Source organism: Pristiophorus japonicus, chromosome 12 (genome assembly GCF_044704955.1).
Source record: "Pristiophorus japonicus isolate sPriJap1 chromosome 12, sPriJap1.hap1, whole genome shotgun sequence".
NCBI lineage: Eukaryota > Metazoa > Chordata > Chondrichthyes > Pristiophoridae > Pristiophorus > Pristiophorus japonicus.
The window spans coordinates 129,188,004-129,476,361 of NC_091988.1; the positions used below are offsets into that span (position 1 = coordinate 129,188,004).

The 288,358-nt window shown below is 46.2% G+C and overlaps 1 protein-coding gene across 1 annotated transcript; it reads left to right on the plus strand.

Moving 5' to 3' along the window:
- The first annotated feature begins 7,401 nt into the window (after window positions 1-7,401).
- Window positions 7,402-228,565, plus strand: apcdd1l (adenomatosis polyposis coli down-regulated 1-like). The gene is made up of 4 exons (XM_070894862.1): window positions 7,402-7,423; window positions 9,087-9,234; window positions 217,954-218,479; window positions 227,798-228,565. Exons 1-4 carry the CDS (start codon window positions 7,402-7,404, stop codon window positions 228,563-228,565), a joined length of 1,464 nt encoding a protein of 487 aa, XP_070750963.1.
- Window positions 228,566-288,358: the final 59,793 nt, after the last annotated feature.

Consider the following 288,358-nt stretch of genomic DNA (forward strand, 5'->3'; position numbering starts at 1 on the left):
CCCATCTCCAAACTCCCTTTCCAACATCAGAACATAAGAAATAGGAGCAGGAGTCGGCCATTTGGCCCCTCGAGCCTGCTCCGCCATTCAATAAGATCATGGCTGATCTGATCATAGACTCAGCTCCACTTCCCTGCCCGCTCCCAATAACCCTTTTCTCCCTTATTGTTCAGAAATCTGTCTATCTCCATCTCCATCAATGACTCAGCCTCCACAGCTCTCTGGGGTAAAGAATTCCAAAGATTCACGACCCTCTGAGAGAAGAAATTCCTCCTCATTTCTGTTTTAAATGGGCGACCTCTTATTCTGAAACTATGCCCCCTAGTTCTACATTCCCCCATTAGGGGAAACATTCTCTCTGCATCTACCCTGTCAAGCCACCTCAGAATCTTATACGCTTCAATAAGATCACCTCTCATTCTTCTAAACTCCAATGAGTACAGGCGCTAACTGCTCATACGACAACCCATTCATCTCAGGAATCAACCTCGTGAACCTTCTCTGAACTCCAATGCAAGTATATCCCTCCTTTAATACGGAGACCAAAACTACGCACTACCCCAGGTGTGGCCTCACCAATATCCTGCACAGTTGTAGCAGGACTTCTCTGCTTTTATACTCCATCTCCCTTGCAATAAAAGCCAATATTCCATTTGCATTCCTGATTACTTGCTGTACCTGCATGACAACTTCTTGTATTTTATGCACAAGGACCCCCAGATCTCTCTGTACCGCAGCATTTTGTAATCTCTCCCCATTTAAATAATAATTTACTTTTTTATTTTTCCTACCAAAGTGGATAATCTCACATTTCCCCACATTATAGTCCATCTGCCAAATTTTTGCCCACTCACTTAGCCTGTCTATATCCCTTTGCAGATGCTTTGCGTCCTCCTCACAACTTACTTTCCCACCTATCTTTGTATCATCTTCAAATTTACACTCGGTCCCTTCATCCAAGTCATTAATATAGATTGTAAATAGTTGAGGCCCCAGTACTGATCCCTGTGGCACCCCACTAGGTACTGTTTGCCAACCTGAAAATGACCCATTTATCCCGACTCTCTGTTTTCTGTTAGTTAGCAATCCTCTATCCATGCTAATATATTATCCCCAGCCCCGTGACTTCCGTTGCCAAGATCCCAAGCTCTATAATTCCATCCCTAAACCTCTCTGCCTCTCTTTCCTCCTTTAAGACGCTTCTTAAAACCTACCTCTTTGACCAAGCTCTGCCCTAATATCTCCTTATGTGTCAAATTTTGTTTGATAATGCTCCTGTGAAACGCCTTGGGACGTTTTACTACATTAAAGACGCGATATACATACAAGTTGTTGCTGTTCTTCACCCACTACTGAACTCCGAACAATTCACCTGGCGGGGAAGAAGTTAAAGCATTTAAGTTGCTGTTGCTATGGGCACAGGTATGTTATTTAGTTGTGTTTGTGTGAGATTTTGTCTCTGCACATGAAAGAAAAGTACTTCAGAAAAGCAGAAACCAAAATAAAACTGTAATGTGAAGCTTGAAAGATAAAGGAGAATGTTGTCCCAAGATCAGAGATTGCATTACAGACGAACAAAGTTGAAAAAGTGTGAGCCTGTAGAGGTAATGCCTCTCACTGCCTTTAGGGCTGACAATCCTCCAGGTTAGTTCTGGGGTCTCCAGAATTAATTTCCTCGACACTCCCAGGAGGAAAATCAGAGCGGCATTAAAAATAAGTGTTTTAATTCAAATGTTCTTTCAACACTTTAATTCAGTAGTTATAAAAGATAAATAATAAAGACTTGCATTTCTAAGAACATAAGAAATAGGAGCAGGAGTAGGCCAATACGGCCCCTCGAGCCTGCTCTGTCATTTAATACAATCATGGCTGATCTGATCATGGACTCGGCTCCACTTCCCTGTCCGTTCCCCATAACCCCTTATCCCCTTTTCGTTTAAGAAACTGTCTATTTCTGTCTTAAATTTATTCAATGTCCTGGCTTCCACAGCTCTCTGAGGCAGTGAATTCCACAGATTTACAACCCTCTGAGAGAAGAAATTTCTCCTCATCTCAGTTTTAAATGGGCGGCTCCTTATTCTAAGATAATGCCCTCTAGTTCTAGTCTTCCCCCATCAGTGGAAACATCCTCTCTGCATCCACCCTGTCAAGCCCCCTCATAATCTTATACATTTCGATAAGATCACCTCTCATTCTTCTGAATTCCAATGAGTAGAGGCCCAACCTACTCAACCTTTCCTCATAAGTCAACTCCCTCATCCCCGGAATTAACCTAGTGAACCTTTAATTAAGCCAGACTGAAGGCGTTGAAGGGTGGGGGGGTCACACACCGACCACGATTACTGCGGCCCTGCTACAGGCCCAGAGATTGGAAAGCCTCGTTCATTTCTTCCCCACCCCAAGGCTGCTCGGTGTGTCGCGCTCTCTCCATTGACAGTACCCCTTAATTTCAATTGCCAACTTAACGTCCTCCGCCCTGGCACAGGCTGTATACGAACAGGAGGAGGCCATTCAGCCTGTTCCCATTCAGTAAGATCATGGCTGATCAGCATATACCTACCTTGGGGATTCGTAACCCTGAATACCCCACTGTCCAGGGTCCACTGAATCTTCTTTAACCGCAACGTGGAAAACCAGCTGGGGACAGTGCACTAGAATTAAATCTTGACCACTCACCTCAAGAAAAGTATCCGTGTTCATTTCATTGAAGGGTGTGTCCACGATTCGAGCTGCCAATCGGATTCCATCTGCAGCGCTCGCTAGACACTGTGAGCAAGAGAGAACATGCATAAAGCAGCAACCGAGACATAAGAACATAAGAAATAGCAGGAGTAGGCCATACGGCCCCTCGAGCCTGCTCCGCCATTCAATACGATCATGATCATGGACACAACTCCACTTCCCCGCCCGCTCCCCATAAACCCTTATTGTTTAAGAAGCTGTCTATCTCTGTCTTAAATTTATTCAATGTCCTGGCTTCCACAGCTGTCTGAGGCAGTGAATTCCACAGATTTACAACCCTCTGAGAGAAGAAATTTCTCCTCATCTCAGTTTTAAATGGGCGGCCCCTTATTCTAAGATTATGTCCCCTAGTTCTAGTCTTCCCCCGTCAGTGGAAACATCCTCTCTGCATCCACCTTGTCAAGCCCCCTCATAATCTTATACGTTTCGATAAGATCACCTCTCATTTCTATAGCGCCCTTTATGATCTCAGGTTGTCCCAAGGCACTTTACAGCCAATGAAGTACTTTTGCGATGTAGTCAGTGTTGTAATGTGGGAAACGTGGCAGCCGATTTGTGCACAGCAAGCTCCCACAAACAGCAATGAAAGAAATGAGCAAATCATTTGTTGTGGTTGTTGGTTAAGGGATAAGTATTGATCGGGGAGAACGCCCCTGCTTCTCATTGAATAGTGCCACGGGATCTTTTTCATCCACCTGAGAGAGCAAACGGGCCCTAGGTTTAATGTCTCATCTGAAAAACGGCACCTCGGACAGTGCAGCACTCCCTCTGCCTGTTAGTGGGAATGACAGGTGTATATGCTCTACTGTGACTGTTAGTGGGTGTGGGAGTGAGCGGGAGGGATACCGGCCCTCCTCTATGCTTCACAGTCATGGACTATGTACAGTAGGCACCTCAAAGCACTGGAAAAGTACCACCAATGCTGCCTCCTGAAAATCCTGTAAATTCATTGGCAGGATAGACACACCAACATCAGTGTTCTCTCTCAGGCCAAAATCCCCAGCATCGAGGCATTGATCATGTCTGATGAGCTCCGATGGACGGGCCACATCGTCCACATGCCCGACGCTAGACTCCCGAACAAGCACTCTACTCCGAACTACGTCACGGCAGGCGAGCCCCAGGAGGGCAGAGAAAATGCTTCAAGGACAACCTCAATCCTCCTTAAAAAAATGTAACATCCCCACCGACTCTTGGGAATCCCTGGCTCATGACTGCTCAAAGTGGAGGAGAAGCATTCGGGAAGGCGCCGAACACTTCGAGTCTCTTCGCCAGGAGTATGGGGAAGCCAAGTGCAAACAGTAGAAGGAACGTACAACAAATCAAGCACCCCACCCACCCGTCCCTCCAACCACCATCTGCCCCACCTGTGACAGAGACTGTGGGTCCCGCATTGGGCTCATCAGTCACCTCATTGTAGTGTGGAAGCAAGTCCTTCTCGACTCCGAGGGACTGGCGAAGAAGAAGCGAAGAATTGGAGTACCAGGGGTGTATGGTCTACAGTCTGACTGTCAGACATTGACGACAAGATCCAACACTGCCTCCAGTGCACTAATGCAGCCTTCGGCCGCCTGCGGAAAAGAGTGTTTAAAGATCAGGCCCTCAAATCTGCCACCAAGGTCATGGTCTACAAGGCTGTAGTAATACCCGCCCTCCTGTATGGCTCAGAAACATGGACCATGTACAGCAGATACCTCAAGTCGCTGGAGAAATACCACCAACGATGTCTCCGCAAGATCCTACAAATTCCCTGGGAGGACAGACGCACCAACGTTAGCGTCCCCATCCAGGCCAACATCCCCAGCATTGACGCGCTGACCACACTCGATCAGCTCCGCTGGGCAGGCCACATTGTCCGCATGCTCAATTCAAGACTCCCAAAGCAAGCGCTCGACTCGGAACTCCTTCACGGCAAACGAGCCAAAGGTGGGCAGAGGAAACGTTACAAGGACACCCTCAAAGCCTCCCTGATAAGGTGCAACATCCCCACTGACACCTGGGAGTCCCTGGCCAAAGACCGCCCTAAGTGGAGGAAGTGCATCCGAGAGAGCGCTGAGCACCTCTAGTCTCATCGCCAAGAGCATGCAGAAACCAAGCGCAGGCAGCGGAAGGAGTGTGCGGCAAACCAGTCCCACCCACCTTTCCCTCAATGACTATCTGTCCCACCTGTGACAGAGACTGTGGCTCTCGTATTGGACTGTTCAGCCACCTAAGGACTCATTTTTAGAGTGGAAGCAAGTCTTCCTCGATTCCGAGGGACTGCCTATGATGATGATGTCAGTGGGCGAGTCAGGTGCTGACAAGTAGCAGGTGGCTCCGCCCCCCCCAGCGTTGGACAATGTGACTGCTCTCAGGTACGCTACAGGGCTGCACTTTAGTGTCTACACGCCCGCCACAGACTCTCCGTGGGCTGCCTGCTGTTTGATGTGAATCCTGCAACCTCACTGTGCTGGGGATTTAACAGAGAGCTGGAAGATTATCCCCAGTCTCATCCTCTGCATACTGTGCACTGAGACATGAACCTGATTCAGTTCCGTCGCTGAGAGTTTTGACTTGAGACCTGTTTGACTTGAAGAATTAGACATGTTTCTGGTGAGGTATTTGAAGCCGACACTGAGTGTGTGGATCATAGCGACATTTCCTGGTAAGTCACTGACTGCTGTAACATTTGGATATAATATACAGAGGTATTGAGAGAGAGAGGCAGACAGAGAGTGACAAAACGAGAAAGAGAGGGTGAGGGAGAGGCAGAGGGAGTCTGAGAGACAGAGAAAGAGACAGAGCGTGCAAAACAGAAAAAGAAAGAGACTGAAGGAGAAAAAGACAGAGAAAGAGACAGAGAGAGAAGCAGACATTGAGAGACACAGTGAGAGGGAGGTGAGGCAGTGAGAAACAGAAAGAGTGGGAGGGACAGAGAGAGAGAGAGAGAGAGACAGTGAGATACAGAGAGAGAGATAGAGAGCGAGATATAGAGAGAGAGGGGGAGATACAGAGAGAGGGAGAGAGACACAGAGGGAGAGAGAGACAGTGAGATACAGAGAGAGAGAGACAGACAGTGAGATTTAGAGAGAGAGAGCGAGAGGGAGAGACAGAGACAGAAAGAGTGAGAGGGACAGAGGGCGAGAGAGATAGACAATTTGCTACAGAGAGAGAGAGAGCGAGGGAGAGACAGACAGAGATACAGGAGAGAGAGAGGGAGAGATGAGAGAGAGAGACAGAAAGAGTGGGAGGGACAGAGAGAGAGACAGACAGTGAGATTCAGAGAGAAAGAGAGAGAGAGGGAGAGACAGAGAGAGACAGAAAGCTGAAGGTATCTGTAGATAATTGGCCCATTACAACAGCGACTACACTCCAAAAGTACATCATTGGCTGTAAAGCGCTTTGAGATGTCCGGTGGCCATGAAAGGTGCTATACAAATGCAAGTCTTTCTTTCTTTTCATTGCCATTTCGCCTCGCTCCTGTTTGTGGGATCTTGCTGGCCAAGCTTTCTGTCTGTGAGGACAGTGAGCCGGGGCCGAGACCAACTAACTGAGCACAGAGCGGCAACAAAGCCGGGCATCTTCTGCTCGTGCTGTCTGCCATTGTCGGTGCGATTGGAGCATTGAGTAGCTGTGGGAGGCAGCACACGGCGTCTAACTGAGCACAGTGTACCCTGAAGCTGAGGGATGGTCAGAGGGCAAGGACAGAGCAGTGACTAACACCTCCCACATCAGCTCTTCAGTCCCACATGTGAACCCAGGCAATGGGGTATGGGGGGGGCTGGAAGCTATTCGACTACATATGGCATCACACCTGACTCTGCCCTCACATAAATAATGGAGTCACTGGGTAATGTTCAGGAGAGGGAGCCCTGGGGGAATTTTTCCTTCCCCTAGTCTGGGCACTGAGGCCAACCTCTGGCCAGACTTATAACAGCGAAACTAACCGGGTCTGCGATCGATCCTGGGTTTCCCAGCTCTGTATTTGTTTTGCATTTAATCGTCTTTCTCACTTTCTCTCTCTGCCCCTCCCTCTCTCTCTCTCTCTCTGTCCCTGCTCCCACTCTTCCTGTCTTGCTGGTGAGGTGAAGGTGTTCCCACAGTGCTGACTCTGTTGTAGCAGTTTGTTATAACTGGGCCATTTCAGAGGGCAGTTAGGAGTCAGATACATGGCTGTGGGTCTGGAGTCACCGGGTGAAGATGGCAGATTACCCATTAGTGAATCAGTTGGGTTTTTCCAACAATCCAGTTTCATGGTCACCATTACTGATACTAGCTTTTTAATTCCAGATTTATTGAATTAACTGAATTTAAGTTCCCCAGCTGCCGAGGTGGGATTTGACTTCGCGTCTCCGGATTATCAGTCCAGCAACACGACCACCATGCTACAGCATTGCTGGGGAGCCTTACTGGGAAGGAGGCTGTGGGGGGAGAATCCTGCTTTACTCCTCAAACTCACAATGCCCAGAGGAGTGGCCTTTTTCTGGCTCGTTGACAAGTGGGACATTGGCCCAGAAATCCCGTCGGCTGTTTCCTGCGGGCGATCGAGGGAACAAGTTAAAAGAAATGCACACTTACCTTATCCTGCTGCGCCCCCGCATGTTCCCGGTCCTGAGACCACTGACTGCGCGTCGCAGCGCATGCACGTCGGGACATGCGCAGGGCTGGAGCTGCAATCACATGGCTCTGGGCAGCCAATCAGGTAAAGTATGTTCTCATTCATAATAATGGGAACTCCGCAAATTGGAGAACCCATTATTATGATTGAGAAACCCCCCGAAACACACAAAACACTAATAAAAAATAGAAAAAATACAACACATGTTTTTATTAATTTAAATTAAAGTTATTTATGTATTATAAAAAATATATATTTTTCCGATTTTTAAAAAAAGTTTTAAAATTATGGCTAAAAATAAACTTACCGTCGTGGGGAGGTTTTTAACAAAACAATATGTTCTTTTAATTTATTTTATATGATTTTGTGTGTTTTAAAACTCTTACGCCTGTAAAAGTGGACTATGCGCCTGATGAAAGCAGGCGCAAGAGTTTTGAGGAATTTGAGAATTTTCTGGCAATATATGGGTAAATCCCTCACACTTGCCCTTGCAAATGTCCTCGCTCCCGAGATATGGAGGATCTGTCAGCTGGAGCTTGACGGATCAGAAAAGCTCGTTTTCAGCGCATGTGCATTGTACGCTGAAAACCGGCTTTCGCGATGCCTTCCCGGGTCCGTACACACCCCATACACACTCCGTACACACCCTGTACACACTCCATACACTCTGCGTACACACTGCATACACACTCCGTACGCACTCCATACACACTCCGTACGCATTCTGTACGCACCCTGCTGCACATCCCGCGCACACCGCGTACACACTCCGTACACATTCCGTACACACCGCGTACACACTCCGTACACACTCCGTACACACTCCGTACACACCGTGTACACACTCCGTACATTCTGCGTACACACTGCATACACACTCCGTACACACTCCGTACACAATCCGTACATACTTCGTACACACTCCGTACACACTCCGTACACACTCCGTACACACTCTGTACACACCCTGTACACAATCCGTACACACTGCGTACACACTCCGCACACACCCCGTACACACTCCGTACACACCCAGTACACACTCCGTACACACTCCGTACACACTGCGTACACACTCCGTACACACTCCGTACACACTGCGTACACACTCCGTACACACTCGGTACACACTCCGTACACACTCGGTACACACCCCGTACACACTCCATACTGACCCAGGGAGGCCGGGATTTCTGGGCCATTAAAAACCCTGGGCCACACACAGGATTATAGTAAAGATTTGTATTTATATAGCGTTTTTCACAATCCCAATCATGTCCCAAAGCACTTTAAACCCAATGAAGTACTTATTGAAGCGTAGTCACTGCTGTAATGTAGGAAACGTGGCAATCAATTCACGCACAGCAAGCTCCCACAAACAGCAAAGAGATAATGACAAGATAATCTGTTTTTGCTGTTGGTTGAGGGATAACTATTGTCCACAACATCGGGGAGAACTCCCCTCTCTTCTTCAAAATAGTTCCGGATTATTTCCATCCACCTGAGTGGGCGGACGGAGCCTCGGTTTAACGACAGATCCAAAAGACAGCACCTCCGACAGTGCAGCAGGCACTCCCTCATCACTGCACTGGAGTGTCAGCCTAGATTAGGTGCTCAAGTTCCTGGAGTGGGACTTGAACCCACAGCCTTCTGACACAGAGGTAAGAGAGTGCTACCCACTGAGCCACGGCTGACATCTTATTGCAAAGCTGAAAGCTCTCAGCAGGTGACTTTCCTGTATTTGCAGGGCTGGTGCGTAGTGAATGGACGGGGCTCCACCCAGACAGGCTGTACTGGGAGCCGCCATGCCAGCAGCAACTGCGCCACCCACAGGACGGAGCCAGGATTACAGCTGTCATTCCACCCAGGCTGCACGGGCAATGGGTCTCCAGCGGGTAAGGTAGCAGCACCTGGGAGCAGGGGCGGGCGAGGGGGAACAGGGCGCCCTTCATGGGTACCGGCGGATATAATTGCATCTGTCGTATTGCTAGCTTCACACTGCATTTGGTAAACTCTGGCATATTCCTTTAATCTCCAATATAGCTGGTGTGCTGTGACATTATCTAAGCAAGCTGATCCCAAATGTATTTGTAGATCACACAAGGAACCATATTTCTGTGCTGATAATGTACAGGCAGCAGGGCACCCATCTGTATTTTTAAAGTAAATGTATCCCATCTTCAGTGTGATGTGTGTCTATCATAGTAAAATGTGTGTCTGTCACAGTGTGATGTGTGTGTGTCTGTCACAATGATGTGCGTCTGTCACAGTGTGATGTGTGTGTGTCTGTCACAGTGTGATGTGTGTTTGTCACAGTGTGATGTGTGTGTCTGTCACAATGATGTGTGTCTGTCACAGTGTGATGTGTGTGTGTCTGTCACAGTGTGATGTGTGTCTGTCACAGTGTGATGTGTGTGTCTGTCACAATGATGTGTGTCTGTCACAGTGTGATGTGTCTGTCTGTCACAGTGATGTGTGTCTGTCACAGTGTGATGTGTGTGTGTCTATCACAGTGTGATGTGTGTCTGTCACAGTGTGATGTGTGTGTGTCTGTCACAGTGATGTGTGGGTCTGTCACAGTGATGTGTGTCAGTCACAGTGATGTGTGCCTGTCACCGTGATGTGTGTGTCTGTCACAGTGTGATGTTTGTGTCTGTCACAGTGATGTGTGTCTGTCACAGTGTGATGTGTGTATCTGTCACAGTGATGTGTGTCTGTCACAGTGTGGTGTGTGTCTGTCACAGTGTGATGTGTGCATGTCTGTCACAGTGATATGTGGGTCTGTCACAGTGATGTGTATCTGTCACAGGGTGATGTGTGTCTGTCACAGTGATGTGTGTGTCTGTCACAGTGATGTGTGTGTCTGTCACAGTGTGATGTGTGGGTCTGTCACAGTGACGTGTGGGTCTATCACAGTGACGTGTGGGTCTGTCACAGTGCCGTGTGGGTCTGTCACAGTGATGTGTGGGTCTGTCACAATGATGTGTGGGTCTGTCACAGTGATGTGTCTCTGTCACAGTGATGTGTGTGTCTGTCACAGTGTGATGTGTGTCTGTCACAGAGTGATGTGTGTGTCTGTCACAGTGATGTGTGTCTGTCACAGTGTGATGTGTGTCTGTCACAGTAATGTGTGTGTCTGACACAGTAATGTGTGTGTCTGACACAGTGATGTGTGTCTATCACAGTATGATGTGTCTGTGTCTTTCACTGTGTGATGTGTGTCTGTCATAATGATGTGTATCTGTCACAGTTTGATGTGTGTCTGTCACAGTGTGATGTGTGTGTGTCTGTCACAGTGTGATGTGTGTCTGTCACAGTGTGATGTGTGTGTCTCTGTCACAGTGATGTGTGTGTCTGTCACAGAGTGATGTGTGTGTCTGTCACAGAGTGATGTGTGTGTCTGTCACAGTGTGATGTGTGTCTGTCATAATGATGTGTATCTGTCACAGTTTGATGTGTGTATGCCACAGTGTGATGTGTTTGTGTATGTCACAGTGTGATGTGTGTCTGTCACAGTGTGATGTGTGTGTCTCTGTCACACTGATGTGTGTGTCTGTCACAGTTTGATGTGTGTCTGTCACAGAGTGATGTGTGTGTCTGTCACAGTGTGATATGTGTCTGTCAAAGTGATGTGTGTCTGTCACAGTGTGATGTGGCTGTGTCTGTCACAGTGATGTATGTCTGTCAAAGTGATGTGTGTCTGACACAGTGTGATGTGTGTCTGTCATAATGATGTGTATCTGTCACAGTTTGATGTGTGTCTGTCAAAGTGTGATGTGTGTGTGTCTGTCACAGTGATGTGTGTCTGTCACAGTGTGATGTGTGTGTGTCTGCCACAGTGATGTGTGGCTGTCACAGTGTGATGTGTGTCTGTCACAGTGTGATGTGTGTGTCTGTCACAGTGATGTGTGTCTGTCACAGTGATGTGTGTCTGTCACAGTTTGATGTGTGTCTGTCACAGTGTGATGTGTGTCTGACACAGTGTGATGTGTGTCTGTCATAATGATGTGTATCTGTCACAGTTTGATGTGTGTCTGTCAAAGTGTGATGTGTGTGTGTCTGTCATAGTGATGTGTGTCTGTCACAGTGTGATGTGTGTGTGTCTGCCACAGTGATGTGTGGCTGTCACAGTGATGTGTGTCTGTCACAGTTTGATGTGTGTCTGTCACAGTGTGATGTGTGTGTGTCTGTCACAGTGTGATGTGTGTCTGTCAAAGTGTGATGTGTGTGTGTCTGTCACAGTGTGATGTGTGTGTCTGTCACAGTGTGATGTGTGTGTCTGTCACAGTGATGTGTGCCTGTCACAGTGACATGTGTCTCTGTCACTGTGATGTGTGGCTCTGTCACAGTGATGTGTGTCTGTCACAGTGTGATGTGTGTCTGTCACAGTGATGTGTGTCTCTCACAGTGTGATGTGCGTCTGTCAGAGTGATGTGTATCTGTCACAGTTTGATGTGTGTCTGTCACAGTGTGATGTGTAAGTGTCTGTCACAGTGCGATGTGTGTATGTCTGTCACAGTGATGCGTGTCTGTCACAGTGTGATGTGTGTGTTTGTCACAGTGATGTGTGTGTTGGTCACAGTGTGATGTTTGTGTCTGTCACAGTGATGTGTGTCTGTCACAGTGTGATGTGTGTGTCTGTCACAATGAAGTGTGTCTGTTACAGTGATGTGTGTCTGTCACAGTGTGGTGTGTGTCTGTCACAGTGTGATGTGTCTGTGTCTGTCACAGTGATGTATGTCTGTCAAAGTGTGATGTGTGTGTGTCTGTCACAGTGATGTGTGTCTGTCACAGTGTGATGTGTGTGTCTGTCACAGTGATGTGTGCCTGTCACAGTGACATGTGTCTCTGTCACTGTGATGTGTGGCTCTGTCACAGTGATGTGTGTCTGTCACAGTGTGATGTATGGGTCTGTCACAGTGTGATGTGTGTCTGTCACAGTGATGTGTGTCTCTCACAGTGTGATGTGCGTCTGTCAGAGTGATGTGTATCTGTCACAGTTTGATGTGTGTCTGTCACAGTGTGATGTGTAAGTGTCTGTCACAGTGCGATGTGTGTGTGTCTGTCACAGTGATGCGTGTCTGTCACAGTGTGATGTGTGTGTTTGTCACAGTGATGTGTGTGTTGGTCACAGTGTGATGTTTGTGTCTGTCACAGTGATGTGTGTCTGTCACAGTGTGATGTGTGTGTCTGTCACAATGAAGTGTGTCTGTTACAGTGATGTGTGTCTGTCACAGTGTGGTGTGTGTCTGTCACAGTGTGATGTGTCTGTGTCTGTCACAGTGATGTATATCTGTCAAAGTGATGTATGTCTGACACAGTGTGATGTGTGTCTGTCATAATGATGTGTATCTGTCACAGTTTGATGTGTGTCTGTCACAGTGGGATGTGTGTGTGTCTGTCACAGTGCGATGTGTGTCTGTCACAGTGTGATGTGTGTGTGTCTGTCACAGTGATGTGTGTCTGTCACAGTGACGTGTGTCTGTCACAGTGTGATGAGCATCTGTCACAGTATAATGTGTGTCTGTCACAGTAATGTGTTTGTCTGACACAGTGATGTGTGTCTGACACAGTGATGTGTGTCTGTCACAATATGATGTGTCTGTGTCTGTCACTGTGTGATGTGTGTCTGTCATAATGATGTGTATCTGTCACAGTTTGATGTGTGTCTGTCACAGTGTGATGTGTGTGTGTCTGTCACAGTGTGATGTGTGTCTGTCACAGTGTGATGTGTGTGTCTCTGTCACAGTGATGTGTGTGTCTGTCACAGTTTGATGTGTGTCTGTCACAGAGTGATGTGTGTGTCTGTCACAGTGTGATGTGTGTCTGTCATAATGATGTGTATCTGTCACAGTTTGATGTGTGTATGTCACAGTGTGATGTGTGTGTGTCTGTCACAGTGTGATGTGTGTCTGTCACAGTGTGATGTGTGTGTCTCTGTCACAGTGATGGGTGTGTCTGTCACAGTTTGATGTGTGTCTGTCACAGAGTGATGTGTGTGTCTGTCACAGTGTGATGTGTGTCTGTCATAATGATGTGTATCTGTCACAGTTTGATGTGTGTATGTCACAGTGTGATGTGTGTGTGTCTGTCACAGTGTCTTGTGTGTCTTTCATAATGATGTGTATCTGTCACAGTTTCATGTGTGTATGTCACAGTGTGATGTGTGTGTCTGTCACAGTGTGATGTGTGTCTGTCACAGTGTGATGTGTGTGTCTCTGTCACAGTGATGTGTGTGTCTGTCACAGTTTGATGCTTGTCTGTCACATTAATGTGTGTGTCTGACAGAGTGATGTGTGTCTGTCACAGTGTGATGTGTGTGTGTCTGTCACAGTGTGATGTGTGTCTGTCATAGTGTGATGTGTGTGTCTCTGTCACAGTGATGTGTGTGTCTGTCACAGTTTGATGTGTGTCTGTCACAGAGTGATGTGTGTGTCTGTCACAGTGTGATGTGTGTCTGTCATAATGATGTGTATCTGTCACAGTTTGATGTGTGTATGTCACAGTGTGATGTGTGTGTGTCTGTCACAGTGTGATGTGTGTCTGTCACAGTGTGATGTGTGTGTCTGCCACAGTGATGTGTGTCTGTCACAGTGACGTATGTCTCTGTCACAGTGACGTGTGGGTCTATCACAGTGACGAGTGTCTGTCACAGTGTGAGGAGCGTCTGTCACAGTGTGATGTGTGTCTGTCACAGTACGATGTGTCTGTGTCTGGCACTGTGTGATGTGTGTCTGTCATAATGATGTGTATCTGTCACAGTTTGATGTGCGTCTGTCACAGTGTGATGTTTGCGTCTCTGTCACAGTGATATGTGTCTGTCACAGTGTGATGTGTGTCTGTCACAGTGATGTGTATGTCTGTCACAGTGTGATATGTGTCTGTCACAGTGATGTGTGTCTGTCACAGTGTGATGTGTGTCTGTCACAGTGTGATGAGCGTCTGTCACAGTGTGATGTGTGTCTGTCACAGTAATGTGTGTGCCTGACACAGTGATGTGTGTCTGGCACAGTATGATGTGTCTGTCACAGTGTGATGTGTGTCTGTCATAATGATGTGTATCTGTCACAGTTTGATGTGTGTCTGTCACAGTATGATGTGTGTGTGTCTGTCACAGTGTGATGCGTGTCTGTCACAGACAAATGTGTGTGTGTCTGTCACAGTGATGTGTATCTCTCATAGTGTGATGTGTGTGTCTGTCACAGTGATGTGTGTCTGTCACAGTGACGTGTGTCTCTTCACAGTGACATGTGGGTCTGTCACAGTGTGATGTGTGTCTGTCTCAGTGTGATGTGTGGGTCTGTCACAGTGTGATGTGTGTCTGTCACAGTGTGATGTGTGGGTCTGTCACAGTGTGATGTGTGTCTGTCACAGTGTGATGTGTGTGTCTGTCAAAGTGTGATGTGTGTCTGTCACAGTGATGTGTGTCTGTCACAGTGATGTGTGTCTGTCACAGTGTGATGTGTGTCTGTCACAGTAATGTGTGTCTGTCACAGTAATGTGTGTCTGTCACAGTGTGATGTGTGTCTGACACAGTGTGATGTGTGTGTGTCTGTCACAGTGTGATGTGTGTGTGTCTGTCACAGTGTGATGTGTGTCTGTCACAGTGTGATGTGTGTGTCTCTGTCACAGTGATGTGTGTGTCTGTCACAGTTTGATGTGTGTCTGTCACAGAGTGATGTGTGTGTCTGTCACAGTGTGATGTGTGTCTGTCATAATGATGTGTATCTGTCACAGTTTGATGTGTGTATGTCACAGTGTGATGTGTGTGTGTCTGTCACAGAGTGATGTGTGTGTCTGTCACAGTGTGATGTGTGTCTGTCATAATGATGTGTATCTGTCACAGTTTGATGTGTGTATGTCACAGTGTGATGTGTGTGTGTCTGTCACAGTGTGATGTGTGTCTGTCACAGTGTGATGTGTGTGTCTCTGTCACAGTGATGGGTGTGTCTGTCACAGTTTGATGTGTGTCTGTCACAGAGTGATGTGTGTGTCTGTCACAGTGTGATGTGTGTCTGTCATAATGATGTGTATCTGTCACAGTTTGATGTGTGTATGTCACAGTGTGATGTGTGTGTGTCTGTCACAGTGTCTTGTGTGTCTTTCATAATGATGTGTATCTGTCACAGTTTCATGTGTGTATGTCACAGTGTGATGTGTGTGTCTGTCACAGTGTGATGTGTGTCTGTCACAGTGTGATGTGTGTGTCTCTGTCACAGTGATGTGTGTGTCTGTCACAGTTTGATGCTTGTCTGTCACATTAATGTGTGTGTCTGACAGAGTGATGTGTGTCTGTCACAGTGTGATGTGTGTGTGTCTGTCACAGTGTGATGTGTGTCTGTCATAGTGTGATGTGTGTGTCTCTGTCACAGTGATGTGTGTGTCTGTCACAGTTTGATGTGTGTCTGTCACAGAGTGATGTGTGTGTCTGTCACAGTGTGATGTGTGTCTGTCATAATGATGTGTATCTGTCACAGTTTGATGTGTGTATGTCACAGTGTGATGTGTGTGTGTCTGTCACAGTGTGATGTGTGTCTGTCAAGTGTGATGTGTGTGTCTGCCACAGTGATGTGTGTCTGTCACAGTGACGTATGTCTCTGTCACAGTGACGTGTGGGTCTATCACAGTGACGAGTGTCTGTCACAGTGTGAGGAGCGTCTGTCACAGTGTGATGTGTGTCTGTCACAGTATGATGTGTCTGTGTCTGGCACTGTGTGATGTGTGTCTGTCATAATGATGTGTATCTGTCACAGTTTGATGTGTGTCTGTCACAGTGTGATGTTTGCGTCTCTGTCACAGTGATATGTGTCTGTCACAGTGTGATGTGTGTCTGTCACAGTAATGTGTATGTCTGTCACAGTGTGATATGTGTCTGTCACAGTGATGTGTGTCTGTCACAGTGTGATGTGTGTCTGTCACAGTGTGATGAGCGTCTGTCACAGTGTGATGTGTGTCTGTCACAGTAATGTGTGTGCCTGACACAGTGATGTGTGTCTGTCACAGTATGATGTGTCTGTCACAGTGTGATGTGCGTCTGTCATAATGATGTGTATCTGTCACAGTTTGATGTGTGTCTGTCACAGTATGATGTGTGTGTGTCTGTCACAGTGTGATGCGTGTCTGTCACAGACAAATGTGTGTGTGTCTGTCACAGTGATGTGTATCTCTCATAGTGTGATGTGTGTGTCTGTCACAGTGATGTGTGTCTGTCACAGTGACGTGTGTCTCTTCACAGTGACATGTGGGTCTGTCACAGTGTGATGTGTGTCTGTCTCAGTGTGATGTGTGGGTCTGTCACAGTGTGATGTGTGTCTTTCACAGTGTGATGTGTGGGTCTGTCACAGTGTGATGTGTGTCTGTCACAGTGTGATGTGTGTGTCTGTCAAAGTGTGATGTGTGTCTGTCACAGTGATGTGTGTCTGTCACAGTGATGTGTGTCTGTCACTGTGATGTGTGTCTGTCACAGTAATGTGTGTCTGTCACAGTGTGATGTGTGTCTGACACAGTGTGATGTGTGTGTGTCTGTCACAGTGTGATGTGTGTCTGTCACAGTGTGATGTGTGTGTGACTGCCACAATGATGAGTGTCTGTCACAGTGAAGTGTGGGTCTGTCACAGTGATGTGTGTCTGACACAGTGTAATGTGTGTCTGTCACAGTGATGTGTGTCTGTCACAGTGTGATGTGTGGGTCTGTCACAGTGTGATGTGTGGGTCTGTCACAGTGTGATGTGTGTCTGTCACAGTGTGATGTATGGGTCTGTCACAGTGATGTGTGTCTGTCACAGTGGGATGTGTGTCTGTCACAGTGATGTGTATCTGTCACAGTTTGATGTGTGTCTGTCACAGTGTGATGCGTGTGTGGCTGTCACATTGTGATGTGTGTCTGTCACAGTGTGATGTGTGTGTGTCTGTCACAGTGATATGTGTCTGTCACAGTGCGATGTGTGTGTGTCTGTCACAGTGATGTGTGTGTCTATCACAGTGTGATGTGTGTCCGTCACAGAGTGATGTGTGTGTCTGTCACAGTGATATGTGTCTGTCACAGTGTGATATGTGTCTGTCACAGTGATGTGTATGTCTGTCACAGTGTGATATGTGTCTGTCACAGTGATGTGTGTCTGTCACAGTGTGATGTGTGTCTGTCACAGTAATGTGTGTGTCTGACACAGTGATGTGTGTCTGTCACAGTGTGATGTGTGTGTGTCATAATGATGTGTATCTGTCACAGTTTGATGTCTGTCTGTCACAGTGTGATGTGTGTGTGTCTATCACAGTTTGATGTGTGTCTGTCATAATGATGTGTATCTGTCACAGTTTGATGTGTGTATGTCACAGTGTGATGTGTGTCTGTCACAGTGTGATGTGTGTGTCTCTGTCACAGTGATGGGTGTGTCTGTCACAGTTTGATGTGTGTCTGTCACAGAGTGATGTGTGTGTCTGTCACAGTGTGATGTGTGTCTGTCATAATGATGTGTATCTGTCACAGTTTGATGTGTGTATGTCACAGTGTGATGTGTGTGTGTCTGTCACAGTGTCTTGTGTGTCTTTCATAATGATGTGTATCTGTCACAGTTTCATGTGTGTATGTCACAGTGTGATGTGTGTGTCTGTCACAGTGTGATGTGTGTCTGTCACAGTGTGATGTGTGTGTCTCTGTCACAGTGATGTGTGTGTCTGTCACAGTTTGATGCTTGTCTGTCACATTAATGTGTGTGTCTGACAGAGTGATGTGTGTCTGTCACAGTGTGATGTGTGTATGTCTGTCACAGTGTGATGTGTGTCTGTCATAGTGTGATGTGTGTGTCTCTGTCACAGTGATGTGTGTGTCTGTCACAGTTTGATGTGTGTCTGTCACAGAGTGATGTGTGTGTCTGTCACAGTGTGATGTGTGTCTGTCATAATGATGTGTATCTGTCACAGTTTGATGTGTGTATGTCACAGTGTGATGTGTGTGTGTCTGTCACAGTGTGATGTGTGTCTGTCACAGTGTGATGTGTGTGTCTGCCACAGTGATGTGTGTCTGTCACAGTGACGTATGTCTCTGTCACAGTGACGTGTGGGTCTATCACAGTGACGAGTGTCTGTCACAGTGTGAGGAGCGTCTGTCACAGTGTGATGTGTGTCTGTCACAGTATGATGTGTCTGTGTCTGGCACTGTGTGATGTGTGTCTGTCATAATGATGTGTATCTGTCACAGTTTGATGTGTGTCTGTCACAGTGTGATGTTTGCGTCTCTGTCACAGTGATATGGGTCTGTCACAGTGTGATGTGTGTCTGTCACAGTGATGTGTATGTCTGTCACAGTGTGATATGTGTCTGTCACAGTGATGTGTGTCTGTCACAGTGTGATGTGTGTCTGTCACAGTGTGATGAGCGTCTGTCACAGTGTGATGTGTGTCTGTCACAGTAATGTGTGTGTCTGACACAGTGATGTGTGTCTGTCACAGTATGATGTGTCTGTCACAGTGTGATGTGTGTCTGTCATAATGATGTGTATCTGTCACAGTTTGATGTGTGTCTGTCACAGTATGATGTGTGTGTGTCTGTCACAGTGTGATGCGTGTCTGTCACAGACAAATGTGTGTGTGTCTGTCACAGTGATGTGTATCTCTCATAGTGTGATGTGTGTGTCTGTCACAGTGATGTGTGTCTGTCACAGTGACGTGTGTCTCTTCACAGTGACATGTGGGTCTGTCACAGTGTGATGTGTGTCTGTCTCAGTGTGATGTGTGGGTCTGTCACAGTGTGATGTGTGTCTGTCACAGTGTGATGTGTGGGTCTGTCACAGTGTGATGTGTGTCTGTCACAGTGTGATGTGTGTGTCTGTCAAAGTGTGATGTGTGTCTGTCACAGTGATGTGTGTCTGTCACAGTGATGTGTGTCTGTCACAGTGTGATGTGTGTCTGTCACAGTAATGTGTGTCTGTCACAGTAATGTGTGTCTGTCACAGTGTGATGTGTGTCTGACACAGTGTGATGTGTGTGTGTCTGTCACAGTGTGATGTGTGTCTGTCACAGTGTGATGTGTGTGTGACTGCCACAATGATGAGTGTCTGTCACAGTGAAGTGTGGGTCTGTCACAGTGATGTGTGTCCGACACAGTGTAATGTGTGTCTGTCACAGTGATGTGTGTCTGTCACAGTGTGATGTGTGGGTCTGTCACAGTGTGATGTGTGGGTCTGTCACAGTGTGATGTGTGTCTGTCACAGTGTGATGTATGGGTCTGTCACAGTGATGTGTGTCTGTCACAGTGGGATGTGTGTCTGTCACAGTGATGTGTATCTGTCACAGTTTGATGTGTGTCTGTCACAGTGTGATGCGTGTGTGGCTGTCACAGTGTGATGTGTGTCTGTCACAGTGTGATGTGTGTGTGTCTGTCACAGTGATGTGTGTCTGTCACAGTGCGATGTGTGTGTGTCTGTCACAGTGATGTGTGTGTCTATCACAGTGTGATGTGTGTCCGTCACAGAGTGATGTGTGTGTCTGTCACAGTGATATGTGTCTGTCACAGTGTGATATGTGTCTGTCACAGTGATGTGTATGTCTGTCACAGTGTGATATGTGTCTGTCACAGTGATGTGTGTCTGTCACAGTGTGATGTGTGTCTGTCACAGTAATGTGTGTGTCTGACACAGTGATGTGTGTCTGTCACAGTGTGATGTGTGTGTGTCATAATGATGTGTATCTGTCACAGTTTGATGTCTGTCTGTCACAGTGTGATGTGTGTGTGTCTATCACAGTTTGATGTGTGCATGTCACAGTGTGATGTGTGTGTGTCTGTCACAGTGTGATGTGTGTCTGTCACAGTGTGATGTTTGCGTCTCTGTCACAGTGATGTGTGTGTCTGTCACAGTTTGATGTGTGTCTGTCACAGAGTGATGTGTGTGTCTGTCACAGTGTCTTGTGTGTCTGTCATAATGATGTGTATCTGTCACAGTTTGATATGTGTATGTCACAGTGTGATGTGTGTGTGTCTGTCACAGTGTGATGTGTGTCTGTCACAGTGTGATGTGTGTGTCTCTGTCACAGTGATGTGTGTGTCTGTCACAGTTTGATGTGTGTCTGTCACAGAGTGATGTGTGTGTCTGTCACAGTGTGATGCGTATCTGTCACAGTGATGTGTGTGTCTGTCACAGTGTGATATGTGTCTGTCACAGTGATGTGTGTCTGTCACAGTGATGTATGTCTGTCACAGTGATATGTGTCTGTCACAGTGTGATGTGTGTCTGTCATAATGATGTGTATCTGTCACAGTTTGATGTCTGTCTGTCACAGTGTGATGTGTGTGTGTCTGTCACAGTGTGATGTGTGTGTCTCTGTCACAGTGATGTGTGGGTCTGTCACAATGATGTGTGGGTCTGTCACAGTGATGTGTGTCTGTCACAGTGTGATGTGTGTGTCTCTGTCACAGTGATGTGTGTGTCTATCACAGTGTGATGTGTGTCTGTCACAGAATGATGTGTGTGTCTGTCACAGTGATGTGTGTCTGTCACAGTGATATGTGTCTGTCACAGTGTGATGAGCGTCTGTCACTGTGTGATGTGTGCCTGTCACAGTAATGTGTGTGTCTGTCACAGTGATGTGTGTCTGTCACAGTGTGATGTGTCTGTGTGTGTCACAATGATGTATGTCTGTCAAAGTGATGTGTGTCTAACACAGTGTGATGTGTGTCTGTCATAATGATGTGTGTCTGTCACAGTTTGATGTGTGTCTGTCACAGTGTGATGTGTGTCTGTCATAATGATGTGTGTCTGTCACAGTGTGATGTGTGTCTGTCATAATGATGTGTATCTGTCACAGTTTGATGTGTGTATGTAACAGTGTGATGTGTGTGTGTCGGTCACAGTGTGATGTGTGTCTGTCACAGTGTGATGTGTGAGTCTCTGTCACAATGATGTGTGTCTGTCACAGTGTGATGTGTGTGTCTGCCACAGTGATGTGTGTCTGTCACAGTGACTTTTGTCTCTGTCACAGTGACGTGTGGGTCTGTCACAGTGACGTGTGTCTGTCACAGTGTGATGAGCGTCTGTCACAGTGTGATGTGTGTCTGTCACAGTAATGTGTGTGTCTGACACAGTGACGTGTGTCTGTCACAGTATGACGTGTCTGTGTCTGTCACTGTGTGATGTGTGTCTGTCATAATGATGTGTATCTGTCACAGTTTGATGTGTGTCTGTCACACTGTGATGTGTGTGTGTCTGTCACAGTGTGATGTGTGTCTGCCACAGTGTGATGTGTGTGTCACTGTCACAGTGATGTGTGTGCCTGTCACAGTTTGATGTGTGTCTGTCACAGAGTGATGTGTGTGTCTGTCACAGTGTGATGTGTGTCTGTCATAATGATGTGTATCTGTCACAGTTTGATGTGTGTATGTCACAGAGTGATGTGTGTGTTTGTCACAGTGTGATGTGTGTCTGCCACAGTGATGTGTGTGTCTGTCACAGTGTGATATGTGTCTGTCACAGTGATGTGTGTCTGTCACAGTGTGATGTGTGTCTGTCACAGTAATGTGTGTGTCTGACACAGTGATATGTGTCTGTCACAGTGTGATGTGTCTGTGTCTGTCACAGTGATGTATGTCTGTCACAGTGATATGTGTTTGTCACGGTGTGATGTGTGTGTGTCATAATGATGTGTATCTGTCACAGTTTGATGTCTGTCTGTCACAGTGTGATGTGCGTGTGTCTATCACAGTGTGATGTGTGTCTGTCACAGAGTGATGTGTGTGTCTGTCACAGTGATGTGTGTCTGTCACAGTGATATGTGTCTGTCACAGTATGATGTGTGTGTGTCATAATGATGTGTATCTGTCACAGTTTGATGTCTGTCTGTCACAGTGTGATGTGTGTGTGTCTATCACAGTGTGATGTGTGTCTGTCACAGAGTGATGTGTGTGTCTGTCACAGTGATGTGTGTCTGTCACAGTGATATGTGTCTGTCACAGTGTGATGTGTGTCTGTCACAGTGATGTGTGTGTCTGTCACAGTGATGTGTGTGTCTGTCACAGTGATATGTGTCTGTCACAGTGTGATGTGTGTCTGTCATAATGATGTGTATCTGTCACAGTTTGATGTGTGTCTGTCACAGTATGATGTGTGTGTGTGTCTGTCACAGTGTGATGCGTGTCTGTCACAGTCAAATGTGTGTGTGTCTGTCACAGTGATGTGTATCTCTCATAGTGTGATGTGTGTGTCTGTCACAGTGATGTGTGTCTGTCACAGTGTGATGTGTGTCTGTCACAGTGTGATGTGTGGGTCTGTCAAAGTGTGATGTGTGTCTGTCACAGTGATGTGTGTCTGTCACAGTGATGTGTATCTGTCACAGTTTGATGTGTGTCTGTCACAGTGTGATGTGTGTCTGTCACAGTAATGTGTGTCTGTCACAGTGATGTGTGTCTGTCACAGTGTGATGTGTGTCTGACACAGTGTGATGTGTGTGTGTCTGTCACAGTGTGATGTGTGTCTGTCACAGTGTGATGTGTGTGTGACTGCCACAGTGATAAGTGTCTGTCACAGTGACGTGTGGCTCTGTCACAGTGATGTGTGTCTGTCACAGTGTGATGTGCGTCTGTCACAGTGTGATGTGTGGGTCTGTCACAGTGTGATGTGTGTCTGTCACAGTGTGATGTGTGGGTCTGTCACAGTGATGTGTGTCTGTCACAGTGATGTGTATCTCTCACAGTTTGATGTGTTTCTGTCACAGTGTGATGTGTGTGTGTCTGTCACAGTGTGATGTGTGTCTGTCACAGTGTGATGTGTGTGTCTCTGTCACAGTGATGTGTGTCTGTCACAGTGTGATGTGTGTGTCTGCCACAGTGATGTGTGTCTGTCACAGTGACGTATGTCTCTGTCACAGTGACGTGTGGGTCTGTCACAGTGACGTGTGTCTGTCACAGTGTGATGAGCGTCTGTCACAGTGTGATGTGTGTCTGTCACAGTAATGTGTGTGTCTGACACAGTGACGTGTGTCTGTCACAGTATGATGTGTCTGTGTCTGTCACTGTGTGATGTGTGTCTGTCATAATGATGTGTATCTGTCACAGTTTGATGTGTGTCTGTCACAGTGTGATGTGTGTGTGTCTGTCACAGTGTGATGTGTGTCTGTCACAGTGTGATGTGTGTGTCTCTGTCACAGTGATGTGTGTGTCTGTCACAGTGATGTATGTCTGTCACAGTGATATGTGTCTGTGTCTGTCACAGTGATGTATGTCTGTCACAGTGATATGTGTCTGTCACAGTGTGATGTGTGTCTGTCACAGTGTGATGTGTGTCTGTCACAGTAATGTGTGTGTCTGACACAGTGATATGTGTCTGTCACAGTGTGATGTGTCTGTGTCTGTCACAGTGATGTATGTCTGTCACAGTGATATGTGTCTGTCACAGTGTGATGTGTGTGTGTCATAATGATGTGTATCTGTCACAGTTTGATGTCTGTCTGTCACAGTGTGATGTGTGTGTGTCTATCACAGTGTGATGTGTGTCTGTCACAGTGATGTGTGTGTCTGTCACAGTGATGTATGTCTGTCACAGTGATATGTGTCTGTGTCTGTCACAGTGATGTATGTCTGTCACAGTGATATGTGTCTGTCACAGTGATGTGTGTCTGTCACAGTGTGATGTGTGTCTGTCACAGTAATGTGTGTGTCTGACACAGTGATATGTGTCTGTCACAGTGTGATGTGTCTGTGTCTGTCACAGTGATGTATGTCTGTCACAGTGATATGTGTCTGTCACAGTGTGATATGTGTGTGTCATAATGATGTGTATCTGTCACAGTTTGATGTCTGTCTGTCACAGTGTGATGTGTGTGTGTCTATCACAGTGTGATGTGTGTCTGTCACAGAGTGATGTGTGTGTCTGTCACAGTGATGTGTGTCTGTCACAGTGTGGTGTGTGTCTGTCACAGTGTGATGTGTGTGTGTCATAATGATGTGTATCTGTCACAGTTTGATGTCTGTCTGTCACAGTGTGATGTGTGTGTGTGTCTATCACAGTGTGATGTGTGTCTGTCACAGAGTGATGTGTGTGTCTGTCACAGTGATGTGTGTCTGTCACAGTGATATGTGTCTGTCACAGTGTGATGTGTGTCTGTCACAGTGATGTGTGTGTCTGTCACAGTGATATGTGTCTGTCACAATGTGATGTGTGTCAGTCACAGTGATGTGTATGTCTGTCACAGTGTGATATGTGTCTGTCACAGTGATGTGTGTCTGTCACAGTGTGATGCGTGTCTGTCACAGTAATGTGTGTGTCTGACACAGTGATGTGTGTCTGTCACAATGTGATGTGTGTCTGTCATAATGATGTGTATCTGTCACAGTTTGATGTGTGTCTGTCACAGTATGATGTGTGTGCGTCTGTCACAGTGTGATGCATGTCTGTCACAGTCAAATGTGTGTGTGTCTGTCACAGTGATGTGTATCTCTCATAGTGTGATGTGTGTGTCTGTCACAGTGATGTGTGTCTGTCACAGTGACGTGTGTCTCTTCACAGTGACATGTGGGTCTGTCACAGTGTGATGTGTGTGTCTGTCACAGTGTGATGTGTGGGTCTGTCACACTGTGATGTGTGTCTGTCACAGTGTGATGTGTGGGTCTGTCAAAGTGTGATGTGTGTCTGTCACAGTGACGTATGTCTCTGTCACAGTGATGTGTATCTGTCACAGTTTGATGTGTGTCTGTCACAGTGTGATGTGTGTCTGTCACAGTAATGTGTGTCTGTCACAGTGATGTGTGTCTGTCACAGTGTGATGTGTGTGTCTGTCACAGTGTGATGTGTGTCTGTCACAGTGTGATGTGTGTGTGACTGCCACAGTGATTAGTGTCTGTCACAGTGACTTGTGGCTCTGTCACAGTGATGTGTGTCTGTCACAGTGTGATGTGCGTCTGTCATAGTGTGATGTGTGTCTGACACAGTGTGATGTGTGTCTGTCACAGTGATGTGTGTCTGTCACAGTGATGTGTGTCTGTCACAGTGTGATGTGTGGGTCTGTCACAGTGTGATGTGTGTCTGTCACAGTGTGATGTGTGGGTCTGTCACAGTGATGTGTGTCTGTCACAGTGATGTGTATCTCTCACAGTTTGATGTGTGTCTGTCACAGTGTGATGCGTGTGTGGCTGTCACAGTGTGATGTGTGTCTGTCACAGTGTGATGTGTGTGTTTCTGTCACAGTGATGTGTGTGTCTATCACAGTGTGATGTGTGTCCGTCACAGAGTGATGTGTGTGTCTGTCACAGTGATATATGTCTGTCACAGTGTGATGTGTGTGTCTCTGTCACAGTGATGTGTGTCTGTCACAGTGTGATGTGTGTGTCTGCCACAGTGATGTGTGTCTGTCACAGTGACGTATGTCTCTGTCACAGTGACGTATCGGTCTGTCACAGTGACGTGTGTCTGTCACAGTGTGATGAGCGTCTGTCACAGTGTGATGTGTGTCTGTCACAGTAATGTGTGTGTCTGACACAGTGACGTGTGTCTGTCACAGTATGATGTGTCTGTGTCCGTCACTGTGTGATGTGTGTCTGTCATAATGATGTGTATCTGTCACAGTTTGATGTATGTCTGTCACACTGTGATGTGTGTGTGTCTGTCACAGTGTGATGTGTGTCTGCCACAGTGTGATGTGTGTGTCTCTGTCACAGTGATGTGTGTGTCTGTCACAGTTTGATGTGTGTCTGTCACAGAGTGATGTGTGTGTCTGTCACAGTGTGATGTGTGTCTGTCATAATGATGTGTATCTGTCACAGTTTGATGTGTGTATGTCACAGTGTGATGTGTGTGTGTCTGTCACAGTGTGATGTGTGTCTGTCACAGTGTGATGTGTGTGTCTCTGTCACAGTGATGTGTGTGTCTGTCACAGTTTGATGTGTGTCTGTCACAGAGTGATGTGTGTGTTTGTCACAGTGTGATGTGTGTCTATCACAGTGTGATATGTGTCTGTCACAGTGATGTGTGTCTGTCACAGTGTGATGTGTGTCTGTCACAGTAATGTGTGTGTCTGACACAGTGATATGTGTCTGTCACAGTGTGATGTGTCTGTGTCTGTCACAGTGATGTATGTCTGTCACAGTGATATGTGTCTGTCACAGTGTGATGTGTGTGTGTCATAAAGATGTGTATCTGTCACAGTTTGATGTCTGTCTGTCACAGTGTGATGTGTGTGTATCTATCACAGTGTGATGTGTGTCTGTCACAGAGTGATGTGTGTGTCTGTCACAGTGATGTGTGTCTGTCACGGTGTGATGTGTGTCTGTCACAGTGTGATGTGTGTCTGTCACAGTGATGTGTATGTCTGTCACAGTGATATGTGTCTGTCACAGTGTGATGTGTGTCAGTCACAGTGATGTGTATGTCTGTCACAGTGTGATATGTGTCTGTCACAGTGATGTGTGTCTGTCACAGTGTGATGTGTGTCTGTCACAGTAATGTGTGTGTCTGACACAGTGATATGTGTCTGTCACAGTGTGATGTGTTTGTGTCTGTCACAGTGATGTATGTCTGTCACAGTGATATGTGTCTGTCACAGTGTGATGTGTGTGTGTGTCATAAAGATGTGTATCTGTCACAGTTTGATGTCTGTCTGTCACAGTGTGATGTGTGTGTATCTATCACAGTGTGATGTGTGTCTGTCACAGAGTGATGTGTGTGTCTGTCACAGTGATGTGTGTCTGTCACGGTGTGATGTGTGTCTGTCACAGTGTGATGTGTGTCTGTCACAGTGATGTGTATGTCTGTCACAGTGATATGTGTCTGTCACAGTGTGATGTGTGTCAGTCACGGTGATGTGTATGTCTGTCACAGTGTGATATGTGTCTGTCACAGTGATGTGTGTCTGTCACAGTGTGATATGTGTCTGTCACAGTAATGTGTGTGTCTGACACAGTGATATGTGTCTGTCACAGTGTGATGTGTCTGTGTCTGTCACAGTGATGTATGTCTGTCACAGTGATATGTGTCTGTCACAGTGTGATGTGTATGTGTCATAAAGATGTATATCTGTCACAGTTTGATGTCTGTCTGTCACAGTGTGATGTGTGTGTGTCTATCACAGTGTGATGTGTGTCTGTCACAGAGTGATGTGTGTCTGTCACAGTGATGTGATTCTGTCACAGTGTGATGTGTGTCTGTCATAATGATGTGTATCTGTCACAGTTTGATGTGTGTCTGTCACAGTATGATGTGTGTGTGTCTGTGACAGTGTGATGCGTGTCTGTCACGGTCAAATGTGTGTGTGTCTGTCACAGTGATGTGTATCTCTCATAGTGTGATGTGTGTGTCTGTCACAGTGATGTGTGTCTGTCACAGTGACGTGTGTCTCTTCACAGTGACATGTGGGTCTGTCACAGTGTGATGTGTGTGTCTGTCACAGTGTGATGTGTGGGTCTGTCACAGTGTGATGTGTGTCTGTCACAGTGTGATGTGTGGGTCTGTCAAAGTGTGATGTGTGTCTGTCACAGTGATGTGTGTCTGTCACAGTGATGTGTATCTGTCACAGTTTGATGTGTGTCTGTCACAGTATGATGTGTGTGTGTCTGTGACAGTGTGATGCGTGTCTGTCACGGTCAAATGTGTGTGTGTCTGTCACAGTGATGTGTATCTCTCATAGTGTGATGTGTGTGTCTGTCACAGTGATGTGTGTCTGTCACAGTGACGTGTGTCTCTTCACAGTGACATGTGGGTCTGTCACAGTGTGATGTGTGTGTCTGTCACAGTGTGATGTGTGGGTCTGTCACAGTGTGATGTGTGTCTGTCACAGTGTGATGTGTGGGTCTGTCAAAGTGTGATGTGTGTCTGTCACAGTGATGTGTGTCTGTCACAGTGATGTGTATCTGTCACAGTTTGATGTGTGTCTGTCACAGTTTGATGTGTGTCTGTCACAGTGTGATGTGTGTCTGTCACAGTAATGTGTGTCTGTCACAGTGATGTGTGTCTGTCACAGTGTGATGTGTGTCTGACACAGTGTGATGTGTGTGTGTCTGTCACAGTGTGATGTGTGTCTGTCACAGTGTGATGTGTGTGTGACGGCCACAGTGATAAGTGTCTGTCACAGTGACTTGTGGCTCTGTCACAGTGATGTGTGTCTGTCACAGTGTGATGTGCGTCTGTCACAGTGTGATGTGTGTCTGACACAGTGTGATGTGTGTCTGTCACAGTGATGTGTGTCTGTCACAGTGTGATGTGTGGGTCTGTCACAGTGTGATGTGTGTCTGTCACAGTGTGATGTTTGGGTCTGTCACAGTGTGATGTGTGTCTGTCACAGTGTGATGTATGTGTCTGTCACAGTGATGTGTGTCTGTCACAGTGATGTGTATCTTTCACAGTTTGATGTGTGTCTGTCACAGTGTGATGCGTGTGTGGCTGTCACAATGTGATGTGTGTCTGTCACAGTGTGATGTGTGTGTGTCTGTCACAGTGATGTGTGTCTGTCACAGTGTGATGTGTGTGTTTCTGTCACAGTGATGTGTGTGTCTATCACAGTGTGATGTGTCTCCGTCACAGAGTGATGTGTGTGTCTGTCACAGTGATATGTGTCTGTCACAGTGTGATGTGTGTCTGTCACAGTGATGTGTATGTCTGTCACAGTGTGATATGTGTCTGTCACAGTGTGATGTGTGTAGTCACAGTAATGTGTGTGTCTGACACAGTGATGTGTGTCTGTCACAGTGTGATGTGTCTGTGTCTGTCACAGTGATGTATGTCTGTCACAGTGTGATTTGTGTCTGTCACAGTGTGATTTGTGTCTGTCACAGTGTGATGTGTGTGTGTCTGCCAAAGTGATGAGTGTCTGTCACAGTGACGCGTGGGTCTGTCACAGTGATGTGTGTCTGTCAGTGATGTCTGTCTGTCACAGTGTGATGTGTGTGTCTCTCTCACAGTGATGTGTGTGTCTATCACAGTGTGATGTGTGTCTGTCACAGTGATGTGTGTCTGTCACAGTGTGATGTGTATCTGTCACAGTAATGTGTGTGTCTGTCACAGTTTGATGTGTGTCTGTCACAGAGTGATGTGTTTGTCTGTCACAGTGTGATGTGTGTCTGTCATAATGATGTATATCTGTCACAGTGTGATGAGCGTCTGTCACAGTGTGATGTGTCTGTGTCTGTCGCTGTGTGATGTGTGTCTGTCATAATGATGTGTATCTGTCACAGTTTGATGTGTGTATGTCACAGTGTGATGTGTGTGTGTCTGTCAGTGTGATCTGTGTCTGTCACAGTGTGATGTGTGTGTCTCTGTCACAGTAATGTGTGTCTGTCACAGTCTGATGTGTGTGTCTGCCACAGTGATGTGTGTCTGTCACAGTGACATATGTCTCTGTCACAGTGACGTGTGGGTCTGTCACAGTGACGTGTGTCTGTCACAGTGTGGTGAGCGTCTGTCACAGTGTGATGTGTGTCTGTCACAGTAATGTGTGTGTCTGACACAGTGATATGTGTCTGTCACAGTGTGATGTGTCTGAGTCTGTCACAGTGATGTATGTCTGTCACAGTGATATGTGTCTGTCACAGTGTGATGTGTGTGTGTCATAATGATGTGTATCTGTCACAGTTTGATGTCTGTCTGTCACAGTGTGATGTGTGTGTGTCTATCACAGTGTGATGTGTGTCTGTCACAGAGTGATGTGTGTGTCTGTCACAGTGATGTGTGTCTGTCACAGTGTGATGTGTGTCTGTCACAGTGTGATGTGTGTGTGTCATAATGATGTGTATCTGTCACAGTTTGATGTCTGTCTGTCACAGTGTGATGTGTGTGTGTGTCTATCACAGTGTGATGTGTGTCTGTCACAGAGTGATGTGTGTGTCTGTCACAGTGATGTGTGTCTGTCACAGTGATATGTGTCTGTCACAGTGTGATGTGTGTCTGTCACAGTGATGTGTGTGTCTGTCACAGTGATATGTGTCTGTCACAATGTGATGTGTGTCAGTCACAGTGATGTGTATGTCTGTCACAGTGTGATATGTGTCTGTCACAGTGATGTGTGTCTGTCACAGTGTGATGCGTGTCTGTCACAGTAATGTGTGTGTCTGACACAGTGATGTGTGTCTGTCACAATGTGATGTGTGTCTGTCATAATGATGTGTATCTGTCACAGTTTGATGTGTGTCTGTCACAGTATGATGTGTGTGCGTCTGTCACAGTGTGATGCATGTCTGTCACAGTCAAATGTGTGTGTGTCTGTCACAGTGATGTGTATCTCTCATAGTGTGATGTGTGTGTCTGTCACAGTGATGTGTGTCTGTCACAGTGACGTGTGTCTCTTCACAGTGACATGTGGGTCTGTCACAGTGTGATGTGTGTGTCTGTCACAGTGTGATGTGTGGGTCTGTCAAAGTGTGATGTGTGTCTGTCACAGTGATGTGTGTCTGTCACAGTGATGTGTATCTGTCACAGTTTGATGTGTGTCTGTCACAGTGTGATGTGTGTCTGTCACAGTAATGTGTGTCTGTCACAGTGATGTGTGTCTGTCACATTGTGATGTGTGTGTCTGTCACAGTGTGATGTGTGTCTGTCACAGTGTGATGTGTGTGTGACTGCCACAGTGATAAGTGTCTGTCACAGTGACTTGTGGCTCTGTCACAGTGATGTGTGTCTGTCACAGTGTGATGTGCGTCTGTCATAGTGTGATGTGTGTCTGACACAGTGTGATGTGTGTCTGTCACAGTGATGTGTGTCTGTCACAGTGATGTGTGTCTGTCACAGTGTGATGTGTGGGTCTGTCACAGTGTGATGTGTGTCTGTCACAGTGTGATGTGTGGGTCTGTCACAGTGATGTGTGTCTGTCACAGTGATGTGTATCTCTCACAGTTTGATGTGTGTCTGTCACAGTGTGATGCGTGTGTGGCTGTCACAGTGTGATGTGTGTCTGTCACAGTGTGATGTGTGTGTCTGTCACAGTGATGTGTGTCTGTCACAGTGTGATGTGTGTGTTTCTGTCACAGTGATGTGTGTGTCTATCACAGTGTGATGTGTGTCCATCACAGAGTGATGTGTGTGTCTGTCACAGTGATATATGTCTGTCACAGTGAGATGTGTGTGTCTCTGTCACAGTGATGTGTGTCTGTCACAGTGTGATGTGTGTGTCTGCCACAGTGATGTGTGTCTGTCACAGTGACGTATGTCTCTGTCACAGTGACGTATCGGTCTGTCACAGTGACGTGTGTCTGTCACAGTGTGATGAGCGTCTGTCACAGTGTGATGTGTGTCTGTCACAGTAATGTGTGTGTCTGACACAGTGACGTGTGTCTGTCACAGTATGATGTGTCTGTGTCCGTCACTGTGTGATGTGTGTCTGTCATAATGATGTGTATCTGTCACAGTTTGATGTATGTCTGTCACACTGTGATGTGTGTGTGTCTGTCACAGTGTGATGTGTGTCTGCCACAGTGTGATGTGTGTGTCTCTGTCACAGTGATGTGTGTGTCTGTCACAGTTTGATGTGTGTCTGTCACAGAGTGATGTGTGTGTCTGTCACAGTGTGATGTGTGTCTGTCATAATGATGTGTATCTGTCACAGTTTGATGTGTGTATGTCACAGTGTGATGTGTGTGTGTCTGTCACAGTGTGATGTGTGTCTGTCACAGTGTGATGTGTGTGTCTCTGTCACAGTGATGTGTGTGTCTGTCACAGTTTGATGTGTGTCTGTCACAGAGTGATGTGTGTGTTTGTCACAGTGTGATGTGTGTCTATCACAGTGTGAAATGTGTCTGTCACAGTGATGTGTGTCTGTCACAGTGTGATGTGTGTCTGTCACAGTAATGTGTGTGTCTGACACAGTGATATGTGTCTGTCACAGTGTGATGTGTCTGTGTCTGTCACAGTGATGTATGTCTGTCACAGTGATATGTGTCTGTCACAGTGTGATGTGTGTGTGTCATAAAGATGTGTATCTGTCACAGTTTGATGTCTGTCTGTCACAGTGTGATGTGTGTGTATCTATCACAGTGTGATGTGTGTCTGTCACAGAGTGATGTGTGTGTCTGTCACAGTGATGTGTGTCTGTCACGGTGTGATGTGTGTCTGTCACAGTGTGATGTGTGTCTGTCACAGTGATGTGTATGTCTGTCACAGTGATATGTGTCTGTCACAGTGTGATGTGTGTCAGTCACAGTGATGTGTATGTCTGTCACAGTGTGATATGTGTCTGTCACAGTGATGTGTGTCTGTCACAGTGTGATGTGTGTCTGTCACAGTAATGTGTGTGTCTGACACAGTGATATGTGTCTGTCACAGTGTGATGTGTCTGTGTCTGTCACAGTGATGTATGTCTGTCACAGTGATATGTGTCTGTCACAGTGTGATGTGTGTGTGTCATAAAGATGTGTATCTGTCACAGTTTGATGTCTGTCTGTCACAGTGTGATGTGTGTGTATCTATCACAGTGTGATGTGTGTCTGTCACAGAGTGATGTGTGTGTCTGTCACAGTGATGTGTGTCTGTCACGGTGTGATGTGTGTCTGTCACAGTGTGATGTGTGTGTCTGTCACAGTGATGTGTGTCTGTCACGGTGTGATGTGTGTCTGTCACAGTGTGATGTGTGTCTGTCACAGTGATGTGTATGTCTGTCACAGTGATATGTGTCTGTCACAGTGTGATGTGTGTGTCTGTCACAGTGATGTGTGTCTGTCACGGTGTGATGTGTGTCTGTCACAGTGTGATGTGTGTCTGTCACAGTGATGTGTATGTCTGTCACAGTGATATGTGTCTGTCACAGTGATGTGTGTCTGTCACAGTGATGTGTATCTGTCACAGTTTGATGTGTGTCTGTCACAGTGTGATGTGTGTCTGTCACAGTAATGTGTGTCTGTCACAGTGATGTGTGTCTGTCACAGTGTGATGTGTGTCTGTCACAGTGTGATGTGTCTGTGTCTGTCACAGTGATGTATGTCTGTCACAGTGATATGTGTCTGTCACAGTGTGATGTGTATGTGTCATAAAGATGTGTATCTGTCACAGTTTGATGTCTGTCTGTCACAGTGTGATGTGTGTGTGTCTATCACAGTGTGATGTGTGTCTGTCACAGAGTGATGTGTGTCTGTCACAGTGATGTGTGTCTGTCACAGTGTGATGTGTGTCTGTCATAATGATGTGTATCTGTCACAGTTTGATGTGTGTCTGTCACAGTATGATGTGTGTGTGTCTGTGACAGTGTGATGCGTGTCTGTCACAGTCAAATGTGTGTGTGTCTGTCACAGTGATGTGTATCTCTCATAGTGTGATGTGTGTGTCTGTCACAGTGATGTGTGTCTGTCACAGTGACGTGTGTCTCTTCACAGTGACATGTGGGTCTGTCACAGTGTGATGTGTGTGTCTGTCACAGTGTGATGTGTGGGTCTGTCACAGTGTGATGTGTGTCTGTCACAGTGTGATGTGTGGGTCTGTCAAAGTGTGATGTGTGTCTGTCACAGTGATGTGTGTCTGTCACAGTGATGTGTATCTGTCACAGTTTGATGTGTGTCTGTCACAGTTTGATGTGTGTCTGTCACAGTGTGATGTGTGTCTGTCACAGTAATGTGTGTCTGTCACAGTGATGTGTGTCTGTCACAGTGTGATGTGTGTCTGACACAGTGTGATGTGTGTGTGTCTGTCACAGTGTGATGTGTGTCTGTCACAGTGTGATGTGTGTGTGACGGCCACAGTGATAAGTGTCTGTCACAGTGACTTGTGGCTCTGTCACAGTGATGTGTGTCTGTCACAGTGTGATGTGCGTCTGTCACAGTGTGATGTGTGTCTGACACAGTGTGATGTGTGTCTGTCACAGTGATGTGTGTCTGTCACAGTGTGATGTGTGGGTCTGTCACAGTGTGATGTGTGTCTGTCACAGTGTGATGTTTGGGTCTGTCACAGTGTGATGTGTGTCTGTCACAGTGTGATGTATGTGTCTGTCACAGTGATGTGTGTCTGTCACAGTGATGTGTATCTTTCACAGTTTGATGTGTGTCTGTCACAGTGTGATGCGTGTGTGGCTGTCACAATGTGATGTGTGTCTGTCACAGTGTGATGTGTGTGTGTCTGTCACAGTGATGTGTGTCTGTCACAGTGTGATGTGTGTGTTTCTGTCACAGTGATGTGTGTGTCTATCACAGTGTGATGTGTGTCCGTCACAGAGTGATGTGTGTGTCTGTCACAGTGATATGTGTCTGTCACAGTGTGATGTGTGTCTGTCACAGTGATGTGTATGTCTGTCACAGTGTGATATGTGTCTGTCACAGTGTGATGTGTGTAGTCACAGTAATGTGTGTGTCTGACACAGTGATGTGTGTCTGTCACAGTGTGATGTGTCTGTGTCTGTCACAGTGATGTATGTCTGTCACAGTGTGATTTGTGTCTGTCACAGTGTGATTTGTGTCTGTCACAGTGTGATGTGTGTGTGTCTGCCAAAGTGATGAGTGTCTGTCACAGTGACGCGTGGGTCTGTCACAGTGATGTGTGTCTGTCAGTGATGTCTGTCTGTCACAGTGTGATGTGTGTGTCTCTGTCACAGTGATGTGTGTGTCTATCACAGTGTGATGTGTGTCTGTCACAGTGATGTGTGTCTGTCACAGTGTGATGTGTATCTGTCACAGTAATGTGTGTGTCTGTCACAGTTTGATGTGTGTCTGTCACAGAGTGATGTGTTTGTCTGTCACAGTGTGATGTGTGTCTGTCATAATGATGTATATCTGTCACAGTGTGATGAGCGTCTGTCACAGTGTGATGTGTCTGTGTCTGTCACTGTGTGATGTGTGTCTGTCATAATGATGTGTATCTGTCACAGTTTGATGTGTGTATGTCACAGTGTGATGTGTGTGTGTCTGTCAGTGTGATCTGTGTCTGTCACAGTGTGATGTGTGTGTCTCTGTCACAGTAATGTGTGTCTGTCACAGTCTGATGTGTGTGTCTGCCACAGTGATGTGTGTCTGTCACAGTGACATATGTCTCTGTCACAGTGACGTGTGGGTCTGTCACAGTGACGTGTGTCTGTCACAGTGTGGTGAGCGTCTGTCACAGTGTGATGTGTGTCTGTCACAGTAATGTGTGTGTCTGACACAGTGATATGTGTCTGTCACAGTGTGATGTGTCTGTGTCTGTCACAGTGATGTATGTCTGTCACAGTGATATGTGTCTGTCACAGTGTGATGTGTGTGTGTCATAATGATGTGTATCTGTCACAGTTTGATGTCTGTCTGTCACAGTATGATGTGTGTGTGTCTATCACAGTGTGATGTGTGTCTGTCACAGAGTGATGTGTGTGTCTGTCACAGTGATGTGTGTCTGTCACAGTGATATGTGTATGTCACAGTGTGATGTGTGTCTGTCACAGTGATGTGTGTGTCTGTCACAGTGATATGTGTCTGTCACAGTGATGTGTATGTCTGTCACAGTGTGATATGTGTCTGTCACAGTGATGTGTGTCTATCACAGTGTGATGTGTGTCTGTCACAGTAATGTGTGTGTCTGACACAGTGATGTGTGTCTGTCACAGTGTGATGTGTCTGTGTCTGTCACAGTGATGTATGTCTGTCACAGTGATGTGTGTCTGTCACAGTGTGATGTGTCTGTGTCTGTCACAGTGATGTATGTCTGTCACAGTGATGTGTGTCTGTCACAGTGTGATGTGTGTCTGTCATAATGATGTGTATCTGTCACAATTTGATGTGTGTCTGTCACAGTATGATGTGTGTGTGTCTGTCACAGTGTGATGCGTGTCTGTCACAGTCAAATGTGTGTGTGTCTGTCACAGTGATGTGTATCTCTCATAGTGTGATGTGTGTATCTCTCATAGTGTGATGTGTGTGTCTCTCACAGTGATGTGTGTCTGTCACAGTGATGTGTGTCTGTCACAGTGACGTGTGTCTCTTCACAGTGACATGTGGGTCTGTCACAGTGTGATGTGTGTGTCTGTCACAGTGTGATGTGTGGGTCTTTCACAGTGTGATGTGTGTCTGTCACAGTGTGATGTGTGGGTCTGTCAAAGTGTGATGTGTGTCTGTCACAGTGATGTGTGTCTGTCACAGTGATGTGTATCTGTCACAGTTTGATGTGTGTCTGTCACAGTGATGTGTGTCTGTCACAGTGATGTGTGTCTGTCACAGTGTGATGTGTGGGTCTGTCAAAGTGTGATGTGTGTCTGTCACAATGATGTGTGTCTGTCACAGTGTGATGTGTGTGTGACTGCCACAGTGATGTGTGTCTGTCACAGTGTGATGTGTGGGTCTGTCACAGTGTGATGTGTGTCTGTCACAGTGTGATGTGTGGGTCTGTCACAGTGATGTGTGTCTGTCACAGTGGGATGTGTGTCTGTCACAGTGATGTGTATCTGTCACAGATTTAAGTGCGTCTGTCACAGTGTGATGTATGTGTGGCTGTCACAGTGTGATGTGTGTCTGTCACAGTGTGATGTGTGTGTGTCTGTCACAGTGTGATGTATGTGTCTGTCACAGTGATATGTGTCTGTCACAGTGTGATGTGTGTCTGTCACAGTGATGTGTATGTCTGTCACAGTGTGATATGTGTCTGTCACAGTGTGATGTGTGTCTGTCACAGTGTGATGTGTGTGTGTCTGTGACAGTGTGATGCGTGTCTGTCACAGTCAAATGTGTGTGTGTCTGTCACAGTGATGTGTATCTCTCATAGTGTGATGTGTGTGTCTGTCACAGTGATGTGTGTCTGTCACAGTGACGTGTGTCTCTTCACAGTGACATGTGGGTCTGTCACAGTGTGATGTGTGTGTCTGTCACAGTGTGATGTGTGGGTCTGTCACAGTGTGATGTGTGTCTGTCACAGTGTGATGTGTGGGTCTGTCAAAGTGTGATGTGTGTCTGTCACAGTGATGTGTGTCTGTCACAGTGATGTGTGTCTGTCACAGTTTGATGTGTGTCTGTCACAGTGTGATGTGTATCTGTCACAGTAATGTGTGTCTGTCACAGTGATGTGTGTCTGTCACAGTGTGATGTGTGTCTGTCACAGTGTGATGTGTGTCTGACACAGTGTGATGTGTGTCTGTCACAGTGTGATGTGTGTGTGACGGCCACAGTGATAAGTGTCTGTCACAGTGACTTGTGGCTCTGTCACAGTGATGTGTGTCTGTCACAGTGTGATGTGCGTCTGTCACAGTGTGATGTGTGTCTGACACAGTGTGATGTGTGTCTGTCACAGTGATGTGTGGGTCTGTCACAGTGTGATGTGTGTCTGTCACAGTGTGATGTTTGGGTCTGTCACAGTGTGATGTGTGTCTGTCACAGTGTGATGTATGTGTCTGTCACAGTGATGTGTGTCTGTCACAGTGATGTGTATCTTTCACAGTTTGATGTGTGTCTGTCACAGTGTGATGCGTGTGTGGCTGTCACAATGTGATGTGTGTCTGTCACAGTGTGATGTGTGTGTGTCTGTCACAGTGATGTGTGTCTGTCACAGTGTGATGTGTGTGTTTCTGTCACAGTGATGTGTGTGTCTATCACAGTGTGATGTGTGTCCGTCACAGAGTGATGTGTGTGTCTGTCACAGTGATATGTGTCTGTCACAGTGTGATGTGTGTCTGTCACAGTGATGTGTATGTCTGTCACAGTGTGATATGTGTCTGTCACAGTGTGATGTGTGTAGTCACAGTAATGTGTGTGTCTGACACAGTGATGTGTGTCTGTCACAGTGTGATGTGTCTGTGTCTGTCACAGTGATGTATGTCTGTCACAGTGTGATTTGTGTCTGTCACAGTGTGATTTGTGTCTGTCACAGTGTGATGTGTGTGTGTCTGCCAAAGTGATGAGTGTCTGTCACAGTGACGCGTGGGTCTGTCACAGTGATGTGTGTCTGTCAGTGATGTCTGTCTGTCACAGTGTGATGTGTGTGTCTCTGTCACAGTGATGTGTGTGTCTATCACAGTGTGATGTGTGTCTGTCACAGTGATGTGTGTCTGTCACAGTGTGATGTGTATCTGTCACAGTAATGTGTGTGTCTGTCACAGTTTGATGTGTGTCTGTCACAGAGTGATGTGTTTGTCTGTCACAGTGTGATGTGTGTCTGTCATAATGATGTATATCTGTCACAGTGTGATGAGCGTCTGTCACAGTGTGATGTGTCTGTGTCTGTCACTGTGTGATGTGTGTCTGTCATAATGATGTGTATCTGTCACAGTTTGATGTGTGTATGTCACAGTGTGATGTGTGTGTGTCTGTCAGTGTGATCTGTGTCTGTCACAGTGTGATGTGTGTGTCTCTGTCACAGTAATGTGTGTCTGTCACAGTCTGATGTGTGTGTCTGCCACAGTGATGTGTGTCTGTCACAGTGACATATGTCTCTGTCACAGTGACGTGTGGGTCTGTCACAGTGACGTGTGTCTGTCACAGTGTGGTGAGCGTCTGTCACAGTGTGATGTGTGTCTGTCACAGTAATGTGTGTGTCTGACACAGTGATATGTGTCTGTCACAGTGTGATGTGTCTGTGTCTGTCACAGTGATGTATGTCTGTCACAGTGATATGTGTCTGTCACAGTGTGATGTGTGTGTGTCATAATGATGTGTATCTGTCACAGTTTGATGTCTGTCTGTCACAGTATGATGTGTGTGTGTCTATCACAGTGTGATGTGTGTCTGTCACAGAGTGATGTGTGTGTCTGTCACAGTGATGTGTGTCTGTCACAGTGATATGTGTATGTCACAGTGTGATGTGTGTCTGTCACAGTGATGTGTGTGTCTGTCACAGTGATATGTGTCTGTCACAGTGATGTGTATGTCTGTCACAGTGTGATATGTGTCTGTCACAGTGATGTGTGTCTATCACAGTGTGATGTGTGTCTGTCACAGTAATGTGTGTGTCTGACACAGTGATGTGTGTCTGTCACAGTGTGATGTGTCTGTGTCTGTCACAGTGATGTATGTCTGTCACAGTGATGTGTGTCTGTCACAGTGTGATGTGTCTGTGTCTGTCACAGTGATGTATGTCTGTCACAGTGATGTGTGTCTGTCACAGTGTGATGTGTGTCTGTCATAATGATGTGTATCTGTCACAATTTGATGTGTGTCTGTCACAGTATGATGTGTGTGTGTCTGTCACAGTGTGATGCGTGTCTGTCACAGTCAAATGTGTGTGTGTCTGTCACAGTGATGTGTATCTCTCATAGTGTGATGTGTGTATCTCTCATAGTGTGATGTGTGTGTCTCTCACAGTGATGTGTGTCTGTCACAGTGATGTGTGTCTGTCACAGTGACGTGTGTCTCTTCACAGTGACATGTGGGTCTGTCACAGTGTGATGTGTGTGTCTGTCACAGTGTGATGTGTGGGTCTTTCACAGTGTGATGTGTGTCTGTCACAGTGTGATGTGTGGGTCTGTCAAAGTGTGATGTGTGTCTGTCACAGTGATGTGTGTCTGTCACAGTGATGTGTATCTGTCACAGTTTGATGTGTGTCTGTCACAGTGATGTGTGTCTGTCACAGTGATGTGTGTCTGTCACAGTGTGATGTGTGGGTCTGTCAAAGTGTGATGTGTGTCTGTCACAATGATGTGTGTCTGTCACAGTGTGATGTGTGTGTGACTGCCACAGTGATGTGTGTCTGTCACAGTGTGATGTGTGGGTCTGTCACAGTGTGATGTGTGTCTGTCACAGTGTGATGTGTGGGTCTGTCACAGTGATGTGTGTCTGTCACAGTGGGATGTGTGTCTGTCACAGTGATGTGTATCTGTCACAGATTTAAGTGCGTCTGTCACAGTGTGATGCATGTGTGGCTGTCACAGTGTGATGTGTGTCTGTCACAGTGTGATGTGTGTGTGTCTGTCACAGTGTGATGTATGTGTCTGTCACAGTGATATGTGTCTGTCACAGTGTGATGTGTGTCTGTCACAGTGATGTGTATGTCTGTCACAGTGTGATATGCGTCTGTCACAGTGTGATGTGTGTCTGTCACAGTGTGATGTGTGTCTGTCACAGTAATGTGTGTGTCTGACACAGTGATGTGTGTATGTCACAGTGTGATGTGTCTGTGTCTGTCACAGTGATGTATGTCTGTCACAGTGATGTGTGTCTGTCACAGTGTGATGTGTTTCTGTCACAGTGATGTGTGTGTCTGTCACAGTGATATGTGTCTGTCACAGTGTGATGTGTGTCTGGCACAGTAATGTGTGTGTCTGAAACAGTGATGTGTGTCTGTCACAGTATGATGTGTCTGTGTCTGTCACAGTGATGTATGTCTGTCACAGTGATGTGTGTCTGTCACAGTGTGATGTGTGTCTGTCATAATGATGTGTATCTGTCACAGTTTGATGTGTGTCTGTCACAGTATGATGTGTGTGTGTCTGTCACAGTGTGATGCGTGTCTGACACAGTCAAATGTGTGTGGGTCTGCCACAGTGATATGTGTCTGTCACAGATTTAAGTGCGTCTGTCACAGTGTGATGCATGTGTGGCTGTCACAGTGTGATATTTGTCTGTCACAGTGATGTGTGTCTGTCACAGTGTGATGTGTGTCCGTCACAGAGTGATGTGTGTGTCTGTCACAGTGATATGTGTCTGTCACAGTGTGATGTGTGTCTGTCACAGTGATGTGTATGTCTGTCACAGTGTGATATTTGTCTGTCACAGTGATGTGTGTCTGTCACAGTGTGATGTTTGTCTGTCACAGTAATGTGTGTGTCTGACACAGTGATGTGTGTCTGTCACAGTGTGATGTGTGTGTCTGTCACAGTGTGATGTGTGTCTGTCATAATGATGTGTATCTGTCACAGTTTGATGTGTGTATGTCACAGTGTGATGTTTGTGTGTCTGTCACAGTGTGATGTGTGTCTGTCACAGTGTGATGTGTGTGTCTGCCACAGTGATGTGTATCTGTCACAGTGACGTATGTCTCTGTCACAGTGACGTGTGGGCCTGTCACAGTGACGAGTGTCTGTCACAGTGTGATGAGCGTCTGTCACAGTGTGATGTGTGTCTGTCACAGTAATGTGTGTGTCTGACACAGTGATGTGTGTCACAGTATGATGTGTCTGTGTCTGTCACTGTGTGATGTGTGTCTGTCATAATGATGTGTATCTGTCACAGTTTGATGTGTGTATGTCACAGTGTGATGTGTGTGTGTCTGTCACAGTGTGATGTGTATCTGTCACAGTGTGATGTGTGTGTCTGTCACAGTGATGTGTGTCTGTCACAGTGTGATGTATGTGTCTGCCACAGTGATGTGTGTCTGTCACAGTGACGTATGTCTCTGTCACAGTGACGTGTGGGTCTGTCACAGTGACGTGTGTCTGTCACAGTGTGATGAGCGTCTGTCACAGAGTGATGTGTGTCTGTCACAGTAATGTGTGTGTCTGACACAGTGATATGTGTCTGTCACAGTGTGATGTGTCTGAGTCTGTCACAGTGATGTATGTCTGTCACAGTGATATGTGTCTGTCACAGTGTGATGTGTGTGTGTCATAATGATGTGTATCTGTCACAGTTTGATGTCTGTCTGTCACAGTGTGATGTGTGTGTGTCTATCACAGTGTGATGTGTGTCTGTCACAGAGTGATGTGTGTGTCTGTCACAGTGATATGTGTCTGTCACAGTGATATGTGTCTGTCACAGTGTGATGTGTGTCTGTCACAGTGATGTGTGTGTCTGTCACAGTGATATGTGTCTGTCACAGTTTGATGTGTGTGTGTCACAGTGATGTGTATGTCTGTCACAGTGTGATATGTGTCTGTCACAGTGATGTGTGTCTGTCACAGTGTGATGTGTGTCTGTCACATTAATGTGTGTGTCTGACACAGTGATATGTGTCTGTCACAGTGTGATGTGTCTGTGTCTGTCACAGTGATGTATGTCTGTCACAGTGATATGTGTCTGTCACAGTGTGATGTGTGTGTGTCATAATGATGTGTATCTGTCACAGTTTGATGTCTGTCTGTCACAGTGTGATGTGTGTGTGTCTATCACAGTGTGATGTGTGTCTGTCACAGAGTGATGTGTGTGTCTGTCACAGTGATGTGTGTCTGTCACAGTGATGTGTGTCTGTCACAGTGATATGTGTATGTCACAGTGTGATGTGTGTCTGTCACAGTGATGTGTGTGTCTGTCACAGTGATATGTGTCTGTCACAGTGATGTGTATGTCTGTCACAGTGTGATATGTGTCTGTCACAGTGATGTGTGTCTATCACCGTGTGATGTGTGTCTGTCACAGTAATGTGTGTGTCTGACACAGTGATGTGTGTCTGTCACAGTGTGATGTGTCTGTGTCTGTCACAGTGATGTATGTCTGTCACAGTGATGTGTGTCTGTCACAGTGTGATGTGTCTGTGTCTGTCACAGTGATGTATGTCTGTCACAGTGATGTGTGTCTGTCACAGTGTGATGTGTGTCTGTCATAATGATGTGTATCTGTCACAATTTGATGTGTGTCTGTCACAGTATGATGTGTGTGTGTCTGTCACAGTGTGATGCGTGTCTGTCACAGTCAAATGTGTGTGTGTCTGTCACAGTGATGTGTATCTCTCATAGTGTGATGTGTGTATCTCTCATAGTGTGATGTGTGTGTCTGTCACAGTGATGTGTGTCTGTCACAGTGATGTGTGTCTGTCACAGTGACGTGTGTCTCTTCACAGTGACATGTGGGTCTGTCACAGTGTGATGTGTGTGTCTGTCACAGTGTGATGTGTGGGTCTTTCACAGTGTGATGTGTGTCTGTCACAGTGTGATGTGTGGGTCTGTCAAAGTGTGATGTGTGTATGTCACAGTGATGTGTGTCTGTCACAGTGATGTGTATCTGTCACAGTTTGATGTGTGTCTGTCACAGTGATGTGTGTCTGTCACAGTGTGATGTGTGGGTCTGTCAAAGTGTGATGTGTGTCTGTCACAGTGATGTGTGTCTGTCACAGTGTGATGTGTGTGTGACTGCCACAGTGATGTGTGTCTGTCACAGTGTGATGTGTGGGTCTGTCACAGTGTGATGTGTGTCTGTCACAGTGTGATGTGTGGGTCTGTCACAGTGATGTGTGGCTGTCACAGTGTGATGTGTGTCTGTCACAGTGTGATGTGTGTGTGTCTGTCACAGTGTGATGTATGTGTCTGTCACAGTGATATGTGTCTGTCACAGTGTGATGTGTGTCTGTCACAGTGATGTGTATGTCTGTCACAGTGTGATATGTGTCTGTCACAGTGTGATGTGTGTCTGTCACAGTGTGATGTGTGTCTGTCACAGTAATGTGTGTGTCTGACACAGTGATGTGTGTCAGTCACAGTGTGATGTGTCTGTGTCTGTCACAGTGATGTATGTCTGTCACAGTGATGTGTGTCTGTCACAGTGTGATGTGTGTCTGTCACAGTGTGATGTGTATCTGTCACAATGATATGTGTCTGTCACAGTGTGATGTGTGTCTGTCACAGTAATGTGTGTGTCTGTCACAGTGATATGTGTCTGTCACAGTGTGATGTGTGTCTGGCACAGTAATGTGTGTGTCTGAAACAGTGATGTGTGTCTGTCACAGTGTGATGTGTCTGTGTCTGTCACAGTGATGTATGTCTGTCACAGTGATGTGTGTCTGTCACAGTGTGATGTGTGTCTGTCATAATGATGTGTATCTGTCACAGTTTGATGTGTGTCTGTCACAGTATGATGTGTGTGTGTCTGTCACAGTGTGATGCGTGTCTGTCACAGTCAAATGTGTGTGGGTCTGCCACAGTGATGTGTGTCTGTCACAGTGTGATGTGTGTCCGTCACAGAGTGATGTGTGTGTCTGTCACAGTGATATGTGTCTGTCACAGTGTGATGTGTGTCTGTCACAGTGATGTGTATGTCTGTCACAGTGTGATATTTGTCTGTCACAGTGATGTGTGTCTGTCACAGTGTGATGTGTGTCTGTCACAGTGATGTGTGTCTGTCACAGAGTGATGTGTGTGTCTGTCACAGTGTGATGTGTGTGTCTCAGTCACAGTGATGTGTGTGTCTGTCACAGTTTGATGTGTGTCTGTCACAGAGTGATGTGTGTGTCTGTCACAGTGTGATGTGTGTCTGTCATAATGATGTGTATCTGTCACAGTTTGATGTGTGTATGTCACAGTGTGATGTGTGTCTGTCACAGTGTGATGTGTGTGTCTGCCACAGTGATGTGTGTCTGTCACAGTGACATATGTCTCTGTCACAGTGACGTGTGGGCCTGTCACAGTGACGAGTGTCTGTCACAGTGTGATGAGCGTCTGTGACAGTGTGATGTGTGTCTGTCACAGTAATGTGTGTGTCTGACACAGTGATGTGTGTGTCACAGTATGATGTGTCTGTGTCTGTCACTGTGTGATGTGTGTCTGTCATAATGATGTGTATCTGTCACAGATTGATGTGTGTATGTCACAGTGTGATGTGTGTGTGTCTGTCACAGTGTGATGTGTGTCTGTCACAGTGTGATGTGTGTGTCTCTGTCACAGTGATGTGTGTCTGTCACAGTGTGATGTATGTGTCTGCCACAGTGATGTGTGTCTGTCACAGTGACGTATGTCTCTGTCACAGTGACGTGTGGGTCTGTCACAGTGATGTGTGTCTGTCACAGTGTGATGTATGTGTCTGCCACAGTGATGTGTGTCTGTCACAGTGATGTATGTCTCTGTCACAGTGACATGTGGGTCTGTCACAGTGACGTGTGTCTGTCACAGTGTGATGAGCGTCTGTCACAGAGTGATGTGTGTCTGTCACAGTAATGTGTGTGTCTGACACAGTGATATGTGTCTGTCACAGTGTGATGTGTGTGTGTCATAATGATGTGTATCTGTCACAGTTTGATGTCTGTCTGTCACAGTGTGATGTGTGTGTGTCTATCACAGTGTGATGTGTGTCTGTCACAGAGTGATGTGTGTGTCTGTCACAGTGATGTGTGTCTGTCACAGTGATGTGTGTCTGTCACAGTGATATGTGTATGTCACAGTGTGATGTGTGTCTGTCACAGTGATGTGTGTGTCTGTCACAGTGATATGTGTCTGTCACAGTGATGTGTATGTCTGTCACAGTGTGATATGTGTCTGTCACAGTGATGTGTGTCTATCACAGTGTGATGTGTGTCTGTCACAGTGATGTGTGTCTGTCACAGTGTGATGTGTGTCCGTCACAGAGTGATGTGTGTGTCTGTCACAGTGATATGTGTCTGTCACAGTGTGATGTGTGTCTGTCACAGTGATGTGTATGTCTGTCACAGTGTGATATTTGTCTGTCACAGTGATGTGTGTCTGTCACAGTGTGATGTGTGTCTGTCACAGTAATGTGTGTGTCTGACACAGTGATGTGTGTCTGTCACAGTGTGATGTGTCTGTGACTGTCACAGTGATGTATGTCTGTCACAGTGATGTGTGTCTGTCACAGTGTGATGTGTCTGTGTCTGTCACAGTGATGTATGTCTGTCACAGTGATGTGTGTCTGTCACAGTGTGATGTGTGTATGTCATAATGATGTGTATCTGTCACAGTTTGATGTGTGTCTGTCACAGTGTGATGTGTGTGTCTCAGTCACAGTGATGTGTGTGTCTGTCACAGTTTGATGTGTGTCTGTCACAGAGTGATGTGTGTGTCTGTCACAGTGTGATTTGTGTCTGTCATAATGATGTGTATCTGTCACAGTTTGATGTGTGTATGTCACAGTGTGATGTGTGTGTGTCTGTCACAGTGTGATGTGTGTCTGTCACAGTGTGATGTGTGTGTCTGCCACAGTGATGTGTGTCTGTCACAGTGACGTATGTCTCTGTCACAGTGACGTGTGGGCCTGTCACAGTGACGAGTGTCTGTCACAGTGTGATGAGCGTCTGTCACAGTGTGATGTGTGTCTGTCACAGTAATGTATGTCTGTCACAGTGATGTGTGTCTGTCACAGTGTGATGTGTGTCTGACACAGTGTGATGTGTGTGTGTCTGTCACAGTGTGATGTGTGTCTGTCACAGTGTGATGTGTGTGGGTCTGTCACAGTGATGTGTGTCTGTCACAGTGTGATGTGTGTCTGTCACAGTGATGTGTGTCTGTCACAGTGTGATGTGTGGGTCTGTCACAGTGTGATGTGTGTCTGTCACAGTGTGATGTGTGGGTCTGTCACAGTGTGATGCGTGTCTGTCACAGTGTGATGGGTGGGTCTGTCACAGTGATGTGTGTCTGTCACAGTGGGGTGTGTCTGTCACAGTGATGTGTATCTGTCACAGTTTGATGTGTGTCTGACACAGTGTGATGTGTGTGTGTCTGTCACAGTGTGATGTGTGTCTGTCACAGTGTGATGTGTGTGTGACTGCCACAGTGATGATTGTCTGTCACAGTGACGTGTGGGTCTGTCACAGTGATGTGCGTCTGTCACAGTGTGATGTGTGTCTGACACAGTGTGATGTGTGTGTCTGTCACAGTGATGTGTATCTGTCACAGTGATGTGTGTCTGTCAGTGTGATATGTGTGCCTGTCACAGTGAGATGTGTGTGTCTGTTCCAGTGATGTGTGTCTGTCACAGTGATGTGTGTCTGTCACAGAGTTGTGTGTCTGACACAGTGTGATTTGTGTGCCTGTCACAGTGATGTGTGGGTCTGTCACAGTTTGATGTGTGTCTGTCAGAGTGATGTGTATGTCTGTCACACTGATGTGTGTCTGTCACAATGTGATGTGTGTCTGTCACAGTGATGTGTGTGTCGGTCACATTGATGTGTGTCGGTCACAGTGTGATGAGTGTGCCTGTCACAGTGATGTGTGTCTATTACTGTGATGAGTGTTTCTGTCACAGTGTGATGCGTGTCTGTCACAGTGATGTGTGTCTGACAGTGATGTGTGTCTGTCACAGTGTGAGGTGTGTCTGTCACAGTGTGATGTGTGTGTATGTCACAGTGTGTTGTGTGTGTCTGTCACAGTGATGTGTTTGTCTGTCACAGTGATGTGTGTCTGTCACAGTGATGGGTGTCTGTCACAGTGTGATGTGTGTCTGTCACAGTGATGTGTGTGTCTGTCACAGTGATGTTTGGATCTGTCACAGTGTGAAATGTGGGTCTGTCACAGTGTGATGTGTGTCTGTCACAGTGTGAGGTGTGTCTGTCACAGTGAAGTGTGTATGTCACAGTGTGATCTGTCTGTGTCTGTCACAGCATGATGTGTGTTCCTGTCGCTGTGATGTGTGGGTCTGTCACAGTGTGATATATGTGTGTCACAGTGTGATGTGTCTGTTTCTGTCACAGTGTGATGTGTGTGCCTATCACAGTGATGTGTGTCTGTCACAGTGATGTGTGTGTCTGTCACAGTGTGATGTGTGTCTGTCACAGTGATGTGCGTCTGTCACAGTGATGTGTATGTCTGTCACAATGTGATGTGTGTGTCTGTCACAGTGTGATGTGTGTCTGTCACAGTTTGATGTGTATGTCTGTCACAGTGTGATGTGTGTGTCTGTCACAGTGATGTGCATGCCTGTCACAGTGATGTGCGTGTCTGTCACAGTGATGTGTGTCTGTCACAGTGTGATGTGTGTCTGTCACAGTGTGAGGTGTGTATGTCGCAGTGTGTTGTGTGTGTCTGTCACAGTGATGTGTTTGTCTGTCACAGTGATGTGTGTCTGTCACAGTGTGATGTGTGTCTGTCACATTGTGATGTGTGTGTCTGTCACAGTGATGTGTGTGTCTGTCACAGTGATGTGTGTGTCTGTCACAGTGATGTTTGGATCTGTCACAGTGTGAAATGTGGGTCTGTCACAGTGTGATGTGTGTCTGTCACAGTGTGAGGTGTGTCTGTCACAGTGAAGTATGTATGTCACAGTGTGATGTGTGGGTCTGTCACAGTGTGATGTGTGTCTGTCACAGTGTGATGTGTGGGTCTGTCACAGTGTGATGTGTGTCTGTCACAGTGTGATGGGTGGGTCTGTCACAGTGATGTGTGTCTGTCACAGTGGGGTGTGTCTGTCACAGTGATGTGTATCTGTCACAGTTTGATGTGTGTCTGACACAGTGTGATGTGTGTGTGTCACAGTGTGAGGTGTGTCTGTCACAGTGAAGTGTGTATGTCACAGTGTGATCTGTCTGTGTCTTTCACAGCATGATTTGTGTTCCTGTCGCTGTGATGTGTGGGTCTGTCACAGTGTGATATGTGTGTGTCACAGTGTGATGTGTCTGTTTCTGTCACAGTGTGATGTGTGTGCCTATCACAGTGATGTGTGTCTGTCACAGTGATGTGTGTGTCTGTCACAGTGTGATGTGTGTCTGTCACAGTGATGTGCGTCTGTCACAGTGATGTGTATGCCTGTCACAATGTGATGTGTGTGTCTGTCACAGTGTGATCTGTGTGTCTGTCACAGTGTGATGTGTGTCTGTCACAGTTTGATGTGTATGTCTGTCACAGTGTGATGTGTGTGTCTGTCACAGTGATGTGCATGCCTGTCACAGTGATGTGTGTGTCTGTCACAGTGATATGTGTCTGTCACAGTGTGATGTGTGTCTGGCACAGTAATGTGTGTGTCTGAAACAGTGATGTGTGTCTGTCACAGTGTGATGTGTCTGTGTCTGTCACAGTGATGTATGTCTGTCACAGTGATGTGTGTCTGTCACAGTGTGATGTGTGTCTGTCATAATGATGTGTATCTGTCACAGTTTGATGTGTGTCTGTCACAGTATGATGTGTCTGTGTCTGTCACAGTGTGATGCGTGTCTGTCACAGTCAAATGTGTGTGGGTCTGCCACAGTGATGTGTGTCTGTCACAGTGTGATGTGTGTCCGTCACAGGGTGATGTGTGTGTCTGTCACAGTGATATGTGTCTGTCACAGTGTGATGTGTGTCTGTCACAGTGATGTGTATGTCTGTCACAGTGTGATATTTTCTGTCACAGTGATGTGTGTCTGTCACAGTGTGATGTGTGTCTGTCACAGTAATGTGTGTGTCTGACACAGTGATGTGTGTCTGTCACAGTGTGATGTGTGTGTCTCAGTCACAGTGATGTGTGTGTCTGTCACAGTTTGATGTGTGTCTGTCACAGAGTGATGTGTGTGTCTGTCACAGTGTGATGTGTGTCTGTCATAATGATGTGTATCTGTCACAGTTTGATGTGTGTATGTCACAGTGTGATGTGTGTGTGTCTGTCACAGTGTGATGTGTGTCTGTCACAGTGTGATGTGTGTGTCTGCCACAGTGATGTGTGTCTGTCACAGTGACGTATGTCTCTGTCACAGTGACGTGTGGGCCTGTCACAGTGACGAGTGTCTGTCACAGTGTGATGAGCGTCTGTCACAGTGTGATGTGTGTCTGTCACAGTAATGTGTGTGTCTGACACAGTGATGTGTGTGTCACATGATGATGTGTTTGTGTCTGTCACCGTGTGATGTGTGTCTGTCATAATGATGTGTATCTGTCACAGTTTGATGTGTGTATGTCACAGTGTGATGTGTGTGTGTCTGTCACAGTGTGATGTGTGTCTGTCACAGTGTGATGTGTGTGTCTCTGTCACAGTGATGTGTGTCTGTCACAGTGTGATGTATGTGTCTGCCACAGTGATGTGTGTCTGTCACAGTGACGTATGTCTCTGTCACAGTGACGTGTGGGTCTGTCACAGTGACGTGTGTCTGTCACAGTGTGATGAGCGTCTGTCACAGAGTGATGTGTGTCTGTCACAGTAATGTGTGTGTCTGACACAGTGATATGTGTCTGTCACAGTGTGATGTGTCTGAGTCTGTCACAGTGATGTATGTCTGTCACAGTGATATGTGTCTGTCACAGTGTGATGTGTGTGTGTCATAATGATGTGTATCTGTCACAGTTTGATGTCTGTCTGTCACAGTGTGATGTGTGTGTGTCTATCACAGTGTGATGTGTGTCTGTCACAGAGTGATGTGTGTGTCTGTCACAGTGATGTGTGTCTGTCACAGTGATATGTGTCTGTAACAGTGTGATGTGTGTCTGTCACAGTGATGTGTGTGTCTGTCACAGTAATGTGTGTGTCTGACACAGTGATGTGTGTCTGTCACAGTGATGTGTATGTCTGTCACAGTGTGATATGTGTCTGTCACAGTGATGTGTGTCTGTCACAGTGTGATGTGTCTGTGACTGTCACAGTGATGTATGTCTGTCACAGTGATGTGTGTCTGTCACAGTGTGATGTGTGTCTGTCATAATGATGTGTATCTGTCACAGTTTGATGTGTGTCTGTCACAGTATGATGTGTCTGTGTCTGTCACAGTGTGATGCGTGTCTGTCACTGTCAAATGTGTGTGGGTCTGCCACAGTGATGTGTGTCTGTCACAGTGTGATGTGTGTCCGTCACAGAGTGATGTGTGTGTCTGTCACAGTGATATGTGTCTGTCACAGTGTGATGTGTGTCTGTCACAGTGATGTGTATGTCTGTCACAGTGTGATGTGTGGGTCTGTCACAGTGTGATGTGTGGGTCTGTCACAGTGTGATGTGTGTCTGTCACAGTGTGATGTGTGGGTCTGTCAAAGTGTGATGTGTGTCTGTCACAGTGATGTGTATCTGTCACAGTTTGATGTGTGTCTGTCACAGTGTGATGTGTGTCTGTCACAGTAATGTATGTCTGTCACAGTGATGTGTGTTTGTCACAGTGTGATGTGTGTCTGACACAGTGTGATGTGTGTGTGTCTGTCACAGTGTGATGTGTGTCTGTCACAGTGTGATGTGTGTGGGTCTGTCACAGTGATGTGTGTCTGTCACAGTGTGATGTGTGTCTGTCACAGTGATGTGTGTCTGTCACAGTGTGATGTGTGGGTTTGTCACAGTGTGATGTGTGTCTGTCACAGTGTGATGTGTGGGTCTGTCACAGTGTGATGTGTGTCTGTCACAGTGTGATGGGTGGGTCTGTCACAGTGATGTGTGTCTGTCACAGTGGGGTGTGTCTGTCACAGTGATGTGTATCTGTCACAGTTTGATGTGTGTCTGACACAGTGTGATGTGTGTGTGTCTGTCACAGTGTGATGTGTGTCTGTCACAGTGTGATGTGTGTGTGACTGCCACAGTGATGAGTGTCTGTCACAGTGACGTGTCGGTCTGTCACAGTGATGTGCGTCTGTCACAGTGTGATGTGTGTCTGACACAGTGTGATGTGTGTGTCTGTCACAGTGATGTGTATCTGTCACAGTGATGTGTGTCTGTCACAGTGACGTATGTCTCTGTCACAGTGACGTGTTGGCCTGTCACAGTGACGAGTGTCTGTCACAGTGTGATGAGCGTCTGTCACAGTGTGATGTGTGTCTGTCACAGTAATGTGTGTGTCTGACACAGTGATGTGTGTGTCACAGTATGATGTGTCTGTGTCTGTCACCGTGTGATGTGTGTCTGTCATAATGATGTGTATCTGTCACAGTTTGATGTGTGTATGTCACAGTGTGATGTGTGTGTGTCTGTCACAGTGTGATGTGTGTCTGTCACAGTGTGATGTGTGTGTCTGTCACAGTGATGTGTATCTGTCACAGTGATGTGTGTCTGTCACAGTGACGTATGTCTCTGTCACAGTGACGTGTGGGCCTGTCACAGTGACGAGTGTCTGTCACAGTGTGATGAGCGTCTGTCACAGTGTGATGTGTGTCTGTCACAGTAATGTGTGTGTCTGACACAGTGATGTGTGTGTCACAGTATGATGTGTCTGTGTCTGTCACCGTGTGATGTGTGTCTGTCATAATGATGTGTATCTGTCACAGTTTGATGTGTGTATGTCACAGTGTGATGTGTGTGTGTCTGTCACAGTGTGATGTGTGTCTGTCACATGGTGATGTGTGTGTCTCTGCCACAGTGATGTGTGTCTGTCACAGTGACGTATGTCTCTGTCACAGTGACGTGTGGGTCTGTCACAGTGACGTGTGTCTGTCACAGTGTGATGATCGTCTGTCACAGAGTGATGTGTGTCTGTCACAGTAATGTGTGTGTCTGAGTCTGTCACAGTGATGTATGTCTGTCACAGTGATATGTGTCTGTCACAGTGTGATGTGTGTGTGTCATAATGATGTGTATCTGTCACAGTTTGATGTCTGTCTGTCACAGTGTGATGTGTGTGTGTCTATCACAGTGTGATGTGTGTCTGTCACAGAGTGATGTGTGTGTCTGTCACAGTGATGTGTGTCTGTCACAGTGATATGTGTCTGTCACAGTGTGATGTGTGTCTGTCACAGTGATGTGTGTGTCTGTCACAGTGATATGTGTCTGTCACAGTTTGATGTGTGTCTGTCACAGTGATGTGTGTCTGTCACAGTGTGATGTGTCTGTGACTGTCACAGTGATGTATGTCTGTCACAGTGATGTGTGTCTGTCACAGTGTGATGTGTGTCTGTCATAATGATGTGTATCTGTCACAGTTTGATGTGTGTCTGTCACAGTATGATGTGTGTGTGTCTGTCACAGTGTGATGCGTGTCTGTCACAGTCAAATGTGTGTGTGTCTGTCACAGTGATGTGTATCTCTCATAGTGTGATGTGTGTGTCTGTCACAGTGATGTGTGTCTGTCACAGTGATGTGTGTCGCTTCACAGTGACATGTGGGTCTGTCACAGTGTGATGTGTGTGTCTGTCACAGTGTGATGTGTGGGTCTGTCACAGTGTGATGTGCGTGTCTGTCACAGTGTGATGTGTGTCTGTCACAGTGTGATGTGTGGGTCTGTCAAAGTGTGATGTGTGTCTGTCACAGTGATGTGTATCTGTCACAGTTTGATGTGTGTCTGTCACAGTGTGATGTGTGTCTGTCACAGTAATGTATGTCTGTCACAGTGATGTGTGTTTGTCACAGTGTGATGTGTGTCTGACACAGTGTGATGTGTGTGTGTCTGTCACAGTGTGATGTGTGTCTGTCACAGTGTGATGTGTGTGGGTCTATCACAGTGATGTGTGTCTGTCACAGTGTGATGTGTGTCTGTCACAGTGATGTGTGTCTGTCACAGTGTGATGTGTGGGTCTGTCACAGTGTGATGTGTGTCTGTCACAGTGTGATGTGTGGGTCTGTCACAGTGTGATGTGTGTCTGTCACAGTGTGATGGGTGGGTCTGTCACAGTGATGTGTGTCTGACACAGTTTGATGTGTGTCTGACACAGTGTGATGTGTGTCTGTCACAGTGACGTATGTCTCTGTCACAGTGACGTGTGGGTCTGTCACAGTGACGTGTGTCTGTCACAGTGTGATGAGCGTCTGTCACAGAGTGATGTGTGTCTGTCACAGTAATGTGTGTGTCTGACACAGTGATATGTGTCTGTCACAGTGTGATGTGTCTGAGTCTGTCACAGTAATGTATGTCTGTCACAGTGATATGTGTCTGTCACAGTGTGATGTGTGTGTGTCATAATGATGTGTATCTGTCACAGTTTGATGTCTGTCTGTCACAGTGTGATGTGTGTGTGTCTATCACAGTGTGATGTGTGTCTGTCACAGAGTGATGTGTGTGTCTGTCACAGTGATGTGTGTCTGTCACAGTGATATGTGTCTGTAACAGTGTGATGTGTGTCTGTCACAGTGATGTGTGTGTCTGTCACAGTAATGTGTGTGTCTGACACAGTGATGTGTGTCTGTCACAGTGATGTGTATGTCTGTCACAGTGTGATATGTGTCTGTCACAGTGATGTGTGTCTGTCACAGTGTGATGTGTCTGTGACTGTCACAGTGATGTATGTCTGTCACAGTGATGTGTGTCTGTCACAGTGTGATGTGTGTCTGTCATAATGATGTGTATCTGTCACAGTTTGATGTGTGTCTGTCACAGTATGATGTGTGTGCGTCTGTCACAGTGTGATGCGTGTCTGTCACTGTCAAATGTGTGTGGGTCTGCCACAGTGATGTGTGTCTGTCACAGTGTGATGTGTGTCCGTCACAGAGTGATGTGTGTGTCTGTCACAGTGATATGTGTCTGTCACAGTGTGATGTGTGTCTGTCACAGTGATGTGTATGTCTGTCACAGTGTGATGTGTGGGTCTGTCACAGTGTGATGTGTGGGTCTGTCACAGTGTGATGTGTGTCTGTCACAGTGTGATGTGTGGGTCTGTCACAGTTTGATGTGTGTCTGTCACAGTGTGATGTGTGTCTGTCACAGTAATGTATGTCTGTCACAGTGATGTGTGTTTGTCACAGTGTGATGTGTGTCTGACACAGTGTGATGTGTGTGTGTCTGTCACAGTGTGATGTGTGTCTGTCACAGTGTGATGTGTGTGGGTCTGTCACAGTGATGTGTGTCTGTCACAGTGTGATGTGTGTCTGTCACAGTGATGTGTGTCTGTCACAGTGTGATGTGTGGGTTTGTCACAGTGTGATGTGTGTCTGTCACAGTGTGATGTGTGGGTCTGTCACAGTGTGATGTGTGTCTGTCACAGTGTGATGGGTGGGTCTGTCACAGTGATGTGTGTCTGTCACAGTGGGGTGTGTCTGTCACAGTGATGTGTATCTGTCACAGTTTGATGTGTGTCTGACACAGTGTGATGTGTGTGTGTCTGTCACAGTGTGATGTGTGTCTGTCACAGTGTGATGTGTGTGTGACTGCCACAGTGATGAGTGTCTGTCACAGTGACGTGTGGGTCTGTCACAGTGATGTGCGTCTGTCACAGTGTGATGTGTGTCTGACACAGTGTGATGTGTGTGTCTGTCACAGTGATGTGTATCTGTCACAGTGATGTGTGTCTGTCACAGTGACGTATGTCTCTGTCACAGTGACGTGTTGGCCTGTCACAGTGACGAGTGTCTGTCACAGTGTGATGAGCGTCTGTCACAGTGTGATGTGTGTCTGTCACAGTAATGTGTGTGTCTGACACAGTGATGTGTGTGTCACAGTATGATGTGTCTGTGTCTGTCACCGTGTGATGTGTGTCTGTCATAATGATGTGTATCTGTCACAGTTTGATGTGTGTATGTCACAGTGTGATGTGTGTGTGTCTGTCACAGTGTGATGTGTGTCTGTCACAGTGTGATGTGTGTGTCTGTCACAGTGATGTGTATCTGTCACAGTGATGTGTGTCTGTCACAGTGACGTATGTCTCTGTCACAGTGACGTGTGGGCCTGTCACAGTGACGAGTGTCTGTCACAGTGTGATGAGCGTCTGTCACAGTGTGATGTGTGTCTGTCACAGTAATGTGTGTGTCTGACACAGTGATGTGTGTGTCACAGTATGATGTGTCTGTGTCTGTCACCGTGTGATGTGTGTCTGTCATAATGATGTGTATCTGTCACAGTTTGATGTGTGTATGTCACAGTGTGATGTGTGTGTGTCTGTCACAGTGTGATGTGTGTCTGTCACATGGTGATGTGTGTGTCTCTGTCACAGTGATGTGTGTCTGTCACAGTGTGATGTATGTGTCTGCCACAGTGATGTGTGTCTGTCACAGTGACGTATATCTCTGTCACAGTGACGTGTGGGTCTGTCACAGTGACGTGTGTCTGTCACAGTGTGATGATCGTCTGTCACAGAGTGATGTGTGTCTGTCACAGTAATGTGTGTGTCTGAGTCTGTCACAGTGATGTATGTCTGTCACAGTGATATGTGTCTGTCACAGTGTGATGTGTGTGTGTCATAATGATGTGTATCTGTCACAGTTTGATGTCTGTCTGTCACAGTGTGATGTGTGTGTGTCTATCACAGTGTGATGTGTGTCTGTCACAGAGTGATGTGTGTGTCTGTCACAGTGATGTGTGTCTGTCACAGTGATATGTGTCTGTCACAGTGTGATGTGTGTCTGTCACAGTGATGTGTGTGTCTGTCACAGTGATATGTGTCTGTCACAGTTTGATGTGTGTCTGTCACAGTGATGTGTGTCTGTCACAGTGTGATGTGTCTGTGACTGTCACAGTGATGTATGTCTGTCACAGTGATGTGTGTCTGTCACAGTGTGATGTGTGTCTGTCATAATGATGTGTATCTGTCACAGTTTGATGTGTGTCTGTCACAGTATGATGTGTGTGTGTCTGTCACAGTGTGATGCGTGTCTGTCACAGTCAAATGTGTGTGTGTCTGTCACAGTGATGTGTATCTCTCATAGTGTGATGTGTGTGTCTGTCACAGTGATGTGTGTCTGTCACAGTGATGTGTGTCTCTTCACAGTGACATGTGGGTCTGTCACAGTGTGATGTGTGTGTCTGTCACAGTGTGATGTGTGGATCTGTCACAGTGTGATGTGCGTGTCTGTCACAGTGTGATGTGTGTCTGTCACAGTGTGATGTGTGGGTCTGTCAAAGTGTGATGTGTGTCTGTCACAGTGATGTGTATCTGTCACAGTTTGATGTGTGTCTGTCACAGTGTGATGTGTGTCTGTCACAGTAATGTATGTCTGTCACAGTGATGTGTGTTTGTCACAGTGTGATGTGTGTCTGACACAGTGTGATGTGTGTGTGTCTGTCACAGTGTGGTGTGTGTCTGTCACAGTGTGATGTGTGTGGGTCTATCACAGTGATGTGTGTCTGTCACAGTGTGATGTGTGTCTGTCACAGTGATGTGTGTCTGTCACAGTGTGATGTGTGGGTCTGTCACAGTGTGATGTGTGTCTGTCACAGTGTGATGTGTGGGTCTGTCACAGTGTGATGTGTGTCTGTCACAGTGTGATGGGTGGGTCTGTCACAGTGATGTGTGTCTGTCACAGTGGGGTGTGTCTGTCACAGTGATGTGTATCTGTCACAGTTTGATGTGTGTCTGACACAGTGTGATGTGTGTGTGTCTGTCACAGTGTGATGTGTGTCTGTCACAGTGTGATGTGTGTGTGACTGCCACAGTGATGAGTGTCTGTCACAGTGACGTGTGGGTCTGTCACAGTGATGTGCGTCTGTCACAGTGTGATGTGTGTCTGACACAGTGTGATGTGTGTGTCTGTCACAGTGATGTGTATCTGTCACAGTGATGTGTGTCTGTCAGTGTGATATGTGTGCCTGTCACAGTGAGATGTGTGTGTGTGTTACAGTGATGTGTGTCTGTTACAGTGATGTGTGTCTGTCACAGTGATGTGTGTCTGTCACAGAGTTGTGTGTCTGACACAGTGTGATGTGTGTGCCTGTCATAGTGATGTGTGGGTCTGTCACAGTTTGATGTGTGTCTGTCAGAGTGATGTGTATGTCTGTCACAGTGTTGTGTGTCTGTCACAATGTGATGTGTGTCTGTCACAGTGATGTGTGTGTCGGTCACATTGATGTGTGTCGGTCACAGTGTGATGTGTGTGCCTGTCACAGTGATGTGTGTCTATTACTGTGATGAGTGTTTCTGCCACAGTGTGATGCGTGTCTGACCGTGATGTGTGCCTGTCACAGTGATGTGTGTCTATCACAGTGTGATGGGTGTGTCTGTCACAGTGATGTGTGTCTGACAGTGATGTGTGTCTGTCACATTGATGTGTGTGTGTCACAGTGTGATGTGTGTCTGTCACAGTGTGATGTGTGTCTGTCACAGTGATGTGTGTCTGTCACAGTGTTATGTGTTTGTGTGCCTGTCACAGTGTGTTGTGTGTGTCTGTCACAGTGTGATGGGAGTGTCTGTCACAGTGATGTGTGTCTGGCAGAGTGTGAAATGTGTGTGTCTGTCACAGTGATGTGTGTCTTTCAGAGTGATGTGTGTCTGTCACAGTGATGTGTGTCTGTTACATTGATGTGTGTGTGTCACAGTGTAATGTGTGTCTGTCACAGTGTAATGTGTGTCTGTCACAGTGTGATATGTGTCTGTCACAGTGATGTGTGTCTGTCGCAGTGTTATGTGTGTGTGTGCCTGTCACAGTGTGTTGTGTGTGTCTGTCACAGTGATGTTTGGGATTGTTACAGTGTGATATCTGTGTCTGTCACAGTGTTGTGTGTCTGTTGCAGTGATGTGTGTGTGTGTCTGTCACAGTGTGATGTGTGTGTCTGTCACAGTGATGTTTGAGTCTGTCACAGTGTGATGTGTGGGTCTGTCACAGTGTGATGTGTGTCTGTCACAGTGATGTGTGAGTCTGTCACAGTGATGTTTGGGTCAGTCATAGTGATGTGTGTGTCTGTCACGGTGTGATGTGTGTCTGTCACAATCTGATGTGTATCTGTCACAGTGTGATGTGTCTGTGTCTGTCACAGTGATGTGTGTGTCTGTCACAGTGATGTGTGAGTCTGTCACAGTGATGTTTGGGTCTGTCACAGTGTGATGTGTGTCTGTCACAGTGTGAGGTGTGTATGTCACAGTGTGATGTGTGTGTATGTCACAGTGTGTTGTGTGTGTCTGTCACAGTGATGTGTTTGTCTGTCACAGTGATGTGTGTCTGTCACAGTGATGTGTGTCTGTCACAGTGTGATGTGTGTCTGTCACAGTGATGTGTGTGTCTGTCACAGTGATGTTTGGATCTGTCACAGTGTGAAATGTGGGTCTGTCACAGTGTGATGTGTGTCTGTCACAGTGTGAGGTGTGTCTGTCACAGTGAAGTGTGTATGTCACAGTGTGATCTGTCTGTGTCTGTCACAGCATGATGTGTGTTCCTGTCGCTGTGATGTGTGTCTGTCACAGTGTGATGTGTCTGTGACTGTCACAGTGATGTATGTCTGTCACAGTGATGTGTGTCTGTCACAGTGTGATGTGTGTCTGTCATAATGATGTGTATCTGTCACAGTTTGATGTGTGTCTGTCACAGTATGATGTGTCTGTGTCTGTCACAGTGTGATGCGTGTCTGTCACAGTCAAATGTGTGTGGGTCTGCCACAGTGATGTGTGTCTGTCACAGTGTGATGTGGGTCCGTCACAGAGTGATGTGTGTGTCTGTCACAGTGATATGTGTCTGTCACAGTGTGATGTGTGTCTGTCACAGTGATGTGTATGTCTGTCACAGTGTGATATTTGTCTGTCACAGTGATGTGTGTCTGTCACAGTGTGATGTGTGTCTGTCACAGTAATGTGTGTGTCTGACACAGTGATGTGTGTCTGTCACAGTGTGATGTGTGTGTCTCAGTCACAGTGATGTGTGTGTCTGTCACAGTTTGATGTGTGTCTGTCACAGAGTGATGTGTGTGTCTGTCACAGTTTGATGTGTGTCTGTCATAATGATGTATATCTGTCACAGTTTGATGTGTGTATGTCACAGTGTGATGTGTGTGTGTCTGTCACAGTGTGATGTGTGTCTGTCACAGTGTGATGTGTGTGTCTGCCACAGTGATGTGTGTCTGTCACAGTGACGTATGTCTCTGTCACAGTGACGTGTGGGCCTGTCACAGTGACGAGTGTCTGTCACAGTGTGATGAGCGTCTGTCACAGTGTGATGTGGGTCTGTCACAGTAATGTGTGTGTCTGACACAGTGATGTGTGTGTCACAGTATGATGTGTCTGTGTCTGTCACCGTGTGATGTGTGTCTGTCATAATGATGTGTATCTGTCACAGTTTGATGTGTGTATGTCACAGTGTGATGTGTGTGTGTCTGTCACAGTGTGATGTGTGTCTGTCACAGTGTGATGTGTGTGTCTCTGTCACAGTGATGTGTGTCTGTCACAGTGTGATGTATGTGTCTGCCACAGTGATGTGTGTCTGTCACAGTGACGTATGTCTCTGTCACAGTGACGTGTGGGTCTGTCACAGTGACGTGTGTCTGTCACAGTGTGATGAGCGTCTGTCACAGAGTGATGTGTGTCTGTCACAGTAATGTGTGTGTCTGACACAGTGATATGTGTCTGTCACAGTGTGATGTGTCTGAGTCTGTCACAGTAATGTATGTCTGTCACAGTGATATGTGTCTGTCACAGTGTGATGTGTGTGTGTCATAATGATGTGTATCTGTCACAGTTTGATGTCTGTCTGTCACAGTGTGATGTGTGTGTGTCTATCACAGTGTGATGTGTGTCTGTCACAGAGTGATGTGTGTGTCTGTCACAGTGATGTGTGTCTGTCACAGTGATATGTGTCTGTAACAGTGTGATGTGTGTCTGTCACAGTGATGTGTGTGTCTGTCACAGTAATGTGTGTGTCTGACACAGTGATGTGTGTCTGTCACAGTGATGTGTATGTCTGTCACAGTGTGATATGTGTCTGTCACAGTGATGTGTGTCTGTCACAGTGTGATGTGTCTGTGACTGTCACAGTGATGTATGTCTGTCACAGTGATGTGTGTCTGTCACAGTGTGATGTGTGTCTGTCATAATGATGTGTATCTGTCACAGTTTGATGTGTGTCTGTCACACTATGATGTGTGTGTGTCTGTCACAGTGTGATGCGTGTCTGTCACTGTCAAATGTGTGTGGGTCTGCCACAGTGATGTGTGTCTGTCACAGTGTGATGTGTGTCCGTCACAGAGTGATGTGTGTGTCTGTCACAGTGATATGTGTCTGTCACAGTGTGATGTGTGTCTGTCACAGTGATGTGTATGTCTGTCACAGTGTGATATTTGTCTGTCACAGTGATGTGTGTCTGTCACAGTGTGATGTGTGTCTGTCACAGTAATGTGTGTGTCTGACACAGTGATGTGTGTCTGTCACAGTGTGATGTGTGTGTCTCAGTCACAGTGATGTGTGTGTCTGTCACAGTTTGATGTGTGTCTGTCACAGAGTGATGTGTGTGTCTGTCACAGTGTGATGTGTGTCTGTCATAATGATGTGTATCTGTCACAGTTTGATGTGTGTATGTCACAGTGTGATGTGTGTGTGTCTGTCACAGTGTGATGTGTGTCTGTCACAGTGTGATGTGTGTGTCTGCCACAGTGATGTGTGTCTGTCACAGTGATGTATGTCTCTGTCACAGTGACGTGTGGGCCTGTCACAGTGACGAGTGTCTGTCACAGTGTGATGAGCGTCTGTCACAGTGTGATGTGTGTCTGTCACAGTAATGTGTGTGTCTGACACAGTGATGTGTGTGTCACAGTATGATGTGTCTGTGTCTGTCACCGTGTGATGTGTGTCTGTCATAATGATGTGTATCTGTCACAGTTTGATGTGTGTATGTCACAGTGTGATGTGTGTGTGTCTGTCACAGTGTGATGTGTGTCTGTCACAGTGTGATGTGTGTGTCTCTGTCACAGTGATGTGTGTCTGTCACAGTGTGATGTATGTGTCTGCCACAGTGATGTGTGTCTGTCACAGTGACGTATGTCTCTGTCACAGTGACGTGTGGGTCTGTCACAGTGACGTGTGTCTGTCACAGTGTGATGAGCGTCTGTCACAGAGTGATGTGTGTCTGTCACAGTAATGTGTGTGTCTGACACAGTGATATGTGTCTGTCACAGTGTGATGTGTCTGAGTCTGTCACAGTGATGTATGTCTGTCACAGTGATATGTGTCTGTCACAGTGTGATGTGTGTGTGTCATAATGATGTGTATCTGTCACAGTTTGATGTCTGTCTGTCACAGTGTGATGTGTGTGTGTCTATCACAGTGTGATGTGTGTCTGTCACAGAGTGATGTGTGTGTCTGTCACAGTGATGTGTGTCTGTCACAGTGATATGTGTCTGTAACAGTGTGATGTGTGTCTGTCACAGTGATGTGTGTGTCTGTCACAGTAATGTGTGTGTCTGACACAGTGATGTGTGTCTGTCACAGTGATGTGTATGTCTGTCACAGTGTGATATGTGTCTGTCACAGTGATGTGTGTCTGTCACAGTGTGATGTGTCTGTGACTGTCACAGTGATGTATGTCTGTCACAGTGATGTGTGTCTGTCACAGTGTGATGTGTGTCTGTCATAATGATGTGTATCTGTCACAGTTTGATGTGTGTCTGTCACAGTATGATGTGTGTGTGTCTGTCACAGTGTGATGCGTGTCTGTCACAGTCAAATGTGTGTGTGTCTGTCACAGTGATGTGTATCTCTCATAGTCTGATGTGTGTGTCTGTCACAGTGATGTGTGTCTGTCACAGTGATGTGTGTCTCTTCACAGTGACATGTGGGTCTGTCACAGTGTGATGTGTGTGTCTGTCACAGTGTGATGTGTGGGTCTGTCACAGTGTGATGTGTGGGTCTGTCACAGTGTGATGTGTGTCTGTCACAGTGTGATGTGTGGGTCTGTCAAAGTGTGATGTGTGTCTGTCACAGTGATGTGTATCTGTCACAGTTTGATGTGTGTCTGTCACAGTGTGATGTGTGTCTGTCACAGTAATGTATGTCTGTCACAGTGATGTGTGTTTGTCACAGTGTGATGTGTGTCTGACACAGTGTGATGTGTGTGTGTCTGTCACAGTGTGATGTGTGTCTGTCACAGTGTGATGTGTGTGGGTCTGTCACAGTGATGTGTGTCTGTCACAGTGTGATGTGTGTCTGTCACAGTGATGTGTGTCTGTCACAGTGTGATGTGTGGGTTTGTCACAGTGTGATGTGTGTCTGTCACAGTGTGATGTGTGGGTCTGTCACAGTGTGATGTGTGTCTGTCACAGTGTGATGGGTGGGTCTGTCACAGTGATGTGTGTCTGTCACAGTGGGGTGTGTCTGTCACAGTGATGTGTATCTGTCACAGTTTGATGTGTGTCTGACACAGTGTGATGTGTGTGTGACTGCCACAGTGATGAGTGTCTGTCACAGTGATGTGTGGGTCTGTCACAGTGATGTGCGTCTGTCACAGTGTGATGTGTGTCTGACACAGTGTGATGTGTGTGTCTGTCACAGTGATGTGTATCTGTCACAGTGATGTGTGTCTGTCACAGTGACGTATGTCTCTGTCACAGTGACGTGTGGGCCTGTCACAGTGACGAGTGTCTGTCACAGTGTGATGAGCGTCTGTCACAGTGTGATGTGTGTCTGTCACAGTAATGTGTGTGTCTGACACAGTGATGTGTGTGTCACAGTATGATGTGTCTTTGTCTGTCACCGTGTGATGTGTGTCTGTCATAATGATGTGTATCTGTCACAGTTTGATGTGTGTATGTCACAGTGTGATGTGTGTGTGTCTGTCACAGTGTGATGTGTGTCTGTCACAGTGTGATGTGTGTGTCTCTGTCACAGTGATGTGTGTCTGTCACAGTGTGATGTGTGTGTCTGCCACAGTGATGTGTGTCTGTCACAGTGACGTATGTCTCTGTCACAGTGACGTGTGGGCCTGTCACAGTGACGAGTGTCTGTCACAGTGTGATGAGCGTCTGTCACAGTGTGATGTGTGTCTGTCACAGAAATGTGTGTGTCTGACACAGTGATGTGTGTGTCACAGTATGATGTGTCTGTGTCTGTCACCGTGTGATGTGTGTCTGTCATAATGATGTGTATCTGTCACAGTTTGATGTGTGTATGTCACAGTGTGATGTGTGTGTGTCTGTCACAGTGTGATGTGTGTCTGTCACAGTGTGATGTGTGTGTCTCTGTCACAGTGATGTGTGTCTGCCACAGTGTGATGTATGTGTCTGCCACAGTGATGTGTGTCTGTCACAGTGACGTATGTCTCTGTCACAGTGACGTGTGGGTCTGTCACAGTGACGTGTGTCTGTCACAGTGTGATGAGCGTCTGTCACAGAGTGATGTGTGTCTGTCACAGTAATGTGTGTGTCTGACACAGTGATATGTGTCTGTCACAGTGTGATGTGTCTGAGTCTGTCACAGTGATGTATGTCTGTCACAGTGATATGTGTCTGTCACAGTGTGATGTGTGTGTGTCATAATGATGTGTATCTGTCACAGTTTGATGTCTGTCTGTCACAGTGTGATGTGTGTGTGTCTATCACAGTGTGATGTGTGTCTGTCACAGAGTGATGTGTGTGTCTGTCACAGTGATGTGTGTCTGTCACAGTGATATGTGTCTGTCACAGTGTGATGTGTGTCTGTCACAGTGATGTGTGTGTCTGTCACAGTGATATGTGTCTGTCACAGTTTGATGTGTGTCTGTCACAGTGATGTGTGTCTGTCACAGTGTGATGTGTCTGTGACTGTCACAGTGATGTATGTCTGTCACAGTGATGTGTGTCTGTCACAGTGTGATGTGTGTCTGTCATAATGATGTGTATCTGTCACAGTTTGATGTGTGTCTGTCACAGTATGATGTGTGTGTGTCTGTCACAGTGTGATGCGTGTCTGTCACAGTCAAATGTGTGTGTGTCTGTCACAGTGATGTGTATCTCTCATAGTGTGATGTGTGTGTCTGTCACAGTGATGTGTGTCTGTCACAGTGATGTGTGTCTCTTCACAGTGACATGTGGGTCTGTCACAGTGTGATGTGTGTGTCTGTCACAGTGTGATGTGTGGGTCTGTCACAGTGTGATGTGCGTGTCTGTCACAGTGTGATGTGTGTCTGTCACAGTGTGATGTGTGGGTCTGTCAAAGTGTGATGTGTGTCTGTCACAGTGATGTGTATCTGTCACAGTTTGATGTGTGTCTGTCACAGTGTGATGTGTGTCTGTCACAGTAATGTATGTCTGTCACAGTGATGTGTGTTTGTCAGTGTGATGTGTGTCTGACACAGTGTGATGTGTGTGTGTCTGTCACAGTGTGATGTGTGTCTGTCACAGTGTGATGTGTGTGGGTCTGTCACAGTGATGTGTGTCTGTCACAGTGTGATGTGTGTCTGTCACAGTGATGTGTGTCTGTCACAGTGTGATGTGTGGGTTTGTCACAGTGTGATGTGTGTCTGTCACAGTGATGTGTGTCTGTCACAGTGACGTATGTCTCTGTCACAGTGACGTGTGGGCCTGTCACAGTGACGAGTGTCTGTCACAGTGTGATGAGCGTCTGTCACAGTGTGATGTGTGTCTGTCACAGCAATGTGTGTGTCTGACACAGTGATGTGTGTGTCACAGTATGATGTGTCTTTGTCTGTCACCGTGTGATGTGTGTCTGTCATAATGATGTGTATCTGTCACAGTTTGATGTGTGTATGTCACAGTGTGATGTGTGTGTGTCTGTCACAGTGTGATGTGTGTCTGTCACAGTGTGATGTGTGTGTCTCTGTCACAGTGATGTGTGTCTGTCACAGTGTGATGTGTGTGTCTGCCACAGTGATGTGTGTCTGTCACAGTGACGTATGTCTCTGTCACAGTGACGTGTGGGCCTGTCACAGTGACGAGTGTCTGTCACAGTGTGATGAGCGTCTGTCACAGTGTGATGTGTGTCTGTCACAGAAATGTGTGTGTCTGACACAGTGATGTGTGTGTCACAGTATGATGTGTCTGTGTCTGTCACCGTGTGATGTGTGTCTGTCATAATGATGTGTATCTGTCACAGTTTGATGTGTGTATGTCACAGTGTGATGTGTGTGTGTCTGTCACAGTGTGATGTGTGTCTGTCACAGTGTGATGTGTGTGTCTCTGTCACAGTGATGTGTGTCTGTCACAGTGTGATGTATGTGTCTGCCACAGTGATGTGTGTCTGTCACAGTGACGTATGTCTCTGTCACAGTGACGTGTGGGTCTGTCACAGTGACGTGTGTCTGTCACAGTGTGATGAGCGTCTGTCACAGAGTGATGTGTGTCTGTCACAGTAATGTGTGTGTCTGACACAGTGATATGTGTCTGTCACAGTGTGATGTGTCTGAGTCTGTCACAGTGATGTATGTCTGTCACAGTGATATGTGTCTGTCACAGTGTGATGTGTGTGTGTCATAATGATGTGTATCTGTCACAGTTTGATGTCTGTCTGTCACAGTGTGATGTGTGTGTGTCTATCACAGTGTGATGTGTGTCTGTCACAGAGTGATGTGTGTGTCTGTCACAGTGATGTGTGTCTGTCACAGTGATATGTGTCTGTCACAGTGTGATGTGTGTCTGTCACAGTGATGTGTGTGTCTGTCACAGTGATATGTGTCTGTCACAGTTTGATGTGTGTCTGTCACAGTGATGTGTGTCTGTCACAGTGTGATGTGTCTGTGACTGTCACAGTGATGTATGTCTGTCACAGTGATGTGTGTCTGTCACAGTGTGATGTGTGTCTGTCATAATGATGTGTATCTGTCACAGTTTGATGTGTGTCTGTCACAGTATGATGTGTGTGTGTCTGTCACAGTGTGATGCGTGTCTGTCACAGTCAAATGAGTGTGTGTCTGTCACAGTGATGTGTATCTCTCATAGTGTGATGTGTGTGTCTGTCACAGTGATGTGTGTCTGTCACAGTGATGTGTGTCTCTTCACAGTGACATGTGGGTCTGTCACAGTGTGATGTGTGTGTCTGTCACAGTGTGATGTGTGGGTCTGTCACAGTGTGATGTGCGTGTCTGTCACAGTGTGATGTGTGTCTGTCACAGTGTGATGTGTGGGTCTGTCAAAGTGTGATGTGTGTCTGTCACAGTGATGTGTATCTGTCACAGTTTGATGTGTGTCTGTCACAGTGTGATGTGTGTCTGTCACAGTAATGTATGTCTGTCACAGTGATGTGTGTTTGTCACAGTGTGATGTGTGTCTGACACAGTGTGATGTGTGTGGGTCTGTCACAGTGATGTGTGTCTGTCACAGTGTGATGTGTGTCTGTCACAGTGATGTGTGTCTGTCACAGTGTGATGTGTGGGTCTGTCACAGTGTAATGTGTGTCTGTCACAGTGTGATGTGTGGGTCTGTCACAGTGTGATGTGTGTCTGTCACAGTGTGATGGGTGGGTCTGTCACAGTGATGTGTGTCTGTCACAGTGTGATGTGTGTCTGTCACAGTGATGTGTGTCTGTCACAGTGTGATGTGTGGGTCTGTCACAGTGTAATGTGTGTCTGTCACAGTGTGATGTGTGGGTCTGTCACAGTGTGATGTGTGTCTGTCACAGTGTGATGGGTGGGTCTGTCACAGTGATGTGTGTCTGTCACAGTGGGGTGTGTCTGTCACAGTGATGTGTATCTGTCACAGTTTGATGTGTGTCTGACACAGTGTGATGTGTGTGTGTCTGTCACAGTGTGATGTGTGTCTGTCACAGTGTGATGTGTGTGTGACTGCCACAGTGATGAGTGTCTGTCACAGTGACGTGTGGGTCTGTCACAGTGATGTGCGTCTGTCACAGTGTGATGTGTGTCTGACACAGTGTGATGTGTGTGTCTGTCACAGTGATGTGTATCTGTCACAGTGATGTGTGTCTGTCAGTGTGATATGTGTGCCTGTCACAGTGAGATGTGTGTGTATGTTACAGTAATGTGTGTCTGTTACAGTGATGTGTGTCTGTCACAGTGATGTGTGTCTGTCACAGAGTTGTGTGTCTGACACAGTGTGATGTGTGTGCCTGTCACAGTGATGTGTGGGTCTGTCACAGTTTGATGTGTGTCTGTCAGAGTGATGTGTATGTCTGTCACAGTGTTGTGTGTCTGTCACAATGTGATGTGTGTCTGTCACAGTGATGTGTGTGTCGGTCACATTGATGTGTGTCGGTCACAGTGTGATGTGTGTGCCTGTCACAGTGATGTGTGTCTATTACTGTGATGAGTGTTTCTGTCACAGTGTGATGCGTGTCTGACCGTGATGTGTGCCTGTCACAGTGATGTGTGTCTATCACAGTGTGATGGGTGTGTCTGTCACAGTGATGTGTGTCTGTCACAGTGTGATGTGTGTCTGTCACAGTGATGTGTGTCTGACAGTGATGTGTGTCTGTCACATTGATGTGTGTGTGTCACAGTGTGATGTGTGTCTGTCACAGTGTGATGTGTGTCTGTCACAGTGATGTGTGTCTGTCACAGTGTTATGTGTTTGTGTGCCTGTCACAGTGTGTTGTGTGTGTCTGTCACAGTGTGATGGGAGTGTCTGTCACAGTGATGTGTGTCCGGCAGAGTGTGAAATGTGTGTGTCTGTCACAGTGATGTGTGTCTTTCAGAGTGATGTGTGTCTGTCACAGTGATGTGTGTCTGTTACATTGATGTGTGTGTGTCACAGTGTAATGTGTGTCTGTCACAGTGTAATGTGTGTCTGTCACAGTGTGATATGTGTCTGTCACAGTGATGTGTGTCTGTCGCAGTGTTATGTGTGTGTGTGCCTGTCACAGTGTGTTGTGTGTGTCTGTCACAGTGATGTTTGGGTTTGTTACAGTGTGATATCTGTGTCTGTCACAGTGTTGTGTGTCTGTTGCAGTGATGTGTGTGTGTGTCTGTCACAGTGTGATGTGTGTGTCTGTCACAGTGATGTTTGAGTCTGTCACAGTGTGATGTGTGGGTCTGTCACAGTGTGATGTGTGTCTGTCACAGTGATGTGTGAGTCTGTCACAGTGATGTTTGGGTCAGTCATAGTGATGTGTGTGTCTGTCACGGTGTGATGTGTGTCTGTCACAATCTGATGTGTATCTGTCACAGTGTGATGTGTCTGTGTCTGTCACAGTGATGTGTGTGTCTGTCACAGTGATGTGTGAGTCTGCCACAGTGATGTTTGGGTCTGTCACAGTGTGATGTGTGTCTGTCACAGTGTGAGGTGTGTATGTCACAGTGTGATGTGTGTGTATGTCACAGTGTGTTGTGTGTGTCTGTCACAGTGATGTGTTTGTCTGTCACAGTGATGTGTGTCTGTCACAGTGATGTGTGTCTGTCACAGTGTGATGTGTGTCTGTCACAGTGATGTGTGTGTCTGTCACAGTGATGTTTGGATCTGTCACAGTGTGAAATGTGGGTCTGTCACAGTGTGATGTGTGTCTGTCACAGTGTGAGGTGTGTCTGTCACAGTGAAGTGTGTATGTCACAGTGTGATCTGTCTGTGTCTGTCACAGCATGATGTGTGTTCCTGTCGCTGTGATGTGTGGGTCTGTCACAGTGTGATATATGTGTGTCACAGTGTGATGTGTCTGTTTCTGTCACAGTGTGATGTGTGTGCCTATCACAGTGATGTGTGTCTGTCACAGTGATGTGTGTGTCTGTCACAGTGTGATATGTGTCTGTCACAGTGATGTGCGTCTGTCACAGTGATGTGTATGTCTGTCACAATGTGATGTGTGTGTCTGTCACAGTGATGTGCATGCCTGTCACAGTGATGTGCGTGTCTGTCACAGTGATGTGTGTCTGTCACAGTGTGATGTGTGTCTGTCACAGTGTGAGGTGTGTCTGTCACAGTGTGATGTGTGTGTATGTCGCAGTGTGTTGTGTGTGTCTGTCACAGTGATGTGTTTATCTGTCACAGTGATGTGTGTCTGTCACAGTGTGATGTGTGTCTGTCACATTGTGATGTGTGTGTCTGTCACAGTGATGTGTGTGTCTGTCACAGTGATGTGTGTGTCTGTCACAGTGATGTTTGGATCTGTCACAGTGTGAAATGTGGGTCTGTCACAGTGTGATGTGTGTCTGTCACAGTGTGAGGTGTGTCTGTCACAGTGAAGTATGTATGTCACAGTGTGATGTGTGGGTCTGTCACAGTGTGATGTGTGTCTGTCACAGTGTGATGTGTGGGTCTGTCACAGTGTGATGTGTGTCTGTCACAGTGTGATGGGTGGGTCTGTCACAGTGATGTGTGTCTGTCACAGTGGGGTGTGTCTGTCACAGTGATGTGTATCTGTCACAGTTTGATGTGTGTCTGACACAGTGTGATGTGTGTGTGTCACAGTGTGAGGTGTGTCTGTCACAGTGAAGTGTGTATGTCACAGTGTGATCTGTCTGTGTCTGTCACAGCATGATGTGTGTTCCTGTCGCTGTGATGTGTGGGTCTGTCACAGTGTGATATGTGTGTGTCACAGTGTGATGTGTCTGTTTCTGTCACAGTGTGATGTGTGTGCCTATCACAGTGATGTGTGTCTGTCACAGTGATGTGTGTGTCTGTCACAGTGTGATGTGTGTCTGTCACAGTGATGTGCGTCTGTCACAGTGATGTGTATGTCTGTCACAATGTGATGTGTGTGTCTGTCACAGTGTGATCTGTGTGTCTGTCACAGTGTGATGTGTGTCTGTCACAGTTTGATGTGTATGTCTGTCACAGTGTGATGTGTGTGTCTGTCACAGTGATGTGCATGCCTGTCACAGTGATGTGTGTGTCTGTCACAGTGATATGTGTCTGTCACAGTGTGATGTGTGTCTGGCACAGTAATGTGTGTGTCTGAAACAGTGATGTGTGTCTGTCACAGTGTGATGTGTCTGTGTCTGTCACAGTGATGTATGTCTGTCACAGTGATGTGTGTCTGTCACAGTGTGATGTGTGTCTGTCATAATGATGTGTATCTGTCACAGTTTGATGTGTGTCTGTCACAGTATGATGTGTCTGTGTCTGTCACAGTGTGATGCGTGTCTGTCACAGTCAAATGTGTGTGGGTCTGCCACAGTGATGTGTGTCTGTCACAGTGTGATGTGTGTCCGTCACAGAGTGATGTGTGTGTCTGTCACAGTGATATGTGTCTGTCACAGTGTGATGTGTGTCTGTCACAGTGATGTGTATGTCTGTCACAGTGTGATATTTGTCTGTCACAGTGATGTGTGTCTGTCACAGTGTGATGTGTGTCTGTCACAGTAATATGTGTGTCTGACACAGTGATGTGTGTCTGTCACAGTGTGATGTGTGTGTCTCAGTCACAGTGATGTGTGTGTCTGTCACAGTTTGATGTGTGTCTGTCACAGAGTGATGTGTGTGTCTGTCACAGTGTGATGTGTGTCTGTCATAATGATGTGTATCTGTCACAGTTTGATGTGTGTATGTCACAGTGTGATGTGTGTGTGTCTGTCACAGTGTGATGTGTGTCTGTCACAGTGTGATGTGTGTGTCTGCCACAGTGATGTGTGTCTGTCACAGTGACGTATGTCTCTGTCACAGTGACGTGTGGGCCTGTCACAGTGACGAGTGTCTGTCACAGTGTGATGAGCGTCTGTCACAGTGTGATGTGTGTCTGTCACAGTAATGTGTGTGTCTGACACAGTGATGTGTGTGTCACAGTATGATGTGTCTGTGTCTGTCACTGTGTGATGTGTGTCTGTCATAATGATGTGTATCTGTCACAGTTTGATGTGTGTATGTCACAGTGTGATGTGTGTGTGTCTGTCACAGTGTGATGTGTGTCTGTCACAGTGTGATGTGTGTGTCTCTGTCACAGTGATGTGTGTCTGTCACAGTGTGATGTATGTGTCTGCCACAGTGATGTGTGTCTGTCACAGTGACGTATGTCTCTGTCACAGTGACGTGTGGGTCTGTCACAGTGACGTGTGTCTGTCACAGTGTGATGAGCGTCTGTCACAGAGTGATGTGTGTCTGTCACAGTAATGTGTGTGTCTGACACAGTGATATGTGTCTGTCACAGTGTGATGTGTCTGAGTCTGTCACAGTGATGTATGTCTGTCACAGTGATATGTGTCTGTCACAGTGTGATGTGTGTGTGTCATAATGATGTGTATCTGTCACAGTTTGATGTCTGTCTGTCACAGTGTGATGTGTGTGTGTCTATCACAGTGTGATGTGTGTCTGTCACAGAGTGATGTGTGTGTCTGTCACAGTGATGTGTGTCTGTCACAGTGATATGTGTCTGTAACAGTGTGATGTGTGTCTGTCACAGTGATGTGTGTGTCTGTCACAGTAATGTGTGTGTCTGACACAGTGATGTGTGTCTGTCACAGTGATGTGTATGTCTGTCACAGTGTGATATGTGTCTGTCACAGTGATGTGTGTCTGTCACAGTGTGATGTGTCTGTGACTGTCACAGTGATGTATGTCTGTCACAGTGATGTGTGTCTGTCACAGTGTGATGTGTGTCTGTCATAATGATGTGTATCTGTCACAGTTTGATGTGTGTCTGTCACAGTATGATGTGTCTGTGTCTGTCACAGTGTGATGCGTGTCTGTCACAGTCAAATGTGTATGGGTCTGCCACAGTGATGTGTGTCTGTCACAGTGTGATGTGGGTCCGTCACAGAGTGATGTGTGTGTCTGTCACAGTGATATGTGTCTGTCACAGTGTGATGTGTGTCTGTCACAGTAATGTGTGTGTCTGACACAGTGATGTGTGTGTCACAGTATGATGTGTCTGTGTCTGTCACTGTATGATGTGTGTCTGTCATAATGATGTGTATCTGTCACAGTTTGATGTGTGTATGTCACAGTGTGATGTGTGTGTGTCTGTCACAGTGTGATGTGTGTCTGTCACAGTGTGATGTGTGTGTCTCTGTCACAGTGATGTGTGTCTGTCACAGTGTGATGTATGTGTCTGCCACAGTGATGTGTGTCTGTCACAGTGATGTGTGTCTGTCACAGTGTGATGTGTGTCTGTCATAATGATGTGTATCTGTCACAGTTTGATGTGTGTCTGTCACAGTATGATGTGTGTGTGTCTGTCACAGTGTGATGCGTGTCTGTCACAGTCAAATGTGTGTGTGTCTGTCACAGTGATGTGTATCTCTCATAGTGTGATGTGTGTGTCTGTCACAGTGATGTGTGTCTGTCACAGTGATGTGTGTCTCTTCACAGTGACATGTGGGTCTGTCACAGTGTGATGTGTGTGTCTGTCACAGTGTGATGTGTGGGTCTGTCACAGTGTGATGTGTGCGTCTGTCACAGTGTGATGTGTGTCTGTCACAGTGTGATGTGTGGGTCTGTCACAGTGTGATGTGTGGGTCTGTCACAGTGTGATGTGTGTCTGTCACAGTGATGTGTATCTGTCACAGTTTGATGTGTGTCTGTCACAGTGTGATGTGTGTCTGTCACAGTAATGTATGTCTGTCACAGTGATGTGTGTTTGTCACAGTGTGATGTGTGTCTGACACAGTGTGATGTGTGTGTGTCTGTCACAGTGTGATGTGTGTCTGTCACAGTGTGATGTATGTGTCTGCCACAGTGATGTGTGTCTGTCACAGTGACGTATGTCTCTGTCACAGTGACGTGTGGGTCTGTCACAGTGACGTGTGTCTGTCACAGTGTGATGAGCGTCTGTCACAGAGTGATGTGTGTCTGTCACAGTAATGTGTGTGTCTGACACAGTGATATGTGTCTGTCACAGTGTGATGTGTCTGAGTCTGTCACAGTGATGTATGTCTGTCACAGTGATATGTGTCTGTCACAGTGTGATGTGTGTGTGTCATAATGATGTGTATCTGTCACAGTTTGATGTCTGTCTGTCACAGTGTGATGTGTGTGTGTCTATCACAGTGTGATGTGTGTCTGTCACAGAGTGATGTGTGTGTCTGTCACAGTGATGTGTGTCTGTCACAGTGATATGTGTCTGTAACAGTGTGATGTGTGTCTGTCACAGTGATGTGTGTGTCTGTCACAGTAATGTGTGTGTCTGACACAGTGATGTGTGTCTGTCACAGTGATGTGTGTCTGTCACAGTGTGATGTATGTGTCTGCCACAGTGATGTGTGTCTGTCACAGTGACGTATGTCTCTGTCACAGTGACGTGTGGGTCTGTCACAGTGACGAGTGTCTGTCACAGTGTGATGAGCGTCTGTCACAGTGTGATGTGTGTCTGTTACAGTAATGTGTGTGTCTGACACAGTGATGTGTGTGTCACAGTATGATGTGTCTGTGTCTGTCACTGTGTGATGTGTGTCTGTCATAATGATGTGTATCTGTCACAGTTTGATGTGTGTATGTCACAGTGTGATGTGTGTGTGTCTGTCACAGTGTGATGTGTGTCTGTCACAGTGTGATGTGTGTGTCTCTGTCACAGTGATGTGTGTCTGTCACAGTGTGATGTATGTGTCTGCCACAGTGATGTGTGTCTGTCACAGTGACGTATGTCTCTGTCACAGTGACGTGTGGGTCTGTCACAGTGACGTGTGTCTGTCACAGTGTGATGAGCGTCTGTCACAGAGTGATGTGTGTCTGTCACAGTAATGTGTGTATCTGACACAGTGATATGTGTCTGTCACAGTGTGATGTGTCTGAGTCTGTCACAGTGATGTATGTCTGTCACAGTGATATGTGTCTGTCACAGTGTGATGTGTGTGTGTCATAATGATGTGTATCTGTCACAGTTTGATGTCTGTCTGTCACAGTGTGATGTGTGTGTGTCTATCACAGTGTGATATGTGTCTGTCACAGAGTGATGTGTGTGTCTGTCACAGTGATGTGTGTCTGTCACAGTGATATGTGTCTGTAACAGTGTGATGTGTGTCTGTCACAGTGATGTGTGTGTCTGTCACAGTAATGTGTGTGTCTGACACAGTGATGTGTGTCTGTCACAGTGATGTGTATGTCTGTCACAGTGTGATATGTGTCTGTCACAGTGATGTGTGTCTGTCACAGTGTGATGTGTCTGTGACTGTCACAGTGATGTATGTCTGTCACAGTGATGTGTGTCTGTCACAGTGTGATGTGTGTCTGTCATAATGATGTGTATCTGTCACAGTTTGATGTGTGTCTGTCACAGTATGATGTGTGTGTGTCTGTCACAGTGTGATGCGTGTCTGTCACAGTCAAATGTGTGTGTGTCTGTCACAGTGATGTGTATCTCTCATAGTGTGATGTGTGTGTCTGTCACAGTGATGTGTGTCTGTCACAGTGATGTGTGTCTCTTCACAGTGACATGTGGGTCTGTCACAGTGTGATGTGTGTGTCTGTCACAGTGTGATGTGTGGGTCTGTCACAGTGTGATGTGTGCGTCTGTCACAGTGTGATGTGGGTCCGTCACAGAGTGATGTGTGTGTCTGTCACAGTGATATGTGTCTGTCACAGTGTGATGTGTGTCTGTCACAGTGATGTGTATGTCTGTCACAGTGTGATGTGTGTCTGTCATAATGATGTGTATCTGTCACAGTTTGATGTGTGTCTGTCACAGTATGATGTGTGTGTGTCTGTCACAGTGTGATGCGTGTCTGTCACAGTCAAATGTGTGTGTGTCTGTCACAGTGATGTGTATCTCTCATAGTGTGATGTGTGTGTCTGTCACAGTGATGTGTGTCTGTCACAGTGATGTGTGTCTCTTCACAGTGACATGTGGGTCTGTCACAGTGTGATGTGTGTGTCTGTCACAGTGTGATGTGTGGGTCTGTCACAGTGTGATGTGTGCGTCTGTCACAGTGTGATGTGTGTCTGTCACAGTGTGATGTGTGGGTCTGTCACAGTGTGATGTGTGGGTCTGTCACAGTGTGATGTGTGTCTGTCACAGTGATGTGTATCTGTCACAGTTTGATGTGTGTCTGTCACAGTGTGATGTGTGTCTGTCACAGTAATGTATGTCTGTCACAGTGATGTGTGTTTGTCACAGTGTGATGTGTGTCTGACACAGTGTGATGTGTGTGTGTCTGTCACAGTGTGATGTGTGTCTGTCACAGTGTGATGTATGTGTCTGCCACAGTGATGTGTGTCTGTCACAGTGACGTATGTCTCTGTCACAGTGACGTGTGGGTCTGTCACAGTGACGTGTGTCTGTCACAGTGTGATGAGCGTCTGTCACAGAGTGATGTGTGTCTGTCACAGTAATGTGTGTGTCTGACACAGTGATATGTGTCTGTCACAGTGTGATGTGTCTGAGTCTGTCACAGTGATGTATGTCTGTCACAGTGATATGTGTCTGTCACAGTGTGATGTGTGTGTGTCATAATGATGTGTATCTGTCACAGTTTGATGTCTGTCTGTCACAGTGTGATGTGTGTGTGTCTATCACAGTGTGATGTGTGTCTGTCACAGAGTGATGTGTGTGTCTGTCACAGTGATGTGTGTCTGTCACAGTGATATGTGTCTGTAACAGTGTGATGTGTGTCTGTCACAGTGATGTGTGTGTCTGTCACAGTAATGTGTGTGTCTGACACAGTGATGTGTGTCTGTCACAGTGATGTGTGTCTGTCACAGTGTGATGTATGTGTCTGCCACAGTGATGTGTGTCTGTCACAGTGACGTATGTCTCTGTCACAGTGACGTGTGGGTCTGTCACAGTGACGAGTGTCTGTCACAGTGTGATGAGCGTCTGTCACAGTGTGATGTGTGTCTGTTACAGTAATGTGTGTGTCTGACACAGTGATGTGTGTGTCACAGTATGATGTGTCTGTGTCTGTCACTGTGTGATGTGTGTCTGTCATAATGATGTGTATCTGTCACAGTTTGATGTGTGTATGTCACAGTGTGATGTGTGTGTGTCTGTCACAGTGTGATGTGTGTCTGTCACAGTGTGATGTGTGTGTCTCTGTCACAGTGATGTGTGTCTGTCACAGTGTGATGTATGTGTCTGCCACAGTGATGTGTGTCTGTCACAGTGACGTATGTCTCTGTCACAGTGACGTGTGGGTCTGTCACAGTGACGTGTGTCTGTCACAGTGTGATGAGCGTCTGTCACAGAGTGATGTGTGTCTGTCACAGTAATGTGTGTATCTGACACAGTGATATGTGTCTGTCACAGTGTGATGTGTCTGAGTCTGTCACAGTGATGTATGTCTGTCACAGTGATATGTGTCTGTCACAGTGTGATGTGTGTGTGTCATAATGATGTGTATCTGTCACAGTTTGATGTCTGTCTGTCACAGTGTGATGTGTGTGTGTCTATCACAGTGTGATATGTGTCTGTCACAGAGTGATGTGTGTGTCTGTCACAGTGATGTGTGTCTGTCACAGTGATATGTGTCTGTAACAGTGTGATGTGTGTCTGTCACAGTGATGTGTGTGTCTGTCACAGTAATGTGTGTGTCTGACACAGTGATGTGTGTCTGTCACAGTGATGTGTATGTCTGTCACAGTGTGATATGTGTCTGTCACAGTGATGTGTGTCTGTCACAGTGTGATGTGTCTGTGACTGTCACAGTGATGTATGTCTGTCACAGTGATGTGTGTCTGTCACAGTGTGATGTGTGTCTGTCATAATGATGTGTATCTGTCACAGTTTGATGTGTGTCTGTCACAGTATGATGTGTCTGTGTCTGTCACAGTGTGATGCGTGTCTGTCACAGTCAAATGTGTATGGGTCTGCCACAGTGATGTGTGTCTGTCACAGTGTGATGTGGGTCCGTCACAGAGTGATGTGTGTGTCTGTCACAGTGATATGTGTCTGTCACAGTGTGATGTGTGTCTGTCACAGTGATGTGTATGTCTGTCACAGTGTGATATTTGTCTGTCACAGTGATGTGTGTCTGTCACAGTGTGATGTGTGTCTGTCACAGTAATGTGTGTGTCTGACACAGTGATGTGTGTCTGTCACAGTGTGATGTGTGTGTCTCAGTCACAGTGATGTGTGTGTCTGTCACAGTTTGATGTGTGTCTGTCACAGAGTGATGTGTGTGTCTGTCACAGTTTGATGTGTGTCTGTCATAATGATGTGTATCTGTCACAGTTTGATGTGTGTATGTCACAGTGTGATGTGTGTGTGTCTGTCACAGTGTGATGTGTGTCTGTCACAGTGTGATGTGTGTGTCTGCCACAGTGATGTGTGTCTGTCACAGTGACGTATGTCTCTGTCACAGTGACGTGTGGGCCTGTCACAGTGACGAGTGTCTGTCACAGTGTGATGAGCGTCTGTCACAGTGTGATGTGTGTCTGTCACAGTAATGTGTGTGTCTGACACAGTGATGTGTGTGTCACAGTATGATGTGTCTGTGTCTGTCACCGTGTGATGTGTGTCTGTCATAATGATGTGTATCTGTCACAGTTTGATGTGTGTATGTCACAGTGTGATGTGTGTGTGTCTGTCACAGTGTGATGTGTGTCTGTCACAGTGTGATGTGTGTGTCTCTGTCACAGTGATGTGTGTCTGTCACAGTGTGATGTATGTGTCTGCCACAGTGATGTGTGTCTGTCACAGTGATGTGTGTCTGTCACAGTGTGATGTGTGTCTGTCATAATGATGTGTATCTGTCACAGTTTTATGTGTGTCTGTCACAGTATGATGTGTGTGTGTCTGTCACAGTGTGATGCGTGTCTGTCACAGTCAAATGTGTGTGTGTCTGTCACAGTGATGTGTATCTCTCATAGTGTGATGTGTGTGTCTGTCACAGTGATGTGTGTCTGTCACAGTGATGTGTGTCTCTTCACAGTGACATGTGGGTCTGTCACAGTGTGATGTGTGTGTCTGTCACAGTGTGATGTGTGGGTCTGTCACAGTGTGATGTGTGGGTCTGTCACAGTGTGATGTGTGTCTGTCACAGTGATGTGTATCTGTCACAGTTTGATGTGTGTCTGTCACAGTGTGATGTGTGTCTGTCACAGTAATGTATGTCTGTCACAGTGATGTGTGTTTGTCACAGTGTGATGTGTGTCTGACACAGTGTGATATGTGTGTGTCTGTCACAGTGTGATGTGTGTCTGTCACAGTGTGATGTATGTGTCTGCCACAGTGATGTGTGTCTGTCACAGTGACGTATGTCTCTGTCACAGTGACGTGTGGGTCTGTCACAGTGACGTGTGTCTGTCACAGTGTGATGAGCGTCTGTCACAGAGTGATGTGTGTCTGTCACAGTAATGTGTGTGTCTGACACAGTGATATGTGTCTGTCACAGTGTGATGTGTCTGAGTCTGTCACAGTGATGTATGTCTGTCACAGTGATATGTGTCTGTCACAGTGTGATGTGTGTGTGTCATAATGATGTGTATCTGTCACAGTTTGATGTCTGTCTGTCACAGTGTGATGTGTGTGTGTCTATCACAGTGTGATGTGTGTCTGTCACAGAGTGATGTGTGTGTCTGTCACAGTGATGTGTGTCTGTCACAGTGATATGTGTCTGTAACAGTGTGATGTGTGTCTGTCACAGTGATGTGTGTGTCTGTCACAGTAATGTGTGTGTCTGACACAGTGATGTGTGTCTGTCACAGTGATGTGTGTCTGTCACAGTGTGATGTATGTGTCTGCCACAGTGATGTGTGTCTGTCACAGTGACGTATGTCTCTGTCACAGTGACGTGTGGGTCTGTCACAGTGACGTGTGTCTGTCACAGTGTGATGAGCGTCTGTCACAGAGTGATGTGTGTCTGTCACAGTAATGTGTGTGTCTGACACAGTGATATGTGTCTGTCACAGTGTGATGTGTCTGAGTCTGTCACAGTGATGTATGTCTGTCACAGTGATATGTGTCTGTCACAGTGTGATGTGTGTGTGTCATAATGATGTGTATCTGTCACAGTTTGATGTCTGTCCGTCACAGTGTGATGTGTGTGTGTCTATCACAGTGTGATGTGTGTCTGTCACAGAGTGATGTGTGTGTCTGTCACAGTGATGTGTGTCTGTCACAGTGATATGTGTCTGTAACAGTGTGATGTGTGTCTGTCACAGTGATGTGTGTGTCTGTCACAGTAATGTGTGTGTCTGACACAGTGATGTGTGTCTGGCACAGTGATGTGTATGTCTGTCACAGTGTGATATGTGTCTGTCACAGTGATGTGTGTCTGTCACAGTGTGATGTGTCTGTGACTGTCACAGTGATGTATGTCTGTCACAGTGATGTGTGTCTGTCACAGTGTGATGTGTGTCTGTCATAATGATGTGTATCTGTCACAGTTTGATGTGTGTCTGTCACAGTATGATGTGTGTGTGTCTGTCACAGTGTGATGCGTGTCTGTCACAGTCAAATGTGTGTGTGTCTGTCACAGTGATGTGTATCTCTCATAGTGTGATGTGTGCGTCTGTCACAGTGATGTGTGTCTGTCACAGTGATGTGTGTCTCTTCACAGTGACATGTGGGTCTGTCACAGTGTGATGTGTGTGTCTGTCACAGTGTGATGTGTGGGTCTGTCACAGTGTGATGTGTGGGTCTGTCACAGTGTGATGTGTGTCTGTCACAGTGTGATGTGTGGGTCTGTCAAAGTGTGATGTGTGTCTGTCACAGTGATGTGTATCTGTCACAGTTTGATGTGTGTCTGTCACAGTGTGATGTGTGTCTGTCACAGTAATGTATGTCTGTCACAGTGATGTGTGTTTGTCACAGTGTGATGTGTGTCTGACACAGTGTGATGTGTGTGTGTCTGTCACAGTGTGATGTGTGTCTGTCACAGTGTGATGTGTGTGGGTCTGTCACAGTGATGTGTGTCTGTCACAGTGTGATGTGTGTCTGTCACAGTGATGTGTGTCTGTCACAGTGTGATGTGTGTCTGTCACAGTGTGATGTGTGGGTCTGTCACAGTGTGATGTGTGTCTGTCACAGTGTGATGGGTGGGTCTGTCACAGTGATGTGTGTCTGTCACAGTGGGGTGTGTCTGTCACAGTGATGTGTATCTGTCACAGTTTGATGTGTGTCTGACACAGTGTGATGTGTGTGTGTCTGTCACAGTGTGATGTGTGTCTGTCACAGTGTGATGTGTGTGCGACTGCCACAGTGATGAGTGTCTGTCACAGTGACGTGTGGGTCTGTCACAGTGATGTGCGTCTGTCACAGTGTGATGTGTGTCTGACACAGTGTGATGTGTGTGTCTGTCACAGTGATGTGTATCTGTCACAGTGATGTGTGTCTGTCAGTGTGATATGTGTGCCTGTCACAGTGAGATGTGTGTGTCTGTTACAGTGATGTGTGTCTGTTACAGTGATGTGTGTCTGTCACAGTGATGTGTGTCTGTCACAGAGTTGTGTGTCTGACACAGTGTGATGTGTGTGCCTGTCACAGTGATGTGTGGGTCTGTCACAGTTTGATGTGTGTCTGTCAGAGTGATGTGTATGTCTGTCACAGTGTTGTGTGTCTGTCACAATGTGATGTGTGTCTGTCACAGTGATGTGTGTGTCGGTCACATTGATGTGTGTCGGTCACAGTGTGATGTGTGTGCCTGTCACAGTGATGTGTGTCTATTACTGTGATGAGTGTTTCTGTCACAGTGTGATACGTGTCTGACCGTGATGTGTGCCTGTCACAGTGATGTGTGTCTATCACAGTGTGATGGGTGTGTCTGTCACAGTGATGTGTGTCTGTCACAGTGTGATGTGTGTCTGTCACAGTGATGTGTGTCTGACAGTGATGTGTGTCTGTCACATTGATGTGTGTGTGTCACAGTGTGATGTGTGTCTGTCACAGTGTGATGTGTGTCTGTCACAGTGATGTGTGTCTGTCACAGTGTTATGTGTTTGTGTACCTGTCACAGTGTGTTGTGTGTGTCTGTCACAGTGTGATGGGAGTGTCTGTCACAGTGATGTGTGTCTGTCAGAGTGTGAAATGTGTGTGTCTGTCACAGTGATGTGTGTCTTTCAGAGTGATGTGTGTCTGTCACAGTGATGTGTGTCTGTTACATTGATGTGTGTGTGTCACAGTGTAATGTGTGTCTGTCACAGTGTAATGTGTGTCTGTCACAGTGTGATATGTGTCTGTCACAGTGATGTGTGTCTGTCGCAGTGTTATGTGTGTGTGTGCCTGTCACAGTGTGTTGTGTGTGTCTGTCACAGTGATGTTTGGGTTTGTTACAGTGTGATATCTGTGTCTGTCACAGTGTTGTGTGTCTGTTGCAGTGATGTGTGTGTGTGTCTGTCACAGTGTGATGTGTGTGTCTGTCACAGTGATGTTTGAGTCTGTCACAGTGTGATGTGTGGGTCTGTCACAGTGTGATGTGTGTCTGTCACAGTGATGTGTGAGTCTGTCACAGTGATGTTTGTGTCAGTCATAGTGATGTGTGTGTCTGTCATGGTGTGATGTGTGTCTGTCACAATCTGATGTGTATCTGTCACAGTGTGATGTGTCTGTGTCTGTCACAGTGATGTGTATGTCTGTCACAGTGATGTGTGAGTCTGTCACAGTGATGTTTGGGTCTGTCACAGTGTGATGTGTGTCTGTCACAGTGTGAGGTGTGTATGTCACAGTGTGATGTGTGTGTATGTCACAGTGTGTTGTGTGTGTCTGTCACAGTGTGATGTGTGTCTGTCACAGTGATGTGTGTGTCTGTCACAGTGATGTTTGGATCTGTCACAGTGTGAAATGTGGGTCTGTCACAGTGTGATGTGTGTCTGTCACAGTGTGAGGTGTGTCTGTCACAGTGAAGTGTGTATGTCACAGTGTGATCTGTCTGTGTCTGTCACAGCATGATGTGTGTTCCTGTCGCTGTGATGTGTGGGTCTGTCACAGTGTGATATATGTGTGTCACAGTGTGATGTGTCTGTTTCTGTCACAGTGTGATGTGTGTGCCTATCACAGTGATGTGTGTCTGTCACAGTGATGTGTGTGTCTGTCACAGTGTGATGTGTGTCTGTCACAGTGATGTGCGTCTGTCACAGTGATGTGTATGTCTGTCACAATGTGATGTGTGTGTCTGTCACAGTGATGTGCATGCCTGTCACAGTGATGTGCGTGTCTGTCACAGTGATGTGTGTCTGTCACAGTGTGATGTGTGTCTGTCACAGTGTGAGGTGTGTCTGTCACAGTGTGATGTGTGTGTATGTCGCAGTGTGTTGTGTGTGTCTGTCACAGTGATGTGTTTGTCTGTCACAGTGATGTGTGTCTGTCACAGTATGATGTGTGTCTGTCACATTGTGATGTGTGTGTCTGTCACAGTGATGTGTGTGTCTGTCACAGTGATGTGTGTGTCTGTCACAGTGATGTTTGGATCTGTCACAGTGTGAAATGTGGGTCTGTCACAGTGTGATGTGTGTCTGTCACAGTGTGAGGTGTGTCTGTCACAGTGAAGTATGTATGTCACAGTGTGATATGTGGGTCTGTCACAGTGTGATGTGTGTCTGTCACAGTGTGATGTGTGGGTCTGTCACAGTGTGATGTGTGTCTGTCACAGTGTGATGGGTGGGTCTGTCACAGTGATGTGTGTCTGTCACAGTGGGGTGTGTCTGTCACAGTGATGTGTATCTGTCACAGTTTGATGTGTGTCTGACACAGTGTGATGTGTGTGTGTCACAGTGTGAGGTGTGTCTGTCACAGTGAAGTGTGTATGTCACAGTGTGATCTGTCTGTGTCTGTCACAGCATGATGTGTGTTCCTGTCGCTGTGATGTGTGGGTCTGTCACAGTGTGATATGTGTGTGTCACAGTGTGATGTGTCTGTTTCTGTCACCGTGTGATGTGTGTGCCTATCACAGTGATGTGTGTCTGTCACAGTGATGTGTGTGTCTGTCACAGTGTGATGTGTGTCTGTCACAGTGATGTGCGTCTGTCAGAGTGATGTGTATGTCTGTCACAATATGATGTGTGTGTCTGTCACAGTGTGATCTGTGTGTCTGTCACAGTGTGATGTGTGTCTGTCACAGTTTGATGTGTATGTCTGTCACAGTGTGATGTGTGTGTCTGTCACAGTGATGTGCATGCCTGTCACAGTGATGTGTGTGTCTGTCACAGTGATATGTGTCTGTCACAGTGTGATGTGTGTCTGGCACAGTAATGTGTGTGTCTGAAACAGTGATGTGTGTCTGTCACAGTGTGATGTGTCTGTGTCTGTCACAGTGATGTATGTCTGTCACAGTGATGTGTGTCTGTCACAGTGTGATGTGTGTCTGTCATAATGATGTGTATCTGTCACAGTTTGATGTGTGTCTGTCACAGTATGATGTGTCTGTGTCTGTCACAGTGTGATGCGTGTCTGTCACAGTCAAATGTGTGTGGGTCTGCCACAGTGATGTGTGTCTGTCACAGTGTGATGTGTGTCCGTCACAGAGTGATGTGTGTGTCTGTCACAGTGATATGTGTCTGTCACAGTGTGATGTGTGTCTGTCACAGTGGTGTGTATGTCTGTCACAGTGTGATATTTGTCTGTCACAGTGATGTGTGTCTGTCACAGTGTGATGTGTGTCTGTCACAGTAATGTGTGTGTCTGACACAGTGATGTGTGTCTGTCACAGTGTGATGTGTGTGTCTCAGTCACAGTGATGTGTGTGTCTGTCACAGTTCGATGTGTGTCTGTCACAGAGTGATGTGTGTGTCTGTCACAGTGTGATGTGTGTCTGTCATAATGATGTGTATCTGTCACAGTTTGATGTGTGTATGTCACAGTGTGATGTGTGTGTGTCTGTCACAGTGTGATGTGTGTCTGTCACAGTGTGATGTGTGTGTCTGCCACAGTGATGTGTGTCTGTCACAGTGATGTATGTCTCTGTCACAGTGACGTGTGGGCCTGTCACAGTGACGAGTGTCTGTCACAGTGTGATGAGCGTCTGTCACAGTGTGATGTGTGTCTCTCACAGTAATGTGTGTGTCTGACACAGTGATGTGTGTGTCACAGTATGATGTGTCTGTGTCTGTCACCGTGTGATGTGTGTCTGTCATAATGATGTGTATCTGTCACAGTTTGATGTGTGTATGTCACAGTGTGATGTGTGTGTGTCTGTCACAGTGTGATGTGTGTGTCTCTGTCACAGTGATGTGTGTCTGTCACAGTGTGATGTATGTGTCTGCCACAGTGATGTGTGTCTGTCACAGTGACGTATGTCTCTGTCACAGTGACGTGTGGGTCTGTCACAGTGACGTGTGTCTGTCACAGTGTGATGAGCGTCTGTCACAGAGTGATGTGTGTCTGTCACAGTAATGTGTGTGTCTGACACAGTGATATGTGTCTGTCACAGTGTGATGTGTCTGAGTCTGTCACAGTGATGTATGTCTGTCACAGTGATATGTGTCTGTCACAGTGTGATGTGTGTGTGTCATAATGATGTGTATCTGTCACAGTTTGATATCTGTCTGTCACAGTGTGATGTGTGTGTGTCTATCACAGTGTGATGTGTGTCTGTCACAGAATGATGTGTGTGTCTGTCACAGTGATGTGTGTCTGTCACAGTGATATGTGTCTGTCACAGTGTGATGTGTGTCTGTCACAGTGATGTGTGTGTCTGTCACAGTGATATGTGTCTGTCACAGTTTGATGTGTGTCTGTCACAGTGATGTGTATGTCTGTCACAGTGTGATATGTGTCTGTCACAGTGATGTGTGTCTGTCACAGTGTGATGTGTGTCTGTCACAGTAATGTGTGTGTCTGACACAGTGATGTGTGTCTGTCACAGTGTGATGTGTCTATGACTGTCACAGTGATGTATGTCTGTCACAGTGATGTGTGTCTGTCACAGTGTGATGTGTGTGTGTCATAAAGATGTGTATCTGTCACAGTTTGATGTCTGTCTGTCACAGTGTGATGTGTGTGTGTCTATCACAGTGTGATGTGTGTCTGTCACAGAGTGATGTGTGTGTCTGTCACAGTGATGTGTGTCTGTCACAGTGTGATGTGTGTCTGTCATAATGATGTGTATCTGTCACAGTTTGATGTGTGTCTGTCACAGTATGATGTGTGTGTGTCTGTCACAGTGTGATGCGTGTCTGTCACAGTCAAATGTGTGTGTGTCTGTCACAGTGATGTGTATCTCTCATAGTGTGATGTGTGTGTCTGTCACAGTGATGTGTGTCTGTCACAGTGACGTGTGTCTCTTCACAGTGACATGTGGGTCTGTCACAGTGTGATGTGTGTGTCTGTCACAGTGTGATGTGTGGGTCTGTCACAGTGTGATGTGTGTATGTCACAGTGTGATGTGTGGGTCTGTCAAAGTGTGATGTGTGTCTGTCACAGTGATGTGTGTCTGTCACAGTGATGTGTATCTGTCACAGTTTGATGTGTGTCTGTCACAGTGTGATGTGTGTCTGTCACAGTGATGTGTGTCTGTCACAGTGTGATGTGTGTCTGACACAGTGTGATGTGTGTGTGTCTGTCACATTGTGATGTGTGTCTGTCACAGTGTGATGTGTGTGTGACTGCCACAGTGATAAGTGTCTGTCACAGTGACTTGTGGCTCTGTCACAGTGATGTGTGTCTGTCACAGTGTGATGTGTGTCTGACACAGTGTGATGTGTGTCTGTCACAGTGATGTGTGTCTGTCACAGTGTGATGTGTGGGTCTGTCACAGTGTGATGTGTGTCTGTCACAGTGTGATGTGTGGGTCTGTCACAGTGTGATGTGTGTCTGTCACAGTGTGATGTATGTGTCTGTCACAGTGATGTGTGTCTGTCACAGTGATGTGTATCTCTCACAGTTTGATGTGTGTCTGTCACAGTGTGATGCGTGTGTGGCTGTCACAATGTGATGTGTGTCTGTCACAGTGTGATGTGTGTGTGTCTGTCACAGTGATGTGTGTCTGTCACAGTGTGATGTGTGTGTTTCTGTCACAGTGATGTGTGTGTCTATCACAGTGTGATGTGTGTCCGTCACAGAGTGATGTGTGTGTCTGTCACAGTGATATGTGTCTGTCACAGTGTGATGTGTGTCTGTCACAGTGATGTGTATGTCTGTCACAGTGTGATATGTGTCTGTCACAGTGTGATGTGTGTAGTCACAGTAATGTGTGTGTCTGACACAATGATGTGTGTCTGTCACAGTGTGATGTGTCTGTGTCTGTCACAGTGATGTATGTCTGTCACATTGATGTGTGTCTGTCACAGTGTGATTTGTGTCTGTCACAGTGTGATGTGTGTGTGTCTGCCAAAGTGATGAGTGTCTGTCACAGTGACGCGTGGGTCTGTCACAGTGATGTGTGTCTGTCAGTGATGTCTGTCTGTCACAGTGTGATGTGTGTGTCTCTGTCACAGTGATGTGTGTGTCTATCACAGTGTGATGTGTGTCTGTCACAGTGATGTGTGTCTGTCACAGTGTGATGTGTGTCTGTCACAGTAATGTGTGTGTCTGTCACAGTTTGATGTGTGTCTGTCACAGAGTGATGTGTTTGTCTGTCACAGTGTGATGTGTGTCTGTCATAATGATGTATATCTGTCACAGTGTGATGAGCGTCTGTCACAGTGTGATGTGTGTCTGTCACAGTTTGATGTGTATGTCTGTCACAGTGTGATGTGTGTGTCTGTCACAGTGATGTGCATGCCTGTCACAGTGATGTGTGTGTCTGTCACAGTGATATGTGTCTGTCACAGTGTGATGTGTGTCTGGCACAGTAATGTGTGTGTCTGAAACAGTGATGTGTGTCTGTCACAGTGTGATGTGTCTGTGTCTGTCACAGTGATGTATGTCTGTCACAGTGATGTGTGTCTGTCACAGTGTGATGTGTGTCTGTCATAATGATGTGTATCTGTCACAGTTTGATGTGTGTCTGTCACAGTATGATGTGTCTGTGTCTGTCACAGTGTGATGCGTGTCTGTCACAGTCAAATGTGTGTGGGTCTGCCACAGTGATGTGTGTCTGTCACAGTGTGATGTGTGTCCGTCACAGAGTGATGTGTGTGTCTGTCACAGTGATATGTGTCTGTCACAGTGTGATGTGTGTCTGTCACAGTGATGTGTATGTCTGTCACAGTGTGATATTTGTCTGTCACAGTGATGTGTGTCTGTCACAGTGTGATGTGTGTCTGTCACAGTAATGTGTGTGTCTGACACAGTGATGTGTGTCTGTCACAGTGTGATGTGTGTGTCTCAGTCACAGTGATGTGTGTGTCTGTCACAGTTCGATGTGTGTCTGTCACAGAGTGATGTGTGTGTCTGTCACAGTGTGATGTGTGTCTGTCATAATGATGTGTATCTGTCACAGTTTGATGTGTGTATGTCACAGTGTGATGTGTGTGTGTCTGTCACAGTGTGATGTGTGTCTGTCACAGTGTGATGTGTGTGTCTGCCACAGTGATGTGTGTCTGTCACAGTGATGTATGTCTCTGTCACAGTGACGTGTGGGCCTGTCACAGTGACGAGTGTCTGTCACAGTGTGATGAGCGTCTGTCACAGTGTGATGTGTGTCTCTCACAGTAATGTGTGTGTCTGACACAGTGATGTGTGTGTCACAGTATGATGTGTCTGTGTCTGTCACCGTGTGATGTGTGTCTGTCATAATGATGTGTATCTGTCACAGTTTGATGTGTGTATGTCACAGTGTGATGTGTGTGTGTCTGTCACAGTGTGATGTGTGTGTCTCTGTCACAGTGATGTGTGTCTGTCACAGTGTGATGTATGTGTCTGCCACAGTGATGTGTGTCTGTCACAGTGACGTATGTCTCTGTCACAGTGACGTGTGGGTCTGTCACAGTGACGTGTGTCTGTCACAGTGTGATGAGCGTCTGTCACAGAGTGATGTGTGTCTGTCACAGTAATGTGTGTGTCTGACACAGTGATATGTGTCTGTCACAGTGTGATGTGTCTGAGTCTGTCACAGTGATGTATGTCTGTCACAGTGATATGTGTCTGTCACAGTGTGATGTGTGTGTGTCATAATGATGTGTATCTGTCACAGTTTGATATCTGTCTGTCACAGTGTGATGTGTGTGTGTCTATCACAGTGTGATGTGTGTCTGTCACAGAATGATGTGTGTGTCTGTCACAGTGATGTGTGTCTGTCACAGTGATATGTGTCTGTCACAGTGTGATGTGTGTCTGTCACAGTGATGTGTGTGTCTGTCACAGTGATATGTGTCTGTCACAGTTTGATGTGTGTCTGTCACAGTGATGTGTATGTCTGTCACAGTGTGATATGTGTCTGTCACAGTGATGTGTGTCTGTCACAGTGTGATGTGTGTCTGTCACAGTAATGTGTGTGTCTGACACAGTGATGTGTGTCTGTCACAGTGTGATGTGTCTATGACTGTCACAGTGATGTATGTCTGTCACAGTGATGTGTGTCTGTCACAGTGTGATGTGTGTGTGTCATAAAGATGTGTATCTGTCACAGTTTGATGTCTGTCTGTCACAGTGTGATGTGTGTGTGTCTATCACAGTGTGATGTGTGTCTGTCACAGAGTGATGTGTGTGTCTGTCACAGTGATGTGTGTCTGTCACAGTGTGATGTGTGTCTGTCATAATGATGTGTATCTGTCACAGTTTGATGTGTGTCTGTCACAGTATGATGTGTGTGTGTCTGTCACAGTGTGATGCGTGTCTGTCACAGTCAAATGTGTGTGTGTCTGTCACAGTGATGTGTATCTCTCATAGTGTGATGTGTGTGTCTGTCACAGTGATGTGTGTCTGTCACAGTGACGTGTGTCTCTTCATAGTGACATGTGGGTCTGTCACAGTGTGATGTGTGTGTCTGTCACAGTGTGATGTGTGGGTCTGTCACAGTGTGATGTGTGTCTGTCACAGTGTGATGTGTGGGTCTGTCAAAGTGTGATGTGTGTCTGTCACAGTGATGTGTGTCTGTCACAGTGATGTGTATCTGTCACAGTTTGATGTGTGTCTGTCACAGTGTGATGTGTGTCTGTCACAGTGATGTGTGTCTGTCACAGTGTGATGTGTGTCTGACACAGTGTGATGTGTGTGTGTCTGTCACAGTGTGATGTGTGTCTGTCACAGTGTGATGTGTGTGTGACTGCCACAGTGATAAGTGTCTGTCACAGTGACTTGTGGCTCTGTCACAGTGATGTGTGTCTGTCACAGTGTGATGTGCGTCTGTCACAGTGTGATGTGTGTCTGACACAGTGTGATGTGTGTCTGTCACAGTGATGTGTGTCTGTCACAGTGACGTGTGTCTGTCACAGTGACGTGTGTCTCTTCACAGTGACATGTGGGTCTGTCACAGTGTGATGTGTGTGTCTGTCACAGTGTGATGTGTGGGTCTGTCACAGTGTGATGTGTGTATGTCACAGTGTGATGTGTGGGTCTGTCAAAGTGTGATGTGTGTCTGTCACAGTGATGTGTGTCTGTCACAGTGATGTGTATCTGTCACAGTTTGATGTGTGTCTGTCACAGTGTGATGTGTGTCTGTCACAGTGATGTGTGTCTGTCACAGTGTGATGTGTGTCTGACACAGTGTGATGTGTGTGTGTCTGTCACATTGTGATGTGTGTCTGTCACAGTGTGATGTGTGTGTGACTGCCACAGTGATAAGTGTCTGTCACAGTGACTTGTGGCTCTGTCACAGTGATGTGTGTCTGTCACAGTGTGATGTGTGTCTGACACAGTGTGATGTGTGTCTGTCACAGTGATGTGTGTCTGTCACAGTGTGATGTGTGGGTCTGTCACAGTGTGATGTGTGTCTGTCACAGTGTGATGTGTGGGTCTGTCACAGTGTGATGTGTGTCTGTCACAGTGTGATGTATGTGTCTGTCACAGTGATGTGTGTCTGTCACAGTGATGTGTATCTCTCACAGTTTGATGTGTGTCTGTCACAGTGTGATGCGTGTGTGGCTGTCACAATGTGATGTGTGTCTGTCACAGTGTGATGTGTGTGTGTCTGTCACAGTGATGTGTGTCTGTCACAGTGTGATGTGTGTGTTTCTGTCACAGTGATGTGTGTGTCTATCACAGTGTGATGTGTGTCCGTCACAGAGTGATGTGTGTGTCTGTCACAGTGATATGTGTCTGTCACAGTGTGATGTGTGTCTGTCACAGTGATGTGTATGTCTGTCACAGTGTGATATGTGTCTGTCACAGTGTGATGTGTGTAGTCACAGTAATGTGTGTGTCTGACACAATGATGTGTGTCTGTCACAGTGTGATGTGTCTGTGTCTGTCACAGTGATGTATGTCTGTCACATTGATGTGTGTCTGTCACAGTGTGATTTGTGTCTGTCACAGTGTGATGTGTGTGTGTCTGCCAAAGTGATGAGTGTCTGTCACAGTGACGCGTGGGTCTGTCACAGTGATGTGTGTCTGTCAGTGATGTCTGTCTGTCACAGTGTGATGTGTGTGTCTCTGTCACAGTGATGTGTGTGTCTATCACAGTGTGATGTGTGTCTGTCACAGTGATGTGTGTCTGTCACAGTGTGATGTGTGTCTGTCACAGTAATGTGTGTGTCTGTCACAGTTTGATGTGTGTCTGTCACAGAGTGATGTGTTTGTCTGTCACAGTGTGATGTGTGTCTGTCATAATGATGTATATCTGTCACAGTGTGATGAGCGTCTGTCACAGTGTGATGTGTGTCTGTCACAGTTTGATGTGTATGTCTGTCACAGTGTGATGTGTGTGTCTGTCACAGTGATGTGCATGCCTGTCACAGTGATGTGTGTGTCTGTCACAGTGATATGTGTCTGTCACAGTGTGATGTGTGTCTGGCACAGTAATGTGTGTGTCTGAAACAGTGATGTGTGTCTGTCACAGTGTGATGTGTCTGTGTCTGTCACAGTGATGTATGTCTGTCACAGTGATGTGTGTCTGTCACAGTGTGATGTGTGTCTGTCATAATGATGTGTATCTGTCACAGTTTGATGTGTGTCTGTCACAGTATGATGTGTCTGTGTCTGTCACAGTGTGATGCGTGTCTGTCACAGTCAAATGTGTGTGGGTCTGCCACAGTGATGTGTGTCTGTCACAGTGTGATGTGTGTCCGTCACAGAGTGATGTGTGTGTCTGTCACAGTGATATGTGTCTGTCACAGTGTGATGTGTGTCTGTCACAGTGATGTGTATGTCTGTCACAGTGTGATATTTGTCTGTCACAGTGATGTGTGTCTGTCACAGTGTGATGTGTGTCTGTCACAGTAATGTGTGTGTCTGACACAGTGATGTGTGTCTGTCACAGTGTGATGTGTGTGTCTCAGTCACAGTGATGTGTGTGTCTGTCACAGTTCGATGTGTGTCTGTCACAGAGTGATGTGTGTGTCTGTCACAGTGTGATGTGTGTCTGTCATAATGATGTGTATCTGTCACAGTTTGATGTGTGTATGTCACAGTGTGATGTGTGTGTGTCTGTCACAGTGTGATGTGTGTCTGTCACAGTGTGATGTGTGTGTCTGCCACAGTGATGTGTGTCTGTCACAGTGATGTATGTCTCTGTCACAGTGACGTGTGGGCCTGTCACAGTGACGAGTGTCTGTCACAGTGTGATGAGCGTCTGTCACAGTGTGATGTGTGTCTCTCACAGTAATGTGTGTGTCTGACACAGTGATGTGTGTGTCACAGTATGATGTGTCTGTGTCTGTCACCGTGTGATGTGTGTCTGTCATAATGATGTGTATCTGTCACAGTTTGATGTGTGTATGTCACAGTGTGATGTGTGTGTGTCTGTCACAGTGTGATGTGTGTGTCTCTGTCACAGTGATGTGTGTCTGTCACAGTGTGATGTATGTGTCTGCCACAGTGATGTGTGTCTGTCACAGTGACGTATGTCTCTGTCACAGTGACGTGTGGGTCTGTCACAGTGACGTGTGTCTGTCACAGTGTGATGAGCGTCTGTCACAGAGTGATGTGTGTCTGTCACAGTAATGTGTGTGTCTGACACAGTGATATGTGTCTGTCACAGTGTGATGTGTCTGAGTCTGTCACAGTGATGTATGTCTGTCACAGTGATATGTGTCTGTCACAGTGTGATGTGTGTGTGTCATAATGATGTGTATCTGTCACAGTTTGATATCTGTCTGTCACAGTGTGATGTGTGTGTGTCTATCACAGTGTGATGTGTGTCTGTCACAGAATGATGTGTGTGTCTGTCACAGTGATGTGTGTCTGTCACAGTGATATGTGTCTGTCACAGTGTGATGTGTGTCTGTCACAGTGATGTGTGTGTCTGTCACAGTGATATGTGTCTGTCACAGTTTGATGTGTGTCTGTCACAGTGATGTGTATGTCTGTCACAGTGTGATATGTGTCTGTCACAGTGATGTGTGTCTGTCACAGTGTGATGTGTGTCTGTCACAGTAATGTGTGTGTCTGACACAGTGATGTGTGTCTGTCACAGTGTGATGTGTCTATGACTGTCACAGTGATGTATGTCTGTCACAGTGATGTGTGTCTGTCACAGTGTGATGTGTGTGTGTCATAAAGATGTGTATCTGTCACAGTTTGATGTCTGTCTGTCACAGTGTGATGTGTGTGTGTCTATCACAGTGTGATGTGTGTCTGTCACAGAGTGATGTGTGTGTCTGTCACAGTGATGTGTGTCTGTCACAGTGTGATGTGTGTCTGTCATAATGATGTGTATCTGTCACAGTTTGATGTGTGTCTGTCACAGTATGATGTGTGTGTGTCTGTCACAGTGTGATGCGTGTCTGTCACAGTCAAATGTGTGTGTGTCTGTCACAGTGATGTGTATCTCTCATAGTGTGATGTGTGTGTCTGTCACAGTGATGTGTGTCTGTCACAGTGACGTGTGTCTCTTCATAGTGACATGTGGGTCTGTCACAGTGTGATGTGTGTGTCTGTCACAGTGTGATGTGTGGGTCTGTCACAGTGTGATGTGTGTCTGTCACAGTGTGATGTGTGGGTCTGTCAAAGTGTGATGTGTGTCTGTCACAGTGATGTGTGTCTGTCACAGTGATGTGTATCTGTCACAGTTTGATGTGTGTCTGTCACAGTGTGATGTGTGTCTGTCACAGTGATGTGTGTCTGTCACAGTGTGATGTGTGTCTGACACAGTGTGATGTGTGTGTGTCTGTCACAGTGTGATGTGTGTCTGTCACAGTGTGATGTGTGTGTGACTGCCACAGTGATAAGTGTCTGTCACAGTGACTTGTGGCTCTGTCACAGTGATGTGTGTCTGTCACAGTGTGATGTGCGTCTGTCACAGTGTGATGTGTGTCTGACACAGTGTGATGTGTGTCTGTCACAGTGATGTGTGTCTGTCACAGTGTGATGTGTGGGTCTGTCACAGTGTGATGTGTATCTGTCACAGTGTGATGTGTGGGTCTGTCACAGTGTGATGTGTGTCTGTCACAGTGTGATGTATGTGTCTGTCACAGTGATGTGTGTCTGTCACAGTGATGTGTATCTCTCACAGTTTGATGTGTGTCTGTCACAGTGTGATGCGTGTGTGGCTGTCACAATGTGATGTGTGTCTGTCACAGTGTGATGTGTGTGTGTCTGTCACAGTGATGTGTGTCTGTCACAGTGTGATGTGTGTGTTTCTGTCACAGTGATGTGTGTGTCTATCACAGTGTGATGTGTGTCCGTCACAGAGTGATGTGTGTGTCTGTCACAGTGATATGTGTCTGTCACAGTGTGATGTGTGTCTGTCACAGTGATGTGTATGTCTGTCACAGTGTGATATGTGTCTGTCACAGTGTGATGTGTGTAGTCACAGTAATGTGTGTGTCTGACACAATGATGTGTGTCTGTCACAGTGTGATGTGTCTGTGTCTGTCACAGTGATGTATGTCTGTCACATTGATGTGTGTCTGTCACAGTGTGATTTGTGTCTGTCACAGTGTGATGTGTGTGTGTCTGCCAAAGTGATGAGTGTCTGTCACAGTGACGCGTGGGTCTGTCACAGTGATGTGTGTCTGTCAGTGATGTCTGTCTGTCACAGTGTGATGTGTGTGTCTCTGTCACAGTGATGTGTGTGTCTATCACAGTGTGATGTGTGTCTGTCACAGTGATGTGTGTCTGTCACAGTGTGATGTGTGTCTGTCACAGTAATGTGTGTGTCTGTCACAGTTTGATGTGTGTCTGTCACAGAGTGATGTGTTTGTCTGTCACAGTGTGATGTGTGTCTGTCATAATGATGTATATCTGTCACAGTGTGATGAGCGTCTGTCACAGTGTGATGTGTCTGTGTCTGTCACTGTGTGATGTGTGTCTGTCATAATGATGTGTATCTGTCACAGTTTGATATGTGTATGTCACAGTGTGATGTGTGTGTGTCTGTCAGTGTGATCTGTGTCTGTCACAGTGTGATGTGTGTGTCTCTGTCACAGTAATGTGTGTCTGTCACAGTGTGATGTGTGTGTCTGCCACAGTGATGTGTGTCTGTCACAGTGACATATGTCTCTGTCACAGTGACGTGTGGGTCTGTCACAGTGACGTGTGTCTGTCACAGTGTGATGAGCGTCTGTCACAGTGTGATGTGTGTCTGTCACAGTAATGTGTGTGTCTGACACAGTGATATGTGTCTGTCACAGTGATATGTGTCTGTCACAGTGTGATGTGTGTGTGTCATAATGATGTGTATCTGTCACAGTTTGATGTCTGTCTGTCACAGTGTGATGTGTGTGTGTCTATCACAGTGTGATGTGTGTCTGTCACAGAGTGATGTGTGTGTCTGTCACAGTGATGTGTGTCTGTCACAGTGATATGTGTATGTCACAGTGTGATGTGTGTCTGTCACAGTGATGTGTGTGTCTGTCACAGTGATATGTGTCTGTCACAGTGATGTGTATGTCTGTCACAGTGTGATATGTGTCTGTCACAGTGATGTGTGTCTATCACAGTGTGATGTGTGTCTGTCACAGTAATGTGTGTGTCTGACACAGTGATGTGTGTCTGTCACAGTGTGATGTGTCTGTGTCTGTCACAGTGATGTATGTCTGTCACAGTGATGTGTGTCTGTCACAGTGTGATGTGTCTGTGTATGTCACAGTGATGTATGTCTGTCACAGTGATGTGTGTCTGTCACAATTTGATGTGTGTCTGTCACAGTATGATGTGTGTGTGTCTGTCACAGTGTGATGCGTGTCTGTCACAGTCAAATGTGTGTGTGTCTGTCACAGTGATGTGTATCTCTCATAGTGTGATGTGTGTATCTCTCATAGTGTGATGTGTGTGTCTCTCACTGTGATGTGTGTCTGTCACAGTGATGTGTGTCTGTCACAGTGACGTGTGTCTCTTCACAGTGACATGTGGGTCTGTCACAGTGTGATGTGTGTGTCTGTCACAGTGTGATGTGTGGGTCTTTCACAGTGTGATGTGTGTCTGTCACAGTGTGATGTGTGGGTCTGTCAAAGTGTGATGTGTGTCTGTCACAGTGATGTGTGTCTGTCACAGTGATGTGTATCTGTCACAGTTTGATGTGTGTCTGTCACAGTGATGTGTGTCTGTCACAGTGATGTGTGTCTGTCACAGTGTGATGTGTGGGTCTGTCAAAGTGTGATGTGTGTCTGTCACAGTGATGTGTGTCTGTCACAGTGTGATGTGTGTGTGACTGCCACAGTGATGTGTGTCTGTCACAGTGTGATGTGTGGGTCTATCACAGTGTGATGTGTGTCTGTCACAGTGTGATGTGTGGGTCTGTCACAGTGATGTGTGTCTGTCACACTGGGATGTGTGTCTGTCACAGTGATGTGTATCTGTCACAGATTTAAGTGTGTCTGTCACAGTGTGATGCATGTGTGGCTGTCACAGTGTGATGTGTGTCTGTCACAGTGTGATGTGTGTGTGTCTGTCACAGTGTGATGTATGTGTCTGTCACAGTGATATGTGTCTGTCACAGTGTGATGTGTGTCTGTCACAGTGATGTGTATGTCTGTCACAGTGTGATATGTGTCTGTCACAGTGTGATGTGTGTCTGTCACAGTGTGATGTGTGTCTGTCACAGTAATGTGTGTGTCTGACACAGTGATGTGTGTCTGTCACAGTGTGATGTGTCTGTGTCTGTCACAGTGATGTATGTCTGTCACAGTGATGTGTGTCTGTCACAGTGTGATGTGTGTCTGTCACAGTGTGATGTGTATCTGTCACAATGATATGTGTCTGTCACAGTGTGATGTGTGTCTGTCACAGTGATGTGTGTGTCTGTCACGGTGATATGTGTCTGTCACAGTGTGATGTGTGTCTGGCACAGTAATGTGTGTGTCTGTCACAGTGATGTGTGTCTGTCACAGTGTGATGTGTCTGTCACAGTGTGATGTGTGTCTGTCATAATGATGTGTATCTGTCACAGTTTGATGTGTGTCTGTCACAGTATGATGTGTGTGTGTCTGTCACAGTGTGATGCGTGTCTGTCACAGTCAAATGTGTGTGGGTCTGCCACAGTGATGTGTGTCTGTCACAGTGTGATGTGTGTCCGTCACAGAGTGATGTGTGTGTCTGTCACAGTGATATGTGTCTGTCACAGTGTGATGTGTGTCTGTCACAGTGATGTGTATGTCTGTCACAGTGTGATATTTGTCTGTCACAGTGATGTGTGTCTGTCACAGTGTGATGTTTGTCTGTCACAGTAATGTGTGTGTCTGACACAGTGATGTGTGTCTGTCACAGTGTGATGTGTGTGTCTCAGTCACAGTGATGTGTGTGTCTGTCACAGTTTGATGTGTGTCTGTCACAGAGTGATGTGTGTGTCTGTCACAGTGTGATGTGTGTCTGTCATAATGATGTGTATCTGTCACAGTGTGATGTGTGTGTCTGTCACAGTGTGATGTGTGGGTCTGTCACAGTGTGATGTGTGTCTGTCACAGTGTGATGTGTGGGTCTGTCAAAGTGTGATGTGTGTCTGTCACAGTGATGTGTGTCTGTCACAGTGATGTGTATCTGTCACAGTTTGATGTGTGTCTGTCACAGTGTGATGTGTGTCTGTCACAGTGATGTGTGTCTGTCACAGTGTGATGTGTGTCTGACACAGTGTGATGTGTGTGTGTCTGTCACAGTGTGATGTGTGTCTGTCACAGTGTGATGTGTGTGTGACTGCCACAGTGATAAGTGTCTGTCACAGTGACTTGTGGCTCTGTCACAGTGATGTGTGTCTGTCACAGTGTGATGTGCGTCTGTCACAGTGTGATGTGTGTCTGACACAGTGTGATGTGTGTCTGTCACAGTGATGTGTGTCTGTCACAGTGTGATGTGTGGGTCTGTCACAGTGTGATGTGTGTCTGTCACAGTGTGATGTGTGGGTCTGTCACAGTGTGATGTGTGTCTGTCACAGTGTGATGTATGTGTCTGTCACAGTGATGTGTGTCTGTCACAGTGATGTGTATCTCTCACAGTTTGATGTGTGTCTGTCACAGTGTGATGCGTGTGTGGCTGTCACAATGTGATGTGTGTCTGTCACAGTGTGATGTGTGTGTGTCTGTCACAGTGATGTGTGTCTGTCACAGTGTGATGTGTGTGTTTCTGTCACAGTGATGTGTGTGTCTATCACAGTGTGATGTGTGTCCGTCACAGAGTGATGTGTGTGTCTGTCACAGTGATATGTGTCTGTCACAGTGTGATGTGTGTCTGTCACAGTGATGTGTATGTCTGTCACAGTGTGATATGTGTCTGTCACAGTGTGATGTGTGTAGTCACAGTAATGTGTGTGTCTGACACAATGATGTGTGTCTGTCACAGTGTGATGTGTCTGTGTCTGTCACAGTGATGTATGTCTGTCACATTGATGTGTGTCTGTCACAGTGTGATTTGTGTCTGTCACAGTGTGATGTGTGTGTGTCTGCCAAAGTGATGAGTGTCTGTCACAGTGACGCGTGGGTCTGTCACAGTGATGTGTGTCTGTCAGTGATGTCTGTCTGTCACAGTGTGATGTGTGTGTCTCTGTCACAGTGATGTGTGTGTCTATCACAGTGTGATGTGTGTCTGTCACAGTGATGTGTGTCTGTCACAGTGTGATGTGTGTCTGTCACAGTAATGTGTGTGTCTGTCACAGTTTGATGTGTGTCTGTCACAGAGTGATGTGTTTGTCTGTCACAGTGTGATGTGTGTCTGTCATAATGATGTATATCTGTCACAGTGTGATGAGCGTCTGTCACAGTGTGATGTGTCTGTGTCTGTCACTGTGTGATGTGTGTCTGTCATAATGATGTGTATCTGTCACAGTTTGATGTGTGTATGTCACAGTGTGATGTGTGTGTGTCTGTCAGTGTGATCTGTGTCTGTCACAGTGTGATGTGTGTGTCTCTGTCACAATAATGTGTGTCTGTCACAGTGTGATGTGTGTGTCTGCCACAGTGATGTGTGTCTGTCACAGTGACATATGTCTCTGTCACAGTGACGTGTGGGTCTGTCACAGTGACGTGTGTCTGTCACAGTGTGATGAGCGTCTGTCACAGTGTGATGTGTGTCTGTCACAGTAATGTGTGTGTCTGACACAGTGATATGTGTCTGTCACAGTGTGATGTGTCTGTGTCTGTCACAGTGATGTATGTCTGTCACAGTGATATGTGTCTGTCACAGTGTGATGTGTGTGTGTCATAATGATGTGTATCTGTCACAGTGATGTGTGTCTGTCACAGTGTGATGTGTGTGTGTCTATCACAGTGTGATGTGTGTCTGTCACACTGGGATGTGTGTCTGTCACAGTGATGTGTATCTGTCACAGATTTAAGTGTGTCTGTCACAGTGTGATGCATGTGTGGCTGTCACAGTGTGATGTGTGTCTGTCACAGTGTGATGTGTGTGTGTCTGTCACAGTGTGATGTATGTGTCTGTCACAGTGATATGTGTCTGTCACAGTGTGATGTGTGTCTGTCACAGTGATGTGTATGTCTGTCACAGTGTGATATGTGTCTGTCACAGTGTGATGTGTGTCTGTCACAGTGTGATGTGTGTCTGTCACAGTAATGTGTGTGTCTGACACAGTGATGTGTGTCTGTCACAGTGTGATGTGTCTGTGTCTGTCACAGTGATGTATGTCTGTCACAGTGATGTGTGTCTGTCACAGTGTGATGTGTGTCTGTCACAGTGTGATGTGTATCTGTCACAATGATATGTGTCTGTCACAGTGTGATGTGTGTCTGTCACAGTGATGTGTGTGTCTGTCACGGTGATATGTGTCTGTCACAGTGTGATGTGTGTCTGGCACAGTAATGTGTGTGTCTGTCACAGTGATGTGTGTCTGTCACAGTGTGATGTGTCTGTCACAGTGTGATGTGTGTCTGTCATAATGATGTGTATCTGTCACAGTTTGATGTGTGTCTGTCACAGTATGATGTGTGTGTGTCTGTCACAGTGTGATGCGTGTCTGTCACAGTCAAATGTGTGTGGGTCTGCCACAGTGATGTGTGTCTGTCACAGTGTGATGTGTGTCCGTCACAGAGTGATGTGTGTGTCTGTCACAGTGATATGTGTCTGTCACAGTGTGATGTGTGTCTGTCACAGTGATGTGTATGTCTGTCACAGTGTGATATTTGTCTGTCACAGTGATGTGTGTCTGTCACAGTGTGATGTTTGTCTGTCACAGTAATGTGTGTGTCTGACACAGTGATGTGTGTCTGTCACAGTGTGATGTGTGTGTCTCAGTCACAGTGATGTGTGTGTCTGTCACAGTTTGATGTGTGTCTGTCACAGAGTGATGTGTGTGTCTGTCACAGTGTGATGTGTGTCTGTCATAATGATGTGTATCTGTCACAGTGTGATGTGTGTGTCTGTCACAGTGTGATGTGTGGGTCTGTCACAGTGTGATGTGTGTCTGTCACAGTGTGATGTGTGGGTCTGTCAAAGTGTGATGTGTGTCTGTCACAGTGATGTGTGTCTGTCACAGTGATGTGTATCTGTCACAGTTTGATGTGTGTCTGTCACAGTGTGATGTGTGTCTGTCACAGTGATGTGTGTCTGTCACAGTGTGATGTGTGTCTGACACAGTGTGATGTGTGTGTGTCTGTCACAGTGTGATGTGTGTCTGTCACAGTGTGATGTGTGTGTGACTGCCACAGTGATAAGTGTCTGTCACAGTGACTTGTGGCTCTGTCACAGTGATGTGTGTCTGTCACAGTGTGATGTGCGTCTGTCACAGTGTGATGTGTGTCTGACACAGTGTGATGTGTGTCTGTCACAGTGATGTGTGTCTGTCACAGTGTGATGTGTGGGTCTGTCACAGTGTGATGTGTGTCTGTCACAGTGTGATGTGTGGGTCTGTCACAGTGTGATGTGTGTCTGTCACAGTGTGATGTATGTGTCTGTCACAGTGATGTGTGTCTGTCACAGTGATGTGTATCTCTCACAGTTTGATGTGTGTCTGTCACAGTGTGATGCGTGTGTGGCTGTCACAATGTGATGTGTGTCTGTCACAGTGTGATGTGTGTGTGTCTGTCACAGTGATGTGTGTCTGTCACAGTGTGATGTGTGTGTTTCTGTCACAGTGATGTGTGTGTCTATCACAGTGTGATGTGTGTCCGTCACAGAGTGATGTGTGTGTCTGTCACAGTGATATGTGTCTGTCACAGTGTGATGTGTGTCTGTCACAGTGATGTGTATGTCTGTCACAGTGTGATATGTGTCTGTCACAGTGTGATGTGTGTAGTCACAGTAATGTGTGTGTCTGACACAATGATGTGTGTCTGTCACAGTGTGATGTGTCTGTGTCTGTCACAGTGATGTATGTCTGTCACATTGATGTGTGTCTGTCACAGTGTGATTTGTGTCTGTCACAGTGTGATGTGTGTGTGTCTGCCAAAGTGATGAGTGTCTGTCACAGTGACGCGTGGGTCTGTCACAGTGATGTGTGTCTGTCAGTGATGTCTGTCTGTCACAGTGTGATGTGTGTGTCTCTGTCACAGTGATGTGTGTGTCTATCACAGTGTGATGTGTGTCTGTCACAGTGATGTGTGTCTGTCACAGTGTGATGTGTGTCTGTCACAGTAATGTGTGTGTCTGTCACAGTTTGATGTGTGTCTGTCACAGAGTGATGTGTTTGTCTGTCACAGTGTGATGTGTGTCTGTCATAATGATGTATATCTGTCACAGTGTGATGAGCGTCTGTCACAGTGTGATGTGTCTGTGTCTGTCACTGTGTGATGTGTGTCTGTCATAATGATGTGTATCTGTCACAGTTTGATGTGTGTATGTCACAGTGTGATGTGTGTGTGTCTGTCAGTGTGATCTGTGTCTGTCACAGTGTGATGTGTGTGTCTCTGTCACAGTAATGTGTGTCTGTCACAGTGTGATGTGTGTGTCTGCCACAGTGATGTGTGTCTGTCACAGTGACATATGTCTCTGTCACAGTGACGTGTGGGTCTGTCACAGTGACGTGTGTCTGTCACAGTGTGATGAGCGTCTGTCACAGTGTGATGTGTGTCTGTCACAGTAATGTGTGTGTCTGACACAGTGATATGTGTCTGTCACAGTGTGATGTGTCTGTGTCTGTCACAGTGATGTATGTCTGTCACAGTGATATGTGTCTGTCACAGTGTGATGTGTGTCTGTCATAATGATGTGTATCTGTCACAGTTTGATGTGTGTATGTCACAGTGTGATGTGTGTGTGTCTGTCACAGTGTGATGTGTGTCTGTCACAGTGTGATGTGTGTGTCTGCCACAGTGATGTGTGTCTGTCACAGTGACGTATGTCTCTGTCACAGTGACGTGTGGGCCTGTCACAGTGACGAGTGTCTGTCACAGTGTGATGAGCGTCTGTCACAGTGTGATGTGTGTCTCTCACAGTAATGTGTGTGTCTGACACAGTGATGTGTGTGTCACAGTATGATGTGTCTGTGTCTGTCACTGTGTGATGTGTGTCTGTCATAATGATGTGTATCTGTCACAGTTTGATGTGTGTATGTCACAGTGTGATGTGTGTGTGTCTGTCACAGTGTGATGTGTGTCTGTCACAGTGTGATGTGTGTGTCTCTGTCACAGTGATGTGTGTCTGTCACAGTGTGATGTATGTGTCTGCCACAGTGATGTGTGTCTGTCACAGTGACGTATGTCTCTGTCACAGTGACGTGTGGGTCTGTCACAGTGACATGTGTCTGTCACAGTGTGATGAGCGTCTGTCACAGAGTGATGTGTGTCTGTCACAGTAATGTGTGTGTCTGACACAGTGATATGTGTCTGTCACAGTGTGATGTGTCTGAGTCTGTCACAGTGATGTATGTCTGTCACAGTGATATGTGTCTGTCACAGTGTGATGTGTGTGTGTCATAATGATGTGTATCTGTCACAGTTTGATGTGTGTCTGTCACAGTGTGATGTGTGTGTGTCTATCACAGAGTGATGTGTGTCTGTCACAGAGTGATGTGTGTGTCTGTCACAGTGATGTGTGTCTGTCACAGTGATATGTGTCTGTCACAGTGTGATGTGTGTCTGTCACAGTGATGTGTGTGTCTGTCACAGTGATATGTGTCTGTCACAGTTTGATGTGTGTCTGTCACAGTGATGTGTATGTCTGTCACAGTGTGATATGTGTCTGTCACAGTGTGATGTGTGTCTGTCATAATGATGTGTATCTGTCACAGTTTGATGTGTGTATGTCACAGTGTGATGTGTGTGTGTCTGTCAGTGTGATCTGTGTCTGTCACAGTGTGATGTGTGTGTCTCTGTCACAGTAATGTGTGTCTGTCACAGTGTGATGTGTGTGTCTGCCACAGTGATGTGTGTCTGTCACAGTGACATATGTCTCTGTCACAGTGACGTGTGGGCCTGTCACAGTGACGAGTGTCTGTCACAGTGTGATGAGCGTCTGTCACAGTGTGATGTGTGTCTCTCACAGTAATGTGTGTGTCTGACACAGTGATGTGTGTGTCACAGTATGATGTGTCTGTGTCTGTCACTGTGTGATGTGTGTCTGTCATAATGATGTATATCTGTCACAGTTTGATGTGTGTATGTCACAGTGTGATGTGTGTGTGTCTGTCACAGTGTGATGTGTGTCTGTCACAGTGTGATGTGTGTGTCTCTGTCACAGTGATGTGTGTCTGTCACAGTGTGATGTATGTGTCTGCCACAGTGATGTGTGTCTGTCACAGTGACGTATGTCTCTGTCACAGTGACGTGTGGGTCTGTCACAGTGACGTGTGTCTGTCACAGTGTGATGAGCGTCTGTCACAGAGTGATGTGTGTCTGTCACAGTAATGTGTGTGTCTGACACAGTGATATGTGTCTGTCACAGTGTGATGTGTCTGAGTCTGTCACAGTGATGTATGTCTGTCACAGTGATATGTGTCTGTCACAGTGTGATGTGTGTGTGTCATAATGATGTGTATCTGTCACAGTTTGATGTGTGTCTGTCACAGTGTGATGTGTGTGTGTCTATCACAGAGTGATGTGTGTCTGTCACAGAGTGATGTGTGTGTCTGTCACAGTGATGTGTGTCTGTCACAGTGATATGTGTCTGTCACAGTATGATGTGTGTCTGTCACAGTGATGTGTGTGTCTGTCACAGTGATATGTGTCTGTCACAGTTTGATGTGTGTCTGTCACAGTGATGTGTATGTCTGTCACAGTGTGATATGTGTCTGTCACAGTGATGTGTGTCTGTCACAGTGTGATGTGTGTCTGTCACAGTAATGTGTGTGTCTGACACAGTGATGCGTGTCTGTCGCAGTGTGATGTGTCTGTGACTGTCACAGTGATGTATGTCTGTCACAGTGATGTGTGTCTGTCACAGTGTGATGTGTCTGTGTCTGTCACAGTGATGTATGTCTGTCACAGTGATGTGTGTCTGTCACAGTGTGATGTGTGTCTGTCATAATGATGTGTATCTGTCACAGTTTGATGTGTGTCTGTCACAGTGTGATGTGTGTGTGTCTGTCACAGTGTGATGTGTGTCTGCCACAGTGTGATGTGTGTGTCTCTGTCAGAGTGATGTGTGTGTCTGTCACAGTTTGATGTGTGTCTGTCACAGAGTGATGTGTGTGTCTGTCACAGTGTGACGTGTGTCTGTCATAATGATGTGTATCTGTCACAGTTTGATGTGTGTATGTCACAGTGTGATGTGTGTGTGTCTGTCACAGTGTGATGTGTGTGTCTCTGTCACAGTGATGTGTGTGTCTGTCACAGTTTGATGTGTGTCTGTCACAGAGTGATGTGTGTGTTTGTCACAGTGTGATGTGTGTCTGTCACAGTGATGTGTGTGTCTGTCACAGTGTGATATGTGTCTGTCACAGTGATGTGTGTCTGTCACAGTGTGATGTGTGTCTGTCACAGTAATGTGTGTGTCTGACACAGTGATATGTTTCTGTCACAGTGTGATGTGTCTGTGTCTGTCACAGTGATGTATGTCTGTCACAGTGATATGTGTCTGTTACAGTGTGATGTGTGTGTGTCATAATGATGTGTATCTGTCACTGTTTGATGTCTGTCTGTCACAGTGTGATGTGTGTGTGTCTATCACAGTGTGATGTGTGTCTGTCACAGAGTGATGTGTGTGTCTGTCACAGTGATGTGTGTCTGTCACAGTGATGTGTGTCTGTCACAGTGATATGTGTATGTCACAGTGTGATGTGTGTCTGTCACAGTGATGTGTGTGTCTGTCACAGTGATATGTGTCTGTCACAGTGATGTGTATGTCTGTCACAGTGTGATATGTGTCTGTCACAGTGATGTGTGTCTATCACAGTGTGATGTGTGTCTGTCACAGTAATGTGTGTGTCTGACACAGTGATGTGTGTCTGTCACAGTGTGATGTGTCTGTGTCTGTCACAGTGATGTGTGTCTGTCACAGTGTGATGTGTCTGTGTCTGTCACATTGATGTATGTCTGTCACAGTGATGTGTGTCTGTCACAGTGTGATGTGTGTCTGTCATAATGATGTGTATCTGTCACAATTTGATGTGTGTCTGTCACAGTATGATGTGTGTGTGTCTGTCACAGTGTGATGCGTGTCTGTCACAGTCAAATGTGTGTGTGTCTGTCACAGTGATGTGTATCTCTCATAGTGTGATGTGTGTATCTCTCATAGTGTGATGTGTGTGTCTGTCACAGTGATGTGTGTCTGTCACAGTGATGTGTGTCTGTCACAGTGACGTGTGTCTCTTCACAGTGACATGTGGGTCTGTCACAGTGTGATGTGTGTGTCTGTCACAGTGTGATGTGTGGGTCTTTCACAGTGTGATGTGTGTCTGTCACAGTGTGATGTGTGGGTCTGTCAAAGTGTGATGTGTGTCTGTCACAGTGATGTGTGTCTGTCACAGTGATGTGTATCTGTCACAGTTTGATGTGTGTCTGTCACAGTGATGTGTGTCTGTCACAGTGTGATGTGTGCGTCTGTCAAAGTGTGATGTGTGTCTGTCACAGTGATGTGTGTCTGTCACAGTGTGATGTGTGTGTGACTGCCACAGTGATGTGTGTCTTTCACAGTGTGATGTGTGGGTCTGTCACAGTGTGATGTGTGTCTGTCACAATGTGATGTGTGGGTCTGTCACAGTGATGTGTGTCTGTCACAGTGGGATGTGTGTCTGTCACAGTGATGTGTATCTGTCACAGTTTGATGTGCGTCTGTCACAGTGTGATGCATGTGTGGCTGTCACAGTGTGATGTGTGTCTGTCACAGTGTGATGTGTGTGTGTCTGTCACAGTGTGATGTATGTGTCTGTCACAGTGATATGTGTCTGTCACAGTGTGATGTGTGTCTGTCACAGTGATGTGTATGTCTGTCACAGTGTGATATGTGTCTGTCACAGTGTGATGTGTGTCTGTCACAGTGTGATGTGTGTCTGTCACAGTGTGATGTGTGTCTGTCACAGTAATGTGTGTGTCTGACACAGTGATGTGTGTCAGTCACAGTGTGATGTGTCTGTGTCTGTCACAGTGATGTATGTCTGTCACAGTGATGTGTGTCTGTCACAGTGTGATGTGTGTCTGTCACAGTGTGATGTGTATCTGTCACAATGATATGTGTCTGTCACAGTGTGATGTGTGTCTGTCACAGTGATGTGTGTGTCTGTCACAGTGATTATGTGTCTGTCACAGTGTGATGTGTGTCTGGCACAGTAATGTGTGTGTCTGAAACAGTGATGTGTGTCTGTCACAGTGTGATGTGTCTGTGTCTGTCACAGTGATGTATGTCTGTCACAGTGATGTGTGTCTGTCACAGTGTGATGTGTGTCTGTCATAATGATGTGTATCTGTCACAGTTTGATGTGTGTCTGTCACAGTATGATGTGTGTGTGTCTGTCACAGTGTGATGCGTGTCTGTCACAGTCAAATGTGTGTGGGTCTGCCACAGTGATGTGTGTCTGTCACAGTGTGATGTGTGTCCGTCACAGAGTGATGTGTGTGTCTGTCACAGTGATATGTGTCTGTCACAGTGTGATGTGTGTCTGTCACAGTGATGTGTGTGTCTGTCACAGTGATATGTGTCTGTCACAGTGTGATATTTGTCTGTCACAGTGATGTGTGTCTGTCACAGTGTGATGTGTGTCTGTCACAGTGATGTGTGTCTGTCACAGAGTGATGTGTGTGTCTGTCACAGTGTGATGTGTGTGTCTCAGTCACAGTGATGTGTGTGTCTGTCACAGTTTGATGTGTGTCTGTCACAGAGTGATGTGTGTGTCTGTCACAGTGTGATGTGTGTCTGTCATAATGATGTGTATCTGTCACAGTTTGATGTGTGTATGTCACAGTGTGATGTGTGTGTGTCTGTCACAGTGTGATGTGTGTCTGTCACAGTGTGATGTGTGTGTCTGCCACAGTGATGTGTGTCTATCACAGTGACGTATGTCTCTGTCACAGTGACGTGTGGGCCTGTCACAGTGACAAGTGTCTGTCACAGTGTGATGAGCGTCTGTCACAGTGTGATGTGTGTCTGTCACAGTAATGTGTGTGTCTGACACAGTGATGTGTGTGTCACAGTATGATGTGTCTGTGTCTGTCACTGTGTGATGTGTGTCTGTCATAATGATGTGTATCTGTCACAGTTTGATGTGTGTATGTCACAGTGTGATGTGTGTGTGTCTGTCACAGTGTGATGTGTGTCTGTCACAGTGTGATGTGTGTGTCTCTGTCACAGTGATGTGTGTCTGTCACAGTGTGATGTATGTGTCTGCCACAGTGATGTGTGTCTGTCACAGTGACGTATGTCTCTGTCACAGTGACGTGTGGGTCTGTCACAGTGACGTGTGTCTGTCACAGTAATGTGTGTGTCTGACACAGTGATATGTGTCTGTCACAGTGTGATGTGTCTGAGTCTGTCACAGTGATGTATGTCTGTCACAGTGATATATGTCTGTCACAGTGTGATGTGTGTGTGTCATAATGATGTGTATCTGTCACAGTTTGATGTCTGTCTGTCACAGTGTGATGTGTGTGTGTCTATCACAGTGTGATGTGTGTCTGTCACAGAGTGATGTGTGTGTCTGTCACAGTGATGTGTGTCTGTCACAGTGATATGTGTCTGTCACAGTGTGATGTGTGTCTGTCACAGTGATGTGTGTGTCTGTCACAGTGATATGTGTCTGTCACAGTTTGATGTGTGTCTGTCACAGTGATGTGTATGTCTGTCACAGTGTGATATGTGTCTGTCACAGTGATGTGTGTCTGTCACAGTGTGATGTGTGTCTGTCACAGTAATGTGTGTGTCTGACACAGTGATGTGTGTCTGTCACAGTGTGATGTGTCTGTGACTGTCACAGTGATGTATGTCTGTCACAGTGATGTGTGTCTGTCACAGTGTGATGTGTCTGTGTCTGTCACAGTGATGTATGTCTGTCACAGTGATGTGTGTCTGTCACAGTGTGATGTGTGTCTGTCATAATGATGTGTATCTGTCACAGTTTGATGTGTGTCTGTCACAGTGTGATGTGTGTGTGTCTGTCACAGTGTGATGTGTGTCTGCCACAGTGTGATGTGTGTGTCTCTGTCACAGTGATGTGTGTGTCTGTCACAGTAATGTGTGTGTCTGACACAGTGATGTGTGTCTGTCACAGTGTGATGTGTCTGTGACTGTCACAGTGATGTATGTCTGTCACAGTGATGTGTGTCTGTCACAGTGTGATGTGTCTGTGTCTGTCACAGTGATGTATGTCTGTCACAGTGATGTGTGTCTGTCACAGTGTGATGTGTGTCTGTCATAATGATGTGTATCTGTCACAGTTTGATGTGTGTCTGTCACAGTGTGATGTGTGTGTGTCTGTCACAGTGTGATGTGTGTCTGCCACAGTGTGATGTGTGTGTCTCTGTCACAGTGATGTGTGTGTCTGTCACAGTTTGATGTGTGTCTGTCACAGAGTGATGTGTGTGTCTGTCACAGTGTGATGTGTGTCTGTCATAATGATGTGTATCTGTCACAGTTTGATGTGTGTATGTCACAGTGTGATGTGTGTGTGTCTGTCACAGTGTGATGTGTGTGTCTCTGTCACAGTGATGTGTGTGTCTGTCACAGTTTGATGTGTGTCTGTCACAGAGTGATGTGTGTGTTTGTCACAGTGTGATGTGTGTCTGTCACAGTGATGTGTGTCTGTCACAGTGTGATATGTGTCTGTCACAGTGATGTGTGTGTCTGTCACAGTGATGTGTGTCTGTCACAGTGATGTGTGTATGTCACAGTGTGATGTGTGTCTGTCACAGTGTGATGTGTGTGTCTGTCACAGTGTGATGTGTGTCTGTCACAGAGTGATGTGTGTGTCTGTCACAGTGTGATGTGTGTCTGTCATAATGATGTGTATCTGTCACAGTTTGATGTGTGTATGTCACAGTGTGATGTGTGTGTGTCTGTCACAGTGTGATGTGTGTGTCTCTGTCACAGTGATGTGTGTGTTTGTCACAGTGTGATGTGTGTCTGTCACAGTGATGTGTGTGTCTGTCACAGTGTGATATGTGTCTGTCACAGTGATGTGTGTCTGTCACAGTGTGATGTGTGTCTGTCACAGTAATGTGTGTGTCTGTCACAGTGATGTGTGTCTGTCACAGTGATGTGTGTATGTCACAGTGTGATGTGTGTCTGTCACAGTGATGTGTGTGTCTGTCACAGTGATATGTGTCTGTCACAGTGATGTGTATGTCTGTCACAGTGTGATATGTGTCTGTCACAGTGATGTGTGTCTATCACAGTGTGATGTGTGTCTGTCACAGTAATGTGTGTGTCTGACACAGTGATGTGTGTCTGTCACAGTGTGATGTGTCTGTGTCTGTCACGGTGATGTATGTCTGTCACAGTGATGTGTGTCTGTCACAGTGTGATGTGTCTGTGTCTGTCACAGTGATGTATGTCTGTCACAGTGATGTGTGTCTGTCACAGTGTGATGTGTGTCAGTCATAATGATGTGTATCTGTCACAATTTGATGTGTGTATGTCACAGTGTGATGTGTGTGTGTCTGTCACAGTGTGATGTGTGTCTGTCACAGTGTGATGTGTGTGTCTGCCACAGTGATGTGTGTCTGTCACAGTGACGTATGTCTCTGTCACAGTGACGTGTGGGCCTGTCACAGTGACGAGTGTCTGTCACAGTGTGATGAGCGTCTGTCACAGTGTGATGTGTGTCTGTCACAGTGTGATGTGTGTGTCTGTCACAGTGTGATGTGTGTCTGTCACAGAGTGATGTGTGTGTCTGTCACAGTGTGATGTGTGTCTGTCATAATGATGTGTATCTGTCACAGTTTGATGTGTGTATGTCACAGTGTGATGTGTGTGTGTCTGTCACAGTGTGATGTGTGTGTCTCTGTCACAGTGATGTGTGTGTTTGTCACAGTGTGATGTGTGTCTGTCACAGTGATGTGTGTGTCTGTCACAGTGTGATATGTGTCTGTCACAGTGATGTGTGTCTGTCACAGTGTGATGTGTGTCTGTCACAGTAATGTGTGTGTCTGTCACAGTGATGTGTGTCTGTCACAGTGATGTGTGTATGTCACAGTGTGATGTGTGTCTGTCACAGTGATGTGTGTGTCTGTCACAGTGATATGTGTCTGTCACAGTGATGTGTATGTCTGTCACAGTGTGATATGTGTCTGTCACAGTGATGTGTGTCTATCACAGTGTGATGTGTGTCTGTCACAGTAATGTGTGTGTCTGACACAGTGATGTGTGTCTGTCACAGTGTGATGTGTCTGTGTCTGTCACGGTGATGTATGTCTGTCACAGTGATGTGTGTCTGTCACAGTGTGATGTGTCTGTGTCTGTCACAGTGATGTATGTCTGTCACAGTGATGTGTGTCTGTCACAGTGTGATGTGTGTCTGCCACAGTGTGATGTGTGTGTCTCTGTCACAGTGATGTGTGTGTCTGTCACAGTTTGATGTGTGTCTGTCACAGAGTGATGTGTGTGTCTGTCACAGTGTGATGTGTGTCTCTCATAATGATGTGTATCTGTCACAGTTTGATGTGTGTATGTCACAGTGTGATGTGTGTGTGTCTGTCACAGTGTGATGTGTGTGTCTCTGTCACAGTGATGTGTGTGTCTGTCACAGTTTGATGTGTGTCTGTCACAGAGTGATGTGTGTGTTTGTCACAGTGTGATGTGTGTCTGTCACAGTGATGTGTGTCTGTCACAGTGTGATATGTGTCTGTCACAGTGATGTGTGTCTGTCACAGTGTGATGTGTGTCTGTCACAGTAATGTGTGTGTCTGTCACAGTGATGTGTGTCTGTCACAGTGATATGTGTATGTCACAGTGTGATGTGTGTCTGTCACAGTGATGTGTGTGTCTGTCACAGTGATATGTGTCTGTCACAGTGATGTGTATGTCTGTCACAGTGTGATATGTGTCTGTCACAGTGATGCGTGTCTATCACAGTGTGATGTGTGTCTGTCACAGTATTGTGTGTGTCTGACACAGTGATGTGTGTCTGTCACAGTGTGATGTGTCTGTGTCTGTCACAGTGATGTATGTCTGTCACAGTGATGTGTGTCTGTCACAGTGTGATGTGTGTCTGTCATAATGATGTGTATCTGTCACAATTTGATGTGTGTCTGTCACAGTATGATGTGTGTGTGTCTGTCACAGTGTGATGCGTGTCTGTCACAGTCAAATGTGTGTGTCTGTCACAGTGATGTGTATCTCTCATAGTGTGATGTGTGTGTCTGTCACAGTGATGTGTGTCTGTCACAGTGATGTGTGTCTGTCACAGTGACATGTGTCTCTTCACAGTGACATGTGGGTCTGTCACAGTGTGATGTGTGTGTCTGTCACAGTGTGATGTGTGGGTCTTTCACAGTGTGATGTGTGTCTGTCACAGTGTGATGTGTGGGTCTGTCAAAGTGTGATGTGTGTCTGTCACAGTGATGTGTGTCTGTCACAGTGATGTGTATCTGTCACAGTTTGATGTGTGTCTGTCACAGTGATGTGTGTCTGTCATAGTGATGTGTGTCTGTCACAGTGTGATGTGTGGGTCTGTCAAAGTGTGATGTGTGTCTGTCACAGTGATGTGTGTCTGTCACAGTGTGATGTGTGGGTCTGTCACAGTGTGATGTGTGTCTGTCACAGTGTGATGTGTGGGTCTGTCACAGTGATGTGTGTCTGCCACAGTGGGATGTGTGTCTGTCACAGTGATGTGTATCTGTCACAGTTTGATGTGTGTCTGTCACAGTGTGATGCATGTGTGGCTGTCACAGTGTGATGTGTGTCTGTCACAGTGTGATGTGTGTGTGTCTGTCACAGTGATGTGAGTCTGTGAAAGTGTGATGTGTGTGTGTCTGTCACAGTGATGTGTGTGTCTATCACAGTGTGATGTGTGTCTGTCACAGTGTGATGTATGTGTCTGTCACAGTGATATGTGTCTGTCACAGTGTGATGTGTGTCTGTCACAGTGATGTGTATGTCTGTCACAGTGTGATATGTGTCTGTCACAGTGTGATGTGTGTCTGTCACAGTGTGATGTGTGTCTGTCAAAGTAATGCGTGTGTCTGACACAGTGATGTGTGTCTGTCACAGTGTGATGTGTCTGTGTCTGTCACAGTGATGTATGTCTGTCACAGTGATGTGTGTCTGTCACAGTGTGATGTGTATCTGTCACAATGATATGTGTCTGTCACAGTGATGTATGTCTGTCACAGTGATGTGTGTCTGACACAGTGTGATGTGTGTCTGTCATAATGATGTGTATCTGTCACAGTTTGATGTGAGTCTGTCACAGTATGATGTGTGTGTGTCTGTCACAGTGTGATGCGTGTCTGTCACAGTCAAATGTGTGTGGGTCTGCCACAGTGATGTGTGTCTGTCACAGTGTGATGTGTGTCCGTCACAGAGTGATGTGTGTGTCTATCACAGTGATATGTGTCTGTCACAGTGTGATGTGTGTCTGTCACAGTGATGTGTATGTCTGTCACAGTGTGATATTTGTCTGTCACAGTGATGTGTGTCTGTCACAGTGTGATGTGTGTCTGTCACAGTAATGTGTGTGTCTGACACAGTGATGTGTGTCTGTCACAGTGTGATGTGTGTGTCTCAGTCACAGTGATGTGTGTGTCTGTCACAGTTTGATGTGTGTCTGTCACAGAGTGATGTGTGTGTCTGTCACAGTGTGATGTGTGTCTGTCATAATGATGTGTATCTGTCACAGTTTGATGTGTGTATGTCACAGTGTGATGTGTGTGTGTCTGTCACAGTGTGATGTGTGTCTGTCACAGTGTGATGTGTGTGTCTGCCACAGTGAGGTGTGTCTGTCACAGTGACGTATGTCTCTGTCACAGTGACGTGTGGGCCTGTCACAGTGACGAGTGTCTGTCACAGTGTGATGAGCGTCTGTCACAGTGTGATGTGTGTCTGTCACAGTGTGATGTGTGTGTCTGTCACAGTGTGATGTGTGTCTGTCACAGAGTGATGTGTGTGTCTGTCACAGTGTGATGTGTGTCTGTCATAATGATGTGTATCTGTCACAGTTTGATGTGTGTATGTCACAGTGTGATGTGTGTGTGTCTGTCACAGTGTGATGTGTGTGTCTCTGTCACAGTGATGTGTGTGTTTGTCACAGTGTGATGTGTGTCTGTCACAGTGATGTGTGTGTCTGTCACAGTGTGATATGTGTCTGTCACAGTGATGTGTGTCTGTCACAGTGTGATGTGTGTCTGTCACAGTAATGTGTGTGTCTGTCACAGTGATGTGTGTCTGTCACAGTGATGTGTGTATGTCACAGTGTGATGTGTGTCTGTCACAGTGATGTGTGTGTCTGTCACAGTGATATGTGTCTGTCACAGTGATGTGTATGTCTGTCACAGTGTGATATGTGTCTGTCACAGTGATGTGTGTCTATCACAGTGTGATGTGTGTCTGTCACAGTAATGTGTGTGTCTGACACAGTGATGTGTGTCTGTCACAGTGTGATGTGTCTGTGTCTGTCACGGTGATGTATGTCTGTCACAGTGATGTGTGTCTGTCACAGTGTGATGTGTCTGTGTCTGTCACAGTGATGTATGTCTGTCACAGTGATGTGTGTCTGTCACAGTGTGATGTGTGTCAGTCATAATGATGTGTATCTGTCACAATTTGATGTGTGTCTGTCACAGTATGATTTGTGTGTGTCTGTCACAGTGTGATGCGTGTCTGTCACAGTCAAATGTGTGTGTCTGTCACAGTGATGTGTATCTCTCATAGTGTGATGTGTGTATCTGTCACAGTGATGTGTGTCTGTCACAGTGATGTGTGTCTGTCACAGTGACATGTGTCTCTTCACAGTGACATGTGGGTCTGTCACAGTGTGATGTGTGTGTCTGTCACAGTGTGATGTGTGGGTCTTTCACAGTGTGATGTGTGTCTGTCACAGTGTGATGTGTGGGTCTGTCAAAGTCTGATGTGTGTCTGTCACAGTGATGTGTATGTCTGTCACAGTGTGATATGTGTCTGTCACAGTGTGATGTGTGTCTGTCACAGTGAGATGTGTGTCTGTCACAGTGTGATGTGTGTCTGTCACAGTGTGATGTGTCTGTCACAGTGTGATGTGTGTCTGTCACAGTGATATGTGTCTGTCACAGTGTGATGTGTGTCTGTCACAGTGATGTGTGTGTCTGTCACAGTGATATGTGGTGTCTGTCGCAGTGTGATGTGTGTCTGGCACAGTAATGTGTGTGTCTGAAACAGTGATGTGTGTCTGTCACAGTGTGATGTGTCTGTGTCTGTCACAGTGATGTATGTCTGTCACAGTGATGTGTGTCTGTCACAGTGTGATGTGTGTCTGTCATAATGATGTGTATCTGTCACAGTTTGATGTGTGTCTGTCACAGTCAAATGTGTGTGGGTCTGCCACAGTGATGTGTGTCTGTCACAGTGTGATGTGTGTCCGTCACAGAGTGATGTGTGTGTCTGTCACAGTGATATGTGTCTGTCACAGTGTGATGTGTGTCTGTCACAGTGATGTGTATGTCTGTCACAGTGTGATATTTGTCTGTCACAGTGATGTGTGTCTGTCACAGTGTGATGTTTGTCTGTCACAGTGATGTGTGTCTGTCACAGTGTGATGTGTGTCTGTCACAGTAATGTGTGTGTCTGACACAGTGATGTGTGTCTGTCACAGTGTGATGTGTGTGTCTCAGTCACAGTGATGTGTGTGTCTGTCACAGTTTGATGTGTGTCTGTCACAGAGTGATGTGTGTGTCTGTCACAGTGTGATGTGTGTCTGTCATAAAGATGTGTATCTGTCACAGTCTGATGTGTGTATGTCACAGTGTGATGTGTGTGTGTCTGTCACAGTGTGATGTGTGTCTGTCACAGTGTGATGTGTGTGTCTCTGTCACAGTGATGTGTGTCTGTCACAGTGTGATGTATGTGTCTGCCACAGTGATGTGTGTCTGTCACAGTGATGTATGTCTCTGTCACAGTGACATGTGGGTCTGTCACAGTGACGTGTGTCTGTCACAGTGTGATGAGCGTCTGTCACAGAGTGATGTGTGTCTGTCACAGTAATGTGTGTGTCTGACACAGTGATATGTGTCTGTCACAGTGTGATGTGTCGGTGTCTGTCACAGTGATGTATGTCTGTCACAGTGATATGTGTCTGTCACAGTGTGATGTGTGTGTGTCATAATGATGTGTATCTGTCACAGTTTGATGTCTGTCTGTCACAGTGTGATGTGTGTGTGTCTATCACAGTGTGATGTGTGTCTGTCACAGAGTGATGTGTGTGTCTGTCACAGTGATGTGTGTCTGTCACAGTGATATGTGTCTGTCACAGTGTGATGTGTGTCTGTCACAGTGATGTGTGTGTCTGGCACAGTGATATGTGTCTGTCACAGTTTGATATGTGTCTGTCACAGTGATGTGTATGTCTGTCACAGTGTGATGTATGTCTGTCACAGTGATGTGTGTCTGTCACAGTGTGATGTGTCTGTGTCTGTCACAGTGATGTATGTCTGTCACAGTGATGTGTGTCTGTCACAGTGTGATGTGTGTCTGTCACAGTGTGATGTGTATCTGTCACAGTTTGATGTGTGTCTGTCACAGTATGATGTGTGTGTGTCTGTCACAGTGTGATGCGTGTCTGTCACAGTCAAATGTGTGTGTGTCTGTCACAGTGATGTGTATCTCTCATAGTGTGATGTGTGTGTCTGTCACACTGATGTGTGTCTGTCACAGTGATGTGTGTCTCTTCACAGTGACATGTGGGTCTGTCACAGTGTGATGTGTGTGTCTGTCACAGTGTGATGTGTGGGTCTGTCACAGTGTGATGTGTGGGTCTGTCACAGTGTGATGTGTGTCTGTCACAGTGTGATGTGTGGGTCTGTCAAACTGTGATGTGTGTCTGTCACAGTGATGTGTATCTGTCACAGTTTGATGTGTGTCTGTCACAGTGTGATGTGTGTCTGTCACAGTAATGTATGTCTGTCACAGTGATGTGTGTCTGTCACAGTGTGATGTGTGTCTGACACAGTGTGATGTGTGTGTGTCTGTCACAGTGTGATGTGTGTCTGTCACAGTGTGATGTGTGTGGGTCTGTCACAGTGATGTGTGTCTGTCACAGTGTGATGTGTGTCTGTCACAGTGATGTGTGTCTGTCACAGTGTGATGTGTGGGTCTGTCACAGTGTGATGTGTGTCTGTCACAGTGTGATGTGTGGGTCTGTCACAGTGTGATGTGTGTCTGTCACAGTGTGATCGGTGGGTCTGTCACAGTGATGTGTGTCTGTCACAGTGGGGTGTGTCTGTCACAGTGATGTGTATCTGTCACAGTTTGATGTGTGTCTGACACAGTGTGATGTGTGTGAGTCTGTCACAGTGTGATGTGTGTCTGTCACAGTGTGATGTGTGTGTGACTGCCACAGTGATGAGTGTCTGTCACAGTGACGTGTGGGTCTGTCACAGTGATGTGCGTCTGTCACAGTGTGATGTGTGTCTGACACAGTGTGATGTGTGTGTCTGTCACAGTGATGTGTATCTGTCACAGTGATGTGTGTCTGTCAGTGTGATATGTGTGCCTGTCACAGTGAGATGTGTGTGTCTGTTCCAGTGATGTGTGTCTGTCACAGTGATGTGTGTCTGTCACAGAGTTTAGTGTCTGACACAGTGTGATGTGTGTGCCTGTCACAGTGATTTGTGGGTCTGTCACAGTTTGATGTGTGTCTGTCAGAGTGATGTGTATGTCTGTCACACTGTTGTGTGTCTGTCACAATGTGATGTGTGTCTGTCACAGTGATGTGTGTGTCGGTCACATTGATGTGTGTCGGTCACAGTGTGATGTGTGTGCCTGTCACAGTGATGTGTGTCTATTACTGTGATGAGTGTTTCTGTCACAGTGTGATGCGTGTCTGTCACAGTGATGTGTGTCTGACAGTGATGTGTGTCTGTCACAGTGTGAGGTGTGTCTGTCACAGTGTGATGTGTGTGTATGTCACAGTGTGTTGTGTGTGTCTGTCACAGTGATGTGTTTGTCTGTCACAGTGATGTGTGTCTGTCACAGTGATGTGTGTCTGTCACAGTGTGATGTGTGTCTGTCACAGTGATGTGTGTGTCTGTCACAGTGATGTTTGGATCTGTCACAGTGTGAAATGTGGGTCTGTCACAGTGTGATGTGTGTCTGTCACAGTGTGAGGTGTGTCTGTCACAGTGAAGTGTGTATGTCACAGTGTGATCTGTCTGTGTCTGTCACAGCATGATGTGTGTTCCTGTCGCTGTGATGTGTGGGTCTGTCACAGTGTGATATATGTGTGTCACAGTGTGATGTGTCTGTTTCTGTCACAGTGTGATGTGTGTGCCTATCACAGTGATGTGTGTCTGTCACAGTGATGTGTGTGTCTGTCACAGTGTGATGTGTGCCTGTCACAGTGATGTGCGTCTGTCACAGTGATGTGTATGTCTGTCACAATGTGATGTGTGTGTCTGTCACAGTGTGATCTGTGTGTCTGTCACAGTGTGATGTGTGTCTGTCACAGTTTGATGTGTATGTCTGTCACAGTGTGATGTGTGTGTCTGTCACAGTGATGTGCATGCCTGTCACAGTGATGTGCGTGTCTGTCACAGTGATGTGTGTCTGTCACAGTGTGATGTGTGTCTGTCACAGTGTGAGGTGTGTCTGTCACAGTGTGATGTGTGTGTATGTCGCAGTGTGTTGTGTGTGTCTGTCACAGTGATGTGTTTGTCTGTCACAGTGATGTGTGTCTGTCACAGTGTGATGTGTGTCTGTCAAATTGTGATGTGTGTGTCTGTCACAGTGATGTGTGTGTCTGTCACAGTGATGTTTGGATCTGTCACAGTGTGAAATGTGGGTCTGTCACAGTGTGATGTGTGTCTGTCACAGTGTGAGGTGTGTCTGTCATAGTGAAGTATGTATGTCACAGTGTGATGTGTGGGTCTGTCACAGTGTGATGTGTGTCTGTCACAGTGTGATGTGTGGGTCTGTCACAGTGTGATGTGTGTCTGTCACAGTGTGATGGGTGGGTCTGTCACAGTGATGTGTGTCTGTCACAGTGGGGTGTGTCTGTCACAGTGATGTGTATCTGTCACAGTTTGATGTGTGTCTGACACAGTGTGATGTGTGTGTGTCACAGTGTGAGGTGTGTCTGTCACAGTGAAGTGTGTATGTCACAGTGTGATCTGTCTGTGTCTGTCACAGCATGATGTGTGTTCCTGTCGCTGTGATGTGTGGGTCTGTCACAGTGTGATATGTGTGTGTCACAGTGTGATGTGTCTGTTTCTGTCACATTGTGATGTGTGTGCCTATCACAGTGATGTGTGTCTGTCACAGTGATGTGTGTGTCTGTCACAGTGTGATGTGTGTCTGTCACAGTGATGTGCGTCTGTCACAGTGACGTGTATGCCTGTCACAATGTGATGTGTGTGTCTGTCACAGTGTGATCTGTGTGTCTGTCACAGTGTGATGTGTGTCTGTCACAGTTTGATGTGTATGTCTGTCACAGTGTGATGTGTGTGTCTGTCACAGTGATGTGCATGCCTGTCACAGTGATGTGTGTGTCTGTCACAGTGATATGTGTCTGTCACAGTGTGATGTGTGTCTGGCACAGTAATGTGTGTGTCTGAAACAGTGATGTGTGTCTGTCACAGTGTGATGTGTCTGTGTCTGTCACAGTGATGTATGTCTGTCACAGTGATGTGTGTCTGTCACAGTGTGATGTGTGTCTGTCATAATGATGTGTATCTGTCACAGTTTGATGTGTGTCTGTCACAGTATGATGTGTGTGTGTCTGTCACAGTGTGATGCGTGTCTGTCACAGTCAAATGTGTGTGGGTCTGCCACAGTGATGTGTGTCTGTCACAGTGTGATGTGTGTCCGTCACAGAGTGATGTGTGTGTCTGTCACAGTGATATGTGTCTGTCACAGTGTGATGTGTGTCTGTCACAGTGATGTGTATGTCTGTCACAGTGTGATATTTGTCTGTCACAGTGATGTGTGTCTGTCACAGTGTGATGTGTGTCTGTCACAGTAATGTGTGTGTCTGACACAGTGATGTGTGTCTGTCACAGTGTGATGTGTGTGTCTCAGTCACAGTGATGTGTGTGTCTGTCACAGTTTGATGTGTGTCTGTCACAGAGTGATGTGTGTGTCTGTCACAGTGTGATGTGTGTCTGTCATAATGATGTGTATCTGTCACAGTTTGATGTGTGTATGTCACAGTGTGATGTGTGTGTGTCTGTCACAGTGTGATGTGTATCTGTCACAGTGTGATGTGTGTGTCTGCCACAGTGATGTGTGTCTGTCACAGTGACGTATGTCTCTGTCACAGTGACGTGTGGGCCTGTCACAGTGACGAGCGTCTGTCACAGTGTGATGAGCGTCTGTCACAGTGTGATGTGTGTGTGTCTGTCACAGTGTGATGTGTGTCTGTCACAGTGTAATGTGTGTGGGTCTGTCACAGTGATGTGTGTCTGTCACAGTGTGATGTGTGTCTGTCACAGTGATGTGTGTCTGTCACAGTGTGATGTGTGGGTCTGTCACAGTGTGATGTGTGTCTGTCACAGTGTGATGTGTGGGTCTGTCACAGTGTGATGTGTGTCTGTCACAGTGTGATGGGTGGGTCTGTCACAGTGATGTGTGTCTGTCACAGTGGGGTGTGTCTGTCACAGTGATGTGTATCTGTCACAGTTTGATGTGTGTCTGACACAGTGTGATGTGTGTGTGTCTGTCACAGTGTGATGTGTGTCTGTCACAGTGTGATGTGTGTGTGACTGCCACAGTGATGAGTGTCTGTCACAGTGACGTGTGGGTCTGTCACAGTGATGTGCGTCTGTCACAGTGTGATGTGTGTCTGACACAGTGTGATGTGTGTGTCTGTCACAGTGATGTGTATTGTCACAGTGATGTGTGTCTGTCAGTGTGATATGTGTGCCTGTCACAGTGAGATGTGTGTGTCTGTTCCAGTGATGTGTGTCTGTCACAGTGATGTGTGTCTGTCACAGAGTTGTGTGTCTGACACAGTGTGATGTGTGTGCCTGTCACAGTGATGTGTGGGTCTGTCACAGTTTGATGTGTGTCTGTCAGAGTGATGTGTATGTCTGTCACACTGTTGTGTGTCTGTCACAATGTGATGTGTGTCTGTCACAGTGATGTGTGTGTCGGTCACATTGATGTGTGTCGGTCACAGTGTGATGTGTGTGCCTGTCACAGTGATGTGTGTCTATTACTGTGATGAGTGTTTCTGTCACAGTGTGATGCGTGTCTGTCACAGTGATGTGTGTCTGACAGTGATGTGTGTCTGTCACAGTGTGAGGTGTGTCTGTCACAGTGTGATGTGTGTGTATGTCACAGTGTGTTGTGTGTGTCTGTCACAGTGATGTGTTTGTCTGTCACAGTGATGTGTGTCTGTCACAGTGATGTGTGTATGTCACAGTGTGATGTGTGTCTGTCACAGTGATGTGTGTGTCTGTCACAGTGATGTTTGGATCTGTCACAGTGTGAAATGTGGTTCTGTCACAGTGTGATGTGTGTCTGTCACAGTGTGAGGTGTGTCTGTCACAGTGAAGTGTGTATGTCACAGTGTGATCTGTCTGTGTCTGTCACAGCATGATGTGTGTTCCTGTCGCTGTGATGTGTGGGTCTGTCACAGTGTGATATATGTGTGTCACAGTGTGATGTGTCTGTTTCTGTCACAGTGTGATGTGTGTGCCTATCACAGTGATGTGTGTCTGTCACAGTGATGTGTGTGTCTGTCACAGTGTGATGTGTGTCTGTCACAGTGATGTGCGTCTGTCACAGTGATGTGTATGTCTGTCACAATGTGATGTGTGTGTCTGTCACAGTGTGATCTGTGTGTCTGTCACAGTGTGATGTGTGTGTCTGTCACAGTGATGTGCATGCCTGTCACAGTGATGTGCGTGTCTGTCACAGTGATGTGTGTCTGTCACAGTGTGATATGTGTCTGTCAGAGTGTGAGGTGTGTCTGTCACAGTGTGATGTGTGTGTATGTCGCAGTGTGTTGTGTGTGTCTGTCACAGTGATGTGTTGTCTGTCACAGTGATGTGTGTCTGTCACAGTGTGATGTGTGTCTGTCACATTGTGATGTGTGTGTCTGTCACAGTGATGTGTGTGTCTGTCACAGTGATGTTTGGATCTGTCACAGTGTGAAATGTGGGTCTGTCACAGTGTGATGTGTGTCTGTCACAGTGTGATGTGTGTCTGTCACAGTGAAGTATGTATGTCACAGTGTGATGTGTGGGTCTGTCACAGTGTGATGTGTGTCTGTCACAGTGTGATGTGTGGGTCTGTCACAGTGTGATGTGTGTCTGTCACAGTGTGATGGGTGGGTGGTCACAGTGATATGTGTCTGTCACAGTGGGGTGTGTCTGTCACAGTGATGTGTATCTGTCACAGTTTGATGTGTGTCTGACACAGTGTGATGTGTGTGTGTCACAGTGTGAGGTGTGTCTGTCACAGTGAAGTGTGTATGTCACAGTGTGATCTGTCTGTGTCTGTCACAGCATGATGTGTGTTCCTGTCGCTGTGATGTGTGGGTCTGTCACAGTGTGATATGTGTGTGTCACAGTGTGATATGTCTGTTTCTGTCACAGTGTGATGTGTGTGCCTATCACAGTGATGTGTGTCTGTCACAGTGATGTGTGTGTCTGTCACAGTGTGATGTGTGTCTGTCACAGTGATGTGCGTCTGTCACAGTGACGTGTATGCCTGTCACAATGTGATGTGTGTGTCTGTCACAGTGTGATCTGTGTGTCTGTCACAGTGTGATGTGTGTCTGTCACAGTTTGATGTGTATGTCTGTCACAGTGTGATGTGTGTGTCTGTCACAGTGATGTGCATGCCTGTCACAGTGATGTGTGTGTCTGTCACAGTGATATGTGTCTGTCACAGTGTGATGTGTGTCTGGCACAGTAATGTGTGTGTCTGAAACAGTGATGTGTGTCTGTCACAGTGTGATGTGTCTGTGTCTGTCACAGTGATGTATGTCTGTCACAGTGATGTGTGTCTGTCACAGTGTGATGTGTGTCTGTCATAATGATGTGTATCTGTCACAGTTTGATGTGTGTCTGTCACAGTATGATGTGTGTGTGTCTGTCACAGTGTGATGCGTGTCTGTCACAGTCAAATGTGTGTGGGTCTGCCACAGTGATGTGTGTCTGTCACAGTGTGATGTGTGTCCGTCACAGAGTGATGTGTGTGTCTGTCACAGTGATATGTGTCTGTCACAGTGTGATGTGTGTCTGTCACAGTGATGTGTATGTCTGTCACAGTGTGATATTTGTCTGTCACAGTGATGTGTGTCTGTCACAGTGTGATGTGTGTCTGTCACAGTAATGTGTGTGTCTGACACAGTGATGTGTGTCTGTCACAGTGTGATGTGTGTGTCTCAGTCACAGTGATGTGTGTGTCTGTCACAGTTTGATGTGTGTCTGTCACAGAGTGATGTGTGTGTCTGTCACAGTGTGATGTGTGTCTGTCATAATGATGTGTATCTGTCACAGTTTGATGTGTGTATGTCACAGTGTGATGTGTGTGTGTCTGTCACAGTGTGATGTGTGTCTGTCACAGTGACGAGTGTCTGTCACAGTGTGATGAGCGTCTGTCACAGTGTGATGTGTGTCTGTCACAGTAATGTGTGTGTCTGACACAGTGATGTGTGTGTCACAGTATGATGTGTCTGTGTCTGTCACCGTATGATGTGTGTCTGTCATAATGATGTGTATCTGTCACAGTTTGATGTGTGTATGTCACAGTGATGTGTGTGTCTGTCACAGTGATATGTGTCTGTCACAGTGTGATGTGTGTCTGGCACAGTAATGTGTGTGTCTGAAACAGTGATGTGTGTCTGTCACAGTGTGATGTGTGTCTGTCACAGTAATGTGTGTGTCTGACACAGTGATGTGTGTCTGTCACAGTGTGATGTGTGTGTCTCAGTCACAGTGATGTGTGTGTCTGTCACAGTTTGATGTGTGTCTGTCACAGAGTGATGTGTGTGTCTGTCACAGTGTGATGTGTGTCTGTCATAATGATGTGTATCTGTCACAGTTTGATGTGTGTATGTCACAGTGTGATGTGTGTGTGTCTGTCACAGTGTGATGTGTGTCTGTCACAGTGTGATGTGTGTGTCTGCCACAGTGATGTGTGTCTGTCACAGTGACGTATGTCTCTGTCACAGTGACGTGTGGGCCTGTCACAGTGACGAGTGTCTGTCACAGTGTGATGAGCGTCTGTCACAGTGTGATGTGTGTCTGTCACAGTAATGTGTGTGTCTGACACAGTGATGTGTGTGTCACAGTATGATGTGTCTGTGTCTGTCACCGTGTGATGTGTGTCTGTCATAATGATGTGTATCTGTCACAGTTTGATGTGTGTATGTCACAGTGTGATGTGTGTGTGTCTGTCACAGAGTGATGTGTGTCTGTCACAGTAATGTGTGTGTCTGACACAGTGATATGTGTCTGTCACAGTGTGATGTGTCTGAGTCTGTCACAGTGATGTATGTCTGTCACAGTGATATGTGTCTGTCACAGTGTGATGTGTGTGTGTCATAATGATGTGTATCTGTCACAGTTTGATGTCTGTCTGTCACAGTGTGATGTGTGTGTGTCTATCACAGTGTGATGTGTGTCTGTCACAGAGTGATGTGTGTGTCTGTCACAGTGATGTGTGTCTGTCACAGTGATATGTGTCTGTAACAGTGTGATGTGTGTCTGTCACAGTGATGTGTGTGTCTGTCACAGTAATGTGTGTGTCTGACACAGTGATGTGTGTCTGTCACAGTGATGTGTATGTCTGTCACAGTGTGATATGTGTCTGTCACAGTGATGTGTGTCTGTCATAGTGTGATGTGTCTGTGACTGTCACCGTGATGTATGTCTGTCACAGTGATGTGTGTCTGTCACAGTGTGATGTGTGTCTGTCATAATGATGTGTATCTGTCACAGTTTGATGTGTGTCTGTCACAGTATGATGTGTGTGTGTCTGTCACAGTGTGATGCGTGTCTGTCACAGTCAAATGTGTGTGTGTCTGTCACAGTGATGTGTATCTCTCATAGTGTGATGTGTGTGTCTGTCACAGTGATGTGTGTCTGTCACAGTGATGTGTGTCTCTTCACAGTGACATGTGGGTCTGTCACAATGTGATGTGTGTGTCTGTCACAGTGTGATGTGTGGGTCTGTCACAGTGTGATGTGTGGGTCTGTCACAGTGTGATGTGTGTCTGTCACAGTGTGATGTGTGGGTCTGTCAAAGTGTGATGTGTGTCTGTCACAGTGATGTGTATCTGTCACAGTTTGATGTGTGTCTGTCACAGTGTGATGTGTGTCTGTCACAGTAATGTATGTCTGTCACAGTGATGTGTGTTTGTCACAGTGTGATGTGTGTCTGACACAGTGTGATGTGTGTGTGTCTGTCACAGTGTGATGTGTGTCTGTCACAGTGTGATGTGTGTGGGTCTGTCACAGTGATGTGTGTCTGTCACAGTGTGATGTGTGTCTGTCACAGTGATGTGTGTCTGTCACAGTGTGATGTGTGGGTCTGTCACAGTGTGATGTGTGTCTGTCACAGTGTGATGTGTGGGTCTGTCACAGTGTGATGTGTGTCTGTCACAGTGTGATGGGTGGGTCTGTCACAGTGATGTGTGTCTGTCACAGTGGGGTGTGTCTGTCACAGTGATGTGTATCTGTCACAGTTTGATGTGTGTCTGACACAGTGTGATGTGTGTGTGTCTGTCACAGTGTGATGTGTGTCTGTCACAGTGTGATGTGTGTGTGACTGCCACAGTGATGAGTGTCTGTCACAGTGACGTGTGGGTCTGTCACAGTGATGTGCGTCTGTCACAGTGTGATGTGTGTATGACACAGTGTGATGTGTGTGTCTGTCACAGTGATGTGTATCTGTCACAGTGATGTGTGTCTGTCACAGTGACGTATGTCTCTGTCACAGTGACGTGTGTCTGTCACAGTGTGATGAGCGTCTGTCACAGTGTGATGTGTGTCTGTCACAGTAATGTGTGTGTCTGACACAGTGATGTGTGTGTCACAGTATGATGTGTCTGTGTCTGTCACCGTGTGATGTGTGTCTGTCATAATGATGTGTATCTGTCACAGTTTGATGTGTGTATGTCACAGTGTGATGTGTGTGTATCTGTCACAGTGTGATGTGTGTCTGTCACAGTGTGATGTGTGTGTCTCTGTCACAGTGATGTGTGTCTGTCACAGTGTGATGTATGTGTCTGCCACAGTGATGTGTGTCTTTCAGAGTGATGTGTGTCTGTCACAGTGATGTGTGTCTGTTACATTGATGTGTGTGTGTCACAGTGTAATGTGTGTCTGTCACAGTGTAATGTGTGTCTGTCACAGTGTGATATGTGTCTGTCACAGTGATGTGTGTCTGTCGCAGTGTTATGTGTGTGTGTGCCTGTCACAGTGTGTTGTGTGTGTCTGTCACAGTGATGTTTGGGTTTGTTACAGTGTGATATCTGTGTCTGTCACAGTGTTGTGTGTCTGTTGCAGTGATGTGTGTGTGTGTCTGTCACAGTGTGATGTGTGTGTCTGTCACAGTGATGTTTGAGTCTGTCACAGTGTGATGTGTGGGTCTGTCACAGTGTGATGTGTGTCTGTCACAGTGATGTGTGAGTCTGTCACAGTGATGTTTGGGTCAGTCATAGTGATGTGTGTGTCTGTCACGGTATGATGTGTGTCTGTCACAATCTGATGTGTATCTGTCACAGTGTGATGTGTCTGTGTCTGTCACAGTGATGTGTGTGTCTGTCACAGTGATGTGTGAGTCTGTCACAGTGATGTTTGGGTCTGTCACAGTGTGATGTGTGTCTGTCACAGTGTGAGGTGTGTCTGTCACAGTGTGATGTGTGTGTATGTCACAGTGTGTTGTGTGTGTCTGTCACAGTGATGTGTTTGTCTGTCACAGTGATGTGTGTCTGTCACAGTGATGTGTGTCTGTCACAGTGATGTGTGTCTGTCACAGTGTGATGTGTGTCTGTCACAGTGATGTGTGTGTCTGTCACAGTGATGTTTGGATCTGTCACAGTGTGAAATGTGGGTCTGTCACAGTGTGATGTGTGTCTGTCACAGTGTGAGGTGTGTCTGTCACAGTGAAGTGTGTATGTCACAGTGTGATCTGTCTGTGTCTGTCACAGCATGATGTGTGTTCCTGTCGCTGTGATGTGTGGGTCTGTCACAGTGTGATATATGTGTGTCACAGTGTGATGTGTCTGTTTCTGTCACAGTGTGATGTGTGTGCCTATCACAGTGATGTGTGTCTGTCACAGTGATGTGTGTGTCTGTCACAGTGTGATGTGTGTCTGTCACAGTGATGTGCGTCTGTCACAGTGATGTGTATGTCTGTCACAATGTGATGTGTGTGTCTGTCACAGTGTGATCTGTCTGTCTGTCACAGTGTGATGTGTGTCTGTCACAGTTTGATGTGTATGTCTGTCACAGTGTGATGTGTGTGTCTGTCACAGTGATGTGCATGCCTGTCACAGTGATGTGCGTGTCTGTCACAGTGATGTGTGTCTGTCACAGTGTGATGTGTGTCTGTCACAGTGTGAGGTGTGTCTGTCACAGTGTGATGTGTGTGTATGTCGCAGTGTGTTGTGTGTGTCTGTCACAGTGATGTGTTTGTCTGTCACAGTGATGTGTGTCTGTCACAGTGTGATGTGTGTCTGTCACATTGTGATGTGTGTGTCTGTCACAGTGATGTGTGTGTCTGTCACAGTGATGTGTGTGTCTGTCACAGTGAAGTATTAATGTCACAGTGTGATGTGTGGGTCTGTCACAGTGTGCTGTGTGTCTGTCACAGTGTGATGTGTGGGTCTGTCACAGTGTGATGTGTGTCTGTCACAGTGTGATGGGTGGGTCTGTCACAGTGATGTGAGTCTGTCACAGTGGGGTGTGTCTGTCACAGTGATGTGTATCTGTCACAGTTTGATGTGTGTCTGACACAGTGTGATGTGTGTGTGTCACAGTGTGAGGTGTGTCTGTCACAGTGAAGTGTGTATGTCACAGTGTGATCTGTCTGTGTCTGTCACAGCATGATGTGTGTTCCTGTCGCTGTGATGTGTGGGTCTGTCACAGTGTGATATGTGTGTGTCACAGTGTGATGTGTCTGTTTCTGTCACAGTGTGATGTGTGTGCCTATCACAGTGATGTGTGTCTGTCACAGTGATGTGTGTGTCTGTCACAGTGTGATGTGTGTCTGTCACAGTGATGTGTGTCTGTCACAGTTTGATGTGTATGTCTGTCACAGTGTGATGTGTGTGTCTGTCACAGTGATGTGCATGCCTGTCACAGTGATGTGTGTGTCTGTCACAGTGATATGTGTCTGTCACAGTGTGATGTGTGTTTGGCACAGTAATGTGTGTGTCTGAAACAGTGATGTGTATCTGTCACAGTTTGATGTGTGTCTGACACAGTGTGATGTGTGTGTGTCACAGTGTGAGGTGTGTCTGAAACAGTGATGTGTGTCTGTCACAGTGTGATGTGTCTGTGTCTGTCACAGTGATGTATGTCTGTCACAGTGATGTGTGTCTGTCACAGTGTGATGTGTGTCTGTCATAATGATGTGTATCTGTCACAGTTTGATGTGTGTCTGTCACAGTATGATGTGTGTGTGTCTGTCACAGTGTGATGCGTGTCTGTCACAGTCAAATGTGTGTGGGTCTGCCACAGTGATGTGTGTCTGTCACAGTGTGATGTGTGTCCGTCACAGAGTGATGTGTGTGTCTGTCACAGTGATATGTGTCTGTCACAGTGTGATGTGAGTCTGTCGCAGTGATGTGTATGTCTGTCACAGTGTGATATTTGTCTGTCACAGTGATGTGTGTCTGTCACAGTGTGATGTGTTTCTGTCACAGTAATGTGTGTGTCTGACACAGTGATGTGTGTCTGTCACAGTGTGATGTGTGTGCCTCAGTCACAGTGATGTGTGTGTCTGTCACAGTTTGATGTGTGTCTGTCACAGAGTGTTGTGTGTGTCTGTCACAGTGTGATGTGTGTCTGTCATAATGATGTGTATCTGTCACAGTTTGATGTGTGTATGTCACAGTGTGATGTGTGTGTGTCTGTCACAGAGTGATGTGTGTCTGTCACAGTGTGATGTGTGTGTCTGCCACAGTGATGTGTGTCTGTCACAGTGACGTATGTCTCTGTCACAGTGACGTGTGGGCCTGTCACAGTGACGAGTGTCTGTCACAGTGTGATGAGCGTCTGTCACAGTGTGATGTGTGTCTGTCACAGAAATGTGTGTGTCTGACACAGTGATGTGTGTGTCACAGTATGATGTGTCTGTGTCTGTCACCGTGTGATGTGTGTCTGTCATAATGATGTGTATCTGTCACAGTTTGATGTGTGTATGTCACAGTGTGATGTGTGTGTGTCTGTCACAGTGTGATGTGTGTCTGTCACAGTGTGATGTGTGTGTCTCTGTCACAGTGATGTGTGTCTGTCACAGTGTGATGTATGTGTCTGCCACAGTGATGTGTGTCTGTCACAGTGACGTATGTCTCTGTCACAGTGACGTGTGGGTCTGTCACAGTGACGTGTGTCTGTCACAGTGTGATGAGCGTCTGTCACAGAGTGATGTGTGTCTGTCACAGTAATGTGTGTGTCTGACACAGTGATATGTGTCTGTCACAGTGTGATGTGTCTGAGTCTGTCACAGTGATGTATGTCTGTCACAGTGATATGTGTCTGTCACAGTGTGATGTGTGTGTGTCATAATGATGTGTATCTGTCACAGTTTGATGTCTGTCTGTCACAGTGTGATGTGTGTGTGTCTATCACAGTGTGATGTGTGTCTGTCACAGAGTGATGTGTGTGTCTGTCACAGTGATGTGTGTCTGTCACAGTGATATGTGTCTGTCACAGTGTGATGTGTGTCTGTCACAGTGATGTGTGTGTCTGTCACAGTGATATGTGTCTGTCATAGTTTGATGTGTGTCTGTCACAGTGATGTGTATGTCTGTCACAGTGTGATATGTGTCTGTCACAGTGATGTGTGTCTGTCACAGTGTGATGTGTGTCTGTCACAGTAATGTGTGTGTCTGACACAGTGATGTGTGTCTGTCACAGTGTGATGTGTCTATGACTGTCACAGTGATGTATGTCTGTCACAGTGATGTGTGTCTGTCACAGTGTGATGTGTCTGTGTCTGTCACAGTGATGTATGTCTGTCACAGTGATGTGTGTCTGTCACAGTGTGATGTGTGTCTGTCATAATGATGTGTATCTGTCACAGTTTGATGTGTGTCTGTCACAGTATGATGTGTGTGTGTCTGTCACAGTGTGATGCGTGTCTGTCACAGTCAAATGTGTGTGTGTCTGTCACAGTGATGTGTATCTCTCATAGTGTGATGTGTGTGTCTGTCACAGTGATGTGTGTCTGTCACAGTGATGTGTGTCTCTTCACAGTGACATGTGGGTCTGTCACAGTGTGATGTGTGTGTCTGTCACAGTGTGATGTGTGGGTCTGTCACAGTGTGATGTGTGGGTCTGTCACAGTGTGATGTGTGTCTGTCACAGTGTGATGTGTGGGTCTGTCAAAGTGTGATGTGTGTCTGTCACAGTGATGTGTATCTGTCACAGTTTGATGTGTGTCTGTCACAGTGTGATGTGTGTCTGTCACAGTAATGTATGTCTGTCACAGTGATGTGTGTTTGTCACAGTGTGATGTGTGTCTGACACAGTGTGATGTGTGTGTGTCTGTCACAGTGTGATGTGTGTCTGTCACAGTGTGATGTGTGTGGGTCTGTCACAGTGATGTGTGTCTGTCACAGTGTGATGTGTGTCTGTCACAGTGATGTGTGTCTGTCACAGTGTGATGTGTGGGTCTGTCACAGTGTGATGTGTGTCTGTCACAGTGTGATGTGTGGGTCTGTCACAGTGTGATGTGTGTCTGTCACAGTGTGATGGGTGGGTCTGTCACAGTGATGTGTGTCTGTCACAGTGGGGTGTGTCTGTCACAGTGATGTGTATCTGTCACAGTTTGATGTGTGTCTGACACAGTGTGATGTGTGTGTCTGTCACAGTGTGATGTGTGTCTGTCACAGTGTGATGTGTGTGTGACTGCCACAGTGATGAGTGTCTGTCACAGTGACGTGTAGGTCTGTCACAGTGATGTGCGTCTGTCACAGTGTGATGTGTGTCTGACACAGTGTGATGTGTGTGTCTGTCACAGTGATGTGTATCTGTCAAAGTGATGTGTGTCTGTCAGTGTGATATGTGTGCCTGTCACAGTGAGATGTGTGTGTCTGTTACAGTGATGTGTGTCTGTTACAGTGATGTGTGTCTGTCACAGTGATGTGTGTCTGTCACAGAGTTGTGTGTCTGACACAGTGTGATGTGTGTGCCTGTCACAGTGATGTGTGGGTCTGTCACAGTTTGATGTGTGTCTGTCAGAGTGATGTGTATGTCTGTCACAGTGTTGTGTGTCTGTCACAATGTGATGTGTGTCTGTCACAGTGATGTGTGTGTCGGTCACATTGATGTGTGTCGGTCACAGTGTGATGTGTGTGCCTGTCACAGTGATGTGTGTCTATTACTGTGATGAGTGTTTCTGTCACAGTGTGATGCGTGTCTGACCGTGATGTGTGCCTGTCACAGTGATGTGTGTCTATCACAGTGTGATGGGTGTGTCTGTCACAGTGATGTGTGTCTGTCACAGTGTGATGTGTGTCTGTCACAGTGATGTGTGTCTGACAGTGATGTGTGTCTGTCACATTGATGTGTGTGTGTCACAGTGTGATGTGTGTCTGTCACAGTGATGTGTGTCTGTCACAGTGTTATGTGTTTGTGTGCCTGTCACAGTGTGTTGTGTGTGTCTGTCACAGTGTGATGGGAGTGTCTGTCACAGTGATGTGTGTCTGTCAGAGTGTGAAATGTGTGTGTCTGCAACAGTGATGTGTGTCTTTCAGAGTGATGTGTGTCTGTCACAGTGATGTGTGTCTGTTACATTGATGTGTGTGTGTCACAGTGTAATGTGTGTCTGTCACAGTGTAATGTGTGTCTGTCACAGTGTGATATGTGTCTGTCACAGTGATGTGTGTCTGTCGCAGTGTTATGTGTGTGTGTGCCTGTCACAGTGTGTTGTGTGTGTCTGTCACAGTGATGTTTGGGTTTGTTACAGTGTGATATCTGTGTCTGTCACAGTGTTGTGTGTCTGTTGCAGTGATGTGTGTGTGTGTCTGTCACAGTGTGATGTGTGTGTCTGTCACAGTGATGTTTGAGTCTGTCACAGTGTGATGTGTGGGTCTGTCACAGTGTGATGTGTGTCTGTCACAGTGATGTGTGAGTCTGTCACAGTGATGTTTGGGTCAGTCATAGTGATGTGTGTGTCTGTCACGGTGTGATGTGTGTCTGTCACAATCTGATGTGTATCTGTCACAGTGTGATGTGTCTGTGTCTGTCACAGTGATGTGTGTGTCTGTCACAGTGATGTGTGAGTCTGTCACAGTGATGTTTGGGTCTGTCACAGTGTGATGTGTGTCTGTCACAGTGTGAGGTGTGTCTGTCACAGTGTGATGTGTGTGTATGTCACAGTGTGTTGTGTGTGTCTGTCACAGTGATGTGTTTGTCTGTCACAGTGATGTGTGTCTGTCACAGTGTGATGTGTGTCTGTCACAGTTTGATGTGTATGTCTGTCACAGTGTGATGTGTGTGTGTCTGTCACAGTGTGATGTGTGTCTGTCACAGTGTGATGTGTGTGTGACTGCCACAGTGATGATTGTCTGTCACAGTGACGTGTGGGTCTGTCACAGTGATGTGCGTCTGTCACAGTGTGATGTGTGTCTGACACAGTGTGATGTGTGTGTCTGTCACAGTGATGTGTATCTGTCACAGTGATGTGTGTCTGTCAGTGTGATATGTGTGCCTGTCACAGTGAGATGTGTGTGTCTGTTACAGTGATGTGTGTCTGTCACAGTGATGTGTGTCTGTCACAGAGTTGTGTGTCTGACACAGTGTGATGTGTGTGCCTGTCACAGTGATGTGTGGGTCTGTCACAGTTTGATGTGTGTCTGTCAGAGTGATGTGTATGTCTGTCACAGTGTTGTGTGTCTGTCACAATGTGATGTGTGTCTGTCACAGTGATGTGTGTGTCGGTCACATTGATGTGCGTCGGTCACAGTGTGATTTGTGTGCCTGTCACAGTGATGTGTGTCTATTACTGTGATGAGTGTTTCTGTCACAGTGTGATGCGTGTCTGACCGTGATGTGTGCCTGTCACAGTGATGTGTGTCTATCACAGTGTGATGGGTGTGTCTGTCACACTGATGTGTGTCTGTCAGAGTGATGTGCGTCTGTCACATTGATGTGTGTCTGACAGTGATGTGTGTCTGTCACTTTGATGTGTGTGTGTCACAGTGTGATGTGTGTCTGTCACAGTGTGATGTGTGTCTGTCACAGTGATGTGTGTCTGTCACAGTGTTATGTGTTTGTGTGCCTGTCACAGTGTGTTGTGTGTGTCTGTCACAGTGTGATGGGAGTGTCTGTCACAGTGATGTGTGTCTGTCAGAGTGTGAAATGTGTGTGTCTGTCACAGTGATGTGTGTCTTTCAGAGTGATTTGTGTCTGTCACAAACACGTGTGTCTGTCACAGTGATGTGTGTCTGTTACATTGATGTGTGTGTGTCACAGTGTAATGTGTGTCTGTCACAGTGTAATGTGTGTCTGTCACAGTGTGATATGTGTCTGTCACAGTGATGTGTGTCTGTCGCAGTGTTATGTGTGTGTGTGCCTGTCACAGTGTGTTGTGTGTGTCTGTCACAGTGATGTTTGGGTTTGTTACAGTGTGATATCTGTGTCTGTCACAGTGTTGTGTGTCTGTTGCAGTGATGTGTATGTGTGTCTGTCACAGTGTGATGTGTGTGTCTGTCACAGTGATGTTTGAGTCTGTCACAGTGTGATGTGTGGGTCTGTCACAGTGTGATGTGTGTCTGTCACAGTGATGTGTGAGTCTGTCACAGTGATGTTTGGGTCAGTCATAGTGATGTGTGTGTCTCTCACGGTGTGATGTGTGTCTGTCACAATCTGATGTGTATCTGTCACAGTGTGATGTGTCTGTGTCTGTCACAGTGATGTGTGTGTCTGTCACAGTGATGTGTGAGTCTGTCACAGTGATGTTTGGGTCTGTCACAGTGTGATGTGTGTCTGTCACAGTGTGAGGTGTGTCTGTCACAGTGTGATGTGTGTGTATGTCACAGTGTGTTGTGTGTGTCTGTCACAGTGATGTGTTTGTCTGTCACAGTGATGTGTGTCTGTCACAGTGATGGGTGTCTGTCACAGTGTGATGTGTGTCTGTCACAGTGATGTGTGTATGTCACAGTGTGAGGTGTGTCTGTCACAGTGAAGTGTGTATGTCACAGTGTGATCTGTCTGTGTCTGTCACAGCATGATGTGTGTTCCTGTCGCTGTGATGTGTGGGTCTGTCACAGTGTGATATGTGTGTGTCACAGTGTGATGTGTCTGTTTCTGTCACAGTGTGATGTGTGTGCCTATCACAGTGATGTGTGTCTGTCACAGTGATGTGTGTGTCTGTCACAGTGTGATGTGTGTCTGTCACAGTGATGTGCGTCTGTCACAGTGATGTGTATGTCTGTCACAATGTGATGTGTGTGTCTGTCACAGTGTGATCTGTGTGTCTGTCACAGTGTGATGTGTGTCTGTCACAGTTTGATGTGTATGTCTGTCACAGTGTGATGTGTGTGTCTGTCACAGTGATGTGCATGCCTGTCACAGTGATGTGCGTCTCTGTCACAGTGATGTGTGTCTGTCACAGTGTGATGTGTGTCTGTCACAGTGTGAGGTGTGTCTGTCACAGTGTGATGTGTGTGTATGTCGCAGTGTGTTGTGTGTGTCTGTCACAGTGATGTGTTTGTCTGTCACAGTGATGTGTGTCTGTCACAGTGTGATGTGTGTCTGTCACATTGTGATGTGTGTGTCTGTCACAGTGATGTGTGTGTCTGTCACAGTGATGTGTGTGTCTGTCACAGTGATGTTTGGATCTGTCACAGTGTGAAATGTGGGTCTGTCACAGTGTGATGTGTGTCTGTCACAGTGTGAGGTGTGTCTGTCACAGTGAAGTATGTATGTCACAGTGTTATGTGTCTGTGTCTTTCACAGCATGATGTGTGTTCCTGTCGCAGTGATGTGTGGGTCTGTCACAGTGATGTGTGTGTCACAGTGTGATGTGTCTGTTTCTGTCACAGTGTGATGTGTGTGCCTATCAAAGTGTGATGTGTGTCTGTCACAGTGATGTGCGTCTGTCACAGTGATGTGTGTGCCTATCACAGTGATGTGTGTCTGTCACAGTGATGTGTGTGTCTGTCACAGTGTGATGTGTGTCTGTCACAGTGATGTGCGTCTGTCACAGTGATGTGCGTCTGTCACAGTGATGTGTATGTCTGTCACAATGTGATGTGTGTGTCTGTCACAGTGTGATATGTGTCTGTCACAGTTTGATGTGTATGTCTGTCACAGTGTGATGTGCGTGTCTGTCACAGTGATGTGCATGTCTGTCACAGTGATGTGCGTGTCTGTCACAGTGATGTGTGTCTGTCACAGTGATGTGTGTCTGTCACAGTGTGATGTGTGTCTGTCAAAGTGTGAGGTGTGTCTGTCACAGTGTGATGTGTGTGTATGTCACAGTGTGTTGTGTGTGTCTGTCACAGTGATGTATGTCTGTCACAGTGATATGTGTCTGTCACAGTGTGATGTGTGTGTGTCATAATGATGTGTATCTGTCACAGTTTGATGTCTGTCTGTCACAGTGTGATGTGTGTGTGTCTATCACAGTGTGATGTGTGTCTGTCACAGAGTGATGTGTGTGTCTGTCACAGTGATGTGTGTCTGTCACAGTGATATGTGTCTGTCACAGTGTGATGTGTGTCTGTCACAGTGATGTGTGTGTCTGTCACAGTGATATGTGTCTGTCACAGTGTGATGTGTGTCAGTCACAGTGATGTGTATGTATGTGACAGTGTGATATGTGTCTGTCACAGTGATGTGTGTCTGTCACAGTGTGATGTGTGTCTGTCACAGTAATGTGTGTGTCTGACACAGTGATGTGTGTCTGTCACAGTGTGATGTGTGTCTGTCATAATGATGTGCATCTGTCACAGTTTGATGTGTGTCTGTCACAGTATGATGTGTGTGTGTCTGTGACAGTGTGATGCGTGTCTGTCACAGTCAAATGTGTGTGTGTCTGTCACAGTGATGTGTATCTCTCATAGTGTGATGTGTGTGTCTGTCACAGTGATGTGTGTCTGTCACAGTGACGTGTGTCTCTTCACAGTGACATGTGGGTCTGTCACAGTGTGATGTGTGTGTCTGTCACAGTGTGATGTGTGGGTCTGTCACAGTGTGATGTGTGTCTGTCACAGTGTGATGTGTGGGTCTGTCAAAGTGTGATGTGTGTCTGTCACAGTGATGTGTTTCTGTCACAGTGATGTGTATCTGTCACAGTGTGATGTGTGTCTGTCACAGTAATGTGTGTCTGTCACAGTGATGTGTGTCTGTCACAGTGTGATGTGTGTCTGACACAGTGTGATGTGTGTGTGTCTGTCACAGTGTGATGTGTGTCTGTCACAGTGTGATGTGTGTGTGACTGCCACAGTGATAAGTGTCTGTCACAGTGACTTGTGGCTCTGTCACAGTGATGCGTGTCTGTCACAGTGTGATGTGCGTCTGTCACAGTGTGATGTGTGTCTGTCACAGTGATGTGTGTCTGTCACAGTGTGATGTGTGGGTCTGTCACAGTGTGATGTGTGTCTGTCACAGTGTGATGTGTGGGTCTGTCACAGTGATGTGTGTCTGTCACAGTGATGTGTATCTCTCACAGTTTGATGTGTGTCTGTCACAGTGTGATGTGTGTGTGTCTGTCACAGTGATGTGTGTCTGTCACAGTGTGATGTGTGTGTTTCTGTCACAGTGATGTGTGTGTCTATCACAGTGTGATGTGTGTCCGTCACAGAGTGATGTGTGTGTCTGTCACAGTGATATGTGTCTGTCACAGTGTGATGTGTGTCTGTCAAAGTGATGTGTATGTCTGTCACAATGTGATATGTGTCTGTCACAGTGTGATGTGTGTAGTCACAGTAATGTGTGTGTCTAACACAGTGATGTGTGTCTGTCACAGTGTGATGTGTCTGTGTCTGTCACAGTGATGTATGTCTGTCACATTGATGTGTGTCTGTCACAGTGTGATTTGTGTCTGTCACAGTGTGATGTGTGTGTGTCTGCCAAAGTGATGAGTGTCTGTCACAGTGACGTGTGGGTCTGTCACAGTGATGTGTGTCTGTCAGTGATGTCTGTCTGTCACAGTGTGATGTGTGTGTCTCTGTCACAGTGATGTGTGTGTCTATCACAGTGTGATGTGTGTCTGTCACAGTGATGTGTGTCTGTCACAGTGTGATGTGTGTCTGTCACAGTAATGTGTGTGTTTGTCACAGTTTGATGTGTGTCTGTCACAGAGTGATGTGTGTGTCTGTCACAGTGTGATGTGTGTCTGTCATAATGATGTATATCTGTCACAGTGTGATGAGCGTCTGTCACAGTGTGATGTGTGTCTGTCACAGTAATGTGTGTGTCTGACACAGTGATGTGTGTCTGTCACAGTATGATGTGTCTGTGTCTGTCACAGTGGGGTGTGTCTGTCACAGTGATGTGTGTCTGTCACAGTTTGATGTGTGTCTGACACAGTGTGATGTGTGTGTGTCTGTCACAGTGTGATGTGTGTCTGTCACAGTGTGATGTGTGTGTGACTGCCACAGTGATGAGTGTCTGTCACAGTGACGTGTGGGTCTGTCAAAGTGATGTGCGTCTGTCACAGTGTGATGTGTGTCTGACACAGTGTGATGTGTGTGTCTGTCACAGTGATGTGTATCTGTCACAGTGATGTGTGTCTGTCAGTGTGATATGTGTGCCTGTCACAGTGAGATGTGTGTGTCTGTTACAGTGATGTGTGTCTGTCACAGTGATGTGTGTCTGTCACAGAGTTGTGTGTCTGACAGTGTGATGTGTGTGCTGTCACAGTGATGTGTGGGTCTGTCACAGTTTGATGTGTGTCTGTCAGAGTGATGTGTATGTCTGTCACAGTGTTGTGTGTCTGTCACAATGTGATGTGTGTCTGTCACAGTGATGTGTGTGTCGGTCACATTGATGTGTGTCGGTCACAGTGTGATGTGTGTGCCTGTCACAGTGATGTGTGTCTATTACTGTGATGAGTGTTTCTGTCACAGTGTGATGCGTGTCTGACCGTGATGTGTGCCTGTCACAGTGATGTGTGTCTATCACAGTGTGATGGGTGTGTCTGTCACAGTGATGTGTGTCTGTCAGAGTGATGTGCGTCTGTCACATTGATGTGTGTCTGACAGTGATGTGTGTCTGTCACATTGATGTGTGTCTGTCACAGTGTGATGTGTGTCTGTCACAGTGATGTGTGTCTGTCACAGTGTTATGTGTTTGTGTGTCTGTCACAGTGTGTTGTGTGTGTCTGTCACAGTGTGATGGGAGTGTCTGTCACAGTGATGTGTGTCTGTCAGAGTGTGAAATGTGTGTGTCTGTCACAGTGATGTGTGTCTTTCAGAGTGATGTGTGTCTGTCACACTGATGTGTGTCTGTCACAGTGATGTGTGTCTGGTACATTGATGTGTGTGTGTCACAGTGTAATGTGTGTCTGTCACAGTGTGATATGTGTCTGTCACAGTGATGTGTGTCTGTCGCAGTGTTATGTGTGTGTGTGCCTGTCACAGTGTGTTGTGTGTGTCTGTCACAGTGATGTTTGGGTTTGTTACAGTGTGATATCTGTGTCTGTCACAGTGTTGTGTGTCTGTTGCAGTGATGTGTGTGTGTGTCTGTCACAGTGTGATGTGTGTGTCTGTCACAGTGATGTTTGAGTCTGTCACAGTGTGATGTGTGGGTCTGTCACAATGTGATGTGTGTCTGTCACAGTGATGTGTGAGTCTGTCACAGTGATGTTTGGGTCAGTCATAGTGATGTGTGTGTCTGTCACGGTGTGATGTGTGTCTGTCACAATCTGATGTGTATCTGTCACAGTGATGTGCGTCTGTCACAGTGATGTGTATGTCTGTCACAATGTGATGTGTGTGTCTGTCACAGTGTGATCTGTGTGTCTGCCACAGTGTGATGTGTGTCTGTCACAGTTTGATGTGTATGTCTGTCACAGTGTGATGTGTGTGTCTGTCACAGTGATGTGCATGCCTGTCACAGTGATGTGCGTGTCTGTCACAGTGATGTGTGTCTGTCACAGTGTGAGGTGTGTCTGTCACAGTGAAGTATGTATGTCACAGTGTAATGTGTCTGTGTCTGTCACAGCATGATGTGTGTTCCTGTCGCAGTGATGTGTGGGTCTGTCACAGTGTGATATGTGTGTGTCACAGTGTGATGTGTCTGTTTCTGTCACAGTGTGATGTGTGTGCCTATCACAGTGTGATGTGTGTCTGTCACAGTGATGTGCGTCTGTCACAGTGATGTGTGTGCCTATCACAGTGATGTGTGTCTGTCACAGTGATGTGTGTGTCTGTCACAGTGTGATGTGTGTCTGTCACAGTGATGTGCGTCTGTCACAGTGATGTGCGTCTGTCACAGTGATGTGTATGTCTGTCACAATGTGATGTGTGTGTCTGTCACAGTATGATGTGTGTCTGTCACAGTTTGATGTGTGTCTGTCACAGTTTGATGTGTATGTCTGTCACAGTGTGATGTGCGTGTCTGTCACAGTGATGTGCATGTCTGTCACAGTGATGTGCGTGTCTGTCACAGTGATGTGTGTCTGTCACAGTGATGTGTGTCTGTCACAGTGTGATGTGTGTCTGTCACAGTGTGAGGTGTGTCCGTCACAGTGTGATGTGTGTGTATGTCACAGTGTGTTGTGTGTGTCTGTCACAGTGATGTGTTTGTCTGTCACAGTGATGTGTGTCTGTCACAGTGTGATGTGTGTCTGTCACAGTGATGTGTGTGTCTGTCACAGTGATGTTTGGATCTGTCACAGTGTGAAAAGTGGGTCTGTCACAGTGTGATGTGTGTCTGTCACAGTGTGATGTGCGTGTCTGTCACAGTGATGTGCATGTCTGTCACAGTGATGTGCGTGTCTGTCACAGTGATGTGTGTCTGTCACAGTGATGTGTGTCTGTCACAGTGTGATGTGTGTCTGTCACAGTGATGTGTGTCTGTCACAGTGGGGTGTGTCTGTCACAGTGATGTGTATCTGTCACAGTTTGATGTGTGTCTGACACAGTGTGATGTGTGTGTGTCTGTCACAGTGTGATGTGTGTCTGTCACAGTGTGATGTGTGTGTGACTGCCACAGTGATGAGTGTCTGTCACAGTGATGTGTGGGTCTGTCACAGTGATGTGCGTCTGTCACAGTGTGAGGTGTGTCTGTCACAGTGATGTGTGTCTGTCACAGTGGGGTGTGTCTGTCACAGTGATGTGTATCTGTCACAGTTTGATGTGTGTCTGACACAGTGTGATGTGTGTGTGTCTGTCACAGTGTGATGTGTGTCTGTCACAGTGTGATGTGTGTGTGACTGCCACAGTGATGAGTGTCTGTCACAGTGATGTGTGGGTCTGTCACAGTGATGTGCGTCTGTCACAGTGTGAGGTGTTTCTGTCACAGTGATGTGTATCTGTCACAGTGATGTGTGTCTGTCAGTGTGATATGTGTGCCTGTCACAGTGAGATGTGTGTATCTGTTACAGTGATGTGTGTCTGTCACAGTGATGTGTGTCTGTCACAGAGTTGTGTGTCTGACACAGTGTGATGTGTGGGTCTGTCACAGTTTGATGTGTGTCTGTCAGAGTGATGTGTATGTCTGTCACAGTGTTGTGTGTCTGTCACAATGTGATGTGTGTCTGTCACAGTGATGTGTGTGTCGGTCACATTGATGTGTGTCGGTCACAGTGTGATGTGTGTGCCTGTCACAGTGATGTGTGTCTATTACTGTGATGAGTGTTTCTGTCACAGTGTGATGCGTGTCTGACCGTGATGTGTGCCTGTCACAGTGATGTGTGTCTATCACAGTGTGATGGGTGTGTCTGTCACAGTGATGTGTGTCTGTCAGAGTGATGTGCGTCTGTCACATTGATGTGTGTCTGACAGTGATGTGTGTCTGTCACATTGATGTGTGTGTGTCACAGTGTGATGTGTGTCTGTCACAGTGTGATGTGTGTCTGTCACAGTGATGTGTGTCTGTCACAGTGTTATTTGTTTGTATGCCTGTCACAGTGTGTTGTGTGTGCCTGTCACAGTGTGATGGGAGTGTCTGTCACAGTGATGTGTGTCTGTCAGAGTGTGAAATGTGTGTGTCTGTCACAGTGATGTGTGTCTTTCAGAGTGATGTGTGTCTGTCACACTGATGTGTGTCTGTCACAGTGATGTGTGTCTGTTACATTGATGTGTGTGTGTCACAGTGTAATGTGTGTCTGTCACAGTGTAATGTGTGTCTGTCACAGTGTGATATGTGTCTGTCACAGTGATGTGTGTCTGTCGCAGTGTTATGTGTGTGTGTGCCTGTCACAGTGTGTTGTGTGTGTCTGTCACAGTGATGTTTGGGTTAGTTACAGTGTGATATCTGTGTCTGTCACAGTGTTGTGTGTCTGTTGCAGTGATGTGTGTGTGTGTCTGTCACAGTGTGATGTGTGTGTCTGTCACAGTGATGTTTGAGTCTGTCACAGTGTGATGTGTGGGTCTGTCACAGTGTGATGTGTGTCTGTCACAGTGATGTGTGAGTCTGTCACAGTGATGTTTGGGTCAGTCATAGTGATGTGTGTGTCTGTCACGGTGTGATGTGTGTCTGTCACAATCTGATGTGTATCTGTCACAGTGTGATGTGTCTGTGTCTGTCACAGTGATGTGTGTGTCTGTCACAGTGATGTGTGAGTCTGTCACAGTGATGTTTGGGTCTGTCACAGTGTGATGTGTGTCTGTCACAGTGTGAGGTGTGTCTGTCACAGTGTGATGTGTGTGTATGTCACAGTGTGTTGTGTGTGTCTGTCACAGTGATGTGTTTGTCTGTCACAGTGATGTGTGTCTGTCACAGTGATGTGTGTCTGTCACAGTGTGATGTGTGTCTGTCACAGTGATGTGTGTGTCTGTCACAGTGATGTTTGGATCTGTCACAGTGTGAAATGTGGGTCTGTCACAGTGTGATGTGTGTCTGTCACAGTGTGAGGTGTGTCTGTCACAGTGAAGTGTGTATGCCACAGTGTGATGTGTCTGTGTCTGTCACAGCATGATGTGTGTTCCTGTCGCTGTGATGTGTGGGTCTGTCACAGTGTGATATGTGTGTGTCACAGTGTGATGTGTCTGTTTCTGTCACAGTGTGATGTGTGTGCCTATCACAGTGATGTGTGTCTGTCACAGTGATGTGTGTGTCTGTCACAGTGTGATGTGTGTCTGTCACAGTGATGTGCGTCTGTCACAGTGATGTGTATGTCTGTCACAGTGTGAGGTGTGTCTGTCACAGTGTGATGTGTGTGTATGTCGCAGTGTGTTGTGTGTGTCTGTCACAGTGATGTGTTTGTCTGTCACAGTGATGTGTGTCTGTCACAGTGTGATGTGTGTCTGTCACATTGTGATGTGTGTGTCTGTCACAGTGATGTGTGTGTCTGTCACAGTGATGTGTGTGTCTGTCACAGTGATGTTTGGATCTGTCACAGTGTGAAATGTGTGTCTGTCACAGTGTGATGTGTGTCTGTCACAGTGTCAGGTGTGTCTGTCACAGTGAAGTATGTATGCCACAGTGTGATGTGTCTGTGTCTGTCACAGCATGATGTGTGTTCCTGTCGCAGTGATGTGTGGGTCTGTCACAGTGTGATATGTGTGTGTCACAGTGTGATGTGTCTGTTTCTGTCACAGTGTGATGTGTGTGCCTATCACAGTGTGATGTGTGTCTGTCACAGTGATGTGCGTCTGTCACAGTGATGTGTGTGCCTATCACAGTGATGTGTGTCTGTCACAGTGATGTCTGTGTCTGTCACAGTGTGATGTGTGTCTGTCACAGTGATGTGCGTCTGTCACAGTGATGTGCGTCTGTCACAGTGATGTGTATGTCTGTCACAATGTGATGTGTGTGTCTGTCACAGTGTGATGTGTGTCTGTCACAGTTTGATGTGTATGTCTGTCACAGTGTGATGTGCGTGTCTGTCACAGTGATGTGCATGTCTGTCACAGTGATGTGCGTGTCTGTCACAGTGATGTGTGTCTGTCACAGTGATGTGTGTCTGTCACAGTGTGATGTGTGTCTGTCACAGTGTGAGGTGTGTCTGTCACAGTGTGATGTGTGTGTATGTCACAGTGTGTTGTGTGTGTCTGTCACAGTGATGTGTTTGTCTTTCACAGTGATGTGTGTCTGTCACAGTGTGATGTGTGTCTGTCACAGTGATGTGTGTGTCTGTCACAGTGATGTTTGGATCTGTCACAGTGTGAAATATGGGTCTGTCACAGTGTGATGTGTGTGTATGTCACAGTGTGTTGTGTGTGTCTGTCACAGTGATGTGTTTGTCTGTCACAGTGATGTGTGTCTGTCCCAGTGTGATGTGTGTCTGTCACAGTGATGTATGTGTCTGTCACAGTGATGTTTGGATCTGTCACAGTGTGAAATGTGGGTCTGTCACAGTGTGATGTTTGTCTGTCACAGTGTGATGTGCGTGTCTGTCACAGTGATGTGCATGTCTGTCACAGTGATGTGCGTGTCTGTCACAGTGATGTGTGTCTGTCACAGTGATGTGTGTCTGTCACAGTGTGATGTGTGTCTGTCACAGTGTGAGGTGTGTCTGTCACAGTGTGATGTGTGTGTATGTCACAGTGTGTTGTGTGTGTCTGTCACAGTGATGTGTTTGTCTGTCACAGTGATGTGTGTCTGTCACAGTGTGATGTGTGTCTGTCACAGTGATGTGTGTGTCTGTCACAGTGATGTTTGGATCTGTCACAGTGTGAAATGTGGGTCTGTCACAGTGTGATGTGTGTCTGACCGTGATGTGTGCCTGTCACAGTGATGTGTGTCTATCACAGTGTGATGGGTGTGTCTGTCACAGTGATGTGTGTCTGTCAGAGTGATGTGCGTCTGTCACATTGATGTGTGTCTGACAGTGATGTGTGTCTGTCACATTGATGTGTGTGTGTCACAGTGTGATGTGTGTCTGTCACAGTGTGATGTGTGTCTGTCACAGTGATGTGTGTCTGTCACAGTGTTATTTGTTTGTGTGCCTGTCACAGTGTGTTGTGTGTGTCTGTCACAGTGTGATGGGAGTGTCTGTCACAGTGATGTGTGTCTGTCAGAGTGTGAAATGTGTGTGTCTGTCACAGTGATGTGTGTCTTTCAGAGTGATGTGTGTCTGTCACACTGATGTGTGTCTGTCACAGTGATGTGTGTCTGTTACATTGATGTGTGTGTGTCACAGTGTAATGTGTGTCTGTCACAGTGTAATGTGTGTCTGTCACAGTGTGATATGTGTCTGTCACAGTGATGTGTGTCTGTCGCAGTGTTATGTGTGTGTGTGCCTGTCACAGTGTGTTGTGTGTGTCTGTCACAGTGATGTTTGGGTTTGTTACAGTGTGATATCTGTGTCTGTCACAGTGTTGTGTGTCTGTTGCAGTGATGTGTGTGTGTGTCTGTCACAGTGTGATGTGTGTGTCTGTCACAGTGATGTTTGAGTCTGTCACAGTGTGATGTGTGGGTCTGTCACAGTGTGATGTGTGTCTGTCACAGTGATGTGTGAGTCTGTCACAGTGATGTTTGGGTCAGTCATAGTGATGTGTGTGTCTGTCACGGTGTGATGTGTGTCTGTCACAATCTGATGTGTATCTGTCACAGTGTGATGTGTCTGTGTCTGTCACAGTGATGTGTGAGTCTGTCACAGAGATGTTTGGGTCTGTCACAGTGTGATGTGTGTCTGTCACAGTGTGAGGTGTGTCTGTCACAGTGTGATGTGTGTGTATGTCACAGTGTGTTGTGTGTGTCTGTCACAGTGATGTGTGTGTCTGTCACAGTGATGTTTGGATCTGTCACAGTGTGAAATGTGGGTCTGTCACAGTGTGATGTGTGTCTGTCACAGTGTGAGGTGTGTCTGTCACAGTGAAGTGTGTATGCCACAGTGTGATCTGTCTGTGTCTGTCACAGCATGATGTGTGTTCCTGTCGCTGTGATGTGTGGGTCTATCACAGTGTGATATGTGTGTGTCACAGTGTGATGTGTCTGTTTCTGTCACAGTGTGATGTGTGTGCCTATCACAGTGATGTGTGTCTGTCACAGTGATGTGTGTGTCTATCACAGTGTGATGTGTGTCTGTCACAGTGATGTGCGTCTGTAACAGTGATGTGTATGTCTGTCACAATGTGATGTGTGTGTCTGTCACAGTGTGATCTGTGTGTTGTCACAGTGTGATGTGTGTCTGTCACAGTTTGATGTGTATGCCTGTCACAGTACTGATGTGTGTGTCTGTCACAGTGATGTGCATGCCTGTCACAGTGATGTGCGTCTCTGTCACAGTGATGTGTGTCTGTCACAGTGTGATGTGTGTCTGTCACAGTGTGAGGTGTGTCTGTCACAGTGTGATGTGTGTGTATGTCGCAGTGTGTTGTGTGTGTCTGTCACAGTGATGTGTTTGTCTGTCACAGTGATGTGTGTCTGTCACAGTGTGATGTGTGTCTGTCATATTGTGATGTGTGTGTCTGTCACAGTGATGTGTGTGTCTGTCACAGTGATGTGTGTGTCTGTCACAGTGATGTTTGGATCTGTCACAGTGTGAAATGTGGGTCTGTCACAGTGTGATGTGTGTCTGTCACAGTGTGAGGTGTGTCTGTCACAGTGAAGTATGTATGTCACAGTGTTATGTGTCTGTGTCTGTCACAGCATGATGTGTGTTCCTGTCGCAGTGATGTGTGGGTCTGTCACAGTGTGATATGTGTGTGTCACAGTGTGATGTGTCTGTTTCTATCACAGTGTGATGTGTGTGCCTATCACAGTGTGATGTGTGTCTGTCACAGTGATGTGCGTCTGTCACAGTGATGTGTGTGCCTATCACAGTGATGTGTGTCTGTCACAGGGTGTGTGTGTCTGTCACAGTGTGATGTGTGTCTGTCACAGTGATGTGCGTCTGTCACAGTGATGTGCGTCTGTCACAGTGATGTGTATGTCTGTCACAATGTGATGTGTGTGTCTGTCACAGTGTGATGTGTGTCTGTCACAGTTTGATGTGTATGTCTGTCACAGTGTGATGTGCGTGTCTGTCACAGTGATGTGCATGTCTGTCACAGTGATGTGCGTGTCTGTCACAGTGATGTGTGTCTGTCACAGTGTGATGTGTGTCTGTCACAGTGTGAGGTGTGTCTGTCACAGTGTGTTGTGTGTGTCTGTCACAGTGATGTGTTTGTCTGTCACAGTGATGTGTGTCTGTCACAGTGTGATGTGTGGCTGTCACAGTGATGTGTGTGTCTGTCACAGTGATGTTTGGATCTGTCACAGTGTGAAATGTGGGTCTGTCACAGTGTGATGTGTGTGTATGTCACAGTGTGTTGTGTGTGTCTGTCACAGTGATGTGTTTGTCTGTCACAGTGATGTGTGTCTGTCCCAGTGTGATGTGTGTCTGTCACAGTGATGTGTGTGTCTGTCACAGTGATGTTTGGATCTGTCACAGTGTGAAATGTGGGTCTGTCACAGTGTGATGTGTGTCTGTCACAGTGTGATGTGCGTGTCTGTCACAGTGATGTGCATGTCTGTCACAGTGATGTGCGTGTCTGTCACAGTGATGTGTGTCTGTCACAGTGATGTGTGTCTGTCACAGTGTGATGTGTGTCTGTCACAGTGTGAGGTGTGTCTGTCACAGTGATGTTTGGATCTGTCACAGTGTGAAATGTGGGTCTGTCACAGTGTGATGTGTGTCTGACCGTGATGTGTGCCTGTCACAGTGATGTGTGTCTATCACAGTGTGATGGGTGTGTCTGTCACAGTGATGTGTGTCTGTCAGAGTGATGTGCGTCTGTCACATTGATGTGTGTCTGACAGTGATGTGTGTCTGTCACATTGATGTGTGTGTGTCACAGTGTGATGTGTGTCTGTCACAGTGTGATGTGTGTCTGTCACAGTGATGTGTGTCTGTCACAGTGTTATTTGTTTGTGTGCCTGTCACAGTGTGTTGTGTGTGTCTGTCACAGTGTGATGGGAGTGTCTGTCACAGTGATGTGTGTCTGTCAGAGTGTGAAATGTGTGTGTCTGTCACAGTGATGTGTGTCTTTCAGAGTGATGTGTGTCTGTCACACTGATGTGTGTGTGTCACAGTGTAATGTGTGTCTGTCACAGTGTAATGTGTGTCTGTCACAGTGTGATATGTGTCTGTCACAGTGATGTGTGTCTGTCGCAGTGTTATGTGTGTGTGTGCCTGTCACAGTGTGTTGTGTGTGTCTGTCACAGTGATGTTTGGGTTTGTTACAGTGTGATATCTGTGTCTGTCAGAGTGTTGTGTGTCTGTTGCAGTGATGTGTGTGTGTGTCTGTCACAGTGTGATGTGTGTGTCTGTCACAGTGATGTTTGAGTCTGTCACAGTGTGATGTGTGGGTCTGTCACAGTGTGATGTGTGTCTGTCACAGTGATGTGTGAGTCTGTCACAGTGATGTTTGGGTCAGTCATAGTGATGTGTGTGTCTGTCACGGTGTGATGTGTGTCTGTCACAATCTGATGTGTATCTGTCACAGTGTGATGTGTCTGTGTCTGTCACAGTGATGTGTGTGTCTGTCACAGTGATGTGTGAGTCTGTCACAGTGATGTTTGGGTCTGTCACAGTGTGATGTGTGTCTGTCACAGTGTGAGGTGTGTCTGTCACAGTGTGATGTGTGTGTATGTCACAGTGTGTTGTGTGTGTCTGTCACAGTGATGTGTTTGTCTGTCACAGTGATGTGTTTGTCTGTCACAGTGATGTGTGTCTGTCACAGTGTGATGTGTGTCTGTCACAGTGATGTGTGTGTCTGTCACAGTGATGTTTGGATCTGTCACAGTGTGAAATGTGGGTCTGTCACAGTGTGATGTGTGTCTGTCACAGTGTGAGGTGTGTCTGTCACAGTGAAGTGTGTATGCCACAGTGTGATCTGTCTGTGTCTGTCACAGCATGATGTGTGTTCCTGTCGCTGTGATGTATGGGTCTGTCACAGTGTGATATGTGTGTGTCACAGTGTGATGTGTCTGTTTCTGTCATAGTGTGATGTGTGTGCCTATCACAGTGATGTGTGTCTGTCACAGTGATGTGTGTGTCTGTCACAGTGTGATGTGTGTCTGTCACAGTGATGTGCGTCTGTCACAGTGATGTGTATGTCTGTCACAATGTGATGTGTGTGTCTGTCACAGTTTGATCTGTGTGTCTGTCACAGTGTGATGTGTGTCTGTCTTAGTTTGATGTGTATGTCTGTCACAGTGTGATGTGTGTGTCTGTCACAGTGATGTGCATGCCTGTCACAGTGATGTGCGTGTCTGTCACAGTGATGTGTGTCTGTCACAGTGTGAGGTGTGTCTGTCACAGTGTGATGTGTGTGTATGTCGCAGTGTGTTGTGTGTGTCTGTCACAGTGATGTGTTTGTCTGTCACAGTGATGTGTGTCTGTCACAGTGTGATGTGTGTCTGTCACAGTGTGAGGTGTGTCTGTCACAGTGTGATGTGTGTGTATGTCGCAGTGTGTTGTGTGTGTCTGTCACAGTGATGTGTTTGTCTGTCACAGTGATGTGTGTCTGTCACAGTGTGATGTGTGTCTGTCATATTGTGATGTGTGTGTCTGTCACAGTGATGTGTGTGTCTGTCACAGTGATGTGTGTGTCTGTCACAGTGATGTTTGGATCTGTCACAGTGTGAAATGTGGGTCTGTCACAGTGTGATGTGTGTCTGTCACAGTGTGAGGTGTGTCTGTCACAGTGAAGTATGTATGTCACAGTGTTATGTGTCTGTGTCTGTCACAGCATGATGTGTGTTCCTGTCGCAGTGATGTGTGGGTCTGTCACAGTGTGATATGTGTGTGTCACAGTGTGATGTGTCTGTTTCTATCACAGTGTGATGTGTGTGCCTATCACAGTGTGATGTGTGTCTGTCACAGTGATGTGCGTCTGTCACAGTGATGTGTGTGCCTATCACAGTGATGTGTGTCTGTCACAGTGATGTGTGTGTCTGTCACAGTGTGATGTGTGTCTGTCACAGTGATGTGCGTCTGTCACAGTGATGTGCGTCTGTCACAGTGATGTGTATGTCTGTCACAATGTGATGTGTCTGTCTGTCACAGTGTGATGTGTGTCTGTCACAGTTTGATGTGTATGTCTGTCACAGTGTGATGTGCGTGTCTGTCACAGTGATGTGCATGTCTGTCACAGTGATGTGCGTGTCTGTCACAGTGATGTGTGTCTGTCACAGTGTGATGTGTGTCTGTCACAGCGTGAGGTGTGTCTGTCACAATGTGTTGTGTGTGTCTGTCACAGTGATGTGTTTGTCTGTCACAGTGATGTGTGTCTGTCACAGTGTGATGTGTGGCTGTCACAGTGATGTGTGTGTCTGTCACAGTGATGTTTGGATCTGTCACAGTGTGAAATGTGGGTCTGTCACAGTGTGATGTGTGTGTATGTCACAGTGTGTTGTATGTGTCTGTCACAGTGATGTGTTTGTCTGTCACAGTGATGTGTGTCTGTCCCAGTGTGATGTGTGTCTGTCACAGTGATGTGTGTGTCTGTCACAGTGATGTTTGGATCTGTCACAGTGTGAAATGTGGGTCTGTCACAGTGTGATGTGTGTCTGTCACAGTGTGATGTGCGTGTCTGTCACAGTGATGTGCATGTCTGTCACAGTGATGTGCGTGTCTGTCACAGTGATGTGTGTCTGTCACAGTGATGTGTGTCTGTCACAGTGTGATGTGTGTCTGTCACAGTGTGAGGTGTGTCTGTCACAGTGTGATGTGTGTGTATGTCACAGTGTGTTGTGTGTGTCTGTCACAGTGATGTGTTTGTCTGTCACAGTGATGTGTGTCTGTCACAGTGTGATGTGTGTCTGTCACAGTGATGTGTGTGTCTGTCACAGTGATGTTTGGATCTGTCACAGTGTGAAATGTGGGTCTGTCACAGTGTGATGTGTGTCTGACCGTGATGTGTGCCTGTCACAGTGATGTGTGTCTATCACAGTGTGATGGGTTTGTCTGTCACAGTGATGTGTGTCTGTCAGAGTGATGTGCGTCTGTCACATTGATGTGTGTCTGACAGTGATGTGTGTCTGTCACATTGATGTGTGTGTGTCACAGTGTGATGTGTGTCTGTCACAGTGTGATGTGTGTCTGTCACAGTGATGTGTGTCTGTCACAGTGTTATTTGTTTGTGTGCCTGTCACAGTGTGTTGTGTGTGTCTGTCACAGTGTGATGGGAGTGTCTGTCACAGTGATGTGTGTCTGTCAGAGTGTGAAATGTGTGTGTCTGTCACAGTGATGTGTGTCTTTCAGAGTGATGTGTGTCTGTCACACTGATGTGTGTGTGTCACAGTGTAATGTGTGTCTGTCACAGTGTAATGTGTGTCTGTCACAGTGTGATATGTGTCTGTCACAGTGATGTGTGTCTGTCGCAGTGTTATGTGTGTGTGTGCCTGTCACAGTGTGTTGTGTGTGTCTGTCACAGTGATGTTTGGGTTTGTTACAGTGTGATATCTGTGTCTGTCACAGTGTTGTGTGTCTGTTGCAGTGATGTGTGTGTGTGTCTGTCACAGTGTGATGTGTGTGTCTGTCACAGTGATGTTTGAGTCTGTCACAGTGTGATGTGTGGGTCTGTCACAGTGTGATGTGTGTCTGTCACAGTGATGTGTGAGTCTGTCACAGTGAAGTGTGTATGCCACAGTGTGATCTGTCTGTGTCTGTCACAGCATGATGTGTGTTCCTGTCGCTGTGATGTATGGGTCTGTCACAGTGTGATATGTGTGTGTCACAGTGTGATGTGTCTGTTTCTGTCATAGTGTGATGTGTGTGCCTATCACAGTGATGTGTGTCTGTCACAGTGATGTGTGTGTCTGTCACAGTGTGTTGTGTGTGTCTGTCACAGTGATGTGTTTGTCTGTCACAGTGATGTGTTTGTCTGTCACAGTGATGTGTGTCTGTCACAGTGTGATGTGTGTCTGTCACAGTGATGTTTGGATCTGTCACAGTGTGAAATGTGGGTCTGTCACAGTGTGATGTGTGTCTGTCACAGTGTGAGGTGTGTCTGTCACAGTGAAGTGTGTATGCCACAGTGTGATCTGTCTGTGTCTGTCACAGCATGATGTGTGTTCCTGTCGCTGTGATGTATGGGTCTGTCACAGTGTGATATGTGTGTGTCACAGTGTGATGTGTCTGTTTCTGTCACAGTGTGATGTGTGTGCCTATCACAGTGATGTGTGTCTGTCACAGTGATGTGTGTGTCTGTCACAGTGTGATGTGTGTCTGTCACAGTGATGTGCGTCTGTCACAGTGATGTGTATGTCTGTCACAATGTGATGTGTGTGTCTGTCACAGTGTGATCTGTGTGTCTGTCACAGTGTGATGTGTGTCTGTCTTAGTTTGATGTGTATGTCTGTCACAGTGTGATGTGTGTGTCTGTCACAGTGATGTGCATGCCTGTCACAGTGATGTGCGTGTCTGTCACAGTGATGTGTGTCTGTCACAGTGTGATGTGTGTCTGTCACAGTGTGAGGTGTGTCTGTCACAGTGTGATGTGTGTGTATGTCGCAGTGTGTTGTGTGTGTCTGTCACAGTGATGTGTTTGTCTGTCACAGTGATGTGTGTCTGTCACAGTGTGATGTGTGTCTGTCATATTGTGATGTGTGTGTCTGTCACAGTGATGTGTGTGTCTGTCACAGTGATGTGTGTGTCTGTCACAGTGATGTTTGGATCTGTCACAGTGTGAAATGTGGGTCTGTCACAATGTGATGTGTGTCTGTCACAGTGTGAGGTGTGTCTGTCACAGTGAAGTATGTATGTCACAGTGTTATGTGTCTGTGTCTGTCACAGCATGATGTGTGTTCCTGTCGCAGTGATGTGTGGGTCTGTCACAGTGTGATATGTGTGTGTCACAGTGTGATGTGTCTGTTTCTATCACAGTGTGATGTGTGTGCCTATCACAGTGTGATGTGTGTCTGTCACAGTGATGTGCGTCTGTCACAGTGATGTGTGTGCCTATCACAGTGATGTGTGTCTGTCACAGTGATGTGTGTGTCTGTCACAGTGTGATGTGTGTCTGTCACAGTGATGTGCGTCTGTCACAGTGATGTGCGTCTGTCACAGTGATGTGTATGTCTGTCACAATGTGATGTGTCTGTCTGTCACAGTGTGATGTGTGTCTGTCACAGTTTGATGTGTATGTCTGTCACAGTGTGATGTGCGTGTCTGTCACAGTGATGTGCATGTCTGTCACAGTGATGTGCGTGTCTGTCACAGTGATGTGTGTCTGTCACAGTGTGATGTGTGTCTGTCACAGTGTGAGGTGTGTCTGTCACAGTGTGTTGTGTGTGTCTGTCACAGTGATGTGTTTGTCTGTCACAGTGATGTGTGTCTGTCACAGTGTGATGTGTGGCTGTCACAGTGATGTGTGTGTCTGTCACAGTGATGTTTGGATCTGTCACAGTGTGAAATGTGGGTCTGTCACAGTGTGATGTGTGTGTATGTCACAGCGTGTTGTGTGTGTCTGTCACAGTGATGTGTTTGTCTGTCACAGTGATGTGTGTCTGTCCCAGTGTGATGTGTGTCTGTCACAGTGATGTGTGTGTCTGTCACAGTGATGTTTGGATCTGTCACAGTGTGAAATGTGGGTCTGTCACAGTGTGATGTGTGTCTGTCACAGTGTGATGTGCGTGTCTGTCACAGTGATGTGCATGTCTGTCACAGTGATGTGCGTGTCTGTCACAGTGATGTGTGTCTGTCACAGTGATGTGTGTCTGTCACAGTGTGATGTGTGTCTGTCACAGTGTGAGGTGTGTCTGTCACAGTGTGATGTGTGTGTATGTCACAGTGTGTTGTGTGTGTCTGTCACAGTGATGTGTTTGTCTGTCACAGTGATGTGTGTCTGTCACAGTGTGATGTGTGTCTGTCACAGTGATGTGTGTGTCTGTCACAGTGATGTTTGGATCTGTCACAGTGTGAAATGTGGGTCTGTCACAGTGTGATGTGTGTCTGACCGTGATGTGTGCCTGTCACAGTGATGTGTGTCTATCACAGTGTGATGGGTGTGTCTGTCACAGTGATGTGTGTCTGTCAGAGTGATGTGCGTCTGTCACATTGATGTGTGTCTGACAGTGATGTGTGTCTGTCACATTGATGTGTGTGTGTCACAGTGTGATGTGTGTCTGTCACAGTGTGATGTGTGTCTGTCACAGTGATGTGTGTCTGTCACAGTGTTATTTGTTTGTGTGCCTGTCACAGTGTGTTGTGTGTGTCTGTCACAGTGTGATGGGAGTGTCTGTCACAGTGATGTGTGTCTGTCAGAGTGTGAAATGTGTGTGTCTGTCACAGTGATGTGTGTCTTTCAGAGTGATGTGTGTCTGTCACACTGATGTGTGTGTGTCACAGTGTAATGTGTGTCTGTCACAGTGTAATGTGTGTCTGTCACAGTGTGATATGTGTCTGTCACAGTGATGTGTGTCTGTCGCAGTGTTATGTGTGTGTGTGCCTGTCACAGTGTGTTGTGTGTGTCTGTCACAGTGATGTTTGGGTTTGTTACAGTGTGATATCTGTGTCTGTCACAGTGTTGTGTGTCTGTTGCAGTGATGTGTGTGTGTGTCTGTCACAGTGTGATGTGTGTGTCTGTCACAGTGATGTTTGAGTCTGTCACAGTGTGATGTGTGGGTCTGTCACAGTGTGATGTGTGTCTGTCACAGTGTGATGTGTGTGTATGTCACAGTGCGTTGTGTGTGTCTGTCACAGTGATGTGTTTGTCTGTCACAGTGATGTGTTTGTCTGTCACAGTGATGTGTGTCTGTCACAGTGTGATGTGTGTCTGTCACAGTGATGTGTGTGTCTGTCACAGTGATGTTTGGATCTGTAACAGTGTGAAATGTGGGTCTGTCACAGTGTGATGTGTGTCTGTCACAGTGTGAGGTGTGTCTGTCACAGTGAAGTGTGTATGCCACAGTGTGATCTGTCTGTGTCTGTCACAGCATGATGTGTGTTCCTGTCGCTGTGATGTGTGGGTCTGTCACAGTGTGATATGTGTGTGTCACAGTGTGATATGTCTGTTTCTGTCATAGTGTGATGTGTGTGCCTATCACAGTGATTTGTGTCTGTCACAGTGATGTGTGTGTCTGTCACAGTGTGATGTGTGTCTGTCACAGTGATGTGCGTCTGTCACAGTGATGTGTATGTCTGTCACAATGTGATGTGTGTGTCTGTCACAGTGTGATCTGTGTGTCTGTCACAGTGTGATGTGTGTCTGTCACAGTTTGATGTGTATGTCTGTCACAGTGTGATGTGTGTGTCGATCAAAGTGATGTGCATGCCTGTCACAGTGATGTGCGTGTCTGTCACAGTGATGTGTGTCTGTCACAGTGTGATGTGTGTCTGTCACAGTGTGAGGTGTGTCTGTCACAGTGTGATGTGTGTGTATGTCGCAGTGTGTTGTGTGTGTCTGTCACAGTGATGTGTTTGTCTGTCACAGTGATGTGTGTCTGTCACAGTGTGATGTGTGTCTGTCACATTGTGATGTGTGTGTCTGTCACAGTGATGTGTGTGTCTGTCACAGTGATGTGTGTGTCTGTCACAGTGATGTTTGGATCTGTCACAGTGTGAAATGTGGGTCTGTCACAGTGTGATGTGTGTCTGTCACAGTGTGATGTGTCTGTGTCTGTCACAGTGTGATGTGTGTGCCTATCACAGTGTGATGTGTGTCTGTCACAGTGATGTGCATCTGTCACAGTGATGTGTGTGCCTATCACAGTGATGTGTGTCTGTCACCGTTATGTGTGTGTCTGTCACAGTGTGATGTGTGTCTGTCACAGTGATGTGCGTCTGTCACAGTGATGTGCGTCTGTCACAGTGATGTGTATGTCTGTCACAATGTGATGTGTGTGTCTGTCACAGTGTGATGTGTGTCTGTCACAGTTTGATGTGTATGTCTGTCACAGTGTGATGTGCATGTCTGTCACAGTGATGTGCATGTCTGTCACAGTGATGTGCGTGTCTGTCACAGTGATGTGTGTCTGTCACAGTGATGTGTGTCTGTCACAGTGTGATGTGTGTCTGTCACAGTGTGAGGTGTGTCTGTCACAGTGTGATGTGTGTGTATGTCACAGTGTGTTGTGTGTGTCTGTCACAGTGATGTGTTTGTCTGTCACAGTGATGTGTGTCTGTCACAGTGTGATGTGTGTCTGTCACAGTGATGTGTGTGTCTGTCACAGTGATGTTTGAATCTGTCACAGTGTGAAATGTGGGTCTGTCACAGTGTGATGTGTGTCTGTCACAGTGTGATGTGCGTGTCTGTCACAGTGATGTGCATGTCTGTCACAGTGGTGTGCGTGTCTGTCACAGTGATGTGTGTCTGTCACAGTGTGAGGTGTGTCTGTCACAGTGTGATGTGTGTCTGTCACAGTGTGAGGTGTGTCTGTCACAGTGTGATGTGTGTGTATGTCACAGTGTGTTGTGTGTGTCTGTCACAGTGATGTGTTTGTCTGTCACAGTGATGTGTGTCTGTCACAGTGTGATGTGTGTCTGTCACAGTGATGTGTTTGTCTGTCACAGTGATGTGTTTGTCTGTCACAGTGATGTGTGTCTGTCACAGTGTGATGTGTGTCTGTCACAGTGATGTGTGTGTCTGTCACAGTGATGTTTGGATCTGTCACAGTGTGAAATGTGGGTCTGTCACAGTGTGATGTGTGTCTGTCACAGTGTGAGGTGTGTCTGTCACAGTGGAGTGTGTATGTCACAGTGTGATGTGTCTGTGTCTGTCACAGCATGATGTGTGTTCCTGTCGCTGTGATGTGTGGGTTTGTCACAGTGTGATATGTGTGTGTCACAGTGTGATGTATCTGTTTCTGTCACAGTGTGATGTGTGTGCCTATCACAGTGATGTGTGTCTGTCACAGTGATGTGTGTGTCTGTCTGTGTGATGTGTGTCTGTCACAGTGATGCGCGTCTGTCACAGTGATGTGTATGTCTGTCACAATGTGATGTGTGTGTCTGTCACAGTGTGATCTGTGTGTCTGTCACAGTGTGATGTGTGTCTGTCACAGTTTAATGTGTATGTCTGTCACAGTGTGATGTATGTGTCTGTCACAGTGATGTGCATGTCTGTCACAGTGATGTGCATGTCTGTCACAGTGATGTGTGTCTGTCACAGTGTGATGTGTGTCTGTCACAGTGTGAGGTGTGTCTGTCACAGTGTGATGTGTGTGTATGTCACAGTGTGTTGTGTGTGTCTGTCACAGTGATGTGTTTGTCTGTCACAGTGATGTGTGTCTGTCACAGTGTGATGTGTGTCTGTCACATTGTGATGTGTGTGTCTGTCACAGTGATGTGTGTCTGTCACAGTGATGTGTGTGTCTGTCACAGTAATGTGTGTCTGTCACAGTGATGTGTATGTCTGTCACAATGTGATGTGTGTGTCTGTCACAGTGTGATGTGTGTCTGTCACCGTGATATATGTCTGTCACAGTGATGTGTATGTCTGTCACAATGTGATGTGTGTGTCTGTCACAGTGTGATGTGTGTCTGTCACAGTGATGTATGTCTGTCACAGTGATGTGTGTGTCTGTCACAGTGTGATGTGTGTCTGTCACAGTGATGTGTGTCTGTCACAGTGATGTGTGTGCCTGTCACAGTGATGTGTGTCTGTCAGAGTGATGTGTGTGTCTGTCACAGTGTGATGGGTGTCTGTCACAGTGATGTGTGTGTCTGTCACAGTGATGTGTGTGTCACAGTGATGTGTGTCTGTCACATTCTGATGTGTGTGTCTGTAACAGTGATGTGTGTCTGTCACAGTTTGATGTGTGTCTGTCACAGTTTGATGTGTGTCTGTCACATTGTGAGGTGTGTCTGTCACAGTGATATGTGTCTGTCACGGTGCTGTGTGTGCCTGTCACAGTGATGTGTGTCTGTCACAGTGATGTGTGTGTCTGTCACAGTGTGTTGTGTATCTGTCACAGTGTGATGTGTGTCTGTCACAATGTCATGTGTGTGTCCAGCACAGTGATGTGTGTCTGTCACAGTGATGTGTGTGCCTGTCACAGTGATGTGTGTCTGTCAGAGTGAGGTGTTTGTCTGTCACAGTGATGTGTGTCTGTCACAGTGATGTGTGTCTGTCACAGTGTGATGTGTGTCTGTCACAGTGTGATGTGTGTCTGTCACAGTGATGTGTGTGTCTGTCACAGTGATGTTTGGATCTGTCACAGTGTGAAATGTGGGTCTGTCACAGTGTGATGTGTGTCTGTCACAGTGTGAGGTGTGTCTGTCACAGTGAAGTGTGTATGCCACAGTGTGCTCTGTCTGTGTCTGTCACAGCATGATGTGTGTTCCTGTCGCTGTGATGTGTGGGTCTGTCACAGTGTGATATGTGTGTGTCACAGTGTGATGTGTCTGTTTCTGTCACAGTGTGATGTGTGTGCCTATCACAGTGATGTGTGTCTGTTACAGTGATGTGTGTGTCTGTCACAGTGTGATGTGTGTCTGTCACAGTGATGTGCATCTGTCACAGTGATGTGTATGTCTGTCACAATGTGATGTGTGTGTCTGTCACAGTGTGATCTGTGTGTCTGTCACAGTGCGATGTGTGTCTGTCACAGTTTGATGTGTATGTCTGTCACAGTGTGATGTGTGTGTCGATCACAGTGATGTGTGTGTCTGTCACAGTGATGTTTGTATCTGTCACAGTGTGAAATGTGGGTCTGTCACAGTGTGATGTGTGTCTGTCACAGTGTGAGGTGTGTCTGTCACAGTGTGATGTGTGTGTCGATCAAAGTGATGTGCATGCCTGTCACAGTGATGTGCGTGTCTGTCACAGTGATGTGTGTCTGTCACAGTGTGATGTGTGTCTGTCACAGTGTGAGGTGTGTCTGTCACAGTGTGATGTGTGTGTATGTCGCAGTGTGTTGTGTGTGTCTGTCACAGTGATGTGTTTGTCTGTCACAGTGATGTGTGTCTGTCACAGTGTGATGTGTGTCTGTCACATTGTGATGTGTGTGTCTGTCACAGTGATGTGTGTGTCTGTCACAGTGATGTGTGTGTCTGTCACAGTGATGTTTGGATCTGTCACAGTGTGAAATGTGGGTCTGTCACAGCGTGATGTGTGTCTGTCACAGTGTGAGGTGTGTCTGTCACAGTGAAGTATGTATGTCACAGTGTGATGTGTCTGTGTCTGTCACAGTGTGATGTGTGTGCCTATCACAGTGTGATGTGTGTCTGTCACAGTGATGTGCATCTGTCACAGTGATGTGTGTGCCTATCACAGTGATGTGTGTCTGTCACCGTTATGTGTGTGTCTGTCACAGTGTGATGTGTGTCTGTCACAGTGATGTGCGTCTGTCACAGTGATGTGCGTCTGTCACAGTGATGTGTATGTCTGTCACAATGTGATGTGTGTGTCTGTCACAGTGTGATGTGTGTCTGTCACAGTTTGATGTGTATGTCTGTCACAGTGTGATGTGCATGTCTGTCACAGTGATGTGCATGTCTGTCACAGTGATGTGCGTGTCTGTCACAGTGATGTGTGTCTGTCACAGTGATGTGTGTCTGTCACAGTGTGATGTGTGTCTGTCACAGTGTGAGGTGTGTCTGTCACAGTGTGATGTGTGTGTATGTCACAGTGTGTTATGTGTGTCTGTCACAGTGATGTGTTTGTCTGTCACAGTGATGTGTGTCTGTCACAGTGTGATGTGTGTCCGTCACAGTGATGTGTGTGTCTGTCACAGTGATGTTTGGATCTGTCACAGTGTGAAATGTGGGTCTGTCACAGTGTGATGTGTGTCTGTCACAGTGTGATGTGCGTGTCTGTCACAGTGATGTGCATGTCTGTCACAGTGGTGTGCGTGTCTGTCACAGTGATGTGTGTCTGTCACAGTGTGAGGTGTGTCTGTCACAGTGTGATGTGTGTCTGTCACAGTGTGAGGTGTGTCTGTCACAGTGTGATGTGTGTGTATGTCACAGTGTGTTGTGTGTGTCTGTCACAGTGATGTGTTTGTCTGTCACAGTGATGTGTGTCTGTCACAGTGTGATGTGTGTCTGTCACAGTGATGTGTTTGTCTGTCACAGTGATGTGTTTGTCTGTCACAGTGATGTGTGTCTGTCACAGTGTGATGTGTGTCTGTCACAGTGATGTGTGTGTCTGTCACAGTGATGTTTGGATCTGTCACAGTGTGAAATGTGGGTCTGTCACAGTGTGATGTGTGTCTGTCACAGTGTGAGGTGTGTCTGTCACAGTGGAGTGTGTATGTCACAGTGTGATGTGTCTGTGTCTGTCACAGCATGATGTGTGTTCCTGTCGCTGTGATGTGTGGGTTTGTCACAGTGTGATATGTGTGTGTCACAGTGTGATGTATCTGTTTCTGTCACAGTGTGATGTGTGTGCCTATCACAGTGATGTGTGTCTGTCACAGTGATGTGTGTGTCTGTCTGTGTGATGTGTGTCTGTCACAGTGATGTGCGTCTGTCACAGTGATGTGTATGTCTGTCACAATGTGATGTGTGTGTCTGTCACAGTGTGATCTGTGTGTCTGTCACAGTGTGATGTGTGTCTGTCACAGTTTAATGTGTATGTCTGTCACAGTGTGATGTATGTGTCTGTCACAGTGATGTGCATGTCTGTCACAGTGATGTGCGTGTCTGTCACAGTGATGTGTGTCTGTCACAGTGTGATGTGTGTCTGTCACAGTGTGAGGTGTGTCTGTCACAGTGTGATGTGTGTGTATGTCACAGTGTGTTGTGTGTGTCTGTCACAGTGATGTGTTTGTCTGTCACAGTGATGTGTGTCTGTCACAGTGTGATGTGTGTCTGTCACATTGTGATGTGTGTGTCTGTCACAGTGATGTGTGTCTGTCACAGTGATGTGTGTGTCTGTCACAGTAATGTGTGTCTGTCACAGTGATGTGTATGTCTGTCACAATGTGATGTGTGTGTCTGTCACAGTGTGATGTGTGTCTGTCACCGTGATGTATGTCTGTCACAGTGATGTGTATGTCTGTCACAATGTGATGTGTGTGTCTGTCACAGTGTGATGTGTGTCTGTCACAGTGATGTATGTCTGTCACAGTGATGTGTGTGTCTGTCACAGTGATGTGTGTCTGTCACAGTGTGATGTGTGTCTGTCACAGTGTGAGGTGTGTCTGTCACAGTGTGATGTGTGTCTGTCACAGTTTGATGTGTATGTCTGTCACAGTGTGATGTGTGTGTCGATCAAAGTGATGTGCATGCCTGTCACAGTGATGTGCGTGTCTGTCACAGTGATGTGTGTCTGTCACAGTGTGATGTGTGTCTGTCACAGTGTGAGGTGTGTCTGTCACAGTGTGATGTGTGTGTATGTCGCAGTGTGTTGTGTGTGTCTGTCACAGTGATGTGTTTGTCTGTCACAGTGATGTGTGTCTGTCACAGTGTGATGTGTGTCTGTCACATTGTGATGTGTGTGTCTGTCACAGTGATGTGTGTGTCTGTCACAGTGATGTGTGTGTCTGTCACAGTGATGTTTGGATCTGTCACAGTGTGAAATGTGGGTCTGTCACAGTGTGATGTGTGTCTGTCACAGTGTGAGGTGTGTCTGTCACAGTGAAGTATGTATGTCACAGTGTGATGTGTCTGTGTCTGTCACAGTGTGATGTGTGTGCCTATCACAGTGTGATGTGTGTCTGTCACAGTGATGTGCGTCTGTCACAGTGATGTGTGTGCCTATCACAGTGATGTGTGTCTGTCACAGTGATGTGTGTGTCTGTCACAGTGTGATGTGTGTCTGTCACAGTGATGTGCGTCTGTCACAGTGATGTGCGTCTGTCACAGTGATGTGTATGTCTGTCACAATGTGATGTGTGTGTCTGTCATAGTGTGATGTGTGTCTGTCACAGTTTGATGTGTATGTCTGTCACAGTGTGATGTGCGTGCCTGTCACAGTGATGTGCATGTCTGTCACAGTGATGTGCGTGTCTGTCACAGTGATGTGTGTCTGTCACAGTGATGTGTGTCTGTCACAGTGTGATGTGTGTCTGTCACAGTGTGAGGTGTGTCTGTCACAGTGTGATGTGTGTGTATGTCACAGTGTGTTGTGTGTGTCTGTCACAGTGATATGTGTGTCTGTCACAGTGATGTGTGTCTGTCACAGTGATGTGTGTGTCTGTCACAGTAATGTGTGTCTGTCACAGTGATGTGTATGTCTGTCACAATGTGGTGTGTGTCTGTCACAGTGTGATGTGTGTCTGTCACCGTGATGTATGTCTGTCACAGTGATGTGTATGTCTGTCACAATGTGATGTGTGTGTCTGTCACAGTGTGATGTGTGTCTGTCACAGTGATGTATGTCTGTCACAGTGATGTGTGTGTCTGTCACAGTGTGATGTGTGTCTGTCACAGTGATGTGTGTCTGTCACAGTGATGTGTGTGCCTGTCACAGTGATGTGTGTCTGTCAGAGTGATGTGTGTGTCTGTCACAGTGTGATGGGTGTCTGTCACAGTGATGTGTGTGTCTGTCACAGTGATGTGTGTGTCACAGTGATGTGTGTCTGTCACATTCTGATGTGTGTGTCTGTAACAGTGATGTGTGTCTGTCACAGTTTGATGTGTGTCTGTCACAGTTTGATGTGTGTCTGTCACATTGTGAGGTGTGTCTGTCACAGTGATATGTGTCTGTCACGGTGCTGTGTGTGCCTGTCACAGTGATGTGTGTCTGTCACAGTGATGTGTGTGTCTGTCACAGTGTGTTGTGTATCTGTCACAGTGTGATGTGTGTCTGTCACAATGTCATGTGTGTGTCCAGCACAGTGATGTGTGTCTGTCACAGTGATGTGTGTGCCTGTCACAGTGATGTGTGTCTGTCAGAGTGAGGTGTTTGTCTGTCACAGTGATGTGTGTCTGTCACAGTGATGTGTGTCTGTCACAGTGTGATGTGTGTCTGTCACAGTGTGATGTGTGTCTGTCACAGTGATGTGTGTGTCTGTCACAGTGATGTTTGGATCTGTCACAGTGTGAAATGTGGGTCTGTCACAGTGTGATGTGTGTCTGTCACAGTGTGAGGTGTGTCTGTCACAGTGAAGTGTGTATGCCACAGTGTGCTCTGTCTGTGTCTGTCACAGCATGATGTGTGTTCCTGTCGCTGTGATGTGTGGGTCTGTCACAGTGTGATATGTGTGTGTCACAGTGTGATGTGTCTGTTTCTGTCACAGTGTGATGTATGTGCCTATCACAGTGATGTGTGTCTGTTACAGTGATGTGTGTGTCTGTCACAGTGTGATGTGTGTCTGTCACAGTGATGTGCATCTGTCACAGTGATGTGTATGTCTGTCACAATGTGATGTGTGTGTCTGTCACAGTGTGATCTGTGTGTCTGTCACAGTGCGATGTGTGTCTGTCACAGTTTGATGTGTATGTCTGTCACAGTGTGATGTGTGTGTCGATCACAGTGATGTGTGTGTCTGTCACAGTGATGTTTGTATCTGTCACAGTGTGAAATGTGGGTCTGTCACAGTGTGATGTGTGTCTGTCACAGTGTGAGGTGTGTCTGTCACAGTGTGATGTGTGTGTCGATCACAGTGATGTGCATGCCTGTCACAGTGATGTGCGTGTCTGTCACAGTGATGTGTGTTTGTCACAGTGTGATGTGTGTCTGTCACAGTGTGAGGTGTGTCTGTCACAGTGTGATGTGTGTGTATGTCACAGTGTGTTGTGTGTGTCTGTCACAGTGATGTGTTTGTCTGTCACAGTGATGTGTGTCTGTCACAGTGATGTGTGTCTGTCACAGTGTGATGTGTGTCTGTCACAGTGATGTGCGTGTCTGTCACAGTGATGTTTGGATCTGTCACAGTGTGAAATGTGGGTCTGTCACAGTGTGATGTGTGTCTGTCACAGTTTAATGTGTATGTCTGTCACAGTGTGATGTATGTGTCTGTCACAGTGATGTGCATGTCTGTCACAGTGATGTGCGTGTCTGTCACAGTGATGTGTGTCTGTCACAGTGATGTGTGTCTGTCACAGTGATGTGCATCTGTCACAGTGATGTGTATGTCTGTCACAATGTGATGTGTGTGTCTGTCACAGTGTGATCTGTGTGTCTGTCACAGTGCGATGTGTGTCTGTCACAGTTTGATGTGTATGTCTGTCACAGTGTGATGTGTGTGTCGATCACAGTGATGTGTGTGTCTGTCACAGTGATGTTTGTATCTGTCACAGTGTGAAATGTGGGTCTGTCACAGTGTGATGTGTGTCTGTCACAGTGTGAGGTGTGTCTGTCACAGTGTGATGTGTGTGTCGATCAAAGTGATGTGCATGCCTGTCACAGTGATGTGCGTGTCTGTCACAGTGATGTGTGTCTGTCACAGTGTGATGTGTGTCTGTCACAGTGTGAGGTGTGTCTGTCACAGTGTGATGTGTGTGTATGTCGCAGTGTGTTGTGTGTGTCTGTCACAGTGATGTGTTTGTCTGTCACAGTGATGTGTGTCTGTCACAGTGTGATGTGTGTCTGTCACATTGTGATGTGTGTGTCTGTCACAGTGATGTGTGTGTCTGGCACAGTGATGTGTGTGTCTGTCACAGTGATGTTTGGATCTGTCACAGTGTGAAATGTGGGTCTGTCACAGCGTGATGTGTGTCTGTCACAGTGTGAGGTGTGTCTGTCACAGTGAAGTATGTATGTCACAGTGTGATGTGTCTGTGTCTGTCACAGTGTGATGTGTGTGCCTATCACAGTGTGATGTGTGTCTGTCACAGTGATGTGCATCTGTCACAGTGATGTGTGTGCCTATCACAGTGATGTGTGTCTGTCACCGTTATGTGTGTGTCTGTCACAGTGTGATGTGTGTCTGTCACAGTGATGTGCGTCTGTCACAGTGATGTGCGTCTGTCACAGTGATGTGTATGTCTGTCACAATGTGATGTGTGTGTCTGTCACAGTGTGATGTGTGTCTGTCACAGTTTGATGTGTATGTCTGTCACAGTGTGATGTGCATGTCTGTCACAGTGATGTGCATGTCTGTCACAGTGATGTGCGTGTCTGTCACAGTGATGTGTGTCTGTCACAGTGATGTGTGTCTGTCACAGTGTGATGTGTGTCTGTCACAGTGTGAGGTGTGTCTGTCACAGTGTGATGTGTGTGTATGTCACAGTGTGTTATGTGTGTCTGTCACAGTGATGTGTTTGTCTGTCACAGTGATGTGTGTCTGTCACAGTGTGATGTGTGTCCGTCACAGTGATGTGTGTGTCTGTCACAGTGATGTTTGGATCTGTCACAGTGTGAAATGTGGGTCTGTCACAGTGTGATGTGTGTCTGTCACAGTGTGATGTGCGTGTCTGTCACAGTGATGTGCATGTCTGTCACAGTGGTGTGCGTGTCTGTCACAGTGATGTGTGTCTGTCACAGTGTGAGGTGTGTCTGTCACAGTGTGATGTGTGTCTGTCACAGTGTGAGGTGTGTCTGTCACAGTGTGATGTGTGTGTATGTCACAGTGTGTTGTGTGTGTCTGTCACAGTGATGTGTTTGTCTGTCACAGTGATGTGTGTCTGTCACAGTGTGATGTGTGTCTGTCACAGTGATGTGTTTGTCTGTCACAGTGATGTGTTTGTCTGTCACAGTGATGTGTGTCTGTCACAGTGTGATGTGTGTCTGTCACAGTGATGTGTGTGTCTGTCACAGTGATGTTTGGATCTGTCACAGTGTGAAATGTGGGTCTGTCACAGTGTGATGTGTGTCTGTCACAGTGTGAGGTGTGTCTGTCACAGTGGAGTGTGTATGTCACAGTGTGATGTGTCTGTGTCTGTCACAGCATGATGTGTGTTCCTGTCGCTGTGATGTGTGGGTTTGTCACAGTGTGATATGTGTGTGTCACAGTGTGATGTATCTGTTTCTGTCACAGTGTGATGTGTGTGCCTATCACAGTGATGTGTGTCTGTCACAGTGATGTGTGTGTCTGTCTGTGTGATGTGTGTCTGTCACAGTGATGTGCGTCTGTCACAGTGATGTGTATGTCTGTCACAATGTGATGTGTGTGTCTGTCACAGTGTGATCTGTGTGTCTGTCACAGTGTGATGTGTGTCTGTCACAGTTTAATGTGTATGTCTGTCACAGTGTGATGTATGTGTCTGTCACAGTGATGTGCATGTCTGTCACAGTGATGTGCGTGTCTGTCACAGTGATGTGTGTCTGTCACAGTGTGATGTGTGTCTGTCACAGTGTGAGGTGTGTCTGTCACAGTGTGATGTGTGTGTATGTCACAGTGTGTTGTGTGTGTCTGTCACAGTGATGTGTTTGTCTGTCACAGTGATGTGTGTCTGTCACAGTGTGATGTGTGTCTGTCACATTGTGATGTGTGTGTCTGTCACAGTGATGTGTGTCTGTCACAGTGATGTGTGTGTCTGTCACAGTAATGTGTGTCTGTCACAGTGATGTGTATGTCTGTCACAATGTGATGTGTGTGTCTGTCACAGTGTGATGTGTGTCTGTCACCGTGATGTATGTCTGTCACAGTGATGTGTATGTCTGTCACAATGTGATGTGTGTGTCTGTCACAGTGTGATGTGTGTCTGTCACAGTGATGTATGTCTGTCACAGTGATGTGTGTGTCTGTCACAGTGATGTGTGTCTGTCACAGTGTGATGTGTGTCTGTCACAGTGTGAGGTGTGTCTGTCACAGTGTGATGTGTGTCTGTCACAGTTTGATGTGTATGTCTGTCACAGTGTGATGTGTGTGTCGATCAAAGTGATGTGCATGCCTGTCACAGTGATGTGCGTGTCTGTCACAGTGATGTGTGTCTGTCACAGTGTGATGTGTGTCTGTCACAGTGTGAGGTGTGTCTGTCACAGTGTGATGTGTGTGTATGTCGCAGTGTGTTGTGTGTGTCTGTCACAGTGATGTGTTTGTCTGTCACAGTGATGTGTGTCTGTCACAGTGTGATGTGTGTCTGTCACATTGTGATGTGTGTGTCTGTCACAGTGATGTGTGTGTCTGTCACAGTGATGTGTGTGTCTGTCACAGTGATGTTTGGATCTGTCACAGTGTGAAATGTGGGTCTGTCACAGTGTGATGTGTGTCTGTCACAGTGTGAGGTGTGTCTGTCACAGTGAAGTATGTATGTCACAGTGTGATGTGTCTGTGTCTGTCACAGTGTGATGTGTGTGCCTATCACAGTGTGATGTGTGTCTGTCACAGTGATGTGCGTCTGTCACAGTGATGTGTGTGCCTATCACAGTGATGTGTGTCTGTCACAGTGATGTGTGTGTCTGTCACAGTGTGATGTGTGTCTGTCACAGTGATGTGCGTCTGTCACAGTGATGTGCGTCTGTCACAGTGATGTGTATGTCTGTCACAATGTGATGTGTGTGTCTGTCATAGTGTGATGTGTGTCTGTCACAGTTTGATGTGTATGTCTGTCACAGTGTGATGTGCGTGCCTGTCACAGTGATGTGCATGTCTGTCACAGTGATGTGCGTGTCTGTCACAGTGATGTGTGTCTGTCACAGTGATGTGTGTCTGTCACAGTGTGATGTGTGTCTGTCACAGTGTGAGGTGTGTCTGTCACAGTGTGATGTGTGTGTATGTCACAGTGTGTTGTGTGTGTCTGTCACAGTGATGTGTTTGTCTGTCACAGTGATGTGTGTCTGTCACAGTGTGTTGTGTGTCTGTCACATTGTGATATGTGTGTCTGTCACAGTGATGTGTGTCTGTCACAGTGATGTGTGTGTCTGTCACAGTAATGTGTGTCTGTCACAGTGATGTGTATGTCTGTCACAATGTGGTGTGTGTCTGTCACAGTGTGATGTGTGTCTGTCACCGTGATGTATGTCTGTCACAGTGATGTGTATGTCTGTCACAATGTGATGTGTGTGTCTGTCACAGTGTGATGTGTGTCTGTCACAGTGATGTATGTCTGTCACAGTGATGTGTGTGTCTGTCACAGTGTGATGTGTGTCTGTCACAGTGATGTGTGTCTGTCACAGTGATGTGTGTGCCTGTCACAGTGATGTGTGTCTGTCAGAGTGATGTGTGTGTCTGTCACAGTGTGATGGGTGTCTGTCACAGTGATGTGTGTGTCTGTCACAGTGATGTGTGTGTCACAGTGATGTGTGTCTGTCACATTCTGATGTGTGTGTCTGTAACAGTGATGTGTGTCTGTCACAGTTTGATGTGTGTCTGTCACATTGTGAGGTGTGTCTGTCACAGTGATATGTGTCTGTCACGGTGCTGTGTGTGCCTGTCACAGTGATGTGTGTCTGTCACAGTGATGTGTGTGTCTGTCACAGTGTGTTGTGTATCTGTCACAGTGTGATGTGTGTCTGTCACAATGTCATGTATGTGTCCAGCACAGTGATGTGTGTCTGTCACAGTGATGTGTGTGCCTGTCACAGTGATGTGTGTCTGTCAGAGTGAGGTGTTTGTCTGTCACAGTGATGTGTGTCTGTCACAGTGATGTGTGTCTGTCACAGTGTGATGTGTGTCTGTCACAGTGTGATGTGTGTCTGTCACAGTGATGTGTGTGTCTGTCACAGTGATGTTTGGATCTGTCACAGTGTGAAATGTGGGTCTGTCACAGTGTGATGTGTGTCTGTCACAGTGTGAGGTGTGTCTGTCACAGTGAAGTGTGTATGCCACAGTGTGCTCTGTCTGTGTCTGTCACAGCATGATGTGTGTTCCTGTCGCTGTGATGTGTGGGTCTGTCACAGTGTGATATGTGTGTGTCACAGTGTGATGTGTCTGTTTCTGTCACAGTGTGATGTGTGTGCCTATCACAGTGATGTGTGTCTGTTACAGTGATGTGTGTGTCTGTCACAGTGTGATGTGTGTCTGTCACAGTGATGTGCATCTGTCACAGTGATGTGTATGTCTGTCACAATGTGATGTGTGTGTCTGTCACAGTGTGATCTGTGTGTCTGTCACAGTGCGATGTGTGTCTGTCACAGTTTGATGTGTATGTCTGTCACAGTGTGATGTGTGTGTCGATCACAGTGATGTGTGTGTCTGTCACAGTGATGTTTGTATCTGTCACAGTGTGAAATGTGGGTCTGTCACAGTGTGATGTGTGTCTGTCACAGTGTGAGGTGTGTCTGTCACAGTGTGATGTGTGTGTCGATCACAGTGATGTGCATGCCTGTCACAGTGATGTGCGTGTCTGTCACAGTGATGTGTGTTTGTCACAGTGTGATGTGTGTCTGTCACAGTGTGAGGTGTGTCTGTCACAGTGTGATGTGTGTGTATGTCACAGTGTGTTGTGTGTGTCTGTCACAGTGATGTGTTTGTCTGTCACAGTGATGTGTGTCTGTCACAGTGATGTGTGTCTGTCACAGTGTGATGTGTGTCTGTCACAGTGATGTGTGTGTCTGTCACAGTGATGTTTGGATCTGTCACAGTGTGAAATGTGGGTCTGTCACAGTGTGATGTGTGTCTGTCACAGTTTAATGTGTATGTCTGTCACAGTGTGATGTATGTGTCTGTCACAGTGATGTGCATGTCTGTCACAGTGATGTGCGTGTCTGTCACAGTGATGTGTGTCTGTCACAGTGTGATGTGTGTCTGTCACAGTGTGAGGTGTGTCTGTCACAGTGTGATGTGTGTGTATGTCACAGTGTGTTGTGTGTGTCTGTCACAGTGATGTGTTTGTCTGTCACAGTGATGTGTGTCTGTCACAGTGTGATGTGTGTCTGTCACATTGTGATGTGTGTGTCTGTCACAGTGATGTGTGTCTGTCACAGTGATGTGTGTGTCTGTCACAGTAATGTGTGTCTGTCACAGTGATGTGTATGTCTGTCACAATGTGATGTGTGTGTCTGTCACAGTGTGATGTGTGTCTGTCACCGTGATGTATGTCTGTCACAGTGATGTGTATGTCTGTCACAATGTGATGTGTGTGTCTGTCACAGTGTGATGTGTGTCTGTCACAGTGATGTATGTCTGTCACAGTGATGTGTGTGTCTGTCACAGTGTGATGTGTGTCTGTCACAGTGATGTGTGTCTGTCACAGTGATGTGTGTGCCTGTCACAGTGATGTGTGTCTGTCAGAGTGATGTGTGTGTCTGACACAGTGTGATGGGTGTCTGTCACAGTGTGATGTGTGTCTGTCACAATGTCATGTGTGTGTCCAGCACAGTGATGTGTGTCTGTCACAGTGATGTGTGTGCCTGTCACAGTGATGTGTGTCTGTCAGAGTGAGGTGTTTGTCTGTCACAGTGATGTGTGTCTGTCACACTGATGTGTGTCTGTCACAGTGTGATGTGTGTCTGTCACAGTGTGATGTGTGTCTGTCACAGTGATGTGTGTGTCTGTCACAGTGATGTTTGGATCTGTCACAGTGTGAAATGTGGGTCTGTCACAGTGTGATGTGTGTCTGTCACAGTGTGAGGTGTGTCTGTCACAGTGAAGTGTGTATGCCACAGTGTGCTCTGTCTGTGTCTGTCACAGCATGATGTGTGTTCCTGTCGCTGTGATGTGTGGGTCTGTCACAGTGTGATATGTGTGTGTCACAGTGTGATGTGTCTGTTTCTGTCACAGTGTGATGTGTGTGCCTATCACAGTGATGTGTGTCTGTTACAGTGATGTGTGTGTCTGTCACAGTGTGATGTGTGTCTGTCACAGTGATGTGCATCTGTCACAGTGATGTGTATGTCTGTCACAATGTGATGTGTGTGTCTGTCACAGTGTGATCTGTGTGTCTGTCACAGTGCGATGTGTGTCTGTCACAGTTTGATGTGTATGTCTGTCACAGTGTGATGTGTGTGTCGATCACAGTGATGTGTGTGTCTGTCACAGTGATGTTTGTATCTGTCACAGTGTGAAATGTGGGTCTGTCACAGTGTGATGTGTGTCTGTCACAGTGTGAGGTGTGTCTGTCACAGTGTGATGTGTGTGTCGATCAAAGTGATGTGCATGCCTGTCACAGTGATGTGCGTGTCTGTCACAGTGATGTGTGTCTGTCACAGTGTGATGTGTGTCTGTCACAGTGTGAGGTGTGTCTGTCACAGTGTGATGTGTGTGTATGTCGCAGTGTGTTGTGTGTGTCTGTCACAGTGATGTGTTTGTCTGTCACAGTGATGTGTGTCTGTCACAGTGTGATGTGTGTCTGTCACATTGTGATGTGTGTGTCTGTCACAGTGATGTGTGTGTCTGTCACAGTGATGTGTGTGTCTGTCACAGTGATGTTTGGATCTGTCACAGTGTGAAATGTGGGTCTGTCACAGCGTGATGTGTGTCTGTCACAGTGTGAGGTGTGTCTGTCACAGTGAAGTATGTATGTCACAGTGTGATGTGTCTGTGTCTGTCACAGTGTGATGTGTGTGCCTATCACAGTGTGATGTGTGTCTGTCACAGTGATGTGCATCTGTCACAGTGATGTGTGTGCCTATCACAGTGATGTGTGTCTGTCACCGTTATGTGTGTGTCTGTCACAGTGTGATGTGTGTCTGTCACAGTGATGTGCGTCTGTCACAGTGATGTGCGTCTGTCACAGTGATGTGTATGTCTGTCACAATGTGATGTGTGTGTCTGTCACAGTGTGATGTGTGTCTGTCACAGTTTGATGTGTATGTCTGTCACAGTGTGATGTGCATGTCTGTCACAGTGATGTGCATGTCTGTCACAGTGATGTGCGTGTCTGTCACAGTGATGTGTGTCTGTCACAGTGATGTGTGTCTGTCACAGTGTGATGTGTGTCTGTCACAGTGTGAGGTGTGTCTGTCACAGTGTGATGTGTGTGTATGTCACAGTGTGTTATGTGTGTCTGTCACAGTGATGTGTTTGTCTGTCACAGTGATGTGTGTCTGTCACAGTGTGATGTGTGTCCGTCACAGTGATGTGTGTGTCTGTCACAGTGATGTTTGGATCTGTCACAGTGTGAAATGTGGGTCTGTCACAGTGTGATGTGTGTCTGTCACAGTGTGATGTGCGTGTCTGTCACAGTGATGTGCATGTCTGTCACAGTGGTGTGCGTGTCTGTGACAGTGATGTGTGTCTGTCACAGTGTGAGGTGTGTCTGTCACAGTGTGATGTGTGTCTGTCACAGTGTGAGGTGTGTCTGTCACAGTGTGATGTGTGTGTATGTCACAGTGTGTTGTGCGTGTCTGTCACAGTGATGTGTTTGTCTGTCACAGTGATGTGTGTCTGTCACAGTGTGATGTGTGTCTGTCACAGTGATGTGTTTGTCTGTCACAGTGATGTGTTTGTCTGTCACAGTGATGTGTGTCTGTCACAGTGTGATGTGTGTCTGTCACAGTGATGTGTGTGTCTGTCACAGTGATGTTTGGATCTGTCACAGTGTGAAATGTGGGTCTGTCACAGTGTGATGTGTGTCTGTCACAGTGTGAGGTGTGTCTGTCACAGTGGAGTGTGTATGTCACAGTGTGATGTGTCTGTGTCTGTCACAGCATGATGTGTGTTCCTGTCGCTGTGATGTGTGGGTTTGTCACAGTGTGATATGTGTGTGTCACAGTGTGATGTATCTGTTTCTGTCACAGTGTGATGTGTGTGCCTATCACAGTGATGTGTGTCTGTCACAGTGATGTGTGTGTCTGTCTGTGTGATGTGTGTCTGTCACAGTGATGTGCGTCTGTCACAGTGATGTGTATGTCTGTCACAATGTGATGTGTGTGTCTGTCACAGTGTGATCTGTGTGTCTGTCACAGTGTGATGTGTGTCTGTCACAGTTTAATGTGTATGTCTGTCACAGTGTGATGTATGTGTCTGTCACAGTGATGTGCATGTCTGTCACAGTGATGTGCGTGTCTGTCACAGTGATGTGTGTCTGTCACAGTGTGATGTGTGTCTGTCACAGTGTGAGGTGTGTCTGTCACAGTGTGATGTGTGTGTATGTCACAGTGTGTTGTGTGTGTCTGTCACAGTGATGTGTTTGTCTGTCACAGTGATGTGTGTCTGTCACAGTGTGATGTGTGTCTGTCACATTGTGATGTGTGTGTCTGTCACAGTGATGTGTGTCTGTCACAGTGATGTGTGTGTCTGTCACAGTAATGTGTGTCTGTCACAGTGATGTGTATGTCTGTCACAATGTGATGTGTGTGTCTGTCACAGTGTGATGTGTGTCTGTCACCGTGATGTATGTCTGTCACAGTGATGTGTATGTCTGTCACAATGTGATGTGTGTGTCTGTCACAGTGTGATGTGTGTCTGTCACAGTGATGTATGTCTGTCACAGTGATGTGTGTGTCTGTCACAGTGATGTGTGTCTGTCACAGTGTGATGTGTGTCTGTCACAGTGTGAGGTGTGTCTGTCACAGTGTGATGTGTGTCTGTCACAGTTTGATGTGTATGTCTGTCACAGTGTGATGTGTGTGTCGATCAAAGTGATGTGCATGCCTGTCACAGTGATGTGCGTGTCTGTCACAGTGATGTGTGTCTGTCACAGTGTGATGTGTGTCTGTCACAGTGTGAGGTGTGTCTGTCACAGTGTGATGTGTGTGTATGTCGCAGTGTGTTGTGTGTGTCTGTCACAGTGATGTGTTTGTCTGTCACAGTGATGTGTGTCTGTCACAGTGTGATGTGTGTCTGTCACATTGTGATGTGTGTGTCTGTCACAGTGATGTGTGTGTCTGTCACAGTGATGTGTGTGTCTGTCACAGTGATGTTTGGATCTGTCACAGTGTGAAATGTGGGTCTGTCACAGTGTGATGTGTGTCTGTCACAGTGTGAGGTGTGTCTGTCACAGTGAAGTATGTATGTCACAGTGTGATGTGTCTGTGTCTGTCACAGTGTGATGTGTGTGCCTATCACAGTGTTATGTGTGTCTGTCACAGTGATGTGCGTCTGTCACAGTGATGTGTGTGCCTATCACAGTGATGTGTGTCTGTCACAGTTATGTGTGTGTCTGTCACAGTGTGATGTGTGTCTGTCACAGTGATGTGCGTCTGTCACAGTGATGTGCGTCTGTCACAGTGATGTGTATGTCTGTCACAATGTGATGTGTGTGTCTGTCATAGTGTGATGTGTGTCTGTCACAGTTTGATGTGTATGTCTGTCACAGTGTGATGTGCGTGCCTGTCACAGTGATGTGCATGTCTGTCACAGTGATGTGCGTGTCTGTCACAGTGATGTGTGTCTGTCACAGTGATGTGTGTCTGTCACAGTGTGATGTGTGTCTGTCACAGTGTGAGGTGTGTCTGTCACAGTGTGATGTGTGTGTATGTCACAGTGTGTTGTGTGTGTCTGTCACAGTGATGTGTTTGTCTGTCACAGTGATGTGTGTCTGTCACAGTGTGTTGTGTGTCTGTCACATTGTGATATGTGTGTCTGTCACAGTGATGTGTGTCTGTCACAGTGATGTGTGTGTCTGTCACAGTAATGTGTGTCTGTCACAGTGATGTGTATGTCTGTCACAATGTGATGTGTGTGTCTGTCACAGTGTGATGTGTGTCTGTCACCATGATGTATGTCTGTCACAGTGATGTGTATGTCTGTCACAATGTGATGTGTGTGTCTGTCACAGTGTGATGTGTGTCTGTCACAGTGATGTATGTCTGTCACAGTGATGTGTGTGTCTGTCACAGTGTGATGTGTGTCTGTCACAGTGATGTGTGTCTGTCACAGTGATGTGTGTGCCTGTCACAGTGATGTGTGTCTGTCAGAGTGATGTGTGTGTCTGTCACAGTGTGATGGGTGTCTGTCACAGTGATGTGTGTGTCTGTCACAGTGATGTGTGTGTCACAGTGATGTGTGTCTGTCACATTCTGATGTGTGTGTCTGTAACAGTGATGTGTGTCTGTCACAGTTTGATGTGTGTCTGTCACAGTTTGATGTGTGTCTGTCACATTGTGAGGTGTGTCTGTCACAGTGATATGTGTCTGTCACGGTGCTGTGTGTGCCTGTCACAGTGATGTGTGTCTGTCACAGTGATGTGTGTGTCTGTCACAGTGTGTTGTGTATCTGTCACAGTGTGATGTGTGTCTGTCACAATGTCATGTGTGTGTCCAGCACAGTGATGTGTGTCTGTCACAGTGATGTGTGTGCCTGTCACAGTGATGTGTGTCTGTCAGAGTGATGTGTTTGTCTGTCACAGTGATGTGTGTCTGTCACAGTGATGTGTGTCTGTCACAGTGTGATGTGTGTCTGTCACAGTGTGATGTGTGTCTGTCACAGTGATGTGTGTGTCTGTCACAGTGATGTTTGGATCTGTCACAGTGTGAAATGTGGGTCTGTCACAGTGTGATGTGTGTCTGTCACAGTGTGAGGTGTGTCTGTCACAGTGAAGTGTGTATGCCACAGTGTGCTCTGTCTGTGTCTGTCACAGCATGATGTGTGTTCCTGTCGCTGTGATGTGTGGGTCTGTCACAGTGTGATATGTGTGTGTCACAGTGTGATGTGTCTGTTTCTGTCACAGTGTGATGTGTGTGCCTATCACAGTGATGTGTGTCTGTTACAGTGATGTGTGTGTCTGTCACAGTGTGATGTGTGTCTGTCACAGTGATGTGCATCTGTCACAGTGATGTGTATGTCTGTCACAATGTGATGTGTGTGTCTGTCACAGTGTGATCTGTGTGTCTGTCACAGTGCGATGTGTGTCTGTCACAGTTTGATGTGTATGTCTGTCACAGTGTGATGTGTGTGTCGATCACAGTGATGTGTGTGTCTGTCACAGTGATGTTTGTATCTGTCACAGTGTGAAATGTGGGTCTGTCACAGTGTGATGTGTGTCTGTCACAGTGTGAGGTGTGTCTGTCACAGTGTGATGTGTGTGTCGATCACAGTGATGTGCATGCCTGTCACAGTGATGTGCGTGTCTGTCACAGTGATGTGTGTTTGTCACAGTGTGATGTGTGTCTGTCACAGTGTGAGGTGTGTCTGTCACAGTGTGATGTGTGTGTATGTCACAGTGTGTTGTGTGTGTCTGTCACAGTGATGTGTTTGTCTGTCACAGTGATGTGTGTCTGTCACAGTGATGTGTGTCTGTCACAGTGTGATGTGTGTCTGTCACAGTGATGTGTGTGTCTGTCACAGTGATGTTTGGATCTGTCACAGTGTGAAATGTGGGTCTGTCACAGTGTGATGTGTGTCTGTCACAGTGTGAGGTGTGTCTGTCACAGTGAAGTGTGTATGCCACAGTGTGATCTCTCTGTGTCTGTCACAGCATGATGTGTGTTCCTGTCGCTGTGATGTGTGGGTCTGTCACAGTGTGATATGTGTGTGTCACAGTGTGATGTGTCTGTTTCTGTCACAGTGTGATGTGTGTGCCTATCACAGTGATTTGTGTCTGTCACAGTGATGTGTGTGTCTGTCACAGTGTGATGTGTGTCTGTCACAGTGATGTGCGTCTGTCACAGTGATGTGTATGTCTGTCACAATGTGATGTGTGTGTCTGTCACAGTGTGATCTGTGTGTCTGTCACAGTGTGATGTGTGTCTGTCACAGTTTGATGTGTATGTCTGTCACAGTGTGATGCGTGTGTCGATCAAAGTGATGTGCATGCCTGTCACAGTGATGTGCGTGTCTGTCACAGTGATGTGTGTCTGTCACAGTGTGATGTGTGTCTGTCACAGTGTGAGGTGTGTCTGTCACAGTGTGATGTGTGTGTATGTCGCAGTGTGTTGTGTGTGTCTGTCACAGTGATGTGTTTGTCTGTCACAGTGATGTGTGTCTGTCACAGTGTGATGTGTGTCTGTCACATTGTGATGTGTGTGTCTGTCACAGTGATGTGTGTGTCTGTCACAGTGATGTGTGTGTCTGTCACAGTGATGTTTGGATCTGTCACAGTGTGAAATGTGGGTCTGTCACAGTGTGATGTGTGTCTGTCATAGTGTGAGGTGTGTCTGTCACAGTGAAGTATGTATGTCACACTGTGATGTGTCTGTGTCTGTCACAGTGTGATGTGTGTGCCTATCACAGTGTGATGTGTGTCTGTCACAGTGATGTGCATCTGTCACAGTGATGTGTGTGCCTATCACAGTGATGTGTGTCTGTCACAGTTATGTGTGTGTCTGTCACAGTGTGATGTGTGTCTGTCACAGTGATGTGCGTCTGTCACAGTGATGTGCGTCTGTCACAGTGATGTGTATGTCTGTCACAATGTGATGTGTGTGTCTGTCACAGTGTGATGTGTGTCTGTCACAGTTTGATGTGTATGTCTGTCACAGTGTGATGTGCATGTCTGTCACAGTGATGTGCATGTCTGTCACAGTGATGTGCGTGTCTGTCACAGTGATGTGTGTCTGTCACAGTGATGTGTGTCTGTCACAGTGTGATGTGTGTCTGTCACATTGTGATGTGTGTGTCTGTCACAGTGATGTGTGTGTCTATCACAGTGATGTGTGTGTCTGTCACAGTGATGTTTGGATCTGTCACAGTGTGAAATGTGGGTCTGTCACAGTGTGATGTGTGTCTGTCATAGTGTGAGGTGTGTCTGTCACAGTGAAGTATGTATGTCACACTGTGATGTGTCTGTGTCTGTCACAGTGTGATGTGTGTGCCTATCACAGTGTGATGTGTGTCTGTCACAGTGATGTGCATCTGTCACAGTGATGTGTGTGCCTATCACAGTGATGTGTGTCTGTCATAGTTATGTGTGTGTCTGTCACAGTGTGATATGTGTCTGTCACAGTGATGTGCGTCTGTCACAGTGATGTGCGTCTGTCACAGTGATGTGTATGTCTGTCACAATGTGATGTGTGTGTCTGTCACAGTGTGATGTGTGTCTGTCACAGTTTGATGTGTGTGTATGTCACAGTGTGTTGTGTGTGTCTGTCACAGTGATGTGTTTGTCTGTCACAGTGATGTGCATCTGTCACAGTGATGTGTGTATGCCACAGTGTGATCTGTCTGTGTCTGTCACAGCATGATGTGTGTTCCTGTCGCTGTGATGTGTGGGTCTGTCACAGTGTGATATGTGTGTGTCACAGTGTGATGTGTCTGTTTCTGTCACAGTGTGATGTGTGTGCCTATCACAGTGATTTGTGTCTGTCACAGTGATGTGTGTGTCTGTCTGTGTGATGTGTGTCTGTCACAGTGATGTGCGTCTGTCACAGTGATGTATATGTCTGTCACAATGTGATGTGTGTGTCTGTCACAGTGTGATCTGTGTGTCTGTCACAGTGTGATGTGTGTCTGTCACAGTTTAATGTGTATGTCTGTCACAGTGTGATGTATGTGTCTGTCACAGTGATGTGCATGTCTGTCACAGTGATGTGCGTGTCTGTCACAGTGATGTGTGTCTGTCACAGTGTGATGTGTGTCTGTCACAGTGTGAGGTGTGTCTGTCACAGTGTGATGTGTGTGTATGTCACAGTGTGTTGTGTGTGTCTGTCACAGTGATGTGTTTGTCTGTCACAGTGATGTGTGTCCGTCACAGTGTGATGTGTGTCTGTCACATTGTGATGTGTGTGTCTGTCACAGTGATGTGTGTCTGTCACAGTGATGTGTGTGTCTGTCACAGTAATGTGTGTCTGTCACAGTGATGTGTATGTCTGTCACAATGTGATGTGTGTGTCTTTCACAGTGTGATGTGTGTCTGTCACCGTGATGTATGTCTGTCACAGTGATGTGTATGTCTGTCACAATGTGATGTGTGTGTCTGTCACAGTGTGATGTGTGTCTGTCACAGTGATGTATGTCTGTCACAGTGATGTGTGTGTCTGTCACAGTGTGATGTGTGTCTGTCACAGTGATGTGTGTCTGTCACAGTGATGTGTGTGTCTGTCACAGTTTGATGTGTGTCTGTCACAGTTTGATGTGTGTCTGTCACATTGTGAGGTGTGTCTGTCACAGTGATATGTGTCTGTCACGGTGCTGTGTGTGCCTGTCACAGTGATGTGTGTCTGTCACAGTGATGTGTGTGTCTGTCACAGTGTGTTGTGTATCTGTCACAGTGTGATGTGTGTCTGTCACAATGTCATGTGTGTGTCCAGCACAGTGATGTGTGTCTGTCACAGTGATGTGTGTGCCTGTCACAGTGATGTGTGTCTGTCAGAGTGATGTGTTTGTCTGTCACAGTGATGTGTGTCTGTCACAGTGATGTGTGTCTGTCACAGTGTGATGTGTGTCTGTCACAGTGATGTGTGTGTCTGTCACAGTGATGTTTGGATCTGTCACAGTGTGAAATGTGGGTCTGTCACAGTGTGATGTGTGTCTGTCACAGTGTGAGGTGTGTCTGTCACAGTGAAGTGTGTATGCCACAGTGTGATCTGTCTGTGTCTGTCACAGCATGATGTGTGTTCCTGTCGCTGTGATGTGTGGGTCTGTCACAGTGTGATATGTGTGTGTCACAGTGTGATGTGTCTGTTTCTGTCACAGTGTGATGTGTGTGCCTATCACAGTGATGTGTGTCTGTTACAGTGATGTGTGTGTCTGTCACAGTGTGATGTGTGTCTGTCACAGTGATGTGCGTCTGTCACAGTGATGTGTATGTCTGTCACAATGTGATGTGTGTGTCTGTCACAGTGTGATCTGTGTGTCTGTCACAGTGTGATGTGTGTCAGTCACAGTTTGATGTGTATGTCTGTCACAGTGTGATGTGTGTGTCGATCACAGTGATGTGCATGCCTGTCACAGTGATGTGCGTGTCTGTCACAGTGATGTGTGTTTGTCACAGTGTGATGTGTGTCTGTCACAGTGTGAGGTGTGTCTGTCACAGTGTGATGTGTGTGTATGTCGCAGTGTGTTGTGTGTGTCTGTCACAGTGATGTGTTTGTCTGTCACAGTGATGTGTGTCTGTCACAGTGTGATGTGTGTCTGTCAGATTGTGATGTGTGTGTCTGTCACAGTGATGTGTGTGTCTGTCACAGTGATGTGTGTGTCTGTCACAGTGATGTTTGGATCTGTCACAGTGTGAAATGTGGGTCTGTCACAGTGTGATGTGTGTCTGTCACAGTGTGAGGTGTGTCTGTCACAGTGAAGTATGTATGTCACAGTGTGATGTGTCTGTGTCTGTCACAGTGTGATGTGTGTGCCTATCACAGTGTGATGTGTGTCTGTCACAGTGATGTGCGTCTGTCACAGTGATGTGTGTGCCTATCACAGTGATGTGTGTCTGTCACAGTGATGTGTGTGTCTGTCACAGTGTGATGTGTGTCTGTCACAGTGATGTGCGTCTGTCACAGTGATGTGCGTCTGTCACAGTGATGTGTATGTCTGTCACAATGTGATGTGTGTGTCTGTCATAGTGTGATGTGTGTCTGTCACAGTTTGATGTGTATGTCTGTCACAGTGTGATGTGCGTGCCTGTCACAGTGATGTGCATGTCTGTCACAGTGATGTGCGTGTCTGTCACAGTGATGTGTGTCTGTCACAGTGATGTGTGTCTGTCACAGTGTGATGTGTGTCTGTCACAGTGTGAGGTGTGTCTGTCACAGTGTGATGTGTGTGTATGTCACAGTGTGTTGTGTGTGTCTGTCACAGTGATGTGTTTGTCTGTCACAGTGATGTGTGTCTGTCACAGTGTGTTGTGTGTCTGTCACATTGTGATATGTGTGTCTGTCACAGTGATGTGTGTCTGTCACAGTGATGTGTGTGTCTGTCACAGTAATGTGTGTCTGTCACAGTGATGTGTATGTCTGTCACAATGTGATGTGTGTGTCTGTCACAGTGTGATGTGTGTCTGTCACCGTGATGTATGTCTGTCACAGTGATGTGTATGTCTGTCACAATGTGATGTGTGTGTCTGTCACAGTGTGATGTGTGTCTGTCACAGTGATGTATGTCTGTCACAGTGATGTGTGTGTCTGTCACAGTGTGATGTGTGTCTGTCACAGTGATGTGTGTCTGTCACAGTGATGTGTGTGCCTGTCACAGTGATGTGTGTCTGTCAGAGTGATGTGTGTGTCTGTCACAGTGTGATGGGTGTCTGTCACAGTGATGTGTGTGTCTGTCACAGTGATGTGTGTGTCACAGTGATGTGTGTCTGTCACATTCTGATGTGTGTGTCTGTAACAGTGATGTGTGTCTGTCACAGTTTGATGTGTGTCTGTCACAGTTTGATGTGTGTCTGTCACATTGTGAGGTGTGTCTGTCACAGTGATATGTGTCTGTCACGGTGCTGTGTGTGCCTGTCACAGTGATGTGTGTCTGTCACAGTGATGTGTGTGTCTGTCACAGTGTGTTGTGTATCTGTCACAGTGTGATGTGTCTCTGTCACAATGTCATGTGTGTGTCCAGCACAGTGATGTGTGTCTGTCACAGTGATGTGTGTGCCTGTCACAGTGATGTGTGTCTGTCAGAGTGAGGTGTTTGTCTGTCACAGTGATGTGTGTCTGTCACAGTGATGTGTGTCTGTCACAGTGTGATGTGTGTCTGTCACAGTGTGATGTGTGTCTGTCACAGTGATGTGTGTGTCTGTCACAGTGATGTTTGGATCTGTCACAGTGTGAAATGTGGGTCTGTCACAGTGTGATGTGTGTCTGTCACAGTGTGAGGTGTGTCTGTCACAGTGAAGTGTGTATGCCACAGTGTGCTCTGTCTGTGTCTGTCACAGCATGATGTGTGTTCCTGTCGCTGTGATGTGTGGGTCTGTCACAGTGTGATATGTGTGTGTCACAGTGTGATGTGTCTGTTTCTGTCACAGTGTGATGTGTGTGCCTATCACAGTGATGTGTGTCTGTTACAGTGATGTGTGTGTCTGTCACAGTGTGATGTGTGTCTGTCACAGTGATGTGCATCTGTCACAGTGATGTGTATGTCTGTCACAATGTGATGTGTGTGTCTGTCACAGTGTGATCTGTGTGTCTGTCACAGTGCGATGTGTGTCTGTCACAGTTTGATGTGTATGTCTGTCACAGTGTGATGTGTGTGTCGATCACAGTGATGTGTGTGTCTGTCACAGTGATGTTTGTATCTGTCACAGTGTGAAATGTGGGTCTGTCACAGTGTGATGTGTGTCTGTCACAGTGTGAGGTGTGTCTGTCACAGTGTGATGTGTGTGTCGATCACAGTGATGTGCATGCCTGTCACAGTGATGTGCGTGTCTGTCACAGTGATGTGTGTTTGTCACAGTGTGAGGTGTGTCTGTCACAGTGTGAGGTGTGTCTGTCACAGTGTGATGTGTGTGTATGTCACAGTGTGTTGTGTGTGTCTGTCACAGTGATGTGTTTGTCTGTCACAGTGATGTGTGTCTGTCACAGTGTGATGTGTGTCTGTCACAGTGATGTGTGTGTCTGTCACAGTGATGTTTGGATCTGTCACAGTGTGAAATGTGGGTCTGTCACAGTGTGATGTGTGTCTGTCACAGTGTGAGGTGTGTCTGTCACAGTGAAGTGTGTATGCCACAGTGTGATCTGTCTGTGTCTGTCACAGCATGATGTGTGTTCCTGTCGCTGTGATGTGTGGGTCTGTCACAGTGTGATATGTGTGTGTCACAGTGTGATGTGTCTGTTTCTGTCACAGTGTGATGTGTGTGCCTATCACAGTGATTTGTGTCTGTCACAGTGATGTGTGTGTCTGTCACAGTGTGATGTGTGTCTGTCACAGTGATGTGCGTCTGTCACAGTGATGTGTATGTCTGTCACAATGTGATGTGTGTGTCTGTCACAGTGTGATCTGTGTGTCTGTCACAGTGTGATGTGTGTCTGTCACAGTTTGATGTGTATGTCTGTCACAGTGTGATGCGTGTGTCGATCAAAGTGATGTGCATGCCTGTCACAGTGATGTGCGTGTCTGTCACAGTGATGTGTGTCTGTCACAGTGTGATGTGTGTCTGTCACAGTGTGAGGTGTGTCTGTCACAGTGTGATGTGTGTGTATGTCGCAGTGTGTTGTGTGTGTCTGTCACAGTGATGTGTTTGTCTGTCACAGTGATGTGTGTCTGTCACAGTGTGATGTGTGTCTGTCACATTGTGATGTGTGTGTCTGTCACAGTGATGTGTGTGTCTGTCACAGTGATGTGTGTGTCTGTCACAGTGATGTTTGGATCTGTCACAGTGTGAAATGTGGGTCTGTCACAGTGTGATGTGTGTCTGTCATAGTGTGAGGTGTGTCTGTCACAGTGAAGTATGTATGTCACACTGTGATGTGTCTGTGTCTGTCACAGTGTGATGTGTGTGCCTATCACAGTGTGATGTGTGTCTGTCACAGTGATGTGCATCTGTCACAGTGATGTGTGTGCCTATCACAGTGATGTGTGTCTGTCACAGTTATGTGTGTGTCTGTCACAGTGTGATGTGTGTCTGTCACAGTGATGTGCGTCTGTCACAGTGATGTGCGTCTGTCACAGTGATGTGTATGTCTGTCACAATGTGATGTGTGTGTCTGTCACAGTGTGATGTGTGTCTGTCACAGTTTGATGTGTATGTCTGTCACAGTGTGATGTGCATGTCTGTCACAGTGATGTGCATGTCTGTCACAGTGATGTGCGTGTCTGTCACAGTGATGTGTGTCTGTCACAGTGATGTGTGTCTGTCACAGTGTGATGTGTGTCTGTCACATTGTGATGTGTGTGTCTGTCACAGTGATGTGTGTGTCTATCACAGTGATGTGTGTGTCTGTCACAGTGATGTTTGGATCTGTCACAGTGTGAAATGTGGGTCTGTCACAGTGTGATGTGTGTCTGTCATAGTGTGAGGTGTGTCTGTCACAGTGAAGTATGTATGTCACACTGTGATGTGTCTGTGTCTGTCACAGTGTGATGTGTGTGCCTATCACAGTGTGATGTGTGTCTGTCACAGTGATGTGCATCTGTCACAGTGATGTGTGTGCCTATCACAGTGATGTGTGTCTGTCATAGTTATGTGTGTGTCTGTCACAGTGTGATGTGTGTCTGTCACAGTGATGTGCGTCTGTCACAATGATGTGCGTCTGTCACAGTGATGTGTATGTCTGTCACAATGTGATGTGTGTGTCTGTCACAGTGTGATGTGTGTCTGTCACAGTTTGATGTGTATGTCTGTCACAGTGTGATGTGCATGTCTGTCACAGTGATGTGCATGTCTGTCACAGTGGTGTGCGTGTCTGTCACAGTGATGTGTGTCTGTCACAGTGTGAGGTGTGTCTGTCACAGTGTGAGGTGTGTCTGTCACAGTGTGATGTGTGTGTATGTCACAGTGTGTTGTGTGTGTCTGTCACAGTGATGTGTTTGTCTGTCACAGTGATGTGTGTCTGTCACAGTGTGATGTGTGTCTGTCACAGTGATGTGTGTGTCTGTCACAGTGATGTTTGGATCTGTCACAGTGTGAAATGTGGGTCTGTCACAGTGTGATGTGTGTCTGTCACAGTGTGAGGTGTGTCTGTCACAGTGGAGTGTGTATGTCACAGTGTGATGTGTCTGTGTCTGTCAAAGCATGATGTGTGTTCCTGTCGCTGTGATGTGTGGGTTTGTCACAGTGTGATATGTGTGTGTCACAGTGTGATGTATCTGTTTTTGTCACAGTGTGATGTGTGGGCCTATCACAGTGATGTGTGTCTGTCACAGTGATGTGTGTGTCTGTCTGTGTGATGTGTGTCTGTCACAGTGATGTGCGTCTGTCACAGTGATGTGTTCTGTCACAATGTGATGTGTGTGTCTGTCACAGTGTGATCTGTGTGTCTGTCACAGTGTGATGTGTGTCTGTCACAGTTTAATGTGTATGTCTGTCACAGTGTGATGCGTGTGTCGATCAAAGTGATGTGCATGCCTGTCACAGTGATGTGCGTGTCTGTCACAGTGATGTGTGTCTGTCACAGTGTGATGTGTGTCTGTCACAGTGTGAGGTGTGTCTGTCACAGTGTGATGTGTGTGTATGTCGCAGTGTGTTGTGTGTGTCTGTCACAGTGATGTGTTTGTCTGTCACAGTGATGTGTGTCTGTCACAGTGTGATGTGTGTCTGTCACATTGTGATGTGTGTGTCTGTCACAGTGATGTGTGTGTCTGTCACAGTGATGTGTGTGTCTGTCACAGTGATGTTTGGATCTGTCACAGTGTGAAATGTGGGTCTGTCACAGTGTGATGTGTGTCTGTCATAGTGTGAGGTGTGTCTGTCACAGTGAAGTATGTATGTCACACTGTGATGTGTCTGTGTCTGTCACAGTGTGATGTGTGTGCCTATCACAGTGTGATGTGTGTCTGTCACAGTGATGTGCATCTGTCACAGTGATGTGTGTGCCTATCACAGTGATGTGTGTCTGTCACAGTTATGTGTGTGTCTGTCACAGTGTGATGTGTGTCTGTCACAGTGATGTGCGTCTGTCACAGTGATGTGCGTCTGTCACAGTGATGTGTATGTCTGTCACAATGTGATGTGTGTGTCTGTCACAGTGTGATGTGTGTCTGTCACAGTTTGATGTGTATGTCTGTCACAGTGTGATGTGCATGTCTGTCACAGTGATGTGCATGTCTGTCACAGTGATGTGCGTGTCTGTCACAGTGATGTGTGTCTGTCACAGTGATGTGTGTCTGTCACAGTGTGATGTGTGTCTGTCACATTGTGATGTGTGTGTCTGTCACAGTGATGTGTGTGTCTATCACAGTGATGTGTGTGTCTGTCACAGTGATGTTTGGATCTGTCACAGTGTGAAATGTGGGTCTGTCACAGTGTGATGTGTGTCTGTCATAGTGTGAGGTGTGTCTGTCACAGTGAAGTATGTATGTCACACTGTGATGTGTCTGTGTCTGTCACAGTGTGATGTGTGTGCCTATCACAGTGTGATGTGTGTCTGTCACAGTGATGTGCATCTGTCACAGTGATGTGTGTGCCTATCACAGTGATGTGTGTCTGTCATAGTTATGTGTGTGTCTGTCACAGTGTGATGTGTGTCTGTCACAGTGATGTGCGTCTGTCACAATGATGTGCGTCTGTCACAGTGATGTGTATGTCTGTCACAATGTGATGTGTGTGTCTGTCACAGTGTGATGTGTGTCTGTCACAGTTTGATGTGTATGTCTGTCACAGTGTGATGTGCATGTCTGTCACAGTGATGTGCATGTCTGTCACAGTGGTGTGCGTGTCTGTCACAGTGATGTGTGTCTGTCACAGTGTGAGGTGTGTCTGTCACAGTGTGAGGTGTGTCTGTCACAGTGTGATGTGTGTGTATGTCACAGTGTGTTGTGTGTGTCTGTCACAGTGATGTGTTTGTCTGTCACAGTGATGTGTGTCTGTCACAGTGTGATGTGTGTCTGTCACAGTGATGTGTGTGTCTGTCACAGTGATGTTTGGATCTGTCACAGTGTGAAATGTGGGTCTGTCACAGTGTGATGTGTGTCTGTCACAGTGTGAGGTGTGTCTGTCACAGTGGAGTGTGTATGTCACAGTGTGATGTGTCTGTGTCTGTCACAGCATGATGTGTGTTCCTGTCGCTGTGATGTGTGGGTTTGTCACAGTGTGATATGTGTGTGTCACAGTGTGATGTATCTGTTTCTGTCACAGTGTGATGTGTGGGCCTATCACAGTGATGTGTGTCTGTCACAGTGATGTGTGTGTCTGTCTGTGTGATGTGTGTCTGTCACAGTGATGTGCGTCTGTCACAGTGATGTGTATGTCTGTCACAATGTGATGTGTGTGTCTGTCACAGTGTGATCTGTGTGTCTGTCACAGTGTGATGTGTGTCTGTCACAGTTTAATGTGTATGTCTGTCACAGTGTGATGTATGTGTCTGTCACAGTGATGTGCATGTCTGTCACAGTGATGTGCGTGTCTGTCACAGTGATGTGTGTCTGTCACAGTGTGATGTGTGTCTGTCACAGTGTGAGGTGTGTCTGTCACAGTGTGATGTGTGTGTATGTCACAGTGTGTTGTGTGTGTCTGTCACAGTGATGTGTTTGTCTGTCACAGTGATGTGTGTCCGTCACAGTGTGATGTGTGTCTGTCACATTGTGATGTGTGTGTCTGTCACAGTGATGTGTGTCTGTCACAGTGATGTGTGTGTCTGTCACAGTAATGTGTGTCTGTCACAGTGATGTGTATGTCTGTCACAATGTGATGTGTGTGTCTGTCACAGTGTGATGTGTGTCTGTCACCGTGATGTATGTCTGTCACAGTGATGTGTATGTCTGTCACAATGTGATGTGTGTGTCTGTCACAGTGTGATGTGTGTCTGTCACAGTGATGTATGTCTGTCACAGTGATGTGTGTGTCTGTCACAGTGTGATGTGTGTCTGTCACAGTGATGTGTGTCTGTCACAGTGATGTGTGTGTCTGTCACAGTTTGATGTGTGTCTGTCACAGTTTGATGTGTGTCTGTCACATTGTGAGGTGTGTCTGTCACAGTGATATGTGTCTGTCACGGTGCTGTGTGTGCCTGTCACAGTGATGTGTGTCTGTCACAGTGATGTGTGTGTCTGTCACAGTGTGTTGTGTATCTGTCACAGTGTGATGTGTGTCTGTCACAATGTCATGTGTGTGTCCAGCACAGTGATGTGTGTCTGTCACAGTGATGTGTGTGCCTGTCACAGTGATGTGTGTCTGTCAGAGTGATGTGTTTGTCTGTCACAGTGATGTGTGTCTGTCACAGTGATGTGTGTCTGTCACAGTGTGATGTGTGTCTGTCACAGTGATGTGTGTGTCTGTCACAGTGATGTTTGGATCTGTCACAGTGTGAAATGTGGGTCTGTCACAGTGTGATGTGTGTCTGTCACAGTGTGAGGTGTGTCTGTCACAGTGAAGTGTGTATGCCACAGTGTGATCTGTCTGTGTCTGTCACAGCATGATGTGTGTTCCTGTCGCTGTGATGTGTGGGTCTGTCACAGTGTGATATGTGTGTGTCACAGTGTGATGTGTCTGTTTCTGTCACAGTGTGATGTGTGTGCCTATCACAGTGATGTGTGTCTGTTACAGTGATGTGTGTGTCTGTCACAGTGTGATGTGTGTCTGTCACAGTGATGTGCGTCTGTCACAGTGATGTGTATGTCTGTCACAATGTGATGTGTGTGTCTGTCACAGTGTGATCTGTGTGTCTGTCACAGTGTGATGTGTGTCAGTCACAGTTTGATGTGTATGTCTGTCACAGTGTGATGTGTGTGTCGATCACAGTGATGTGCATGCCTGTCACAGTGATGTGCGTGTCTGTCACAGTGATGTGTGTTTGTCACAGTGTGATGTGTGTCTGTCACAGTGTGAGGTGTGTCTGTCACAGTGTGATGTGTGTGTATGTCGCAGTGTGTTGTGTGTGTCTGTCACAGTGATGTGTTTGTCTGTCACAGTGATGTGTGTCTGTCACAGTGTGATGTGTGTCTGTCAGATTGTGATGTGTGTGTCTGTCACAGTGATGTGTGTGTCTGTCACAGTGATGTGTGTGTCTGTCACAGTGATGTTTGGATCTGTCACAGTGTGAAATGTGGGTCTGTCACAGTGTGATGTGTGTCTGTCACAGTGTGAGGTGTGTCTGTCACAGTGAAGTATGTATGTCACAGTGTGATGTGTCTGTGTCTGTCACAGTGTGATGTGTGTGCCTATCACAGTGTGATGTGTGTCTGTCACAGTGATGTGCGTCTGTCACAGTGATGTGTGTGCCTATCACAGTGATGTGTGCCTGTCACAGTGATGTGTGTGTCTGTCACAGTGTGATGTGTGTCTGTCACAGTGATGTGCGTCTGTCACAGTGATGTGCGTCTGTCACAGTGATGTGTATGTCTGTCACAATGTGATGTGTGTGTCTGTCATAGTGTGATGTGTGTCTGTCACAGTTTGATGTGTATGTCTGTCACAGTGTGATGTGCGTGCCTGTCACAGTGATGTGCATGTCTGTCACAGTGATGTGCGTGTCTGTCACAGTGATGTGTGTCTGTCACAGTGTGATGTGTGTCTGTCACAGTGATGTGCGTCTGTCACAGTGATGTGTATGTCTGTCACAATGTGATGTGTGTGTCTGTCACAGTGTGATCTGTGTGTCTGTCACAGTGTGATGTGTGTGTATGTCACAGTGTGTTGTGTGTGTCTGTCACAGTGATGTGTTTGTCTGTCACAGTGATGTGTGTCTGTCACAGTGTGATGTGTGTCTGTCACAGTGATGTGTGTGTCTGTCACAGTGATGTTTGGATCTGTCACAATGTGAAATGTGGGTCTGTCACAGTGTGATGTGTGTCTGTCACAGTGTGATGTGCGTGTCTGTCACAGTGATGTGCATGTCTGTCACAGTGATGTGCGTGTCTGTCACAGTGATGTGTGTCTGTCACAGTGATGTGTGTCTGTCACAGTGTGATGTGTGTCTGTCACAGTGTGAGGTGTGTCTGTCACAGTGTGATGTGTGTGTATGTCACAGTGTATTGTGTGTGTCTGTCACAGTGATGTGTTTGTCTGTCACAGTGATGTGTGTCTGTCACAGTGTGATGTGTGTCTGTCACAGTGATGTGTGTGTCTGTCACAGTGATGTTTGGATCTGTCACAGTGTGAAATGTGGGTCTGTCACAGTGTGATGTGTGTCTGTCACAGTGTGAGGTGTGTCTGTCACAGTGGAGTGTGTATGTCACAGTGTGATGTGTCTGTGTCTGTCACAGCATGATGTGTGTTCCTGTCGCTGTGATGTGTGGGTTTGTCACAGTGTGATATGTGTGTGTCACAGTGTGATGTATCTGTTTCTGTCACAGTGTGATGTGTGTGCCTATCACAGTGATGTGTGTCTGTCACAGTGATGTGTGTGTCTGTCAGTGTGATGTGTGTCTGTCACAGTGATGTGCGTCTGTCACAGTGATGTGTATGTCTGTCACAATGTGATGTGTGTGTCTGTCACAGTGTGATCTGTGTGTCTGTCACAGTGTGATGTGTGTCTGTCACAGTTTAATGTGTATGTCTGTCACAGTGTGATGTATGTGTCTGTCACAGTGATGTGCATGTCTGTCACAGTGATGTGCGTGTCTGTCACAGTGATGTGTGTCTGTCACAGTGTGATGTGTGTCTGTCACAGTGTGAGGTGTGTCTGTCACAGTGTGATGTGTGTGTATGTCACAGTGTGTTGTGTGTGTCTGTCACAGTGATGTGTTTGTCTGTCACAGTGATGTGTGTCCGTCACAGTGTGATGTGTGTCTGTCACATTGTGATGTGTGTGTCTGTCACAGTGATGTGTGTCTGTCACAGTGATGTGTGTGTCTGTCACAGTAATGTGTGTCTGTCACAGTGATGTTTGGATCTGTCACAGTGTGAAATGTGGGTCTGTCACAGTGTGATGTGTGTCTGTCACAGTGTGAGGTGTGTCTGTCACAGTGAAGTGTGTATGCCACAGTGTGATCTGTCTGTGTCTGTCACAGCATGATGTGTGTTCCTGTCGCTGTGATGTGTGGGTCTGTCACAGTGTGATCTGTGTGTCTGTCACAGTGTGATGTGTGTCTGTCACAGTTTGATGTGTATGTCTGTCACAGTGTGATGTGTGTGTCGATCAAAGTGATGTGCATGCCTGTCACAGTGATGTGCGTGTCTGTCACAGTGATGTGTGTCTGTCACAGTGTGATGTGTGTCTGTCACAGTGTGAGGTGTGTCTGTCACAGTGTGATGTGTGTGTATGTCGCAGTGTGTTGTGTGTGTCTGTCACAGTGTGATGTGTGTCTGTCACAGTGATGTGCGTCTGTCACAGTGATGTGCGTCTGTCACAGTGATGTGTATGTCTGTCACAATGTGATGTGTGTGTCTGTCATAGTGTGATGTGTGTCTGTCACAGTTTGATGTGTATGTCTGTCACAGTGTGATGTGCGTGCCTGTCACAGTGATGTGCATGTCTGTCACAGTGATGTGCGTGTCTGTCACAGTGATGTGTGTCTGTCACAGTGATGTGTGTCTGTCACAGTGTGATGTGTGTCTGTCACAGTGTGAGGTGTGTCTGTCACAGTGTGATGTGTGTGTATGTCACAGTGTGTTGTGTGTGTCTGTCACAGTGATGTGTTTGTCTGTCACAGTGATGTGTGTCTGTCACAGTGTGATGTGTGTCTGTCACAGTGATGTGTGTGTCTGTCACAGTGATGTTTGGATCTGTCACAATGTGAAATGTGGGTCTGTCACAGTGTGATGTGTGTCTGTCACAGTGTGATGTGCGTGTCTGTCACAGTGATGTGCATGTCTGTCACAGTGATGTGCGTGTCTGTCACAGTGATGTGTGTCTGTCACAGTGATGTGTGTCTGTCACAGTGTGATGTGTGTCTGTCACAGTGTGAGGTGTGTCTGTCACAGTGTGATGTGTGTGTATGTCACAGTGTATTGTGTGTGTCTGTCACAGTGATGTGTTTGTCTGTCACAGTGATGTGTGTCTGTCACAGTGTGATGTGTGTCTGTCACAGTGATGTGTGTGTCTGTCACAGTGATGTTTGGATCTGTCACAGTGTGAAATGTGGGTCTGTCACAGTGTGATGTGTGTCTGTCACAGTGTGAGGTGTGTCGGTCACAGTGGAGTGTGTATGTCACAGTGTGATGTGTCTGTGTCTGTCACAGCATGATGTGTGTTCCTGTCGCTGTGATGTGTGGGTTTGTCACAGTGTGATATGTGTGTGTCACAGTGTGATGTATCTGTTTCTGTCACAGTGTGATGTGTGTGCCTGTCACAGTGTGATGTGTGTCTGTCACAGTTTAATGTGTATGTCTGTCACAGTGTGATGTATGTGTCTGTCACAGTGATGTGCATGTCTGTCACAGTGATGTGCGTGTCTGTCACAGTGATGTGTGTCTGTCACAGTGTGATGTGTGTCTGTCACAGTGTGAGGTGTGTCTGTCACAGTGTGATGTGTGTGTATGTCACAGTGTGTTGTGTGTGTCTGTCACAGTGATGTGTTTGTCTGTCACAGTGATGTGTGTCCGTCACAGTGTGATGTGTGTCTGTCACATTGTGATGTGTGTGTCTGTCACAGTGATGTGTGTCTGTCACAGTGATGTGTGTCTGTCACAGTGATGTGTGTGTCTGTCACAGTGATGTTTGGATCTGTCACAGTGTGAAATGTGGGTCTGTCACAGTGTGATGTGTGTCTGTCACAGTTTGAGGTGTGTCTGTCACAGTGAAGTGTGTATGCCACAGTGTGATCTGTCTGTGTCTGTCACAGCATGATGTGTGATCCTGTCGCTGTGATGTGTGGGTCTGTCACAGTGTGATCTGTGTGTCTGTCACAGTGTGATGTGTGTCTGTCACAGTTTGATGTGTATGTCTGTCACAGTGTGATGTGTGTGTCGATCAAAGTGATGTGCATGCCTGTCACAGTGATGTGCGTGTCTGTCACAGTGATGTGTGTCTGTCACAGTGTGATGTGTGTCTGTCACAGTGTGAGGTGTGTCTGTCACAGTGTGATGTGTGTGTATGTCGCAGTGTGTTGTGTGTGTCTGTCACAGTGATGTGTTTGTCTGTCACAGTGATGTGTGTCTGTCACAGTGTGATGTGTGTCTGTCACAGTGTGAGGTGTGTCTGTCACAGTGTGATGTGTGTGTATGTCGCAGTGTGTTGTGTGTGTCTGTCACAGTGATGTGTTTGTCTGTCACAGTGATGTGTGTCTGTCACAGTGTGATGTGTGTCTGTCACAGTGTGAGGTGTGTCTGTCACAGTGTGATGTGTGTCTGTCACAGTGTGATGTGTGTCTGTCACATTGTGATGTGTGTGTCTGTCACAGTGATGTGTGTGTCTGTCACAGTGATGTGTGTGTCTGTCACAGTGATGTTTGGATCTGTCACAGTGTGAAATGTGGGTCTGTCACAGTGTGATGTGTGTCTGTCACAGTGTGAGGTGTGTCTGTCACAGTGAAGTATGTATGTCACAGTGTGATGTGTCTGTGTCTGTCACAGTGTGATGTGTGTGCCTATCACAGTGTGATGTGTGTCTGTCACAGTGATGTGCATCTGTCACAGTGATGTGTGTGCCTATCACAGTGTGTGTGTCTGTCACAGTGTGATGTGTGTCTGTCACAGTGATGTGCGTCTGTCACAGTGATGTGCGTCTGTCACAGTGATGTGTATGTCTGTCACAATGTGATGTGTGTGTCTGTCACAGTGTGATGTGTGTCTGTCACAGTTTGATGTGTATGTCTGTCACAGTGTGATGTGCATGTCTGTCACAGTGATGTGCATGTCTGTCACAGTGATGTGCGTGTCTGTCACAGTGATGTGCGTCTGTCACAGTGATGTGTGTCTGTCACAGTGTGATGTGTGTCTGTCACAGTGTGAGGTGTGTCTGTCACAGTGTGATGTGTGTGTATGTCACAGTGTGTTGTGTGTGTCTGTCACAGTGATGTGTTTGTCTGTCACAGTGATGTGTGTCTGTCACAGTGCGATGTGTGTCTGTCACAGTGATGTGTGTGTCTGTCACAGTGATGTTTGGATCTGTCACAGTGTGAAATGTGGGTCTGTCACAGTGTGATGTGTGTCTGTCACAGTGTGATGTGCGTGTCTGTCACAGTGATGTGCATGTCTGTCACAGTGGTGTGCGTGTCTGTCACAGTGATGTGTGTCTGTCACAGTGTGAGGTGTGTCTGTCACAGTGTGATGTGTGTCTGTCACAGTGTGAGGTGTGTCTGTCACAGTGTGATGTGTGTGTATGTCACAGTGTGTTGTGTGTGTCTGTCACAGTGATGTGTTTGTCTGTCACAGTGATGTGTGTCTGTCACAGTGTGATGTGTGTCTGTCACAGTGATGTGTTTGTCTGTCACAGTGATGTGTTTGTCTGTCACAGTGATGTGTGTCAGTCACAGTGTGATGTGTGTCTGTCACAGTGATGTGTGTGTCTGTCACAGTGATGTTTGGATCTGTCACAGTGTGAAATGTGGGTCTGTCACAGTGTGATGTGTGTCTGTCACAGTGTGAGGTGTGTCGGTCACAGTGGAGTGTGTATGTCACAGTGTGATGTGTCTGTGTCTGTCACAGCATGATGTGTGTTCCTGTCGCTGTGATGTGTGGGTTTGTCACAGTGTGATATGTGTGTGTCACAGTGTGATGTATCTGTTTCTGTCACAGTGTGATGTGTGTGCCTATCACAGTGATGTGTGTCTGTCACAGTGATGTGTGTGTCTGTCTGTGTGATGTGTGTCTGTCACAGTGATGTGCGTCTGTCACAGTGATGTGTATGTCTGTCACAATGTGATGTGTGTGTCTGTCACAGTGTGATCTGTGTGTCTGTCACAGTGTGATGTGTGTCTGTCACAGTTTAATGTTTATGTCTGTCACAGTGTGATGTATGTGTCTGTCACAGTGATGTGCATGTCTGTCACAGTGATGTGCGTGTCTGTCACAGTGATGTGTGTCTGTCACAGTGTGATGTGTGTCTGTCACAGTGTGAGGTGTGTCTGTCACAGTGTGATGTGTGTGTATGTCACAGTGTGTTGTGTGTGTCTGTCACAGTGATGTGTTTGTCTGTCACAGTGATGTGTGTCTGTCACAGTGTGATGTGTGTCTGTCACATTGTGATGTGTGTGTCTGTCACAGTGATGTGTGTCTGTCACAGTGATGTGTGTGTCTGTCACAGTAATGTGTGTCTGTCACAGTGATGTGTATGTCTGTCACAATGTGATGTGTGTGTCTGTCACAGTGTGATGTGTGTCTGTCACCGTGATGTATGTCTGTCACAGTGATGTGTATGTCTGTCACAATGTGATGTGTGTGTCTGTCACAGTGTGATGTGTGTCTGTCACAGTGATGTATGTCTGTCACAGTGATGTGTGTGTCTGTCACAGTGTGATGTGTGTCTGTCACAGTGATGTGTGTCTGTCACAGTGATGTGTGTGCCTGTCACAGTGATGTGTGTCTGTCAGAGTGATGTGTGTGTCTGTCACAGTGTGATGGGTGTCTGTCACAGTGATGTGTGTGTCTGTCACAGTGATGTGTGTGTCACAGTGATGTGTGTCTGTCACATTCTGATGTGTGTGTCTGTAACAGTGATGTGTGTCTGTCACAGTTTGATGTGTGTCTGTCACAGTTTGATGTGTGTCTGTCACATTGTGAGGTGTGTCTGTCACAGTGATATGTGTCTGTCACGGTGCTGTGTGTGCCTGTCACAGTGATGTGTGTCTGTCACAGTGATGTGTGTGTCTGTCACAGTGTGTTGTGTATCTGTCACAGTGTGATGTGTGTCTGTCACAATGTCATGTGTGTGTCCAGCACAGTGATGTGTGTCTGTCACAGTGATGTGTGTGCCTGTCACAGTGATGTGTGTCTGTCAGAGTGATGTGTTTGTCTGTCACAGTGATGTGTGTCTGTCACAGTGATGTGTGTCTGTCACAGTGTGATGTGTGTCTGTCACAGTGTGATGTGTGTCTGTCACAGTGATGTGTGTGTCTGTCACAGTGATGTTTGGATCTGTCACAGTGTGAAATGTGGGTCTGTCACAGTGTGATGTGTGTCTGTCACAGTGTGAGGTGTGTCTGTCACAGTGAAGTGTGTATGCCACAGTGTGCTCTGTCTGTGTCTGTCACAGCATGATGTGTGTTCCTGTCGCTGTGATGTGTGGGTCTGTCACAGTGTGATATGTGTGTGTCACAGTGTGATGTGTCTGTTTCTGTCACAGTGTGATGTGTGTGCCTATCACAGTGATGTGTGTCTGTTACAGTGATGTGTGTGTCTGTCACAGTGTGATGTGTGTCTGTCACAGTGATGTGCATCTGTCACAGTGATGTGTATGTCTGTCACAATGTGATGTGTGTGTCTGTCACAGTGTGATCTGTGTGTCTGTCACAGTGCGATGTGTGTCTGTCACAGTTTGATGTGTATGTCTGTCACAGTGTGATGTGTGTGTCGATCACAGTGATGTGTGTGTCTGTCACAGTGATGTTTGTATCTGTCACAGTGTGAAATGTGGGTCTGTCACAGTGTGATGTGTGTCTGTCACAGTTTGATGTGTATGTCTGTCACAGTGTGATGTGTGTGTCGATCACAGTGATGTGCATGCCTGTCACAGTGATGTGCGTGTCTGTCACAGTGATGTGTGTTTGTCACAGTGTGATGTGTGTCTGTCACAGTGTGAGGTGTGTCTGTCACAGTGTGATGTGTGTGTATGTCACAGTGTGTTGTGTGTGTCTGTCACAGTGATGTGTTTGTCTGTCACAGTGATGTGTGTCTGTCACAGTGATGTGTGTCTGTCACAGTGTGATGTGTGTCTGTCACAGTGATGTGTGTGTCTGTCACAGTGATGTTTGGATCTGTCACAGTGTGAAATGTGGGTCTGTCACAGTGTGATGTGTGTCTGTCACAGTGATGTGCGTCTGTCACAGTGATGTGCGTCTGTCACAGTGATGTGTATGTCTGTCACAATGTGATGTGTGTGTCTGTCACAGTGTGATGTGTGTCTGTCACAGTTTGATGTGTATGTCTGTCACAGTGTGATGTGCATGTCTGTCACAGTGATGTGCATGTCTGTCACAGTGATGTGCGTGTCTGTCACAGTGATGTGCGTCTGTCACAGTGATGTGTGTCTGTCACAGTGTGATGTGTGTCTGTCACAGTGTGAGGTGTGTCTGTCACAGTGTGATGTGTGTGTATGTCACAGTGTGTTGTGTGTGTCTGTCACAGTGATGTGTTTGTCTGTCACAGTGATGTGTGTCTGTCACAGTGCGATGTGTGTCTGTCACAGTGATGTGTGTGTCTGTCACAGTGATGTTTGGATCTGTCACAGTGTGAAATGTGGGTCTGTCACAGTGTGATGTGTGTCTGTCACAGTGTGATGTGCGTGTCTGTCACAGTGATGTGCATGTCTGTCACAGTGGTGTGCGTGTCTGTCACAGTGATGTGTGTCTGTCACAGTGTGAGGTGTGTCTGTCACAGTGTGATGTGTGTCTGTCACAGTGTGAGGTGTGTCTGTCACAGTGTGATGTGTGTGTATGTCACAGTGTGTTGTGTGTGTCTGTCACAGTGATGTGTTTGTCTGTCACAGTGATGTGTGTCTGTCACAGTGTGATGTGTGTCTGTCACAGTGATGTGTTTGTCTGTCACAGTGATGTGTTTGTCTGTCACAGTGATGTGTGTCAGTCACAGTGTGATGTGTGTCTGTCACAGTGATGTGTGTGTCTGTCACAGTGATGTTTGGATCTGTCACAGTGTGAAATGTGGGTCTGTCACAGTGTGATGTGTGTCTGTCACAGTGTGAGGTGTGTCGGTCACAGTGGAGTGTGTATGTCACAGTGTGATGTGTCTGTGTCTGTCACAGCATGATGTGTGTTCCTGTCGCTGTGATGTGTGGGTTTGTCACAGTGTGATATGTGTGTGTCACAGTGTGATGTATCTGTTTCTGTCACAGTGTGATGTGTGTGCCTATCACAGTGATGTGTGTCTGTCACAGTGATGTGTGTGTCTGTCTGTGTGATGTGTGTCTGTCACAGTGATGTGCGTCTGTCACAGTGATGTGTATGTCTGTCACAATGTGATGTGTGTGTCTGTCACAGTGTGATCTGTGTGTCTGTCACAGTGTGATGTGTGTCTGTCACAGTTTAATGTTTATGTCTGTCACAGTGTGATGTATGTGTCTGTCACAGTGATGTGCATGTCTGTCACAGTGATGTGCGTGTCTGTCACAGTGATGTGTGTCTGTCACAGTGTGATGTGTGTCTGTCACAGTGTGAGGTGTGTCTGTCACAGTGTGACGTGTGTGTATGTCACAGTGTGTTGTGTGTGTCTGTCACAGTGATGTGTTTGTCTGTCACAGTGATGTGTGTCTGTCACAGTGTGATGTGTGTCTGTCACATTGTGATGTGTGTGTCTGTCACAGTGATGTGTGTCTGTCACAGTGATGTGTGTGTCTGTCACAGTAATGTGTGTCTGTCACAGTGATGTGTATGTCTGTCACAATGTGATGTGTGTGTCTGTCACAGTGTGATGTGTGTCTGTCACCGTGATGTATGTCTGTCACAGTGATGTGTATGTCTGTCACAATGTGATGTGTGTGTCTGTCACAGTGTGATGTGTGTCTGTCACAGTGATGTATGTCTGTCACAGTGATGTGTGTGTCTGTCACAGTGTGATGTGTGTCTGTCACAGTGATGTGTGTCTGTCACAGTGATGTGTGTGCCTGTCACAGTGATGTGTGTCTGTCAGAGTGATGTGTGTGTCTGTCACAGTGTGATGGGTGTCTGTCACAGTGATGTGTGTGTCTGTCACAGTGATGTGTGTGTCACAGTGATGTGTGTCTGTCACATTCTGATGTGTGTGTCTGTAACAGTGATGTGTGTCTGTCACAGTTTGATGTGTGTCTGTCACAGTTTGATGTGTGTCTGTCACATTGTGAGGTGTGTCTGTCACAGTGATATGTGTCTGTCACGGTGCTGTGTGTGCCTGTCACAGTGATGTGTGTCTGTCACAGTGATGTGTGTGTCTGTCACAGTGTGTTGTGTATCTGTCACAGTGTGATGTGTGTCTGTCACAATGTCATGTGTGTGTCCAGCACAGTGATGTGTGTCTGTCACAGTGATGTGTGTGCCTGTCACAGTGATGTGTGTCTGTCAGAGTGATGTGTTTGTCTGTCACAGTGATGTGTGTCTGTCACAGTGATGTGTGTCTGTCACAGTGTGATGTGTGTCTGTCACAGTGTGATGTGTGTCTGTCACAGTGATGTGTGTGTCTGTCACAGTGATGTTTGGATCTGTCACAGTGTGAAATGTGGGTCTGTCACAGTGTGATGTGTGTCTGTCACAGTGTGAGGTGTGTCTGTCACAGTGAAGTGTGTATGCCACAGTGTGCTCTGTCTGTGTCTGTCACAGCATGATGTGTGTTCCTGTCGCTGTGATGTGTGGGTCTGTCACAGTGTGATATGTGTGTGTCACAGTGTGATGTGTCTGTTTCTGTCACAGTGTGATGTGTGTGCCTATCACAGTGATGTGTGTCTGTTACAGTGATGTGTGTGTCTGTCACAGTGTGATGTGTGTCTGTCACAGTGATGTGCATCTGTCACAGTGATGTGTATGTCTGTCACAATGTGATGTGTGTGTCTGTCACAGTGTGATCTGTGTGTCTGTCACAGTGCGATGTGTGTCTGTCACAGTTTGATGTGTATGTCTGTCACAGTGTGATGTGTGTGTCGATCACAGTGATGTGTGTGTCTGTCACAGTGATGTTTGTATCTGTCACAGTGTGAAATGTGGGTCTGTCACAGTGTGATGTGTGTCTGTCACAGTTTGATGTGTATGTCTGTCACAGTGTGATGTGTGTGTCGATCACAGTGATGTGCATGCCTGTCACAGTGATGTGCGTGTCTGTCACAGTGATGTGTGTTTGTCACAGTGTGATGTGTGTCTGTCACAGTGTGAGGTGTGTCTGTCACAGTGTGATGTGTGTGTATGTCACAGTGTGTTGTGTGTGTCTGTCACAGTGATGTGTTTGTCTGTCACAGTGATGTGTGTCTGTCACAGTGATGTGTGTCTGTCACAGTGTGATGTGTGTCTGTCACAGTGATGTGTGTGTCTGTCACAGTGATGTTTGGATCTGTCACAGTGTGAAATGTGGGTCTGTCACAGTGTGATGTGTGTCTGTCACAATGTGAGGTGTGTCTGTCACAGTGAAGTGTGTATGCCACAGTGTGATCTGTCTGTGTCTGTCACAGCATGATGTGTGTTCCTGTCGCTGTGATGTGTGGGTCTGTCACAGTGTGATATGTGTGTGTCACAGTGTGATGTGTCTGTTTCTGTCACAGTGTGATGTGTGTGCCTATCACAGTGATTTGTGTCTGTCACAGTGATGTGTGTGTCTGTCACAGTGTGATGTGTGTCTGTCACAGTGATGTGCGTCTGTCACAGTGATGTGTATGTCTGTCACAATGTGATGTGTGTGTCTGTCACAGTGTGATCTGTGTGTCTGTCACAGTGTGATGTGTGTCTGTCACAGTTTGATGTGTATGTCTGTCACAGTGTGATGCGTGTGTCGATCAAAGTGATGTGCATGCCTGTCACAGTGATGTGCGTGTCTGTCACAGTGATGTGTGTCTGTCACAGTGATGTGTGTGTCTGTCACAGTGATGTTTGGATCTGTCACAGTGTGAAATGTGGGTCTGTCACAGTGTGATGTGTGTCTGTCACAGTGTGAGGTGTGTCGGTCACAGTGGAGTGTGTATGTCACAGTGTGATGTGTCTGTGTCTGTCACAGCATGATGTGTGTTCCTGTCGCTGTGATGTGTGGGTTTGTCACAGTGTGATATGTGTGTGTCACAGTGTGATGTATCTGTTTCTGTCACAGTGTGATGTGTGTGCCTATCACAGTGATGTGTGTCTGTCACAGTGATGTGTGTGTCTGTCTGTGTGATGTGTGTCTGTCACAGTGATGTGCGTCTGTCACAGTGATGTGTATGTCTGTCACAATGTGATGTGTGTGTCTGTCACAGTGTGATCTGTGTGTCTGTCACAGTGTGATGTGTGTCTGTCACAGTTTAATGTTTATGTCTGTCACAGTGTGATGTATGTGTCTGTCACAGTGATGTGCATGTCTGTCACAGTGATGTGCGTGTCTGTCACAGTGATGTGTGTCTGTCACAGTGTGATGTGTGTCTGTCACAGTGTGAGGTGTGTCTGTCACAGTGTGATGTGTGTGTATGTCACAGTGTGTTGTGTGTGTCTGTCACAGTGATGTGTTTGTCTGTCACAGTGATGTGTGTCTGTCACAGTGTGATGTGTGTCTGTCACATTGTGATGTGTGTGTCTGTCACAGTGATGTGTGTCTGTCACAGTGATGTGTGTGTCTGTCACAGTAATGTGTGTCTGTCACAGTGATGTGTATGTCTGTCACAATGTGATGTGTGTGTCTGTCACAGTGTGATGTGTGTCTGTCACCGTGATGTATGTCTGTCACAGTGATGTGTATGTCTGTCACAATGTGATGTGTGTGTCTGTCACAGTGTGATGTGTGTCTGTCACAGTGATGTATGTCTGTCACAGTGATGTGTGTGTCTGTCACAGTGTGATGTGTGTCTGTCACAGTGATGTGTGTCTGTCACAGTGATGTGTGTGCCTGTCACAGTGATGTGTGTCTGTCAGAGTGATGTGTGTGTCTGTCACAGTGTGATGGGTGTCTGTCACAGTGATGTGTGTGTCTGTCACAGTGATGTGTGTGTCACAGTGATGTGTGTCTGTCACATTCTGATGTGTGTGTCTGTAACAGTGATGTGTGTCTGTCACAGTTTGATGTGTGTCTGTCACAGTTTGATGTGTGTCTGTCACATTGTGAGGTGTGTCTGTCACAGTGATATGTGTCTGTCACGGTGCTGTGTGTGCCTGTCACAGTGATGTGTGTCTGTCACAGTGATGTGTGTGTCTGTCACAGTGTGTTGTGTATCTGTCACAGTGTGATGTGTGTCTGTCACAATGTCATGTGTGTGTCCAGCACAGTGATGTGTGTCTGTCACAGTGATGTGTGTGCCTGTCACAGTGATGTGTGTCTGTCAGAGTGATGTGTTTGTCTGTCACAGTGATGTGTGTCTGTCACAGTGATGTGTGTCTGTCACAGTGTGATGTGTGTCTGTCACAGTGTGATGTGTGTCTGTCACAGTGATGTGTGTGTCTGTCACAGTGATGTTTGGATCTGTCACAGTGTGAAATGTGGGTCTGTCACAGTGTGATGTGTGTCTGTCACAGTGTGAGGTGTGTCTGTCACAGTGAAGTGTGTATGCCACAGTGTGCTCTGTCTGTGTCTGTCACAGCATGATGTGTGTTCCTGTCGCTGTGATGTGTGGGTCTGTCACAGTGTGATATGTGTGTGTCACAGTGTGATGTGTCTGTTTCTGTCACAGTGTGATGTGTGTGCCTATCACAGTGATGTGTGTCTGTTACAGTGATGTGTGTGTCTGTCACAGTGTGATGTGTGTCTGTCACAGTGATGTGCATCTGTCACAGTGATGTGTATGTCTGTCACAATGTGATGTGTGTGTCTGTCACAGTGTGATCTGTGTGTCTGTCACAGTGCGATGTGTGTCTGTCACAGTTTGATGTGTATGTCTGTCACAGTGTGATGTGTGTGTCGATCACAGTGATGTGTGTGTCTGTCACAGTGATGTTTGTATCTGTCACAGTGTGAAATGTGGGTCTGTCACAGTGTGATGTGTGTCTGTCACAGTTTGATGTGTATGTCTGTCACAGTGTGATGTGTGTGTCGATCACAGTGATGTGCATGCCTGTCACAGTGATGTGCGTGTCTGTCACAGTGATGTGTGTTTGTCACAGTGTGATGTGTGTCTGTCACAGTGTGAGGTGTGTCTGTCACAGTGTGATGTGTGTGTATGTCACAGTGTGTTGTGTGTGTCTGTCACAGTGATGTGTTTGTCTGTCACAGTGATGTGTGTCTGTCACAGTGATGTGTGTCTGTCACAGTGTGATGTGTGTCTGTCACAGTGATGTGTGTGTCTGTCACAGTGATGTTTGGATCTGTCACAGTGTGAAATGTGGGTCTGTCACAGTGTGATGTGTGTCTGTCACAGTGTGAGGTGTGTCTGTCACAGTGAAGTGTGTATGCCACAGTGTGATCTGTCTGTGTCTGTCACAGCATGATGTGTGTTCCTGTCGCTGTGATGTGTGGGTCTGTCACAGTGTGATATGTGTGTGTCACAGTGTGATGTGTCTGTTTCTGTCACAGTGTGATGTGTGTGCCTATCACAGTGATTTGTGTCTGTCACAGTGATGTGTGTGTCTGTCACAGTGTGATGTGTGTCTGTCACAGTGATGTGCGTCTGTCACAGTGATGTGTATGTCTGTCACAATGTGATGTGTGTGTCTGTCACAGTGTGATCTGTGTGTCTGTCACAGTGTGATGTGTGTCTGTCACAGTTTGATGTGTATGTCTGTCACAGTGTGATGCGTGTGTCGATCAAAGTGATGTGCATGCCTGTCACAGTGATGTGCGTGTCTGTCACAGTGATGTGTGTCTGTCACAGTGTGATGTGTGTCTGTCACAGTGTGAGGTGTGTCTGTCACAGTGTGATGTGTGTGTATGTCGCAGTGTGTTGTGTGTGTCTGTCACAGTGATGTGTTTGTCTGTCACAGTGATGTGTGTCTGTCACAGTGTGATGTGTGTCTGTCACATTGTGATGTGTGTGTCTGTCACAGTGATGTGTGTGTCTGTCACAGTGATGTGTGTGTCTGTCACAGTAATGTTTGGATCTGTCACAGTGTGAAATGTGGGTCTGTCACAGTGTGATGTGTGTCTGTCATAGTGTGAGGTGTGTCTGTCACAGTGAAGTATGTATGTCACACTGTGATGTGTCTGTGTCTGTCACAGTGTGATGTGTGTGCCTATCACAGTGTGATGTGTGTCTGTCACAGTGATGTGCATCTGTCACAGTGATGTGTGTGCCTATCACAGTGATGTGTGTCTGTCACAGTTATGTGTGTGTCTGTCACAGTGTGATGTGTGTCTGTCACAGTGATGTGCGTCTGTCACAGTGATGTGCGTCTGTCACAGTGATGTGTATGTCTGTCACAATGTGATGTGTGTGTCTGTCACAGTGTGATGTGTGTCTGTCACAGTTTGATGTGTATGTCTGTCACAGTGTGATGTGCATGTCTGTCACAGTGATGTGCATGTCTGTCACAGTGATGTGCGTGTCTGTCACAGTGATGTGTGTCTGTCACAGTGATGTGTGTCTGTCACAGTGTGATGTGTGTCTGTCACATTGTGATGTGTGTGTCTGTCACAGTGATGTGTGTGTCTGTCACAGTGATGTGTGTGTCTGTCACAGTGATGTTTGGATCTGTCACAGTGTGAAATGTGGGTCTGTCACAGTGTGATGTGTGTCTGTCATAGTGTGAGGTGTGTCTGTCACAGTGAAGTATGTATGTCACACTGTGATGTGTCTGTGTCTGTCACAGTGTGATGTGTGTGCCTATCACAGTGTGATGTGTGTCTGTCACAGTGATGTGCATCTGTCACAGTGATGTGTGTGCCTATCACAGTGATGTGTGTCTGTCACAGTTATGTGTGTGTCTGTCACAGTGTGATGTGTGTCTGTCACAGTGATGTGCGTCTGTCACAGTGATGTGCGTCTGTCACAGTGATGTGTATGTCTGTCACAATGTGATGTGTGTGTCTGTCACAGTGTGATGTGTGTCTGTCACAGTTTGATGTGTATGTCTGTCACAGTGTGATGTGCATGTCTGTCACAGTGATGTGCATGTCTGTCACAGTGGTGTGCGTGTCTGTCACAGTGATGTGTGTCTGTCACAGTGTGAGGTGTGTCTGTCACAGTGTGATGTGTGTCTGTCACAGTGTGAGGTGTGTCTGTCACAGTGTGATGTGTGTGTATGTCACAGTGTGTTGTGTGTGTCTGTCACAGTGATGTGTTTGTCTGTCACAGTGATGTGTGTCTGTCACAGTGTGATGTGTGTCTGTCACAGTGATGTGTGTGTCTGTCACAGTGATGTTTGGATCTGTCACAGTGTGAAATGTGGGTCTGTCACAGTGTGATGTGTGTCTGTCACAGTGTGAGGTGTGTCTGTCACAGTGGAGTGTGTATGTCACAGTGTGATGTGTCTGTGTCTGTCACAGCATGATGTGTGTTCCTGTCGCTGTGATGTGTGGGTTTGTCACAGTGTGATATGTGTGTGTCACAGTGTGATGTATCTGTTTCTGTCACAGTGTGATGTGTGGGCCTATCACAGTGATGTGTGTCTGTCACAGTGATGTGTGTGTCTGTCTGTGTGATGTGTGTCTGTCACAGTGATGTGCGTCTGTCACAGTGATGTGTTCTGTCACAATGTGATGTGTGTGTCTGTCACAGTGTGATCTGTGTGTCTGTCACAGTGTGATGTGTGTCTGTCACAGTGATGTGTATGTCTGTCACAATGTGATGTGTGTGTCTGTCACAGTGTGATGTGTGTCTGTCACAGTTTGATGTGTATGTCTGTCACAGTGTGATGTGCATGTCTGTCACAGTGATGTGCATGTCTGTCACAGTGGTGTGCGTGTCTGTCACAGTGATGTGTGTCTGTCACAGTGTGAGGTGTGTCTGTCACAGTGTGATGTGTGTCTGTCACAGTGTGAGGTGTGTCTGTCACAGTGTGATGTGTGTGTATGTCACAGTGTGTTGTGTGTGTCTGTCACAGTGATGTGTTTGTCTGTCACAGTGATGTGTGTCTGTCACAGTGTGATGTGTGTCTGTCACAGTGATGTGTGTGTCTGTCACAGTGATGTTTGGATCTGTCACAGTGTGAAATGTGGGTCTGTCACAGTGTGATGTGTGTCTGTCACAGTGTGAGGTGTGTCTGTCACAGTGGAGTGTGTATGTCACAGTGTGATGTGTCTGTGTCTGTCACAGCATGATGTGTGTTCCTGTCGCTGTGATGTGTGGGTTTGTCACAGTGTGATATGTGTGTGTCACAGTGTGATGTATCTGTTTCTGTCACAGTGTGATGTGTGGGCCTATCACAGTGATGTGTGTCTGTCACAGTGATGTGTGTGTCTGTCTGTGTGATGTGTGTCTGTCACAGTGATGTGCGTCTGTCACAGTGATGTGTTCTGTCACAATGTGATGTGTGTGTCTGTCACAGTGTGATCTGTGTGTCTGTCACAGTGTGATGTGTGTCTGTCACAGTTTAATGTGTATGTCTGTCACAGTGTGATGTATGTGTCTGTCACAGTGATGTGCATGTCTGTCACAGTGATGTGCGTGTCTGTCACAGTGATGTGTGTCTGTCACAGTGTGATGTGTGTCTGTCACAGTGTGAGGTGTGTCTGTCACAGTGTGATGTGTGTGTATGTCACAGTATGTTGTGTGTGTCTGTCACAGTGATGTGTTTGTCTGTCACAGTGATGTGTGTCCGTCACAGTGTGATGTGTGTCTGTCACATTGTGATGTGTGTGTCTGTCACAGTGATGTGTGTCTGTCACAGTGATGTGTGTGTCTGTCACAGTAATGTGTGTCTGTCACAGTGATGTGTATGTCTGTCACAATGTGATGTGTGTGTCTGTCACAGTGTGATGTGTGTCTGTCACCGTGATGTATGTCTGTCACAGTGATGTGTATGTCTGTCACAATGTGATGTGTGTGTCTGTCACAGTGTGATGTGTGTCTGTCACAGTGATGTATGTCTGTCACAGTGATGTGTGTGTCTGTCACAGTGTGATGTGTGTCTGTCACAGTGATGTGTGTCTGTCACAGTGATGTGTGTGTCTGTCACAGTTTGATGTGTGTCTGTCACAGTTTGATGTGTGTCTGTCACATTGTGAGGTGTGTCTGTCACAGTGATATGTGTCTGTCACGGTGCTGTGTGTGCCTGTCACAGTGATGTGTGTCTGTCACAGTGATGTGTGTGTCTGTCACAGTGTGTTGTGTATCTGTCACAGTGTGATGTGTGTCTGTCACAATGTCATGTGTGTGTCCAGCACAGTGATGTGTGTCTGTCACAGTGATGTGTGTGCCTGTCACAGTGATGTGTGTCTGTCAGAGTGATGTGTTTGTCTGTCACAGTGATGTGTGTCTGTCACAGTGATGTGTGTCTGTCACAGTGTGATGTGTGTCTGTCACAGTGATGTGTGTGTCTGTCACAGTGATGTTTGGATCTGTCACAGTGTGAAATGTGGGTCTGTCACAGTGTGATGTGTGTCTGTCACAGTGTGAGGTGTGTCTGTCACAGTGAAGTGTGTATGCCACAGTGTGATCTGTCTGTGTCTGTCACAGCATGATGTGTGTTCCTGTCGCTGTGATGTGTGGGTCTGTCACAGTGTGATATGTGTGTGTCACAGTGTGATGTGTCTGTTTCTGTCACAGTGTGATGTGTGTGCCTATCACAGTGATGTGTGTCTGTTACAGTGATGTGTGTGTCTGTCACAGTGTGATGTGTGTCTGTCACAGTGATGTGCGTCTGTCACAGTGATGTGTATGTCTGTCACAATGTGATGTGTGTGTCTGTCACAGTGTGATCTGTGTGTCTGTCACAGTGTGATGTGTGTCAGTCACAGTTTGATGTGTATGTCTGTCACAGTGTGATGTGTGTGTCGATCACAGTGATGTGCATGCCTGTCACAGTGATGTGCGTGTCTGTCACAGTGATGTGTGTTTGTCACAGTGTGATGTGTGTCTGTCACAGTGTGAGGTGTGTCTGTCACAGTGTGATGTGTGTGTATGTCGCAGTGTGTTGTGTGTGTCTGTCACAGTGATGTGTTTGTCTGTCACAGTGATGTGTGTCTGTCACAGTGTGATGTGTGTCTGTCACATTGTGATGTGTGTGTCTGTCACAGTGATGTGTGTGTCTGTCACAGTGATGTGTGTGTCTGTCACAGTGATGTTTGGATCTGTCACAGTGTGAAATGTGGGTCTGTCACAGTGTGATGTGTGTCTGTCACAGTGTGAGGTGTGTCTGTCACAGTGAAGTATGTATGTCACAGTGTGATGTGTCTGTGTCTGTCACAGTGTGATGTGTGTGCCTATCACAGTGTGATGTGTGTCTGTCACAGTGATGTGCGTCTGTCACAGTGATGTGTGTGCCTATCACAGTGATGTGTGTCTGTCACAGTGATGTGTGTGTCTGTCACAGTGTGATGTGTGTCTGTCACAGTGATGTGCGTCTGTCACAGTGATGTGCGTCTGTCACAGTGATGTGTATGTCTGTCACAATGTGATGTGTGTGTCTGTCATAGTGTGATGTGTGTCTGTCACAGTTTGATGTGTATGTCTGTCACAGTGTGATGTGCGTGCCTGTCACAGTGATGTGCATGTCTGTCACAGTGATGTGTGTCTGTCACAGTGATGTGTGTCTGTCACAGTGTGATGTGTGTCTGTCACAGTGTGAGGTGTGTCTGTCACAGTGTGATGTGTGTGTATGTCACAGTGTGTTGTGTGTGTCTGTCACAGTGATGTGTTTGTCTGTCACAGTGATGTGTGTCTGTCACAGTGTGATGTGTGTCTGTCACAGTGATGTGTGTGTCTGTCACAGTGATGTTTGGATCTGTCACAGTGTGAAATGTGGGTCTGTCACAGTGTGATGTGTGTCTGTCACAGTGTGATGTGCGTGTCTGTCACAGTGATGTGCATGTCTGTCACAGTGATGTGCGTGTCTGTCACAGTGATGTGTGTCTGTCACAGTGATGTGTGTCTGTCACAGTGTGATGTGTGTCTGTCACAGTGTGAGGTGTGTCTGTCACAGTGTGATGTGTGTGTCGATCAAAGTAATGTGCATGCCTGTCACAGTGATGTGCGTGTCTGTCACAGTGTTGTGTGTCTGTCACAGTGTGATGTGTGTCTGTCACAGTGTGAGGTGTGTCTGTCACAGTGTGATGTGTGTGTATGTCGCAGTGTGTTGTGTGTGTCTGTCACAGTGATGTGTTTGTCTGTCACAGTGATGTGTGTCTGTCACAGTGTGATGTGTGTCTGTCACATTGTGATGTGTGTGTCTGTCACAGTGATGTGTGTGTCTGTCACAGTGATGTGTGTGTCTGTCACAGTGATGTTTGGATCTGTCACAGTGTGAAATGTGGGTCTGTCACAGTGTGATGTGTGTCTGTCACAGTGTGAGGTGTGTCTGTCACAGTGAAGTATGTATGTCACAGTGTGATGTGTCTGTGTCTGTCACAGTGTGATGTGTGTGCCTATCACAGTGTGATGTGTGTCTGTCACAGTGATGTGCGTCTGTCACAGTGATGTGTGTGCCTATCACAGTGATGTGTGTCTGTCACAGTGATGTGTGTGTCTGTCACAGTGTGATGTGTGTCTGTCACAGTGATGTGCGTCTGTCACAGTGATGTGCGTCTGTCACAGTGATGTGTATGTCTGTCACAATGTGATGTGTGTGTCTGTCATAGTGTGATGTGTGTCTGTCACAGTTTGATGTGTATGTCTGTCACAGTGTGATGTGCGTGCCTGTCACAGTGATGTGCATGTCTGTCACAGTGATGTGCGTGTCTGTCACAGTGATGTGTGTCTGTCACAGTGATGTGTGTCTGTCACAGTGTGATGTGTGGGTTTGTCACAGTGTGATATGTGTGTGTCACAGTGTGATGTATCTGTTTCTGTCACAGTGTGATGTGTGTGCCTATCACAGTGATGTGTGTCTGTCACAGTGATGTGTGTGTCTGTCAGTGTGATGTGTGTCTGTCACAGTGATGTGCGTCTGTCACAGTGATGTGTATGTCTGTCACAATGTGATGTGTGTGTCTGTCACAGTGTGATCTGTGTGTCTGTCACAGTGTGATGTGTGTCTGTCACAGTTTAATGTGTATGTCTGTCACAGTGTGATGTATGTGTCTGTCACAGTGATGTGCATGTCTGTCACAGTGATGTGCGTGTCTGTCACAGTGATGTGTGTCTGTCACAGTGTGATGTGTGTGTATGTCACAGTGTGTTGTGTGTGTCTGTCACAGTGATGTGTTTGTCTGTCACAGTGATGTGTGTCCGTCACAGTGTGATGTGTGTCTGTCACATTGTGATGTGTGTGTCTGTCACAGTGATGTGTGTCTGTCACAGTGATGTGTGTGTCTGTCACAGTAATGTGTGTCTGTCACAGTGATGTTTGGATCTGTCACTGTGTGAAATGTGGGTCTGTCACAGTGTGATGTGTGTCTGTCACAGTGTGAGGTGTGTCTGTCACAGTGAAGTGTGTATGCCACAGTGTGATCTGTCTGTGTCTGTCACAGCATGATGTGTGTTCCTGTCGCTGTGATGTGTGGGTCTGTCACAGTGTGATATGTGTGTGTCACAGTGTGATGTGTCTGTTTCCGTCACAGTGTGATGTGTGTGCCTATCACAGTGATGTGTGTCTGTCACAGTGATGTGTGTGTCTGTCACAGTGTGATGTGTGTCTGTCACAGTGATGTGCGTCTGTCACAGTGATGTGTATGTCTCTCACAATGTGATGTGTGTGTCTGTCACAGTGTGATCTGTGTGTCTGTCACAGTGTGATGTGTGTCTGTCACAGTTTGCTGTGTATGTCTGTCACAGTGTGATGTGTGTGTCTGTCACAGTGATGTGCATGCCTGTCACAGTGATGTGCGTGTCTGTCACAGTGATGTGTGTCTGTCACAGTGTGATGTGTGTCTGTCACAGTGTGAGGTGTGTCTGTCACAGTGTGATGTGTGTGTATGTCGCAGTGTGTTGTGTGTGTCTGTCACAGTGATGTGTTTGTCTGTCACAGTGATGTGTGTCTGTCACAGTGTGATGTGTGCCTGTCACATTGTGATATGTGTGTCTGTCACAGTGATGTGTGTGTCTGTCACAGTGATGTGTGTGTCTGTCACAGTGATGTTTGGATCTGTCACAGTGTGAAATGTGGGTCTGTCACTGTGTGATGTGTGTCTGTCACAGTGTGAGGTGTGTCTGTCACAGTGAAGTATGTATGTCACAGTGTGATGTGTCTGTGTCTGTCACAGCATGATGTGTGTTCCTGTCGCAGTGATGTGTGGGTCTGTCACAGTGTGATATGTGTGTGTCACAGTGTGATGTGTCTGTTTCTGTCACAGTTTGATGTGTGTGCCTATCACAGTGTGATGTGTGTCTGTCACAGTGATGTGCGTCTGTCACAGTAATGTGTGTGCCTATCACAGTGATGTGTGTCTGTCACAGTGATGTGTGTGTCTGTCACAGTGTGATGTGTGTCTGTCACAGTGATGTGCGTCTGTCACAGTGATGTGCGTCTGTCACAGTGATGTGTATGTCTGTCACAATGTGATGTGTGTGTCTGTCACAGTGTGATGTGTGTCTGTCACAGTTTGATGTGTATGTCTGTCACAGTGTGATGTGCGTGTCTGTCACAGTGATGTGCATGTCTGTCACAGTGATGTGCGTGTCTAACACAGTGATGTGTGTCTGTCACAGTGATGTGTGTCTGTCACAGTGTGATGTGTGTCTGTCACAGTGTGAGGTGTGTCTGTCACAGTGTGATGTGTGTGTATGTCACAGTGTGTTGTGTGTGTCTGTCACAGTGATGTGTTTGTCTGTCACAGTGATGTGTGTCTGTCACAGTGTGATGTGTGTCTGTCACAGTGATGTGTGTGTCTGTCACAGTGATGTTTGGATCTGTCACAGTGTGAAATGTGGGTCTGTCACAGTGTGATGTGTGTCTGTCACAGTGTGATGTGCGTGTCTGTCACAGTGATGTGCATGTCTGTCACAGTGATATGCGTGTCTGTCACAGTGATGTGTGTCTGTCACAGTGATGTGTGTCTGTCACAGTGTGATGTGTGTATGTCACAGTGTGAGGTGTGTCTGTCACAGTGTGATGTGTGTGTATGTCACAGTGTGTTGTGTGTGTCTGTCACAGTGATGTGTTTGTCTGTCACAGTGATGTGTGTCTGTCACAGTGTGATGTGTGTCTGTCACAGTGATGTGTGTGTCTGTCACAGTGATGTTTGGATCTGTCACAGTGTGAAATGAGGGTCTGTCACAGTGTGATGTGTGTCTGTCACAGTGTGAGGTGTGTCTGTCACAGTGATGTGCGTGTCTGTCACAGTGTGATGTGTCTGTGTCTGTCACAGCATGATGTGTGTTCCTGTCGCTGTGATGTGTGGGTTTGTCACAGTGTGATATGTGTGTGTCACAGTGTGATGTATCTGTTTCTGTCACAGTGTGATGTGTGTGCCTATCACAGTGATGTGTGTCTGTCACAGTGATGTGTGTGTCTGTCAGTGTGATGTGTGTCTGTCACAGTGATGTGCGTCTGTCACAGTGATGTGTATGTCTGTCACAATGTGATGTGTGTGTCTGTCACAGTGTGATCTGTGTGTCTGTCACAGTGTGATGTGTGTCTGTCACAGTTTAATGTGTATGTCTGTCACAGTGTGATGTATGTGTCTGTCACAGTGATGTGCATGTCTGTCACAGTGATGTGCGTGTCTGTCACAGTGATGTGTGTCTGTCACAGTGTGATGTGTGTCTGTCACAGTGTGAGGTGTGTCTGTCACAGTGTGATGTGTGTGTATGTCACAGTGTGTTGTGTGTGTCTGTCACAGTGATGTGTTTGTCTGTCACAGTGATGTGTGTCCGTCACAGTGTGATGTGTGTCTGTCACATTGTGATGTGTGTGTCTGTCACAGTGATGTGTGTCTGTCACAGTGATGTGTGTGTCTGTCACAGTAATGTGTGTCTGTCACAGTGATGTTTGGATCTGTCACAGTGTGAAATGTGGGTCTGCCACAGTGTGATGTGTGTCTGTCACAGTGTGATGTGCGTGTCTGTCACAGTGATGTGTGTCTGTCACAGTGTGATGTGTGTCTGTCACATTGTGATGTGTGTGTCTGTCACAGTGATGTGTGTGTCTGTCACAGTGATGTGTGTGTCTGTCACAGTGATGTTTGGATCTGTCACAGTGTGAAATGTGGGTCTGTCACAGTTTGATGTGTGTCTGTCACAGTGTGATGTGCGTGTCTGTCACAGTGATGTGCATGTCTGTCACAGTGATGTGCGTGTCTGTCACAGTGATGTGTGTCTGTCACAGTGATGTGTGTCTGTCACAGTGTGATGTGTGTCTGTCACAGTGTGAGGTGTGTCTGTCACAGTGTGATGTGTGTGTATGTCACAGTGTGTTGTGTGTGTCTGTCACAGTGATGTGTTTGTCTGTCACAGTGATGTGTGTCTGTCACAGTGTGATGTGTGTCTGTCACAGTGATGTTTGGATCTGTCACAGTGTGAAATGTGGGTCTGTCACAGTGTGATGTGTGTCTGACCGTGATGTGTGCCAGTCACAGTGATGTGTGTCTATCACAGTGTGATGGGTGTGTCTGTCACAGTGATGTGTGACTGTCAGAGTGATGTGCGTCTGTCACATTGATGTGTGTGTGTCACAGTGTGATGTGTGTCTGTCACAGTGTGATGTGTGTCTGTCACAGTGATGTGTGTCTGTCACAGTGTTATTTGTTTGTGTGCCTGTCACAGTGTGTTGTGTGTGTCTGTCACAGTGTGATGGGAGTGTCTGTCACAGTGATGTGTGTCTGTCAGAGTGTGAAATGTGTGTGTCTGTCACAGTGATGTGTGTCTTTCAGAGTGATGTGTGTCTGTCACACTGATGTGTGTCTGTCACAGTGATGTGTGTCTGTTACATTGATATGTGTCTGTCACAGTGATGTGTGTCTGTCGCAGTGTTATGTGTGTGTGTGCCTGTCACAGTGTGTTGTGTGTGTCTGTCACAGTGATGTTTGGGTTTGTTACAGTGTGATATCTGTGTCTGTCACAGTGTTGTGTGTCTGTTGCAGTGATGTGTGTGTGTGTCTGTCACAGTGTGATGTGTGTGTCTGTCACAGTGATGTTTGAGTCTGTCACAGTGTGATGTGTGTCTGTCACAATCTGATGTGTATCTGTCACAGTGTGATGTGTCTGTGTCTGTCACAGTGATGTGTGTGTCTGTCACAGTGATGTGTGAGTCTGTCACAGTGATGTTTGGGTCTGTCACAGTGTGATGTGTGTCTGTCACAGTGTGAGGTGTGTCTGTCACAGTGTGATGTGTGTGTATGTCACAGTGTGTTGTGTGTGTCTGTCACAGTGATGTGTTTGTCTGTCACAGTGATGTGCATCTGTCACAGTGATGTGTGTATGCCACAGTGTGATCTGTCTGTGTCTGTCACAGCATGATGTGTGTTCCTGTCGCTGTGATGTGTGGGTCTGTCACAGTGTGATATGTGTGTGTCACAGTGTGATGTGTCTGTTTCTGTCACAGTGTGATGTGTGTGCCTATCACAGTGATTTGTGTCTGTCACAGTGATGTGTGTGTCTGTCACAGTGTGATGTGTGTCTGTCACAGTGATGTGCGTCTGTCACAGTGATGTGTATGTCTGTCACAATGTGATGTGTGTGTCTGTCACAGTGTGATCTGTGTGTCTGTCACAGTGTGATGTGTGTCTGTCACAGTTTGATGTGTATGTCTGTCACAGTGTGATGTGTGTGTCGATCAAAGTGATGTGCATGCCTGTCACAGTGATGTGCGTGTCTGTCACAGTGATGTGTGTCTGTCACAGTGTGATGTGTGTCTGTCACAGTGTGAGGTGTGTCTGTCACAGTGTGATGTGTGTGTATGTCGCAGTGTGTTGTGTGTGTCTGTCACAGTGATGTGTTTGTCTGTCACAGTGATGTGTGTCTGTCACAGTGTGATGTGTGTCTGTCACATTGTGATGTGTGTGTCTGTCACAGTGATGTGTGTGTCTGTCACAGTGATGTGTGTGTCTGTCACAGTGATGTTTGGATCTGTCACAGTGTGAAATGTGGGTCTGTCACAGTGTGATGTGTGTCTGTCACAGTGTGATGTGTCTGTGTCTGTCACCGTGTGATGTGTGTGCCTATCACAGTGTGATGTGTGTCTGTCACAGTGATGTGCATCTGTCACAGTGATGTGTGTGCCTATCACAGTGATGTGTGTCTGTCACAGTGATGTGTGTGTCTGTCACAGTGTGATGTGTGTCTGTCACAGTGATGTGCGTCTGTCACAGTGATGTGCGTCTGTCACAGTGATGTGTATGTCTGTCACAATGTGATGTGTGTGTCTGTCACAGTGTGATGTGTGTCTGTCACAGTTTGATGTGTATGTCTGTCACAGTGATGTGCGTGTCTGTCACAGTGATGTGTGTCTGTCACAGTGATGTGTGTCTGTCACAGTGTGATGTGTGTCTGTCACAGTGTGAGGTGTGTCTGTCACAGTGTGATGTGTGTGTATGTCACAGTGTGTTGTGTGTGTCTGTCACAGTGATGTGTTTGTCTGTCACAGTGATGTGTGTCTGTCACAGTGTGATGTGTGTCTGTCACAGTGATGTGTGTGTCTGTCACAGTGATGTTTGGATCTGTCACAGTGTGATGTGTGTCTGTCACAGTTTGATGTGTATGTCTGTCACAGTGTGATGTGCGTGTCTGTCACAGTGATGTGCATGTCTGTCACAGTGATGTGCGTGTCTGTCACAGTGATGTGTGTCTGTCACAGTGATGTGTGTCTGTCACAGTGTGATGTGTGTCTGTCACAGTGTGAGGTGTGTCTGTCACAGTGTGATGTGTGTGTATGTCACAGTGTGTTGTGTGTGTCTGTCACAGTGATGTGTTTGTCTGTCACAGTGATGTGTGTCTGTCACAGTGTGATGTGTGTCTGTCACAGTGATGTGTGTGTCTGTCACAGTGATGTTTGGATCTGTCACAGTGTGAAATGTGGGTCTGTCACAGTGTGATGTGTGTCTGTCACAGTGTGATGTGCGTGTCTGTCACAGTGATGTGCATGTCTGTCACAGTGATGTGCGTGTCTGTCACAGTGATGTGTGTCTGTCACAGTGATGTGTGTCTGTCACAGTGTGATGTGTGTCTGTCACAGTGTGAGGTGTGTCTGTCACAGTGTGATGTGTGTGTATGTCACAGTGTGTTGTGTGTGTCTGTCACAGTGATGTGTTTGTCTGTCACAGTGATGTGTGTCTGTCACAGTGTGATGTGTGTCTGTCACAGTGATGTGTGTGTCTGTCACAGTGATGTTTGGATCTGTCACAGTGTGAAATGTGGGTCTGTCACAGTGTGATGTGTGTCTGTCACAGTGTGAGGTGTGTCTGTCACAGTGGAGTGTGTATGTCACAGTGTGATGTGTCTGTGTCTGTCACAGCATGATGTGTGTTCCTGTCGCTGTGATGTGTGGGTTTGTCACAGTGTGATATGTGTGTGTCACAGTGTGATGTATCTGTTTCTGTGACAGTGTGATGTGTGTGCCTATCACAGTGATGTGTGTCTGTCACAGTGATGTGTGTGTCTGTCAGTGTGATGTGTGTCTGTCACAGTGATGTGCGTCTGTCACAGTGATGTGTATGTCTGTCACAATGTGATGTGTGTGTCTGTCACAGTGTGATCTGTGTGTCTGTCACAGTGTGATGTGTGTCTGTCACAGTTTAATGTGTATGTCTGTCACAGTGTGATGTATGTGTCTGTCACAGTGATGTGCATGTCTGTCACAGTGATGTGCGTGTCTGTCACAGTGATGTGTGTCTGTCACAGTGTGATGTGTGTCTGTCACAGTGTGAGGTGTGTCTGTCACAGTGTGATGTGTGTGTATGTCACAGTGTGTTGTGTGTGTCTGTCACAGTGATGTGTTTGTCTGTCACAGTGATGTGTGTCCGTCACAGTGTGATGTGTGTCTGTCACATTGTGATGTGTGTGTCTGTCACAGTGATGTGTGTCTGTCACAGTGATGTGTGTGTCTGTCACAGTAATGTGTGTCTGTCACAGTGATGTGTATGTCTGTCACAATGTGATGTGTGTGTCTGTCACAGTGTGATGTGTGTCTGTCACCGTGATGTATGTCTGTCACAGTGATGTGTATGTCTGTCACAATGTGATGTGTGTGTCTGTCACAGTGTGATGTGTGTCTGTCACAGTAATGTATGTCTGTCACAGTGATGTGTGTGTCTGTCACAGTGTGATGTGTGTCTGTCACAGTGATGTGTGTCTGTCACAGTGATGTGTGTGCCTGTCACAGTGATGTGTGTCTGTCAGAGTGATGTGTGTGTCTGTCACAGTGTGATGGGTGTCTGTCACAGTGATGTGTGTGTCTGTCACAGTGATGTGTGTGTCACAGTGATGTGTGTCTGTCACATTCTGATGTGTGTGTCTGTCACAGTGATGTGTGTCTGTCACAGTTTGATGTGTGTCTGTCACAGTTTGATGTGTGTCTGTCACATTGTGAGGTGTGTCTGTCACAGTGATATGTGTCTGTCACGGTGCTGTGTGTGCCTGTCACAGTGATGTGTGTCTGTCACAGTGATGTGTGTGTCTGTCACAGTGTGTTGTGTATCTGTCACAGTGTGATGTGTGCCTGTCACAATGTCATGTGTGTGTCCAGCACAGTGATGTGTGTCTGTCACAGTGATGTGTGTGCCTGTCACAGTGATGTGTGTCTGTCAGAGTGATGTGTGTGTCTGTCACAGTGTGATGGGTGTCTGTCACAGTGATGTGTGTGTCTGTCACAGTGATGTGTGTGTCACAGTGATGTGTGTCTGTCACAGTTTGATGTGTGTCTGTCACATTGTGAGGTGTGTCTGTCACAGTGATATGTGTCTGTCACGGTGTTGTGTGTGCCTGTCACAGTGATGTGTGTCTGTCACAGTGATGTGTGTGTCTGTCACAGTGTGTTGTGTATTTGTCACAGTGTGATGTGTGTCTGTCACAATGTCATGTGTGTCTGTCACAATGTCATGTGTGTGTCTATCACAGTGATGTGTGTGTCTGTCACAGTGTGATGTGTGTCTGTCACCGTGTGATATGTGTGCCTGTCACAGTGTGATTTGTGTGTCTGTCATAGTGTGTCTGTCATAGTGATGATTTTCCAACATTCCATTGACTCTGGATCAGTTCCTATCGAGTGGAGGGTAGCCAATGTAACCCCACTTTTTAAAAAAGGAGGGAGAGAGAAAACAGGGAATTATAGACCGGTCAGCCTGGTATCGGTAATGGGTAAAATCATGGAATCAATTTTTCAGGATATCATAGCAGCGCATTTGGAAAGAGGTAACATGATAGGTCCAAGTCAGCATGGATTTGTGAAAGGGAAGTCATGCTTGACAAATCTTCTGGAATTTTTTGAGGATGTTTCCAGTAGAATGGACAAGGGAGAACCAGTAGATGTGGTATATTTGGACTTTCAGAAGGCTTTCGACAAGGTCCCACACAAGAGATTAATGTTAAAGCACATGGGATTGGGGGTAGTGTGCTGACATGGATTGAGAACTGGTTGTCAGACAGGAAGCAAAGAGTAGGAGTAACTGGGGACTTTTCAGAATGGCAGGCAGTGACTAGTGGGGTACCGCAAGGTTCTGTGCTGGGGCCCCAGCTGTTTACACTGTACATTGATGATTTAGACGAGGGAATTAAATGTAGTATCTCCAAATTTGCGGATGACACTAAGTTGGGTGGCAGTGTGAGCTGCGAGGAGGATGCTATGAGGCTACAGAGCGACTTGGATAGGTTAGGTGAGTGGGCAAATGCATGGCAGATGAAGTATAATGTGGATAAATGTGAGGTTATCCACTTTGGTGGTAAAAACAGAGAGACAGACTATTATCTGAATGGTGACAGATTAGGAAAAGGGGAGGTGTAACGAGACCTGGGTGTCATGGTATATCAGTCATTGAAGGTTGGCATGCAGGGACAGCAGGCGGTTAGGAAAGCAAATGGCATGTTGGCCTTCATAGCGAGGGGATTTGAGTACAGGGGCAGGGAGGTGTTGCTACAGTTGTACAGGGCCTTGGTGAGGCCACACCTGGAGTATTGTGTACAGTTTTGGTCTCCTAACCTGAGGAAGGACATTCTTGCTATTGAGGGAGTGTAGCAAAGGTTCACCAGACTGATTCCCGGGATTGCGGGACTGACCTATCAAGAAAGACTGGATCATATGGGCTTGTATTCACTGGAGTTCAGAAGAATGAGAGGGGACATCATAGAAACGTTTAAAATTCTGATGGGTTTTGGACAGGTTAGATGCAGGAAGAATGTTCCCAATGTTGGGGAAGTCCAGAACCAGGGGTCACAGTCTAAGGATAAGGGGTAAGCCATTTAGGACCGAGATGAGGAGAAACTTCTTCACCCAGAGAGTGGTGAACCTGTGGAATTCTCTACCACAGAAAGTTGTTGAGGCCAATTCACTAAATATATTCAAAAAGGAGTTAGATGAAGTCCTTACTACTCGGGGGATCAAGGGGTATGGCGAGAAAGCAGGAATGGGGTACTGAAGTTGCATGTTCAGCCATGAACTCATTGAATGGCAGTGCAGGCTAGAAAGGCCGAATGGCCTACGCCTGCACCTATTTTCAATGTTTCTATGTTTCTATGTGTGTGTCTGTCACAGTGATGTGTGTCTGTCACAGTGTGTTGTGTGTCTGTCAGAGTGTGATGTGTGTCTGTCAGAGTGTGATGTGTGTCTGTCACAGTGTGATGTGTGTCTGTACTTCCTTCCTCATCTTCATAGGCAGTCCCTTGGAATCGAGGAAGACTTCTTCCACTCCAAGAGTGAGTTCTCAGGTGGCTGAACAGTCCAATACGGGAATTACAGTCTCTGTCATGGGTGGGACAGACAGTGGTTGGAGGAAAGGGTGGGTGGGTTCCTCCCTGGAGTGCAATAGGCGGGGCGGTGCGTGGAGTAACGTTACACACTGGGCCATGCAGCGCTGCACCGCGGAAAGGCCCCTCCCTTCCCTTAAAGGGCCAGGCCATTGCTACCAGCTCGGCAAAGGGAAAACAAACTGACCACCTCCCCGACGGCTGCCGCGATCCCGCCCGGTCAGCCTGGCACTCGAGCAGAGAGGCGGGCGGATCAATCGCGGGTCAGAACCCATGAAAAAAGCTGCAAGAGAGAAGGTACCTTTATTTTTTACTGACCTCGGCCACCTCACCTTTAACCTTTGCCCCCCCGAAGCGCCCGGCCTCCCGATCGGCTCCTCCCGCAACTGTCGGTGTTTTCGCCAGGCAGAGGGCGGAACACAAGTTCGGGTCCGGGGTGCTACTGAATTTATCGGGAGTCGCCGATCTCACCACATCCGGTCGCACGGAGGCACTAATGGTGGGCGCAAAGGAGCCCAATTTCGCCCCTTGGTCTCTAGCCGTGCTTTATGGCCTTATGGAAACAGAGGGGAAAATTACACCTATGTCAAGTATAACAATAAGAACTTGCATTTATACAGCACCGTTAACATAGTAAAAGGTCCCAAGATGCTTCATAGGAGCATAACTTTGTAAAATTTGTCACTGAGCCACATAGGAGATATTCGGATAGGAAACAGGTAGGTATTTAAGGAGTGATTTAGAAGAGAGAGAGGTAGGTAGGCTTCGGGATGTAATTGGAGAGCTTCAGGCTTGAACAGCTGACAGCAGGGCCGCTAATGGTGGAGCGATGATAATCGGGGCTGTGCAAGAGGCCAGAATTGGAGGAGTGCTGATATTTCGGATGGTTATAGGACTGTAGAGAAAGGGAGGGGCGAGGCCTTGGAGGGATTGGAAAACAAAGATGACAACTTTAAAATCGAGGTGTTGCCAGACCGGGAGCCAATGTACGTCAGCGAGCACAGGGGATGATGGATGAACGGGACTTGGTGCGAGTTAGGACACGGGTGTGAGATTAACATCAGAACATAAGAAATAGGAGCAGGAGTTGGCCATTTGGCCCCTCGAGCCTGCTCCGCCATTTAATAAGATCATGACTGATCTGATCTTGGCCTCAACCCCACTTCCCTGCCTGCTCCCCATAACCCTTGACTCCCTGATCGCTCAAAAATCTGTCTATCTCCGCCTTAAATATATTCAATGATCCAACCTCCACAGCTCTCTGGGGCAGAGAATTCCACAGATTTACAACCCTCTGAGAGAAGAAATTCCTCCTCATCTCCATTCTAAATGGGCAGCCCCTTATTCTGAGACTATGCCCTGTTTGATTCTATTTGTTCTCCCTCTCCCAGGTGTGAGGTGCGTCCTGGACCCGAATTCATCGCCAGATCCTACACGTTCTACCCGAATGGGACCTTTAGAGCCTACCAGTTCTACTACGCTGACCATCAGTGCGCGCGTCCCGCCTACACCCTGGTGATCACCGGCAAGCTCCGCCTGCGGCAAGCCTCCTGGATCACCCGCGGGGCCACCGAGGCCGACTACCGCCTGCACCGAGTGGCCTTGGCCTCCCACGGTGGGCAGGCCACGGCGGCCATCTTGGACAGGGCCAAGCGCTCATGCGGTGGGTCCGGCCACTTAAGGGGGACCTGGTCGCCAGGTGCCACCCACCTGCTCCTGGACGCCAGGACCGGGTGTGACTGCACCTCCGGCCTCGGGTTCACGATGCACGAGCTGGGCCTGGTGCGGGTGGAGAGGCTGGTCCACCGGCGGCAACCGGTGATCGAGAAGCTCTTCCTGGGAGACATTCACACCGACTGGGCTCAGAGGATGCGTCATCGGCCTATTGGCTACCAGCGCCCTCTGCAGGCAGCTTTGGTAAGTGCATGCCCGCCCGTTACATTTCAACAACATGGACTTACATGGGATTTCACAGCACAGAAACAGGCCAATCAGCCCAACTGGCCTGTGCCGGTGTTTATGCTCCACAAAAATTCATCTCATCCTATCACCATATTCCTTTGTCCATCATCATCATATGCAGTCCCTCGAAGCGAGGATGACTTGCTTCCATGCCAAAAAGGGATGTGTTCACAGGTGTTTCAATGAACGACCTAATATTCCAGATCCCGAACTACATCCTGAAGGATGGAAGATGCCTGTGTGTGGATTTTTTTAATGTGGGGTGACCGTTGCACACCAGCCACCACACGGGTTTGACAGAGCTAGGTCTTAGACCAGTGGCAAGGGTTATCTAGGACAACTGGAGACCAGCTCTGCTGCACGGACCGAGCGTGCACATATATCGCAGTATGGGCTGGCCCGTGCTGCCCCTGGGCCCTTGCCTCTCCTGGGCCCTGGTTACTTCCCTCTACAAACTCTAGCGGCTCCTTCGTCCCTCCTGCTGTGCCTGCCCGTACTGCAATCAGCGACCTAGTTTTGCAGCCAGCGCCCTCCTTTGTCCTTCATGCGATTATCTAGCGTAACATCGTCCATCTCCGCCCTTGCCTCAGCTCATCCACTGCTGAAGCCCTCATCAATGCTTTTGTTACCTCTCAACTTGACTATTCCAACGCTCTCCTGGCTAACCTCCCACATTCTACCCTACGTAAACTAGAACTGCCCGTGTCCTAACTCGCACCAAGTCCCGCTCATCCATCACCCCTGTGCTCACTGACCTCCATTGGCTCCCAGTTAAGCAATGCCTTGATTTCAAAATTCTCATCCTTGTTTACAAATCCCTCCATGGCCTCGCCCCTCTCTATCTCTAATCTCCTCCAGCCCCACAACCCTCCGAAATCTCTGCGCTCCTCTAATTCTGCCCTCTTGAGCATCCCTGATTATAATCGATCAACCATCAGTGGCTGTGCCTTCTGTTGCCTCGGCTCCAAGCTCTGGAACTCCCTGCCTAAACCTCTCCGCCTCTCTACCTCTCTTTTCTCCTTCAAGATGCTCCTTAAAACCTACCTCTTTGATCAAGCTTTTGGTCACCTGTGTTAATTTCTACTTATGCGGCTCAGTGTCAAATTTTTATCTCATGATACTCCTGTGAAGCGCCTTGGGACATTTCACTACGTTAAAGGTGCTATATAAATACAAGTTGTTGTTGCAGTTGTTAAATGCATCTATACTATTCGCCTTAACTGTTCCCTGTGGTAGCGAGTTCCACATTCTAACCATTCTCTGAGTGCTGCAGAATGCATTTCTTGTGCCATGTGGGGACTCTGGGATGCTTCCCATGTCCTGGACAACCACAGGTGCAGGCTGGAGGAGCTCAAGCTCCGGGTTTCGGAGCATGAGCGGCAGCTGGGCATCACTGCGGTGCATCAGGAGGCTGAGAGCTACGCGGGTAACACGTTTCAGGAGGTGGTCACCCCACAGTGTAAGAGTGTGCAGGCAGAGAGGCAATGGGTGACCATCAGACAGACAAGGAGGACCAGGCAGGTAGTGCAGGAATCCCCTGAATGTATCTCACTCTCTAACCGGTAATTAGTATTGAATACGAGTGAGAGTGATGGTTCCTATAGGTTATACAGCCAGAGCCAAGTCCAGGGCACCACGGGTGGCTGAGCTGGACAATGGGGGAGGAGGAAGATCGGGAAAGCAATAGTGATAGGAGCTTCAATAGATAGGGAGGCAGACAGGTGTTTCTGCGGCCGCAGACGTGACTCTAGGATGGTATGTTACCTCCCTGGTGCCAGGGTCAAGGATGTCACTGAGCGGCTGCAGAACATTCTGAGGGGAGAGGGTGAAGAGCCAGAGATCGTGGCCCATATTGGTATCAATGGCATAGGTAGAAAGAGGGATGAGGTCCTGCAGATTTTAGGGAGCTAGGAAGATTAAAAGGCAGAACCTTGAAGGTAGTAATCTCCGGATTACTCCTGGTGCCACAAGCTAGTGAGTACAGAAATAGGAGGATAGAGCAGATGATTACGTGGCTGAAGAGATGGTGCAGGCAGAAGGGCTTTAGTTTCCTGAGGCATTGGGACCGCTTCTGGGGGAGGTGGGACCTGTACAAACCGGACGGGTTGCACCTCAACAGAGCCGGGACCAATATCCTCACGGGGTGGGAGGGGAGGTTTTGCTAGTGCAGCTGGGGAGGGTTTAAACTAATTTGGCTGGGGATGGACACCAGAATGTAGCATTAGAAAGGAGAAACAAGATGCACAAAGGATTGGGAGAGGCCGACAGCAATAGAGTAAGAAATAGTGCAGTATTAGGTGGGGTCAGACTAAGAGAGAATACAAGGTCTAAGATGAGTTAAAGTGCATGTGTGTGAAGCGCAGTAAATAAGGTTGGTGAGCTCCAGGCACAAATAGCCACATGGGAATATGATGTCAGAGCGATAATGGAGACCTGGCTCAAAAAAGGGCAGATTTGAGTATTAAATATTCCTGAATATAAGGTAATTCAGAAAAATAGGGCACGAAAGAAGAGGTGGTGTGGCAGTATTGATTAAGGAGAATGTTACAGTGCTGGAGAGAGAGGATGTCCTGGAGGGGTCATGGGCAGAATCTATTTGTTTAGTGTTGAGAAACACTAGAGGTGCCATTACACTACTAGGTTTATTCTATAGCCCAACAGCCAGTAGGCAGGACACAGTGGAGCAAATTTGCAGGGAAATTACAGAGCGGTGCAAGAACTATAGAGTAGTGATAATGGGGGACTTCAACTATCCTAATATAGAATGGGATAGTAATAGTGTAAAGGGCAGAGAGGGGGAAGAATTTCTGAAGTGGAAGGGTTAAGGAGAACTTTCTTGAGCAGTAGAACAAGGGAGGAGGCATTGCTGGATCTGGTTCTGGGGAATGAGGTGGGTCAAGGGAAGCAAGTGTCAGGAGGGGAACATGTAGGGAACAGTGATCATAGTATCATTAGGTTTAGAATAGTTATGGAAAAGGACAGGGAGCAATCTAGAGTCAAAATACTTAATTGGAGGAAGGCAAGTTTCAGTGGGTTGAGAACGGATCTGGCCCGGGTAAATTAGAATCAAAGGTTGGCAGGCAAAACTGTAATCGAACAATGGGCTTGTTTTTAAAGAGGAGATGAGTCGGGTACAGTCGAGGTACATTCCCACGAGGGGGAAATGGAGGGCAACCAAACCCAGAACTCCCTGGATGATAAAAGAGATAGAGACAGTGTAGAGGGAGCTTTACTCTGTATCTAACCTGTGCTGTACCTGCCCTGGGAGTGTCTGATGGGACAGTGTAGAGGGAGCTTTACTCTGTATCTAACCCCGTGCTGCACCTGCCCTGGGAGTGTTTGATGGGACAGTGTAGAGGGAGCTTTACTCTGTATCTAACCTGTGCTGTACCTGCCCTGGGAGTGTCTGATGGGACAGTGTAGAGGGAGCTTTACTCTGTATCTAACCCGTGCTGTACCTGCCCTGGGAGTGTTTGATGGGACAGTGTAGAGGGAGCTTTACTCTGTATCTAACCCGTGCTGTACCTGCCCTGGGAGTGTTTGATGGGACAGTGTAGAGGGAGCTTTACTCTGTATCTAACCCGTGCTGTACCTGCCCTGGGAGTGTTTGATGGGACAGTGTAGAGGGAGCTTTACTCTGTATCTAACCCCGTGCTGTACCTGCCCTGGGAGTGTTTGATGGGACAGTGTAGAGGGAGCTTTACTCTGTATCTAACCCCGTGCTGTACCTGCCCTGGGAGTGTTTGATGTGACAGTGTAGAGGGAGCTTTACTCTGTATCCAACGCATGCTGTACCTGCCCTGGGAGTGTCTGATGGGACAGTGTAGAGGGAGCTTTACTCTGTATCTAACCCCGTGCTGTACCTGCCCTGGGAGTGTCTGATGGGACAGTGTAGAGGGAGCTTTACTCTGTATCTAACCCCCTGTACCTGCCCTGGGAGTGTCTGATGGGACAGTGTAGAGGGAGCTTTACTCTGTATCTAACCTGTGCTGTACCTGCCCTGGGAGTGTTTGATGGGACAGTGTAGAGGGAGCTTTACTCTGTATCTAACGCATGCTGTACCTGCCCTGGGAGTGTCTGATGGGACAGTGTAGAGGGAGCTTTACTCTGTATCTAACCTGTGCTGTACCTGCCCTGGGAGTGTTTGATGGGACAGTGTAGAGGGAGCTTTACTCTGTATCTAACCCCGTGCTGTACCTGCCCTGGGAGTGTTTGATGGGACAGTGTAGAGGGAGCTTTACTCTGTATCCAACGCATGCTGTACCTGCCCTGGGAGTGTCTGATGGGACAGTGTAGAGGGAGCTTTACTCTGTATCTAACCCCGTGCTGTACCTGCCCTGGGAGTGTCTGATGGGACAGTGTAGAGGGAGCTTTACTCTGTATCTAACCCCCTGTACCTGCCCTGGGAGTGTCTGATGGGACAGTGTAGAGGGAGCTTTACTCTGTATCTAACCTGTGCTGTACCTGCCCTGGGAGTGTTTGATGGGACAGTGTAGAGGGAGCTTTACTCTGTATCTAACGCATGCTGTACCTGCCCTGGGAGTGTCTGATGGGACAGTGTAGAGGGAGCTTTACTCTGTATCTAACCTGTGCTGTACCTGCCCTGGGAGTGTTTGATGGGACAGTGTAGAGGGAGCTTTACTCTGTATCTAACCCCGTGCTGTACCTGCCCTGGGAGTGTTTGATGGGACAGTGTAGAGGGAGCTCTACTCTGTATCTAACCCCGTGCTGTACCTGCCCTGGGAGTGTTTGATGGGACAGTGTAGAGGGAGCTTTACTCTGTATCCAACGCATGCTGTACCTGCCCTGGGAGTGTCTGATGGGACAGTGTAGAGGGAGATTTACTCTGTATCTAACCCCGTGCTGTACCTGCCCTGGGAGTGTCTGATGGGACAGTGTAGAGGGAGCTTTACTCTGTATCTAACCCCCTGTACCTGCCCTGGGAGTGTCTGATGGGACAGTGTAGAGGGAGCTTTACTCTGTATCTAACCTGTGCTGTACCTGCCCTGGGAGTGTTTGATGGGACAGTGTAGAGGGAGCTTTACTCTGTATCTAACGCATGCTGTACCTGCCCTGGGAGTGTCTGATGGGACAGTGTAGAGGGAGCTTTACTCTGTATCTAACCTGTGCTGTACCTGCCCTGGGAGTGTTTGATGGGACAGTGTAGAGGGAGCTTTACTCTGTATCTAACCCCGTGCTGTACCTGCCCTGGGAGTGTTTGATGGGACAGTGTAGAGGGAGCTTTACTCTGTATCTAACCCCCTGTACCTGCCCTGGGAGTGTCTGATGGGACAGTGTAGAAAAGGTATGCTCAATCTTTTACTGCCGAGTCCCCCCCATCCCCTCCCATGTTATGAAAATTCGACAGACCTGCTGCAACACAACACAAGTAGTTTTGGGGCATAAAAATGAGTTATTAGTTATTAATAGATCTATTAAGCCTTATGTAAAGATTTATTAATTAAGTCATAAATTTACTTAAGCAAAATACCGGATGCTGGAAATTTGAAATAAAAGCAGAAATTGCTGGAAACACTCAGGCAGCATCTGTGGAGAGAGAAACAGAGTTAACATTTCAAGTCTGATGAAAGATCCTGAATTAACAGCACCAGTAATGCACTTGAGAGAAATGGAGAAATAAATAGAGCCCTGATCGACTTTGCCCACCCGACCTCATCGCCATAAATCCTTTCCCCCATCCCAACCCTTTCACAAATATCCGCGGCATCTCCCAGGACCAGGGGGCCCCGGCTCGGCCTATCCGTTCGGCAGAGAAGCACATGGCCATGAATATAAAGCTCCGAGCTGATGTCGAAGCTGAGGGAATGTCGGAGATTAGGAAGGGAGTGTCAAAGGCAGCCTATTTTCTATGTTTCTATGTTTCTATGTTAAGATGGCGATAACGCCGTCAGCTATTTACATAAGAACTTAAGAAATAGGAGCAAGAGTCAGCCATACAGCCCCTTGAGCCTGCTCCACCATTCAATACGATCATGGCTGATCCGATCATAGACTCAGCTCCACTTCCCTGTCTGCTCCCCATAACCCTTTATTCCCTTATCATTTAAGAAACTGTCTATTTCTGTCTTAAATTTATTCAATGTCCCAGCTTCCACAGCTCTCTGAGGCAGTGAATTCCATAGATTTACAACCCTCTGAGAGAAGACATTTCACGTCATCTCGGTTTTAAATGGGCGGCCCCTTATTCTAAGATTATGCCCTCTAGTTCTAGTCTCCCCCATCAGTGGAAACATCCACCTTGTCAAGCCCCCTCATAATCTAATATGTTTCGATAAGATCACCTCTCATTCTTCTGAATTCCAATGAATAGAGACCCAACCTACTCAACCTTTCCTCATAAGTCAACCCCCTCATCCCCGGAAATAACCTGGTGAACCTTTAATTAAGCCAGACTGAAGGCGTTGAAGGGCAGGGTCACACACCGACCACGATTACTGCGGCCCTGCTACAGGCCCAGAGATTGGAAAGTCTCGTTTGTTCCTTCCCCACCCCAAGGCCGCTCGGTGTGTCGCACTCTCTCCATTGACGGTAACCCTTCTCCGTCTCAAACACCAGTTCCATCAGGAAAAGGAACGACCGCTTTTCCAACTCAGCTTCCGACCGACTCCGGGTGATTCCGCGGGACAAGAAAGAGAAGGGTTGTTGGGAAGGCGCACACTCCCTCGACCCGTGCATTGCCCGACTATCTCGCCGAGTTCCCCGCCCCCAACTCAGGCATCACTGTCCCAGACAGAACTTAGAACTTACACTCTTTTATTTAATAGTTAAAAGAGGCGAGTGGAATGTGGAAGCGAATAAAGCTGGATCAAAAAAAACTTACCGAGATAAATACCGCTATAAAAATCAGTGACATGCAAAGGGACTTGTCCAAGTGCTCAAATGGTGTGCAGCTATAAGAACCTGAATTGACTGAGCATGCATAGTCTTTGTCTAGCTGAGAATATTCCACTCGTCTCAATATACAGGGGAGACTACTGGGCCCAAAATCTCCCCCCGCCTGAAATGGGGCGCTCCCACCTTGCTACAGTTTTTATCGCCGTGGTGGTTGAGGAAAATTCCGCTCTTTGTTTTTTTTTGCTCGGATCCGGAAGTCGCTCTTAATAGGGGTGGATACGGGGTGGTGAAACACCTGAGGGGCGGAGGTTGGGGGCGGTGAGGAGTGACGGCTGCGATGACGTCATCACGGCGCCGTATCACCGCGGATCTCCCCTTCGCGATTTTAAACCTTCGGCCCACTGGGCCACCAGGGAGAGTTTCGGCCCAGCCAGCGGCCTGACACCCAAGCGGGGTTCCCAGGCTGCCTATTAGCATCCCAGCCGAACCCAGGGGCATAATTGTAGGGGCCGACCTGGCAGTCGGCCGTCAAAAAAAAAATGGCGGCAGCGGTAGTGCGCCCTCCCCTTTAAGGGAAGCCACCCGACGTTGCAGAAGGCCACAGCCTCACTGGACCACTGGGGAAAAGCTTGTTTTGGCACCGCCAGGCGGGCCGAAGATTTTCACGGCGAAATTTCGCCGTCGGCGGGGGTAGATCGGCAATGCTCACGGTGATGATGCACTTAGCACAGATCGGCAGCAGTGGAGCTGTAGGGGGGGGAGCGGGTCACCGCCTGGATAACATGGGAGCGCAATTTTGATAATGGCGGCCATTACATGAAAAGTCAGCCATTGTCTCCACAGTGTGGCCGCTGCTTTCTGGCGTTGAGGCCTTAAGGGAAGGGGCAATTTCAGCCCTCTGATGTTTATGCCATTATCAGCAGTATCCCTGTATATTGATGGGACAAACCAACTGATGAACCCTTGAAATCTTCTTGTGGACCCCTGGTTGAGACCCCCTGAGGTAGAGAGAGCTTTATTCTGTATCTAGCCCACACCATACCTGATCTGAGAGTGTTTGATGTTGACACAAACAATCCACAATTTCAATTTACCAGCTGTCAGCCGTAGCTCAGTGGTAACACTCTTGCCTCTAAGTCAGAGGGTTGTGGGTTCATGTCCCACTCCAGAGCCTTATATAGAATGACATAGTGTTTACAATATAGAACCAGGCCATATGGCCCAACGGGTCTGTGGTGGTGTTTATGCTCCCAGAAGCTTCCTCCCACCTTACTTCATCTCACCCCATCAACACATCCTTCTATACCTCTCTCCCTCATGTATTTATCTACCTTCCCCTTAAATACTCCTACGTAGTCACCTCAGTTACTCCCTGTGGTAGCAAGTTCCACATTCTCACCACTCTCTGAGTAAAGAAGTTTCTCCTGAAATCCCTATTGGATTTATTACTGACTATCTTATATTTATGGCCCCCTAGTTTTGGATTCTTCCACAAATGGAAACATCTTCTCTACGTCTACCCTATCAAACCCCCTTCATAATTTTAAAGACCTCTGCCCGGTCAGCCCTCAGCTTTCTCTTTGCTAGAGAACAGAGTCCCAGCCTGTTCAACCTTTCCCAAGAACATACGAACAATGACGGACAGGTAAGGACCATCTGGTCCAGCGAGCCTGTCCCCCACAATTGCAATACCTTGAGTATCACAACACATACCCTCCACCCCACCCAAAATCATCTTAGGTATAACCTCTCAGTTCTCGTATCATCCTTTTTTCCATCTTCTCCAGTGCCTCTAAATTATTTTTGTAATATAGGAACCACAACTATGCAGAGTCATCATCATAGGCAGTCCCTCGAAGCGAGAATGACTTGCTTCCACGCCAAAAAGGGATGAGTTCACAGGTGTTTCAATGAAGGACCTAATATTCCAGGTCCCGAACTACATCCTGAAGGGTGGAAGATGCCTGTGCGGGGATTTTTTTAACGTGTGGTGGCTGTTGCACACCAGTCACCATACGGGCTTGACAGAGCTAGGTCTCGGTCCAGTGGCAAGGATTAACCAGGACGACTGGAGATCAGCTCTGCTGCACGGACCTAGTGTGTACACATATCGCAGTGTGGGCTGGCCCGTGCTGCCCCTGGGCCCTCCCTCTTCAGGGTGGTGCATAACTTGCTGCTTTACAATTCTAGCGTTCTAGAAATGAACCCCATTGCTTTGTTTACATGGCCTTATTAACCTGCGTTGTTACGTTTACTGAATGGTGTTCCCCTCAATAACAGCTTTCATCTCAATGAGCATGAAACCAACTCACAGTAATGAGGGGGGGACCATGACCATTCTCAGGTGCTCTGGGTGATTCAGCTCCCACTGTTAGTCCCACCTTTACTGATGGAGGTTCTCCCCTTTCTGCTTCACAGCATCATGTGCACCCATGTGCGGCCTGCGGGATCATCTCCCGGGCGGACGAGCGGTGCCCGCCCACCCTGCCCACCCAGCCAGAGGTCTCGCCGCACCTGGGTGGGCGTTGGGTGAGCCGGGGTTGCGAGGGACGCCCGGCCGTCCTCTTCCTCACCAGGTACTTCGCCTTCTCCGACATCAGCCGCACCTGGGAGGGCCGCTACACTCACTACTCCGACCCAGCCTGCCGACAGCCCACGTTCCTGGTCCAGGCTTGGGGCGAGTACAGTGAGGGCAGCCCCTCCGCCCGGACCGAGGGGGGCACCAACTTCACCTTCACCACCACCCGGGCCCGGGTCACGCCCCTGGACGTGGCCGCCACCTCGCTGCTGAACGCCTCGGCCGCGGGGTCTTGTGGGGAAGCCGGCTCGTGGTCGGCAGGGCTGGACCAGGACGTAACGCCCACCAATGGCTGCCGGGCACTGGGCCTCCGGCTGCCGCACACTGAGTACGAGCTGGTACGGCTCGAGTCGGACCGGGCCGGTCGCCGGCTGCTGTTCCTCGGGGAGCGGCCCACCGATGGAACAAGTCCCAGCGCACTCTGCAAACGGGCCACCTCCTACCAGGCCCCGCTCCTCCAGTGCTCTGGGGAGGCCGAAGGTACCGCCATGCGGTGGAGGCAGCATCGCCGAGGGCAGACCGGAAACTATGGCACGGCGGCCTGGGGAAGCCACAGGCTGGTGGGATTGGGGTTACTGTCGGCTCGCGCAGGGCTCTTCCTGAACTAAACAAAAGCAGGCTCCTGTCGCAATGCAAGGCCTCATTTCAAAATGGCCGCTTTTCACCAGCCTCTCTTCAGAACATTTCTTGACTCCTATTCCCACAGCGAAGAAAACAGAAAGGCCAACCTTACACGCGTTGCGAGATTCCGGATTTTCAGTTCAAATTTTGTCAAAACTGAGTTTGAAAAATATTAAATTGTTGCAGATACTCATGGATCGTGCCATTGTAGCTCACCCATTTATAAATGTGCGGAGGGTCCAGACCAATGGCCTTGATGCCAAGTCCACGAAGCTGCGCTGTGCCAGCCATCAATGAGTGAGGATGACCTGGAGGTCAGCCGGAGCTGTCGATCCCGAGCAGCTGGCCTCCAGTTGGTAAAAATGGGGATAAAATGAGAAACTCAATGAAGTCAGGATTACAATCAAAAGCTTTCTCCCTTCATAGCACCATGGATTTATGCTGCAACACACTGAGCCATAGTGAAATACCACCACACACCAACATGGTAACCCTGCACACCAACATGCTAACATCACACACCAGCATGCTAACACCACACACCAACATAATAACAGTGTGTACCAACATAATAACACCACACACCAACATAGTTGCACCACGCACCAACATAGTAACACCATACAACAAATGACAACAGCACTCACCAACGCCTAGCATTAGGCTGGATATTAACCCAGAGGCAGCGGGTGGTCTGTTTAGAAGCTGGGACAGCCAGAAGAATGGGTTTGGTTCAGGTCCTGCCGAATTGAACGCATAATTTTTTCTCTCTGTTCCCGGCCGCAGCCAGACGGATTGAGAGGTAGCAGACCGCATTTGGGGAGTGGAGAGGAGGGAGGGATTGGAGCCCTGTGGGTGGGTCAGCAACTCCCACGCAGCCGGATCACGGGCTTTTAAATAGGAAATACAGCGATATTGTGAATGGGCTGCACAGCCCCTTAAAGGGGTCACATGCCCCCAAAACATTTATAGGGAACATTGGTTGGGGGGAGATGGGAATGGTCGGATAGGTTGAGATCGTAAATGCCTTGGGAGAGATCAGAAGGGTTGGGGGGGAGATCGGATGGGCCTGGGGGAGATAGGAAGGGTCGGGGGAGGGGGGGGGGGTCCGAATGTGGTCAGTGAGTGAAGCAGATAATCTGAATCCAGCAGGTATGTGGAAAGGCATTTACCTCCTGGATCCAGCTGTCCTCATCTCCCTTTAGCCGCCAGGTTTCCCGATGCCTGGAAATCCCAGCCAGCCAGAGTTCAATTTAAAATGATGGTTAAATATGAGACAAGCAACATCATTATAATATTGAAATAACCAACCTGCCTCCTGGGAGTAGGCTGGTTTTCCGCCGCACCGTTAAACCAGGAAGTAAGTGGCGGGTTCGGGTCGGGGTTCAGATTTTTTAACAATTTTACATTTCACCCTAACCAAACCCACCCATTTTTGGGGGTTTGAAATTCTCCTCATAACGTGCCAACACCCTGCACCCACACACAGTGACTCACCACAGCAGCTGAGCCGACATAGGGTTGGTGATAGGCAATGTGACTGAGGTAGGCAGTCGTGGTGATGGGTATGGGGTCACAAGCTCAGCTCAGGGTCAAATACAATGCTGTTGTTGAGGACAATTTGGATAGACCATCAGGCAATCACCGGGAGGAGGGTGAAATCAATGTGAAGGGTACGGAGTCCGTGGTGGGCTTCGAAGACAATGGCTTTTGATTTTTGCAACGTTAAACGAGAGGAAATTGTGGCTCATCCAAGATTAGATATTGGACAAGCAGTCTGTGCAACATTAAGGCAGTGAAGGGGTCTATCAGATGGATGCAAGGTAGAGCTGGGTATCGTCAGTGTACATGTGGAAACTGACCACAAGTATTCAGATGATGTCGCCGAGGGGCAGCATGTGGATGAGCAAGAGAAGTGGATCAAAGATAAAATCTTGGGGGAACTCTAGAGGTATTGGAGCAGGGGCGGGAAGAGAAGCCATTGCAAGAGATGCCCTGGTTACGATCAGATGGGTAAGAGTAGAATTAAGTGGAGGTAATCCCACTGAGCGAGACAGTGGAGGAGAAGCGCTGGATGAGGATGGTGCAGGCGAGAAGGAAAAGGAGGGTTACAGTCACTGTAACTGACCATATGGTGTCTTTAGTCACTGGGACACTCAATGCACTTGGTGTTAATTTTGAGTAATTGGCTAGAAGTTAATATCTAAGTGTGATCATCTGACTGTTCCTGTCTGATATCGATTAGTTGGCAGTAAAAACCTGTTATCAATCAGTCGAATGTATCTATCTGTTATTGTGACCCTGCTGTACCAGGGCTATCCATGGCCAGTGTATCAATTGTAACTATCTGTATGCCTAACAGCAGTTTTCATTAAACATTCTTTTGACTCAGAGTTTAATGCTGTCATTGACTGTATCTGCGCTGAGGCCTACACCGGGAGGGGAAGTATCAGTGGATTCTGCGAGGGCAACTGGCACCCACACGGGCTGCCAATCAGGCCTAAGGTGCCATGGTGGAATTAATCCAGCTTTCCAGGAATAATGAGCAGAGTGTGGACATGGCAATGGGGATTGAATCAAGCGATTTGCCTGGCTGAGACAAGGTGAATTTCACTTGCGTGAGGTGCCCTGGTTCTGTGACAAGAGCCGACTTTTAGAAAATTAGCTGATCCACCATTGCGGTTATTCACAGTGAGTCAGAGGTATTATAGGGACTGGGTATTATAGGGACTGGGGCTAGTATAGGGATTGGGTATCATAGGGACCATGTATTATAGGGACTGGGGCTATTATAGGGACTGGGTATTATAGGAACTGGGGCTATTATAGGACTGGGTATTATAGGGACTGGGTATTATAGGGACTGATATTATAGGGATTGGGTATTATGGGGACTGGGAGTATTATAGGGACTGGATATTATAGGGACTGGGTAATATAGCGACTGGGGAGTATGGGGGCTGGGGGTATTATAAGGACTGGGTATTAGAGGGACTGGGTATTATAGGAACTGGGAATTATAGGGACTGGGTATTATAGGGATTGGGTATTATAGGGACTGTGGGTATTATAGGGACTGGGTATGATAGGGACTGGGGGTATTATAGGGACTGGGTATTATAGGGACTGGGGGTATTATAGGGACTGGGTATTATAGGGACTGGGTATTATAGGGACTGGGTATGATAGGGACTGGGTATTATAGGGACTGGGGGTATTATAGGAACTGGGTATTATAGGGACTGGGGGTATTATAGGGACTGGGGTATTATATGGACTGGGTATTATAGGGACTGGGTATTATAGGGACTGGGGGTATTATAGGGAGTGGGGATATTATAGGGACTGGGTATTATAGGGACTGGGGGTATTATAGGGACTGGGTATTATAGGGACTGGTTATTATAGGGACTAGGTATGAAAGGGAATGGGGGTATTATAGGGACTGGGGTTATTATAGGGACTGGGTATTATAGAGACTGGGGGTATTATAGGGACTGGGTATTATAGGGACTGGGGGTATTATAGGGACTGCATATTAGAGGGACTGGGGGCATTATAGGGACTGGGGTATTATAGAGACTGGGGAATAATAGGGACTGGGGTATTATAGGACCTGTGTATTATAGGGACTGGGGGCATTATAGGGACTGGATATAATAGGGACTGGGGGCATTATAGGGACTGGGGGTATTATAGTGCCTGGGGGTATTATAGGGACTCGTATTATCAGGACTGGGGATATTATAAGGACTGGTATTATAGGGACTGGGGATATTATAAGGACTGGTATTATAGGGACTGGGGGTATTATAGGGACTGGGTATTATAGGGTCTGGGGGCATTATAGGGAGTGGGTATAATAGGGACTGGGGGCATTATAGCGACTGGGGGTATTATAGGGCCTGGGGGTATTATAGGGACTGGTATTATAGGGACTGGGGGGTATTATAGGGACTGGGTATTACAGTGACTGGGGGTATTATAGAGTCTGGGGTATTATTGGGACTGGGGTATTATAGGGACTGGGTAATATAGGGACTGGGATATTATAGGGACTGGGTGTTATAGGGACTGGGGATATTATAGGGACTGGGTATTATAGGGACTGGGTATTATAGGGACTGGATATTACAGGAACTGGGGGAATTATAGGGACTGTGTATTATAGGGACTAGGGGTATCATAGGGACTGCGTATTATACGGACTGGGGGATTTATAGGGACTGGGATGTATTATGGGGACTGGGGGGTATTATGAGGACTGGGTATTATAGGGACTGGGGGTATTATGGGGACTGGGGGTATTATAGGAACTGTTTCTTATAGGGACTGGGTATTATAAGGATTTGGGGTATTATAGGGACTGGGCGTATTATAGGGACCGGGTATTATAGGGACTGGGGTATTATAGGGACTGGGGGTATTATAGGATCTGGGTATTATAAGGACTGCCATATTGTAGGGACTGGGGTTATTATAGGGACTGGGTATTATAGGGACTCGGGTATTATAGGGACTGGATATTATTGGGACTGAGGATATTATAGGCACTGGGTATTATAGGGACTGGGGTATTATAGGGTTTGGGTATTATAAGAACTGGGGTATTATGGGAATGAGGGTATTATAGGGACTGGGTATTATAGGGACTGGGTATTAAAGTGACTGGGTATAATAGCGACTGGGTATGAAAGGGACTGGGCGAATTATATGAACGGGGGGGTATTATGAGGACTGGGTATTATAGGGACTGGGGGTATTATAGGGACTGGGTATTATAAGGATTTGGGGTATTCTAGGGACTGGGCATATTATAGGGACTTGGTATTATAGGGTCTGGGGTATTATAGGGACTGGGAGTATTATAGGGTCTGGGTATTATAAGAACTGGGGTATTATAAGGACTGGGGTATTATAGGGACTGGGGTATTATAGGGACTGGGGGAATTATAGCATCTGGGTATTATAAGGATTGGGCATTATAGCGACTGGGGGTATTATAGAGACTGGGTATTATAGGGACTGGGATATTATAGGTACTGGATATTATTCGGACTGAGGATATTATATAAACTGGGTATTATAGGGACTGGGGGTATAATAGGGTCTGGGTATTATAAGGACTGGGGTATTATCGGGACTGGAGGTATTACAGGGACTGGGTATTATAGAGACTCGGGGAATTATAGGATCTGGGTATTATAACGACTGGGCGTATTATAGGGACCGGGTATTATAGGGACTGGGGTATTATAGGGACTGGGGTATTATAGGGACTGGGTATTATAGGGACTGGGTATTATAGGGACTGGGGGAAGTATAGGATCTCAGTATTATAAGGACTGGGGCATTATAGGGACTGGGTATTATCGGGACTGGGGAAATTATAGGATCTGGTTATTATAAGGACTGGGGCATTATAGGGACTGGGTAATATAGGGACTGGGGAAATTATAGGATCTGGTTATTATAAGGACTGGGGCATTATAGGGACTGGGTAATATAGGGACTGGGCGTATTATAGGGACTGGGTATTATAGGGGCTGGGGTATTATAGGGACTGAGCGTATTATAGGGACTGGGTGTATTATTGGGAATGGGTATTATAGGTACTGGGCGTATTATCGGGACTGTGTATTATAGGGACTGAGCATATTATTGGGACTGGGTATTAAAGGGACTGGGTATTATAGGGACTGGGGGAAGTATAGCATCTCGGTATTATAAGGACTGGGGCATTATAGTGACTGGGTATTATCGGGACTGGGGAAATTATAGAATCTGGTTATTATAAGGACTGGGGCATTATAGGGACTGGGTAATATAGGGACTGGGCGTATTATATGGACTGGGTATTATAGGGACTGGGGTATTATAGGGACTGGGCGTATTATAGGGACTGGGTATATTATAGGGAATGGGTATTATAGGGACTGGGTATTATCGGGACTGGGTATTATAGGGACTGGGCCTATTATAGGGGCTGTGTATTATCGTGACTGGCCGTATTATAGAGACTGGATATTATAGGGACTGGATATTATAGGTACTGGGCATATTATCGGGACTGTGTATTATAGGGACTGAGTGCATTATTGGGACTGTGTATGAAAGGGACTGGGTATTATAGGGACTGGGTATTATAGGGACTGGGGGTATTATAGGGACTGGGTATTATAGGGACTGGGGGTATCATAGCGACTGGGTATTATAGGGACTGGGGGAATTATATGATCTGGGCATTATAAGGACTGGCGTATTATAAGGACTGGGCATATTATATGGACTGGCTATTACCGGGACTGGGTATTATAGGGACTGGGCGTATTATAGGGACTGGGTATTATAGATATTGGGTATTATATGGACTGGTCGTATTGTAGGGACTGTGTATTATAGGGACTGGGCGTATTATAGGGACTTGGGGTATTATAGGAACTGTTTCTTATAGGGACTGGATATTATAAGGATTTGGGGTATTCTAGGGACTGGCTGTATTATAGGGACCGGGTATTATAGGGACTGGTGTATTATAGGGACTGTGTATTATAGGGACTGTGTTTTATAGGGACTGGTTATTATAGGGACTAGGTGTATTATAGGGACTGTGTATTAGAGGGACTGGGTGTATTATAGGGAGTGGGTTTTATAGGCACTGGGTATTATAGCAACTGTGTATTGTCGGGACTGGGCATATTCTAGGGACTGGGTATTATCGGGACTGGGTATTATAGAGACTGGGTGTAATAGCGACTGGGTATTATAGGGACTGGGCGTATTATAGGGACTGGGTATTAAAGGGACTGGGTATTATAGGGTCTGGGTATTATCGGGACTGGGCGTATTATAGGGACTGGGAATTATAGGGACTGGGATATTATAGGGTCTGGATATTATTGGGACTGAGGATATTATAGGGACTGGGTATTATAGGGACTGGGGTATTATAGGAACTGGGCATATTATAGGGACTGGGCGTATTATAGGGAGTGGGTATTATAGGGACTGGTGTATTATAGGAACTGTGTATTATAGGGACTGGGCGTATTATCGGGACTGGGTATTATCGGGACTGGGCATATTATAGGGACTTGGTATTATAGGTACTGGGTATTATATGGACTGGGCGTATAATAGGGACTGTGTATTATAGGGACTGGGAGTATTATAGCGACTGGGTATTAAAGGGACTGGTTATAATAGTGACTGGGTATTATAGGGACTGGGGTAATTATAGGATCCGGGTATTATAGGGACTGGGTATTATAGGGACTGGGGGTATTATAGGGACTGGGGTATTATAGGTACTGGGGGTATTTTATGGACTGGGTATTATAGGGACTGGGGGAATTATAGGATCTGGGTATTAGAAGGACTGCGGCATTATAGGGACTGGGTATTATAGGGACTAGGGGAATTATAGGATCTGGGTATTATAAGGACTGGGGCAGTATAGGGACTGGGTATTATAGGTACTGGGCATATTATAGGTACTGGGCGTATTATCGGGACTGTGGATTATCGGGACTGAGTGTATTATTGGGACTGTGTATTAAAGGGACTGGGTATTATAGGGACTGGGTATTATAAGGACTGCGGCATTATAGGGACTGGGTATTATAAGAACTAGGGGAATTATAGGATCTGGGTATTATAAGGACTGGGGCATTATAGGGACTGGGTATTATAGGTACTGGGCATATTATAGGTACTGGGCGTATTATCGGGACTGTGGATTATCGGGACTGAGTGTATTATTGGGACTGTGTATGAAAGGGACTGGGTATTATAGGTACTGGGCGTATTATCGGGACTGTGTATTATCGGGACTGAGTGTATTATTGGGACTGTGTATTAAAGGGACTGGGTATTATAGGGACTGGGTATTATAGGGACTGGGGGAATTATAGGATCTGGGTATTATAAGGACTGTGGCATTATAGGGACTGGGTACTATAGGGACTAGGGGAATTATAGGATCTGGGTATTATAAGGACTGGGGCATTATAGGGACTGGGGCATTATAGGGACTGGGTATTATAGGTACTGGGCATATTATAGGGACTGGGTGTATTATCGGGACTGGGGTATTATAGGGACTGGGGTATTATAGGAACTGTGTATTGTAGGGATCGGGCATATTCTAGGGACTGGGTATTATCGGGACTGGGTATTAGAGGGACTGGGTATAATAGCGACTGGGTATTATAGGGACTGTGCGTATTATAGGGACTGGGTATTAAAGAGACTGGGTATTATAGGGTCTGGGTATTATCGGGACTGGGTGTATTATAGGGACTGTGTATTATAGGGACTGGGATATTATAGGGACTGGATATTATTGGGACTGAGGATATTATAGGAACTGGGTATTATAGGGACTGGGGTATTATAGGAACTGCGCATATTATAGAGACTGGGCGTATTATAGGGAGTGGGTATTATAGGGACTGGTGTATTATAGGAACTGTGTATTATCGGGACTGGGCGTATTATAGGGACTGGCTATTATCGGGACTGGGTATTATAGTGACTGGGCATATTATAGGGACTTGGTATTATAGGTACTGGGTATTATACGGACTGGGCGTATAATAGGGACTGTGTATTATAGGGACTGGGCGTATTAAAGGGACAGGGTATAAAAGGGACTGGGTATAATAGTGACTGGGTATTATAGGGATTGGGTTAATTATAGGATCTGGGTATTATACGGACTGGGTATTATAGGGACTGGGCGTATTATAGGGGCTGGGGGGTATTATAGTGACTGGGTATTATAGGGACTGGGGGAATTATAGGATCTGGGTATTATAGGAACTGGGAGTATTATAGGGACTGGGGGTATTATAGGGACTGGGTATTATAGGGACTGGGTATTATAGGGACTGTGGGTATTAGAGGGACTGGGGGTATTATGGGGACTGGGTATTATAGGGACTGGGCGTATTATAGGGACCGGGTATTATAGGGACTGGGGTATTAGAGGGACTGCGTATTATAGGGACTGCATATTATAGGGACTGGGGGTATTAGAGGGACTGGGGGTATTATGGGGACTGGGTATTATAGGGACTGGGCGTATTATAGGGACCGGGTATTATAGGGACTGGGGTATTATAGGGACTGGGGTATTATAGGGACTGGGTATTATTGGGAGTGAGATTATTATAGGGATCGGGTATTGTAGGGACTGGGGTATTATAGGGACTGGGGTATTATAGGGACTGAGGATATTATAGGGACTGGGTTATTATAGGGACTGTGGTATCATAAGGACTGGGCATTATAGCGACTGGGGATATTATAGAGACTGGGGTATTATATGGACTGGATATTATAGGGACTGGGGAATTATAGGATCTGGGTATTATAAGGATTGAGTATTATAGGGTCTGGGTATTATCGGGACTGGGCGTATTATAGGGACTGGGTATTATAGGGACTGGGGTATTATAGGAACTGGGTATTATAGGGACTGGTTATGATAGGGACTGGGGGTATTTTAGGGACTGGGGTATTATAGGTACTGGGGGTATTATATGGACTGGGTATTATAGGGACTGTGGGAATTATAGGATCTGAGTATTATAAGGACTGCAGCATTATAGGGACTGGTTATTATAGGGACTAGGGGAATTATAGGATCTGGGTATTATAAGGACTGGGGCATTATAGGGACTGGGTATTATAGGTACTGGGCATATTATAGGTAGTGGGCTTATTATCGGGACTGTGTATTATCGGGACTGAGTGTATTATTGGGACTGGGTATTATAGGGACTGGGTATTATAGGGACTGGGGTATTATAGGTACTGGGCGTATTATCGGGACTGTGTATTATCAGGACTGAGTGTATTATTGGGACTGTGTATTAAAGGGACTGGGTATTATAGGGACTGGGTATTATAGGGATCGGGAGTATTATAGGAACTGTTTCTTATAGGGACTGGATATAATAAGGATTTGGGGTATTCTAGGGACTGGCTGCATTATAGGGACCGGGTATTATAGAGACTGGTGTATTATTGGGACTGGGAGTTTTATAGGGTCTGGGTATTATAAGGACTGGGTATTATAGGGACTGGGGATATTATCGGGACTGGATATTATAGGGACTGTGTATTATAGGGACTGTGTTTTATAGGGACTGGGTATTATAGGGACTGTGTATTATAGGGACTGTGTATTATAGGGACTGGGCGTAATATGGGGACTGGCCATTATCGGGACTGGGTATTATAGGGACTAGGTGTATTATACGGACTGTGTATTATAGGGACTGGGCGTATTATAGGGAGTGGGTATTATAGGTACTGGGTATTATATGGACTGGGCATATTATAGTGACTGTGTCTTAGAGGGACTGGGTGTATTATAGGGACTGGGTATTAAAGTGACTGGGTATTATAGGGACCGGGTATTATAGGGACTGGGAGTATTATAGGGTCTGGGTATTATAAGGACTGGGGTATTATAGGGACTGGGGGTATTATAGTGACTTGGTATTATAGGGACTAGGGGAATTATAGGATCTGGGTATTATAAGGACTGGGGCATTATAGGGACTGGGTATTATAGGTACTGGGCATATTATAGGTACTGGGCGTATTATCGGGACTGTGGATTATCGGGACTGAGTGTATTATTGGGACTGTGTATAAAAGGGACTGGGTATTATAGGGACTGGGTATTATAGGGACTAGGGGAATTATAGGATCTGGGTATTATAAGGACTGGGGCATTATAGGGACTGGGGCATTATAGGGACTGGGTATTATAGGTACTGGGCATATTATAGGGACTGGGTATTATCAGGACTGGGGTATTATAGGGACTGGGCGTATTATAGTGACTGGGTGTATTATAGGGAGTGGGTATTATAGGGACTGGATTATTATAGGAACTGTGTATTGTAGGGATCGGGCATATTCTAGGGACTGGGTATTATCGGGACTGGGTATTATAGGGAGTGGGTATAATAGCGACTAGGTATTATAGGAACTGGGCGTATTATAGGGACTGGGTATTAAAGAGACTGGGTATTATAGGGTCTGGGTATTATCGGGACTGGGTGTATTATAGGGACTGGGTATTATAGGGACTGGGATACTATAGGGACTGGATATTATTGGGACTGTGGATATTATAGGAACTGGGTATTATAGGGACTGGGATATTATAGGAACTGGGCATATTATAGAGACTGGGCGTATTATAGGGAGTGGGTATTATAGGGACTGGTGTATTATAGGAACTGTGTATTATAGGGACTGGGAATATTATAGGGACTGGCTATTATCGGGACTGGGTATTATAGTGACTGGGCATATTATAGGGACTTGGTATTATAGGTACTGGGTATTATACGGACTGGGCGTATAATAGGGACTGTGTATTATAGGGACTGGGCGTATTATAGGGACTGGGTATTAAAGGGACTGGGTATAATAGTGACTGGGTATTATAGGGACTGGGGTAATTATAGGATCTGGGTATTATACGGACTGGATATTATAGGGACTGGGCGTATTATAGGGGCTGGTGGGTATTATAGTGACTGGGTATTATAGGGACTGGGGGTATTATAGGGACTGGGTATTATAGGGACTGGGTATTATAGGGACTGTGGGTATTATAGGGACTGCGTATTATAGGGACTGGGGGTATTATAGAGATTTTGGTATTATGAGGACTGGGTATTATAAGGACTGGGGGTATTATAGGGACTGCGTATTATAGGGACTGCATATTATAGGGACTGGGGGTATTAGAGGGACTGGGGGTATTATGGGGACTGGGTATTATAGGGACTGGGCGTATTATAGGGACCGGGTATTATAGGGACTGGGGTATTATAGGGACTGCGTATTATAGGGACTGCATATTATAGGGACTGGGGGTATTAGAGGGACTGGGGTTATTATGGGGACTGGGTATTATTGGGAGTGAGAATATTATAGAGACCGGGTATTATAGGGACTGGGGTATTATAGGGACTGGTGTATTATCGGGACTGAGGATATTATAGTGACTGGGTTATTATAGAGACTGGGGTATTACATGGACTGGGTATTATAGGGACTGGGGGAATTATAGGATCTGGGTATTATAAGGATTGAGTATTATAGGGTCTGGGTATTATCGGGACTGGGCGTATTATAGGGACTGGGTATTATAGGGACTGGGTATTATAGGGACTGGGGTATTATAAGAACTGGATATTATAGGGACTGTTTATGATAGGGACTGGGGGTATTTTAGGGACTGGGGTATTATAGGTACTGGGGGTATTATATGGACTGGGTATTATAGGGACTGGGTGAATTGTAGGATCTGAGTATTATAAGGACTGCAGCATTATAGGGACTGGTTATTATAGGGACTAGGGGAATTATAGGATCTGTGTATTATAAGGACTGGGGCATTATAGGGACTGGGTATTATCGGTACTGGGCATATTATAGGTAGTGGCCGTTTTATTGGTGCTGTGTATTATCGGGACTGAGTGTATTATCGGGACTGGGCGTATTATAGGGACTGGGTATTATAGGGACTGGGTATTATAGGGACTGGGGTATTATAAGAACTGAATATTATAGGGACTGTTTATGATAGGGACTGGGGGTATTTTAGGGACTGGGGTATTATAGGTACTGGGGGTATTATATGGACTGGGTATTATAGGGACTGGGTGAATTGTAGGATCTGAGTATTATAAGGACTGCAGCATTATAGGGACTGGTTATTATAGGGACTAGGGGAATTATAGGATCTGTGTATTATAAGGACTGGGGCATTATAGGGACTGGGTATTATCGGTACTGGGCATATTATAGGTAGTGGCCGTTTTATTGGTGCTGTGTATTATCGGGACTGAGTGTATTATTGGGACTGTGCATTAAAGGGACTGGGTATTATAGGGACTGGGTATTATAGGGACTGGGGTATTATAGGTACTGGGCGTATTATCGGGACTGTGTATTATCAGGACTGAGTGTATTATTGGGACTGTGTATTAAAGGGACTGGGTATTATAGGGACTGGGTATTATAGGGATCGGGAGTATTATAGGAACTGTTTCTTATAGGGACTGGATATAATACGGATTTGGGGTATTTTAGGGACTGGCTGCATTATAGGGATCGGGTATTATAGAGACTGGTGTATTATTGGGACTGGGAGTATTATAGGGTCTGGGTATTATAAGGACTGGGTATTATAGGGACTGGGGATATTATCGGGACTGTATATTATAGGGACTGTGTATTATAGGGACTGTGTTTTATAGGGACTGGGTATTATAGGGACAGTGTATTATAGGGACTGTGTATTATAGGGACTGGGCGTAATATGGGGACTGGCCATTATCGGGACTGGGTATTATAGGGACTAGGTGTATTATACGGACTGTGTATTATAGGGACTGGGCATATTATAGGGATTGGGTATTATAGGCACTGGGTATTATATGGACTGGGCATATTATAGTGACTGTGTATTAGAGGGACTGGGTGTATGATAGGGACTGGGTATTAAAGTGACTGTGTATGTTAGGGACCGGGTATTATAGGGACTGGGAGTATTATAGGGTCTGGGTATTATAAGGACTGGGGTATTATAGGGACTGGGGGTATTATAGTGACTGGGTATTATAGGGACTGGGGGTATTGTAGGGACTGGGTATTATAGGGACTGTGGGTATTATAGGGACTGCGTATTATAGGGACTGGGGGTATTATAGGGATTTTGTTATTATGAGGACTGGGTATTATAAGGACTGGGGTTATTATAGGGACTGCGTATTATAGGGACTGCGTATTATAGGGACTGGGGGTATTATAGGGACTGGGCGTATTATCGGGACTGGGTGTATTATAGAGACTGAGTGTATTATTGGGAGTGAGAATATTATAGGGACCGGGTATTATAGGGACTGGGGTATTATAGGGACTGGGTATTATAAGGACTGCGGCATTATAGGGACTGGGTATTATAGGGACTAGGGGAATTATAGGATCTGAGTATTATAAGGACTGGGGCATTATAGGGACTGGGTATTTTAGGTACTGGGCATATTATAGGGACAGGGTATTATCGGGACTGGGGTATTATAGGGACTGGGCGTATTATAGGGACTAGGTGTATTATACGGAGTGGGTATTATAGGGACTGGGGTAATATAGGAAGTGTGTATTGTAAGGACTGGGCATATTCTAGGGACTGAGTATTATCGGGACTGGGTATTATAGGGACTGGGTATTATAGGGTCTGGGTATTATAGGGACTGGGATATGATAGGGACTGGATATTATTGGGACTGAGGATATTATAGGGACTGGGTATTACAGGGACTGGGTATTATATGGACTGGGTATTATAGGGACTGGTGTATTATAGGAACTGGGTATTATAGGGACTGGTTATTATAGGGACTGGGGGTATTATAGGGAATGGTTATTATAGGGACTGGGGGTATTATCGGGACTGGGGGAATTATATGATCTGGGTATTATAAGGACTGGGGTGATATAGGGAGTGGGTATTATAGGGACTGGGCGTATTATAGGGACTGGGTATTATAGGGACTGGGCTATTATAGGAACTGGGCATATTATAGGGACTGGGCGTATTATAGGGAGTGGGTTTTATAGGGGCTGGTGTATTATAGGAACTGTGTATTATAGGGACTGGACGTATTATAGGGACTGGCTATTATCGGGACTGGGTATTATCGGGACCGGGCATATTATAGAGACTTGGTATTATAGGTACTGGGTATTATATGGACTGGCGTATAATAGGGACTGTGTATTATAGGGACTGGGCGTATTATAGGGACTAAGTATTAAAGGGACTGGTTATAATAGTGACTGGGTATTATAGGGACTGTGGTAATTATAGGATCTGGGTATTATAGGGACTGGGTATTATAGGGACTGGGCGTATTATAGGGGCTGGGGGGTATTATAGTGACTGGGTATTATAGGGACTGGGGGAATTATAGGATCTGGGTATTATAGGGACTGGATATTATAGGGACTGGGTATTATACGTACTGGGTATACTATAGGGACTGGGTTTATAGGACTTCTGGTATTATGTGGACTGGGTATTATAGGAACTGGGAGTATTATAGGGACTGGGGGTATTATAGGGACTGGGTATTATAGGGACTGGGTATTATAGGGACTGCGGCATTATAGGGACTGGGCGTATTATCGGGACTGTGTATTATCGGAACTGAGTGTATTATTGGGACTGTGTATTAAAGGGACTGGGTATTATAGGGACTGGGTATTATAGGGACTGGGGTATTATAGGTACTGGGCGTATTATCGGGACTATGTATTATCGGGACTGAGTGTGTTATTGGGACTGTGTATTAAAGGGACTGGGTATTATATAGACTGGGTATTATAGCGACTGGGGGAATTATAGGATCTGGGTATTATAAGGACTGCGGCATTATAGGGACTGGGTATTATAGGGACTAGGGGAATTATAGGATCTGGGTATTATAAGGACTGGGGCATTCTAGGGACTGGGTATTATAGGTACTGGGCATATTATAGGGACTGGGTATTATCGGGACTGGGGTATTATAGGGACTGGGTGTATTATAGGGACTGGGTGTATTATAGGGAGTGGGTATTATAGGGACTGGGGTATTATAGGAACTGTGTATTGTAGGGACTGGGCATATTCTAGGGACTGGGTATTATCGGGACTGTGTATTATAGGGACTGGGTATAATAGCGACTGGGTATTATAGGGACTGGGCGTATTATAGGGACTGGGTATTCAAGGGACTGGGTATTATAGGGTCTGGGTATTATCGGGACTGGGCGTATTATAGGGACTGGGTATTATAGTGACTGGGATATTATAGGGACTGGATATTATTGGGACTGAGGATATTATAGGGACTGGGTTTTATAGGGACTGGGTATTATAGGGACAGTGTACTATAGGGTCAGGTGTACTTTAGGAACTGGGTATTATAGGTACTGGTTATTATACGGACTGGGGGTATTATAGGGACTGGGTATTGTCGGGACTGGGGGAATTATATTATCTGGGTATTATAAGGACTGGGGTGATATAGGGACTGGTTATTATAGAGACTGGGCGTATTATAGGAACTGTGCATTATAGGGACTGGGGTATTATAGGAACTGGGCATATTATAGGGACTGGGCGTATTATAGGGACTGGCTATTATCGGGACTGGGTATTATAGGGACTGGGCATATTATAGGGACTTGGTATTATAGGTACTGGGTATTATACAGACTGGGCGTATAATAGGGACTGTGTATTATAGGGACTGGGCGTATTATAGGGACTGGGTATTAAAGGGACTGGGTATAATAGTGACTTGGTATTATAGGGACTGGGGTAAATATAGGATCTGGGTATTATCGGGACTGGGTATTATAGGGACTGGGCGTATTATAGGGGCTGGGGGGTATTATAGTGACTGGGTATTATAGGGACTGGGGGAATTATAGGATCTGGGTATTATAGGGACTGGATATTATAGGGACTGGGTATTATACGGACTGGGTATACTATAGGGACTGGGTTTATAGGTCTTCTGGTATTATGCGGACTGGGTATTATAGGAACTGGGAGTATTATAGGGACTGGGTATTATAGGGACTAGGGGAATTATAGGATCTGGGTATTATAAGGACTGGGGCATTATAGGGACTGGGGCATTATAGGGACTGGGTATTATAGGTACTGGGCATATTATAGGGACTGGGTATTATCGGGACTGGGGTATTATAGGGACTGGGCGTATTATAGGGACTGGGTGTATTATAGGGAGTGGGTATTATAGGGACTGGGGTATTATAGGAACTGTGTAATGTAGGGATCGGGCATATTCTAGGGACTGGGTATTATCGGGACTGGGTATTATAGGGACTGGGTATAATAGCGACTGGGTATTATAGGGACTGGGCGTATTATAGGCACTGGGTATTAAAGAGACTGGGTATTATAGGGTCTGGGTATTATCGGGACTGGGTGTATTATAGGGACTGGGTATTATAGGGACTGGGATACTATAGGGACAGGATATTATTGGGACTGAGGATATTATAGGAACTGGGCATATTATAGAGACTGGGCGTATTATAGGGAGTGGGTATTATAGGGACTGGTGTATTATAAGAACTGCGTATTATAGGCACTGGGCATATTATAGGGACTGGCTATTATCGGGACTGGGTAATATAGTGACTGGGCATATTATAGGGACTTGGTATTATAGGTACTGGGTATTATACGGACTGGGCGTATAATAGGGACTGTGTATTATAGGGACTGGGCGTATTATAGGGACTGGGTATTAAAGGGACTGGGTATAATAGTGACTGGGTATTATAGGGACTGGGGTAATTATAGGGACTGGGGTAATTATAGGATCTGGGTATTATACGGACTGCATATTATAGGGACTGGGCGTATTATAGGGGCTGGTGGGTATTATAGTGACTGGGTATTATAGGGACTGGGGGAATTATAGGATCTGGGTATTATAGGAACTGGGAGTATTATAGGGACTGGGGGTATTATAGGGACTGGGTATTATAGGGACTGGGTATTATAGGGACTGTGGGTATTATAGGGACTGCGTATTATAGGGACTGGGGGTATTATAGAGATTTTGGTATTATGAGGACTGGGTATTATAAGGACTGGGGGTATTATAGGGACTGCGTATTATAGGGACTGCATATTATAGGGACTGGGGTTATTAGAGGGACTGGGGGTATTATGGGGACTGGGTATTATAGGGACTGGGCGTATTATAGGATCTGGGTATTATAGGAACTGGGAGTATTATAGGGACTGGGGGTATTATAGGGACTGGGTATTATAGGGACTGGGTATTATAGGGACTGTGGGTATTATAGGGACTGCGTATTATAGGGACTGGGGGTATTATAGAGATTTTGGTATTATGAGGACTGGGTATTATAGGGACTGGGGTATTATAGGGACTGCGTATTATAGGGACTGCATATTATAGGGACTGGGGGTATTAGAGGGACTGGGGTTATTATGGGGACTGGGTATTATTGGGAGTGAGAATATTATAGAGACCGGGTATTATAGGGACTGGGTTATTATAGGGACTGGGGTATTATAGGGACTGAGGATATTATAATGACTGGGTTATTATAGGGACTGGGGTATCATAAGGACTGGGCATTATAGCGACTGGGGATATTATAGAGACTGGGGTATTATATGGACTGGGTATTATAGGGACTGGGGGAATTATAGGATCTGGGTATTATAAGGATTGAGTATTATAGGGTCTGGGTATTATCGGGACTGGGCGTATTATAGGGACTGGGTATTATAGGGACTGGGTATTATAGGGACTGGGGTATTATAAGAACTGGATATTATAGGGACTGGTTATGATAGGGACTGGGGGTAATTTAGGGACTGTGGTATTATAGGTACTGGGGGTATTATATGGACTGGGTATTATAGGGACTGGGTGAATTGTAGGATCTGAGTATTATAAGGACTGCAGCATTATAGGGACTGGTTATTATAGGGACTGTGTATCTGTGTATTATAAGGACTGGGGCATTATAGGGACTGGGTATTATAGGTACTGGTCATATTATAGGTAGTGGGCATATTATCGGGACTGTGTATTATCGGGACTGAGTGTATTATTGGGACTGTGCATTAAAGGGACTGGGTATTATAGGGACTGGGTATTATAGGGATCGGGAGTATTATAGGAACTGTTTCTTATAGGGACTGGATATAATAAGGATTTGGGGTATTTTAGGGACTGGCTGCATTATAGGGATCGGTTATTATAGAGACTGGTGTATTATTGGGACTGGGAGTATTATAGGGTCTGGGTATTATAAGGACTGGGTATTATAGGGACTGGGGATATTATCGGGACTGTATATTATAGGGACTGTGTATTATAGGGACTGTGTTTTATAGGGACTGGGTATTATAGGGACAGTGTATTATAGGGACTGTGTATTATAGGGACTGGGCGTAATATGGGGACTGGCCATTATCAGGACGGGGTATTATAGGGACTAGGTGTATTATACGGACTGTGTATTATAGGGACTGGGCGTATTATAGGGAGTGGGTATTATAGGTACTGGGTATTATATGGACTGGGCATTTTATAGTGACTGTGTATTAGAGGGACTGGGTGTATGATAGGGACTGGGTATTAAAGTGACTGTGTATGATAGGGACCGGGTATTATAGGGACTGGGAGTATTATAGGGTCTGGGTATTATAAGGACTGGGGTATTATAGGGACTGGGGGTATTATAGTGACTGGGTATTATAGGGACTGGGGTAATTATAGGATCTGGGTATTATAGGGACTGGGTATTATAGGGACTGGGGGTATTATAGGGACTGGGTATTATAGGGACTGTGGGTATTATAGGGACTGCGTATTATAGGGACTGGGGGTATTATAGGGATTTTGTTATTATGAGAACTGGGTATTATAAGGACTGGGGTTATTATAGGGACTGCGTATTATAGGGACTGCGTATTATAGGGACTGGGGGTATTATAGGGACTGGGCGTATTATCGGGACTGGGTGTATTATAGAGAGTGGGTATTATTGGGAGTGAGAATATTATAGGGACCGGGTATTATAGGGACTGGGGTATTATAGGGACTGTGTATTATAAGGACTGCGGCATTATAGGGACTGGGTATTATAGGGACTAGGGGAATTATAGGATCTGGGTATTATAAGGACTGGGGCATTATAGGGACTGGGTATTATAGGTACTGGGCATATTATAGGGACAGGGTATTATCGGGACTGGGGTATTATAGGGACTGGGCGTATTATAGGGACTAGGTGTATTATAGGGAGTGGGTATTATAGGGACTGGGGTATTATAGGAACTGTGTATTGTAGGGACTGGGCATATTCTAGGGACTGGATATTATTGGGACTGAGGATATTATAGGGACTGGGTATTACAGGGACTGGGTATTATATGGACTGGGTATTATAGGAACAGGTGTATTATAGGAACTGGGTATTATAGGGACTGGTTATTATACGGACTGGGGGAATTATAGGGAATGGTTATTATAGGGACTGGGGGTATTATCGGGACTGGGGGAATTATATGATCTGGGTATTATAAGGCATGGGGTGATATAGGGAGTGGGTATTATAGGGACTGGGCATATTATAGGGACTGGGTATTATAGGGACCGGGCTATTATAGGAACTGGGCATATTATAGGGACTGGGCATATTATAGGGAGTGGGTTTTATAGGGGCTGGTGTATTATAGGAACTGTGTATTATAGGGACTGGACATATTATAGGGACTGGCTATTATCGGGACTGGGTATTATCGGGACTGGGCATATTATAGGGACTTGGTATTATAGGTACTGGGTATTATATGGACTGGGCGTATAATAGGGACTGTGTATTATAGGGACTGGGCGTATTATAGGGACTAAGTATTAAAGGGACTGGTTATAAAAGTGACTGGGTATTATAGGGACTGTGGTAATTCTAGGATCTGGGTATTATAGGGACTGGGTATTATAGGGACTGGGCGTATTATAGGGGCTGGGGGGTTATATAGTGACTGGGTATTATAGGGACTGGGGGAATTATAGGATCTGGGTATTATAGGGACTGGATATTATAGGGACTGAGTATTATACGGACTGGGTATACTATAGGGACTGGGTTTATAGGACTTCTGGTATTATGTGGACTGGGTATTATAGGAACTGGGAGTATTATAGGGACTGGGGTTATTATAGGGACTGGGTATTATAGAGACTGGGTATTATAGGGACTGCGGCATTATAGGGACTGGGTATTATAGGGACTAGGGGAATTATAGGATCTGGGTATTATAGGTACTGGGCATTTTATAGGTACTGGGCGTATTATCGGGACTGTGTATTATCGGAACTGAGTGTATTATTGGGACTGTGTATTAAAGGGACTGGGTATTATAGGGACTGGGTATTATAGGGACTGGGGTATTATAGGTACTGGGCGTATTATCGGGACTATGTATTAACGGGACTGAGTGTGTTATTGGGACTGTGTATTAAAGGGACTGGGTATTATATAGACTGGGTATTATAGGGACTGGTGGAATTATAGGATCTGGGTATTATAAGGACTGCGGCATTATAGGGACTGGGTATTATAGGGACGAGGGGAATTATAGGATCTGGGTATTATAAGGACTGGGGCATTCTAGGGACTGGGTATTATAGGTACTGGGCATATTATAGGGACTGGGTATTATCGGGACTGGGGTATTATAGGGACTGGGTGTATTATAGGGACTGGGTGTATTATAGGGAGTGGGTATTATAGGGACTGGGGTATTATAGGAACTGTGTATTGTAGGGACTGGGCATATTCTAGGGACTGGGTATTATCGGGACTGTGTATTATAGGGACTGGGCATAATAGCGACTGGGTATTATAGGGACTGGGCGTATTATAGGGACTGGGTATTAAAGGGACTGGGTATTATAGGGTCTGGGTATTATCGGGACTGGGCGTATTATAGGGACTGGGTATTATAGGGACTGGGATATTAAAGGGACTGGATATTATTAGGACTGAGGATATTATAGGGACTGGGTATTATAGGGACTGGGTATTATAGGGACAGTGTACTATAGGGTCTGGTGTACTTTAGGAACTGGGTATTATAGGTACTGGTTATTATAGGGACTGGGGGTATTATAGGGACTGGGTATTATCGGGACTGGGGGAATTATATTATCTGGGTATTATAAGGACTGGGGTGATATAGGGACTGGTTATTATAGAGACTGGGCGTATTATAGGGACTGGCTATTATCGGGACTGGGTATTATAGGGACTGGGCATATTATAGGGACTTGGTATTATAGGTACTGGGTATTATACAGACTGGGCGTATAATAGGGACTGTGTATTATAGGAACTGGGCGTATTACAGGGACTGGGTATTAAAGGGACTGGGTATAATAGTGACTTGGTATAATAGTGACTTGGTATTATAGGGACTGGGGTAATTATAGGATCTGGGTATTATCGGGACTGGGTATTATAGGGACTGGGCGTATTATAGGGGCTGGGGGGTATTATAGTGACTGGGTATTATAGGGACTGGGGGAATTATAGGATCTGGGTATTATAGGGACTGGATATTACAGGGACTGGGTATTATACGGACTGGGTATACTATAGGGACTGGGTTTATAGGACTTCTGGTATTATGCGGACTGGGTATTATAGGAACTGGGAGTATTATAGGGACTGGGGGTATTATAGGGACTGGGTATTATAGGGACTGGGTATTATAGGGACTGCGGCATTATAGGGACTGGGTATTATAGGGACAGGGGAATTATATGATCTGGGTATTATAGGTACTGGGCATTTTATAGGTACTGGGCGTATTATCGGGACTGTGTATTATCGGAACTGAGTGTATTATTGGGACTGTGTATTAAAGGGACTAGGTATTATAGGGACTGGGTATTATAGGGACTGGGGTATTATAGGTACTGGGCGTATTATCGGGACTATGTATTATCGGGACTGAGTGTGTTATTGGGACTGTGTATTAAAGGGACTGGGTATTATATAGACTGGTTATTATAGGGACTGGGGGAATTATAGGATCTGGGTATTATAAGGACTGCGGCATTATAGGGACTGGGTATTATAGGGACTAGGGGAATTATATGATCTGGGTATTATAAGGACTGGGGCATTCTAGGGACTGGGTATTATAGGTACTGGGCATATTATAGGGACTGGGTATCATCGGGACTGGGGTATTATAGGGACTGTGCGTATTATAGGGACTGCGTGTATTATAGGGAGTGGGTATTATAGGGACTGGGGTATTATAGGAACTGTGTATTGTAGGGACTGGGCATATTCTAGGGACTGGGTATTATCGGGACTGTGTATTATAGGGACTGGGCATAATAGCGACTGGGTATTATAGGGACTGGGCGTATTATAGGGACCGGGTATTAAAGGGACTGGGTATTATAGGGTCTGGGTATTATCGGGACTGGGCGTATTATAGGGACTGGGTATTATCGGAACTGGGTATTATAGGGACAGTGGACTATAGGGTCTGGTGTACTTTAGGAACTGGGTATTATAGGTACTGGCTATTATAGGGACTGGGGTTATTATAGGGACTGGGTATTATCGGGACTGGGGGAATTATATGATCTGGGTATTATAAGGACTGCGGCATTATAGGGACTGGGTATTATAGGGACTAGGGGAATTATAGGATCTGGGTATTATAAGGACTGGGGCATTATAGGGACTGGGTATTATAGGTACTGGGCATATTATAGGGACTGGGTATTATCGGGACTGGGGTATTATAGGAACTGGGCGTATTATAGGGACTGGGTGTATTATAGGGAGTGGGTATTATAGGGACTGGGGTATTATAGGAACTGTGTATTGTCGGGACTGGCCATAATCTAGGGACTGGGTATTATCGGGACTGTGTATTATAGGGACTGGGCATAATAGCGACTGGGTATTATAGGGACTGGGGGTATTATAGGGACTGGGTATTAAAGGAACTGGGTATTATAGGGTCTGGGTATTATCGGGACTGGGCGTATTATCGGGACTGGGTATTATAGGGACTGGGATATTATAGGGACTGGATATTATTGGGACTGAGGATATTATAGAGACTGGGTATTATAGTGACTGGGTATTATAGGGACAGTGTACTATAGGGTCTGGTGTACTTTAGGAACAGGGTATTATCGGTACTGGTTATTATAGGGACTGGGGGTATTATAGGGACTGGGTATTATCGGGACTGGGGGAATTATATGATCTGGGTATTATAAGGACTGGGGTGATATAGGGACTGGGTATTATAGAGACTGGGCGTATTATAGGGACTGGGTATTATAGGGACTGGGGTATTATAGGAACTGGGCATATTATAGGGACTGGGCGTATTATAGGGACTGGCTATTATCGGGACTGGGTATTATAGGGACTGGGCATATTATAGGGACTTGGTATTATAGGTACTGGGTATTATACAGACTGGGCGTTTAATAGGGACTGTGTATTATAGGGACTGGGCGTATTATAGGGACTGGGTATTAAAGGGACTGGGTATAATAGTGACTTGGTATTATAGGGACTGGGGTAATTATAGGATCTGGGTATTATCGGGACTGGGTATTATAGGGACTGGGCGTATTATAGGGGCTGGGGAGTATTATAGTGACTGGGTATTATAGGGACTGGGGGAATTATAGGATCTGGGTATTATAGGGACTGGATATTATAGGGACTGGGTATTATACGGACTGGGTATACTATAGGGACTGGGTTTATAGGTCTTCTGGTATTATGCGGACTGGGTATTATAGTAACTGGGAGTATTATAGGGACTGGGGGTATTATAGGGACTGGGTATTAAAGGGACTGGGCATATTATAGGGACTTGGTATTATAGGTACTGGGTATTATACGGATTGGGCGTATTATAGGGACTGTGTATTATAGGGACTGGGCATATTATAGGGACTGGGTATTAAAGGGACTGGGTATAATAGTGACTGGGTATTATAGGGACTGGGGTAATTATAGGATCTGGGTGTTATAGGGTCTGGGTATTATAGGAACTGGGAGTATTATAGGGACTGGGGGTATTATGGGGACTGGGTATTATAGGGACTGGGTATTATAGGGACTGTGGGTATTATAGGGACTGCGTATTATAGGGACTGGGGGTATTATAGGGATTTTTGTATTATGAGGACTGGGTATTATAAGGACTGGGGGTATTATGGGGACTGGGTATTATAGGGACTGGGCACATTATAGGGACCGGGTATTATAGGGACTGGGGTATTATAGGGACTGTGGTATTATATAGACTGGGTATTATTGGGAGTGAGAATATTATAGGGATCGGGTATTATAGGGATTGGGGTATTATAGGGACTGGGTATTATAAGGACTGCGGCATTATAGGGACTGGGTATTATAGGGACTAGGGGAATTATAGGATCTGGGTATTATAAGGACTGGGGCATTATAGGGACTGGGTATTATAGGTACTGGGCATATTATAGGGACAGGGTATTATCGGGACTGGGGTGTTATAGGGACTGGGAGTATTATAGGGACTGGGTGTATTATAGGGAGTGGGTATTATAGGGACTGGGGTATTATAGGAACTGTGTATTGTAGGGACTGGGCATATTCTAGGGTTTGAGTATTATCGGGACTGGGTATTATAGGGACTGGGCATAATAGCGACTGGGTATTATAGGGACTGGGCGTATTATAGGGACTGGGTATTAAAGGGACTGGGGTATTATAGGAACTGGGCATATTATAGGGACTGAGGATATTATAGGGACTGGGTATTACAGGGACTGGGATATTATATGGACTGGGTATTAAATGGGACTGGTGTATTATAGGAACTGTGTATTATAGGGACTGGACGTATTATAGAGACTGGGTGTTATAGGGTCTGGGTATTATAGGAACTGGGAGTATTATAGGGACTGGGGGCATTATAGGGTCTGGGTATTATAGGGACTGGGCGTATTATAGGGACTGGGTATTATAGGGACTGGGATGTTATAGGGACTGGATATTATTGGGACTGAGGATATTATAGGGACTGGGTATTACAGGGACTGGGATATTATATGGACTGGGTATTAAATGGGACTGGTGTATTATAGGAACTGTGTATTATAGGGACTGGACGTATTATAGGGACTGGCTATTATCGGGACTGGGTATTATAGGGACTAGGCATATTATAGGGACTTGCTATTATAGGTACTGGGTTTTATATGGACTGGGCGTATAATAGGGACTGTGTATTATAGGGACTGGGCGTATTATAGGGGCTGGGGGGTATTAAAGTGACTGGGTATTATAGGGACTGGGGGAATTATAGGATCTGGGTATTATAGGGACTGGATATTATAGGGACTGGGTATTATACGGACTGGGTATACTATAGGGACTGGGTTTATAGGACTTCTGGTATTATGCGGACTGGGTATTATAGGAACTGGGAGTATTATAGGGACTGGGGGTATTATAGGGACTGGGTATTATAGGGACTGGGTATTATAGGGACTGCGGCATTATAGGGACTGGGTATTATAGGGACTAGGGGAATTATATGATCTGGGTATTATAGGTACTGGGCATTTTATAGGTACTGGGCGTATTATCGGGACTGTGTATTATCGGAACTGAGTGTATTATTGGGACTGTGTATTAAAGGGACTAGGTATTATAGGGACTGGGTATTATAGGGACTGGGGTATTATAGGTACTGGGCGTATTATCGGGACTATGTATTATCGGGACTGAGTGTGTTATTGGGACTGTGTATTAAAGGGACTGGGTATTATATAGACTGGTTATTATAGGGACTGGGGGAATTATAGGATCTGGGTATTATAAGGACTGCGGCATTATAGGGATTGGGTATTATAGGGACTAGGGGAATTATATGATCTGGGTATTATAAGGACTGGGGCATTATAGGGACTGGGTATTATAGGTACTGGGCATATTATAGGGACTGGGTATCATCGGGACTGGGGTATTATAGGGACTGTGCGTATTATAGGGACTGCGTGTATTATAGGGAGTGGGTATTATAGGGACTGGGGTATTATAGGAACTGTGTATTGTAGGGACTGGGCATATTCTAGGGACTGGGTATTATCGGGACTGTGTATTATAGGGACTGGGCATAATAGCGACTGGGTATTATAGGGACTGGGCGTATTATAGGGACCGGGTATTAAAGGGACTGGGTATTATAGGGTCTGGGTATTATCGGGACTGGCCGTATTATAGGGACTGGGTATTATCGGAACTGGGTATTATAGGGACAGTGTACTATAGGGTCTGGTGTACTTTAGGAACTGGGTATTATAGGTACTGGCTATTATAGGGACTGGGGTTATTATAGGGACTGGGTATTATCGGGACTGGGGGAATTATATGATCTGGGTATTATAAGGACTGCGGCATTATAGGGACTGGGTATTATAGGGACTAGGGGAATTATAGGATCTGGGTATTATAAGGACTGGGGCATTATAGGGACTGGGTATTATAGGTACTGGGCATATTATAGGGACTGGGTATTATCGGGACTGGGGTATTATAGGAACTGGGCGTATTATAGGGACTGGGTATATTATAGGGAGTGGGTATTATAGGGACTGGGGTATTATAGGAACTGTGTATTGTCGGGACTGGCCATATTCTAGGGACTGGGTATTATCGGGACTGTGTATTATAGGGACTGGGCATAATAGCGACTGGGTATTATAGGGACTGGGCGTATTATAGGGACTGGGTATTAAAGGAACTGGGTATTATAGGGTCTGGGTATTATCGGGACTGGGCGTATTATCGGGACTGGGTATTATAGGGACTGGGATATTATAGGGACTGGATATTATTGGGACTGAGGATATTATAGGGACTGGGTATTATAGTGACTGGGTATTATAGGGACAGTGTACTATAGGGTCTGGTGTACTTTAGGAACAGGGTATTATCGGTACTGGTTATTATAGGGACTGGGGGTATTATAGGGACTGGGTATTATCGGGACTGGGGGAATTATATGATCTGGGTATTATAAGGACTGGGGTGATATAGGGACTGGGTATTATAGAGACTGGGCGTATTATAGGGACTGGGTATTATAGGGACTGGGGTATTATAGGAACTGGGCATATTATAGGGACTGGGCGTATTATAGGGACTGGCTATTATCGGGACTGGGTATTATAGGGACTGGGCATATTATAGGGACTTGGTATTATAGGTACTGGGTATTATACAGACTGGGCGTTTAATAGGGACTGTGTATTATAGGGACTGGGCGTATTATAGGGACTGGGTATTAAAGGGACTGGGTATAATAGTGACTTGGTATTATAGGGACTGGGGTAATTATAGGATCTGGGTATTATCGGGACTGGGTATTATAGGGACTGGGCGTATTATAGGGGCTGGGGAGTATTATAGTGACTGGGTATTATAGGGACTGGGGGAATTATAGGATCTGGGTATTATAGGGACTGGATATTATAGGGACTGGGGGTATTATACGGACTGGGTATAATATAGGGACTGGGTTTATAGGACTTCTGGTATTATGCGGACTGGGTATTATAGGAACTGGGAGTATTATAGGGACTGGGGGTATTATAGGGACTGGGTATTATAGGGACTGGGCATATTATAGGGACTTGGTATTAGAGGTACTGGGTAATATACGGACTGGGCGTATTATAGGGACTGTGTATTATAGGGACTGGGCGTATTATAGGGACTGGGTATTAAAGGGACTGGGTATAATAGTGACTGGGTATTATAGGGACTGGGTATTATAGGTACTGGGCGTATTATAGGGGCTGGGGGATATTATAGTGACTGGGTATTTTAGGGACTGGGGGAATTATAGGATCTGGGTATTATAGGAACTGGGAGTATTATAGGGACTGGGGGTATTATAGGGACTGCGTATTATAGGGACTGGGGGTATTATAGGGACTGCGTATTATAGGGACTGGGGTTATTATAGGGATTTTTGTATTATGAGGACAGGGTATTATAAGGACTGGGGGTATTATAGGGACTGCGTATTATAGGTACTGCGTATTATAGGGACTGGGGGTATTAGAGGGACTGGGGGTATTATGGGGACTGGGTATTATAGGGACTGCGCGTATTATAGGGACCAGGTATTATAGGGACTGGGGTATTATAGGGACTGTGGTATTATATAGACTGGGTATTATTGGGAGTGAGAATATTATAGGGATCGGGTATTATAGGGACTGGGGTATTATAGGGACTGAGGATATTATAGGGACTGGGTATTATAGGGACTGGGTATTATAGGGACTGTGGGTATTATAGGGACTGCGTATTATAGGGACTGGGGGTATTATAGGGATTTTGGTATTATGAGGACTGGGTATTATAAGGACTGGGCGTATTATAGGGACTGCTTATTATAGGGACTGCATATTATAGGGACTGGGGGTATTAGAGGGACTGGGGGTATTATGGGGACTGGGTATTATAGGGACTGGGCATATTATAGGGACCGGGTATTATAGGGACTGGGGTATTATAGGGACTGGGGTATTATAGGGACTGAGGATATTATAATGACTGGGTTATTATAGGGACTGGGGTATCATAAGGACTGGGCATTATAGCGACTGGGGATATTATAGAGACTGGGGTATTATATGGACTGGGTATTATAGGGACTGGGGGAATTATAGGATCTGGGTATCATAAGGATTGAGTATTATCGGGTCTGGGTATTATCGGGACTGGGCGTATTATAGGAACTGTGTATTATAGGGACTGGTTATGATAGGGACTGGGGGTATTTTAGGGACTGGGGTATTATAGGTACTGGGGGTATTATATGGACTGGGTATTATAGGGACTGGGGGAATTATAGGATCTGAGCATTATAAGGACTGCAGCATTATAGGGACTGGTTATTATAGGGACTAGGGGAATTATAGGATCTGTGTATTATAAGGACTGGGGCATTATAGGGACTGGGTATTATAGGTACTGGGCATATTATAGGTAGTGGGCGTATTATCGGGACTGTGTATTATCGGGACTGAGTGTATTATTGGGACTGTGCATTAAAGGGACTGGGTACTATAGGGACTGGGTACTATAGGGACTGGGGTATTATAGGTACTGGGCATATTATCGGGACTGTGTATTATCGGGACTGAGTGTATTATTGGGACTGTGTATTAAAGGGACTGGGTATTATAGGGACTGGGTATTATAGGGATCGGGAGTATTATAGGAACTGTTTCTTATAGGGACTGGATATAATAAGGATTTGGGGTATTCTAGGTACTGGCTGCATTATAGGGACCGGGTATTATAGAGACTGGTGTATTATTGGGACTGGGATGATTATAGGGACTGGGTATTATCAGGACTGGGTATTATAGGGACTGGGGATATTACTGGGACTGTATATTATAGGGACTGTGTATTATAGGGACTGTGTTTTATAGGGACTGGGTATTATAGGGACTGTATATTATAGGGACTGTGTATTATAGGGACTGGGCATAATATGGGGACTGGCCATTATCGGGACTGGGTATTATTGGGACTAGGTGTATTATACGGACTGTGTATTATAGGGATTGGGCGTATTATAGGGAGTGGGTATTATAGGTGCTGGGTATTATATGGACTGGACATATTATAGTGACTGTGTATTAGAGGGACTGGGTGTATTATAGGGACTGGGTATTAAAGTGACTGGGTATTATAGGGACCGGGTATTATAGGGACTGGGAGTATTATAGGGTCTGGGTATTATAAGGACTGGGGTATTATAGGGACTGGGGGTATTATAGTGACTGGGTATTATAGGGACTGGGGTAATTATAGGATCTGGGTATTATAGGGACTGGGTATTATAGGGACTGGGTATTATGCGGACTGGGTATTATAGGAACTAGGAGTATTATCGGGACTGGGGGTATTATAGGGACTGGGTATTATAGGGACTGTGGGTATTATAGGGACTCCGTATTATAGGAACAGGGGGTATTATAGGGATTTTGTTATTATGAGGACTGGGTATTATAAGGACTGGGGTTATTATAGGGACTGCGTATTATAGGCACTGCGTCTTATAGGGACTGGGGATATTATAGGGACTGGGCTTATTATCGGGACTGGGTGTATTATAGAGAGTGGGTATTATTGGGAGTGAGAATATTACAGGGACCGGGTATTATAGGGACTGGTGTATTATAGGTACTGGGCGTATTATCGGGACTGTGTATTATCGGGACTGAGTGTATTATTGGGACTGTGTATTAAAGGGACTGGGTATTATAGGGACTGGGTATTATAGGGATCGGGAGTATTATAGAAACTGTTTCTTATAGGGACTGGATATAATAAGGATTTGGGGTATTCTAGGGACTGGCTGCATTATAGGGACCGGGTATTATAGAGACTGGTGTATTATTGGGACTGGGAGTATTATAGGGTCTGGGTATTATAAGGACTGGGTATTATAGGGACTGGGGATATTATCGGGACTGTATATTATAGGGACTGTGTATTATAGGGACTGTGTTTTATAGGGACTGGGTATTATAGGGACTGTGTATTATAGGGACTGTGTATTATAGGGACTGGGCGTAATTTGGGGACTGGCCTTTATCGGGACTGGGTATTATAGGGACTAGGTGTATTATACGGACTGTGTATTATAGGGACTGTGGGTATTATAGGGAGTGGGTATTATAGGTACTGGGTATTATATGGACTGGGCATATTATAGTGACTGTGTATTAGAGGGACTGGGTGTATGATAGGGACTGGGTATTAAAGTGACTGTGTATGTTAGGGGCCGGGTATTATAGGGACTGGGAGTATTATAGGGTCTGGGTATTATAAGGACTGGGGTATTATAGGGACTTGGGGTATTATAGTGACTGGGTATTATAGGGACTGGGGTAATTATAGGATCTGGGTATTATAGGGACTGGGTATTATAGGGACTGGGGGTATTATAGGGACTGGGTATTATAGGGACTGTGGGTATTATAGGGACAGCGTATTATAGGGACTGGGGGTATTATAGTGATTTTGTTATTATGAGGACTGGGTATTATAAGGACTGGGGTTATTATAGGGACTGCGTATTATAGGGACTGCGTATTATAGGGACTGGGCGTATTATCGTGACTGGGTGTATTATAGAGAGTGGGTATTATTGGGAGTGAGAATATTATAGGGACCGGGTATTATAGGGACTGGGGTATTATAGGGACTGGGTATTATAAGGACTGCGGCATTATAGGGACTGGGTATTATAGGGACTAGGGGAATTATAGGATCTGGGTATTATAAGGACTGGGGCATTATAGGGACTGGGTATTATAGGTACTGGGCATATTATAGGGACAGGGTATTATCGGGACTGGGGTATTATAGGGACTGGGCGTATTATAGGGACTAGGTGTATTATTGGGAGTGGGTATTATAGGGACTGGGGTATTATAGGAACTGTGTATTGTAGGGACTGGGCATATTCTAGGGACTGAGTATTATCGGGACTGGGTATTATAGGGACTGGGTATTATAGGGTCTGGGTATTATAGGGACTGGGCGTATTATAGGGACTGGGTATTATAGCGACTGGGATATTATAGGGACTGGATATTATTGGGACTGAGGATATTATAGGGACTGGGTATTACAGGGACTGGGTATTATATGGACTGGGTATTATAGGGACTGGTGTATTATAGGAACTGGGTATTATAAGGACTGGTTATTATAGGGACTGGGGGTATTATAGGGACTGGTTATTATAGGGACTGGGGGTATTATAGGGACTGGGTATTATCGGGACTGGGGGAATTATATGATCTGGGTATTATAAGGACTGGGGTGATATAGGGAGTGGGTTTTATAGGGACTGGTGTATTATAGGAACTGTGTATTAAAGGTACTGGACATATTATAGGGACTGGCTATTATTGGGACTGGGTATTATAGGGACTGGGCATATTATAGGGACTTGGTATTATAGGTACTGGGTATTATAGGGACTGGGCGTATAATAGGGACTGTGTATTATAGGGACTGGGCGTATTATAGGGACTAAGTATTAAAGGGACTGGTTATAATAGTGACTGGGTATTATAGGGACTGTGGTAATTATAGGATCTGGGTATTATAGGAACTGGGTATTATAGGGACTGGGCGTATTATAGGGGCTGGGGGGTATTATAGTGACTGGGTATTTCGGGACTGGGGGAATTATAGGATCTGGGTATTATAGGGACTGGATATTATAGGGACTGGGTATTGTACGGACTGGGTATACTATAGGGACTGGGTTTATAGGACTTCTGGTATTATGCGGACTGGGTATTATAGGAACTGGGAGTATTATAGGGACTGGGGGTATTATAGGGACTGGGTATTATAGGGACTGGGTATTATAGGGACTGCGGCATTATAGGGACTGGGTATTATAGGGACTAGGGGAATTATATGATCTGGGTATTATAGGTACTGGGCATTTTATAGGTACTGGGCGTATTATCGGGACTGTGTATGATCGGAACTGAGTGTATTATTGGGACTGTGTATTAAAGGGACCAGGTATTATAGGGACTGGGTATTATAGGGACTGGGGTATTATAGGTACTGGGCGTATTATCGGGACTATGTATTATCGGGACTGAGTGTGTTATTGGGACTGTGTATTAAAGGGACTGGGTATTATATAGACTGGGTATTATAGGGACTGGGGGAATTATAGGATTTGGGTATTATAAGGACTGCGGCATTATAGGGACTGGGTATTATAGGGACTAGGGGAATTATCGGATCTGGGTATTATAAGGACTGGGGCATTATAGGGACTGGGTATTATAGGTACTGGGCATATTATAGGGACTGGGTATTATCGGGACTGGGGTATTATAGGGACTGGGCGTATTATAGGGACTGGGTGTATTATAGGGAGTGGGTATTATAGGGACTGGTGTATTATAGGAACTGTGTATTGTAGGGACTGGGCATATTCTAGGGACTGGGTATTATTGGGACTGTGTACTATAGGGACTGGGCATAATAGCGACTTGGTATTATAGGGACTGGGCGTATTATAGGGACTGGGTATTAAAGGGACTGGGTATTATAGGTTCTGGGTATTATCGGGACTGGGCGTATTATAGGGACTGGGTATTATAGGGACTGGGTATTATCGGGACAGTGTACTATAGGGTCTGGTGTACTTTAGGAACTGGGTATTATAGGTACTGGTTATTATCGGGACTGGGGGTATTATAGGTACTGGTTATTATAGGGACTGGGGGTATTATAGTGACTGGGTATTATCGGGACTGGGGGAATTATATGATCTGGGTATTATAAGGACTGCGGCATTATAGGGACTGGGTATTATCGGGACTGGGGTATTATAGGGACTGGGCGTATTATAGGGAGTGAGTATTATAGGGACTGGGGTATTATAGGAACTGTGTATTGTAGGGACTGGGCATATTCTAGGGACTGGGTATTATCGGGACTGTGTATTATAGGGACTGGGCATAATAGCGACTGGGTATTATAGGGACTGGGCGTATTATAGGGACTGGGTATTAAAGGGACTGGGTATTATAGGGTCTGGGTATTATCGGGACTGGGCGTATTATAAGGACTGGGTATTATAGGGACTGGGATATTATAGGGACTGGATATTATTGGGACTGAGGATATTACAGGGACTGGGTATTATAGGGACTGGGTATTATAGGGACAGTGTACTATAGGGTCTGGTGTACTTTAGGAACTGGGTATTATAGGTACTGGGTATTATCGGGACTGGGGGAATTATATGATCTGGGTATTATAAGGACTGGGGTGATATAGGGACTGGGTATTATAGACACTGGGCGTATTATAGGGACTTGGTATTATAGAGACTGGGGTATTATAGGAACTGGGCATATTATAGGGACTGGGCGTATTATAGGGACTGGCTATTATCAGAACTGGGTATTATAGGGACTGGGCATATTATAGGGACTTGGTATTATAGGTAATGGGTATTATACAGACTGGGCGTATAATAGGGATTGTGTATTATAGGGACTGGGCGTATTATTGGGACTGGCTATTAAAGGGACTGGGTATAATAGTGACTTGGTATTATAGGGACTGGGGTAATTATAGGATCTGGGTATTATCGGGACTGGGTTTTATAGGGACTGGGCGTATTATAGGGGCTGGGGGGTATTATAGTGACTGGGTATTATAGGGACTGGGGGAATTATAGGATCTGGGTATTATAGGGACTGGATATTATAGGGACTGGGTATTATACGGACTGGGTATACTATAGGGACTGGGCTTATAGGACTTCTGGTATTATGCGGACTGGGTATTATAGGAACTGGGAGTATTATAGGGACTAGGGGTATTATAGGGACTGGGTATTATACGGACTGGGCGTATTATAGGGACTGTGTATTATAGGGACTGGGTGTATTATAGGGACTGGGTATTAAAGGGACTGGGTATAATAGTGACTGGGTATTATAGGGACTGGGGTAATTATAGGATCTGGGTATTATAGGGACTGGGTATTATAGGGACTGGGCGTATTATAGAGGCTGGGGGATATTATAGGGAGTGGGTATTATAGGGACTGGTGTATTATAGGAACTGTGTATTGTAGGGACTGGGCATATTCTAGGGACTGGGTATTATCGGGACTGTGTACTATAGGGACTGGGCATAATAGCGACTTGGTATTATAGGGACTGGGCGTATTATAGGGACTGGGTATTAAAGGGACTGGGTATTATAGGTTCTGGGTATTATCGGGACTGGGCGTATTATAGGGACTGGGTATTATAGGGACTGGGTATTATCGGGACAGTGTACTATAGGGTCTGGTGTACTTTAGGAACTGGGTATTATAGGTACTGGTTATTATCGGGACTGGGGGTATTATAGGTACTGGTTATTATAGGGACTGGGGGTATTATAGTGACTGGGTATTATTGGGACTGGGGGAATTATATGATCTGGGTATTATAAGGACTGCGGCATTATCGGGACTGGGTATTATCGGGACTGGGGTATTATAGGGACTGGGCGTATTATAGGGAGTGAGTATTATAGGGACTGGGGTATTATAGGAACTGTGTATTGTAGGGACTGGGCATATTCTAGGGACTGGGTATTATCGGGACTGTGTATTATAGGGACTGGGCATAATAGCGACTGGGTATTATAGGGACTGGGCGTATTATAGGGACTGGGTATTAAAGGGACTGGGTATTATAGGGTCTGGGTATTATCGGGACTGGGCGTATTATAAGGACTGGGTATTATAGGGACTGGGATATTATAGGGACTGGATATTATTGGGACTGAGGATATTACAGGGACTGGGTATTATAGGGACTGGGTATTATAGGGACAGTGTACTATAGTTTCTGGTGTACTTTAGGAACTGGGTATTATAGGTACTGGGTATTATCGGGACTGGGGGAATTATATGATCTGGGTATTATAAGGACTGGGGTGATATAGGGACTGGGTATTATAGACACTGGGCGTATTATAGGGACTTGGTATTATAGAGACTGGGGTATTATAGGAACTGGGCATATTATAGGGACTGGGCGTATTATAGGGACTGGCTATTATCAGAACTGGGTATTATAGGGACTGGGCATATTATAGGGACTTGGTATTATAGGTAATGGGTATTATACAGACTGGGCGTATAATAGGGATTGTGTATTATAGGGACTGGGCGTATTATTGGGACTGGGTATTAAAGGGACTGGGTATAATAGTGACTTGGTATTATAGGGACTGGGGTAATTATAGGATCTGGGTATTATCGGGACTGGGTTTTATAGGGACTGGGCGTATTATAGGGGCTGGGGGGTATTATAGTGACTGGGTATTATAGGGACTGGGGGAATTATAGGATCTGGGTATTATAGGGACTGGATATTAGAGGGACTGGGTATTATACGGACTGGGTATACTATAGGGACTGGGTTTATAGGACTTCTGGTATTATGCGGACTGGGTATTATAGGAACTGGGAGTATTATAGGGACTGGGGGTATTATAGGGACTGAGTATTATATGGACTGGGCATATTATAGGGACTTGGTATTGTAGGTACTGGGTATTATACGGACTGGGTGTATTATAGGGACTGTGTATTATAGGGACTGGGTGTATTATAGGGACTGGGTATTAAAGGGACTGGGTATAATAGTGACTGGGTATTATAGGGACTGGGGTAATTATAGGATCTGGGTATTATAGGGACTGGGTATTATAGGGACTGGGCGTATTGTAGACGCTGGGGGATATTATAGTGACTGGGTATTTTAGGGACTGGGGGAATTATAGGATCTGGGTATTATAGGAACTGGGAGTATTATAGGGACTGGGGGTATTATGGGGACTGGGTATTATAGGGACTGGGTATTATAGGGACTGTGGGTATTATAGGGACTGCGTATTATAGGGACTGGGGGTATTATAGGGATTTTTGTATTATGACGACTGGGTATTATAAGGACTGGGGGTATTATAGGGACTGCGTATTATAGGTACTGCGTATTATAGGGACTGGGGGTATTAGAGGGACTGGGGGTATTATGGGGACTGGGTATTATAGGGACTGGGCGTATAATAGGGACCGGGTATTATAGGGACTGGCGTATTTTAGGGACTGTGGTATTATATAGACTGGGTATTATTGGGAGTGAGAATATTATAGGGATCGGGTATTATAGGGACTGGGGTATTATAGGGACTGAGGATATTATAGGGACTGGGTATTATAGGGACTGGGTATTATAGGGACTGTGGGTATTATAGGGACTGCGTATTATAGGGACTGGGGGTATTATAGGGATTTTGATATTATGAGGACTGGGTATTATAAGGACTGGGGGTATTATAGGGACTGCGTATTATAGGGACTGCATATTATAGGGACTGGTGGTATTAGAGGGACTGGGGGTATTATGGGGACTGGGTATTATAGGGACTGGGCGTATTATAGGGACCGGGTATTATAGGGACTGGTGTATTATAGGAACTGGGTATTATAGGGACTGGTTATTATAGGGACTGGGGGTATTATAGGGACTGGTTATTATAGGGACTGGGGTATTATAGGGACTGGGTATTATCGGGACAGAGGGAATTATATGATCTGGGTATTATAAGGACTGGGGTGATATAGGGAGTGGGTATTATAGGGAGTGGGCGTTTTATAGGGACTGGGTATTATAGGGACTGGGGTATTACCGGAACTGGGCATATTATAGGGACTGGGCATATTATATGGAAATTGGCTATTATCGGGACTGGGTATTATAGGGACTGGGCATATTATAGGGACTTGGTATTATAGGTACTGGGTATTATATGGACTGGGCGTATAATAGGGACTGTGTATTATAGGGACTGGGCGTATTATAGGGACTAAGTATTAAAGGGACTGGTTATAATAGTGACTGGGTATTATAGGGACTGGGTATTATAGGGACTGGGTATTATACGGACTGGGTATACTATAGGGACTGGGGTTATAGGACTTCTGGTATTATGCGGCCTGGGTATTATAGGAACTGGGAGTATTATAGGGACTGGGGGTATTATAGGGACTGGGTATTATAGGGACTGGGGGTATTATAGGGACTGCGGCATTATAGGGACTGGGTATTATAGGGACTAGGGGAATTATAGGATCTCGGTATTATAGGTACTGGGCATTTTATAGGTACTGGGCGTATTATCGGGACTGTGTATTATCGGGACTGAGTGTATTATTGGGACTGTGTATTAAACGGACTGGGTATTATAGGGACTGGGTATTATCGGGACTGGGGTATTATAGGTACTGGGCGTATTATCGGGACTTTGTATTATCGGGACTGAGTGTGTTATTGGGACTGTGTATTAAAGGGACTGTGTATTATATAGACTGGGTATTATAGGGACTGGGGGAATTATAGGATCTGGCTATTATAAGGACTGCGGCATTATAGGGACTGGGTAGTATAGAGACTAGAGGAATTATAGGATCTGGGTATTATAAGGACTGGGGCATTATAGGGACTGGGTATTTTCGGTACTGGGCATATTATAGGGACTGGGTATTATCGGGACTGGGGTATTATAGGGACTGGGCGTATTATAGGGACTGGGTGTATTATAGGGAGTGGGTATTATAGGGACTGGGGTATTATAGGAACTGTGTATTCTCGGGACTGGGCATATTCTAGGGACTGGGTATTATCGGGACTGTGTATTATAGGGTCTGGGTATTATCGGGACTGGGCGTATTATAGGGACTGGGTATTATAGGGACTGGGATAATATAGGGACTGGATATTATTGGGACTGAGGATATTATAGGGACTGGGTATTATAGGGACTGGGTATTATAGGGACAGGGTACTATAGGGTCTGGTGTACTTTAGGAACTGGGTATTATAGGTACTGGTTATTCTAGGGACTGGGGGTATTATAGGGACTGGGTATTATCGGGACTGGGGGAATTATATGATCTGGGTATTATAAGGACTGGGGTGATATAGGGACTGGGTATTATAGAGACTGGGCGTATTATAGGGACTAGGTATTTTCGGGACTGGGGTATTATAGGAACTGGGCATATTATAGGGACTGGGCGTATTATAGGGACTGTGTATTATAGGGACTGGGGGTATTATAGGGATTTTTGTATTATGAGGACTGGGTATTATAAGGAGTGGGGGTATTATAGGGACTGCGTATTATAGGTACTGCGTATTATAGGGACTGGGGGTATTAGAGGGACTGGGGGTATTATGGGGACTGGGTATTATAGGGACTGGGCGTATTATAGGGACTGTGGTATTATATAGACTGGGTATTATTGGGAGTGAGAATATTATAGGGACCGGGTATTATAGGGACTGGGGTATTATAGGGACTGGGGTATTATAGGGACTGAGGATATTGTAGGGACTGGGTTATTATAGGGACTGGGGTATCATAAGGACTGGGCATTATAGCGACTGGGGATATTATAGAGACTGGGGTATTATATAGACTGGGTATTATAGGGACTGGGGGAATTATAGGATCTGGGTATTATAAGGCCTGGGTATTATAGGGTCTGGGTATTATCGGGACTGGGCGTATTATAGGGACTGGGTATTATAGGGACTGGGATATTATAGGGACTGGATATTATTGGGACTGAGGATATTATTGGGACTGGGTATTATAGGGACTCGGTATTATAGGGACTGGGGTATTATAGGAACTGGGTATTACAGGGACATGGTTATGATAGGGACTGGGGGTATTTTAGGGACTGGGGTATTATAGGTACTGGGGGTATTATATGGACTGGGTATGAAAGGGACTGGGGTAATTATGGGATCTGGGTATTATAAGGACTGCGGAATTATAGGGACTGGTTATTATAGGGACTAGGGGAATTATAGGATCTGGGTATTATAAGGACTGGGGCATTATAGGGACTGGGTAATATAGGGACTGGGCGTATTATAGGGACTGGGTATTATAGGGACTGGGATATTATAGGTACTGGATATTATTGGGACTGAGGATATTATATGGACTGGGTATTATCGGGACTGGGGTTATTATAGGGTCTGGGTATTATAAGGACTGGGGTATTATCGGGACTGGAGGTATTACAGGGACTGGGTATTATGGAGACTGGGGGAATTATAGGATCTGGGTATTATAACGACTGGGCGTATTATAGGGACCGGGTATTATAGGGACTGGGGTATTATAGGGACTAGGGTATTATAGGGACTGGGTATTATAGGGACTGGGGGAAGTATAGGATCTCGGTATTCTAAGGACTGGTTCATTATAGGGACTGGGTATTATCGGGACTGGGGAAATTATAGGATCTGGTTATTATAAGGACTGGGGCATTATAGGTACTGGGTAATATAGGGTCTGGGGAAATTATAGGATCTGGTTATTATAAGGACTGGGGCATTATAGGGACTGGGTAATATAGGGACTGGGCGTATTATATGGACTGGGTATTATAGGGACTGGGGTATTATAGGGACTGGGCGTATTATAGGGACTGGGTATATTATAGGGAATGGGTATTATAGGGACTGAGTATTATCGGGACTGGGTATTATAGGGACTGGGCCTATTATAGGGGCTGTGTATTATCGTCACCGGCCGTATTATAGAGACTGGATATTATAGGGACTGGATATTATAGGTACTGGGCATATTATCGGGACTGTGTATTAGAGGGACTGAGTGCATTATTGGGACTGTGTATGAAAGGGACTGGGTATTATAGGGACTGGGTATTATAGGGACTGGGGGTATTATAGGGACTGGGTATTATAGGGACTGGCGGTATCATAGCGACTGGGTATTATAGGGACTGGGGGAATTATATGATCTGGGCATTATAAGGACTGGCGTATTATAAGGACTGGGCATATTATATGGACTGGCTATTACCGGGACTGGGTATTATAGGGACTGTGCGTATTATAGGGACTGGGTATTATAGATACTGGGTGTTATATGGACTGGTCGTATTGTAGGGACAGTGTATTATAGGGACTGGGCGTATTATAGCGACTTGGGGTATTATAGGAACTGTTTCTTATAGGGACTGGATATTATAAGGATTTGGGGTATTCTAGGGACTGGCTGTATTATAGGGACCGGGTATTATAGGGACTGGTGTATTATAGGGACTGTGTATTATAGGGACTGTGTTTTATAGGGACTGGTTATTATAGGGACTAGGTGTATTATAGGGACTGTGTATTAGAGGGACTGGGTGTATTATAGGGAGTGAGTTTTATAGGAACTGGGTATTATAGGAACTGTGTATTGTCGGGACTGGGCATATTCTAGGGACTGGGTATTATCGGGACTGGGTATTATAGAGTCTGGGTGTAATAGCGACTGGGTATTATAGGGACTGGGCGTATTATAGGGACTGGGTATTAAAGGGACTGGGTATTATAGGGTCTGGGTATTATCGGGACTGGGCGTATTATAGGGACTGGGTATTATAGGGACTGGGATATTATAGGGACTGGATATTATTGGGACTGAGGATATTATAGGGACTGGGTATTATAGGGACTGGGTATTATAGGGACTGGTGTATTATAGGAACTGGGTATTATAGGGACTGGTTATTATAGGGACTGGGGGTATTATAGGGACTGTATATTATCGGGACTGGGGGTATTATAGGGACTGGGTATTATCGGGACTGGGGGAATTATATGATCTGTGTATTATAAGGACTGGGGTGATATCGGGACTGGGTATTATAGGGACTGGGCGTATTATAGGGACTGGGTATTATAGGGACTGGGGTATTATAGGAACTGGGCATATTATAGGGACTGGGAGTATTATAGGGAGTGGGTATTATAGGGACTGGTGTATTATAGGAACTGTGTATTATAGGGACTGGGCGTATTATCGGGACTGGGTATTATAGGGACTGGGCATATTATAGGGACTTGGTATTATAGGTACTGGGTATTATATGGACTGGGCGTATAATAGGGACTGTGTATTATAGGGACTGGGAGTATTATAGGGACTGGGTATTAAAGGGACTGGTTATAATAGTGACTGGGTATTATAGGGACTGGTGTAATTATAGGATCCGGGTATTATAGGGACTGGGTATTATAGGGACTGGGGGTATTATAGGGACTGGGGTATTATAGGTACTAGGGGTATTTTATGGACTGGGTATTATAGGGACTGGGGGAATTATAGGATCTGGGTATTAGAAGGACTGCGGCATTATAGGGACTGGGTATTATAGGAACTAGGGGAATTATAGGATCTGGGTATTATAAGGACTGGGGCATTATAGGGACTGGGTATTATAGGTACTGGGCATATTATAGGTACTGGGCGTATTATCGGGACTGTGGATTATCGGGACTGAGTGTATTATTGGGACTGTGTATTAAAGGGACTGGGTATTATAGGGACTGGGTATTATAAGGACTGCGGCATTGTCGGGACTGGGTATTATAAGAACTAGGGGAATTATAGGATCTGGGTATTATAAGGACTGGAGCATGAAAGGGACTGGGTATTATAGGTACTGGGCATATTATAGGTACTGGGTGTATTATCGGGACTGTGGATTATCGGGACTGAGTGTATTATTGGGACTGTGTATTAAAGGGACTGGGTATTATAGGGACTGGGTATTATAGGGACTGGGGGAATTATAGGATCTGGGTATTATAAGGACTGCGGCATTATAGGGACTGGGGCATTATAGGGACTGGGTATTATAGGTACTGGGGTATTATAGGAACTGGGGTATTATAGGAACTGTGTATTGTCGGGATCGGGCATATTCTAGGGACTGGGTATTATCGGGACTGAGTATTATAGGGACTGGGTATAATAGCGACTGGGTATTATAGGGAGTGGGCGTATTATAGGGACTGGGTATTAAAGAGACTGGGTATTATAGGGTCTGGGTATTATCGGGACTGGGTGTATTATAGGGACTGGGTATTATAGGGACTGGGATATTATAGGGACTGGATATTATTGGGACTGAGGATATTATAGGAACTGCGCATATTATAGAGACTGGGCATATTATAGGGAGTGGGTATTATAGGGACTGGTGTATTATAGGAACTGTGTATTATCGGGACTGGGCGTATTATAGGGACTGGCTATTATCGGGACTGGGTATTATAGTGACTGGGCATATTATAGGGACTTGGTATTATAGGTACTGGGTATTATACGGACTGGGCGTATAATAGCGACTGTGTATTATAGGGACTGGGCGTATTAAAGGGACTGGGTATTAAAGGGACTGGGTATAATAGTGACTGGGTATTATAGGGATTGGGAGAATTACAGGATCTGGGTATTATAGGAACTGGGAGTATTATAGGGACTGGGGGTATTATAGGGACTGGGTATTATAGGGACTGGGTATTATAGCGACTGTGGGTATTATAGGGACTGCGTATTATAGGGACTGGGGGTATTATAGGGACTGGGGGTATTATAGGGACTGCGTATTATAGGGACTGCATATTATAGGGACTGGGGGTATTAGAGGGACTGGGGGTATTATGGGGACTGGGTATTATAGGGACTGGGCGTATTATAGGGACCGGGTATTATAGGGACTGGGGTATTATAGGGACTGAGTATTATTGGGAGTGAGAATATTATAGGGACCGGGTATTGTAGGGACTGGGGTATTATAGGGACTGGGCTATTATAGCGACTGAGGATATTATAGGGACTGGGTTATTATAGGGACTGGGGTATCATAAGGACTGGGCATTATAGCGACTGGGGATATTATAGAGACTAGGGTATTATATGGACTGGATATTATAAGGACTGGGGGAATTATAGGATCTGGGTATTATAAGGATTGAGTATTATAGGGTCTGGGTATTATCGGGACTGGGCATATTATAGGGACTGGGTATTATAGGGACTGGGTATTATAGGGACTGGGGTATTATAGGAACTGGGTATTATAGGGACTGGTTATGATAGGGACTGGGGGTATTTTAGGGACTGGGGTATTATAGGTACTGGGGGTATTATATGGACTGGGTATTATAGGGACTGGGGGAATTATAGGATCTGAGTATTATAAGGACTGCAGCATTATAGGGACTGGTTATTATAGGGACTAGGGGAATTATAGGATCTGGGTATTATAAGGACTGGGGCATTATAGGGACTGGGTATTATAGATACTGGGCATATTATAGGTAGTGGGCGTATTATTGGGACTGTGTATTATCGGGACTGAGTGTATTATTGGGACTGGATATTATAGGGACTTGGTATTATAGGGACTGGGGTTTTATAGGTACTGGGCGTATTATCGGGACTGTGTATTATCAGGACTGAGTGTATTATTGGGACTGTGTATTAAAGGGACTGGGTATTATAGGGACTGGGGATATTATCGGGACTGGATATTATAGGGACTATGTATTATAGGGACTGTGTTTTATAGGGACTGGGTATTATAGGGACTGTGTATTATAGGGACTGGGCGTAATATGGGGACTGGCCATTATCGGGACTGGGTATTATAGGGACTAGGTGTATTATACGGACTGTGTATTATAGGGACTGGGCGTATTATAGGGAGTGGGTATTATAGGTACTGGGTATTATATGGACTGGGCATATTATAGTGACTGTGTCTTAGAGGGACTGGGTGTATTATAGGGACTGGGTATTAAAGTGACTGGGTATTATAGGGACCGGGTATTATAGGGACTGGGAGTATTATAGGGTCTGGGTATTATAAGGACTGGGGTATTATAGGGACTGGGGGTATTATAGTGACTGGGTATTATAGGGACTGGGGTAATTATAGGATCTGGGTATTATAGGGACTGGGTATTATAGGGACTGGGTATTATGCGGACTGGGTATTATAGGAACTAGGAGTATTATAGGGACTGGGGGTATTATAGGGACTGGGTATTATAGGGACTGTGGGTATTATAGGGACTGCGTATTATAGGGACTGGGGGTATTATAGGGACTGGGTATTATAGGGACTGGGTATTATAGCGACTGTGGGTATTATAGGGACTGCGTATTATAGGGACTGGGGGTATTATAGGGACTGGGGGTATTATAGGGACTGCGTATTATAGGGACTGCATATTATAGGGACTGGGGGTATTAGAGGGACTGGGGGTATTATGGGGACTGGGTATTATAGGGACTGGGCGTATTATAGGGACCGGGTATTATAGGGACTGGGGTATTATAGGCACTGGGGTATTATAGGGACTGGGTATTATTGGGAGTGAGAATATTATAGGGACCGGGTATTGTAGGGACTGGGGTATTATAGGGACTGGGGTATTATAGCAACTGAGGATATTATAGGGACTGGGTTGTTATAGGGACTGGGGTATCATAAGCACTGGGCATTATAGCGACTGGGGATATTATAGAGACTAGGGTGTTATATGCACTGGATATTATAGGGACTGGGGGAATTATAGGATCTGGGTATTATAAGGATTGAGTATTATAGGGTCTGGGTATTATCGGGACTGGGCGTATTATAGGGACTGGGTATTATAGGGACTGGGTATTATAGGGACTGGGGTATTATAGGAACTGGGTATTATAGGGACTGGTTATGATAGGGACTGGGGGTATTTTAGGGACTGGGGTATTATAGGTACTGGGGGTATTATATGGACTGGGTATTATAGGGACTGGGGGAATTATAGGATCTGAGTATTATAAGGACTGCAGCATAATAGGGACTGGTTATTATAGGGACTCGGGGAATTATAGGATCTGGGTATTATAAGGACTGGGGCATTATAGGGACTGGGTATTATAGATACTGGGCATATTATAGGTAGTGGGCGTATTATCGGGACTGTGTATTATCGGGACTGAGTGTATTATTGGGACTGGGTATTATAGGGACTTGGTATTATAGGGACTGAGGTTTTATAGGTACTGGGCGTATTATCGGGACTGTGTATTATCAGGACTGAGTGTATTATTGGGACTGTGTATTAAAGGGACTGGGTATTATAGGGACTGGGTATTATAGGGATCGGGAGTATTTTTGGAACTGTTTCTTATAGGGACTGGATATAATAAGGATTTGGGGTATTCTAGGGACTGGCTGCATTATAGGGACCGGGTATTATAGAGATTGGTCTATTATTGGGACTGGGAGTATTATTGGGTCTGGGTATTTTAAGGACTGGGTATTATAGGGACTGGGGATATTATCGGGACTGGATATTATAGGGACTGTGTATTATAGGGACTGTGTTTTATAGGGACTGGGTATTATCGGGACTGTGTATTATAGGGACTGGGCGTAATATGGGGACTGGCCATTATCGGGACTGGGTATTATAGGGACTAGGTGTATTATACGGACTGTGTATTATAGGGACCGGGCGTATTATAGGGAGTGGGTATTATAGGTACTGGGTATTATATGGACTGGGCATATTATAGTGACTGTGTCTTAGAGGGACTGGGTGTATTATAGGGACTGGGTATTAAAGTGACTGGGTATTATAGGGACCGGGTATTATAGGGACTGGGAGTATTATAGGGTCTGGGTATTATAAGGACTGGGGTATTATAGGGACTGGGGGTATTATAGTGACTGGGTATTATAGGGACTGGGGTAATTATAGGATCTGGGTATTATAGGGACTGGGTATTATAGGGACTGGGTATTATGCGGACTGGGTATTATAGGAACTAGGAGTATTATAGGGACTGGGGGTATTATAGGGACTGGGTATTATAGGGACTGTGGGTATTATAGGGACTGCGTATTATAGGGACTGGGGGTATTATAGGGATTTTGTTATTATGAGGACTGGGTATTATAAGGACTGGGGTTATTATAGGGACTGCCTATTATAGGGACTGCGTATTATAGGGACTGCGTATTATAGGGACTGGGCGTATTATCGTGACTGGGTGTATTATAGAGAGTGGGTATTATTGGGAGTGAGAATATTATAGGGACCGGGTATTATAGGGACTGGGGTATTATAGGGACTGGGTATTATAAGGACTGCGGCATTATAGGGACTGGGTATTATAGAGACTAGGGGAATTATAGGATCTGGGTATTATAGGGACTGGGTATTATAGGTACTGGGCATATTATAGGTACTGGGCGTATTATCGGGACTGTGGATTATCGGGACTGAGTGTATTATTGGGACTGTGTATAAAAGGGACTGGGTATTATAGAGACTGGGTATTATAGGGACTGGGGTATTATAGGTACTGGGCGTATTATTGGGACTGTGTATTATCGGGACTGAGTGTATTATTGGGACTGTGTATTAAAGGGACTGGGTATTATAGGGACTGGGTATTATAGGGACTGGGGGAATTATAGCATCTGGGTATTATAAGGACTGCGGCATTATAGGGACTGGGTATTATAGGGACTAGGGGAATTATAGGATCTGGGTATTATAAGGACTGGGGCATTATAGGGACTGGGGCATTATAGGGACTGGGTATTATAGGTACTGGGCATATTATAGGGACTGGGTATTATCGGGACTGGGGTATTATAGGGAATGGCATATTATAGGGACTGGGTGTATTATAGGGAGTGGGTATTATAGGGACTGGGGTATTATAGGAACTTTGTATTATAGGGATCGGGCATATTCTAGGGACTGGGAATTATCGGGACTGGGTATTATAGGGACTGGGTATAATAGCGACTGGGTATTATAGGGACTGGGCGTATTATAGGGACTGGATATTAAAGAGACTGGGTATTATAGGGTCTGGGTATTATCGGGACTGGGTGTATTATAGGGACTGGGTATTATAGGGACTGGGATACTATAGGGACTGGATATTATTGGGACTGAGGATATTATAGGAACTGGGTATTATAGGGACTGGGGTATTATAGGAACTGGGCATATTATAGAGACTGGGCGTATTATAGGGAGTGGGTATTATAGGGACTGGTGTATTATAGGAACTGTGTATTATAGGGACTGGGCATTTCATCGGGACTGGCTATTATCGGGACTGGGTATTATAGTGACTGGGCATATTATAGGGACTTGGTATTATAGGTACTGGGTATTATACAGACTGGGCGAATAATAGGGACTGTGTATTATAGGGACTGGGCGTATTATAGGGACTGGGTATTAAAGGGACTGGGTATAATAGTGACTGGGTATTATAGGGACTGGGGTAATTATAGGATCTGGGTATTATACGGACTGGATATTATAGGGACTGGGCGTATTATAGGGGCTGGTGGGTATTATAGTGACTGGGTATTATAGGGACTGGGGGAATTATAGGATCTGGGTATTATAGGAACTGGGAGTATTATAGGGAATGGGTATTATAGGGACTGGGTATTATAGGGACTGGGTATTATAGGGACTGTGGGTATTATAGGGACTGCATATTATAGGGACTGGGGGTATTATAGAGATTTTGGTATTATGAGGACTGGGTATTATAAGGACTGGGGGTATTATAGGGACTGTGTATTATAGGGACTGCATATTATAGGGACTGGGGGTATTAGAGGGACTGGGGGTATTATGGGGACTGGGTATTATAGGGACTGGGCGTATTATAGGGACCGGGTATTATAGGGACTGGGGTATTATAGGAACTGTGTATTATAGGGACTGGGCATTTCATCGGGACTGGCTATTATCGGGACTGGGTATTATAGTGACTGGGCATATTATAGGGACTTGGTATTATAGGTACTGGGTATTATACAGACTGGGCGAATAATAGGGACTGTGTATTATAGGGACTGGGCGTATTATAGGGACTGGGTATTAAAGGGACTGGGTATAATAGTGACTGGGTATTATAGGGACTGGGGTAATTATAGGATCTGGGTATTATACGGACTGGATATTATAGGGACTGGGCGTATTATAGGGGCTGGTGGGTATTATAGTGACTGGGTATTATAGGGACTGGGGGAATTATAGGATCTGGGTATTATAGGAACTGGGAGTATTATAGGGAATGGGTATTATAGGGACTGGGTATTATAGGGACTGGGTATTATAGGGACTGTGGGTATTATAGGGACTGCGTATTATAGGGACTGGGGGTATTATAGAGATTTTGGTATTATGAGGACTGGGTATTATAAGGACTGGGGGTATTATAGGGACTGCGTATTATAGGGACTGCATATTATAGGGACTGGGGGTATTAGAGGGACTGGTGGTATTATGGGGACTGGGTATTATAGGGACTGGGCGTATTATAGGGACCGGGTATTATAGGGACTGGGGTATTATAGGGACTGCGTATTATAGGGACTGCATATTATAGGGACTGGGGGTATTAGAGGGACTGGGGTTATTATGGGGACTGGGTATTATTGGGAGTGAGAATATTATAGAGACCGGGTATTATAGGGACTGGGGTATTATAGGGACTGGGGTATTATAGGGACTGAGGATATTATAGTGACTGGGTTATTATAGGGACTGGGGTATCATAAGGACTGGGCATTATAGCGACTGGGGATATTATAGAGACTGGGGTATTATATGGACTGGGTATTATAGGGACTGGGGGAATTATAGGATGTGGGTATTATAAGGATTGAGTATTATAGGGTCTGGGTATTATCGGGACTGGGCGCATTATAGGGACTGGGTATTATAGGGACTGGGTATTATAGGGACTGGGGTATTATAAGAACTGGATATTATAGGGACTGGTTATGATAGGGACTGGGGGTATTTTAGGGACTGGGGTATTATAGGTACTGTGGGTATTATATGGACTGGGTATTATAGGGACTGGGTGAATTGTAGGATCTGAGTATTATAAGGACTGCAGCATTATAGGGACTGGTTATTATAGGGACTAGGGGAATTATAGGATCTGTGTATTATAAGGACTGGGGCATTATAGGGACTGGGTATTATAGGTACTGGGCATATTATAGGTAGTGGGCGTATTATCGGGACTGTGTATTATCGGGACTGAGTGTATTATTGGGACTGTGCATTAAAGGGACTGGGTATTATAGGGACTGGGTATTATAGGGACTGGGGTATTATAGGTACTGGGCGTATTATCGGGACTGTGTATTATCGGGACTGAGTGTATTATTGGGACTGTGTATTAAAGGGACTGAGTATTATAGGGACTGGGTATTATAGGGATCGTGAGTATTATAGGAACTGTTTCTTATCGGGACTGGATATAATAAGGATTTGGGGTATTTTAGGGACTGGCTGCATTATAGGGATCGGGTATTATAGAGACTGGTGTATTATTGGGACTGGGAGTATTATACGGTCTGGGTATTATAAGGACTGGGTATTATAGGGACTGGGGATATTATCGGGACTGTATATTATAGGGACTGTGTTTTATAGGGACTGTGTATTATAGGGACTGTGTATTATAGGGACTGTGTATTATAGGGACTGGGCGTAATATGGGGACTGGCCATTATCGGGACTGGGTATTATAGGGACTAGGTGTATTATACGGACTGTGTATTATAGGTACTGGGCGTATTATAGGGAGTGGGTATTATAGGGACTGGGGGTATTATAGTGACTGGGTATTATAGGGACTGGGGTAATTGTAGGATCTGGGTATTATAGGGACTGGGTATTATAGGGACTGGGGGTATTATAGGGACTGGGTATTATAGGGACTGTGGGTATTATAGGGACTGCGTATTATAGGGACTGGCGGTATTATAGGGATTTTATTATTATGAGGACTGGGTATTATAAGGACTGGGGTTATTATAGGGACTGCGTATTATAGGGACTGCGTATTATAGGGACTGGGGGTATTATAGGGACTGGGCGTATTATCGGGACTGGGTGTATTATAGAGAGTGGGTATAATTGGGAGTGAGAATATTATAGAGACCGGGTATTATAGGGACTGGGGTATTATAGGAACTCGGTATTATAAGGACTGCAGCATTATAGGGACTGGGTATTATAGGGACGAGGGGAATTATAGGATCTGGGTATTATAAGGACTGGGGCATTATAGGGACTGGGTATTATAGGTACTAGGCATATTATAGGGACAGGGTATTATCGGGACTGGGGTATTATAGGGACTGGGCGTATTATAGGGACAAGGTGTATTATAGGGAGTGGGTATTATAGGGACTGGGGTATTATAGGAACTGTGTATTGTAGGGACTGGGCATATTCTAGGGACTGAGTATTATCGGGACTGGGTATTATAGGGACTGGGTATTATAGGGTCTGGGTATTATAGGGACTGGGCGTATTATAGGGACTGGGTATTATAGGGACTGGGATATTATAGGGACTGGATATTATTGGGACTGAGGATATTATAGGGACTGGGTATTACAGGGACTGGGTATTATATGGACTGGGTATTATAGGGACTGGTGTATTATAGGAACTGGGTATTATAGGGACTGGTTATTATAGGGACTGGGGGTATTATAGGGAATGGTTATTATAGGGACTGGGGGTATTATCGGGACTGGGGGAATTATATGATCTGGGTATTATAAGGACTGGGGTGATATAGGGAGTGGGTATTATAGGGACTGGGCGTATCATAGGGACTGGGTATTATAGGGACTGGGCTATTATAGGAACTGGCAATATTATAGGGACTGGGCGTATTATAGGGACTGGCTATTATCGGGACTGGGTATTATAGGGACTGGGCATATTATAGGGACTTGGTATTATAGGTACTGGGTATTATATGGACTGGGCGTATAATAGGGACTGTGTATTATAGGGACTGGGCGTATTATAGGGACTAAGTATTAAAGGAACTGGTTATAATAGTGACTGGGTATTATAGGGACTGTGGTAATTATAGGATCTGGGTATTATAGGGACTGGGTATTATAGCGACTGGGCGTATTATAGGGGCTGTGGGGTATTATAGTGACTGGGTATTATAGGGACTGGGGGAATTATAGGATCTGGGTATTATAGGACTGGATATTATAGGGACTGGGTATTATACGCACTGGGTATACTATAGGGACTGGGTTTATAGGACTTCTGTTATTATGTGGACTGGGTATTATAGGAACTGGGTATTATAGGGACTGGGGTATTATAGGTACTGGGCGTATTATCGGGACTATGTATTATCGGGACTGAGTGTGTTATTGGGACTGTGTATTAAAGGGACTGGGTATGATATAGACTGGGTATTATAGGGACTGGGGGAATTATAGGATCTGGGTATTATAAGGACTGCGGCATTATAGGGACTGGGTATTATAGGGACTAGGGGAATTATAGGATCTGGGTATTATAAGGACTGGGGCATTATAGGGACTGGGTATTATAGGTACTGGGCATATTATAGGGACTGGGTATTATCGGGACTGGGGTATTATAGGGACTGGGTGTATTATAGGGACTGGGTATATTATAGGGAGTGGGTATTATAGGGACTGGGGTATTATAGGAACTGTGTATTGTAGGGACTGGGTATATTCAAGGGACTGGGTATTATCGGGACTGTGTATTATAGGGACTGGGCATAATAGCGACTGGGTATTATAGGGACTGGGCGTATTATAGGGACTGGGTATTAAAGGGACTGGGTATTATAGGGTCTGGGTATTATCGGGACTGGGCATATTATAGGGACTGGGTATTATAGGGACTGGGATATTATCGGGACTGGATATTATTGGGACTGAGGATATTATAGGGACTGTGTATTATAGGGACTGGGTATTATAGGGACAGTGTACTATAGGGTCTGGTGTACGTTATGAACTGGGTATTATACGTACTGGTTATTATAGGGACTGGGGGTATTATAGGGACTGGGTATTATCGGGACTGGGGGAATTATATTATCTGGGTATTATAAGGACTGGGGTGATATAGGGACTGGTTATTATAGAGACTGGGCGTATTATAGGGACTGGGTATTATAGGGACTGGGGTATTATCGGAACTGGGCATATTATAGGGACTGGGCGTATTATAGGGACTGGCTATTATCGGGACTGGGTATTATAGGGACTGGGCATATTATAGGGACTTGGTATTATAGGGACTGGGGTAATTATAGGATCTGGGTATTATCGGGACTGGGTATTATCGGGACTGGGAGTATTATAGGGGCTGGGGGGTATTATAGTGACTGGGTATTATAGGGACTGGGGGAATTATAGGATCTGGGTATTATCGGGACTGGATATTATAGGGACTGGGTATTATACGGACTGGGTATACTATAGGGACTGGGTTTATAGGTCTTCTGGTATTATGCGGACTGGGTATTATAGGAACTGGGAGTATTATAGGGACTGTGGGTATTATAGGGACTGGGTATTAAAGGGACTGGGCATATTATAGGGACTTGGTATTATAGGTACTGGGTATTATACGGACTGGGCGTATTATAGGGACTGTGTATTATAGGGACTGGGCGTATTATAGGGACTGGGTATTAAAGGGACTGGGTATAATAGTGACTGGATTTTATAGGGACTGGGGTAATTATAGGATCTGGGTATTATAGGGACTGGGTATTATAGGGATTGGGCGTATTATAGGGGCTGGGGGATATTATAGTGACTGGGTATTTTAGGGACTGGGGGAATTATAGGATCTGGGTATTATAGGAACTGGGTATTATAGGGACTGTGGGTATTATAGGGACTGCGTATTATAGGGACTGGGGGTATTATAGGGATTTTTGTATTATGAGGACTGGGTATTATAAGGACTGGGGGTATTATAGGAACTGCGTATTATAGGTACTGCGTATTATAGGGACTGGGGGTATTAGAGGGACTGGGGGTATTATGGGGACTGGGTATTATAGGGACTGGGCGTATTATAGGGACCGGGTATTATAGGGACAGGGGTATTATAGGGACTGTGGTATTATATAGACTGGGTATTATTGGGAGTGAGAATATTATAGGGATCGGGTATTATAGGGACTGGGGTATTATGGGGACTGTGGGTATTATAGGGACTGCGTATTATAGGGACTGGGGGTATTATAGGGATTTTGGTATTATGAGAACTGGGTATTATAAAACTGGGGGTATTATAGGGACTGCGTTTTATAGGGACTGCATATTATAGGGACTGGGGGTATTAGAGGGACTGGGGGTATTATGGGGACTGGGTATTATAGGGACTGGGCGTATTATAGCGACCGGGTATTATAGGGACTGGGGTATTTTAGGGACTGGGGTATTATAGGGACTGAGGATATTATAGGGACTGGGTTATTATAGGGACTGGGGTATCATAAGGACTGGGCATTATAGCGACTGGGGATATTATAGAGACTGGGGTATTATATGGACTGGGTATTATAGGGACTGGGGGAATTATAGGATCTGGGTATCATAAGGATTGAGTATTATAGGGTCTGGGTATTATCGGGACTGGGCGTATTATAGGGACTGGGTATTATAGGGACTGGGTATTAAAGGGACTGGGGTATTATAGGAACTGGGTATTCTCGGGACTGGTTATGATAGGGACTGGGGGTATTTTAGGGACTGGGGTATTATAGGTACTGGGGGTATTATATGGACTGGGTATTATAGGGACTGGGGGAATTATAGGATCTGAGCATTATAAAGACTGCAGCATTATCAGGACTGGTTATTATAGGGACTAGGGGAATTATAGGATCTGTGTATTATAAGGACTGGGGCATTATAGGGACTGGGTATTATAGGTACTGGGCATATTATAGGTAGTGGGCGTATTATCGGGACTGTGTATTATCGGGACTGAGTGTATTATTGGGACTGTGCATTAAAGGGACTGGGTACTATAGGGACTGGGTATTATAGGGACTGGGGTATTATAGGTACTGGGCGTATTATCGGGACTGTGTATTATCGGGACTAAGTGTATTATTGGGACTGTGTATTAAAGGGACTGGGTATTATAGGGACTGGGTATTATAGGGATCGGGAGTATTATTGGAACTGTTTCTTATAGGGACTGGATATAATAAGGATTTTGGGTATTCTAGGGACTGGCTGCATTATAGGGACCGGGTATTGTAGAGACTGGTGTATTATTGGGACTGGGATGATTATAGGGTCTGGGTATTATAAGGACTGGGTATTATAGGGACTGGGGATATTATCGGGACTGTATATTATAGGGACTGTCTATTATAGGGACTGTGTTTTATAGGGACTGGGTATTATAGGGACTGTGTATTATAGGGACTGTGTATTATATGGACTGGGCGTTATATGGGGACTGGCCATTATCGGGACTGGAAATTATAGGGACTAGGTGTATTACACGGACTGTGTATTATAGGGACTGGGTGTATTATAGGGAGTGGGTATTATAGGTGCTGGGTATTATATGGACTGGACATATTATAGTGACTGTGTATTAGAGGGACTGGGTGTATTATAGGGACTGGGTATTAAAGTGACTGGGTATTATTATAGGGACCGGGTATTATAGGGACTGGGAGTATTATAGGGTCTGGGTATTATAAGGACTGGGTATTATAGGGACTGGGGTAATTATAGGATCTGGGTATTATAGGGACTGGGTATTATAGGGACTGGGTATTATGCGGACTGGGTATTATAGGAACTAGGAGTATTATAGGGACTGGGGGTATTATAGGGACTGGGTATTATAGGGACTGTGGGTATTATAGGGACGGCGTGTTATAGGGACTGGGGGTATTATAGGGATTTTGTTATTATGAGGACTGGGTATTATAAGGACTGGGGTTATTATAGGGATTGCGTATTATAGGGACTGCGTATTATAGGGACTGGGGTATTATAGGGACTGGGCGTATTATCGGGACTGGGTGTATTATAGAGAGTGGGTATTATTGGGAGTGAGAATATTATAGGGATCGGGTATTATAAGGACTGGGGTATTATAGGGACTGGGTATTATAAGGACTGGGCGTATTATCGGGACTGGGTGTATTATAGAGAGTGGGTATAATTGGGAGTGAGAATATTATAGAGACCGGGTATTATAGGGACTGGGGTATTATAGGAACTCGGTATTATAAGGACTGCAGCATTATAGGGACTGGGTATTATAGGGACGAGGGGAATTATAGGATCTGGGTATTATAAGGACTGCGGCATTATAGGGACTGGGTATTATAGGTACTGGGCATATTATAGGGACAGGGTATTATCGGGACTGGGGTATTATAGGGACTGGGAGTATTATAGGGACTAGGTGTATTATAGGGAGTGGGTATGATAGGGACTGAGGTATTATAGGAACTGTGTATTGTAGGGACAGGGCATATTCTAGAGACTGAGTATTATCGGGACTGGTATTATAGGGACTGGGTATTATAGGGACTGGGCGTATTATAGGGACTGGGTATTATAGGGACTGGGATATTATAGGGACTGTATATTATTGGTACTGAGGATATTATAGGGACTGGATATTACAGGGACTGGGTATTATATGGACTGGGTATTAAATGGGACTGTTGTATTATAGGAACTGGGTATTATAGGGACTGGTTATTATCGGGACTGGGGGTATAATAGGGACTGGTTATTATAGGGACTGGGGGTATTATAGGGACTGGGTATTATCGGGACTGGGGGAGTTATATGATCTGGGTATTATAAGGACTGGGGTGATATAGGGAGTGGGTATTATAGGGACTGGGCGTATTATAGGGACTGGGTATTATAGGGACTGGGCTATTATAGGAACTGGGTATATTATAGGGACTGGGCGTATTATAGGGAGAAGTTTTATCGGGACTGGTGTATTATCGGAACTGTGTATTATAGGGACTGGACGTATTATAGGGACTGGCTATTATCGGGACTGGGTATTATAGGGACTGGGCATATTATAGGGACTTGGTATTATAGGTACTGGGTATTATATGGACTGGGCGTATAATAGGGACTGTGTATTATAGGGACTGGGCGTATTATAGGGACTAAGTATTAAAGGGACTGGTTATAATAGTGACTGGGTATTATAGGGACTGTGGTAATTATAGGATCTGGGTATTATAGGGACTGGGTATTATAGGGACTGGGCGTATTATAGGGGCTGGGGGGTATTAAAGTGACTGGGTATTATAGGGACTGGGGGAATTATAGGATCTGGGTATTATAGGGACTGGATATTATAGGGACTGGGTATTATACGGACTGGGTATACTATAGGGACTGGGTTTATAGGACTTCTGGTATTATGCGGACTGGGTATTATAGGAACTGGGAGTATTATAGGGACTGGGGGTATTATAGGGACTGGGTATTATAGGGACTGGGTATTATAGGGACTGCGGCATTATAGGGACTGGGTATTATAGGGATTGGGGAATTATATGATCTGGGTATTATAGGTACTGGGCATTTTATAGGTACTGGGCGTATTATCGGGACTGTGTATTATCGGAACTGAGTGTATTATTGGGACTGTGTATTAAAGGGACTAGGTATTATAGGGACTGGGTATTATAGGGACTGGGGTATTATAGGTACTGGGCGTATTATCGGGACTATGTATTATCGGGACTGAGTGTGTTATTGGGACTGTGTATTAAAGGGACTGGGTATTATATAGACTGGGTATTATAGGGACTGGGGGAATTATAGGATCTGGATATTATAAGGACTGCGGCATTATAGGGACTGGGTATTATAGGGACTAGGGGAATTATCGGATCTGGGTATTATAAGGACTGGGGCATTATAGGGACTGGGTATTATAGGTACTGGGCATATTATAGGGACTGGGTATTATCGGGACTGGGGTATTATAGGGACTGGGCGTATTATAGGGACTGGGTGTATTATAGGGAGTGGGTATTATAGGGACTGGGGTATTATAGGAACTGTGTATTGTAGGGACTGGGCGTATTATAGGGACTGGGTATTAAAGGGACTGGGTATTATAGGATCTGGGTATTATCGGGACTGGGCGTATTATAGGGACTGGGTATTATAGGGACTGGGTATTATAGGGACAGTGTACTATAGGGTCTGGTGAACTTTAGGAACTGGGTATTATAGGTACTGTTTATTATAGGGACTGGGGGTATTATAGTGACTGAGTATTATCGGGACTGGGGGAATTATATGATCTGTGTATTATAAGGACTGCGGCATTATAGGGACTGGGTATTATAGGGACTAGGGGAATTATAGGATCTGGGTATTATAAGGACTGGGGCATTATAGGGACTGGGTATTATAGGTACTGGGCATATTATAGGGACTGGGTATTATCGGGACTGGGGTATTATAGGAACTGGGCGTATTATAGGGACTGGGTGTATTATAGGGAGTGGGTATTATAGGGACTGGGGTATTATAGGAACTGTGTATTGTAGGGACTGGGCATATTCGAGGGACTGGGTATTATCGGGACTGTGTATTATAGGGACTGGGCATAATAGCGACTGGGTATTATAGGGACTGGGCGTATTATAGGGACTGGGTATTAAAGGGACTGGGTATTATAGGGTCTGGGTATTATCGGGACTGGGCGTATTATCGGGACTGTGTATTATAGGGACTGGGTATTATAGGGACTGGTGTATTATAGGAACTGGGTATTATAGGGACTGGTTATTATAGGGACTGGGGGTATTATAGGGACTGGTTATTATCGGGACTGGGGGTATTATAGGGACTGGGTATTATCGCGACTGGGGGAATTATATGATCTGGGTATTATAAGGACTGGGGTGATATAGGGACTGGGTATTATAGGGACTGGGCGTATTGTAGGGACTGGGTATTATAGGGACTAGGGGAATTATAGGATCTGTGTATTATAAGGACTGGGGCATTATAGGGACTGGGTATTATAGGTACTGGGCATATTATAGGTAGTGGGCGTATTATCGGGACTGTGTATTATCGGGACTGAGTGTATTATTGGGACTGTGCATTAAAGGGACTGGGTACTATAGGGACTGGGTATTATAGGGACTGGGCGTATTATAGGGACTGGGTATTAAAGGGACTGGGTATAATAGTGACTTGGTATTATAGGGACTGGGGTAATTATAGGATCTGGGTATTATCGGGACTGGGTATTATAGGGACTGGGAGTATTATAGGGGCTGGGGGGTATTATAGTGACTGGGTATTATAGGGACTGGGGGAATTATAGGATCTGGGTATTATAGGGACTGGATATTATAGGGACTGGGTATTATACGGACTGGGTATACTATAGGGACTGGGTTTATAGGTCTTCTGGTATTATGCGGACTGGGTATTATAGGAACTGGGAGTATTATAGGGACAGTGGGTATTATAGGGACTGGGTATTAAAGGGACTGGGCATATTATAGGGACTTGGTATTATAGGTACTGGGTATTATACGGACTGGGCGTATTATAGGGACTGTGTATTATAGGGACTGGGCGTATTATAGGGACTGGGTATTAAAGGGACTGGGTATAATAGTGACTGGGTATTATAGGGACTGGGGTAATTATAGGATCTGGGTATTATAGGGACTGGGTATTATAG

What these genes read in the sequence shown, in the direction of transcription:
- apcdd1l (XM_070894862.1), top strand. Translation starts at nt 7,402, where the DNA reads ATGGCTCTGGGCAGCCAATCAG. An exon ending in GGCTCTGGGCAGCCAATCAG is followed by an intron (nt 7,424 to 9,086) that starts GTAAAGTATGTT and finishes CTGTATTTGCAG; the next exon opens with GGCTGGTGCGTAGTGAATGG. An exon ending in GCCCTCTGCAGGCAGCTTTG is followed by an intron (nt 218,480 to 227,797) that starts GTAAGTGCATGC and finishes TCTGCTTCACAG; the next exon opens with CATCATGTGCACCCATGTGC.